At 38.4% G+C, this 285,882-nt stretch overlaps 19 protein-coding genes and 1 long non-coding RNA gene across 28 annotated transcripts; 8 read left to right on the forward strand and 12 right to left on the reverse strand.

Annotated features, from left to right (window-relative positions):
• Positions 1-1,385: 1,385 nt before the first annotated feature.
• ywhae1 (tyrosine 3-monooxygenase/tryptophan 5-monooxygenase activation protein, epsilon polypeptide 1) lies at positions 1,386-17,395 on the reverse strand. Of its 2 annotated transcripts, XM_028045669.1 has the most exons (7): positions 17,163-17,395; positions 15,347-15,546; positions 12,686-12,792; positions 8,846-9,052; positions 7,477-7,613; positions 5,067-5,114; positions 1,386-2,555 (listed from the first exon to the last, which is right to left on the reverse strand). In XM_028045669.1, the coding sequence occupies exons 1-6, from the start codon at positions 17,224-17,226 to the stop codon at positions 5,107-5,109; spliced, it is 723 nt and encodes a 240-aa protein (XP_027901470.1). In that variant the 5' UTR covers positions 17,227-17,395; the 3' UTR covers positions 1,386-2,555; positions 5,067-5,106. The 2 variants fall into 2 exon arrangements, with proteins under 2 accessions (XP_027901470.1, XP_027901469.1); XM_028045668.1 differs by lacking the exon at positions 5,067-5,114 and having other exon boundaries at positions 17,163-17,394.
• A 4,773-nt stretch (positions 17,396-22,168) lies between these two features.
• On the reverse strand, positions 22,169-31,850 carry crk (v-crk avian sarcoma virus CT10 oncogene homolog). 2 transcript variants are annotated; one of them, XM_027998878.1, is made up of 3 exons: positions 31,281-31,847; positions 28,674-29,242; positions 22,169-23,578 (listed from the first exon to the last, which is right to left on the reverse strand). In XM_027998878.1, exons 1-3 carry the CDS (start codon positions 31,492-31,494, stop codon positions 23,441-23,443), a joined length of 921 nt encoding a protein of 306 aa, XP_027854679.1. In that variant the 5' UTR covers positions 31,495-31,847; the 3' UTR covers positions 22,169-23,440. The 2 variants fall into 2 exon arrangements, with proteins under 2 accessions (XP_027854679.1, XP_027854680.1); XM_027998879.1 differs by lacking the exon at positions 22,169-23,578 and adding an exon at positions 23,918-24,834 and having other exon boundaries at positions 31,281-31,850.
• A 1,631-nt stretch (positions 31,851-33,481) lies between these two features.
• On the reverse strand, positions 33,482-81,841 carry lrrc75a (leucine rich repeat containing 75A). The gene is made up of 5 exons (XM_027998961.1): positions 80,248-81,841; positions 72,967-73,095; positions 58,045-58,157; positions 42,764-43,037; positions 33,482-41,911 (listed from the first exon to the last, which is right to left on the reverse strand). Exons 1-5 carry the CDS (start codon positions 80,497-80,499, stop codon positions 41,291-41,293), a joined length of 1,389 nt encoding a protein of 462 aa, XP_027854762.1. The 5' UTR covers positions 80,500-81,841; the 3' UTR covers positions 33,482-41,290.
• Positions 81,842-83,686: 1,845 nt separating this feature from the next.
• poldip2 (polymerase (DNA-directed), delta interacting protein 2) lies at positions 83,687-96,333 on the reverse strand. 2 transcript variants are annotated; one of them, XM_027998834.1, is made up of 11 exons: positions 96,123-96,333; positions 92,094-92,169; positions 91,676-91,773; positions 91,496-91,595; positions 90,718-90,793; positions 89,452-89,559; positions 88,626-88,762; positions 87,688-87,714; positions 87,489-87,614; positions 86,442-86,521; positions 83,687-85,265 (listed from the first exon to the last, which is right to left on the reverse strand). In XM_027998834.1, the coding sequence occupies exons 1-11, from the start codon at positions 96,305-96,307 to the stop codon at positions 85,151-85,153; spliced, it is 1,128 nt and encodes a 375-aa protein (XP_027854635.1). In that variant the 5' UTR covers positions 96,308-96,333; the 3' UTR covers positions 83,687-85,150. The 2 variants fall into 2 exon arrangements, with proteins under 2 accessions (XP_027854635.1, XP_027854634.1); XM_027998833.1 differs by having other exon boundaries at positions 92,094-92,175.
• A 787-nt stretch (positions 96,334-97,120) lies between these two features.
• Positions 97,121-100,750, forward strand: vma12 (vacuolar ATPase assembly factor VMA12). Its single transcript, XM_027998836.1, has 6 exons — positions 97,121-97,522; positions 97,607-97,680; positions 98,443-98,532; positions 98,626-98,668; positions 98,759-98,871; positions 100,005-100,750. Exons 1-6 carry the CDS (start codon positions 97,339-97,341, stop codon positions 100,098-100,100), a joined length of 600 nt encoding a protein of 199 aa, XP_027854637.1. The 5' UTR covers positions 97,121-97,338; the 3' UTR covers positions 100,101-100,750.
• Positions 100,751-102,844: 2,094 nt separating this feature from the next.
• sebox (SEBOX homeobox) lies at positions 102,845-106,481 on the reverse strand. Its single transcript, XM_027999105.1, has 3 exons — positions 106,083-106,481; positions 104,426-104,631; positions 102,845-103,862 (listed from the first exon to the last, which is right to left on the reverse strand). Exons 1-3 carry the CDS (start codon positions 106,183-106,185, stop codon positions 103,164-103,166), a joined length of 1,008 nt encoding a protein of 335 aa, XP_027854906.1. The 5' UTR covers positions 106,186-106,481; the 3' UTR covers positions 102,845-103,163.
• Positions 106,482-106,995: 514 nt separating this feature from the next.
• On the reverse strand, positions 106,996-133,639 carry smtnl (smoothelin, like). Its single transcript, XM_027998932.1, has 10 exons — positions 133,518-133,639; positions 132,363-133,278; positions 114,290-114,371; positions 112,607-112,846; positions 112,454-112,516; positions 111,813-111,873; positions 111,595-111,735; positions 111,385-111,496; positions 110,716-110,867; positions 106,996-107,677 (listed from the first exon to the last, which is right to left on the reverse strand). The coding sequence occupies exons 2-10, from the start codon at positions 132,996-132,998 to the stop codon at positions 107,551-107,553; spliced, it is 1,614 nt and encodes a 537-aa protein (XP_027854733.1). The 5' UTR covers positions 132,999-133,278; positions 133,518-133,639; the 3' UTR covers positions 106,996-107,550.
• A 23,057-nt stretch (positions 133,640-156,696) lies between these two features.
• On the forward strand, positions 156,697-158,400 carry LOC114162004 (tripartite motif-containing protein 16-like). The gene has a single exon (XM_028045747.1). The coding sequence runs from the start codon at positions 156,697-156,699 to the stop codon at positions 158,398-158,400; it is 1,704 nt and encodes a 567-aa protein (XP_027901548.1).
• Positions 158,401-159,652: 1,252 nt separating this feature from the next.
• On the reverse strand, positions 159,653-165,033 carry dhrs13b.2 (dehydrogenase/reductase (SDR family) member 13b.2). Its single transcript, XM_027999584.1, has 8 exons — positions 164,908-165,033; positions 164,630-164,806; positions 164,272-164,547; positions 162,763-163,092; positions 160,960-161,307; positions 160,695-160,787; positions 160,589-160,608; positions 159,653-160,478 (listed from the first exon to the last, which is right to left on the reverse strand). Exons 1-8 carry the CDS (start codon positions 164,951-164,953, stop codon positions 160,464-160,466), a joined length of 1,305 nt encoding a protein of 434 aa, XP_027855385.1. The 5' UTR covers positions 164,954-165,033; the 3' UTR covers positions 159,653-160,463.
• Positions 165,034-165,259: 226 nt separating this feature from the next.
• Positions 165,260-172,192, forward strand: gemin4 (gem (nuclear organelle) associated protein 4). The gene is made up of 6 exons (XM_027999084.1): positions 165,260-165,465; positions 166,596-168,593; positions 169,074-169,221; positions 169,298-169,568; positions 170,549-171,247; positions 171,824-172,192. Exons 1-6 carry the CDS (start codon positions 165,444-165,446, stop codon positions 172,043-172,045), a joined length of 3,360 nt encoding a protein of 1,119 aa, XP_027854885.1. The 5' UTR covers positions 165,260-165,443; the 3' UTR covers positions 172,046-172,192.
• Positions 172,193-172,953: 761 nt separating this feature from the next.
• LOC114133296 (TLC domain containing 3A) lies at positions 172,954-176,113 on the reverse strand. Its single transcript, XM_027999085.1, has 5 exons — positions 175,804-176,113; positions 174,388-174,471; positions 174,077-174,296; positions 173,665-173,760; positions 172,954-173,550 (listed from the first exon to the last, which is right to left on the reverse strand). The coding sequence occupies exons 1-5, from the start codon at positions 175,923-175,925 to the stop codon at positions 173,260-173,262; spliced, it is 813 nt and encodes a 270-aa protein (XP_027854886.1). The 5' UTR covers positions 175,926-176,113; the 3' UTR covers positions 172,954-173,259.
• Positions 176,114-184,397: 8,284 nt separating this feature from the next.
• LOC114162005 (zinc finger protein 813-like) lies at positions 184,398-187,139 on the forward strand (the record flags this gene model as incomplete). Its single annotated transcript, XM_028045748.1, has 4 exons — positions 184,398-184,443; positions 184,562-184,656; positions 185,093-185,220; positions 186,367-187,139. Coding segments are annotated over exons 3-4 (837 nt in total), but the record flags the coding sequence as incomplete, so codon positions are not given.
• A 4,146-nt stretch (positions 187,140-191,285) lies between these two features.
• LOC114133414 (gastrula zinc finger protein XlCGF57.1-like) lies at positions 191,286-198,646 on the forward strand. Of its 5 annotated transcripts, XM_027999303.1 has the most exons (6): positions 191,286-191,389; positions 191,480-191,574; positions 191,932-192,072; positions 196,298-196,730; positions 196,899-196,923; positions 197,008-198,646. In XM_027999303.1, exons 3-6 carry the CDS (start codon positions 192,009-192,011, stop codon positions 197,719-197,721), a joined length of 1,236 nt encoding a protein of 411 aa, XP_027855104.1. In that variant the 5' UTR covers positions 191,286-191,389; positions 191,480-191,574; positions 191,932-192,008; the 3' UTR covers positions 197,722-198,646. The 5 variants fall into 5 exon arrangements, with proteins under 5 accessions (XP_027855104.1, XP_027855101.1, XP_027855103.1 ...); XM_027999300.1 differs by having other exon boundaries at positions 196,298-196,923; XM_027999302.1 differs by lacking the exon at positions 196,899-196,923 and having other exon boundaries at positions 196,298-196,823; positions 196,992-198,646.
• A 5,638-nt stretch (positions 198,647-204,284) lies between these two features.
• her13 (hairy-related 13) lies at positions 204,285-207,255 on the reverse strand. The gene is made up of 4 exons (XM_027999729.1): positions 206,971-207,255; positions 206,765-206,851; positions 206,589-206,670; positions 204,285-205,567 (listed from the first exon to the last, which is right to left on the reverse strand). Exons 1-4 carry the CDS (start codon positions 207,055-207,057, stop codon positions 205,155-205,157), a joined length of 669 nt encoding a protein of 222 aa, XP_027855530.1. The 5' UTR covers positions 207,058-207,255; the 3' UTR covers positions 204,285-205,154.
• Positions 207,256-210,338: 3,083 nt separating this feature from the next.
• Positions 210,339-212,775, reverse strand: her8.2 (hairy-related 8.2). The gene is made up of 4 exons (XM_027999731.1): positions 212,409-212,775; positions 212,234-212,329; positions 212,063-212,141; positions 210,339-211,062 (listed from the first exon to the last, which is right to left on the reverse strand). The coding sequence occupies exons 1-4, from the start codon at positions 212,469-212,471 to the stop codon at positions 210,701-210,703; spliced, it is 600 nt and encodes a 199-aa protein (XP_027855532.1). The 5' UTR covers positions 212,472-212,775; the 3' UTR covers positions 210,339-210,700.
• A 934-nt stretch (positions 212,776-213,709) lies between these two features.
• LOC114133666 (uncharacterized) lies at positions 213,710-216,958 on the reverse strand. The gene is made up of 3 exons (XR_003593226.1): positions 216,503-216,958; positions 216,047-216,138; positions 213,710-215,821 (listed from the first exon to the last, which is right to left on the reverse strand). It is a non-coding gene; the product is annotated as an uncharacterized LOC114133666 (long non-coding RNA).
• Positions 216,959-222,133: 5,175 nt separating this feature from the next.
• On the forward strand, positions 222,134-236,189 carry cab39 (calcium binding protein 39). 2 transcript variants are annotated; one of them, XM_028045841.1, is made up of 9 exons: positions 222,134-222,303; positions 225,994-226,149; positions 229,010-229,174; positions 230,747-230,865; positions 231,663-231,831; positions 232,628-232,687; positions 233,119-233,184; positions 233,589-233,732; positions 234,253-236,189. In XM_028045841.1, exons 2-9 carry the CDS (start codon positions 226,036-226,038, stop codon positions 234,439-234,441), a joined length of 1,026 nt encoding a protein of 341 aa, XP_027901642.1. In that variant the 5' UTR covers positions 222,134-222,303; positions 225,994-226,035; the 3' UTR covers positions 234,442-236,189. The 2 variants fall into 2 exon arrangements, with proteins under 2 accessions (XP_027901642.1, XP_027901643.1); XM_028045842.1 differs by lacking the exon at positions 222,134-222,303 and adding an exon at positions 224,972-225,039.
• Positions 236,190-238,542: 2,353 nt separating this feature from the next.
• On the forward strand, positions 238,543-245,163 carry itm2ca (integral membrane protein 2Ca). Its single transcript, XM_027999354.1, has 6 exons — positions 238,543-238,821; positions 241,491-241,634; positions 241,726-241,914; positions 243,076-243,186; positions 243,889-244,039; positions 244,120-245,163. Exons 1-6 carry the CDS (start codon positions 238,729-238,731, stop codon positions 244,209-244,211), a joined length of 780 nt encoding a protein of 259 aa, XP_027855155.1. The 5' UTR covers positions 238,543-238,728; the 3' UTR covers positions 244,212-245,163.
• Positions 245,164-249,172: 4,009 nt separating this feature from the next.
• Positions 249,173-253,776, reverse strand: LOC114161412 (lysophosphatidic acid receptor 6-like). Its single transcript, XM_028044672.1, has 2 exons — positions 252,819-253,776; positions 249,173-249,507 (listed from the first exon to the last, which is right to left on the reverse strand). The coding sequence occupies exons 1-2, from the start codon at positions 253,664-253,666 to the stop codon at positions 249,501-249,503; spliced, it is 855 nt and encodes a 284-aa protein (XP_027900473.1). The 5' UTR covers positions 253,667-253,776; the 3' UTR covers positions 249,173-249,500.
• Positions 253,777-257,457: 3,681 nt separating this feature from the next.
• On the forward strand, positions 257,458-267,863 carry prss16 (serine protease 16). Its single transcript, XM_028044825.1, has 13 exons — positions 257,458-257,605; positions 257,783-257,958; positions 259,078-259,177; positions 260,427-260,556; positions 261,880-262,003; positions 262,830-262,907; positions 263,100-263,147; positions 263,249-263,368; positions 264,232-264,402; positions 265,865-266,006; positions 266,086-266,265; positions 266,454-266,599; positions 267,401-267,863. Exons 1-13 carry the CDS (start codon positions 257,545-257,547, stop codon positions 267,470-267,472), a joined length of 1,548 nt encoding a protein of 515 aa, XP_027900626.1. The 5' UTR covers positions 257,458-257,544; the 3' UTR covers positions 267,473-267,863.
• The last annotated feature ends 18,019 nt before the right edge of the window (positions 267,864-285,882 follow it).

Genomic DNA, 285,882 nt, shown 5'->3' on the forward strand with positions numbered 1-285,882 from the left:
ACTTTCAGTCCAGAGTCTAATTTTAGCGCAGGGCGGCTCTGCCTGTTAGGGTGATGTAACTGTATCACAGAGGTTAAAACTGAAACTGAGGAGGTAAAAGGTTAAGGCCCCTTCAGAGCGACAGAGTGTGAACCAAGCGTTAAGAATGAGATACTTTCTGGGTATAAAAAGATAAAAGCAAAGATTTTTGTGAAAACTAAGACAGAAACCTCAGCTGAAGTGTTGAAGTGGGGGCTAGAGAGTGATCAGTGTCTTTAAATGGTGGCTTCAGCTGCCTCTGCTCATCATACTGCTGTGCTCACGACATCAATGCAGAAACACAAGCATTTGACTTAACTCTGTCTCTGAACCTGGAAATAGAAAATATGAATTAATGAGAATCTAAATCAGATTCTGGGGGAAAAGACATTTGCTCTTAATGGTAACAAAAATCCAACATTTGTCCATTTGCACTCATGTATTTAACCATTAGGAATTATTTTCACAAAGCATTTTTCTTCCTTTTTGTTTACTACTAGACATCCTGATGGTAAATGCGTCAAACTCAAGGCTCGGGGGCCAAATCCAGCCCACCATAGCTTCTTATGAGGCCCTCTAGATTCTAGTGAGCCACATAAAAGGAACCTTCAAAAAAACAGTTTTGTGCTTAAATATTTATGAATCCAATCCCATCAGTTTTTATCTGAATACTGACAAATTAGAACAATGAGAAAAGATGTTTTTGTTTCAACAGTTTGTTAATGGTTAAGTCTGAATGGGATAAAAGTAAGAATGCCTCTGCTTCTTTGTCTGCATCTGCTGGTCTTATTCCTATATACACAGTGTTAGCCTTCAGTCGGGTAGACAAAAATTATTCAGGACGTATCTCAATTTTAAAGTTACAGTTTATGTTTTTGGTCTGTTAAAATCATTAATAAATTTTACTTTTCTCAGCAGTGAACAAAGGAAGCTAAAATATTTGGACAAGAATTACATTTATTAAGATGTTCTACAATTTCAAAAATGTTCCACATACAGAATTGACTGAAGATTTGGTTACTAACTGCACCTGAATGCAGCATAGAGGGGCAGGTGTTGAGAAAACCCCCATCACTGCCATTAGAAAAAAATTGTGTGAACATCAATTTCCACAATGTGGGTGACTATAGAATATTTATATTCTGTACTATTCAATATTTCACTGTGTGATGAATCTAAATGAGTTTCACTTTTTGAAGTGAGAAATTACTTAATTTTCCACCACCTTTATATAGTTTTTAGATGTTACAATAGTAAAATGTTCAGCTTTATCAACAAAAAGTCTAGTAAAAAAATCAACTAAAAATCTGAATGGGCAGCACAAACATTTAGCTGTACAATTATGTACAAAAGAAACACAAAACCAACTGTTTTAATTTATTGTTTAATGTTAATGCCATGCTGTGTTTCAATAAGAACGTTACAGATTCCCTGTCTGTGGCTCCAGTCAGATATCCAGTAGTACAAATCAGCTCCAAGTTACATATAATGAAGCAAAAAAAACAACAACAAGAGAGCAATAAATGAAACAGAGCAAGAAAAGAAAATCTGATTCTAGAGGAGCTTCAGTAAAAGCAGGGGAGAAGCAGCAGAAGCTAACGTGTTGCCTCGTGTCTGTGCTGCCCAGGATCTCAACGCTCTGGGCAGGGAGCCGGATCACACAGGCACTTTCACACAGGTGAGAAATCTCCCAATGTTTGTAAAGAACCAAACCAGCGAGAAATAAGTTAGTGTTTAGAGATTTAGCATGTGTGGACAATTACAGTATTTCAGCACTAAACACAGTCCAGGAACAGCTACACAACACAAGACTAACTGTAGTGTAAAACATTAAGCACTTCTTTGCCCCACATGGATATCACACATTCTGCCAAATTCCTCAGAAAAAAAGACTGTTCTAACCTAACAAAAAGGGCGTCTGGACTACTCCAATGCGCCCATAAAAAGGTCAGATAATCTGCTCGACATGTCACTAAAAACAGAGATAAAATAGCTCCTATAACTAGTATTCAACATTATTAGTAATAAAAGTTAATTTCTGTAATTACATTAAGAAAAAAAATCTCAATACATCCAGCAACTGATAAAAATATGGAGGAAAAAGCAAAAAGAAAACAAACAAAAAAAAATACAATCATGAAAACAAAGAACATTTTGCAGAACTGCTTGTACCAGGACAAAAAACAGCAAACAGGGACCTCTTTCTTTCTCTTTCTAGCGTTGGACTTCCTTTAATTAAGTGGTATTTAATCAAATGGTGTCAGGGCCAATACAAAAATAAGAGAAAAATAAACTCATCAACTCCGTGGCCCTGCTGGGTCAGGGAGCTCCAGAGGTGAGGAAAAGGAAAAAGGAGGGGGAGGCGGCGGAAAAGGAAGGTGGCAGGGAGGGGGAGGATGAGGAAGACAAAGGCAGAGGGAGTGAGGAGTGTGAGGAGGTGAAGGGCAGAGGGGAATCAAGTTGTTGGCTGTTGGTGGCATAGTCTCACTGGGCCTCGTCCTCAACGTCTTGCAGTGTCTCTTTGTTCTGTTCTTCACCTGGGGGACAGAAAACACATCATTAGAGTTGCTCTGAGACAAAACATCCACGGGTAACAAAAAGATGCAGGCAGGTTTTACATTTTGTGTGCAAGCATCTCAACCTGGACAAGAAGGTGAAATGATACAGTGTGTGGTTTAATTTTGATGCACAGGGAATTAAAAAAGGAATTTCAGGGAGAACACTACAAGAAAACTGACCCAGACAATGACATTCATTAAGCTGTGGAAACGACTGAGCCACCTTGTGTTTGGGAGGTATAACTGCAACAAATTTACCAATTGTAAATTTCTAAACTACCTCGGTCAAGTGGATTTACAGTTTCTGGACAGAAAACATTAGAGATCTTATTGAAAATGTCCTAATCCAATCCTAAGTGTCCAATCAAAGTCCTGATTCAAAAACCATTTTTGAATGCTCAGCATTAGATGGTGGTTTTCTTTCAGCCACACCCAAAGAGAGTTACTTGGCTGAAAAATAACTTTAAAAAAAAATCACATCCTACCTTTGTGTTGCAAACTGTGTTCTACTGTAGGCCTGGAGCATTATTTTGGTGACCAAACAAATATTGATTTTCCCTAAAGATCTCTATAGGGAAAATGCTTTTTCCTCGTCCTGTTTATCTGTGTCACCTGACCTGTTTGGTTCTGTGTGCTCTGTCCAGACAGATTTTAGTGGAGGAGAAAGCTTTACAGAAAGCGACAGAAGCACAAGTCTTTGAATTTTACAATTATCAAAGCAAAGTGCCAACAAAGCAGGAAAACATGTTTCATCTGCATGCTCAGATTGGAACTGCAGTGAAATGTCAAATTATCAACAAGTCATATCAAAACAGCATTAACATGCTAATGTTAGCCTAGCATGTCAGAAAACTGCTGTGCATTAAAAATCTTTAATTTTATCTGTTGGCAAGAAATCCATTGCTGTCCAGACAAACGGACATTGTAGCATCTGGAATAATACTGACGAGTGATTTATGGTCATCAGTAAGAACTAAAGAGCATGCTATTTTAGTCCCTTTAGCTCCTTAGCTAGTACCTGCACTGCTGCACTTGGCTTTTAGGATTTACTTGACTGAGTCAAACTAAAAATGCAACGTTGGAATACCGACCGTCATTGATTGGCTATGAGACGATGTCCAAAGCAACGTAGTTACAAGAATCAAACCTGGCAACAGCGAGTGAGCGTACCCTGAGCTTCAAAGAAAATGGCACCCTGAAATCAACATCGTGATCCAAAGACGAGATTCAGACATTTTTGATGGCTGATATGAAACTACAAAGGGAATTAGATGATGGCTTGTCTCATCTAATCACATCACGTTACTTGTGAGGTTGTTTAGCTTCGACGACTCCATATCGGCAAATGCCAAGGCATAAAATAAATCAATAGCAGGGACAAAAACATCCTGATGGGACATCGCCTTTATGTATTGCAAAGAAAGTTTGTATGTTCAACCAAATGCATGATACTTTATCATCGTTTTAAATTTCAATAGTATTATAGAAGTATTCTAACTAACGAATAGTGCTACTTTGTAAGATGCTGATCAGTTTAACCTTAATCTCAGACTATTTTCAGGAACTAAAAAAAGATCACAAAACTAAAAGAGGCAGGTAAGATTTAAATTTAAAAATATTTAATGACAAAAAAAACTTCTGCAAAATGACTCTAAATACTAAGTAATTCAGTTCAATAAAGAACAAAAAGAAAAAATGCAATTTTATAGTTAAACACTTTCTGCAAGCAACAGGATAGTGTCTGATGTGGTGATATTATACAGGTTATTCAAAAGGGAAGTCTATGATTAAGTGGGAAAATAAACCTATTAAAAAGGGCAATGATGAAGGAGTAAGTATAAAAAGTAGTTTTGTTAAAGTTAAAGCATTTTGTTTCATTGTGAAATGTCACAAACCTCAATCTAGTTTTAGTCGGCAGGATTTCAAATGGCATTAAAGAATCTCTCTCTAGTGCTGCACAACAGATCCAAGATATTACCATTATTGTAATAATATATCAGTAGGAACCTTATCAATATTGCAACAACTGCTTGGGCCACCATGTTTGGATTAGTTAATCATCTAAGTGCATGCAGTCATATTCTGTGGCCCAATAAAATACTTGCCAATGCTTCTTGCTTAGAGTAGCAGAATATGTTTAACAGGAGAATTAAACCATCAGAAACTTTTTTGCCATGTTGCTTTAGCTTCACAGTACATGTAGGAACGTGCAGTAGAAGCAGCATCACATAATGATAATAGCAAAACAATAAACCTTTAAATATAAATATATAAAACAATGAACGACTGGATCAGAACTACAGTAATGCATTTCTCTGAATGTGGTGGAAAATAGACTAAAACAGCTTTTTTAAATGAGCCGGAGTGACAGACAGGCAGGTGAGTGGACACAGGTATTAAACTACAAGTGAGTCGGTGCAGAGACGTCACAGAAGGCAGTTGTGTGAGTACAGAAACAGGTAGAGCAGGGTGTGGGTGAGCAACACTTACAAAGTACAGTTAACATGAGAAATGAACAGCTTTGATTCCTTTAGGGCTCTACAGCAGAGGGAATGAGAGAGAGACAAGAGACATGATGAGCAGTCGGTGAGAAACCCACTGCACTCCATTCGCCTGGCGTCACATCAGAGTCAGAGTGACACTTCTAGACAGCTGATGAGTTTAATGAATCTGGCAGCCATATTGGATTTGATTTGTGCTGGAGAGCTTCAAAAGTCTAAGTGCAGCTTGTTCGGTAATTTTTTTCCCTAATCAATTAATTACAAATTGAACAGAACAGAGTTTAGATGGCGGACTTGAATTAATTTCAAATGTTATTTAGTAATCCTGAAGGGAAATTAGAAGTAGGAGCTCTCATTATCCATTCTTCGCCAGTGAGTCATTACAGATGATTATATTTGTGAGAAGAATAGTTCTCCTGCAGCCTTTGGCTGAAATAAACTGTAGTTAGAATTAAAGTGATGCCCCCCCCGGATATATTGTGTCAGAAAACAGAAGCAGAGATCAGGATTTGAACCTATGACAGCTATCAAGTTAAAGCAGTCTCTGTGAATGGGGACAGCCGCTTTTCCGCAAGACCATGCGTTGCCAGGGTAACAATTTCACCGTTTCACACCTACAGTCACTTTTAATACTCTACATTTACTCAGAAAGGATAAAAAATGTTATTTAATATGCAGTGGAGTTCTAAAAGGCAGGTCAGGGCCTTATTGCATTAGCACATTTTATGTGCTAATGCAATAAAAACAAAAAAGGTTCCAATATAGAAACATGAATGTAATCACACGCTTGTTTTATTTTTATTATTTATATCAAACATTCCCAACATGAAAGCATACCGAAGCACAACACAACTGTTTCTCCACTGATAATTCTAAGAAATTGGCACTAATCTTCAATATTTCCAGTACATGAATTAAGAAAAAATATATATCAGTTAAATTTAATATTTGATAATAAATGTTTAAAAATACAATTGCCTGATATATTTGTTTTAAGAGTTGTGTTTCTCTCCATCACTGTCATCAGATTCTTCCATAGGAGGGAAACAAATTTGCTTATTATTGGGGCTGCATAAAATGTTTCAAGTTCATTATCGCAAAATCACTGTAGGCAACATGAACATTACAAAGAACCACAAAATGGGTTGGCCAATGATGGTTGTATGATGTACAATGCTATCAGGCTCTCCATGTCTGTCTCCATGTCTGTAATATACCTGGTGGTTAATGCAGCACTAACGGTTTTATAAGAAGTGATATGGTACGTAGGACTGATACTGTCAAAACTGAGGAAACAAAGATGTAAATAAAGAAATTTTAAAAAGTGAGGAAATAAAATTGAAAAACCAAATATATTTGTAAATAAATAAATGGTTTAATTCCACATTTGTTTGTACTACTCCTTCGACTATTTTCCCTCAGTAATATTATAATGAGGTGGGCATTTCCATCACCATTGCTTAGGCTGCTGTCTCTGCGACCCGATCCCGGATAAGCGGAAGATAAAGGAACGGATTCCATAACCAAATATTATGCAGCGCTAATTTGGCATACATTTTTAGTAAAAATGTAGGTTTGCAGAACAGACTGCTACAAGAGATTCTTCCTGCTCACATCGATAATGACTGAAGAACCTTTGATTGTAAGAATGTCACACTATTCTGTACGGTTTGGTCAAGTGTTACTGAATTTAAACATTTACCTAGATGTATATGAAAGTAAGAAATTGAGAGTTATTTTAAAACATTAAATTGACTTTAAATGTATTTCCATATGATTGTATTAACCAACTATATATGTAAAGGCTATTAATGATTGAAAAGAATGATTGATAGAGTGCAAACAAAAGGCAGCAAAATACATCTGCCCATTGCTTTGATTTATACATTTCTTTGACACTCTGTCAAAAGTCCTGGCCCAGGACAAAATTTTAAGCTTGAAGCATCAGATGTAAAAGAAGAGCTGTGGAACTGGAGGCTGTGAAGGTACTCATCACATCCACCTGCAAAGCTATCATTATCTAAAACAGCTGCAGTGAATCGCTACAGTTTGTCATTAGAGGAACTGACTCCTGCTCAGTAAGTATAACAATTAACCAGAGTAAAGGGTACTGAAATTTCCCCTGAGTGGTTGCAAAGGAAAGCTCACCAACATCTGCACTTCCTCATCTCTTTTGGTTGCCGTGTTCAACAGACTTCTGAGAAATTCTCTTGTTTTAATAGTGGGAGAATAAAGTCACAACATATTGAATTGACGAAGTAAGAAAACAGGAGATGAGTGAGAGAACTGACCTGTGCCAGCAGCTGAGTGGCAACAAGACGGTAGACAGAGCGGCTCATCACAGAATCATAAAAGCATGACTGTTAAGCTAAAGAAATGGCCGTGCGAGGTTTACTCACCCTCTCCCTGCATATCTGAAGTCCATAGTGTCAGGTTGTCACGTAACAACTGCATGATAAGTGTGGAGTCCTTGTAGCTTTCTTCACTCAGCGTGTCCAGTTCTGCGATGGCGTCATCGAACGCAGCCTTCGCCAACCTGAGCAAACACACTCCTGATTAAAACCCTTTATATTCACGTCCGAGTCACATTTCTCATTCTCATGAAGCATAGTATCAGAGATCATGTTCATGCGTCAGTGTGGTGTGGAAATATTTTTTTTCTAATTTCATTATTCAAATTGGGAATACATTTTTTTAAACATCCTTAATATTTATGCTGATCCTATTTAAAAATACAGGATGTCATTTAAACAACATTATTTTCTGACTCATGTGCTGCTGTGCACCATAAATGTGCGAAAGCCGAAAAGCCCACTTATGACATCATTTCTCTTTTTACTTTCTTTTAAACTCCTTACAGTCTTCCAGTTGGAGACAATATTCAAACTTTAAACAGATCGCGAGACATGGTGTCATCTTTTTAAGATTACTTTTTAATGCAAACTATTGTCATTCTCTCCAGTGTCTACGTGTGTTGGGATCATTGCTATGGAAACTCTCTGTGTGAATAATTAAAATGGAAAAAGTAGAATTAAAAATCAATCAAGTAAAGTGGAATTTGGGACAAAAATAAAATGGATTTCATAGAGTCCTGTAATAAATATTCCACTATGCAGCCCAGTCTGTATAATCGTTCAATAAACTGTAAAATGATATGAATATTTTTCATGAATGATTTAACTGTGTATTTAACAAATTTGTGTTGAATTTTATTTATTTAAGCACCTAATTAATAATGAATCCAAATTTTAGTGATTTATTTATTGAATTGAAGCACTATTGAACTGAAATAACACCAAATCTTAAGTATTTTTGGTCAGGTTTCTAGTGCAAATATCTTAATACATTTCAGTTAAGACAAAACTAATTTAGAAGTAATTTTTCTGCAAGATACATACTTATAACAAGACACTTTTCCAATGTTATAAGTGAAATAATCTATAAAAAAAAATCTTCTATATCTTGCTCAAAAGTTATATGCATGTTATTTGTGTCTTAATTGAAACAAATCAAGATACAGTACAGACACACTTTCTCATTGAATTCAATGAGAAAAACTAGACCAAAAACACTTGGTATGATTTTGCGTGTTTGCAGAGCAGAACTCTATTCTTCCTATGGTAGTTTTGTCACAATCTGATGTTCAGCAACAAGCAGCCTGAGGCGTGGTGCTCAACTAAAACATTCCATCCTGAAATCACTCTGAACTGTCAGCCGACTTCCTTCAAAGACAAAGTCATAGTGAGCTTGTTTAGAAGAGACAATCACCTGCAGGCACGGTCGGGCGAATTGAGGATCTCGTAGTAGAAGACGGAGAAGTTGAGAGCGAGGCCGAGACGGATTGGGTGCGTGGGCGGGAGCTCCAGCATGGCAAGGTCCGTAGCAGTTTTATACGCCACCAGGCTGTTCTCTGCCGCCTCCTTTCTGTTGTTGCCAGTGGCAAACTCTGCCAGGTACCTGTGGTAGTCCCCTTTCCTACAAATGGGGGGAAATGCTACAATATTACAACAGTTGAAGGTGTTACAAACTACTGACCTACAGATGAGCTACAATATCCAGAAGGTAAACATATGGAGAAATAAAACATGTTCTGTTTGTGAAACATGGAGCAGGTAGTTTCATGGTTTAATGTTACATTTTAAACAGCTAAATGGAGAAGACAGGCAAATCCTTCATAACACAGCAAGGCAATAGGCTGAAGATACAATATTTAAAGCAACAGAGCAGATTACCAGGATAAAGTTGGAAACAACTGACATAGGCTGCAGTGAAAGGCATAAAAGCAACGATGAAGAGATCTGACAACATCAGTGGTTTATAGTTCATCTGAAAATCTTGTAAAGTGTCATTAGAAAACCTGCAGCGTCAGCATTGAAAACCAAAAACTGCAATCTTGGCTTTCGTGATTACAGAACAGAAGTTTGGCATTTAATACTGCTTTTATTGTTGTAATTTTAGGACTTTGTACAGTTATTGTATATAGGAAATGTGTGGACTTTTAATGCATGTTTTATGCATTATTAACTCTCCTGCTGAGGGACTACAGATGGAAACTAGTTCAAGCTAAATCTGGTGTAAAGCATCTTTTATTAATGTTTTTTTGCACATTGTCCACATTAAATAAACTAAATTTGATCAATTTTATACAAGTTGGGTTTGTAGTTAAATATTTCTTTATTTCCATGTATACAACTCACATCCTCTGACCCCTCAGGAGATTCATTGAACAATTGAAATCAAGGCTAAAGTTGTGATTCCCGTTTCATATTTTTAGATCAAATCTGCACCTGCTGTTCAAATGATCCACAGCCGTTCAATTGTTGTATAGCTTTCTACAGTCTAATATGACAAATAAATAAAAAGCTTTATGGGTTCTGCTGTCAGTGAGACATTCCAATGAAATCCATCACACATCATTACTCAATTTTCCTTCTGCCTGTTCAGATTCAGCAGAAGGTTTGGCATTAGGCAGCAACTTGCATCGGAAGGTCTTTTGGCTTGTTCAGCTGCTTTCACATCTTAATGGTGCAATAAAACCAGTTAAGAGATGTATGCTTAATGAATACGCTAAAAGGTTTCCTCTGTTACTGGAGCATGGGTCAAAACACTTACAACAACAAACCAAGTGTGCTGTAGTGATAAGAATCTAAAATATTTTCAAGAAAGCATATCTTCTGTGCCGCTGTCACAGTTCACATGAGAGCAGCTGAACCAAGGAACCGTGATCTTTCAGGGCATTTGATGTTTTGGAAAGAACTGTCCTGTAGCACTGATTCAGCAGCTTTCCGCATTACGCCTGAATAAGTGCAGCCAAAGTCTAACAGCGAGTGTGAGCTTTGAGTTTTTAACCCAGGTAAGGAGCTTGAATGGTGACATGTGTGTAGCCATGATGGGGGACAACACAAGTCTCACCTGAACAGACATTTTGGTATGTAACGACGCTGTGGGCCGGATAAGAACAAGGTTTTTCTGAGGCCTGACGGTTTTCATGGCAGACTGAGCTGTAAAATCAGCAGCGCTTCACTTTCACAGACAGTGGGGACTTCATCCTACTTTTAGAGTCACTTGGAAAGGAAGCTTAAAGAAAGGTAAGCTATGTGGACGTCATGTTAGCAAAGCTAGCTGTACAGAGACACATATGTTGCATCTGCGATGAAAAAAGTTGTCACTCATCCGCTTAATTATTGTGTGGAAGTGTTGATTGAGGTGTCGCATATATGGGGCAACGCTGTGACCAAAGACTGCTATATATGATAGTGATGAACGATCCAATTCTTCTGAACGGATTTTTACTAAGTCCTATAGGACTGAAGCCTCACTGAGAGCTGTTCTTTGTTCTTTGTTGACGCTCTGCATACACTGCAGTAGCTATTATTATTTTATTTAATTAAAAAAATATATAGATTTATTTAATTGACGAATAAACAAAACAAGAACGTAAGAACGCAGAGCATGCTCATTGCTCTTTGATTGTGTTCGTCACCTGTAATGGCAGACAGGGTGAGAACAGTTACGGTACTTCTTGCTTGTTGCGCCTTGGATAGTATTTATAGTTGAGCGTTGTTTACCATTGGGGCATTGCCTTAATTGCTATGTTTAATGGAGCAGACAGTTGTGGCTTCTGACATGGGTGATATGGGCAAACGTCCAGGGCGCTATCTTTTAGAGACGGCAAGAAACCACTGCGGATTGTGGCACAGAGATGGAAGCAAAGCAGAATGAAGAAGAGTTTGAATTGATAATGATACTGGTTAAATTTATTTCAGCTCTAAGTACTTAATATCCAGGTGTTTTTATGGGAATGTGGATTTTTCAGATCAATTTGAGAAGCAATTTTGATAGGTGCACTTAATTTTATTGTGTCATGTAGCGCGGGGTGCTGGTCTTGGTCTTGACTTGGTCACGGGTTAGGTGGTCTTGACTACAACACTGCTACGTGGCTCCTTGGTTGTATGTTCTCCCTCATCTACCTTCTTTCCATTCCATTTCTGTTGGATTTCTTTCAAAATAAATGCCATTAGTGGCAAAAAAGTGAAGTTCATGCTATGTTAGGACAGGAGACAAGATGTTTCCATCCCTTAAATTATGATGCATAGAATCGCATATCTAAGTCTAAACTGTCACACAGAGTAAACACAATAAAAACATGCTTTATCTGTGGCAGTGTTAATTAAAATGGCACACATCTGATGTATTAAAATTAAATACGATAGGTACACTTAATGGTATTGTATTAGCGATTAGGTAATGCATTCAGCAAGTACTTTTACTTTTAATACTTAAGTATTTTTTAAAAGCCAGTACTTTTTTTTACTTTTACTAGAGTACATTTTTGTCTGTGTATTTGTACTTTTACTTAAGTAAATTTTTTAGTACTTTCTCCAACACTGGTTATAACTCTCTGCATTCAAGCAATTATATTTTAACTTCAAAACTCAAAATTGTATTTAATGAAACTAAGGCTGCAACTAACAATTATTTCAATAATCAATTATTCAGGATATGAATCGGATTTAAAAAATTGCCACTTTCTGCTAATTTTTTATCCAACCACCAAAGCCTTTTTTTTTTTTTTTACAATATTAGAAATGCATTAAAAGACGCATATAAACAATTTCCCTTTTACATAAAAAAAACATTTATTACCTAAAATGCAACAACAGTATTGCATTAGTGCGCGATCATTTGCAGCCATGTGTGCATCTGCAGCTAAACAAATACTTCTAATGTCATGTGAAAAGCTCAGACCTTTCTGTTCACTCATCAATATAGTATTTTTTCTTATCTTAAAAGAAAAGTGTATATATTTTTGAACAGTTTTAAAATAATGTCTACTCTCAAAGTGTAATGTCAGTAAATGGCCTTTTTTATACTCCAGTAACCGACTAATTACCAAGTCAGTTGGAGATTACTTCAATAATCAATTAATCATTTCAGCCCTACATGAAACAGGTCTTTAAAGTTACCCTAAAATAAATAAGTGTTTTTCCCTAAGAAGCAAACAAGCCTTTGCTACAACAAAAACAGTGCTTCCTGTCCTCTCAGTGAGAACCACAGAGTAATAATTCATTAATATGTTACCCAACATTCAGAGTGGAAAGCACGTACATTTTGTTGTAGAAGACCTTAGACTCTCCCATTGCTGCAGAGGGGAGTAGGTGTCTGTCCAGCGCGTCCAGGATGTCACCACAGATCGACTTCAGCTCCTTCTCCACCTGCCAGCAAACACACAAGAAACAGTCACTCACAGAAATCGTTTCAACAGCATTCTTACTGCTTGAGCTTTTTCAAAGGGGGAGAGATGTAAACAAACTAGGGGTGCACCAATTGCAGCTTTCTGACTAGACGCAGCAAGAAAGTTGATGAGTTGCCAACAGTGAGATGACTATTGTTAACTGCAAACATATAGACCTGGTCTGCTGGTCAAAGCTCTCTCAGAGCAGAAGAAGATAACAGTTAATCTAAATGCCTTTGCCGAAGTAGATAAAATTAGTAGTTAAGATCGGCTTCAAATGTAAAAATCGGCCGATTACCGATTTCCCAAGATTAGGGAAATCATCACCGATAAATCAGATGGCCGATAAATCGGTGCATCCCCAAAACAAATGCAAGATGGCAGAAAAACGCCTAAATATAAAGTAACATCTATATAGGCCAGTGGAGTTCAAACGTTTTGCCATTTGGTCCAAAAATGTAAGGTTGAGTGTACTTGAGGGCCACTTTCTTCGATTAAAACTGAAAAGATTTATTTATTAAAATACTTGTTTTTACAATATACCAAATAGGCAATATTTTAATAAGGTAATAAAGCAAAGAAGTCTAATTTTTGTAGAAAATAAATCTGTGAATCATTGTTGGTAAAAAATATACAGAGTATTGAACAGCTGCTGTACCAAATGACATATAAACAATTTCTAAAATTTTTGGGGCTTACTATACTCATTTCTTTTTATCTTTTTTACATTTGGCAAAAAAGGTTGAGCAACACTTGCTGGTATCAGCAAATTGTAATCAATGGAAACATAAACACTGTTTATTAAAAGAAAAATACTTTGTCTTGTACCTAAATAAATAAATGTTTAAAATTTTATGTGTCTGTAAAAATGTCAAATTAATCAAAATTTCCCTCCATTCTCAAAGTGTTGACCGAAGGGCCAAACAAAATCATCCAGAGAAACACAAATGGCCCCCAGGCCACACTTTGGACATCTCTGATCTAGAGCAAGGAGCAAAGTGTGATGGTGCTCACTGCAATTATATGGCTTTAACTAGACCATTATGATGTCTGAGGAATTTCATATCAACAATGGACTGCAACTAACAATTATTTTAGTAACCAATTAACGTGTTGATTATTCTCACAATTAAACGACTAGAAAAAATTGGCACATTATTAAACTATTTAAGTCTTTTCTATAAAATATTAGAAATTGATTCAAAGATTGAAAAAAACTAATAAATTAAATTCCTTTTTTTAAATAAGAAAATTACCGTTTTTGTCGAACTATAAGTCGCTACTTTTTTCCCTTCCCTTTGAACCATGCGACTTATAACCCGGTACGGCTTTTCACTGGATTTTTCTTCAACCACCAGGGGGCTCTTTAGCAGGAAGTGAATCATTGGAAGCCAAAATTATTAAATCAAATAAGAAAGCGCTAATTTTCATTTAGAACAAGCACATGCTAGCAGCAGGCACGACAGAGAAATTTCTTCAAACTCATACCCCCTCATCATGGAAACGACACAAAGAAAAAGATGCCCCTTTTAAGTGGAGGGCTATCATCTGGCAGTACAGGAGGGAAATGGAGGCGCTGCACGTAAGCTCAGCGTGAACGAGTCCATGGTTCCGCGTTGGAGACGCAAGGCTGCGTCCTTAATAGCAGATTTATTATTTATTTTCCTTGTGGAAAACCAAGAGCGGCGGAGATACCAGCGGCTTATAGCCCGGTGCGGCTTTTAAATGTATGTTTGCAGTTTTTTTTTTTTCTTTTTTCAAAAGATTTGTAGGTGAGGCTTATAATGACGTGCGCTCTATAGTCCGGAACATACGGTAATCTGTTGTTCCTTTAATGCAATAACATAGTATTCCTTCAGTGAATTTGAACCAGGTGAATATTAAAAAATGCCACTTGAGGTGTTTTGAGTAAGACATATTGACAGACAAAGATGTTTCTATTAAATGAATATAAAATGTACATATATATTTGGACAGTTTTGGCTCAATCATTGGTTACTGCTCTAAATGGGGGTTTTTTTCAGCAAGTGGCTATCTTTTGAGTCTGTATACTCCAATTAATTAATCGATTACTAAATTAGTTGACAAGTATTTCAATAATCGATTCGTCATGATTAGTCTGATTAAATCAATAACATTTTTAAAAGTCCTACTTGAAGCTTTCCTAGACAATTATATAAATGAAACTGGGATCCATAAGCTGCAGTATTATTCCATGAAATGTTTTCTCAAATGGAATAAAACAGTGACTCTGGAAATGTAGGTGTACTCATCTCAGCATGCCATTAGATCACTGTCTGCAGTCCGGCTGCCTCTCCCAGTATAATAGCTGCTCTTATTCCTCTTCATAAAAGCATGAGAGAGTGCAGGGAGGACCCGGCAGCGATGACTCAGACGCTGTAAGGTCCAGTAGCTGCTCAGCAGCGTGCATCATTCACAGGAGATTGTGAGATCACAATCACCGGGGCAAATCACAGCCCCGTGACGCGCACAGGCAAGAAAACAAACCGGCAGCTTCCTCTTGCCGTGTTTACCGTTTGCCTGTATTCCCGGATCATCTTCAGCTTCTCTTCGCCACCCTTGTTCTCTTCCCTCTGTTCGATACTGCTGATTATCCTCCAAGACGCTCTCCGAGCCCCGATCACGTTCTTGTAGGCCACCGATAGTAGGTTCCTCTCCTCCACTGTGAGCTCCACATCCATTCCTGCCACCTTCTTCATAGATTCCACCATCTCTGTTAGAAAGGAAAAAAATTAACACTTTACAGAGCTAAAACCTTTACCGACAGTTTATAGCCTTTGGGTCTAAGAAGGCTCATTCATGATAAGTAGCTGACTGACAGGATATCCGCTGTTGGTCACCTATGCTTCATGACACAATGGCTTCATCATCATACTGAAAGCGGTTCAGAAAAAAGCATGACTATCGTAGACAATCGGCTGAAACAAATTATTTAAAAGGGATCAAAGTTGCTATAATGTGACATGTTTGTGACCAATTTAGGTTGACAGAGTGCGAAAGCTCAAGACCTTTAGTAGATAACAGGAAGGGCAAACTTGCTACTTTTTATTCTTTTAGAGCTTTTAGCCTCTGTCATATGATAGGTTTGGAGTGGGTGAGGGTCTCTGTTTTCTAGGGAATACACATGGAAACTGTTATTTGTTTTGTAGACAAGACTGAACATATTTGATGCTAAAGATGGTATAAAACATGATGAAGGAGGCAGACTAGAAACAAAAACAACCTAAACATGCCCATCTTATATGTTGATATATTATAAGAGAAAATTTGAGACACCAAGTTGTTGCTCTGCTCTTTGTAGTTATTCAGCATCTTTCACCAAGTATGTGCTTTTATACATTTCTATTTTATCTATTTCACCTTTTTACACTAATCAGTTTAACGATGGCTGCCTCGTTTCACTGTGAGACATTTATTTTATAATAACAAATTACAGTAAAATGACTTTTAATGCTTCACCATTCAGCAACATGTGAATTTAGGATAACTTTTAGGAAAGGCAAAAGTAACTTTCACTACATTCCAGTGAGGTTACAGTTTAGCCACCAAACCATAAATCACCCCCCCCCCCCCCACCCAAGAGGTCTCGGTCCAGATCCTGTGAATGAGTCATGGTGCATTCACTTAATGTTGCCGGGCAACGAGTGACCGGTGGCAAAGAAACCCGTCCAAAACAGCCCCCCTTTAACGGCCAGTAAGCGGCTAGGACAGCGGCAGGTTTGCACCGTGGTGAATTCGTCTTCTGTGATCGATCCGCGCAGCTCGCTCGCAGGAAACACCCCACCAAAATGAACAGCTGCGCTCCCACTCCCACTCAACAGGCTTCATGCGACTAATCGTGCATTGTAGCTAGCATCGAGCGAATGTTGGATCAGATGAAACTGTAGGAGATGTTCAACAGCAGCTCGGTGGTTTTATATCCTGGAGATGCTTATATGGAGCTAACAAGTGGAGCTGAAGCGTTCAGATCCAGAGATAGCGTGGGGTAGGGGAGGCAACCCCCCTGACAGCTCACGCTTCACTGATCCGCCATTTTGTTGTAGCCACATCGCTAATGTTAGCTGGAGTCAACAGCATTCCTACGATATTATTGAAACCAGCTAGCTTTGTGACGGTTGGTAGGGATTTAAAGTAACGTTTCTCTCATTTAACAATAATAAATGTGGCGTGTCAGTAAATAGCTGGCTAAAAAGCGGCGGGAGTAGCAGAATTAGCTCATCTTTAGCTGCCCATAGCTATTACTTCAGCTAGTGTTGCTTGGGGGAAGAAAAAAAAAATCCGAGACGTGAACGCGTCCCACTCCCGGGCGGCCCCTAGACTCTCACTTACCGTCATATCTTTCTGCCTGTTCGGCAAGTTTTGCTTGATAAACTAGGTCTTCTCTCTCTCCCATTGTTGAAAAAGATGAAAGGATAAGCTGGCAAGTTGGGAAATCAAAGTGTCAGATCTCTAACGAGAAGTCACGGTGGTGTGCCAGGTCTGTCGGCGGTTCCTAGAAACCAACTGATCGATGAGGAGTGTTCCGCCCCACCGGCAGCGCTGTGTAGGGATAGAAGAAAGATGGCAACCGGTCCCATCCGGGTACTAGGGACACGGACCACCAAAACGTCTTTTTTAGTATGGCAGGCCGTTTTATCACATTATCTATTGCACTTCATCTGTAGTAGATAGCAAAGTATGACATCCAGCCTTGTAAAGGATATTCCGAAATTTACACAGTGAAAATGGTGACAGGAAATATATTTGTAAAAATACATTAAAATGGAATATATCTAAACAGTCCGTGTAAGTGAACATTTCAAAATGCATGGCAAAAGTGAAAAATGTGTAGCAATAATCAGTAAATCAAAGTTTCCTGTTTGTGAAAAAGCATTTGCCCCTGAACTAAATAACTTGTACCATCCTTGGGGGGAACAGCTACCATCAAACATTTGTAATAATGGGTAATCAGTCTTTTGGATCTCATGGTGGATTATGTCTAGCATTAACATTTGTTTGATCATGTGAAATGTCTGAGGAAAAAAAGGAAAACAGTATAAATCTGCAAAAGTTCAATTGATTTGTATCAGAAATAAACATCTGTAAAGTCATTTGCAGCAGTATGAGATACATTTTTTTAAAAGTCTGTGTTTAATATAAACCCTGACTGTACTAGTTTTCATCCTGATCAAGGCATTTGAGAAGAATTTGATTTCCTGACTAAAATCAACTTCTAGTCCCTGCAGTTAGGATACTGTTAGCCAGCAAATCATTGTGCATTTTGCGTGGCAGGTTTTAATTAATCACTCCCAATGTTTACAGTTTTCAAAATTGTACTATCAAATTGCTTTTTACCTTTTACAATAACAGCTGCAGTTTTAAGAATATTTTTATTCAACAAATATTTCAAGCTGTTTTGCAAACTAAATTTCTAATTAGAGATATGAACTTTTGATTTAATCCTGACTGATGACCCATTCTCGGTACTTTGACTTGCTCCGTTTGGCTTCCATCTACCCTCCTGCTTTTAGATTAATAACTACATATTATAAGGTAAATATCTGAAAGGACTTCTTGAAATTTTTCATAGCAGTGGAAAATTTGCAAATCACTGTCAGATCTTACCTACATTGTTGCTAGAAGTTGCTCCTGTCGAATCTTTAAGTTCATGGAAATGTTCGTGGGCAGAATTGCAAGGAAGCACACTCCCATAAAGGACAATATATATAATAAGGGTTTAAAAGGTATTATAAGGGTTGGATCAGGAAATTTGGAAAGACATAGGGGGTCAGTAAAATGTTTTATTTTTTTTCCCCCCATTATGGTGCTGTAGTAGTAGTTGTAAGCCACTACTTTCAGCTGCCACCAATGCTTTTTGAATATCGACCAAACTGCCTTTTCTTCCGTTCAACTTTCCATTAAAATGTTTGCATACAGCACTTTCATCTAAGCCATAACATCCCTTTATTAAAAAATCAATTTGTGGTCTTAAAGAGTTCACTACTGTTAGTTTTTTGATGATAACCTAATTTTCTGGGATGTTTCAAAACCTTCTATAGTTTTTCACTAAATCAAAAACAGGGAACAAAAAAATCAGTAAGTCTGTCATTTTTCATAGGTTTGACTTTATTTACTAGTATATTAACACATTACATGCTACTGAAAATAAAAAGGTAATTTCAATTGTCTTGAAAGAATATAGTGTTATAATAAAATGGCACATTTCGATATTACACAGTTTCCACTGGCACTCTGCCACCTCCTTCCTTCTTCTGAAAGGAAATGAATGACTTCATGCAGGGCTACTAAAAAAATACTTCTTGGTGGTTTCATTGGCAACACAATTTAGATAATGAGTTATGTGGCAGAGCACCTGCTGTATGCAGAGTGAGAGAAACAAGGCGGATTTGATCAGAACCACACAGATAAATGGACTGTATTAAAAGCTGGCAGTAAATAAAGGTTTCTCCTCAGAGTCACTACAATATTACAAGAGCAGAAAAAAACAGAAAAGGAAAATAAATGAAGGCAAGACAGAAAATAAGGTCAGAGAGATGTCTGGGGCCACCTAAAGACCGACAGCACCGTAATGCAAACGGTGCATTTAGAGAGGCGTGAACATTTATTAGCATCCTTGATAAAGATGTGTAAAAAGCCTTAAAATAAACTCAGTTTTTGAAGCAGCACTAGATCGCTCTGAAGTAATTAGAACAAATAACAGCCTTCAACGTGAGTGTATTCATTTAGTTAGGGTGGAGGTTCTCCTCTTAAAAAAATCACCCCCAACAATCCCTTCAAAAGAAATGCAACTTAAGAATTTTAAAACTTTTTCAGTGGCATACAGTAAGTGGCATCTTGTGTTTCCATAGAAACTGCTAGATCTTTGTGGATGATCCAAACAAACAATTAAATTCCCATTTTAAATGAGACATTTTTTAAGCTTAAAATGTTAAGCTGTTTATTTTTGGATTAACCGATTAATTGAATTGCAAAAGGTGGTTAATAGGTGAGTTTTTCTTTTCAGGTGAAGCTAAGACTCTAAAAATTGAGGCGTTATAGGTAGAAATTTTTTTCAGACAATTTATTTTTTATCTTATACTGAAATTGTATATATTTTTGTTCAGTTGTGGCTTAATTACTGATCTGTGTTCTTTCAGCAAAATGGCATTTTTTGAGTCTGTATGCTCCAGTTAACAATTACTCGCTTACTAAATTAGCCGACGATTATTTCAATAATCGATTCATCGCTTCAGCCCTAGTTTGGGATTTTTTTTAAAGGGTGTGGAAAACACACAAAAGAAAGTACAGTAGAGGATCTGTGATGCTGTAGGCCTGATTTTCCTCCACAATAATCCTTGTTAGACTGTTTAGTGAATTTCCAGATCATTAAATAAAAACCAGTTGGTTTCTGATGGAAGACTGACAACAAAACCGTTCCACACAAGATAATGATTGAAAACATGAGCCAATAACAAAAACCAACCTTCTTCCATGCTCATCTTATATCACTAACTAAAAACACCCATTCAGACTTGATACCATTGAATCTCTCTCCCCACTAAGTAAATACACTGAAATTAAAGGTTTCGGAGTAGAAAGCACTCTAAGGCATTGTACACATCTTTACCAGAGGAACCAAGAAGCCTCCCCACCCCTTCACTGTCATCAGGACATGCAAAACATGATCCCATCTGTCCGAATGTTGCTGCAGCGCCATCTGCAGGTGGCTGCAGCACCACAGAGAGGAGGAGAGGATGAGTTCCCACAGATCACGCTTAAAGGTTTTCAGCTTTTGTTCACAAGTCTGCGTCATGATAAATAGTAGCGCTGATGATTGTCACAACAAAACACCTTCCTAAAGGGGCGAAAAACATCATGAACTACAAACCTCATAAAGAAATGGTAAAAAAGAAGAGGTAAAACAATAAAAAGATACAGTCTGCTTGGGCCTGTGCTTTGCAACTAAACAGGACTTTTAAATGAGGAAGAGCAAAAATGTAACTAATAAAATTAAAAAAAAGAACTAACTTGCTCAAGAAGTTCACAGAAGGCTTTAAAACAAGAAGGACAGGTACCAAATAACACCACTTTCTCCTTCCTTTGACACACACGACGAGACGTGGACACACCGCTGTCAGCTTTAGTAGGGTAAATTCAGTGGGCTGAATGCAGGACACTAACATGAAAAGACGGTTCTAACTAGAGTGGCTGGCAGCCTCCTACATTCAGTCTGTTTTACTTCAATTGTGTCCATCAGAGGCAGAGTGAGAACATGCGAGGGTCGGTCAGTTCCTCTACCACAGAGATGTAGTGCCCTCCCGATGTTAAAATCAAAGCAGCTTTGAAGACAACTAGTAAGATATAAACAATACTCAGCATGAAATGAGAACCACAGTTACATCATTCCATAACAATATGTTCTATGTATCCAACAAAGGACTACTTGGTGGTGCGTGGTTGGAGGTGATCGGTGGAGCGAGGTTCAGGTGAGAGAATGTAGTGTTGCCTTTATCCCACCTCGTCAACAGTCTCGCGGTTTCTCCATTGCTGCGACTACATCCAGTTGCTCTTGCTGTAGCTGCTGGTTTGGACTCGAGTGTTCGATGCTCCATTTAACCAAGAGGTCTATGCCTTCATGTCTTTTTGGAAACGGTTTGTTGCTGAATATGAGCCCTGCTGCTTCAGTCCTTCAAAGTCAGGGGTTCACGCAGGATATTGCTGCATTCATGGTCAGTAAAGGAAGGAGTCCTTTAACAACGAACCAGAGCACGCCTCAGATCGGGGATGAAAACTCTGAGTAGCTCCGATTGGCTTTTGTGGTTTCCGTTAGTTTTCATCAGAATCAATGCAAATTTAAAGTAGAGAAGTATTGAGAAATCAGCCGGCAAACAGAACTGACCGATGATGGTTTGCATACTGAAATATCTCCAATCTTCGGAGTGGAAGCTGTTATAGACGCAATGTCATTTTTCATACCAGCCCTGGTTAGTCCGCTTTAATCAAACTCTAATTTGTTTGCCTAGAAGTCCGGTTAGTTTGTGGAGGTGTGAATGCACAGTCAGACTCTGATGCGGGCCAAAAAAGCTAACTCTGTTCTGGCTAAAAACCTAGGTCTCGGTTTGGTTGAAGTGAAGTCTGATGAGGTTTGAATGCATAATGTGAATGGAAGCGGACCGGAGACTGCTCAAATGCAAGAAGTGCACAGGGCATTCTGGATAAATACAACCAAAACAAACGTGTGATTCTAGCGCTAGAAGAAGAAATAGCTCATGGTCTTTAGCCAAAGACAAAAGAGAAATACTACCACTGCAGACTTTTCAACCAATCCATCAATCAATCAATCAATCAATCAATCAATCAATCAATCCATCAATCCATCAATCAATTTTAATTATAAAGCACTCTTCATGCTGGTTTGGACTCTTCATACTAAAAGCAGCTCAAAGTGCTGTACAGATTAATAAAAAATAAACTGGTATGGAAAATGTATAAACTGATTTCTACATTTTTACACTGAGATTTTTGGAAAATCTCAGTGTAATACACAATGAGACAGTTGTTCTTGTCAAGCTAGCTGAGCCAAAGGCAGCTCAAGACATCAACTATAATCAGTTTCTCTTGTAAAACCGTTTTCCAGTGAATGACATGACATCATCTCTTCTCCTAATATAATTTCTAATGGCTGAAAATGGCAGCCAGAACAGAAATACATCCTGTTTTTATCCCTAAGGTTCCTAAAGAGAAACTAGAATCAGCTAAAGTTGGTACCAGCAGGTGAAGTTATTTAAAATCAAGATTGGTGAGCCTCTACTTCAAAGAACTTCATGAGGAAATCTGAGTTCACACAAACAAAGCTGGAAAGATAATGTCAGAACTGTGAGCATATTTAGTTTAAAAGGGCTTTTAAAAAATAGGTTTAAATCGAGATGGGAATGGGGAACAGACACCTAAAATCTGTCTCCTGAAGCTGCAACTTCACATGTATGATGAGGATGCAACAAGAGAACTAAAATCATTTCTCCTTATTCCAATACATGTAGATTTGGATGCCAAAAATCAAGTTGAATCACTAAAATCTTTGAAGACTCATGGAAACCAGTTATTAGAGCAAACGTTCTGTTTTCCCATCTGGCATGAATGCAGCCTGAGTGACCCTTAGTGGAAGATAAAAAAAAAAAAAAAGAAAAAAAATGACAGCAGCCATTACTGGTTTCCACACAGGAAGAGGAAGTGGTTGAACGCTACGTCAAGGAGTCTCCTTAGGAGCGAGCGTCGATAAGCCGTCCACGGCAGGAACGAGTTATAGGGAGTGGTCGCCGAGTCCATGGAGCAGCAGAGGCAGGTTCATCTTCCGTGTTGCAGTCTGGGAGAGCAGGAAAGACGACGAGGAAGAGGAGGTGATTATTAATACGAGTAGAAACGGATCACGCGAGGGTGGAGGGGGTCCGACGAGGGCCTGCTTTGTTCTTGGTGATTCTCAGAAACTGTACTTGGTGCGGCTAAAATCTCAGGGAGGAAGGGGAGGGTGGGGGGAGTGAGCAGGATGGGTGGAGGGGGATTAGGTGAGAAAAAGAGAGGTGAGGAAGGGTCTAGTACTAGTGTCCAGGTGGTGGAGCGGCGGTCCGCCCTCAGCTCAGTTCGTCCTCGGCACTGTGCTGGTCCAGCAGCTTCACGTGCGTGAAAGGAAAGTGGCCATGCTTGCCTTTACATTCGCCCTCCCACTGGCCATTCACGTTTATTTTGGTCACCTTCACCATGTCGCCCACCTGGGAGGGAGAAAGAGAGAACATGAGGAACAGAAACACGTCAAACAGAGCAAAGATCAGAGTTTATAAAGTAAAATTCAAGCACTTTCAAGGTAAGTTTTCACACTTTTCCAACACCACACAATACATATGAACTACAACAGACGGTTTCAAGTCACTATTATACATATATCATTAATATTAATAATGTCTTGTAATAGTATTCTACGCCCTATAGCGGGGATAAGATAAACTAAAATATAACAAAGTCTTATGTTTTAAAATGTCTTTCACAAACACCCGGTACATCGCGACAAAACAAATTTAACAAAAAAATCTCCCAATTTCTATAATGTTTTATAACATATCAAATATAAGTTAACATTTACTTCAATTGCACAAATCAATAACTCATTAAGCCATTGGGAATAATGAATATTCATTATATTGAAACAATCCAAACAAATTGTGTTTTGGTAAATGGCCTTCCTGCTCATATTAAATGCTTAAACACTAGGGGTGCACCGATTTATCGGTGTCGATTTCCTTCATTGTGGAAGATCGGTGATTGGCCGATTTTTACATATGAAGCCAATTTTATCCACCAATATTATCTAGCTTGGCACAGGTTCAAGAATCAACCACTGTCCTCTTTTTCTCTCCGGTGAAAAAGATTTGACTGACAGACCGGCCCACCAAGTTATGTCTGCACGTTTACAACTATACTGACCCCCCCACTATTGCCAACTCAACAACTTTCTTGCTATATTGAGCAACATTTCAGACAAAACAAATTGGCACCAGCCAAAATCGGAATCGAAGCTTTTTAAAAGATCGGTAATTGGTGATCGGCCAGAAATCTGCAATCGGTGCACACCTACTAAAAACATGGGAAAAAAAGATTTTCTGGCACTTAGCATATAAAAATAATTTTTGGTCATTCTAAATGACCTGAAACAAGAAACGTTTAGTCTGATTTAACTTCAGACAGTGAGGGAAAAAATTATTGTGTCTTTTTATCAGGTGTATGGAAATATCTGGGTCAACTGTAAATAACGCTTTCCACATTTAGGCTTTTAATCAAAGGTCATTGCACAAAACTGTGCAGTTTGAATATCAAGTACTTTTATGGAGTTTACACAGAAATCAAGCACTTTTCAAACTTGGAAAACACCTACATGACATTGAAGTTTTTCAAGCACCTGTCTTGTACAAAACCTGCATGTTGACGTTTGACCTGCACAGGGAGAGGAGCGTCTGGTCCTGCTGCAATTAACCTGAGCAAACAGGTGGTAGCAGACAAGTACAAAGTTCAAGTCGGCATAGAAAGGGCAGAAGAGGAACAATCTGATAACTCAGAGTGACGATGCAGATACCTGATGATTCCTGACAGGAAAGGGCAGATTTCTGATGAGATTGCGTGTTAGGATTCCTCACAAAACTAATTCTAACCCTTTAACTTTTGATTTATTTTACATGTTACAACCAAAATTTTATTATGTTTTATTAGGGTTTGCAATAATAGTGAAGCAGGATTTAAAAAAGATATATGCTTGTCTGCACATCAAGTGTTTAATTCAAGATCCAAGGATTAAATGCTTTTTATTGTTTTTATAAATAAATTGTAATTTTTATAAACAAATTGTAAAATAAATTGTTCTGTGATGGGACTCAATTAAAATTAGTTAATTGCAGGGTTTGTAATTAATTGATGGAAATGAATTTTAATCAAAAATCACATTTCCACAAAATAAATATTTTCGATTCAAAAATCCTTTTGCTGCTAAATTATTGAATAAATAAACACATGAGCCCAGCACCAAATATATTAATTTTTTTCCAGTGTCGCGTTCTTTAATAAATTGAAGTTGATTGGTCTTTGAGAGAGCAAACTTGAATTATTATTCCATTATCAATACATTAATCAAAGATGGTCTCAAACAACATTATCGCAATAACTACTGGAACAATTCCAGCAATATTTGTTATAGTAAGAGGCCTACTGATCATTTAAAAATGTTTTTATTTTATAAACAGACATTAGATCAGGAGAAGTCATAAGTTTATTCCACTGGATTCAGAAAACCTACAACAAAACCAGAAACTGGCCTCGACCAAACGCTTGTTAACACTTTACTAAAAATAGAAGAAACATCAGCATTCATAGAGAAAGTTAGTCATCTTTACAAATGTTTTAAAGTAGCTCAAGAAAACATTAAATCTGCTGCTTATTTAGATGCATGAATAAATTAGGCACTGCAGTATTTAAATAAATTATTATAGTACATGTCATTTGTTGGTGTGTTGACAGAAAAAAAGATGGGAATTCTTAGTTTTACAGCATTTAGTTCAGGATTTCTAAATGCTATATGTGGCTATCGTCCATATCAGTCATTTTTTAGCCTGTTTTAAAAGAATAAACAGAAATAAAATCATTCAAGCAGATATTTCTACAGTTACAAGATCTTTAATATGGAACTTGTAGTAACTGCAGAGTGGAAGAGATCAGGTGGATGGACAGATTGGTTGAATTGGATAAAAGAACATATGGATGATGTACAAAAGAAAGGTGGATGCATAAAAAGAAGGAAGAAGTTCTCCAACGTCTCCTTGCCTGGCTTTCTAATCACACACCCAGATAGAGATTTAAAGCAAACAATGTGGATTAGCAGAGCTTAACATCACCTGATAGTGCCATCCAGGATGCGTTACTGTGTAATGTCTTTTCTGTTGACCAGAAATTGAGCTGGTAGCATGTCATGATCGCCATGAGACTGTTATACAGTCTTCAGTCAGAGGCCTCTTCAGGTTCATTGGAAGGCTGACTGCTACTGGAGCGTCACCATCCACAACAACACTTTGAAGATGTTTGGATCATGATGATGAGTTAGAACATTTAACTTCTCTTTGAGAGAGATAAAGTATTTGTAGATTGGATGAATCTGAAAAACAACATTTTCAGACTGCCAAGGAATTGTGGACCCACAGTTTGAGTTTAAGTGTTTCTCAGGTGACGCAAATGGCTGAAAGCACTGGCTGGTTCTGCTTATAACTCCATGAAATATGTTACATAATCAAAAGCTGCTTTCAATTGCTCCGTATAGATCTTTAAATTTTGGTTTTTGGAAACAAGGAAACGTGAGCTACTTATTAACCACTCAGTGCCAGCATGCTGAGTCACTCAGGCCAGACTCCTGTAGGATACAGGTTTCTTTCCACAGAACAACTTCAAACAAATTTGTCCTGTTTTCAACCTGGTAGATGACTAGCAAAAAGAAAAATGAGCCACAAGCACATTGCTTGTGCTTTGTCAAGACACAAAGGGCCAAACACTGGCTCTGGATGTGCAGCCGCACTGTCCAGCAGCGGGCCGTGGGGCGGGGGACAACGGGCGCATTTCGCTTGGCCTGCCTGCTCATCCCACTCCTGGCTCAGCTGGATTCCAGGCTTCACAGAAACCAGAGGAAATGGTCCTGTTCCCAAACACAAACTATTTCCTTCCCCCGATGACCTGCTCCGTGGGAGCCCCGCTCTCACTTCCGCTTCAGTTGAACAGCCCAGGCACAAAGTGCAGCTTGCCCAGCATTAGGAGCATATTTTGATAGCGTTTGTTAGATTCAAAAAGCCACTGATGCCAGATTTTGACGGAGCAGATTTTGAGTGAAACGGTAACATTTTTGTTTCGCTCGCCTATACAAATACAGAGTTTATTCTACGTATGCATGGGCAGATAAAAACAATGGTGGATAGCACTGTGATGTGTTGCACTACTTAACCTGTTCGGTTTCAACACAACTTCTGAAATGTATTCTATGTGTTGCAGGACTTCTTGGTTCATGGGAAACAAACTACTGTTTTCTAATGAGGTAGAAACTAAAGATCAAAAGCGAATGTGCGTTTGGGCGACATGCTAAGATCATGGCGCCATATTAGTGGCCTGGCATGACAACTACAGCAGCCTCAAGATGTGTTCAAGGTTCAGCAGTTTCCTGACAGCAATCTTGTATAAATGCAGCCTAAGGCTGCAATCACAACAGTCCTGTTTAGTCTGCTTTAATTGAGCTCTGGTTCATTTGTGTAAAAAAATCTAGTTGGTTTGGGGAGGTGACTGTTCAATCAAACTCTGATGGGAACCAAGAAGCAAACCCTGGTCCACAAAAAAACCTCGTTGGCATTCAAGTCCAACGAGGCTTGAATGCCAAAGGACCACTCCGAAAGCAGGAAGAGGACTACAGCGCACGTGAGTCTAGTGCTAACGGGAGAACTGGTTGTGAGTCATTTGCCAAAGATGAACGAGAAATCTTACAACTGCTAAAATCGGACTCCACTCCATTTTGTTTACATTTAGCAAAGAAGGAAGTTGTGCTTGTGTCTTATTCAGAGGTTTTCATGTAATTTCCTTATGTAGTTCTTGGTTCAACACCACCACAGGTGAAGGGGGAACAAGTTGCTCAAAGGGTTTGGTTATTTGACATAGTTCAGTGTAAAAACTTAACATATAATATTGTGAGAAAACCTGATCGAGGCCACAAAAGACTAGAAACTGGTTCCTAATTCTAATTCCAGGTGACTAATAACCCTAAACAGAAATAGAGCTATTCATGGAAAGTTTGAATCAAAGCATTTTATTGTGTTAGAATGGTCCAGTCAAAGTCCAGATTGAAATTCAAATGAGAATTTGTGCATTGACTTGAAAAATTGCTGTCTACAGACACTTTCCACCTAATCTGACTGAGCTCGAACTGACCTGCAAATATGAATGGACAAAAGCATCAGTCTAATGTAAATCAAGCTCTAACTTGTGTTTGATGCAGTTCAAAATGTTAAATCACTTCAGTTTATGAACTGATTTAGATTGATCACATAAAATCCCAATAATGCACACTGAAATTTATAGTTGATAAATTGTGGAAATGTTGAGTTAGAAACTGTTTTCAAGGCACTGCACTGAAATACGTGGAAAACTCATAAGAACTTTGATTAAATTGTGGAAATGCGATATCAACCTTGCTAAATGTTAAAGACTTGGCATCACATTTCAACAATAACAATCTTCCTGCAGGTAGAAAGAGAGCAATGAGATCAGTGAAAGACACCTCTATGACTCTATATTTACCTCCAAAGCCAGGGCGGTCTTGTCGTAGGCGTTGGGCACCCTCTTCTGTATGGCCCTGGCATAGACTGGTCCGTTCTGGAGATTCGGGAGGGGAGTGGGCTGGGCGTACTGGCTGGGGTCTCCTGTCAACGGAGCGCCGGACTGAGCCGCAGAGCTGTCTGAGTTCCCTGCAGGCAGCACCGCAGGCACGCCGGCCCCTGCCATCGCACTCGGAGACGCTGGTCTGAACTGCTCCACGTACGGGACTGGGATCATCCCCGTTTTTCCTTCAGAGTTCTGGGCGTTCCACCACTGCTCCTCAGGCTTCTCCAGTACTCTGAGGATGTCCCCCATCCGAAACGGGAGATCCTCCTCGTCGTTGCCGGGGAAGTCGAAAAGCCCCCGGACGTACTCATCTTCCAGGCGCGCCGGGGCTTTGGCCACGCCTCGGGCGGAGCGGGGATTTTTGGACTTGTTCATGGGACCTATCAAAGTGGTGGTGTCCAAGTAGTGGATTTTGTAGAACTCGAGCAGAGCGGGAAGAGACTCAAACTCCTGGTCACCAATACGAAACTTGTGGGGAGGCGAACCTGGTCCGACACAGGAGAAAGAGGGAAGTTAGAACAAATTTTCATTTACACTAATTTTGTTCTTTTGGCTGAAACAATAGAGACCTGCTCTGATGGACACTCAGTGTCTGAGGTCCAAGACTGTTGCAATTAATCAATCGCAAGATAATTTTAAATGATCTCAATTATTTCCATTCTAATGATTAATATCTTTTCCAGAAGCATCGTTATCCATTTTACTTCAAATATCTATCAGTTCTATTATTAAGCGTTGCTTACAAAATTAAAGTTTGTCTCTGACAGGATGAATTTGCATTTTTATACCACTATCAATACCTCAAACGTCAACGTTATTGTTTATCGCAAAAACTTCTGGGACAATTTATTGTCCAGCAAAAAAAAAAAAAAGGCCAAGTGAGGTCCTGAACAGAATTTTCTTGCTTGCCTTGTTATAAATATATAACTATAATTTGAATGCAACTACAAATTCAAAGTTGAAATTTTTGAAACGACCAGGACTCCTGTAGTGTTTTGGTTTGCTTGTGCCATAGGCTGGCCCTGCTCGTTTGTTTTGATATGTAACATGTAGACCACATGTCTCGAAAAGGTGGATCCAAACTTGTGTCCAGAACTTTGGTTCTATCCACAAACACTTTGAATCCACTTGTTTTGGTATACATTGATCCTCAGTACTTCCAAACTTGTTTTTTGTTGTTGTTGTATTACATATATATTATATGTATATTTATTTCATACATTTTAAATATCCACAATAAACAAACAAACACTGAAAAAAATGAATTATGAAGTCTCTATTAACAAAACTGTCCTTCAGAAAAAGGTCTAGTTGAGATCAAAACACCAGACTGAAGAATTATGTCATCCAGTTTTTGGTAGAAAGAGAAAACCTTTAATCTATGATGCAATTAGTTGATTTATTGTTTATTGTGACAGGCCAACTAATTACAACCCATACCAGATGCACAGCTTACCTACCGTAACCCAAACAAATTTGATTTAGAACAATAAAATCAATGTATGCGTATAAATGTCATCGTGTCTGATCACAAACCATGAGGTTTGAGATCTGTAACTATGTGTAAATTAAAATGCATTCTTGAGCACCCCAAATGCTCAAGAATGGGCCGGCCCTGTTGATGATGAGTTCACAAGTGTAACATGCGAGACTGGACTATTTCTGTAACTAGTCATAATGTTGGTGATTTCCACAGTGACCAGGAAGCATCTTGGTTTCCTTATTTTATGTTTTTCCCTCAAATGTTGAGCATGTTGAGGGACAGGTAGGCCTGTTGCAATAAGAGATAAATGAGTTAATTGCATAATAAATTAAAGCGAACTCAATAATTTTCATTTCGATGATTTATTGTTTTTTATCTCTCTTTTTCTCCCAGAAACTGGATGACAAAAGTCTTCATTGGTCTTAACTAGTTTTAAAAGACAATTTTGTTCAAATAAACCTTTTTTGTTTCTCTTGTTTTGTTTATTTATTTTGGATATTTAAAATGTCTTCCAGTTCCAGTGGCAAATGTTCATAACAATTTAAAGCTTATTAATCTTTGAGAATGTGTTCTTTCACCATTTTGAAATTACTATTACAGTACTTGAAAATGGTCTCAAAACAACACTATTATCGTTTATCGCAATAACTTCTGGGACAATTTATCGCTCAGCAAAATTTGTCATCGTGACAGGCCTGGGACAGGAGTCTTAAGCGTCAAACTAAGATAATTTGAAGTTCTTGTGAACATTACCTGCACTTTCTGGAGGTATATTTATTTCTGCGCTGCAAATTTTGCTCAATCTGTTAATGAAGCTACATGATTTTTAAGTCATCCATCTCTAGACACAATGATATGCTACAACAGACCAGATTATGATGGACTAAAGCACGTCTCATTGTGCATGGCCATCTATATTCCCTATGCTGGAAAGAGTGCCACTATTGCGCCTCTTCTATGGTGCAAGTCATGCAAGAATGGTCCCATCGGTGGCACCACCGTGCACCGAGCCCCTCCACGCCCCCTCTCTGTGCTCTTACCTGGCTCGGGCTTTCGGCTGTTCGTGTTAATTATATAATGCGAGACTCTGGAGTTCTCCGACACCGACAGCACGTAGTCGCCGGGGCTGGTGATGGAGTCCCGGACCAGAAACACGCCGTGCCGCTGCCCCTGCAGCATACACACCGTCTCCGCTCTGGTCAAGCGGCCCCAGTACCAGCTCTCGCGGTCCGACGCGTCAAATCTTCCGGCCATGATCACCAACACAAAGCCGAGGCTTTACCCGTGGCCTTCCCTGCTCTCCCTCCTGTTATCCACAAGAGGAGCCTTCAACTCATACAAAAAACTTTAGCGCCGAGAGCACGTTCAGTAAACAGGCGACATCCACAGCTGGCCGTGTGGGCTCCAATCCGCAGATACAGGAGGAAAACCGCGCTGTAAAAACACCTCCGGTGTGGTCTGTGGTCAGCCTGCTGGTCTACCAATCATACAGCTTCTTTCAGAGGCACGAATGCTGCTACAAACCAGCCGCTGATGACAACTAACTTCAAAAACTGAAATGGCGGATATGGGAAAACAAAAAAGGCCCCACTCACCGGAAGGGACGTAGACTTTGGACGCAGAGCACGCACGACGTCAAGCTCCAAACTTCATGATAAACAGATAAACGCAAAGTTATGTAAACGCTGAAATATGCCTGCAACTATGTTGTTTCTCATACTCTCTGACTGTAAAAATTATTTTTATATACCAGGAAATTTATTTTCCTTTTAAAATGTCAGATTTTGTTGTGGTTGACTTCGTCACGACTTCATGGTCCCATGTTTTACCAAAATATATATATATATATATTAGCACCATACCTGAAAAATATTGGCCCAGTAGTCACCGAAATAGGAACATTTAAGGTTTCTCCTCTAACAAGTAATTAAACAAAAGCGTGTACATTTTCAACAAGGGAAAAGAAATATGAATGTGCAATTTATCTTAATGTCCACTAGATGTCACTAAGCACACATTAGTTTTGGTATGTACTGCAACTTGTGTGATATACACTTTCATGATTTGTGAACGTGTTGAAAATCCATCCATCCATCCATCCATTCATTTTCTAACACCCTTGTCCCTAGTGGGGTCGGGAGGTGCTGGTGCCCATCTCCAGCTAACGTTCCGGGCGAGAGGCGGGGACCCTGGACAGGTCGCCAGTCTGTCGCAGGGCAACACAGAGACAGACAGGACAAACAGCTATGCCCACACACTCACAGCCAGGGAGAATTTAGAGAGACCAATTTACCTAACAGTCATGTTTTTGGACTGTGGGAGGAAGCCGGAGTACCCGGAGAGAACCCATGCATGCATAGGGAGAACATGCAAACTCGTGTTGAAAATATTGGAAAAATATTTATTTAGAAATAAGTCAGCTGTAGTGTATTCCTTTTGTCTTATACTGATCTGAAAAGGCCTTACAGACTCATGGAGAGATGTCACAAATCATTTTCTACTGTAATTTGTACAGTGACTTTGGATATTGTGACTGGTTTATGAGGGGTTTTTTTTCTCTTCCCAATTTCTGAAACGTAAAAATAATTTGTAGCTCTTATACAAGATGTTGAAAATAATGCCTCGTTATATTGTAATTATATTATATATATAATGAATGTCAGATAATTTACTTTCATTATTCAAAGAAGCTTAAAAATGCAAAAAGAAATTAAAAAGATCGAAATTCAATAGCTTGCAAAAGTTTTCATACCTTGTAATGTTTTCTCATATTTTATCAAAGTGCAACCATAAACGTTAGTGTATCTCATCAGTATGTGACAGACCAGCACAAAGTAGTACGTTATTTTTTTAGTGCATTAAGGTTTTAAACTAATATATATGATTAAAGTGTGTGTTTGTGTTTCACTCTATGAATAGAAAATGCAGTTAGTTTAAGGGTGTAAACATTTATGCAACCAAGTTATTGTAGCTTTTTAATATCCCACCCTCAATTGACTATTTGGGTTTTCTTGTTGAATTGAACAAACTGTCAAATTACATGTCAAAACAAAGCCCTCTTTTTTTAAAGCTGAAAAAAAATATACTTTTTTGAAAGCAACTGCATAAATACCTTTGCAAAGTATGTCATTTACTATTTTAACTTTATCTCTAGCACTGTCTATTTATCTCCAATTCCACTGAAGAAGCAAATCAGAGAAGTGGCTGTTGCAAATGAAAGGAGTCACAAAGACAAAATAGCTGAGTTATTCTTCCTCTTATCATAGACTTTATTGGTCAGACCCAAGGCAAAACAGCAAATCACAGTCATACAAATCATCTTGGATTTTAGTAAGTCTATAAAGTTCTTCAAAACAATCATATTGACAAAGTGACAAAAAATTAAGTTAGTATAAAGAATATTACAGAAGCATACTGTAGATTGAGGAGCATATAGAGAATAAAGAATCACTGATCAAGAAACGATCCAAGGCCATTCATGCCTACAGGTTCACTCCAATGTTTATTTTTCTACATCAGCTCAGTAGAGTCCTTGAAGAGGATGTACAGTATCTTTCCTTGCTTTCTGTAAGTCCAAGGTGAACGCCACGATCGTCTTACTGTAACAGAGAGGGACTCGCCATTCTGTCTCTGGAATCCTACACAGAGTGCAAGAGGGAAAAAAAAAACGTACTTCGCTATAATTTAAAACTTTGCCCTGAACTAACCGACATATGAGCTTCTCTCACCAAAAAGCTGAAGTACTGTCAAGATAATTCTTTCTATTGAATTTCCTGAATCAGAAGATTCCAATTAATCGCCTCCATCTGTTGATTTATGGAGCTAATTCAAGCAGTGGTCTGGTTGTTTCGATTTGCCGTGACCTTGACATTAAAAGCAGACGTGTGCGTGGCGGCAGCTCATTATGATTAAGTACGCGTACCTCCGGTTGGGGCTCGTTGCAAGCAGTTGGAAGGCAGTCAGAGTAATCACCGCAATGAACCTGCAAGACCCTGACCCCAAAGCACTGAAATAAACAAAGCCTGTTGCTCTGACAGAACAACACAGGATAGTTCAAGTACAAGATAGCAAGCAATATTCAAAGTCATTTGTTGTTTACTTTATAAAACTGGTTTGGGAGACTCGCTTATTGTTAGAGTGGATTAAAGGGATTCATTTTTCTTTTATATTAGTTGGATGTGCAAAGCTGTTAATATCCTGCTGGTATCAATGAACATTAACACCTGCCCATAAAAATGTCATCCTGTCACTGATGAGATGAAAATTCAGTTAAAATAGACCACCGGACGGTTCTGGATGAATTTGTAAGGCTTTACCAGAGGGAAAACATATATTTAACTTTGGTAGAGAGTATTTGGTAAATCTAAGCTCAGTCCTACATTAAAGTTATTTTATGACGTTTAATTTATGGCTGTCTTCTCCATCTGTGATAAGGGAAAGTTTTCCGACCCTCCCAGGGAAAGGTCCAGACTCAGGTGTGTTATCTCCAAGGTTTCTACAAAAAAATTTTTTGTAGAATCAGGCCATTTTAAGTCCTGGTTGTTTTTCACATCTGTTTTCCTGCCCTAAGATAACCCAACCTTGAGAGCCCTCATAGCAAAGCTACTGTCACTCTGTCTCTTGCCTTGCCATATATGCAGGCACATCTGTGGGTCTACTAAATTTGAGGAAAGTTTGCTAATTTTTTTGATGTTCCACATACCTTTGTGGAACATCAAACGTATGTCTGTGAAGAATATGGATCAGCTGAATGTTTTGTAAAGTGAAGTGATGACTAAATTTTTACCCAGGAAGTACAAAGGGGAAAAAACTCGAGCTACATGAAAATAAGATTCTTCTTTTCTTATTAAAACCACCAATATTTTTTATTGTAACGAATTGTCCCTGCTTAACAAAAAACAATATAAAATTTAAAAAATAAAGTTGAAAGGGAATAACAAAATTATAATAGATCCAACATATGATAGGGTATCACATGTTTACCTTATTAAAAGAAAGACCTTAAATTACATAAATGTTTTGGGCATAAAAAGTTTCTGTATTTTCAGACTCTCATCAAAAATGGTTGTTTTTCTCAGTTAAGTTTAATGAATAGGTGCACCTATGTCGGCTTCTGAGTAGAATGATGTTAACTAACATCATTGTTTATGTTAGTTAACATAAACATGGTAGTTTATGTTAACTAACATCATTCTAGTTTGTTGCTGCAAGGCAACTAACTTGTATAGTTGCCTTGCAGCAAAAATGTACTGGTTTGAATCCCAATCTACAGTTTGCATATTCTCCCTGTTCATGCATTGGTTTTCTCCAGATGCTCCATTTTCTCCCACAGTCCAAAAACTTGACTATTAGGTCAATTAGTCTTAGGTAACAATCTGAAGGTGGAAGTAAAACTCAACCTTAAAAAATGTAAACATATTAGACATTGTTTCTCACTTGATGCAGACTTTATTTAAACAGACTCTAAAAGCCTTGAATAATAAGCCACAGCATTCCCACCACTGTAGGATTCTAGAGAAATACAAGTTTATGAGTTGTAAATATGTTAGATTATTTTGTAATTTGTGTCTTGTTTATACAATTGTAAATGATCTGGCCCTTCCTTTGCTGTCTGATTTTATGCATACTCGCCCTTTAGAAATGATTCAATCAGTGAGAATATCATCTGGGAGAAAATGTGCATCCTATTTCACCATACTGCTACTGGGAAATTGGCTTTTTCTGTAAAGGCAACTAATGAGTGGAAAATATTGCCCGATGATGTGAGGATCATTAGATCTCTGAGGTTTTTCGAATCTAACTTGGAAAAATAAGATAAAAGCTGCTTAAAAATGTAATCATTAACTATAACTGTGTGTGTGCCAGTGATCAAGTCTATACGTGTGTTTGTCTGTCGAAACTAATCTGCACTGTTGTATGTTTCTGTTTTGTTTTACTGTTTTACCTTATCCTGTAATCTGGTACAGAGCATCAGATGGTGACCACAATGTTTAAATTATTCTGAATACTGATCATAATGGCATTGCAAGAGAAACTATGCAATAGTCTGATACTGGTAAAACAATCACATAATATTTTCCTCTATCCACCTTTCTCTAAAATCCACCTGGTAAAATTTGGGTTTAATAGATTCTGGTTTAAATTACATCAGGTAAAAGGATTTAAAGCCTGATAATCATTTACGGCACTTCTGGTAGAATCTGATTCTGGGAATATCCTGTTGAGAGCAATAAAGAAACACCCCACTGTCTCAAAATTAAATGGGTTATTGTCAATATTTATCCCCATGCTGCACACATTAAGTGTTACACAGTATTCCAGTATTCCTCCCTGTGTCTGTGCTTTGTAAAAACCCCTCTCTATTTTACATAACTGAGACTTAATTAACGAAACACTCCAGAAACATGCCATTGATTGGTCAGCATGGGGTTCAGTGTTCACTGAGCCTCTTATTAAATACACAGTAAAATAAGAAGCCTTGAAAGAGTCGGAAAACCTTTTATTGGCATTGTACGGCCTTTTTTCTCTCTCTACTAAAGTGTTTTAAGTTAGAGAAATATCCTGAAGTGATGTCATTTGGCCCATCGTTTGATCACTTAAGACTGAAGTCATAAACATAAAAAACATCTGGAGCTGTGGTGGTTCAAAGAGACCATGGTGTGCGAATGTCTGACTGACGCTACAGTTTGATTTGCCATTATCATGATGCGGCTGAATCTATTAGAAACTAACTGCAGTTGTGTTGTGTCAGTGATTGATGTCGTTAGTAAGTTTTACAAGAGAGAAAGTAAGAGCCCCATCTTGCAGAGTGAACCTGTTGACTCAAGATGAGAATAAAAACGAATCTTTTCCCTTTTTAAAGCTTATTTAGTTCCACTTGAAGATCAAGTGACTGTACTGCAATATCGGGTCAAAATGAGCAACAGAGGCACATTGAAGATCTCCTCTCAGCAGTGTGAAGCAGCAACACAAGCAAGAAATAAGTGCAGAACAAGGTCCAACAGGTGGTGCATCGTCAGCCTAGATCTGCAGAAACTGGCCTTAGCAGACCCTCACAGGGTCTGTTAATGTCTAAACTGATAGCACTCATTGGATTGGGGATTTTGATTGGGCTGGACTTAAATATGAAGCAGGCACCTAGTAGTACATGGGTGCTCTCTTGTTCACTGTAAAGTGCTCATCAGGTAAGGTTTTGTGCCCAGGGATGCGCGTTCCTGCAGCTTTTAGACGCATCCTGAATGAATTGAATGACATGGTGATGAGGGGATTCAGCCATTTGTGTGTTGAGACATGGGTGCATCTGAAAGTTGCATGACAGTATCTCTGACGGACTGGAATTGCAAGCCCTGGTCTACAGAAACCGTGTGAGCCACTCTGCTGGAAGTTAGCAGGATGACTCACCAAAATTATTTTACTGTTGTAGACATAAAGAAACACAGAATAGAATAGTTTTGTATGCAGTTATTCACTACCGAAGCAACAATACTGCTTTGAACAAATGAAAAACGTGAAAAATGATAAATGAAAAAGCAAAAAAGACGGGAAAATGATCCCATCTCACCTGTCCTGCTTCAAAAATGATTTACTTCAAAACAGCAGTATTAGTTTGTTAGTCAAAAATAAATATTTAACTTAACAAGAAAATGTTCTGCAGACTGTCTTAAAACCAGTTGAAATCTATTGTCTTTGTTAGTCTTAATTTTTCACCAACATATAAGGAGAAATGTACTGAACATTTTTAACTCATGGGGATAACCACAAAGCATTTGTTCTTAGGGTACCCACATGGCCCTGTTCACATTTCTTACTGTAGGTGAACATTGAACATGATCTAAAAGCTGTCTTATCAGGAGCCAAAAATATACACAGCTCTCAAATAAATCCTTGCAGACTCAGGTTTATGATTTTCGTTTTACATCCAAGGATAAACTTGGTGCTCCTTAAGTTTTTTCTGTGTTTAGCGAGATAGTTAGCCAAAGAAACCTTTACTTTTGAAAACCTGAATGTCATTTTTTTCAGTTTGTAGATAAAAAGTACTTCTGAAGAAACAGATTTTTTAAATGTAATTTCAGTGAGAGGATTCTCTACTAAAAATAATTAGATCTTTTTCAAGAACTTACTTTTCCATTTCTTGCATTTCTGCACAAAAACAACACAGACAGTTAAAAATGATTTTTTACTGCTTGCTGTTACTGTTTCATCAGCATTATAATTAAGGCTTGGTCTCGTCGTTTAGTATCTAGCTTGGACGGATCCACAGGCTAAAGTTAATGGCTAATCTGAGAAGGGCCAAGATCAAAACTGATTTCTAACATCTTAAAACAAATTTAATATCTTAAACCCTTTTAGAGGTTCATGAAAATGTTATTTAATAAACCTTTAAACAGTTAAGATATTTACTTTGGAGGGTTATTTACAGAGGAGCCAATGGTTATTCACACAGAAAATGGAAGTTGGAGGCTGAATGTCAACAGTGATTCTCCTCAGAGAAACATGCAATGAGAAAGGAATATGGAAAGGTTTCCAGGTCAGAATAACTGCCTGATGAAAGAGGAAAGTGGTGCAAAAAGCAAAAATGTGTGCATGCTGCGTCGTAAGTATGAGTTTCGTTTTTCATCTAAATAAACAAAAAGTGAGGCCATGAAAATATCTACCTTCAAAGGTTCATAAAACAGTGTTTGTGTAAATCACTATGATGTTTTTAAAACTTTAGCAGTTTTAAGCCGGCCCTTCTTGGACTAGCCGTTAGCTTCATTCACTAGCAGAAAGTTATATGCTAACAGAACCTTTAAGCTTACAAAACACAAGAGGTACTGGCTACAAATGAAATATTTCTCTCTAGGTTCTCGTTTTCTCTGATGTTTCAGTTAAAGTTTAGAAATACCAGATTCAAAGCTAATGTTTAAAGCTGCACAAAAACTTTCTGTTCAGGCTTCACAGTTCACTTTGTAGCACAGACTTCCTGACTCCCACGTGTTCATTGATCTTCCCTTTATAGTCTGTTTGAAAACGAATAAATGCGATACATTTGTTTCTCACCAGGTATTATGTTTTTTTTGTCCCTTTAGTGTTTTGTATCTTTGCAGCTTGGATCGCTGCACAACCCATTCTTTGATAAGATTTTCAGCATGTTTTGTACCGACTATTTGTCAATTAATACTCACTAAAGAATGTTTCCTATTGGCTTTTTACAACTGATGGAAGTTATTCTCCATTCTTGTCATCTAATATAAGGAGACAATCTACTGGAGGATGTTGGACAGATATTAGTTTTGCCTTTTAGAAGACAGGTCATGATTGCCAAATGTTTCTAAACATGCATTTGCTCTAACATTAACTAGTTTCGTTGCAGCTGCTAGGGGAATCCTTCGAAAATGGAAAAGTGAAGGTAGACCTGATAAAAACTGACTGAGTTTGCATCTTTTAAATTGTTGACTGCCAAATGTCATGATTGACAGGTCTCATACATGCCAGACTGTATTTTTGTTTTTAATAAACAAGGTTTAGTTTTTATTGGATGTAAATGTATTCATATTTTGTTATGAAAGGTGTGTACATGCTGTTTTGCTTAGTCTGTGATGTTAGTTGTATCTTATGTTGTTTCTTTCAAAAGCTCTTTAAAAATCAACAAACATTTCAATAATAAAATAGGAAGATTGCTTGGAGTTATTGTAGATGGCTTGGGGGTCATAATTTGTCCTATTTGATAAGAGTCAAAAGCCTTAAATAGAGTGAAATACAGTTTTCAGATAATAATATAGAACCGGATTAAATTATATTCACCATTTGAGCATTTCTGGAACCACTGATTCCAATTATTGAGCAATGGAAAACAAACTCCTACATCATGGTTTAGTACATGGATACGAAGTAGGAAGGGAAGAAATGGTGATGCGTATGTACCAAATGTTTGTGTGAATTTTAAAAGAGGCAAACTAACTTTTTAAGTCAAACTGGAAAGATGACTTCCTTACATGTGGCTCAGCAACACAGAAGTGTTGTTGATTGATTACCTGGTTGTTCAGCTCCACCTGTGAACAAGGCAACATCTGACTTTATACATATTTACTGCATTTGGATGAAGCTACGTTTTAATTCTCATATATTTCTCTATATGTCTAGGTCTGTCTCTTTGCAACAATACAACTTGTTCCCTTATAAAATATCTAATAGACTAGTTTAGCTCACAAATATTGTTGCTCCAGACTCCAATAATACTAAATATGAGCTCTTGGTTGTCAGAACCTCAGAACTAAGCTACACGGTATCTCCTCAAACATCTTATATATATTTTGATATTTATAGTAGACCCAAAAATACAGTTGATCTGTTAAAGTTCTGCATGATGTTACGCGAGGAGGGAAAGCACAGCTGGGTGAAAGCTACATACTGCTACCTGAGTGCAACCATAGGGGTGGTGGGGGCTATATATAAACACATCGCTGTAAGCATGTGACGCATGCTCGCGTACTGAACCATGGAGTAAAAGCATGACCTAGATTATGAGGAAAAATACTTCTAAATGTTTCATGTTTAGAGACGTGGCCGGTCCTAGCACATCTATCCTCTGTACACATTCAGTCTAAAATAGCAAGTTTTCTTTTTTAACTTCTTCATGGCGACTGCTTTGCTCTCCGCATGTGAAACACTGCGCACCTGTTTGGTTCGACTGCAGCAGCGGATTTACACCGATGGCTTAACTTTTGATTTCTGCTCGTCTTCTGATCCTGTCAGTGCTGGTTGTGGGAGGGAAAAGTTCTCCAGCTTGGTTTCATCTCATTTTGAACCAGCAAACAGAGGTGCTACAGGCACATGTAGGTATTAGCACGATTAAAACAAGGAAGGACCTGATTAAAGATCAACATTCTGCATTGAGCCTCATCAGTCTATTCTGTGCATCCTCAGGCGTATCAGATCGGTTCGTCATAAATCATCAGCGGGGGCTTGTTCATGAGGACCGCATGCAACGCTGCAGCCTTTACTCCCATTGCCTCTGTCCACACAGGACGGGACACAAGAAGGAAAACGCAAGCAAATCTGGGAGCAACACTCAGGTTAAATGTTCTGATTGGTCCGTCATGTCCTCCTCCTCCACTCTCATTGGCTCAACTACAGCAAAGGAGTGTTGAGACTGGCTGGAGAAGGACAGGCGGGATGAACGGCTCTGTGTGTCGTCCTCGTCCTCCGCCATCACTGCCCTCCTCCCAGGTTTTATGTCTCTCCTCTGGTCCTCCTTCTCTTTTTCCTTCTCCTTCTCTTCCTCCTCTCGCCAAGCTCTCCTGCTCCTCACTGTCACTCTCCGCTGCTCCCCCAGTGTCCACATGCTGTCCTCCTCGTCGTCTTTGCCCTGAATCTCCCTGTCGAAGTCCAACAGCTCTTCCATCATCTCCTCAATCTCCGTCTCTCCGTCCATCTCCTCCTCCACCTCCGATCGGAGCTCGCCCATGCTCTCAGTCAGGTTGGTATCATCCGTCTCCTCCTCCTCTCCGAGACCCCTTGGCCTTTCGGGAGGGTCGCTGGCCTGACTCTCGCCAAACTCCAGGATGGTGGGCAGGTTGCCCTGCTTGGGGCAGCGCTTCCTCAGGCTGACCAGGAAGGGCTGAGGCAAGGAGAAGATGTCCACGTTGTTCCCCAAATCAATCCATGTCACACTTGGAAAACTGCTTGGATCCTGAAATGGAAAATAATCACATTAAAAAGAGATGTTTATCTCCATTATTTTTTATTTTTGAGAATCCACATTAGCTGCATTAGGTTTAAATACTCTAGTCTTTTAAAAGACCTGAAAAAATAAATTTTACTACACCTATTATGACTGGTGATAGTGAAAATAGGGAAGAGCCAAAATAAAAACGGCAACATGGAATGGTGAAGATTTACTTAAACTTAAAGACTTGACATGGACATAAGTGTTAATCAAACTACAGACATGAAATGCATAAGAATCCCAAGACAAAGGAATGAGTAGAAATTTCAATACTATGTGAGACAGGTGAGGCAGATAACTGATCAGGTAACACAGGTCAAACACATGAGCTAAATTAACACGAAGAAAGCTGACCTCAGGGAAGCAGACTAGAGAGAGACTACAGGAAATAAAACCTTTCATGTAAAGGATGATAGAACCTTCTCAGCACAAATGAAACTAAAGAAAATCAAAACATGGAAACTGGAACATAGCAGGACTGAAGCACAGGGACAATAATAATCAAGACTAGAACAGAACCAAGACAAGAGAGACTAGGATAACAATGAATAGAGATGAGACCAGAATGGGAATTAGATTAGCAAGAAACTACATAACCTAAACAAAACTTTAATTTAAATAAAACATAACACAAATGGAAAATAACCTAGAGAAACAAAACATGACACCAGGACGACTATAAACCTTAACCCACAGATAAATAAGCGAAGACTATGAATAACATAAACCCTATGACAAAAACACCAATCCCCCAGACATCACAACAACACCTGGTTATTATCAATGGTATAAAAAAATAAGACAATCCTTTCTGACCTTCAGGGCATCAGTGAGCTCCTTCAGAATAGCTCTGGTCAGTCTGTTTCCGTTCAGAGCCAGGGTCTCCAGGTGCGGCAGAGCAGCCAGCGTGGGGAGGAGCTGGAGGAAAGCCTCGTCAGTCAGCTCGGTGAAGCCCAGCTCCAAGCTGACCACGTTGGACGCGTGACGCTGCAGGTGTGCAGACAGACGCTCCATGTCGCGAGTCGCTAGAGGGATGCCAGACAGATCCAGGGCGCTGCTGGACAACGGGGCTGACAGCACCACCTTTAGGCTGGAGACACAAGAACAAAAAACATCTAAGACGGTCTGGATCAAATCCTTTTAGCGATCATTCAAACTGTTCATAATTTTTCACTATTATAAAGTCACACTTTTTGCAATTAGAGCATTAATTACCATGACTGGTTTTATAAGACTAAAAATTGCACTATTTTCACAATACATTCTGCACATAATAATCATTAGTAGGTCACCACTTGGACTATATAATAATAATATGCGTATTTTTCCAGTCCAAAATGTAGCAAATAATTTGTATTTGTGCAATAAGGAGGTCAAACCCATATAAACTGTGCATAATTATTTGGCGGCTTCTCGTTCCTCAGGCAAAAATGAGCTGAAAATCAGATTAAGCTGACTCTGAAAAATATCTGTCTGGCTCTGATTGGTTGTTTTTGTATTTCTGCAGATGGCAGTAGGACAACAGGGAGAGGGCAGAGTCTGATTTTTTTTTCACAGATTATCTGTATTGGGTTATACTGTCATATAGTTACTTTTAACAAATGTAAAAAAAAAAATGTTTATAAAAATGACATACTGCATATTTAAAGTGTAGGAAATAAGAAAATAAAACTGTTAAAAAACAATAAATGTTTGTCTGTTGGGGTTGTTTGTCTCGAATGCTGTTTGAAAATATGTTGGAGTCAAAAATAAATGTTGGTGTCTGTATCTGGCAGAGAATTAACATTTGGGTTCTGACACATAAAGGGAAAAAATTACTTTAGACGACATATTGAGAAACAACTAGCCATCTTGTGGACTGCAGGGCAGAACTGTTATCACCAGTTAGCAGCTGAATACGTTTATCTGTTCGTGAGCCAGAGGGACTTTAGGAGAATCTAGGACACAGCAGCCCAAAGCAAAAAGAGAGGTCAAATTTAGCTTCCCAAAATGGTTTTGTTCCCTTTGTCTGGTCACAGAGACAGTCCCTTGCGATTGAATTATATTTTAGATTTGATTTTAAGATACCGGTTTCTGATTGGTTAGGTCAAAGCACAGGGATGTGATGGACTTTTGGGTTTCTTCATATTTTTACTGCATCTCTTTAACATTCCATGTCGGTCAAGTAAGGACATCTTCTGAGGATCAAACATTTGTTATCCATTCTTCTTCTGTATTTGTTATACACTATGGCTGCCACTAATTACCCACTGAAATGTAAAGATTCAGAGATTTTCAGAATGTTTCGGTTTCAGTCTGAACTCCTGTTAGTATTTAAACCAGGAAATAAAAAGATTATATTGCGTTCTGAACTGACACTGATTGAACAAGCAACAAGTGGACACGTCTGACTGAACCTCATCTTATTTCTTTTGCATCATTTCTGTGTTTCCAGCTAAGGACATTCATCTCGGTCGGGATCAGAAGGATTCTCTCAGGCAGAACTTTACAATCTGGGGTCTCGGGGGACTTAAACCATGAATCTCATTAAACTGCAGTTTCCTTCTGCTGTTTCCTACATCTCCAACAAGCCTCTATCGTAAGAGGCTTCTAGTCAAAGCAAAAGTATTAAAAAAGTGAAAATGAATCTGTTTTTGTCCAAGCAAAATAAAAATACACCAGTGCCCATGTAATAGGGTTTTGTTTTAACAACATTATAAATATGACGATTCTCAAAATGTGGTTGTTTATTCTTTGAATTTATTTTATTTAGTCAACAAGTTGTTTCTGCAGACATTTATTTGTGTTTTAAGTTCAGTTATGCTGTGCTTAACAGTTGGTAGTTTCCATAGCAACCGGTAACTGACAGCTCCTCCCCCTTTTTGTGTTGCCATCTGTAACTGTGATATGTATAATCAGCTTTGTGTTTTCTTTACATTATATTTTAAAATATATTTTGGACAAATGTAAGAATGTACAGTAAATCATGAGTAATTTTGCTATGTTTGGTATATATTTTAACTATTATTAATGTAGTCCATTTAACTATTTTACAAATGTTAACTGCTGATAACTGTCATCAACTGTTCACTGGGAGGTATTGCTTTGTAGTTTGTTTAGGGTTATTTATTATATTTTATTTAATGTATAAGGGCAGAAGCTGCTGGACTGATGTTAACCACCAACTTGATTTCCTCTTTTCTCAGAATAAATACGGTGAACCTGCTGTAGGCATGTTGCTGCTGTAGACAAAATGGCGTGGCTCATGTGATGCGAATGAACTTTTTTTTAAAACGTGAGTTTTTCGAAATTGCTGTGTTTCCACAGAGGAAATTTTTGTATGGTCAATGGAAACGCACCTATTGTTCTGCTGAATCAGGATGGGGTTCACAACTGTAGAGTCTCAGTGGATTTTTTTTCATAATTAAGGACCAACTGTCTGTCCAGTAAATAAATTTTAAAGAACATCTCCAAGCGGTCAAATACCTAGGAGAAGAATTAATCATAAAGTATGTCAGTTTCACCATTAGGTTAAAGCATTCAGCATGCTGAGGTGAGCAAAAAATCTATAATAGAGAAACTTGAGATTAGGCAATGTTGTTAGTAATCAAAACTAATATTTGAACTATAATGATGCACCTGGGGAGATTAGGGAGGCACAATATATGTGCAATAACATCAGTATCAGGTCGATATTAGTCATTTTTTAATATATTGGTATCCATTTCATGAATAAAACTGGACTGATATTAACAACAATTAATATTTATTTCCAGCTTGCTGCAATTTGTTTCTGGAGAAGGTATTTGTTTGGTCATGTGACAGTTATTGTGATGTAGTGTTTTTTATTTCAAAGTGTTGAAAGGGTAGTGAAGTATTGCATCTGTAAATATTGGTTATCAGCCATTACTGCAATATCAACATCGGAATCGATATTGGTCAAAATCCCTAGTGGAGATAGATAGTAGGATGATTCCAGGAGGTTATTCTCCTGAGAAATCATGTCTTTCTACACCACTGAAATGGAAAGCAGATATGCTAGGGTGTAATGGGAGTGTAAGGGAAAAAACATGTAAGTATATGTAATAGGTAATGAAGTGTTTTTAAAAAAACACCTTGAGGCAGATGATGCTGCCCCTGACAGTCTGGGCAAGTGATCTCCAACTACATCCCACAGCAGCCCTGGAGGGACGCGCACCAACCCCAGTCCAAGCAGACCATTTCCTCCTCCACGCTAAGTGAAAGTGTGCTAATTAGTTGACACAGCTGGTGCGGTGATGCCCTCGGCTCTCTGTTACTCCAAGATTGAAAACACTGATCTAATCGTTCCAGTCCATAATACCACCTCCCATGTTCAGCAGCCCCTCCTCTTCCACTCTGAGTTCACAGGACCACCAGAAAGTAAAATTACACACACTTAAACCCAAAGGCAATCTTTTAAGCGCTGCATGCAGTCTGATGTGCTATCAGCATGGAGGGATTTTTCTCCTATGGCTTCATGGGTTGCTTTCCCATGGTTTAGAGCCCCATAGCCTGCATGTCACAGCTCATACAGCTTCCAGAGGTGCTCTCTTCTCATCGATTTGAAGCAATAAACAAGAGCAGACATGAGTCGCAGAATGGAAATAAAAAACAGATGAGAAGCTAAAGGAAGTCATGATGTATTTGGCTTCAGACCAGAATCCCACGCCATGGAATGTGACACACTCCTCCCAGCTTCAAACGAGGGTCATCCACCCTCTGTCTCAACAACACCCGGCGATACGGTGGAAGGGAGGATGATTCTCCACTACGAATCTCATTCTGGGTTCATTCCTGGAAAATAAAAGTATAGATTAAATCTGCAGTATGTAACTTTTATAGTAATAAAAAAGTTTTTTACATATTTGTTGAAACCGTCACCATGGTATGCCAGTTTGCTGTTAGACGGATCATCTGTGAAATGATCAATCTCCTCCACCTCCTTCCTGAGCTATCAATGCCATTTGAAGAAATGCACCGCTCCCAACAATAAACAACCAATCAGAGCCAAGAGGCGGGTCTTAGTGCTGTCAATGAATCTCTTGTACTTGCTGCTCAATGGGCTAATGGTGGAGAAACAACTCATCGTTCTGGGAAAACCGTTTATCTGCCATCATCAGCATAGCAGAGAGCAAAGGGGCAAGGGAGAGTAGACCAGCGCCACACAGAGGATGACTGACAACTCTAAGACCCGCCTCCTTGCTCTGATTGGTTGTTAGCACCAGAAGTGCTGGGAGAAAGCAGAGGAGCTTGACTTTTTCACTGATTATCCATCTCATACCATACTGTCATGACATAGTGACAGTATCAACAAATATGTAAAAAATAAAATTTTTTTTTATGAAAGTTGCATACTGCAGTTTTAAGTAATGGTGAGGCTTGATTAAAATTTTTAATCAAGTTGATTGCATGGGGTGTAATTAATCACAATTAATTCAAATTTTAATTTAAACTCTTATGTTGACAAAATAAGCAGCATTTTTAATTCATGACCCCTTTTTGATGCTAAATTATTAAATGATTAGACATATGAGCTCTACAAACAGAGATAATGTTGGCATTAGCGTTGGGGACATCTGTGCTGCTGTAACATGTTTTGCATTGAAATTTAATAGCGCCGGGGATAGGTTGCCTCCTTTTAGCACAACTTGCACTCAACATTAGTTCTTTTTTAACAGTCTCATCAGACTGTTTTTTGAAGCAAAAATTAACTGAACAACACCCAACTGGACTTATTTAACTGAAGTCAAGCTAGCTCAGTTGGAAAAAACTCAAGTTATCTCAGTGGCACTACAGTTCAGTATCTGTGTATGTGCATAACGTCAGTCTGTTGTTGCTTTTCTGTTGTTCTGGTATAATGAGGAATCTAAAATAAATGACCAGAAATCTGTTAGAAACCTGGCAGAATCAGAGCAACATCTTGGACCCTGTGCAGCTCTGATTATTACAGTGACATTATAATAACTTGTGACTCAGCAGCTACTCCTCCTCTTGTCCCCACACTACGGAAACAGTTAGGTAACAAGGCGGATGTCATTACTAACATTTCATACTGTTCTTGGAATATACTTTTGAAATGGTTCATCTTAACCACCAACAAGAAAAAATCTGTAACATTTTCTCCTAAAGTATGATGAAGCATAGTGTATTTCCACAACAATTCCTAATACACAATTGTTTTGATCACTTCTCAACGGCCTGGAACTGCCCACTTGTTTCCTGAAAAAGACTCATAAACGAATTCATGCCTGACGTATTTCAATAAAGCTGTGGAGGCAGAATATGCATTTATGATGTTAGGATATTGCTTTATCCGAAGTTTACACCATCTACACACCTCTTTAACTTGTTTTCTCAATTAACTGTGTGCTTTTGTTACCTGGGAGGACACAGAAAGGTGAGGGAGGCGGAAGAAATTATCTTTAAACTTCCGTACAATAAGATTCACAAAGATAGTGTAGAGGCTATGTACAAGTAAGGTTTGTGTACATTTCCATGTAATTTCAAGAGACATCACCGACTGCAATGTAATTACCTTGTTCAGCTTTATCAAATCATTTACCATCAGGAACTACTTCTATGCACAGTCTGATTTAATCCAATCATTGCAGCATGTCATTACACTGAATTACACTCAATTTCAACCAGAGGCAAAGTGAAAGACAAATCTGATGCTTAAGTCTTTTTGTAATCTGGGTGAGAATACTCCAACAATATTCTTCACTGTTGCTTTGTTTGAACCTTCATATTGCCTAAATCAGAAACTGATGCCGCCTCATTGATTTCATCCTTCATTCTTACATCTTCATTTAAGGTACCAGGACAAGATATTTCATTCACATTCAAACATATTTTTTTCTGTATAGTTAACAAAGGTAGCATGCTACTTTTCTTGCAGAATGTTCATTTTTTACACGTTATTGTCTGATTTTGGATTTAAAGAAATAGTCTTTAGAGATTTGAGATATTAGTATATGAGATTTCTGTGACATCTGAGCTGTTTATGCTAATCTGAGAATTATTACTCAGCATTTTCTGACTCAAACACTTACATGTCAATGTTTATGCAGTTTTTGTTTATTTTGTGCATATAGATAAGTATTTATGTATGTATTTATATTAAATAAAAACCTTGATTACTGGCCTACCCAGTAATCAGGCTCTGCTTTGGTTTCTAGGTGATGGGCTGGGCTCTGCTTTGGTTGCTAGGTAACGGGGCAGTGCCTACCGATTATGATGTCCAGGAGAAGTGAATGTTGCAAATCAATGACTCTCGAACTAATATGTGCTGAATTTTCTTAGAAACCTTTTAAGCTACCTTGAATAATTAATCGAGTTTAATGCACTGCTGCTCTGTTTATGTCTGATTGAATTGAAATGATTGTTTTCTAAAGTGCCGTGAGATGACATCTGTTGTCTCACGGCATATAAATAAAACTGAATTGAATTTAACTTAATTTTTGAAAATGCTTGTTCTTTCAGACACCAAAAACCATGAACTTAATGCTAAAAAATGTCTGTGTTACTTTTTAAAGTGTTGTGTATTTTCCAAGTTTTCTTCAATTGTTATAAAATTGCTATACATATCAAATATGACTTAAAAGAAATTCAATATTGCAATATAAAGCCTTGATATTAGTATTTTGTCTCTTTAAAACTCCTGAAAGAATCCAGGTATGTGTTAGATGAGGCAATAACAATATGACATGATGTAAAGCTAAAAAGAGGCTTTACATCATAATAAAGCCTGATATCATAATAGACACCAAGTGTCCAAACCCAAATGGAAATACAAACACATACAAAAAGTGATTTTTCCCTATAGGAAAATTCCATTGAAATACAAAACTTTCTTTTATTATCAAATCCATATTTGGAAAAGAGCCACTTCACAAATGTCTGTTGTTGACATTGAAGTTTGTGGTTGCAGCATGTCAAATTGAGAAAAATTTCAAGGGGAGTGAATACTTTTTCAAACCATTGTGACCATTCGCTTGACTGGAGAGACACCCAGTGAGCTAGCTTTGGGGTTTGTATAATCCCATATTCTAGTTAAGAACTGATTACTTTATCTTCCCCAAGCAGCTGCGTTTGAGTTGTTATCACATCTTGACAAACAGGACTCCATGTGTTTGTCCACAGCAAAACCTCAGATGTTATATTCCAACATCTCGATAGAAAGAAGAAAACTGACCAGAACACTTTGCTTTCTTTCATTCATTCCTTGGATGGTGGATTTGTTTTCTGAGAGCAAAAGATGTACAAAGTGTCCTTTTGTGCATCTGCCAGCAGTGGGTCTCAGTGGGTAAGCCCATTATTCACACAGCTTCCAGGGGTCACTGGGAATAAATATGAGTCACAGACAGATGACAGAGCTGCACTGTGCAGGAGGAACGGACATGGAACTAGCTAAGCATCAGGTCTTTCTTATCTGATTGTAGCGTGCTTATGCACTGATATGGAGCCATGCCACTGCGCTCGCTGTGCGGCTGCATGTCACGGCACAGCGGCGGGCTTTACATGCCACATACCGAGAGGAAAGGTTACATCTAAATGCCTTTATTCAACAATAATACTTCATATGTCTTGCTGGATAATGGAGAATGATCTTCTGAACTGGTGTGGTATGCTAAGCAGAAGAGAGTGGGCAGCTCAGAGTTTTTGCAGTATTTGAGCTGTAACATGAGCTCCATCTGGACACAAATTAAAATAATTCAGAGCTATTTTTTCCTAAGAGAGCAGATCATTCAAATTTATCAAAAGAATATTCCTCCTAAAAATTGCACTGGGTCTTGTTCTTTCTCCACCACTCAAGGCTTTGCTGGCGGCTCTGTTAAAAGCCAGTGTATTTTTAGAAAATGGATGTTTGATTGTTTCCCGTGTCCTCGTCTTTATGGCATGAACACACCAAGCCGTGTGCAGCTCAGTGAGGACGAACCGAAGTGTACAATTTGGCACCTTGTATAAAAGGGCAGAAAGAATGACTCACAGGATGAGTCAGAGGAGCGAGCAAGGAAGAGAGAGATGAGATTAGGATTAAAATGGGAAAAGAAAGTGAATCCCAGTGCTTTCAAAGACTCTGCGACTCAAGATTAATTTTTAGCTTTCACTGGCTGTGGACTGTAAATTATAACCTGGATTAGAACAGAATTAACAGCCGAGAGTGAGCAGCTTGAGAATATCAGTGACCAGCGTGGTGAGAGGATTTCATTGATCTCAGTGAGCTCTCGAACATTTATTAGAGACTAAAACGCATTTTAAACTGCCTCATCTGGACTTTTTATGTACTACATACATGCTCAGCGGATATACAGTAAATGAGCCAAATTTATCTCCTGTGGTGTCTAATGGAAACAAGCCATGCAGGTGCAGATTCTTTCTGAAGTGATGAAGTCCAAAATCAGTATTTTAATCACTGCACTGATTGCACCACTCAGGAATTTTTCTCATTAAAAATCTCAGTTATTGAAACAGGTATATCACTTTTTTACTCTTTTTTAAATGTTTACTGCACAGGTGGACAACATGATTTTGCTCATCTAAATTACATTTTAAATTAGCAATAAGTATCTTTAGGAAATATAGCTTTATTTAAGGAGACAAACACTTCCTTGAAAAAGGAAGTGTTTAAAAAAACAATACAAAAAATGTTTTTTAAAATGTTTGGAAAAAGTCGTTCTCAGATGATGAGATTTCACCTGAACTTGTAGTGCACTGTCAGTTGTTTTTAGCCCTTCATGAACCGATTCGCTCAAACTACAATTTTCTTTGGCAAAGTAGCAGGGACATTGCAAGTAAAAAGTTACATAAAGCCAAGCAGCTCCATTTTGCCATTACTGGAATGAACACGTTGTCCATTGCAGTCAAATAAAATAACATTGTCCTTTCCAGCAGTCATTGTACAGCGGTTAAACCAGCAGACCAGATGTGCTCGAACTTGGGCTGCTACATGGGTTGTTGCTAGGTGACGGGCTGGGTTCGACTGGGGTTGCTAGGCAATGGGACAGTGCCTGTCAATTGTGACTTAAGCCCCACTCCCTGGAACCCCGAGAGCCGTGGTTCCAATCGGGCCGGCCAGACCGGGCTAGTTTGAAGTTAGCTGCTGATTGGTGGGACAAAGATCAGATCTCTGGGTCAGAGGAGCTCTAGACTTTCTCCGTGGCTGTCATTTCAATATGCTGCATCAATAAATTCCCGTCATAATCTATTCTTACCCTACACTGGGATTACAATAGCCTCTTCAACCAAAGACTTTAATGGTAAATGTAAATAACATTTCTCCAATTGAACAGATCAGAAGTCAGCAAGGCTGTGAATGAGGGGATTTCCACATCTGGCATCGCTCCAGCCAGGAAATCCTGCCTACTGCAGCAGTAGTTCCATAGGCCGCGAGTGCAGCTCAAAGACGACATTCAGATGAGAATTTTTTTTTCCGTTAAATGTAAAGTTGAGGTAAAAGTTTCTCTTTGTTTCCTCGCTCATGAGCGCATATAGAAAAAATGGGAGACCCAAGAAGAAAACTGTTCTGCGGTCGCTGGGGAGATCACCTGATAAGCTTTAGCAATAATTCGATTTGCGTGACGTATCCAGCTCAGTGCAAAACGACCAGGGCCATAACACCAATAGGACTGGGTCGAACGGAGCCGGGCTGGTCTAGGCAGTGCAAAAAAGGCTTTAATTATCAGGAGTTTTTTTGAAATTACTCATTTTCCAGACACCAAAAAACATTAGATTATTACCAAAAAGTGTCTTTTTGGATGTTTTTTTTGCTTGTTTTAGTGCTTAGACTGTTTCTAGTAGTAGTACAGACCCAAATGGAAGTATAAAAACTCACAAAAAGACAATTGTGGGTAAAAGGTCCCTTTTAAAACATTTTTCATGGGTATTTCTCAAAGAATGTGAAATGTTAGATGTTCAAACAAATCTGTCAACATTTCCAAAGCTGTTTGGAAATGAGCAAACAGCTTAAAATCTTAACCTGCCATCAGTCTCGCTCTCTCTCAGCCTGAATAAATCATACATCTCCACATGTGAAAAATAAGTTCCCTTTAAATAATAGGATTGCATTTGTGTCTTTCTTTTTGTGTAAAACTTCACAGATACATAAAATAGCAAGCCATTTCTGTTTAGTTTTTCACCAAATGATGAAATCATGTTAACACATCAACAAATCCAGCAAACTCCAGGGCATGAAGCACCTTGCAGCAGTCAAAGAGTAGAGAGTGTTTACTGCAGTTTGAGATCGCCTGTGTTACTACAGGACCTTTTCAAAGCGTCCGCTGGCCCGGCATGCTTTGATCCATGGCTGGAACAAAGCAAGCAGAGCTGGAGTGGGAAAGGATACGACACGGCAAATCGATGGCCTCCTGCAGGCAGGAAAATGGGTTAGAAACTGGCAATGATGCATTTCCAATAATTCTGTCTGACACCGTTCTCTGCCAAACCATAGATCCTGCAAGGTCTTTTTATTGTACTCTAAAAAGCTGATATATTTATGATAAATGTTGCAATATATTATTTAATTGCTGCTTTAGATTAAACAAAATCATTAATTAACCTCTTGTTTACTTTTCAGGTCTCCATTTCTCTTATGCAGGGAAAATCTTTGATGGTAAACAAAGATCCAATATCCTCCCAGACTGGTTCTGTCTGATAGTGAGGAAACACAGAAAAAGTGGGAAAGGCTCAGACAGGCTGAGTCAACATTTAACTTCTCCCTCTGCTGGCAGCCAGAGCTCAGGCGGGAGGGCGACCAGAAATCTGGTCGGCGAAGCAGCGACTGCCACCAAGTCGGTGGGCGGCAGCCAGACAGCAAAAAGATCCAAGAGGAGAGAGAGGAAGAGAGCAAGAAGAAAGGTGTGGGACTATCTGACGTAACAGCGCTCTGTGTGCTCATGTAATAGTGGTTTCCATGGCAAACAATGTTATAGTCGGACAAAACCTTAGAGAGACCTCATTATTTGGCAACATCATGAAAGCTAAACGAGCTAGTTGGAAAAAGAGACACAGAGTTGCAAGACCCAGGAGGGACACACCGAGACAGACTCCGGTCCAGGCCAAACGGTCAGCAGTCAGACTCTGTTTACATGCTGTTTATTCAGTCAGAGAACATTGAAGGGAATGAAGCTTCTTGGTGTTCGGTCCCTACAGACCTGCAGCTGCTGCTGCTGAGTTCACTGCAGACAATGTGAACTTGTGCAGCCCTGCAGGTGCTTTATGCTACTGTTGACACGTGGAATCCATTTTAATTTCTCTTTTACACTTGCAATGGTGATGTGAAGTCAAAAGGGCAAGTCTATGACTATTATATCTTATTAATTAGGCCTGCAACTAACAATTAGTTTATTTTTTGTTCTATGTAGAACGTATTTACACACAGAAGGTTTTTCATCTTGATATAGATGAATATATATATATATATATATATATATATCCTGTATAGTTTTGGCATAATTACTGCTCTGAATATGTTGTTCTTTCAGCAAATGCCCTTTTTGAGTCTGCATACTCCAGTTCATGATTAATCGATTACTAAATTAGTTGACAATTGTTTAAATAATCGATTAATCACAATTAATCATTTCAGCCTAAATGCATTCTGTTTCATAGTGCTATGCTGCAGAACAGCATGAATTCATTTTATCTCTCTGCCTTACCATTCAAAATCACCAGCAACAAATAAATCAATGGTGATAGATCTGCAGCTGGTGATTTTAAATTGTTAGTTGCTGTGCAGGATAATCGAATGTCACGTTAGGGCTTATTTAATGAGACACAGAAGTTGTTTCAATTATATAATAATACATATGTAATATAATCTAATAAAATTACTTTTAAAATATGATTTTGAAAAATATTTGCTAAAAAAAATAATACTTATATTTCCAATTTTACTCAGATATTCACATATTATTATGTAGCAGGAATATAATTCAAAGCCAGACCTAAGACTTCTGGTTTTAAAGTTGTTTATTTTTTAACTATTTATTTTTCACCTCACAGAAGCAAGTAAATGCTCTTTGTCTGATTCCCAGGGAGGATCACCAGCACTTGTTTTTTCCTCAGACAAAAATATATCGGCCCTTCTTACAGTTTAGTCATTTCCTTTTCTTGTTTATGTTTTTTTTTTATCTATGCTCTCACACAAGCTGAGTTGTGGCATCTGATTTTGACAGGCTGAGGCCCAGTGGATTTCATATTCAGAAGAAATTACCACAAGTTTGCAAGAGATTATACAGTTGCTTCAGAAAACATGAAGACATGTCTTTTTTTGTACATTTTACCTTGATTAGATTGTTATACAAGGTAAAACACATACTTATTTTGTTAGTTTATCTCAGTCTTTGCTTTGACTCTTTATCCTGATAAAATAATCTGTTTGTTCTCATTAATCTTGATGTGAACCTTCTGCTGTCTTCCGCTTTTTTTCTTTTCAAGAGCAGGGGTTCTTCTGCTTGACTTTAGAAAAGAGTCTGGAGCAATAACTTTGCCAACAATCAAAACAGATGTCTCTTTTAGCCAACCTGTGTTTGTCGACTCAGGTAAAAGTTTCAGTAAAAATAGAAATGTGATTCACACAGGAAACACTCATGATCAACAGATACGCAGGCAAACTGCTGCTGGAATGATAACTGGGTGAGAAACGAGATTAATATGGATTTTAAAATGCATGACTAAATCCAGTAAATTGGAGCCCTGAACCCAAAGTGCATTTCTCATCACTTTAAGCGACTCTGGGATATAATTAGTCAGGAAATGTTTGTTTTGCAGGAGAGGAAGGTGTTAATGGTGCGTGTGCTCCGTTCCAACAGAGGAGCCAATATAATATCTCCCTGCGAGTCTCAGAGTAAATGGGGTTCGTCTTTCCTCCGTTTAATCAGTCTGGCTGGACTTCCTGACAGCCGCAAGCGACGACGGCAACGCTGCATTGATTAAATCCCTTCCACCGGAGCGGAACCACTTCACTCATTTTAAGTTTCATCTTTTGGTCTCATTTTATTCCAACAAACTGTGAGTCACTGCTTTAATGGCATCACCAGGAGCCCACTTGCATTGACTGTGAAGCCACTGACACACACTCTAAAACACACACAGCAGGGGTCCAGTCTTACGGCCGGCACTGAATTGTTATTTCTCTGCTTCGACACTCCAGCATCGGGGTGCAAACGCCTTTAGAGAGGAGGTGACACCTGTTGTTTATGTTCAAAGCAGGAGGAGAAGACATTTTTATTTCCGACTGATCCTGTGAGGGGGAATTTGCTCTCCAAGCATCTCGCTACAAAGTTTTTTCTCTACCGTCTGCTCCCAGCAGGACATATTTCATGGCCAGCCTCTGTGTTTCGGAGCTGGATTTAGACCGTGCTGCAGCACACAGGGACAATTCGATACTGAGTATGAAATCACTCTGTACAATGCATGGGCCCGTTTCAGGCTTAAAGGCTAAACTCGCTAGAGTTAGTAGCCAGGTTTCCATCCAAGGGAATTTTGAGCAAACTTTTAAAATGTTACAGTAAACACAACGTGTTTCTATCACCTGGGTGAAGTTCGTCCCCCCACCTTCTTCAAATCAAACAAAATTGGTGCTGGTTTGTGCAGCAAAAAATTTCATTTGTGCCGCTGTCATTTTACAAATATTAAGAAATGTTTCCAGAGGTCATGAAAGGTGAACCAGCCCTCGTACCGATCTTCTTCAAATCAGACAAAATTGGTGTCAAATGTTTGTGCTGGTTTGAGCAGCAAATTTTTTTGTTTGTGCCGCTGTTTGTCTGATTTGAAGAAGGTGGAGGAGGCTGGATGCATTAACTCTTTATCACGAAAGTCAAAAACCTCCTCTAGCAAGCCTACAAAAGTTTTTGCAAAATTGAGAATGTTTTTCAAATCTTTACCATTTCCATCAAAAAATATTGATGAAAGAAAGGTTACCTCAGTGATTTTTATCAATTTTTTCTAGAAATATTTTATGTAGATGCCTATTAGCTATGTTGGTCACCTGCAACTTTGCAGCAGGACCGTTGGACCTAAGGAGGCTGGCACTGAGACGTTTTTAGACCAAATATTGTAGAAATAAACTAAGGTAAGAACCCTAAATCGGTAAGAACCGGCTTATCAGCAAAAAAAAAAAAACGTTAATTTGGGGATTAGATACTCTTTAAGGAACATTTTGTGGAGGTCGTTATAATTATTCTTAGTGAATGTTTCAGGTATTCACAGATTTTAGATATTCGGAGTCACCTGGGGTCCACTGTGTTTTACTCCAGTGATCTTGTGACCTGGAGCAAATAAGAAAAATTGAACAACACAAGCAGTTATATAATGTCAAGTCTGAGCTGCTCTTCAGATGGGCACTCGGAGCACACCTGAGAGGATTTCATGAAACAGGCTCAAGAAGATTGCTTTCAATCTGAAATCTGTTACTAAGTACCTATTGGATTTGGGGAAATATGGCATCAAAGCCAAGACTGAGGAGAAACATTGTTCTGAGAGTGAGAGTGTTTGCTCAGCACTGAATAATATTTAATGTTGAGCACAGCTCTGAGTCTTTAAATAAACCTCCACCTCGTGCAGAGCTGAGCTGGAGAAGCAGGTGGATTAGTTTGTTGCTCTTGATACCTTATTTGCATATTGTGCATCCCAGCTGTGTATAAATTAAAATTCAGTCAGGATAGCTGCCCTCCTTCGACTGCGGCCTTTGAAAATGAGTGTTCTCTGCATAATGCAGGTGTGAGGAGAAGGAGCTGGCTGCTGAAATGCAAAGTGAACAGAAATCACAGCTGTGCCTCACAGTTAAAACTTGGTTTATGGCAAATCTAGACAAAAAACCCCACAAATTAAACCCCCTTCAGTGTAGCATCCTGAGAGAAGAAAGTTGCATAATTTAAAAAAAGAACAAGACTCAGAAAGGAGGACTGATTTAAACTCCAACTGAGTGTATGACCGAGAAGAAACAAAGAGACGTGAGCAGATTTTTCCACGGCTTCCAAAGGGGCAACAGATGATGACACACTGCTGACATACTGACATGCTAGCCAAAATAGCGACACATGGCACTCCATGAGTACACCCCATATCCCTCAACAGACACCCACACACCAACTCACCAGGCCTGAGGCTTCCTCTTGAGCAGTCCCTGTCTTCTCCACTGGGAGTGGGGGCTGAGATGGTACGTCAGCTGACGACAAACCTTCTCCATCGCCCCGAGAGAGTCTCCTTCCTGTTACACACACAGACAAGAAACGCACAGCAATCAGCCCAAAGGCAGCGGGCGGCCAGGAAATGAGGGAAAATCACAGGTGCTCAAACAGATCTACTGTCATTTGTTGTTTTTTCACATACATCTCATTTCTGTAACTCTGACCTGGTTAGGTGGGTAGCCATAGCGATGATCACGCCTACTAAGAAGAAGGCGCATGGCAGCAGTGGGAGAAAACATTACTTTGCATCGATTGAAACATGAACGAAGTGATCGTATTGTTTACAGAAAGAAGAATTTCTTGAAATATATGTGAAAAATTAAAGAAAAGTTAGAGGCGTATTATATTTACATTTCAGCCGAAGTTCAACCGAGATCTTTCCTCTAAAACTTTTAGGACTGATTTGAGTTGAAGCTGCAGAGAAACCACACACTCAGCTCCGTAAACGAGACTGTTTCTTGTTTCTTTTTGACAGCAAGCAAGAAAATCTTATTTTTTTGTTTGTTTTTGTCTTTTTAATGGTTTCACATATTATAAACATGTGGAACCTCCATCTATTTTTGTTCATTCACAAGCACAGACCAGTCCCAGTGAAACTCATAGATGTTTGAAACCCCAGTTCAGCAGTTTCTGAGAAATAAGTGACCATTTAAATCCACCTTTTTTATCATTCTGGTGGATGAAATGTAACTTCAGCAAAATCTTTATTGTGTCTAGATAGTTAAATTCACAAAGTTGCTGCTGTTTGATTGCCCGAGTTGTTTACTTGTTAAAAACGAATTAATTGTTTTTAACATAAATTGAAATAATTTCCCTGCTGGGATGAATAAAGTAATTCTATAAATGTCTGGCAAGTATTTATTAGAGCTTCACAATATCTCTCTAAGCAACATGAATATGAAAAATATATTTTTGCCTTATAACAAAGTATTGCGTTGTGGACGTTTTCAATTGGAACTCCATTAATCTTGACAGGCAGGATAATTAAAAAAAAAAATCTGAATTTTTTCAGTATTTGCCAACATACAGGATGCTTTAGGACGGTCCTTTCTTTCTCTGGCATAGCATCATGATACGCCTTGTTGGAGGTTATTTAGTCCCTTTAAATTGTGCTAATTTGGTTGTTTGACCTGCATGTTTTCAGTTTGCACTAAAGAAATTGGGCTTACAAATAAAGTCTGTTTTTTCACATTTTTGCTTGCCATAAGAGATTATTTGAGAGGTGTCACGTCGCACAAAAGATTGTCACAGAATGAGAGCAGTGAAGTGTTACAGCAGCAAATAAGGGGAAGAGAGCCACTGGAGCAAAGAATTAGTCAACGTACCTTCAGTCAACTTATTATTGTCGATATGGGAAACCCACACACACACACACACACACGCAGTCAGTAATGAGCTGTACATGACACACTGATTGGCTGTACATACGTCACTCTCCATTCTCCACCTGGTGTAGCAAATTACAATCAATTTCAAAGTGTGAACTGCGCATTCTGGATCATGTAGTGACTGTGTACAAATCAGTGGAAAAGATGAAGCACTTTATCACATCTGTTCACAACAAATGGTGACACATACAGAGTTTTTCTATTATTCCTTAAGAAAAGTTACATTTTAGAAGTATTGCTTTGGATCATTAACTGACTAATGTTTTGGCTATCTGCAAAAAATAGCTGAAAATAAAATGATCATGTTGGTCTCTAAAATCTGAATAAATCTGATTGTCTAAAAGCACCTGGCAAGTAAAGTAAAGTCACCACAACCATGTCATTTACACTGTAAAACATTTATTCAGGCAGCAAGTCAGATTTTATGTGCTGTTGTTAGGAAATAAATACAGACATTCACCGACCCCCTAAGGATCTGGATATTTCAATCTTGCTTTGTACTCAGGAACAGGAGTTAGACACTAAAACAGAAAAATTATTTCCAGGCAGACTATTTTAGAAAATCAAATATTTTCCCCATGGGGAGTTACATCACCTCTCAGTCTGCCAAACAAAGTTCTCGTTTTTTAAATTAAATGGAGCGATAATGAATTCCCTGAAGAAACTGTGAAGATGTTCCAGAGAATGGACCTGCTACAAATTCTTATTTCCTCTGCTCTTCTACGTCCATCTATACATTCGGTTTTGGTTTGCTGAGACATTACCATGCCCACAGTGATTCTCTCAGGGTCGAAGGAGAAACACAGAAAGGAAATATAATCCTCTCAGGTCCTCTTCATGAACAGCCTTTTATGTGTTTTTGTTGTCAAATTGTGGAATTATCTGTGTACGTTTCTGTCCAGGAAGCGCCCAGGACCAGGAACAGCAGATGAAAAAAAGCTTTTTGGCTAGCTCCGGTAAATTTGCAGCAATGCTGTTAAACTGCAGAGCTCCTATCAAATGAACCAGTTTTAGGGTGCATTCACGCCAACTCTGTTTAGTATGGAAGCCCATTTCCGCCACTCTGTTAAAAAAATTTAATAAATTATCTCATTATAATGAGATAGTATTTCAAAAATAATGAGATATCTCATTATTTTGAGATACTATCTCATTATAATGAGATTTTTTTTTTTTTTTTTACATTTTAGAAGTATTGCTTTGGATCATTAACTGACTCATTTTTTGGCTAGCTGCAAAAAATAGCCCGTTGGTGCAAACGGGCTTCCATAGTTTAGTGCACCTTAATCAAACTGAAGTTTGTTTCCCTAGAAAGTCGGGGTTGTTTGGGGAAGTGTGAATGTGTAATCAAACTCTGATCTGGACTGAAAAAGTGAAATCTGGTCTCTGGGAGACCGATCCAAAAGCAGAAAGTGGACTACAGCGCAGGGCATTCTGGGTAAATACAACCAAAAGAAACGCACGAGTCTAGCGCCAGCATGGAAAATGTCTCGCTGTTTTTTGACAAAGACAAAAAAGAAATCCTACAACCACTAAAATTTGAAACCACTTCATTTATATTTACGTTTTGTGAAGAAGGAAGTTGCGCTCACGTATTCTTCAGAGGTTTTCATGTTGTTTCCTTCAGTGGTTCTTACTGCAGCGCCCCCACAGGTGAGGTGGTGGACATGTATTTCAAAGAGTTTGGTTTATTTGACAAAGGCCAGGATGAAACCAAACCGCACCTGAAAATGTAAGAAATATTGCAAATTTCTGCTAGACTCTCACGTGCTTGGAGATTTTCTACACGAAAATCATTCTGAAGAACAAAAATTTGTTAAAAACACTGGGGGAAAAAACTGAATACTGTACTTTGCTTCATTAGATTTACTTGGTTATTCTCTTGTCTCTACACCAAAACATAATCATGTATATAAATACTGGTATTAGGGGTAAATTTAATATCAATGGAAATTGAAAAACATCCAGCAGCATTTTTTTTTAAGGTGTTGTATAAAAATATTTAGCTGCAGTATGTAAAAAGTTTTTTTCAATGAAATGAAGACAGATTCCTATGAACAGATACTAAATATTGTGCAGGAAATATCTTTAGACCCACTTTACTTACTGGTGTTTTTATACCAAACACTGGGCTCTAGTTGTGTTGCCTCTGTTACCATTTATTGATATTTTGCACCAACCATTAATGCACAGGAGCCAGAAAAGAAATTCAGCAGCAAAGATTCGCTGACATTTTGTCTATTAACCAGCTCCTCCATCACTGTCTCCCTTTTTCATCCGCCTGTTGTGATTTCTCTCGATCTCTTTCTCTGCTGATGTCTTCCTGTCTCTGTCTTCCTCCCCTTTCTTGTTCCATTATTGATACAGAGCACATCTGTGAGTGTTCCCTCTCTCCAGAGAGCTGATGACCTGTCCTGTCTTCCGCTCATTCAGTCTCTTCTTTTCATTTTCGGGATGCTTCCCCTCCACTTTAGCCCCTTCGGCTACCTTTCTTATACAGTTAGTTGACACAGTACAAATTGAACCATTACTTTAGTCCTATTTTTCACTGTATGGCCTGCGCACTCAGCTAAATTAGTGCTAACCTCTTCCTCCGCTCTGCAGATGAATTGCTTGGATAATTCAATCTACTTGCTCTCGTTTTAGCGGTCAGGAGTGCAGGGGAAGACCTGGCAGACAGCTAACTGAGAATTGTGGCTTGCTCTCAGGAAGGAATCACTTTATGCGCTTCATAATCCAAAAGATGCCGCAGATAACCTATTTCAGCATTTTCTTTACTGCCTTTAATGGAACAAAATCAGATAAGATCTGTTGGTGTGTTGTGGAGAAAGCACAAAATGCACAAAAAATAGTTTTCAGAGGCAGAAATAACAGGGGGAGACTGGAAACTGGCTGTAAACATAAAACCTACCTTTTAATTCAAAATCAGTTCAATTGATAAATACCTTATTGATCCCAAAAGGAAATGGAATGTTGTTGTACCTCATAAAATTCAAAATTCTTCAAAGAATCACTTTGAGTCAAAACTGCATTACTTTACAATCAGGATACATTAAAATTTTTTGCTGTGGGCAGAAACAAGACATTTCCTCCCAAACTTCCCTCTCAATCACATTTCTTATGAAGAATGAAGAGTCCCAAATTACAATAACTGAATAACTTACAAAAAATTATTTAAACTGAAAATAAGTACAAAAATAATGTATTATAGACAGAATGATGAACCTACTTCGAGCCTGACTCTAAAAAAATAATTTTTACCTTCAGACTGACTAAAATAACAAGCAATTTAAACATATTGTTTTGGTTTTACAAACAAGTCACTGTATGTTTTCTAATATTAAGTAAACATTCTGCATGCTAGAAAGTAACATGGATGAACAGCATGCTAAAAATGAAAAAGGAAAAAACGGTGCATGTTAGGGATACATTTTGCAAAAATAAATTGACCTGCATGCCAAGACTGCAACGCATTGCTCTTACTGATAGTTCACCTCACTTTGAGGATGACAGGACAGTGTCAGATGTAGAAGATAAAAGAGCTTCAGAAGAGATGCAGCGATGGGATAGATGAAATGTTGTGTGAATGAGCGTGTTTTCTGAGCACTGTCTGTGTGTTTGGCACAAAAAACATAATGAAACACGAAGAATCAATAACTCTGCGACTATTATTCTTCGCAGACACGGAGTTGTCAGTGGGTGTAGTTCGGTTCACATCTCATTTTGTTTAAATTGCTCCATCTTCCTTTGTCTGAATCCATCAGGTCTCTGAAATCTGTAGAGATGAAAAGTCAGCCATTTCAACAACCTGAAATACTTTTATGTTTTCTAGAAAAGTAGAACCTTCAGCATGTTTTCCTCAATTTGTTCCATATGAACACAACTTCTAATATTCTGCACTATAAACTCTTTACCATTGATCTATTGCTACTTATGTCATATCCTGATGAAAAATGTGCAAAATGTTTCTTTATTCTTACTCCCTCCCCTGATATGCACTAACGATAATTTCAGGTCTGATAGTTCGGTAGACTTGATTCAACCGAGCACCAAAATTGCAACATTTGTTACATTTTCAGCTGGTGTAGTTAGCTTTCACACTGCACTGAATCAAACAAACCAAACTCTTTGAAAAACCTGTTCACCTCCTTGCCTGTGGAGGTGCTGCACCTTGAACCATTGAAGGAAGCGACCCAAAGAACTCTGAAGAAAACACCGAGCACAACTTCCTTCTTTATGAAATGTAAAAAATGGAGTGGTGTCAGATTTTATCAACTTTTTCTTTGGCAAAAGAAGCTAGACTTGCGTGCTTGTTTTGGTTGTATTCACCCAGAATCCCTTGCTCTATGGTTCATCTCCTGCTTTTGGAGCGGTCTCCAGTCTGGTTGACGCTCAAACAGATTTCACTTCAACCGTGAGACCTGGGTTTGTAGACGGACCCGAGTTCACTTACTTACTCCACGTCAGATCTCAATTGTGCATTCACATCTCCCCAAACCAATCTGACTTTCTGGGCAAACGATATATTGTTTGATTAAAGCGGATTAAACAACGATGATGTGAATGATCCCTAAAACTTTGGTTTTGAAAATGTGGAGCAGCTAGCCTCCATCAGAAAGCAAATCAAATCCAATGAGAAGAGGGTGTAAATTAAATTTAAATGTAACAATTGAAATGTGACGGACCCAGCTCGCTGTCAGAGGAAATGAAATGAAATGAAATTTATTCGAACATGATACAAATATAAAAATAAAATAGTGCACAGTAACAAGAAGTGCATAAAAAAGAAGAGGAAATACAGATTTTTTGTTTCAGTTAACATATCATGCTCAAAATGGGGTAGGAAGAAGTGAGAACTTATAAACTCCTACCCCCTAAACACTTGAAACTTTAGAGTCCTACTGTCATTAAAAAAATCAAAATCAAAATCAAAATGGCAGTCAGAAGTAACAGTTACTAATATTTACCCATACATTTTCCTATTTTATGCTGGTTTGTCTTTCTAAACCCTTACACCAAGTTGTTATCTGCAATACACACCTTATTGCTTTCTGTCACCCATATGTGTATCTATTGAAAATTACCTCCTTGTACTTTCTTTTGAATTGTATTAAGCTATTGCTTTGTTTTAAATCTTCATGTAACTTGTTCCATAACTTTACACCTTTAATTGAAATACAGAAGCTCTTTCTTGTTGTTCTAAAACATATGGATGAGTGGGCTGAAACTCATTAAAGACATCTGTTGATTCTCCCATCAGAACATTTTGGAACAGTGACATTTTATTAGTTGCCATCATTTTTTCTTACCATGGCAGCGCAGATAATCAGAGGATAATCAGATATTATTCATACATAAAGTGGGAATAGCTGTGTCTCTAATGAAACTGTGATACATTGTCAGTGGAACAAGCCGGTTATGATTTCTGATGAGGTTTTAAATGGTGGGAATGCTTTATAACAGATTGGTAATAAACTGAGGGGAAAGAAATGGTAAACATCACAAACAGGTTGAGGAAGAACACCTTTAACAGACTCACTAACAGCATGTGCCACCTAATGAATAGAAATATGCTTTCACGCCAATATTAATGCCATCCAGCTGGAAGTGGACGAACTAACATGATTTATTTCTAACTTAAAAAAAGAGACCAGTCCTTTCCCTTAGATCAGTGGTTTCTGTACAAGGAAAGGAAAGGTTTGCCTTCTGATCTGCAGTTTCATAGAAGAGATTGAAAAACTCTGAGGTCCATTTTCCACGTGCAAAACCCCAGGAATACTGGGTTATTTAAATCCCTCCAGCATTATTAAGATGCCAGCTTGATGGGAGGGATCCTGCTGAAGCAGAAGGTGCATAGTGTCTAGTAATATGGCAACTGATCGAGTTTTGTTGCGGTGAACATAGAGCTGAGTAAAAGAAACAATCTTAATTTACTGATCTATCAATGTTTCAACCCCCCAGAGATCAGATATGGATCATAAACAACAACAAAAAAAGAGATGCTGGGTACATTCAAGAGATAGCAGTCCGGTTAGCTGGTTTGGACATTAACCTCTGGAGGTTTTTCCTGCACATCCCACCAGGAAGTGACCTAGAGGCAAAATTACAAGTAGCTTGTAGGGACAGTATGCCTTTGGACACTTTAGGATTGTCCAAAATAAGCTGCAGAATATCACTAGTAAAAGGGATGTCAGGGATTTTACTCTTGCAAATGTTACTGCCAGTGATCTGATCTTGGATTAAAGGGAAGACAATTGGTTAATCCAAAAAATAGTCAGCAGATTAGAGCTGCATTGTATTGATGTTAAATAAAGAAAAAAAGAGACGAGCGTGTCGATGTTAGAAATACTTTTTAGCTGTAGATGCATCCTTTGCTCCAAGTGATAAAGCGTAGATTAACAAAAAAACGGAATAATTTGTTAGTTTGCATATTTTGTCTTTTTAATATATGTAAAAAGGCTTAAATGATTACATGAAAAATCTGCAGAATGTGCCAAATTTTTGAACCTGTTTAATAAGTTAATTCATTATTAAAAATGCAGCCCTTCGAAAGCCTGACAGTATTTAATGCAGATCATCAACTCGGATTTGATATTCCTCTCCGGAGTCAAAGCTCGACACAGATATTGTTTTCAAATGGGGAAATCAGGGAAGCTGCTGGAGTCACTCAACTACAATAAAGATGAGACATGGATGGATGAAGCGAATCAGAAGATGCGTTAAAAAATAGACAGGCTTTGAAAGCAGATGAGAGAGTACCTGTGAGGTGTGAAATGGGGGAGAATTAAGAGAGGAAAAAGAGAAGAGAATCAGCGCAGTCACAAAGCAATGAACACACATCTGACATCCTCCAAGAAAGCTGCTGGGTTTTCACACAAAGTGGAGGAAGGAAAGTGTCTGAATATTTTTACACACCTGCTCTATAGCAACACGTGCCTGTCTGTATGCCAGTGTAGGTTTTCTGCATGTGTTTTTGAGCAGTAAATATATGTAACCAGTGGGGATTATGTTACTTCCTGGGTGTTTTTTTAAAGATAGAGGATGTTTGTCAGGTTAGACTCTCTGCAGAGGAAGGCTTATCGCTTAAATAGGATTAGCTGAACTAAAATTCAGAAATCCAACCATTTCGGTTTTTCCACATGAGCTTCAGGCTGACAGGTTCCTCTCTCTTTCAGGACCTACTGATATAGCTACCAGTAGTCGTGACCAAAGGCTTTGGCAGCAAATCAAATGTTTCACAAACTTTGCAGCCTCAGTTTTTTTGGATACCACTGGAGGCTAACAGACTCTCTGTGACTCATCAAAAATGTTGTTTATATGTTGGTTATTTTTGTATTTTAGTACTTATTTCAGTATGTTCAGCAACACAGAAGGAGCTGTGAAAGAGTTCAGTTGTAAGAGGTTTCCCAAGAAGCATGAGGTGAAGACTTTCAAAGAGCAGGACGTCTTCTTTAAAAACGTACAAAGCCACACTAGAGACAGAGACTGCAGTTCTGCAAGAAGTACCAGGATGGACAGCAGAAGAGTGGCCTTTATGGAAAAGTGTCAGGTACAAAGTCATTGTTGGAAGAAAGTCATAAGAAGTGCAGTGTGCGGTTTGTCACACACCACAGTCCTGGTCAGATGAGACCAAAATTAAACTGTGGAGGAAAGATAACAATGCATATATATAGTGAAACATGTTAGTGGCAGCATCTTGCTGTAGAGATGCTTTCTTTAATAGAGACAACGGAGGCTGGTTAGAGCTGAATGGAAGATGAATTTTGATAAAGAAATAGCAGTAATGTGAGAAAAGCAATGTCACATTGAAGCACATGTACAGTGCATATAATATAAGAACGACCCAGTCAAAGTCCAGACCTTAATCCAATTCAGAATCTGTAGTAAGATTTGGAAACAATTATCCTCACAAGTGCTTCTCATCCAGGTTTTTCAAATGGACAAATTGTTTCTCCTTTCATGTTGAAAGCTGTAGATGCAATAAAAGCCTTGCAGCTACCAGCCATTTACCCTTTTCCTTCTACCTTATAATTATGCTCTGCTTTGTACTGGTTTGTCGCATACAATCAACAAAAAATATGTCAAAGTGTGTAGCTGTAACAGGCTAAAATGTGGAAAATTCTAACGTTATAAACACTGTTTTATTATTTCTAACTTCTTCTCAAGCGGCTGTCTTTTCTAACCCAACATGTTTGTTTTCTAGCCTTTTTGTCACCTTTGTTCGTTTGGCTCAAAATGCTGTGATGCAAACTGGTGAGAAAACAAAGAGCAGCAGTTGCTGCTGGTCAACGGCAGGTTAGATAAAAAGCTTCAGGCCACAGATGATTCATTTCTACAAGTGACCCGCAAATGCAACATCAAAGGCAGCAACACCTTTTCAAAAGCTGCTCCCATGTGCCATTTCACAGCAGATCCAGTTGGATTCATAGTGTTGAACAAAAGACATTTTACATCAATTTGTATGAAGAATTTCTTTTAAAAATATCAGTGTACTCTCAAATGTGTCTAAGCAATAATAATAAAAACAATTTGGTTTCTCCATTTGCTGAAAGAAAGAGTCAATCAATACTTTCTTGATAACTGTTTAAGCAAGGAAACACCAGGCCATCCTTTATGAAGGAAATGAGACAAATCCATCACATGCTTCTTTATGCTTTATTTTTTTATCCAGTTGTTCTCTACAGATTATTGCTGCTGTGAGATTCTTCTAGTAGTGAGGACATCATCTGCCTCACTATCAAGAAAAAGCTGAACAACTGGAACATCACAGGTATCTCACTAAATATCTAACTGCATCTTTAAAATTAGAGCGCATGTTTTGATAAACATACCATACATAATTTTGGCATTTGTAAAAAATAGGGACAAGACTTTAATATGCTAATTTTGATTAATTAAATACATAAACAACAAATTCAAAAATCAAACACAAATAATCAATTTTTTTTTAAACACAAATGTCCCAAGCTGGAACTTTTGTTCATCTGTAAAAAAGCGATACTGGGGGATTAATTCTTGCTTTAAAAAAAAAAAAATCTGACGGGACGCTGGAAAAGACTGTTGTTGTCTGCATGTTGCGCTAAAAGGAGTAAGCCTGTTACCAAAGTTATTCAAGCCTAAAATATAATTTCAACGCAAAACATGTGGAAAGAGAACAGACGTCCACAACACTAATGTCAGCCTCCTCAGCCCACATTTTTTCAAAGTTAAATGACTGGTGAGGGGTTCCTGAAACATTGGAAAGCTAAATTCATATAATAGCACTTTGCACCAATCTGTGACAGACTAAAGACAATAAATATGTTTGTCGTTGTAGAGAAACTAATGTTAGTTTATTCCTTAGTTTAATGTTAGCAAGAATCAAACCTGGAGAACCGACATTTTATGAAAAAAGCTTCAGCTGGCAAAATACGATTGACATTGGCTGTCCAGGAGCTGACTATGGTTACCTGGGCAACTGGCCGGACTAATTGGCTAGCAATAAACCCCCCATAAAACAAGTCTCCCTTTATAAAGAGCAGAGTGATGCTAAGAACTAGTATCTTAGTCTGTAAGCACATAACTGGTATATAAATTTGCTGTACTTTTTTCTTTCTTTCTGTACTTAAAGACATCTTTATTTATTAAATAATTCTAATGTTTTTAAGTTTTGATATTGAGGTAATAATATTAATGTGTTGTGTGTTTTATTTGAGAGATTTATATGAGGAGATATTTGAATTCTACAACTGGATGAAGACAACGAGCATCTTAATGTAAACTAAGATGAAACTTTGCTGTTTCATAAAAGTGAAACTGTGAGTTGTTCGCCATTGTAATTCCCAAACAGAGCTTCATTCTCACACAGCAGCAGCGTCTCAAAGATGGCAAAGCTCTAGCAGAATATCTCTAAGACTCTTTTTCTTCAACATGAGCTGTTAATATAACCAAAAACAACGTATTATGAATTAAAAAGCAGAATAATCTGACATGGAACGTTTCTAGTCACCCTGACCAATAAAAACATTTTTACATTTTCAAATCTCTCTACTATGATAATTCATACTAAGCAAACAGAACAGGATTGCAAACAAATAGCTCTGCAGAGAGGATCATTAAAGCTGATCTTCTCGCCATCCAGGACTTGTACTGATCTAGGGCCAGGAAATGGGAAACAGCTCTGCAGACCCCACACATCCTGGACACAAACTGCTTAGACTTTTATCTCCAGGTCACTGCTACAGAGCACTAATTGCAGAAACCAGCCTCAACAGAGATGGCTTCTCTCCTCAGAAAGACACAAAGAGCACCAGATATTCTGCTGCAAGCATCTTTACGGACTTTTTAGCAAAAGGTACATATAAATATGCAGAGTTCTTTAGGTTTCGGGATTTTTTTATATCTCCTCTAAAATATTATCAGTTTCTCTGATTTTACTTTTGAAAAAGATGCAGTGCTTTCAGACCTCAAATAATGCATAGAAAACAAGATAATATTCATTTAGAAACAACAATACTAATGTTTTAACTGAGGAAGAGTTCAGAAATCAACATTTGGTGGAATAACCAGGAGGTTTTTAATGGGGTTCAGTGCAGTGGTCTCTTATTTTTTTCCACACCTGTTTTTGTATTTATGTCTGTACGCAGTGAGTCAAATTCCTTGTTTATAAACCTAAATTCAGCAATTAAAGCTGATTCTGAGTTTGATTCTGAATATGGTGGCTTAAATATGACTTATGCAAGTTGTTCGATTGGCTCATAATCACATATTCCATTTCATCGTCGTGTCTTTCAAACCTTTTTTATTAGTTCAATGATCCAAATCAGCCCTGGTTTCAAATGATGCAATCAAGCGACTCTTTTTTCATTCATGCAGCACTACAAAAAAAAAACATTTTTTAATCCGGTCTCTTAGCTAAACAGGTTTTCAGCCCCCTTACTTATTCATGAAAATCTGTGACTAATCCTCCACCATCTTTCTATGTTTATATATTTCTCAGACAGTTTAATCAAGCCAGTGACAGAGTGACAGGGTTCATTCACTGGGCTATTTGTATCCCAGACTTCAGCATTGACTAAAACATTAGCAGCTGACAGAGAATCTTCACGTGGAGGCGGACTGTACCTCCAAAGGTCATGTCGGCCTCTCTTTTCAAATGCAAAACAGAAACAGCAGAGAAAGTAACGACTTCACCGGCTGCACAATTTCTACATGGTTTTCCACAAGCCCAGCTGTGTTAAAGGCAGCAGATGGAGGTGAAAGAAACAGAGCAGAAAAGCAGATATGATGGAGAAAACAACATCCACTGGGAAAAAAGAGAAGCATTCTCTCTGTATAAAAGCAGCTTTGTGTTATCGGGTGGCTAAATGCAGAGCAGGTTAAGTGTGCTGGATGTAGTAGCTCTCAGAAAACATGCTTTTATGGTATTGTATGATGGAAATTTCTTGCAAGAAGGAGAGCTGTCTGTACAACAAAACGCAGGAATTAAATCTGAGTTTTTCAGCTCCATCAATCATGTGAATGTTTTAGAAAACAAGACTTTAAATATAGATAATCTTATATAAAATCTTAATTAAAATAAATTAACTGTTTCTTATCCAACCATTAGATAAGAAAAAAGCCTAACTTGTCTAATATCAGTCATTTAACGCAGCGTAATCCTGAAAAACAGGAAGACAACACCTCCCTCTGACTCCCCTTCCGATGTTTTATTCACCCCTGCTCTGCTCTGTTCAGCCTCTGTCTATTCAGCTACTATGAGCTGCACACAAAACACAACGTCTCCATTTCCTCTGTGGCTTTGAGAGGTCAGCTTGATCCCTTGCAAAAAGCACTTGTGCACAGAAGCAGATTTCTCAGGTTAATCTGTGTAATTTGAAGCTAGAATTTAGCAACCCAGTTTTTTCAGTATTAGTTGGCACAGGTTATTGAATAATTAACTGAAGTTGACAGCCATGTTTGATAAGTAGGATTAATTGGAAAGTATGTACTTGAAATCTCTCTGTAAGATTGTCTGAATGATGAGTTGTGAATTGACACAATATAAAAAACTGAATATTGATTTAGCAACTTTCCAGACTTGTGAGGCTCTGAATTATAAAAGAAATTGGTATCGGTCAAAGCAGCAGCTCAGGTTTTGTAAACTACAATCGGGGCACTGCTAATATCATGGATTATTTCTTTTTATTTCATGTCCCGAAACATCTGACTCATTTTACCAAAAACAAACTAGCTGCAGAAAAAAGTCTTTAAAACATATTTTTCATTTAAATTTGATCTTTTATGATTTGATAAAGTTTTATTTATTTATGCACTGTAAAAGATTTGAGCTGGATTTATTTGAGTCTTTAAGTCAAATAAATTTAGCAAGTTTTAGATTTTTGAACTTAACCCTCCTGTTATGTTGCGGGTCAAATTGACCCGTTTTAAAGTTTACTTGTTTTTTAAATGTGTGAGTTTGTGAAAGATAAACTTGCAGTAGTAAGCTGTGTTAACTTTTTTTAAAGTAAGGTAATTTTATTTATATAGCACATTCAGCAACAAGGCAGTTCAAAGTGCTTTACATGAATTAGAAGGAAATTCAAACTAAACAACAAAACCAAAAGAAAGACAAAAAGGTAAAAGTGACCCGACAAACAAATTAGCACAAGTGTTAAACTCAAGACCCCGGGGCTAAATCCAGCCCGCCACATTCATGATCTTGATTTGGCCCAAAAGGAAAATGAGTTTGACTACACTGGGAGTTCAACAAAGACTTTGTGAATTTGGGAGAAAATGTATTTGGTACAAGTCAGGAAGTGAAATATTAAAAACAGCTTTCTGATAATCCTACATTTTTTATTATTGTTCGAATAAAGTCTTTATTTTAATCCCACCACTGCATCACTAACTGTGTTACCTCAGGCTTCCTCTTACATCATTTGCCTGGTGGGAATGATGCTTTTAACAACTGCCCCCAAATTACACATCGGGCCTTTTAATTCCTATCTCCATCACCATCTTTCCCTCCTTCCTTCCTGCATTATTCATTCATAACGACCGCCGCCATCTTTTGCGTCGTCTTCCTTCTCTCCCGCTAACATGATGGCCGACACAAAAGGACAAACACAATCTGCAGCGGTTGCCTCAAGAACGCACGCAGACACACAACCACTTAGAGCTCTTCCATAACCTAATAGTGTCAGACAAAATGAGTCAGGAGATCATCTGATAGCAGCAACACAGTGAATCATATCAGTCAGCACGAGCGTGAGCATGCTCAGTCGTGCTTACTGTAGTCTGAAATATTTATTGCATATGCTTCATGTTAGACTGTTACTGTGTGAGTGGATTTAATTTTGCTAATTTATTGTTATGAGTAGCAGACGCTGATTTGCAATTGGAGCTTTGTTCAGCTACGGATGAAGCTTTCAGCTGTGAGGGGTCATGTTGGGGTCAGGAGGTCAGGGAGGTGACGACCTACCGTCTTGGGGCAGTGGACGTATCGGGCGAGGCTGATGATCAGGTCGTGTGTGATGGGGTCGACCAGGTTTCTGAAGCTGGCGTAGCGATACAGAACGTCATCCAAAGACGTTGACTCCATTCCCAGATCCTGCACACATAAAACAGAAACAATATGAACTCTCTAACCACCTGAGAATGATAAATCCCAGCCTGCACTGCTTCCTGCGGGGTAGGAATATAAAACAAATAGGATTACGTCTACTCACAGACACAAAACTTAAGGATCCTCTTGTTCTTTTTCTCCAAGCAATTCTGGGTGTGTTGAATAACATTGTTAAAATTTGACTAAGAATATCGATTTAAATTTCTCGTTTGTTGTCATTTGATTTCCATAAATTAGACTAAAATGGCTAAGCTACACAGAAACACAACCATATCTGTTCCTAAAAGCAAAAAAATAAAAACCAGACACTTAAAACATCTTGACATTTTAGCCCAAGATGCATTCCTTTATTTATTTTGGACAAGCTACCAACTTTTTATTTCATATGCGACAACCAGAAGGTACAGCTTTCCCCACATTCATATAACGTGGCAAATACATATAGTTTTTACTATATGAAATGACAGTGTGAGTCTGATAAATGAGTTTGAAAACTTCTCCAGTCAACCATTAAAAGGGGTGGTATTATATATTTTCCAGGCACAAAACCATTTTTAGCACAATAGGGCAATTATGTCACCTCAGCTGTTAAAAAAACCCATCAAACATGACTTAAAAGAAATTTGATGTCATAAGTTGTCATGAAGTGGGCTTCTGTTGCTTTAAGAAGCTTCCACTTTTTCCTGACACGCCATACTCCAAATGCACATTAATACACAGTGGAAACTGTTTTAGCACCACTAAAGAAGCTGATATCCACAGTTAAGAAGCACCATATGCTCCATTAAATGCATCAAAGGTTTGACGCGTAAAAGCCTATAAAGCACTATACTGTAAGCCTTTATATAGCCCTACATAGGAGTGCCAGGCATAAATTAATCATTGCCGGTTTTGCTGTTCCTGTTGAGGTGCAAAACAAAGGAGAAAAAATTTGTGAGTAAAGAAAAGACCTTGGGATTCATCAGTAGCACCAATCTGCTCGTTATGTTTCCATTTTACAGTCAGATTACGTGGAAACTAAACATTTTGTTTTGGCTCTTTAAGTACAAAACGACCATAGGTCACTGGTGAGTGGGTGGGATAGTGGGTGATTTCAGTCATGTATCAATAGGTACCATCAAAAACAAGTAAACAACTTTTTATGTGTAGAAAGCTACACATAATCAATGAATCAATTTAAATTTGTAAACAAATATGAACTAATCTAATGCATTTTCTCAGATAAAAAGATGTAATTAAAAGCTTTACCTCCATTATTAGCTAATGGATGATATGATACAAACAAGATATAGTGGTACTTCACTCAAGCACACTCCACTGCCAACAAAAGGTTATTCTGAAACACATTTGTCTATTTAAATTAATAAAATAGTCTATTTGTTGTTTTCTTTAAACATTCCATAACATTTTAATCATTTCAGCTCTTGTTAAACATCTGCTATGATACCAAAAGTACTGAGATGCTTACAAAACCAACCACTTTAACAACATACCAAAGCAAAGACATTGACTTTAATATGGAGTAATGGTTGGTGGTGATGTTGCAATGGTATGAGGGATATTTTCCTGGCACACTTTGGGTCCATTAGTACCAACTGAGCATCGCGTCAACACCACAGCCAACCTGAGTATTGTTGCTGACCATGTCCATCCCTTTATGACCACAGGGTACCCATCTTTTGATGGCTACTTCCAGCAGAATAACGAGTCATGTCATAAAGCGCGAATCATTTGAGTTCACTGGACTTGAAAGGCCTCCACAGTCACAAGATCTCAGTCCAATAGAGCACCTTTGGGATGTGGTGGAACGGGAGATTTGCATCACAAATGTGCAGCTAACCAATCTGCAGCAACTGCGTGATGCTATCATATCAATATGGACCAGCCTCTCTGAAGAATGTTTCCAGTACCTTGTTGAATCTATGCCACGAAGGGTTATGGCAGTTCTGAAGGCAAAAGGGGGTCCAACCCGGTACTAAGAAGGTGTACCTAGTAAAGCATAGTTTCTAATTTTTGTCTCCAACCCTGCCACGTCTTCATGTTGTATTAGCATGAGCGTTCGGGTTGGTTTTGCAAACAATTTATTGTCAGTTCAGTTGCAGGACTGATTATTGGATAAGCGACATGGACAGAGATGCTCGGTCTCTTGTAGAAACCTATGACTCACCGAGTTTTCCTTGCTGGCTGTTCTGCGTAGGCGGTGAGGCGCATAACAACAGCAGGTTTGAATGATTGACATGCATGTATTAATTAGCTGCTCCATTTTCAGGTTTCAGAAGCAACAAAGCAGATAGGAGAAACCAACAATTAGTCTATAAAGCAGCTGTCTGATGGCACATTAAAGCACTAACCTGGAACTGAAAAAATGTCCAAGTCTTCAGGAAATCTGTTTTTTCTCTTCCCTGCAAGTTAAATTTAGAGGAAACTTCTCTTGTTTTAAGTCAGAGTTACCAAAATTATTTGTATTCGCTAAATGCCACAATAATGAGAGAAAGAGGAAAGTTCACTTCAAATAGATAAGTTTTAGTGTAATATATAAGTAGGCAGGTAGGCATATATGTGTGTGGGCCTGCATTGCATCATTGCAAGGTGCGATGTAGAAGGTCATAGGTGTAAACAACACGTAAACAACATGTCTGTAAGTTGTTAATATGTTTTTCACATGTTGTTAACGTGTTAAAAATTCTGTATTTTTGACCTGAATGGACTTTAAAACACCTGGCCCACACAAACATCGGCCTGTCAGTGGAGTGAAAGGAGAAAATGAGAACAACAGCTCAAGAGGAAACTGTGGATTAAACAGGAAAGGTCACATCAGTATTTCAGATAGTTAAAAGAATAAACTAGTGAATAATTATTGATATCAACTGAAGAGCTTATATCATGATATGTTTTTCAGCCGGCCGTCCTATCCTACCTATGATTTAAGTATTATGATTTTTCTAAAATGCTACGTTGGTTTTACAACTGATCTGCATCCATTCTAAAAAAGTTTCTCTTTTTTAGAATGGAAAATAGAGAAACTTTTTTCCATTCTCACATAAAATGTCTTTTATGTATCACATAAATGTCTTTTATGTGAGACATAAAACATACAAATGTGAGACATTTTTATGTTTTGAGTATTGTTGCTGACAATACACATAAAAATGTGAGACATTTTTATGTTCTTTTTATGGTTTTTTGCCTCTTTCTTATTGTTGAATCATAAACTCTTGTGCTTTAGATGTGGTTCCTGGATTAGTCATTGTTGTCCTCTTGGATTAATTTTGGTAGACCTGCCACTACTGGGAAAACTACATGCTTTCTCCATTTATGGATATTGTTTCTCCAGAGACCAAAATTATTAGAAATGACTTTTTAACTCTTTCCAGATTGAGAAATGTTAAAGATTTTGATTTCTCATCATTTGTTGAATTTCATCAGGGATGGGCTTCATATATTAATAGTTTTTGATATTTTTGCTCTGCTTTATGCTTTCAGACAGGTTTTATTCTGTCTGAAAGTTAAGTGATGTCTGAATATTAATGGAACTGCACTAATTATATCAGGATTTCAGGTGCAAATGAAAAACAGCTACGCTAAGCTTTGTGTCTGAAGTCAAACCCAGATATGAGGAAGTTTATCAAGTCAGTAATTCTGATGAAATTGTCTCCAGTGATATAACAAGCTGAATCAATGCAGAAAAAAGATTACTGACACCAAATAAATATTTTTTTTTTGGTTGAGGTTGGAAAGGCACTCAAAGCCCCTCATAAAATATACATGAGTTTCCTCGATTGGACTCAGTTTTAACTATAATCAGACACTTAGAGTAATTTGTGCTTTCAGAAAACAGTGTAGTCTTTACTTTTGCTAGAGTAAGAGCGGTCCACATCAAAGAAGAGGTCTGAACTCAGCTCAGCCTGAACAAAGGCAGAACTGCAGTCAGACATGGAGAACGCTGCGACTCAAAAGCTTTAGTTAATAAAGGGAAGTGGTGTCCGGCGCTGGAGAACTCAGATCTATAAACACTTCACAGCATTCTCACCGACCTCTGCTGAGAGACAGCTTCATTGAGTCAACATTTTTTTCCAATTACAGAAATTGGGAAAGCACCGCGACCCAGAGTCTGGCTCAACGGCACACGGCTGCTGCCAGTTGTTGTAAACTCTCTGCAAACTCGACAGGTTATATACATAAACCCAAAGCCCGCACAAGATGCAAGTACTACTAAATTTGATTTGGTGGTTTCAACATAAATAAAGAGATGTCAAACTGTTTAAAATATTAATTTAAGCTTAAAAGGAATTGCTAAGTTTACTTTTTGAGAGTGCGAAGAATAATTATTAGCTATAGTTGTAATCTGATGCTACAGGTTTAATCTTTCCTTTGTGTTTTGAGCTTGGCCTGTTCACAAATACATCTCAGCAAATAAGAACCGATTGCTTTTAAGATGAACCAGTCAAACTTGAGTTCTTCTCCTAGATCTTTCTTGTAAATGTGTTTTCACACCAGATGGTCCATAGACTCAGTTCGATTTGGACAAAAACAACATTTGCCACGTTTTCAACAAATCAAATCTTTTGAAAAAACTGTTCCAGCCCTTCCCCTGTGGGGGCGCTGCACAAAGAACCACTGATGGGAACAACACAAAAACCACAGAAGACTATATGAGTGCAACTTCTTTATGTAGAAATGTAAATAAAAATGCAGTGGCATTAAATTTTAACAGTTGGCAAAAGACCACAAGCTATTTATCCTGCTAGCGGTAGGCTTGTGTGTTTGTTTTGGTTGTATTTACCCAGAATTCCCTGCAGTGTAGGCTAATTTGCTTCCTGTTTTCGATCTTTTTGGCATTCACATATAAATTCAAACAGTGTCAGAGTACGCTTCAACAGAACCGAGACCTGGGTGGACCAGAGTTCACTTTTTTTTGGTCCACTTCAGAGTTCACATCACACCTCCACAATCAAATCGGAGTCTCTATGTAAACAAACAAGAGTTCAGTTAAGGCGGACTGAACGGGACTGGTGTGAATGCAGAATCTGTTAGTGTTAACAGGAAGTGGGGTCCTAAAACAAAATCTGTTTAAGTCCCCATAAAACTTTGGGCAAGCCCTGAATAAATCCACTCATCTGACATGCACATAGTCTTGGAAGAATGAAATCTATATTTTGTTCAGGCAGCCATGTTGCTCTCCATCATTTTATTCTGTGAGCCCATTCAAGAATCTGAAGTTGACGGTTGAGTCAGCCTGATTTCAATATAGCAGGAATCAGGGAAAATAAACAAAGTATTTCTGAAAAATACTCAAGATTCTTTATTTTACTATGTAGTTCAGATGTTCTGTTATGTATTGAATGAGTGTGAAACTTTTACAACGTATCCTTCCATCTCAAATTCTGAAAAGAGTCCATTTGATCAGCTATCTATGAAAACATGTGTTGATGGAAGTTTTTATGTAGTAAGCTCTACTGTTTACTATTGCTGCCAAAGTGGAGCTGTTTAAAATTTAAATAGAACATTTTAAGAAACACAGCCAAGAAAAAAAATTCCTTTTTAAGAGAAAAACTGGATGAGCACCGACTCTGCATTATTCTGCGCTCCATTCACGTTGGTAGTCATGCTATATTCAGTATATGTTATATAATCAAATTGCTTTTACTTAAAATAGAAAAGCAACAAATTATTCCTTCAACCAAAACAACAAATTGATTCTTACAGTTAAGTCTCTGGGTTAACTCCACTGACACTTTCTTTGGCATCTTATCAAAAATACTTTAGACCAAAAGAACAGCAGGACAACATTTTTTAAAGATTTTGACACTATGTCATTCACAGTCGGTTATAAGATTTCCAGTAATTTTTATTTTACTTTTTGATAATTGTTGTGTGTGTCAGATTGGTTGGTTGCGTGATATTCTGTTTTTTTTTTTTATCTGGACCTCGAGTCTGAAATAAAGTTTCTTTCAATGCAATTTCAATCCACTGGTTGCCATGGTACTGATTACCCACCTAAGTTCAACTTGTCATGCACTCAGTATCTCTCATTAAGATGAGATTAGAAAAAATAATAATATTCCATGCAGAACTGTTTGTGTGAGATTATCAATGACACCATAAATAACCAATAAAAAAATTCAACAGGTATATATTCTATATTTTTGCTTTCTTTTGTGTATAAAAGTCAGAGTAAGAGTAAATAAACATGGATAGTGTTAATATAGCCTGAACATAACATATACTGTTATTTTAGAAGCAGTAGGAATAGTTGTTGCCTTTGTGATCTACATGCGACAGTTAGATCATATGATACATTGATCTTATTGATTTTCAGCAGAGCTTTTTTTGTTGTTTTTGCTGCTCGTCGTCAACACCTTTTCAACTTTTCCTATTCCAGCTGTTGCACTTTCACTCTGCTCCATCCCTTTGTGTCTCGCCACACCCAGTTCTTCCAGTCTGTAGGCTTTTCCTTTCCTGCTGTGGCAACGGCTGCAGCCAGCCGAGCCGAGGCAGAGTTACGCTGTAAATCAGAGTATTGTTTACCGTTACAGCAAAGCCACTCTGAATATAACAGCTCCAATCATCCAGGAAGGGAGGTGGTTATTTTACTGAGCATGAGGACATTGAATTACTCACTCAGTTTATTCAGCGTGTAAACAGGCAGTGAGAGTCTGGCTTTTGCTTCAGCAGGAGTAGTAAAAATCGAGGAAAAAGGACAAAAACAAACAGAAACAAGCAGAGGCGCTGTGACTCCTGGGAGGGTTGTACTCACTCTTCTATAAGCCTGTCACAATAATCAATTAATCGAATTAAAGTGAGCTCAATAGTTTCTATTGTGATGATTAAGAATTTCTGAAGAGGGCATTTTGTTTACAGACTCCATAATTCATTTTATTTAGGTTTTCAGTTGTGTTTTATTTTGGATATTTAAGATATCTTCCAATTTTTTTAGAAAATTAAAGTTTATTAGTCTTCGGGAAAGCAAACATCCATTATTACCCAATTACCAATATAGTCATTGAAAATGGTCTCAGAACAGCAATATTATAGTTTATCGCAATAATTACAGTGACGATTCATCGCCTTGTAAATTTTGTTATCGTGCCATGCCTACTCTTCAACACTGATTTCCACAAACACAGCAGTACCTACCTGTCTGAGCGTCTTCAGCATCTCTGTGGCTTCGTCCTGCTTGCCCTGCTTGGCCATCATCATCATCTCCTGGATCATCCCAATCCGGCGCTGGTATGGCGGCGGCGGCGTCCCCGCTCGGTTCAGCCGGTCTCCAGACTTCAGCATCAGGGAGGCCAAAATGTCCCCCTTCTCCTTGGTGGGAGTCCGTTTCCAGCTGTGCTGAGGACTGGCCCCACCGGGCTCCTGGCCTTTGCTCTGCTTGGCCCCCATGGAGCTGCCTCAGTATGAACTGTGATAATAAGGACACTGGTCCCACCAAGCAGTTTGATTAATATCAGAAATGTTCTGCTCATTTAGATCATTTAGACCAGGTCTGCAGCTGATCACATCCTTGTAAAGCCAAAGGAGCTGATGTTTGTAAAGTGAAGTAGCTGCAGAGCTGAAGAAACATCACCAGTATCACAGCAAAGGTTGTAGTTTCCTGTTTCAGACATCAGTTCAGCTCAGGTTGGGAACAGATCGCAGGATGCTGCCTGCAGCATGGCCGCTCAACATGACCCCAACAAAGTCAGGGTGTCCGATCACTAAAGTAGGCTACAGAGCAGAGTGTGGCCTCCCTATCCCGAACACAACTCCAAAAATATTAACTCCGAGAGCGGCGATCCCCTAAAACAGAACCCAGTGTCCTGGGCTGGCGGAGCAGCAGACACAGAGTCGGGGGAGGTGCTGCATGAGGCAGGGCATGGCAATGTTTACACTGCAGATCAGCATCGTCCTTCTTCGGTTCGTGTCGCAGGAAGTCATGCGGTACCTGGATCACGCGCGGCGCTCGCCCTCCTCCAAGGTTGAATCTCCATCCGTGCTGGAGCAGCGAGCTGGACGCGGCCGCCTCAGCGCCTAGGTCCGCGGGCTGCGCAGCGGCTGCAGCTCCGGAGGCTCGGCTCTACTGTAGGGGCGAGTCTGTGGCGTCCCCGGGCTGGAAGTGAATTATGCATCGCAGCCTCTGTTCAGCTGAGAAGGGGGCGACTGTGCATGAGCTCAACTCCTATAAACACACGGAGATGGAGAGAGGGAGCAGGAGGAGCGGAGGGAGCAGCAACACGGCCAGGAGAAGGAGAGAGGAAGCAGAGGGAGCTGCAACACAGTCGAGCTGGCGGTTTCTGGGAGTCTCTCCTCCGATTTCCACTGAAAGCAGCGTTTTATTGTTGTGCTGTACATTATCAGTGGCGTGTGTACTGCAAGCATGAGTCACATAGCTGGAATCTTTTTGCAGTCTTCAAGTTAAACCGACAAACGGAGGAACGAAAGTGTCACACTTTTATATATTACACAGGGCCGACCCAAGTTTGTAAGAGGCCTCAAGTAGAATGTTATTGGTGGGCCCACTTCCGGTTGGGCCCACCAGCTGACATGCTTTTTATATTGACCATGTTGGACCTTTTGAAGGGTTTTCCCCTTTCATCTAGTATTTCACATGTTTTGCAGATTAAATAAACTAATGGAAAAGAATGCATATTTGACCAATATGATGCTAATTTTACATTATTCAGAGCTCTTATGTGTGAACAATTTGGTCACAAATGTGGCCTAATTTCTCAATAGTGTACCAAAAAAATTTCCCCCTATTTGAGGAAAAAAATTAACTCTCCAACACTGGACATCTCCCTGTAGTTTAACGACAGACACACATTAGGCCTATTTTGTGGTCTAAATCAATCAGAAATAGAAAATTACAGAATCAAATTAACTAATGAATGACAGAGTTGGTATTTAAAATCAAGCATTAGCATATTGTAGCAGAGTGGTTAGCATGGCTAGCATTCCAAATCTCTTAGCCATTTTCCATAACTTTTTTCTTATAAATGGAGGGTCAGGTTACTGTAACTAGTGACTCCACCCCCTACCCAATCATTTACCAAAAGTCTTATGACTTTCTATTTATGGCCAGATGAAGTTGCCGTTCCTAAATGGTGTTTATCAAGGACCTATTTGGACAAAATTAACGTACGTCATTTGACCTTCTTTTTTTCACTATTTCTACTTTTCTTTTCTGGCATCAAACTTTTATTTATTTACTTAGCTTAGATTCATAGTATCTGTTTAAAGCAGGGGTCTCAAACTCCAGTCCTCAAGGGCCTCTGTCCTACAGTTTTTAGATGTGCCACAGGTACAAAATACTGGAATGAAATGGCTTAATTACCTCCTCCTTGTGTAAATCAGTTCTCCAGAGCCTTGCTAATGACCTAATTATTCTATTCAGGTGTGGTGCAGCAAAGGCACATCTAAAAGTGCAGGACCGCGGCCCTTGAGGACTGGAGTTTGAGACCCCTGGTTTAAAGTGTCACTCTTTCTATATCTAGATAAACTGAGTGTTGCTCCCTCAGTCAGGGTTGCCAGATCTGAGAAGTAGCCCAATAAATGTAAAATACATCCAAACTCGATCAAAACCAGCCCAAATCTCAATCTTTGTTGAAACCTGTTGAATAAAGACGCAGAACAATTACATGCATAACAAATATAGTTGTGTGCTAGCTGACAAGCTATCACACAACTAATAAGCTAGCACACAACCACACTCAAGTAAACAAAAAAGGTTGCAGACAAGCTCCCCACAAAATATGCAAATCAGGCAACCAAATAACCTACACACAAAAATCCCTTCCCCTAGCATGTTGTCATAGCAACTGCAAAAGAGTTATCAATAGCCTATTGACATAAATTCTAAATTCAAATTGAAAAATACTTTGTTGATCCCAAAGGGAAATTAAATAAATGTAACTTAATATAAAATTTCAATTTAACATCTCTTTTTTACACACAGCACACGTTTTTAAGTTGATAAAAATGAATCAAGGTCAAGCAAATTGCATAGAAACTGATTCTAAACATTTCAAAATAAATGAGCTAAAAAATAAAAATAAAAGAGCACCGACATGGCACTTTATCAAAATGTAAGTTATTTACTGTTCTGCCACACAATGACTACTTTGGTAAAATTGTCCTTTCTAAAAACTTACCTAATGTTATGAGAAGCAGCCTAAATTTTATAAACACACCTGAAGCTAATTTTTTCCAACTTTAACAGTTTCAATTAGCCCATTTAGTCTCTAATGTCCATCTGTAGTATTCCTAACTCCTTGATCATAAAGTGAAAATTAAGTTTTAGTAAACATTTTCCTTTACTTATGTTTGAACGAGATTTAAATCTATTATTAAGTTGTCTAAAAGTAAGCACGCACATCTCTTGAGGCTCATAAAAACATGGAAACGTTTTACCTGTGGAGTGACTCTAGTGACCTCTGGTGGTGATGAACAATAAAACTACTGCTAGCAGAAGTTCAACATTTACAATTCAGTTGTTTTTATCCTTTAAACTGAAAAACTTTACATTGTATCCATATTTTCTACATGAGAAAAAGCCTAATCACAGAAAACAAAAACTCACTACTGATCCAGACATTTTTGAAAAGGTTTATTCCTTTTACTTTTAATTACATCTCTATTTACAGTATTTCAAACATCAGAGTTGCTTCAAATCGCTCACTAAAGTAGAAATGTTAGCTTCTATCTTCACTTTAAGGGGGAAGCGTTAGGCTCATCTCTCGTTCCCTCTCAAAGTTAAAAACACCCAAAGACATCCATCAAATGGTAAACATGTCTCTTAAAACATAAAAGTTCAAACCTGTCCTCCTCTGATGCCGCTTCTCAGGTGCGATTTCTGTTATTCCAAGACTATAAATCCTGGCCTTGAGCAGGAGGGGGGTTACATTTGGCTGTCAAAGCTTGATAACACTAAATCACAGTGGACATCTTCATTTTTCTAATTTAGTGATAATCACCTTCCGCTCCTATGCTGTCCAACAGATAGTGTTTAGATCAGCCCAATTCAAATTTATACAAAGTATTACAGCTACATATTTCTTCTGTTGTGTGTCTAATGTTAGACAAACAAGGACAGAATAAAATAGCTGTGAGCAGAAACCTCACCAGGATTCCTGTGAAAGCTAAAAAAACAAGAGAGGACCTACTAAAGGCACGTAAAGGCAGCAACAACAGTTGCAATACAATTCAATTTATCTAATGGCTATTATTAGAAACTTGAAGCCACATTTAACTCCAATATCAACTAATGGAAATCAAAACAATCAGGAATATAACTTATGTTTCTAAAGGAACTAACATGGCTGTGCAACACAAACCCTGTTGGTGGTTCTTTTCCAACTGTGTGAAAGTTACTAGAAAATATTAAATATGTACTTTGGGTTCAATTACTAGAAGTTACTGTGATAGGTTTCTGCTGGTACAGGAATGACAGATCAAGTTAGGATTGTATGCAGTGCATTTCATTATTTTTATGCTTGTTTAGTAGGAAATAATGATGTCCACTGTGCTTCACTGTTGTGTCACTCTTACACAACTCCGAACCAGGTAGGCTGATGCTTATAAAGCATGAGGAGAAGGAAAGGGTCCAAGTAAAATCAATGTTATAACCCCAAAACAGATGACAACATAGAGATGAACAGTTTTCAGCTGGCAAATAAAAAATAACTTACTGGTTCAAATTGAGTCCCTCTCCATTTTCTCAAACCAGAAGCTCAGCAGGAAATCCTCCCACTTACAAGTAGTCGGGTCAGTGTTTCAGTAATTGCCCGTCAGAACCAAATCTGCAGTAATTCTATGTTTGACCCAAGTGTCCGTGTCTCAAGAATGCACAGAACAGCAGAGTGAATTTCCACTCTGTCATTTAATCAATCCCACTCTGCTGCTGGGTGCAGCCTGACAGCCAGAGTTTGGATTATGTCCACACTCCTAAAGTTTCTTTTTGACTGAAATTGACTGAATGCTGAGGCAGGGCCGCAGAGGAAGGACAACTGCAGAGATGACCCAGTCGGGAACTGGCGTGGTGGCCAGCCAGTGCCAGTTAGAATGTGTAGCCAGCAGGGGGCGCTTTGTCATCTTTGTTGCTCTCCAGAGAGAAAGGGGGAATCCTGACATCGAAGTGGGAGCCATCGGTTCTCTCAATACGAAACGTTCCCCTGGAGAAAAACAACAAGAGTGAATGACTACAGAATCAAACACTTTGTTTATAACACATTTATAGACAATCTATAATTCTGGTCAGACACATGGAAACAATTATTGCCAATGACATGAATGCTACATTACTCTTGTTTTAGCCTATTTAAATGGGTCAAATAGATTTTTATGTTCCTGTGTTTGTAATTTTGTTTAATCAAAACATGAATCTCTTGTAAATGAGATCTTGGATCTGCATAGAAGCAGCATTCAGCTTCTATGCACCACAAATCTGGAATAAATTTCCTGAAACTGCAAAACAGCTGAAACACCGAGTTCCTTTAAATCCAGACTTAAAACACAGCTACTTTTGAAACATTATAAATGAAACATTGATAAATATTCTGATGTGTAATAATGCCACCAGACAAAATGTTATGTGTCTATTGTTGACTGCATCTTCTGACTGTATTTTTGTGTTTTTACGATTTAAAGCAAACTGCTGAAATGTGCAAATAAACTTGATTGATTGATTGAACTAGACGACTTGTATAAACAAAAAAGGTTAAAATAAATAACTATGAACTTTTATTTTTACCTTCTAACTAAACATGTTTAATATAATGTACAACAAAACACAATGTTAAGACAATAAATAAAAAAAATTTGAAACTAGGGGTCTTTATTGAACCTGTACATTTCCTGTAAGTAGAGAGACAGGAGAACTGGAACACATGCAGCAAACGGCCTCAGACCGGAGATCGAACCACATCAAGGACTTCAACCTCTGACTGCGGGGCAGTAAGTTTTTAAAGAGATAAACTGCATTGAGTTTATATTTCTTCCAACCCACACAGCATAAAAATAACACAAACTGCTCAAATACATAAACATCCCTTCTGATATTTGGATACATGTCCTTTAGTAAGTTGCAACTCAACCTGTCATCAACAAACTGTTTGCATCATTCTGGTTGGACATATGACCAATCAATCCATCAAAACCAGTAGAGATCATCTAAATAAGATGGTTTTTGTGGCATGGACTCAGTTTTTAAAACTAGGCCTAGTGCCAAACTTCATTTTCTTTCATCTGATTGTTTGGGTCGGATGGTTGAAACTTGAAAACAACAGGACAATGAATGTGTATGTGTATGCTGAGACTGCAAATGGCAGCGTGTGGAGCAGCGTTCTCACCACATATGACCACTTGGTGCTTGTAGAGACACATGGCTGCTATACTGGAAGGCTGGCTGCTCTTTAGATAGCACAGGCTCCTGTAAGCACAAACACAGAAACACTGTAAACAGGAAACGATGAAGACACACAGACACACATGCATGCTCTATTTTTATCCATGGCAAATAATAGCTGTACAATAACAGGTTCAGAATAAAAAATAAATAATTTTTTTTTTAAAAACAGCTGACATTAAATAATTTCTTTATTCTGATCTTGAAGAAAATAAGTGGTTAACCTCTGGGTCTAAACTGAACACTCCCACTTGGTTTAAACACGTTTTAATCATCAAAATTACAGAAAACTGTGACTTGAAATATTTCACTATGTGATGAATCTCAATACGAAAGATTCATCATATAGTGAATGAATCAAGTTTCACCTTCTGAAATAAGTGATAAAACCCCCCCGATCTTTTTCAAAATGTACAAATTTTTTGAGGTGTAGCTGTATGAAGACAGAGCTGGTTTTAAACTTCTGTATGCAGAATATGAGCTTCCTGTGTTAAATGCCTGTCAGAGTAGATACAACAGTTAATATTCTTATACTTTTTATAATTTAGCTATCTGATTAGAACAGAGCACATTAATCAACATTACCACATTTGTAGCAATGTAAAAATATGTAGAAATTGGCACAATAACTAAATTTCATAATTTGTCCTAAGTTGGCACAAAAATCAAAAACACAAAATTCACAGGACAGATCAGTGTTACGCCATAAAGCGGTCTGTGTATAATATTCTGCATGATAAGCAGTAGAAAACAAAATGTAATGAGTGTTTACTTTATATTTTTGTGTCAGCTTATGATTCAGGATCAATATAAATAAATGTCATAATATTTTTATACCTGCATTACCAATGTAGTTTCTAATTTAATCAGCAGCAGGAGGGCCGTAATTGTCGCTTTTCTGTTTATTTGGACACCGTTTTGCTTTTAAAGAGACCTCTAGGTCAGATACACCTACCCCTTCAAAATAAAAGCACGCTGCTCAGTTACTCACCCTGCCTACGACGCCTCGGCCCCGGACCGTCTCCAGGGTTCCCGACAGGCTGAAGATCCTCCAGTGCCTCTCTCTCAGCTGAACCACCTCGCTACCCAGATTCTCCAGGCGGATACAGTAGCGCCACTGCAGGAAGGCAACACATGTTCAAACTGTTCACTTGAAGCTGTCGTCGTTTCCAACACTGCATGTAACTCACCCAGTACACGTGGGAGTTCTGGGCCTCCTGAGAACCAGAAAAACAAATCATTAGATTTTCAGTAGAAAGAAAACAACAGATCAGTTCCTCCAGGATGTTGCCATGTTTCTTTGTGATTGCTAAGGCATGAAGTTACTGATGTTGTGGCACTGCTTTCTAAACGTTGTGGTCAAAGTTGCACATTTTTTGCCAAAGTTAACAAAGCCAATATTTAAAGTACAAGAACCATTTTCAAGTACATTCTTGAAATAGTTGCCTTAAGTCCCGAGGAGGAGTTAAAGTGCAGACGAATGAATTGAATGTGTCAAACTAAAGGTCTGGTTGCCAAATCTGGCCCAAAATAGCTTTTTACGTGTCCCTAGACTCTGGAAAGTCCCATAAATAGATCCTTAAAGATAAGAGTTGTGTGTTTAATATTATTTCATCAATTTAATCAAAGCAGTTTTCATTTATACGCTGCAAAACTACATCAGTGTGAAAAAATGTGAAACATTATTTCACTTTAATTTATCACTGAATGCAGAAAGAGCTTTTTATTAATATATTAAGAGTCTCTTAATGGGTTTTATCAATACTTTCTGCCACAACTGGCTCTTTTAAAACATTCATAATCTTGATAAGGTCCAAAATGAAACCGAGTTTGCCAACAGAAAGGGGAAAAAGGTAAAATGTTACATGTTTTCATCTTGCAGGTTCGGTTTTCAAGAGATGTGAAACAGGAAGTTAAATTACAAGAGGGATATGAGGATTGGTCAAAATTCAGTCGAGTTGGTCAGAAAAGAAGGAAATACAGAAAACGCTGCAGTCAGATTAGCAGAGAAGCCACAATGACTGGTGAAAATGGTAAGATTATCGAACGATGAGTTTGATTTAATAATTGCGATCGCAACACCTTGATGAGACTGACATATTGAGGAGCTCTGAGCAGATGGACCCACCCTCATTCCCATGTAGAAGGGGATAACGGTGACCCTGATGTTCTCTGTGGTCTCCCTGTGGACGTCAGACAGCTCCAACCAGGGGTGGTTCTTCTCCTGCCAGGCCTTCAGGGTGTCTCTGGGTGTAAATGGGGGAGCTAAGGTGTGAAGATGACAAAAACACAAATTTACCATTAACTTACTGAAATTTACTTTAGTTTATAACACCTACATGCACAGATTCTAAATCTACAGTCACTAAAACAAACAAGGAGGCGGCCATCAGTTTTCTAGAGCAGGAATCTAGGAAAATAAAGTCTGCTTATAATTTTTGATAAATAGCTACTGTAGAAAATGTGTTCTCACGCTTAAAGAACCATCATTTCATTTTTCATTTTATTTGAATATTTGTAGAAAATGTTATAAAACTGAAGTTTCTATATTTTTACCTGATGTCTAATATCAAAGTCAACATTTTAAAAGCTGATTCTGAAGAAGCACATAATTTTCAACCTAATGACAAAAACAAACACCTAAAAATATTACTGGTTGTTTTTGGAGTCATTCAAATCATTGCAATTATTCCATTAAAAAAATCTGAAAAACTGCTACAACCTGCATTTGTTATTACATCTTTACTTAAATACATTAGTTAGTTGTTTATTTCTTTTTGTCAAATTCATGATGAGCCACTGTAGAAGGTCCAAAGATCCTTGTTATAGAGGAAAAACCTTTACATCTGCTTCTCTTTTCTGATTCAACTCAAAGCTGTCACAGTGATTTAGCATTCAATGTGAACATGAGAGAAGTCTGATGCTGAAAGCAGAAGAAGACAGTGAGTGTTTACATTTTGCCGGGTTGTACATGAGGAAGCGCTCAAACAGTTCATGCTGGATTGGGACCTGCTCTGCTGAGTTGTAAGGCAGGATGTCTTCATGGCTCACATAGTCCAGACCTGGAGGAGGAACGAACACATGAACACACACGGTCACATGACAGCAACACACAACAGTAGGAAGCCTGAACTTCAGAGCTCCGTTTAAACATGCAAGTAAATTAAATCAAATCACAGATTCAGTCCAACTCCCCTCAATTAATTGCATGGTAGATTAAAGCAAGCTCAATAATTTGTATCAGCATAATTTATCATTTTTTCTTTCTACAAAAAACTGGATGACAAAATGATTCAGTCTGGTGTTTTGGTCTCAACTAGACCTTTTTGTAAGGACAATTTTGTTTACAGAGACTCATAATTCATTTTTTCCCCTGTGTTTGTTTATTTGGATATTTAACATGTCTTCCGATTCCAACGTTAAATTTTAGATTTGTTAGAATTTAAAGGTTATTGATCTTTAAGAATGTGTTCTTGCATTATTATGTCATTACCATTACATTGCTTGAAAATGGTCACAAAACAACAATATTACCGTTTATCGCATTAATTTCTGGGACAATTTACCATCCAGCAAAATTAGTTATCCCGATAGGCCTAGATATCATAGACCATTCTGGGCTTTTGAGTAATAACTTTTAGCCATTAAGCTGCTTCAATATCAGTCTTGTCATCTATAGTTTCCTGACAAAAATTAAAAACACAATGCTAATTTTGCAAAGTGGATGGGCTACTTCACTGCTTTTTTTGTATCATCTGAACTTATTTAGACCACTTTTGTTTCCAAATCTGTAACTTTAGGTCAAATAAGTATCCTAGATTAAATATTTATTACTTTGAGCAGTTTATGAACTTTGGTATCTTTATTTTTGTTGACTAGACCCAAGGACCACAGTTTAGCTTTACTTCATATACGGATGAAACAGGGAGTAAAATGGTTTGACTTTTTAAATTAATTACAATTTTTATTAATATTCAGCAAGTCAAAACCAAAATAAAACATGCACAAATATTAAACGAAATGTGCAAGTTGGCAAATTATAGAAAATGATGTCAAAAGGACAGTATTTACAAGGTGCTAAAAGAATTTTGTTGTTTTGTTGAAGAAATAATCAAACAGCTAATACATATAAAAATAAATCCTACCCTTTTCAACCTTGTTTAAAACATTATATTAGAAATATGTAAGTCAGATCCTTGAGTGTCAGTATTGCTGGTTACCTGGGATGGCGTACAAGGCTCTGCTGTCGTCATGATTGGCCAGAAATGTCACTGCCTCAGTCTGAGACCTCTGAGACTGTCGAACACAGAACAAATTTACAACTACACACCTTGAAAAATACCTGCGACAATAACATTAAATCTAACGCACAACAACAATGTGTCACAGCTACAAAGATGAAGCTCTGACTTGTCTAATGTGGTTTAACTTTCAGAACAATAATAAAAAGCATTTAAATAATGGTTATTAATTTAAGGTTAATCACTGATCAGCAAATATTCTTCATCAAAAACAGCTTCCTAAATCTATTAAAATGCATAAAAATATCTATTTTAACTGACTACCATCATTCGCCCAAACATCTTCTAGCTGTAAACTTATCAATAAGATTCTGCAGCTAAACAGCAGTAAGAAAGGCACCAGTATTATTAATGTTCTTATGTATAGTTGCAGTCAATTTACATTATGTGTTAATAATTTAATGATGCACTGAAAGCATGTGGAGAAAATCCTTAGTGTTTTAACCTGAAGCAAGATCCGTTCTGTTAGCTTATTTAAATGTAGATCAACAAAGAATATTTCTTTAGATTAACTAAAAGAACCAATTTTCCTTGACGATATTATAATTGTCTTAGAGAAATGACCAAGCAAATCTTGGTGTCTTTACCCAAAACAATATGACAATTCCTGTTTGGACTCAATATTCTTCAATACACAAAGTTTTACTTAAAAACAAACAGCAGCAGCTTCAGGCTGAACAAATTGGCTGCTACTTACTATATGAGGGCAGTCCCTGGTGTCAATGAGGACCTGGTAGTAGGTGTGAGTCTTCCCCTTCACCTCCTTAGAGCCGTGGGCTCCGGGCGGCTCGGGTTTGCTGCGGGAGGAAATTTTATTTCAATAACCTCTCAAACAAAGCTACTAAACTTTAAGAGCAAGTCTGAAATGCGGGGTTACCTGTCGGACACTGGAGGAGTGATGTCCCGGTCATAGAGGCGGGCGTGCCACGGAAACAAGACAATGCCTCTATAGCCAAATACACTGTGGAGAAATAGCTGAGAAGACAACATCAACAAGGAAAGAAAAATAGATCAATCCCTGAGATACAGCATAGATTAGATGGGATTACATATGCAAAAACAAGACTGACAGATTTATTTATAAAAGAATGTTTGAAGTGTAATGAAGAGATCTTCATTACTGGTACCATCTTTACTTAAGTAACTTTTAAGAGCACCTTTGCACTTTAAACATGGATTTGCACATCAATAACAATGTGTGTACAAGTTTTAACTATTCAACGCTCTAAATCCAGCCACTAATGGCCGCCATGTCAAGCTACGCGCTCTGCTGGAGGATCATCAGAAAGCCTTACCTGTCCTGTTTCATATTTCCCATGCTGCTTCACTGCTTCAAACACACCGACAGGCTCCAAAATCTTTCCTTCAGGCCTGTTCCTGCCAAAATACAGGCAACATAGTTACACACACAAATAGACACAAACACGCAGCTACGAGTCAGTCGGTATTAACCACAAAACACAAGGTGTGGTAAAAACAACCACTGATTCGTAAAGAAAAAGGCCCAATCCCAACTCCAGCCCTGACAGAAACACCAGAGTGTGTATCTTCAACACACAACGCTCGAACAGGGATGATGACGATAACAGCTGGTCACTTCGAGTGAATAACACTCACACTTGTGAAAGCTAATCTTCACAGCACAGATGAAGGGGCGGATTAATGATTGGGATATATGGACGAGAGGATTTAATATCACGCAGTAAGTTGCTTTCAGGTTTTGGCTTTTGACTATTGCAAAAACAATCACCACAAGGTAACTGGATTTTGCTGTGAGAAATACGGTTATAAAAACGAGGCAAGCTCCAAATCAAGGATTTTAATCTTAAATGAAAGGATAAACATTAAATACTGCCAGAAAATATGTTAAGATGTATTATTATTTTAAGATATTAGAGAGGAGTACAACAACAAAAAAGGAAGTATGAAACGACATATTTTTCTGGGTAGGTGGAAGGGCTGAAACAATTAATCAAATAAATTTTGATGAATTATTAAAGCAATTAATCTAGTAATCAGTTGTTAACAGGAGTAAAAAACAACATATTCAGAGCAGTAATTAAACCAAAACTGTAGAAAAAAATAATAATTTTGCATTTCAGATTAAAAAAAGCTTTTTTTGTCTGTAAATATGTTCAACGTAGAACTCCTAATGTGGCATAGTTTTAGTTTCAAATCCTGTAAAAAATCCTCTAAGCATATTTGCTATCCAATTTTTAATCTGTTAATCCAAAAATAACCAACACTGTATTGATGTTAAGATCAGCAGAAAGGGGGCTCTCACATGTTAATAATCGAAGTTTTTGAAAACTTTATCCACATATAATAAAGTTTGTGGTTGTAATGTAATAAAATGTGTGTTTTATGTGTTTGTTGAATCCTGTCTCACCCCTGAGAGCCACAAACATCCGTTTGCTATATTTAAGTTTCTCTAGGCTAAAGGTCAGCTGCTAAACCTTTGAGTGACGTGCAAAACTAAACACCAACTGCTATTTATTGCGTGTAAACAATAACCAATGAAGAGTCTAGAAAATATGTGTACTTTTAAACAAGAAAAGATGATTTATTATAAGAAAGTTTAAGATTTAACAACAATTAACGGATCCAATAACCGATGCAAAATGCGCTGGAATGAGCTCATGCACTGAAACATATCCCATCTTTTAAAAAACAAATGCCACAACACTAACCCCCATAAATTCACCTTGTAAGCTAACAAAAATATGACAGCAGTAAAGGGTAACTAAAAACTGGAGAACTGTTGCTAATGCAGAATCAGAGGGGGCTCAAGCCCACCCACATCTCCTGGCGATGTATAAAGTTAACAGGATCCCTCTTCGTTCGATTTCGAGAATCATTTCTGGCTACACCGACTGACTTTTCTGGAAAAACACCAATTTCCTTAAACTAACAAGTCACAACTGCAGCTCTGGGCTCCCAGAAGCAGTGCCAACCCCATCAAAACCTGTTCAGGAAGCAAAACGGTCAAAGTCAAAATGAGTGTGCCAACGTTTCTATTAATAGTTAGTAAGCCTGGATCACATGACCGGATTAAGAGAGGCAAAAGACACAAAAATGTGCTGGGTCATGGTTTGTTAGGACAGCTTCATGTGTTATCTGGTCAAAACAACACAAACACACAAGATGAAAGTTGAAGTTAAAACACTCACTCTAGCCAATACCAGCAGTTCTCACTGTGGAGCAGCTTTTACATAAATAAGCAACATTTTTCTGACTTTTAAAGGCAATTTTGTTTTAATATAACATGAGCAGAGTCAAGAACATCAATCTCCATTTCTACAGCCCAACATTTCCTTTACCCCTCTTACTAAAATTTCTTCAATGCAAAATATTCCTTTTTGTAGGGAAACCTCAAACTGAAATCTGATCTTGAGAACGTTTGCACAAGCAAGCAGACTTCAACATGTCTCATAACAAAGAAAGTCTGTGGTAAATATCTGTGGTTTAATTACATAACTCAGAGAGGCAACAGTTTGTTGCATCTTTTCTTCAAATCAGAAAGCTTTTGAAAGGTTTTACAGCTGTCATAACGAGGATAGCTCGTTGTGAGATGTGTTGTGAGGATTATCAGAGGATGACAGGATGTCCTCTGCAGTGTAATGTTTGTTTTATTGTTTCCGGAGCTGACTGTGTCTGATAATGGTCAATTCAACAGTTAATCCATTCACTATTTTGCATCCCAAACTTTGTTTTCAAAACACACCCTGTATTAAATCACACCCTGTTCCGATTAAATTGGCTCTTATTTCTCGATTCGTGACATATGATGGATTATAGTCCTGATTAAACCAAAGCAACAGAGTGACCTTCTCAGCATAGATATGATTTCCTTACAGTTCACAATTAGTAGATTATAGAAAGGTATTTTCTATAATCTACTAATTATAGAAATGTTCCACTACAAACTGACGCCTTTTGCATTTGATAAAAACAGAAAAATCTCCAAAGGTACTACAGTGCTTTGCAGTACATTCATTCGTTTTTAACAGGTTTTGCACACATATAATGTTGATCACAAACATTTTCAGAGAGCCATCAGGTGTTTTATAGGGTACAATCTTTAGTTTCCTTGTGCTGGCGTAGTGAAGAAAACATCTGCATATCCTCACAAGCATTAAATGTTATCAGACATTTTATATTCTAAATGACATCATAAAAAACAACTTGAGTTGCATTATTAACAAGGTAGTGCTGGTGACTGACCATATTTGATGTTTCAGGGGTATTCAAGTCAGTTGTCTATCTTCCCAGTAGTGACCTATCACTCTTAAAAGTTCTCCGTTTTGCCTGGATTTGCCAGAATGCACAAGTCTCAACAAGGGAAAATCCTAACAAACATTACCAGGCACTTCACTGGTATTTGTGAAATCATCATAGTCATAATTTACTATAAAATATATTGCAAGGGAAGCAGAGACTTAAATTAATCTCAACAAGGTAGCAATTATTGTTGCTACTTTGATTGTTTTTAAAATACATAATTGCTAACGTATTTAAAAATAAACACACAAAAACAAACATCATCAAAATACAAAAGGCATTATTTACATGCCTAAAACGGTTTTCTTCCCATTACAATTAACTGGCCTTTACTAAATAGATTTAGGATATTATTAAGGCTCCAGAAAAGCTTCTTAGAGGCTAAGCTAATCAAGTGGCCACTGACGACATTGTCTCAATGTGGAAGCGGTGTGTTTGCCAAAGTTAAACAGACAAACAACCAACTGACTTAAACGTTTTTAAAGTAAATATGCAACAATAACACTGTGGAAAGTTGACTGAAAGTTTGCACAACTTATTATAATCATATTAAACGTGTTTTGTTGTTTGCTGATATGAAAAACAACAGTGGATTTGCAATCCGGACTCCACTTAACAATTAAGTTTAGCAGAATGCATCTGCAGCTTTTTAAAAAATTCTTCCAGATTGCATTCAATTCACAACTTTTCTAGAGAAGATGACTTCATAAAATATGTGGGGGTGTTGTTCATGATATCCAGCATTCAATGATTTGACTTAGCAGGCTGGAGGCGCTTGGATGAGGCAGTTGTTGCTCAACCCATGCTGGCTGCTTGGCTAGCTAGCATGAACTGGACGATCAGCAGATTTCTTGTTTTCTAACGCCGAATATTATCCCTTATAGTACATCTAGCGTACATAATATCCAAAAGTCTGCTCTGCGAGAATGACCAAAGCTTTGCTTTTCTGGGGCCAGATAAGTAAGCTTGACGGACCTAGCTACAGCCTCTCGTGTGTGTATGTGTGTGTGTTAGCTTTGACAGAAGGACGCTATGTCTCTTACCGTGACGACATAAACCTCTTTTGTGGAACACCGCCAAGCAGCCCGCAGGCTCGGCATTGTAACCGTGGCTTGTACACCTCAAAGCTGATGTTAATGTCAGTGACACTCAGTATTCTATGGTAGTGTTTTCTGCTGTATTTGCTGACACCGCTAAGCAGCCCTCTACGTAGTGCACAGGCGGCCATCTTTCCTTTCTGCCTGAGAGATAGTACGCGCACACAAACCGGGATGCTGCCTTCACGGAACGTTCATAAAGTGGCAGTAACGAGATTCTGGCCGCTAAACTCTGCATTCCGCATATTTTTTTTAATTATTTTGCTTATTGAGGCAGTTTTAAATTGCTCATGCTGATACACTGAAGAAAAACTGGCCGGCTTGTATGAATTTACGCAACTATGCACAAACTTGTCAGAAAGGAGTTTCCGGTAAACGAGCGAACCATGAATGCGCCAACAATGTTAACGTGTAACGTAACGAACAAAATTTGTGGTGATAAAAATTGTATTTCTGACATTATTAACTAAACATAGCAAAAACGTTTATTTCCAAAACCCAATAAGGTTCTATATTTAAAATATATATAAAAAATAAATAAAACTTGTCACGTGGGTCTGAGTGTTGCTGCGTTCCATTTGTACTCAGAACTTGGAAATTCCGACTTCCCAGTGGGAAAAATCATCTGGAAAGCCTTCAGAAGTCAGATTTACCACGGATAAATGGGGAGTACCCACTGCTATCCCCAGTTACGTATTGTAAGACATGCTTTGCGTTTTAATATGGCCGCTTCTCGCATCAGCAGTAGTAAGACGTGGTAGAAACACGATTACTTTACAAAGCCCGCATGTAAGAGTGCGTCTAAAATCAGTGTTACATGTAGAATCCACAACTATAAACTGGACTTATAAGAGGTACTGCAAATGTCTATGAGCATCGCTATGTTGAAATTCCACTTTAACTGACGTCAAACCCAGGTTGGAGCTCAGACTTCCGAGGTAACTAGAACGCAACATATGTCACAAGACAAACATGGCCGCGTATATTTTTATAACATCGAGCTCCTAGTATTCGACGAAAGCCAACATTGAATGACCTCAATTGTTAATACAAACTGCGCGTCTCCAGGCACTTTGTGCGTAATTCAGAGCAAGACTGAGGATTTACACAGCTGTGTCGTTTAGCGACAGCCTTCTTAGTCTTTATTAGCTTCATTAACATTATGGCATCTTCATTTGTTGTTGGAGACAAATTCAGAAGTCGGGTGACAAAGTTGCTGGGAACCCCGGACTCATCCCTGCCTGAAGGACTTAAAGAAGAACTGAAGGAGATCCTGAAAAAAACACAGCCAACAGTCCTGCCTTTCAGCACAGCAAGGAAACTGAAGAAACACCTTCAGGATAAAGGTGAACGGAAACACGACTGTGGTGCTCAGTAATAATATTACATCCTTTAGTGCACATAAAGTAACTCTTTATGGTATTTTTAAGGCCATCCTTTCTATCTTCATCAATTACTGGAAGACAGCTCACTGCACCTGCCTGAAGTCGTGAAGCCTCCCAGAGTAAGAGCATTACTTTACATAACATTAACTACACCTGGCCAGCACTACATAATTAACATTTGTTGGAATATTATTCAGTATGTTTTGTATGTTATTGCTTCAGGGCCACACATTGATGACAGATATAGCAGTGGCTAACATGCAGCTCATATTCCACATCTTAAACCAATAACATTTTAGCACCTCCCTTTCAAAAAGTAAGACCATGCACATCTCAATGGGCCTTACAAGATGATTAAAAGTAAAGAAAGAAGTAAGAAAAAATTATTATATTGAAATAAGTTACATTAAAATATAGGATTTTGTATTACATACATTTCACATATAAGAACCAATTACAAATAAAATGACCAAATACTCCCTTGTGGCATAACAGCAGGAGGTTCTTTAAACCTAACTTGCCAATACCATTTTTTTTTATTTTGTAAGTTACTAATATTGGGGTGAGTATTGTTAACCACATTGGTTTCAGTCACTAAGAATGAAGTCCTGAGGAGCTCCATATTTGATCTTTGTTTGCTGATATTTACAGTTTTTCACAAAGTATCTTCAGCCTGCAAAGTAAAAGTAAACTGTTTCACCACAGCATTAATAAATCCTAACTACTTTTCTAAACTATTGTTCAGTGTATTATAATCAACTGTATCAAATATGGCAATAAGATCCGCCAAGATGTAAATTAAAGCACAGAGACTTTAATTAAAAACTAGTTTCATTATTGTCTTAATGAAATTAAAGTCTGACTTTTGGTTCTTATTTCAGAATCCTGAGTTAGTGGCGCGTCTTGAGAAGATCAAAGCAAAACTGGCTAATGAGGAATACAACAGGATGACGCGTAATGTCAACACTCAGGTGCATGTTAAGACTGTATGGATGAGAAAACGCAATGCTGAACTAAGCCTGCATCCAAGTTCTTATCAAAAATATTTCTGGTTTTATTGTTAGGAAATTAACCGAAATGGTACACTATCAGATTTTGGTCAGCAAGGTCAGTGTGTGACACCTTCTTTCTTTTTCATGTTGGTAACAGGCTTTAAACTGTGTGACTTGAACTGGTTTTATTCCCTTTTCTCCTCAGTGCGCTTGGTAAAAGCAGTGGTGGTGACTGTTTTCAACTTCCTGGTGACTTTAGTTGCTGCTTTTGCTTGCTCCTACATGGGAAGCCAGTATTTATTTACTGAAACCGCAGCAGTAAGGGAACATTCAGTCTTACATGAATTCTAATCTATTGTAGCTATTGCCTTTTTATTAATAACAGTGTAGATTTAAATAATTTTTAACAAAAAAAAAATTCTGGAAATTGTGGTGTGCATGTTTATTTATACCCCTTTACTCTGATACCACCAAATGATACCAATTATTTTGATGATTAATTAATTTAATTGGATAAAACATTGACAAATTTTGCAGATTTTTTTATTCAATAATTTTTTATACAATAATAGAAATACCTTGCGTTATACACATAAACAAATTATTCAAGGTAAGGTAATTTTATTTAGCACATTTTCAGCAACCAGGCAGTTCAAAGTGCTTTACATGAATTAGAAGAAAAAGCAAGTGAAACAACAAACCAAAAGAAAGACAAAAAGGTAAAAGTATAAAACTACATATTGGTTCCCCATGTTTAATAAGAATAAGTAGTACATAATTTATAAACTAGTGGGTGTTTCTCTGGATTCTTGTTCTGATAAAAACTAGAGTTTGGTTCTCCATGTTTGATCTATAAAACAGATCAAACATACAATTCTAGAACAACCTGTCTGTTTGTTCTAGATTTGTAAACTAGAAGTAGCTTCTCTAGGTTTCAATTCCTTTTTAAAATAAGAAAACATTTTATTGCTTAAAATGCAAAATCATTTAGTGTAAGCATTTAGTGCATCATTTGTTTCAAAGGATGCATCTGGAGCTTAAAAATAATTCTTACATCAACATGTGAAAAAGTAAACCTTTTGCTTGACTGAATGTCGATACAGTATAATGCTAATATGTTGATTAGTATATGTTTTTGCTCAAACATTTTTTTTACTCATGAACCTGGCAAAAATAGTTTATTATTTTCCTTCAAATTCACAATTATAAAATTTTTGTATTGGTCTGTCACATTAAATTGAAATAAATTGAAGTTTGTTATTGTGACAAATTGTGAAATATTTACATGTGAATAGCTCAATCAGGCTCAACCTTCATGCTAATAATTTCCTCGGCTTAACAAAACATTTCAGCTGTATATACTAGAAACTGCATTTACTCGTGTTCTTTTGTTATTGAGTTAAATTTGTCCCTAACAGGCATCTGTTAACTATTATTTGTGTTTGTTTCAGAGGGTGATATCAGCTGTGATTGCTGCATCTGTAGTTGGACTGGCTGAGCTCTATGTCCTGGTCCGGACCATGGAGGGAGAACTAGGGGAACCATAGTAACTGTAAAATAAAACATACAGATGTTTAGATTTTTGTCTTTTTTAAATTCTATTTATTTTAAATTCATTTGTTGAATTTTCTCCAGTCAAACATGATTCTGAGTTTTATCATGTTACTTACAGTACATTCTTCACTTGTTTGTTATTCCAAACTTTTTGTTTTTCTATCCTGTTGATGTTGTTTTTGTTCAATTGTTTTCAAATACAATCATATCTAATAAAAAATTTTTAAGACTCAATAAAACTAGAAGTTATTTTTTTCCAACTACAGAAAAAGTTGAAAATAGATGTAAAGTATTGTACTTTCTTTAATTCAGGTTGATGTTTGGGAATCAACCTAGATGAAAAAGCAACAAAAACAAATCATTAATTGGCTGTAATATCAGATTTTTAAACCTCAACGATCAACAACACACATCTAATTTAAAATCTGATCAGTTTTTTCCTGATCTCTTCCCCAGATATGAATTCATGTTTTTGTAAACCACACCACTCTTGTCAAGTCCTGATATATCAGTGGATGGATTAAAAGATGTAACCACATCTGGAATACAATAAAGTATCCTCCTAAGATCTGAGATTTGACACCCGGATTAAAGGTTTATTGAAAGATTATTTGGTATTAAAGATGATTATGATATAGAGCGATCTGTGTCCAGCTCTCCTGTCTGTCATGTTTGCCTCAGTATTATACCCCTCTCATGTAATATTTCAAAACTTAAATCCATGCCAAATTACTCAGCCTGTAAGCTGATAGACCTTGAGCTCTGGCTTTAATTTAGTTCTTATTTTTCTTTTTTCATTTCCTCTTGTTCATCTAAACCCCCTGGTTCTTAGAATACAGAGAGTTATGGAAAATATTTTGATATAGGAAAATAATTATTCCTGTCATCATATCTTACCCCAAGTAATCATTTTAATCGGTATTACTTTGGAAGGATAATACTCATGGGTCACAGCAGTTAAACATGTCATGCAGAAAAACACAAGCCTGCATCTGGGAGGACAAAACTTCGCTTAAGGTTCACTTGAAGGTGGATCAAATGGTTTTATATATTATAAATATACAAATAAACATTTAGAATAAACAGATTTATGTTTGTTTGCTGCTTGCTGTTGCTTTTAATCAGCCCACGTCCACATTCAAAGACACTACTAGCAAAGATGTATAAAAAAATCCCTAGACTAATGTGTCTTTTTGGATTAGCTTAATTTTACCTAAACTTTTTTTAAATTCCTGTATATTGTGGATGATTGAGAATGATTTTTTTTCATAAAGTAAAATTGGCCATTTAATTAATCTGGCATTTTTATTGATGTTCAGCTGTATAAAAAACAGTCAAGTAATTGTGTAAATTAGTTTTGGTTGAAGGCCTTTTTTATCAGCTGAAAATAATTTAAAAATCTTCATATTTTCATTGCATTATTTTAAGCCATTATACATTTTACTATGTATACTACATTACTGAGCTTAAAGCAGGTTAAGCAGTTACAGTTTCATCAGCTACACCAATAGGACACTAACGTTTAAGCAGAACAATGTTATTCAAATAATATAAGTGTTACTGAGCTGTAAACCGCATGTAAATTGTACGTATTTATTTTTCTTATCATGTTGAGCTGTTGGCACAAAATTCATTAAGTTTTGACAAAAAGGATTAAAGATGTTTTGTGTTTTCTGACATGTTTGAAATAAATCTCTAATAATCCAATTTGATTTAATGCAATAGTCAGAAAATTCTATCCAACTTTTTTCAATTGGTAGCTGAAAACAAAAACACTGGTGTGCTCTAGGACTGTAATATTTGTCAGATTTGAACATGAGGTGTGTTGCTTTTGACATTTTATATTTTACTTTATGTTACCAGACAGATTTTACATTAAATTATTAATTGACTCCACAAGCAAGAACAATAGCTAAACTCAGCTTTTCAAAAATAAAATAACACTGGCTAGTCAGTTAGCTAGTTAGCTAACTAGCAGATTAGCTAGCTGGCTAGTTCATCAAATAATAACCAAACAGTTAGCAAAACAGTTAACCAAAAATAGTCAAATTGCTAGCCTGTTAGTTAGCCAGTTAGCGAACTAACTCAAACCCGATTTAATAAAGGTGGGGTTTACTTTGTCACAAACAAAATAACCATTCTCCATACTGTGGTTGACTTAGTCTGATGTGAAATGTAGCTCAATAATCTGAACATTTAATGCTTCATCCCTGCTATACGCAGGAATTCTGGAGTCAAAAAAGTTCAGTAAGGCTCAAACCTGGTTTAATAAATTACTACATGTGTAAAACCAAAAATACTTAGCTTCAGACAAACATTACAATGTAGGTGTGGGATAATATCCTAATTTTTTTTAATATTAATTATAAAACAGCATGACAACCTGACAGACAACAACAACAGCAGTACTATTTAACAATCTGGTATAAAATCAGCAGGCAAGAAGGATAGAAACAAAAAAACAAACTTGGCGGTTTTAGATTATATTAATAATCTATTACTATTATGTCAGTAATAGATTATTCTGTCCGTTTCATTGATGTTTAATCGATTAATCAGATTAAAAAATATTTAACCATTTAAGTCTTATAAAAGCAATTTTAGAAATACATGATAAGATGCAAATAAACATGAATCCATTCATTTTTAAATAAGAAAATAAACATTTTATTGCCTAAAATGCAATAAAATAAGTGTATTTTCATTTATTGCATGCTTGATCATTTGTAGCTAAGGATGCATGTGCACCTGAAAAATATTTCTGCTTAACTTAAAATCTCCACAGTGTAGAGCTGATCTAATAATTAGATGCCAGATGAATTTTATATACAGAATTTGAACCCAGTGACGCTGTGCCACTCGAGGAGATTAGCATATTCACAGACAAAGGTGGGGAGGATTTTAATGCAAAATGTGTATATTTTTTGTACAGTTTTGGCTTAATACCTGTGTTTCTCTTTCAGCAAAATGGCCCTTTTAATTCTGTATACTATAATTAACACGATTAATCAATTGCTAAATTGGACAGGAATGGGTCCAAATATGTTCATTGGTCATCAGAACTCAAGAAAATTGGTCACAATGGCAGCATTGTAGATCAGATCTGAGATGTAACCCATGGAAGTCTGAGGTCCTATTTGTGGATGATGATGATGATGATGGCGGTGGCCTTGACCCTGAGTGACCTCCCAGTACATTGGTTGAGGGTGTGAAGGGACAACCTGGTCTACTGAGCTGTGTCCTCCAGTTCCAGAGTTGGCTCCATACATGTGCTGATGGGTCAGAGGTGGAGCCAGGCTCTGAGTTTTGAAGTTTGTAAACGCCTGGTAGGAGCGCGTGGAGGGATGGTGATGACTCTGCCTGCTGATTGGCTGCGGAAATGATCCAGTAATGAAGCTGCTGAATCTCGAGCCCAGCTGCTGCTCTTCATCCCAGCGGTGACCGTCTGGTGCTTTGGAGCAGCTCTGGAGCAGCTTCGGCGGCGGCTGCTGAGGAAGGGACGGACACGAAGGAGGCGTGGACGACGCCTGGTTGCTATAAATCTGGATCCAGTCTGAGTAAAGCGGAGGCACCTCCTCACAGGAGTGGCTCTGGTCCTGCCTGAATATATCTGCCAGGCTGGTTGTGGCTGGATAAGTGGAGGCCCCATGTCCAACAGGGGGCTCCAGGAAACCCCGACCCCTACCTTCGGACTTGGTGGGTCTGCTGAGTCTGCCTGTTTTGATACTTCTGGCTCTTCTGTTCTGAAACCAGACCTGGTAGGGAGAAAATGAGGCTGATCATGGTCTCCGTCTGTCAATATTTGGATCTAATGGGCATTTCAAAAGGAACTGGGTTAACATAACTTTAAATTGGACTTTATGGGCTTTTCTACAGTTGAATATAAATGTGGGTAGTTTGTTGTTTTTTTTAAAGTAACTCAAGATTATATTTGATATTAATTGGTTAAAAAATTTTAAACACCATAAATTGTTGTGCTTTACCCCTGCACCACCCTGGTAGGATCTGTCCCTGGTGGAGCTTGTGTCATGATGTCAGAATTAGGATACAAACGGTATTGAATATAATTGTTTCAAGTAAAATCAAAGTAAAATGTTCCTTTAAGTTAAAAATGTATAAGTTGCGTTAATTCAACACAAAAAAATTACCCTAAGTTGTCCTCACGAAACTAAAAGAATTAAGTGAGATTAATGTAAATAAATCCATAACACGAACTACAGCCCAAATACACTTTTTAGCATGTAATGAGTGTTTTAGCTCCTCACTAACAGCTAGTGTACAACATTCTGATTTGTTAAAGTTGGAGACTGAATCCCACCTGTATCTTGCTCTCTGGCAGGTGTGTGTGTGCAGCCAGCCTCTCCCTGAGGGTGATGTCCGGGTACGGAGTCACAGCGAAGGCCTGCTCCAGCTCAGACAGCTGGGCTCGACTGAATATGGTCCTCTTCCTTTTCCTCTGGCCCTCCATCAAAGCAGGGCATCTGTCTGCCTCCTGAGAGGACACAGTGCTCTCACTCTGACCATCTTAGGGCAACAAATCACACAGAAAACTGAGAAACATAAATACACTACAATATTAAAATCTTGTGTTAGAAAAAAAGGGAAAGAATGGACAACTGTTTTGGTGGACGAAAGATTTATATAGAACACATAACTGTACAAGGAGAATTTATGTTTATGTTATGAATTTTAAAAACGTATTTATTTCTTGAGCCAGGCCTTTATAGCAATTTTACAGTTTTTACTATTAAAGCTGGCATCTACCAAATAGCAAGAACAATAATAATCATAAATGGACTGAATTTATTTGCTGCTTTTCTATTCATACCAACTCTATGTTGCACAGATTCATACACCGATACACGCATCAGCAGAAAACTTGTGGCTAAGTGCCTGGAAGCAACTAGGACAATTAATCAGGTTAAATAGTAATTAACCTGAGTTAACCTGAGTAATTAACCTGACGAATCAATTATTGAAATAATTGTCAACTAATGTAGTAGTCAATTAATTATTTACTGGAATATACAGACTCAAAAAAGGCTATTGATTGAAAAAAAAACCTAATTGAAACCAGAGCAGTTATTGAGCTAAAACTGTTCAAACTATATACACATTTTACAAAAAGCTTCTTTCTTCGTAAATATGTTCCACTAAGATCTGTCGAAAAATATTCATTCCCTACAATATATTGATGTTAAATCAGGCAGAAATAACTGAGCTTTTCACATGGTGACATTAGAAGGTTTTTTTAGCTGCAGATTCATCCTTTTTTTTTCAGAAACCTGCAAAACAGCCGAAACGTTGAGTTCCTTTAAATCAATATTAAAAACCAAACGTTTAGTGTTGCCTTTGATTAAAAACAACTGGAACATTGATTAATATATTTGATAATAATTATTCCTGATGATTTTAATGACAACATTTGACAGTGTAATGTTTGTTTCTTGTTTCATGATTGGTTACTGTATTATGTTTTTATCATGAAAAGCATGATAAAAACATGCTTCAGCAGTAACTCCCTTACTGCTGAAATGTGCTGTAGAAATAAACTTGACATGATTTTGCTTCAAACGATCAAGTGTACACTAAAGGAAAGCAATGTTATTGCATTTTAGGCAATAAAATCTTTATTTTCTCATTTTGAAAAGTAATTGAATTATTTATTTGCATTTTTAGGGTATTTTTTAAATGTACAAAATAACCTTAAGTGGTTAAACAAAAAAATTTCCAGAATGAGCCATTTGTTTATCCATTTAATTGTCAGAATAATCAGTTATTAAAATAATTATTAGTTACAACCATAGAATCAACTACTCCTTCTCACTGAGCCACATATAATATATGTAATAATATTTCTTGTATTTTTCTTTTTTCAATTTGAAAATGTCTTCAACTGCAGATGATTAACTTTGACGGTTTTGTTGCAGTAATCTAACTGTGGTCAGCAGACTACAAGCATCATCTCCTCTCACCTTTGCAGGCCTCCTGTTCTCCAAACCGCATCTTCAGATCCACCAGCTCCTTCTGCTGCTTCTGCTTGATCAGAGGGAACTCAGAGTCCAAAAACACGGCCATCGCTTCGTCACCCACGCAGAGACGCAAACCTCTGCTGCGCTGCGTCCACAGAGGCTGACGATGAGGAGGAGTCGGGAGCTTGTTATATCCTGCTCCAGATTATACGGGGCTCTGCAGATGAAGGTGTTCCACGGACCTCGATAATCCTCAGTTATTGACAGGCAGGTTTTCATGTCACACCAAGATGTCTTCAGCTGTTTCCATCATATTTACACAGCTCTGCAGCTTTGTTCAACAAACTAATATCAGGGAATTCAATTAAAAGAATGGATGTTTTTAAACCCAATGTTATTCCCTTTTTGTTGACCAAAAAATTCAGTTTGATGCTAAAAAAAAAATCTTTATTTTTACCAAATGTTGAATATTTTTCTCCAAGTAGGTCATGGGGTTTTTTAATCTAGTAAACTCTGAACACCCCCATTTCCCCACAAACAAGTCCCAGATTAAGACTCCTGATAATCTTTGGGATCAACATGACATCATGCCATCATATAAATATATCTCATTTCAGAGAATATATAAAGTATCAGAACATTCTTAAGATCTCTGAACTTGATTGAGGCATACTTAAATTGACGATGCAGTTTTTATCTTTAGATTCCACTGCGATACATCTTTTAAAACTTTATATTTTTCCATCTTTACTGCATTAAATCTTTTCTTCAACCCCGTTCAGAGATGTAACATTTTCATATTTTTAAAAATTGTTTCCATATTTTTATGCTTGTTTTGTCGTAAAAAGTCTACCTGGAACCAAAGAGATGGCTGTAAACCTTTCAGCATGGTGCTGTATATTACCACTCTCACAACTTTTATTTCCTTATTGAATTATTTTTATTTCAGTTCTTTTTTTTCAGCATCCTAACAACACAACACCCCACAGCATATCCGAATGGAAATATCACTCAGCAGCTCATCACATGTATTCTTGGTTAACATTGGGTCAGACGTTAAAACAGCAGGTCTGAGCATCGCAGACACCTGGTGATTTTAGTCATTTTATAAGACAAAGCATATTTCTGCTGACGAAAAAAAAAAAAAACTTTCAACATCTACAGGCATGCAAACAAACACACACACACACACCAAGTCAATAAAAAAACCTAACGACTGAAAATCAGCACTAAAATCTGTTGCAGGTTCATCTTTGTTGTTGCTGATCATATCCAGTAACAATAAATCTCTCAAATGTGTACCAAGAGTCCAGCTTTTACAGTCAGCAGCAGCTTCTTTTGTGCCGAAGAGAGAACAGTACATCAGTTCACCACTAGGGGGCGATCCAGCCTTTCCAATATGGCGTTGGGAACTACTGAATTCTGTGTTTCATAGCTGATATCAAGCCAAGTGGTTAAAAAATCCCAAGTTTCACTCGAACTTGCGCAGGTGGTTGTAGAGCGACTGGACGTAAGTGAAGACACACATGGGGTCTGGCTTGCGACCCATGATCATCATGTCCTCCACCTCGATCAGCCGGTCACAGCCCGCCTTGGTTCTGAGGACGGGAACAGATGAAGACGAGTCATAACAGAAGAATAGACAGGAAACTGAAATGCAACGAAGAGCCTGACTTTGAAGAGTGGATGCTTCTACTAATTTTGCACATCTGGAGACCAGAGTGTACTATTATTGATTATTACTGTTATTTTAAAAACAGCTCTGGCTGGATAAATATGGCCTGTTTTTCAGGACTGAATTGAATTCTGACTCTGGACTTTAACTGGGCCGTATGAACACCTGAATATGACCCAAACCAGTAGTTCTGGCTGTATGTTTTGGTTGGTTTTTCTGTTGGAAGGTAAACCTCTGCCCCACTCTCAAGACTTTTCAATCTCTTTCAGGTATTTAGCAGAATCCATCTTCCCATCATGGGAGTAATGAGTTCACAATGTTGTGGCTTGTAATCTCTCTAGCACACATGGTTTTACACGAGGAGCATAAATTTTGGTCTCTTCCAACCAGAACACCTTCTTTCTCGTGTTTGTTGTGGTTGGTGATAAACCTTAAACGGGGCTCATTATAGCTTTCCTTTTAACAATGGCTTTGTTTTCTTCTCGTCCTTTTTCTTTTCTTTTCTTTTCTTTCTTTTCTTTTTGTTTTTCTCCTCCACAGAGGCCTGTTTTGTAGAAGAAATAAGTAATATGTGTCCTGTTGACAGATTCTCCCAGCTGAGCTGTGGATCTCCGTCACTCCTCCAGAGTCTCGGATTAATTAATGCTCTCCTGACATCCGTTTAGCTGAATTACCATGTCTCTGTAAGTCTGCAGGTGTTTCAGATCACGTATTGAACAGCACTCTGTGAAATGTTCAAAATTTGTTATTCTGTTTCTAACATAACCCTGCTGTGCTCTTTGGTCTACACCAGGGATCTGCAACATGCAGCTTCAAAGCCACAAGTGATTCTTTGGATCCTCCACAGTGGCTCTTGAAAACTTTGTCTAAAAATTAAAAAGAGCCAGCTAATACTTAGATATAATTAGATATAATAACAAACACATGTTCTGACAGTTTTTTAACTGTATTTCGGCAATGTTTGCATTGAATTTTCACAATGAAAGACTCTAAAAGTACTAGTAATGTGCTTAAATCACATTTTCTTGTCATTAAGGCTACGTTCACACTGCAGCATGAAGTGACCTAATTCCGATTTCTTGCCAAATCAGATTTTTTTTGGCATATACATATGCGACTGTTCAGACTGTCAGTTGTCCTTGACACTGTGCTTTTTATATTTTTTAAAAATAATTTTCCATCCCACAGAAAAAAAATATCATGCTTTTTTGCTGAATTGTATGTTTATTTTAAATCATAAAAATAGAAATAAAATGGTGATTTAAAAAAAAAAAATTACAACAAATCTTAGAGAGTAGAAATTTATCTAAAATTATAAATTGTCTTTTTTTTTCTTTTTTCCAAAACGTTGTGTGACATTTGCAGCTCGAACCAAGTTTTGTTTGGCTGGTCTGGGAGTAAAAATGGCTTTTGAGGTTGTAAAAGTTGCAGACCCTGGTCTAGAAGCTGGCCGTGCTTTTCAAATTCACTTTACAACTACTTTATATTGGTCTACCACATATCATCTCAATAAAGCACATTAAAGTTTGAGGATACAACACGACAGAACAGGAAAATGTTTTATGAAGTCAGCAGTAGTCGAAGAATAAATAATTCCCAATACTGGCTGGTGCCTGTAAGCCCTGATCCATATGTATGATTGTGCTGCAGGCTGTGTGATGTCAGATCTACAGCTTGCAGCATGTTTGTGTGCTGCCACAATAAGCAGGGATTTAAGATGTCATGGAGTCAGACAGAAGGAATGCACACCTTTCGCCAGAAATAAGCAAACAAAAAATGATATCAAACACAAAGAAGACACTTTTATGCCGTCATCAAGATGTAAAATAAATAAATAAAACTGAAATTGTTCTACTCTGATGTTTAGATTTGATAGCATTTTATAATTTTACAGCAAAATGGAGATGCTTTTGTTCATTGAATGTTTTTTTAAGACTGATTGTATGACATGCATAATAATTGCTGCTTCAAACTAAATATCCTGCAGGGGTTTATTATTGAGAGTAAAGTTACAACTCTACATCTAATACAGAATGTCATTTACCTGTTGCAATATTTAATAACTAGTTTTTGCTCCCTATTAATCTGGGAAGAGTTGTTCGACCCCATGTAAAGTCAGACATTTTTTCTCAGTTCTCGGCGTTCCCAGTTATCAACAGCTGTTTAACTTCTAGCAGCACTTTAAACATGCTGCTGCACAACCTTTGCTGCAAAAACCTGCCTTAAAATTTTAGGCCTGTGTCCAAGCTAACCGTCCTTCCAAAGGCACTGGAAAAAGTTGTTTTTTAACAGCTGCAGTCATTCCTGATGAAACACAACAATTTGAGGAAAAAAAGAAGTCTGGATTTAAACTCATTACAGAGTCTGCCTTTACTGGCTGTGTTTGGACTGTTTTCAGAAACAATAAAGACGTAAATGGAAGTATAAAAACGTGGGAAGAAGTGAATTTTAATCATGTGAAGACAATAACCCTAAGAAACACAAATTGTTCCAAAGTGCAGATCAAACCGTGGCTGTGTTTCTGATGGATTTGGCTTTAGAAAGATACTCCTGCTTTCATCTAGGTATGTAAAAACAAAATAAGTTTTTATTTTGTCCTTAAATAGAAATTTATAGAGTTGAAGTGCCAGCAGTTTCTATATTAATCAGTAACTGTAAAACCGTGACACCCCACAAACTCCTCGTGCTTCAAAGCAAGTACCATGAAAAGTGGAGGCAGTATTCTAACAATATTTATTAATCTCCGAGGAATCAGTGTTAAGATTAAAGTTAAATCTGTTCATCTTTACTCAAACTTAATTAAATTCTTCGTCCTGCATCCTGCTTCTAAACCTCAGCCCCTATCAAACCCATCTGTCTTTTTTTGTCTACAATGATGGAAAACAGAACCAAGTACACTAACTATATTTGAATACATCCATTTCCTGTCAGGTTGAACCAGCATTTTAGTTTCATACTCACTCTGCAGTTCCAAAGGCTAGCTCAAAGTTGTGTTTGCGATTGGCCGGTGATAAAGCGTTGTAGTCGAACTCGGTGGGAAAGAAGGAGTGGACGAGGGCGCAGAAAGCCATTCCATCGCTCCAACTGGACGAGAAGTTTTGGATGTCGATATTCTGCAGAGAAACAAACAGGAAGGAGATGGAGATCTAAGCATGACAGAGAAAACGCTAAAATATTTAAAAGTAAAATTATCCAGCTTGTAAAACTACCAGGCAGCCAGTTGTAGCTTCATAAAGCCTGTCTCATCGCTCACTGTCTCGCCCATAATGATGATGGGTTAAACAGACGTTCCTCTCCCTCACTGCTCTCAGACACTTTCAAGAGTCTGCAATCGTTCCATGCAAAGGCTGCACTTAATTCGGCTGGAGTTTGGCTTAAATCAAAGCGTAAGATGTCAAGTAATCAAACCAGCGTCTCTCAGTGGTGGCTAAATCTCTGTGAGAGCCGGGGCTTTGCCACGCTTCTGTGACCAAAAGCAAAACCACATGGAGGAGCTGGCATGAGGTCTGACTTGGAGAGTCCAGAAATGAATCAGGACATAAAATAAATTACTGGATTCTAGAAATTTTAAATATAACCTCAAATCACCACAGAAGATTCCACACCATCACAAAACCTAAGATGTTTTACCTGGTAGCCTACGGTCTTGGAACGACACCATTCAAGGAGAATCTGCTTAATGCTGCTGGCGGTTGAGACTCCAAAACTCTGAGAGCGCTTGAGCCCCGCTGGTTTAGGACGACTGCGCACAAGGAACACAAAAAAAAAGACACATAAGAGAGTGATGCCCAAGTACAGAGGTTTCAAAGACAAACCATCACAGATCAGCTTTATACTCACCTGTGACTGACTTCAGAGTCTAATCTCTCGAATATAGATCTCCGAGCCTGAGCGCCGATGTTACGGGGGAGAGTCTGTGACCTCACCAGCTCCCGCCTCCTCTCTCCCACCTGGCTGAAGGCATTGCTTTTGTCTTCATCTCTGCGAGATGCATTGAAGTCACATCAAGTAACACAATCGTCATTTGTCCTCAGAGTTTTTGCTTCACAATAACTCACCTGTCATTGTGCTGCAGCCCTGAGTAGGTCACAGACTTAAAAGGAGCTGAGTTTGCCTTGTCTGGTGAAGAGATCCATCAAAAAGAAATCAGCTAATGCATGATAAAGGTACAGAATGTAACTCTTACAATAAAAATGTTTATAACTGTCACCATGTTGTGAAATTATAATGTGAGACAGGTAATCTGTGAAAAGATCAAACTCCTCCACCTCTTCCCTGCTGCTATTGCCGTCTGAAGAAATGCACCAGTCAGAAACAACCAATCAGAACCAGGAGGAAGGTTTTACGCTGTCAATCATCCTAGTGAAGGCGCTGCTAAATGTGCTAATGATGAAGAAACAACTCACTGCTACAGGAAAACCATTTATCTGCCATCATCGATGGTCATGCTAACTAGCCTTAGCATTTGTGACAGACTCTGCTGACAAGAAGAAACTGTGTAGTAGCAGAGAGCAAGAGGAGGAATGGCGATGATTGACAGCACTAAGACCCGCCTCCTGGCTCTGATTGGTTGTTTCTCATTAGCACTGGGAGAAGGTAGAGGAGCTCGATTATCAATCACGTACAATAGAGACAAATTAACAAATATGTAAGAAGGTATTTTTCATAAACGTTTATAAACACACTGTTAACCACTCACCCTGGAGATTTGGAAATCCCAGAGATCGGACAGGAGAGGGGGTCCACGTCTTGGCAATAGATGCTGGCAACAGGGAGGCCAAAATAACTTTGGGTCAGAAGATTTTTCAACAGGATATTTAAAGTATGTCTAGTTGATTATAATCTCACACACCTGGTTGAAGAGCAGAACTCTCTGCCGGCTGTGGACGAGAGATGCTGGGTGAAGCCTCGGAGGATGGGGAAGACATGGAACCAACAGGGCTGCTGGGAGAATTAGTGGAAGCCTTGATTTCAGTTGTCTTGGTTGTGGCTGTGATGGGAAGGTGGGGCATCCGCAACGTGACGGGCGCCGCGTGTTCAAGAGGGCCGTCTGTGGACGGGGAGACCTTTCCCTGCACCAACACCGAATGCTCTGTTGGAAAATATAACGGATAACACTGAGTCAGTGATTAGACTCAAAGCACACTAAATCATCAAATACGGATGATTTAATCTATTATGCACCCCAGGGGAAACAAAAAATATATTTAATTAGTAAGTTTTCTTTAGAAGTCAGTATTTTATAGCACAATCAAGTTAAGATGTTACCGTCAGTTGTTAGAAAAATGCTACCACTGCAAAATTAGCAGTTCTTTGATTTCACTCTTTGTTCTTTTATTCTGTGAATTACTGACAACACGTTTGTAAAACTCCAAGCAAAAATTTTGTATTTATTTGCACAAAATGAGAAATGGTCAAAATAACAAAAAGGATGCAGTGCTTTCAGATCTCAAATAAAGCAAAGAAAACATGTTCATGTTCATTTAGAAACAACAATACTAATGTTTTAATTGAGAAAGATTTCAGAAATCAATGTTTGCTGGAATAACCATGAGGTTTTCAATGGGGTTCAGTGCAGTGGGCTCTTAGTTTTTTCCAGACCTGTATATCAAACATAACATAAAAGAAAGTTGACTTCACAATTTAATACATGTAAATTGGGGCTCTGTGTCTTTAGGAAGTTCCTGCTCTTTCCGACACCCCACCTTTATTGCTTCATCACAACAATGCTCCTCCTGGATGCCTTTTACAACCATGGGAGTGTTGAACTGAGAAGTAGTTTGTATGATAAATTCAGCTGACTCAAATCATCAAAAACATACTCCAGGTATGTTTTTGATGCTTATAACATGATGTAAAGTGCAAACAATGACTACATCCTCATATAATCCAGTTCAGCAGGGTTTGGGGTCATTAATGTCTGACTATAGAAGTATTTTATAGCAGATTAAAGGTGACTGTGTCATGAATTGCAGGTGTGAGGTGGTGAGGCAGATGCAGCAGACCCAGGTAACGTGAGAAATGACGGTTTTAATGATAAATAAGTCCAAAATAGTCCACAAACAACCAGGCAGCACGACTGAGCAGAAGCCAGGGCTCAATGCCGGTAGCAACTGGTAAATTGACTGGACAACCCAAAGGACTGAACGCACATAAGACGAGGACCCGACAAAGAACAGACACACAGGTGACACTAAATACACTGGGGGTAATCAGGGAACAAGAAACACCTGGGAGTAATCAAAGGGAGACAGGACAACACGGAGACTCAGAGACACAGGAAACTCAAAATAAACACACAGAAAAACACGGAACATGACAGACTGATGACATCTTTACATCTCCTCAGAATAAAAAAGAACTGGTAGAAACAGCAAATCAACTCAAACACATAAATAATGCAGAATAATTACATCACTGGGTACATTTTACAACTGAGGACAGAAGAAACCATCCTTCATCTGTCATGTAAAATGTGATTCTGAGCAGACAAAGCAGTTCTTTAATGTGACGTCCCTGTTGGACATTTAATCACCTGATGGGTTAGCATGACCGTTCTCCTGTCCAGCATATGTAGGTACTGGGTCAACGTCTATTGGCTCTTCCCGCTCGATGCTCTGAAACACACATGGAGTTATGATTAGGAACACACAAGCAGCCTTTCATTGATTTAAATGGGATATGAAGTCATGTTTGACCCTCGGGGGTGGGGTCGTTTTTCCACAGCGGGGAGCAACAAGCTGGAACACAAAACTGAAAAGCCACTAACTCTAGAGCCAAAACACTTAATCCTACATCGACCACAAGGAATGATGTTGTGTTTACAATACTCACAGCTAAATGAGGCACTGGATCAGCGTTGGATCAGACAGAACAAATAAAGCAGAATATCTCGGGATATCAAAGAGGGTGTTTTACAGGAAAGCTCCATGGTGTTCTGTTGTGTTTCACCCTCCACCTCTCGAGATAAGACCCAAGAAGATTAAAGTCAGGCAACACCGTCTCTGATGTCCTGCTGAGAGACCAACATTTTATAGCAAAAATTAAGTTTGGATTTTACTTCTTTCCTCTTTCTACTCAAAACATTTGGCTAATAAACAGCTATCACAATCCAGAGGAGACACTTCAGTCTCAAACACTTTATACACACGGAGCTGCTGATTCACAGAAGGACGAGCCGTCACTTTCCATGCAGTTCTGTCACAGATACACAGAGCTTAGAGAGTTGATAACCAGCCCATCTAGTACAGAACAACACCACTGAGGTCAAAAGTGCGCTGGTGATAGCAATGCATGTTTCTTTAAGCTCAGCTCCAAAACAGAAACCACTTAATACATTTGTTGGATCACAGCATAACAAATCCAGAATCAGGAGGCTAGCTCTTCCTTCTGCAGCCACGTAGAAATTCCTCCTTACTGACATTAAAGGGGAGATGTTATATATTATTATTATTAGGGATGCCTACTTCTACAATTCTTTGGGGCTGAATTCCTTCAGCTCCTCCAGACTAGCGGCAGCAGCAATTAGCAAACATCTGGTGGAACTGCAGGGCTGAAAACCTTTGCAAAGCAAAATAGTTAATATTGTTAAAATATTAACAATAACAAATGAATTGAAAAGGCATCCCCACCCTGTGATTATTTGCCTTAAAGGACCTTTGTTCCCAGAGAAACAAAGGTCAGCATGCAGCTTCAGATATTAGAGGTAGAAATTAGAAATCTGGGTGTTGTGATGGCCTCAGACCCGAACATTCAGAGCCACATAAAGACAGTTACAAAGTCGCCCTTCTATCATCTGAAGAACATTTCCAGCAATAAAAGCCTAATGTCCCAGCAAGATCTAGAGAAACTCATCCATGCGTTTTTTCTTCACAGATCTAATCAGAAAGCAGCAGCAAGCAGCAGAGACTCTGCAAAATACTTACACTGGAACCCTGTAGCTCAGAGAATAGACTTTAAAATATTTAAGTTAGTTCACATGTGTCAAACTCAAGACCCACAGGCCAAATCTGACCCGCGATAGCTTTTTATGTGGCCCTCTAGGTTCTAGACTAAACACTAAGTGTGCTTGAATATTATGTTATCAGTCAAGTAAGGAGTTTTTATCTGCTTACTGAGAAATTATATCAATCAGTCCCTCCAGTTTCTTGAGAATTATCTTGGAAATTAATGCAAAATCAACGAGTCCCTGCACATTTTTGCACTAATAATTGCAAGTTTATTGCAGATCTTTCTCAGAATTTCTCAAAAACATATTTACTTGTACTAAACAACTGCCTCAGCCTTAACTGATGACAGATTATAGTCCATAATCTACACAGTGAGTAATAAAAAGTCACATTTACCACCATAAATAAGCACAAATATAGCAAATATTTCCAAATTAGTAACACAAACACTTTTTTATTGAAAAACTCACAAAACGTATCACAACATCCTGGAGGGACTGAAAAGATGCTCAATAATAATATTTAATTTTAATTGATATTTTCAGAGTTTGTGAACAGGTTTTATCAATACATTCTGCCACAAACGGAACCTTTAAGAGCATACATGATCTTGATTTGGCCCAAAACGAAAATGAGTTTGATCTCACTGAACAGTTTAGCACTAAAATACATTAAGGATCTACTGTTGTTGTACCAACTTTTCAGACCTCTCAGGTCTTATTGACTTGATGCACTAACTGCTCAGACATGTAAAGTTAAAGACTAAAAGTCAGACCTACATTTGGGGCCAATTTAATACTTTTAGAGCTAACTATACATCATGAAAATAAAATGACAACAGCTCCTCTACCCACATGGAAAAATGTAATATTCTACTCATGGTGTGAGAAACTTGAGGAAATTGCTCCTAGTGTAAATGTGTGTCTCTTTGCTTTAGCTCATGATGTAGGAATGCTGGTAGGTCATGAGTGTTAAAATAACGCAAGAAGAGACGCTGTGTGTGGTTCTGCGCGCGTACGCTTGTGGTGAGAGGTTTCATAAAGTGCAGTGAACCCACTTAAAGAGGGGAAAGGAGCACAGTTCTGCAGAATATACTGGATATGCAAAAGAAAAGTGCAGTGGAGTCATTTTATGCTGCAAGATTGGAAATAATCTAAAGGGGCAGTGAGCTGGAATCGCTAGGTGGAAACAGCTGGCTGTCCAGGGAGACAAATTGTTGCCTGGCTTTGGGACTGGGAGCTCCCTTAGCTGAAACATTCAGATGCCAGCCGTTGTTTTTGGTTCAGAGGGAGGAAACATGATAGCCGACACGCTAAGGTTTTGTAAACTCTCTGGTATCTCAAGGTCCAGCTTGCTGGCAGAACACACTGACTTTTGCTTTGTTCTTCATACAACAACTCCACATTGGTCAAGGCTGAGCAGAAGGTGAAGGACATCCAGCGCTCATTATGAAAGCAATTGTTTAATGGTGCATGACACATTAGCAGAATTACTTTAAATAAAGCTAGTCTACTTTGGAACATCTGAAGAAATCCTTTTAATGGTTCCAGGTTTTATTAATCAACTGGATGTCTGTTAAGCGTACTTTAAACCTTAAAGGTCTGAACCATTCTTTAAAAATGATTGGATTCTAGCTGTGTGAACGTCATTGTACATTCAAGTGGGAATTGTTAATAGGAATTTACCTTATTTTCTTCTAACCATGAAGGCCAGGAAATAATCAAAGAGATGCTCTTAAAGGTCGATACTGAGGTTAGCAGCTCAGCGTCACATTTTTACAGTGAAAATGTCACATATAACCTGTGCAGACACTGAAAACCCAAGATAAATATGCAGCTGCTTCGCACTAGAGTTGAAAGCGAAGAGGGAAAATGTGTGTTTCAGACATTATTTGTATAATTTTAATTAGAATCTATATAATCTAATCCTGTTTTAATTTTTCATCGCCAATTCTACTTTTAAAAATGTATCCCAGATAAAAATACTCAAACTTACAGAATTGGGCTTTAAAGTTTCTCATATTATGTCATTTAATTACCAAAACCTTTAAGGATCTGAAAAGTTTTGCTTTTCTGTATGTAATATGTTCTCAGTATAAATGCAGCTGTCCTGTGAAGGCCTCAAAAGTTTGTTAGAAGACATTGGTGAACAATCATGAAAACCCAGTCGGACAAGCATAAAAGAATATCTGTGAACTATGAGATCCATCTAATAGTAAATGGAAAAGGTTACTGTACAACAATACCACCAACATATACAGATGCCCTCAATCCAATCTGATTTAGGTAGAGCTGTTTGGAAAATAAGCAAAAAAATAAATAAAAAGGAAGGTGTTTCTACGTGGTATTGAGTCTACAGCTTGTATTTATGTAGGTGATTTCTGTTCATTGCATTTAATTTTATTTGCTGGTATTGGTGTAAAGGGGGCTATATGCAAATAAATACATTATTGTTATTTGTAAAACTTTATGAAAACATAAATCATTTTTCTTCCAGTGTAGTTATGCGCTACTTTGTGTTGGTTTGTCATGTAAAATCCCAATAAAATACACTAAAAATTATTGGGTTTGAATTCTTCTGAGGGACGATGTAAATATATTTTTGTTTTAACTGATTCTATTGCAACTTCAAATTTAATTTAGACTTTTTTTACTTAGTAAGGAGATAATGGGATGCAGTGTGGCAAGATGGTACAGAGACAGGAAACTCTCCACACATGATGAACTCAGGGGAAACTTTTTTTTTTAGTTCATCTTCACCCTAATCTTAATTTTGTTAGTTTTAAAAGTGGACCTAACATTATCAAGGTGCAAAGGGAATACTCCACCCTCCTAGTCTGACCTTCTACAAGCAGCTGTCACCCTATTTCTGTAATATGCAGAATATAAACCCACATATGCAAAGTTCACCTGCTATTACAGTCTATTAGCTGTTTTAGAGACGCACGAGAAAAAGATCCCTTTTTCCGTATTTGCAAAGCAACAAATCAACTTCTATCTGAATTTGCGTCACTCGTGTATTAATAGGAAATTGTAGCACATGCAAAGAAAATAAGACAGAGACAGAAAGTGGGTCTAAAGAAAAACCCAGCATATAAAAGCAGGAACAGGAAAAGATAGTAAGGGAAAGAAGGAAGTTCAATTATGCAAAAATTGAAATTTAAAAACATGGTATATTATGAAGCTCGAAGCTGTTCTGTACCAGGGGTTATTAAAGTTTATTATACCATTATTCAAATACTCCCGTCTACTACTGGTCTGTCTGTTGTGTTGTGCTGTTATAATGTTGCTCTGATTTCCATTATTTTGTATTTTATGGTTCTCTGTCTAACATTTTTGTCCCCATAACAACCCTGGATGTCATTAGAAAGAACACGGCTTCAAATAAATTGTTTTAAAAATCTCTTATGTAGATTCTTTACATCTAGATAGAGGAAAATATTTCAAGCCGTTATTTCTTATAACTTTAACAATTATTGCTTACAGATAATGATAACGCAAAACTAAGTGTTTCAGAAAATCTCACCAATTTTAAAATAAGCATTTTTAGTGTACAAATGTTATGTAATATTACGGCAAGAATGAGCAAGAAAACGGTTACTGACATCCAACATGTGGAGAGTAAACTATGAAAAGGTCATTGCTGGATCCGAGCATATTCATAGAAAGTTGAGAGAAAGGAAAAAGTGTTGTATAAGAAAAGGTGCACCAGCAACAGAGATAGATGGATGAATGGTTGGAATAAAATTATAAAAGATCTGAGTTTGACTTTCTGGAATGACAACAGAAAACATAGAACCGTGCTGTTTTGTTTTTGCCAACATGACAGAATCCAGTCATGTTGGATTATGAAGCCAGAAGCATATTACACTGTAAAAGATTTGGGCTGCATTTAGTTGTGTCAATAAATGTAGGAAGTTTTAGGTTATAAGAAGATAAACTTACAGCGATAAGTTGTGTAATTTTATCAAACCTCCAAGAATAAGCTAGCGTTTTTAGGTTAGGTTAAAAACTGAAAGAAGAAACAGACAAAAGTGGAAACTATTTCCCAGGATGCTTAGCGGCATGTTTTTGTATCCTGAGATGGAAGTGAGTTACATTGATTTGACTCTTGTGTTATTCAGGCAAATGTTTATTTTAAGTTTTCAAAGCTTGAGGATGACGTTTTGTTCACACTAAATGTTTCTGAGCAGAATTCATTGTAATGTTTTAATAAAATTCAATGTCAGATCAGAAATTTTGTTCATGCAATTTGAAACAAAAAATGTAATTATTCTAAAGTAAAATAAGCAGTTATTTTAACTTGATATTGTGAGTGAAAGTACTAGAGAAATGTGTGCTCTTTAACGAACAGTTTTTTCTTGCATATTGTGAAATAATTATTTGGTTTGATTGCAGCATTTACTTAAAACTCACAATTCAAGATTAACAAACTTAAAAAAAACGATGTTTAGACTTGTTGCTAAATTAACTTCATGAACTTTAATTTCTGAGTTAAAACCAAAGCAATTTTCTTGTTGACTTAAATTGCATTTTCAAGGTAGCAGGTGGACTTTCTTTTTCAAATTAAACCACCACCAAATGTTTTACAGTGTACTATGCATCCCAGCTACTGTGAAACTATGAGAGGAAACCTTTGGTGACCAAGGACTGTGTGGCATAATTTCCTGTTGGGGAGGGGGAATCCTCTCAGAGGAAGAGAAGCTCATTAAAACCACCTGTTCCTCAAGAACATTCACGCAGCCTGCAATTTGTCTCCAGGAATGATCTCAGGGAATCCCGTTCTGGGTCAGGAGTGGAAAGAAACAATTAAAATCTTTGAAGTGAGCAAATATAAAACGGTAATTGCAGGTGAGAGTCACTGTACAGAGAACATCGTGCCTTATAAACGTTGTACTTCTGAAAACAATTTATGACTGCTGATATTTTGTTTTTGGAAATTACCTCTTAAAAAGAAGTGGTGAAAGGCGGATTTCTGTTTTTTCTTTTAGTTTGGACATAAGCCAACAACGTCTTGGTTCTCGCTGGAAAATGGAGTAAACAAACAACAGCAAAGAAAAAGGCGGTGGGGGGACTCGGTGCTAGATGCACAGCCAGCCAAGTACTTTAATAAATGCATTTCACATTTACAGGGCAGTTCAACCTCTCTAGGGCTTAAGTGGTAAAATATATGGACTAACACTTCATAAAATGCCATACTATACATCCACTCCCAATCTGTTGTTGATTTAGTCTGATTTATTTCCTTTTTGGGACAGTTTTAGAAAATAAAGCTTAGATAAATCTGTCCTTATGACAGAAGGGAATGAAAAACAAATGTTCTCTCTACGTGTATTTGTAATAAGCAGAAACTCCATTTATCAGCAACAATGTAACTTATATTTCTGTTGTGTTGATATGACTTTTTAAAATATTTAACTACACTGTTAAATCAGAACTGATTAAACCTACAATTCTTAATAAAACTCAAACACATGGCATTTGAAATACGTATGTATGTATTTTAGTAAAGTACACTTTTTTACTAATTAAAGAAGTAAATCAGGGCAATTAAAACCAAAATGTTTTACCAAATTTGTTAAACGACACATAGCAGGTCTTGCAGGTTCAATTCTGATTTTTTTTAATTCGATTTTTTTTTCTGCATGCTACTAAGCAGATCTTAACTGCGACTGCAATCAGACTTCTGTGTGAACGGTTCATCACCCCAAAGAAATCTGCATGCGCAGAAGATTCTTATCATTAGATATTGATAATTGTTGGCAACGATAATTATTGATTTGCTTTTTCATTTAAATACCTGAAATATTGCCAAACTGATCGAATGACCTTTCCTGTTTTATCCACAATGTTTTTATTTTGAAGTACGGTGGAGAAGCTTTAAACTGCTACTGCACAAGTTACTGAACAGGTAACTAGGGAACCAAAGAGTGAGTGAGTTAGTTGATGCCACCAATATTGCTTAGCTCTCTATGAGAGGCTGAGTAGCTAAAGCTTTTTCTCTGCCTACATCTCCCAGAATGAATACTTTATATATTGAATATTCTATCTGATGTATTCTTTATTGATATTAATCATGTGCCTATCAAAATATTTGTTGATTTTTTTGTCCAGCTCTATGTAAATGTATACGTTATGTCACTGCCATCTTCTTGTATGTAAAGTCAAAACTCTTCTTTCCAACCACCAACCTTTTCACAATGTGCACCCACCTCCCACAACAAATTTTCCTCAAAGTACCCTCTGGGCATGACTCCAAAACACTGCAGCTGGAGAACAAGGAAATGAAATCCAAGAGTTCCCAGGGTGGATTATCTGACGTTGTCAAGGAGCTTAAAATCTATCATCTCCTCAAACTGAGTGCCAGCAAGTCTCCCTGGTCCTGCAGGGGCAGCGAGGTTGAGCTGTCCCACTGGTCGGTCACTTATTATTAACCTGTTTCCACAGAGATGATGACGGGAACATGGCCTATTGTCTGGAAGTCATTAAGAGAGCCAGGGGTAGCCAGGGAGTGGTTGCATACCTCTGTTAAACCCCCAACATGTACACACACAAACCCTGGTTACAATGGTGCTCCATTTAAACTTCTACTCATCTTTTTCATGTCATTACACATCCATTTTAATATCTAATAATGTTCCTTACTGGAAAAGGTATTTAGAAAAAGACCCTGATAAGCAGCTTGAGCTGCCAAACCACAACTTGAGAGCAGAAATGCCCCGGCCAAGAAGAGTTGCGAGATAACGTAATAGTATGTGGTGAAGTGATGCACATTCAGGTCAGGTTGGGATCACAGATGGGCTCACACTGTTTGCATAAGTCTCCATTATGAGTCATAAAACTGTATTTTCTGCCTCACTCGTGACTGTAATGTCAACCACAAAACAGATAGATTCCAGGAATTGGTCTCAGAGCTTTTCTTGCTCTGAGGGGGACCAGAACCGGGGGAGGGGGTTTAGAAGTGAGTCTTGGGCCACAGAGCACACGGAGGAATGGAAGTTAGATTAGGATTTGTTTGTCATAGTTATCAGAAACAAACGGAAAACTTTCAGATACCATTTTCATGGAAATAAGCCCCACTGTACCCACCTGTATCTACTTTCCTTCACTTTATCTCCTAGGAAAGTTTAACTTCATCTAGTTTTTACATCCCTCCTTTTTTATGAGCAGATCTTTTGTAGAACAGATAACCCAGATTTTCAGTAGTGCTGGGACTATAATTAATTAGATCAATTAAAAATTTAAGCGCAATTAATCGCGAGCCAGAACCTTGGTTGCTTGTTTCTGGTATGCCTGTAAATTTGACGCGCAGGTGACATCCGCAAACAAAGCAATGGATGATAAAGCTGCTACTCTTAGTCCACCCAAGTCTCATTTTTCCTTCAAAAGATAATTTGATGAGATGTTGGAAAAGACTTGTGTGTCAGTTGTGCAAAAATGAGCTTATCACCAAAAAATACCATCTCAGTGTAAAACATGTAGCAAGCACAGATGTCCCCAATACTAACGTCAGCGTTCATGGTCCACATTTCTGAACAAGTATTTTTCAAAGGAAGTTACATGAGAAGTCAGGTTTTCCTGAAACAATTCAAAGCTGAAGGATTATAACATCCCTTTGCACCAATTTGATGGTTGAATCACCTGAATAACAGATTAAAAATAATTATCTTCGCTGTTTTGCTGCTACATCATTCAACAATTTAGCAGAGGTTTTTAAATTGAAAATGTGTGTTTTGTTGATATATGATTTTGATTTTTTTTTTTTTAAAAAAAAACATATCTAGTTTATTTGCCTAAAAAGTAAAGTTTGTTTTGGAGAAGAACGAATTCACAATTGAGCAACTGATGCGGATCAAAAATACAAATTCTGGAATGCAAATGTGAAAGCCAAGTGGACCGAAGCCCACTCCAAAAGCAGGAAGCAAACTGTAGCTCAGGACATTCTGAGTAAATACAACCAAAACAAATGGAGAAATGGCTCATGGCTCATAGAGAAAAGAGGAATCCTACAACTGCTAAAACTGCCACAGGTTTTTCAAAAGGTTTGGTCCATTTCACAATACACAATGTGAAAGCAAACCATACCAGGTGGAAATGTAACAAATGTTGCCATTTTGCTTTCCAATCAAACCAAATCCACTGGACTGTCATGTGTGAGAACAACCTAAAAGGCTCCGTGCAAATGAGTAAGAGTGGTGTAATTCAGTTTGGATAATGATCATGACATTGAATTTCTCCAAAAGCACAATCTGTTCATCATCCTGATATCATAACCTGACTCATCTAAAACAGCGAAGAGGAGAAAGTGCTGCAGCGGCCTGGTGTTCATATGAGGACATGTAAAGGTTAAGGCAGAGATAACATCAGGTTTGAATTGAGTAATGTTTCTGGAAGGTGGAAGTGAAGGCTGGGCTCTAGTTGCTGAGACAAAAATGAGCATTTTGCTGACTTTGTGCAATTTGGGAGCTTAACACTCAAATAAACTTCTAACATCACCATGAGATTTCTCTAAGATCCTTTTATGAGTATGTGTAATGTTTCTTGCAGAGATTAGACAAAGCTTGAGACAATAGTCAGCTTCAGACTTTCAGGAGAGGTAGTGAAAGTGCAGATGTTCATCAGAATTAAAACCACATTTCCCATAAATCTGGCTGCTTGCTGCTCGAGTCCTTTGAAAATGCTTTTGCCTTTCATTCCTTCCTCTCTCTGCCACCCCCAATAATAGCCTTCACTGAATTTTGCAGCAGACGGCTGACAGAGAGAAGGCCACAAAGTGTGCCTGGTGATGATTTATCTCTGTTTAATTTGCTGCTTTTGTGCTGTAGAGTGAAAGTTTGTTTGACTTTACAGCCTTTAGCATCTACAAATGTCCTAAACTCTTCTGAAGAGCCCCCGATGTATGACGTGAGTGGTGCACTGAGCCATAAATCAAGTCTCTCAGTGTTGATGTTGAGCGTAAGTCGGGCCTCTGACCTGCCACATCTAATCTGCTCTGTACATCTGCTAATTAACACAAGCAGCAGCGTCGGAATGTGCCCAGTGCACTGGAGTCTTTATTTGTAAAGGTGTGGTTGCAGAAAATGTTTGAAGGGGAAGAAGGATGAAACTAATGCACCTTCCCGAAAACTTCTGCAGTACGGCAAAAGTATTCATACCCCTTAAGCATTTGCATATTTGTGTGCTATGATCTTCCATGTATTTTCTGAGAATTATATCTGATGAAACAACACAATGTTGTGGAAAGAAGAAAGGTAAAGGAAAAATGATAAATGGGTTTAAGGGGGGGTGTCATGTATTTCCCAGTAACAGTCCCATTTTATAGCACAATCAAGTAGCTATGTTATTATAATACTGTGTTATTACAAAAACGCCGCTTATATTGAACATGACTTCAAAGGTATCCGACTTCAGAATTTGATGTCTTGAAACTGGGTATCTGTCTCTTTAAGAAGCTCCTGCTCTTTCCGACACTCTGCCTTCAGGATTCAAAGATTAAATCAAATCAAGTATTTTGACAACAAATTATTAAGAAACCTATCAGAAAATTCTCTTTTATTTAATGATATATATTTTTATAAAATATAAATAAAGGTTTGTTGTAAATGTTTTTGTCAAAAAAGCCACATTTTTTGATCATGATTGACTTGTAAAAGCAATAAAACGGATAAAACATTAAAGAGGTGATAAATTTGTTTACGTCGTGGCAGATGGTGGCTTGTACTGAGCCAGAAGGTTTCTTCTGTGAAAGGGAAGTTTTTCCTCTCCACTGTCGTTGCATGCTTGCTCGGTATGAGGAATTACTGGAAAGTCAACAACACAACGTAAGGGATTTCCTGCCACTTCGTCACACCAGTTGTCAATGATTTGTTGTAAGTCATTGACTTGATGTAAGTCTTTGACTCCTGGTGTTTATGAGTTTCCATAAATAGAATAGTATGTAACTAATTTGAATAATTAACTGAGCTTGCTGTCTTGTTTGACAACTTGAATCAGTTGGAATGTATGTGACTGAACTGTAGTTACTATTTGCAAGGTGTATTGAGAAGACTGGTTGTGAATTGGCGCTATATAAATAAACTGAACTGAATCAAAGGAATCAATGAAAGACGAGTTGATTAAATGAGACAAAGAAGAGCTGGTGTGGAGAGCAGCAGGAGGAGGCAGACAAACACGCTCTAAACAGAGGTGTCTGAGCTAAATCAGAGGAAACAGCTGATTGACGAGTTCATCATGTACTGAGGAATTGGCCGAGCTTGGCTTTGGGACAACCCGAATAAAACAAACAAATTCAAATCATCTTCTTTTTTTTTAAATGACAAGGTAAGAAATAAGAAGATTTTGCTTCCGGGAAGATATTTGTTGATGTGAGACAAGGATTGTAGTCGAGAACAGGAATGTAAGGAGTGATGACGAGGAGGGTAAATGTTGTAATCCCTCCACACGCCACATACTCTCAATGAAGCACAAGAATGCACACAATGGTCCACTGGGCCAGCTGCACTGGCAACACTGGAGTTGTCTGCAGAAATGTTTTATGTGTGCTGCAGATTGTGAAGCGTGGAACAGGTTCAGAAACAGAGGAAGAGGACGCTGGGGACAGGTTTTAGATCTTTGTCCTCACTCTAACCTCAGCTAATTCTTGCTCCAGAGAGCCATCAGAGAATGCTAGAGCTGCTTCCCATCAGAACTCCAGACCTTCCAGATGGAAACACACAAATACAATCACAATCTCACAGATGGTTGGGTTTTTATACAAGAATTTTTATGTGAATTCTGCTGTAGAGAATCAGAAACATGCAGCAAACTGTGAAAAGGTTTCACATAAACATGTTGGAGAAAAAGTAAATCACACGCAGTACATTCTGGGTTTCAAAGGAAAGGCTTCATTTATCGTAGAAAGCGATTAGCAGTCACACGGGTGCCTGGTGCAGGTGTGCGGTACTGGAAGGAGCTGGAATCATGTGTGTGTGTGAGTGGCTTTTTACGATGACTTGGCAAGTCACCATGACGCTGTACGGTAACAGCTGGAGAGCAGGCTGCAGGACAGACACGCCTCTGCACATCTCCAACTTCCAGCTTTTTACTGTATCTATTAGGAGAAGGCCTCCATGTTATGTCAACAGACCTGTTTGAACAGCGAGTTGAACTTTATGAACTGGATCTACCTCATCTCTCGTTGACAGGCAGACGAGGACGTGGCGAGGAGAGCCAGGCGTAATTAGGGTTTTAAACACAAAGGTACTAATTTTACTAAAAAATTAAGTATTACAGTAAAGTAGTACTGGCTGACCTTTGTCCTCAGATGTAACACAGCAGAATACACCTGAAGTGTGATGTTGTGTGTTGTGCTAAGTTGACAACAGGGGATCTCCCACAACTTAGACACACAGAAACAAAGGTGGCCTTGTGTTGATTTGGCTCTGATCACCTGATTTCACAGAAGATAACATTCCTCAGCTCTATCTGTTGCATGCTTTGGAAATTACAGAGACAAGCGGGAGCATCCACTTGCAAATGATTTTTTGTGTGTATTACTTGCTGTATATTTTGCATACAAGTTTGTGTCATAGTGTAGTGTGAATGCAGAATGAGTTAAAGGAGCTACATCTGTATGTTGAAGTGCCTTGTCCTTTATTAGAGTGACACTAGGTGTGGGCATTTATTGTATTGTGTATCATTCATCATAATACATTTCTTAGCATGATAAGAATTTTATTATTGTCACAATAAATTCCAATTAATGATGTTTAACTCCCCCAAAAGTGTCCGTATTGTCGGGATTGTTAGTTGTACAATTTTCTCTGTTTGTTATCGTAGTATCAATAAATAGCAATTAATTTGCAGTTTATTGGTTCAAATCACATTTCTTTTTGTGACTGGTGCCCTAAATGAAGCACATCTTAAATAGGTATGTTTTTCAAGAGCACTATTTGTGTTTGTGAGGTTGTGACTGCTGTAGAATTACCTTAAAAGAAAAATATTGTCACTTTTATTAACACAATATTACCACAAAATATTGTGATGAAACTTTAAGTCCATATCACAAACACCTAAGTGATACAATTTGGCAAAAACACAAAAATATGAGCCTCTTTTAATCTGAAGCCCCTAAAGTAATCCAGTGCAACCAGTTGCCTTCAGAGCCCAAGAGGCAAAATCTGTCTGTAATTTAATCTGTAATTTAAGCTGTTTTCTAAAGTCTTCAGGGTTTAGTAAAAGATGGTTAGAGAACAAACAGCATCACGAAGACCAAGAAACACAGCAGAGAGGTCAGGGATGAAGGTGTGGAGAGGTTGGGTTGGTTTTAAAACAACGTAAACTTTGAGCTCCTCACAAAGTTCTGTGTTAATCCATCATCAGGAAATAAACTGCAAACCTACCAAGACATGTCCATTTACCTGAACTGACAAGCCGAACAGGAAGAGTGTCATGGCAACAGATCCAGTATCTGTGTCACTCTTCAAGCATTCTTGGAAAGGTAAAGGATGCATGCAAAATCATGAATTTAACTAAAAATACAAAAAATGAAGACCCAAAGTCTCTCATTCCAATTTATTTTCCTTCTTTCCAACAAAGCACAGCACACACAGTCACAAACTGTTTTGGTTTGTGCTTCTGCAATCCTTCTGCAGTTTCTGTTTTTCTGACCTACATTCGACTGAACAGGAAGTAACACTTTCAAAATAAAAACTGGAAATTCATAATAAAGTTAACCTAAACTGATATTAATTGTACATCCTGAGCATTACAACAAATCCAAGACAAAAAAATATTACACAAAATATATAATGTGAATAATCTTTTTGTCTTATCTTTCTCAGATAAAAGAAGGAGCCAAGAGGTCCTTGTTATCTCTGGACAATAATCAACTACACCTTGATTCACAGCTTTAACATCACCCTGATCACATTATCCCCACTAAGGAATATTGTGGTAACAACATCATTCCAAGCTATACTATGAATGTTTTCTTTCAGCAGGGACAGAAAAGCCAGTCAGAGTTCATGGACAGATAAATAAAAGCCAATCCAAGAAGAAAAGCCTTGCAAAAGACTTGGCATTTAAACAGTGAACTTAAACTTACAGCCACTGGAATGTTGGAATGGTCAAGTCAAAGTCTAGAACTAAAGTTTTTGAAAATGTTTTTCTGGGTAATATATGAGAATACTAAAAGAATTATTCTTTTAAAAAAGAAGAATAGACAGTTTCTTGAGTTGACTCTAAATAAGATCAAAATGCATTTAGTTTTTTTTAACTGTATGGAAAACAGGTGTTAAAACTACAGAAATAATACATTTCCTAAAATAAAACTTGCATTCATGTTTTCCATTGCAAATCCATAAAAGCCTAACAAACACCTTAAACTCACTTATCTAGCAATAGAATAACTTTGAATAATCCAGCTGTTCCTCAGCTTGTATTTAGTCTAAATATTTAGAAACTCTGAACATAGTTTCCATTTCATAAAGTCATGATAAACAACTCATATATTTCTGATCAGGAGGAGGCTCGTCATTAACTGATGAAGTGATGAAGAAACCAGGAGATGTTTTTTTTTTGGTATAAAGAAAATCAAGCCTAGGAAATAATTTAAACCCAGAATAAAAGAAAAATAAATGATAGTATTTTGAGAGACTTTCAGATGAGTCTAATTCCAGAACATCCCAGCGCGACAGTGAAACTGTTTCTGATAGTAACTCCAAACCACACAGCAATAAAGCTCTGACTGGAGTTTTTAGTCATCATTGATGTTGTGAAGAACTATGATGAAATGCAGACTTGGATCATAAAACCAACTTTTAGACTGTGCTAGAATCAAAAGAAAAATCAGCCAGTAGAGGAATTTGCTGGTTTTTAGTTTCACCCATCAGTTCTTAGAATGAATCAGTGGATTTAAGATCCTCTGAAAACCAGAGAAATTTTAGTTTGAATCCAGAACTATGCATTACTAATGCTTAAATGGGGAGTATTATGTGTTCTCCAGGCACACAGTGCCATTTTATAGAAACAATATGGTAACCCTTGTTACATTCAGTTGTTATAAAAATGCTGTATATATTAAACATGACTCAAAGGAAATTAAGCTTCACAATTTGATGCCTTGAAATGCCTTGAAATTGGCTCTCTGTCTTTTTAAGAAGCTTCTACTCTTTCTGACACTGTCTTCAACATGCCAAGGCAACAAGATGCATGTTGAATGGTGAGTTCAGCAAACTTACACCTTCACCAGGTGTTTGCTAATTGCTGCTGCCGCTAGTCTGTAGGAGCTGAGATGGTGAGGCACGGAGACACCAGTAGTAAGTAAGCACCCTTGAATAACCGCCATAGAGATTCAGGGTTCCTCAAACATGCATGAAAGAATCAAGTCAACACTCCAGGTACATTTTTGATGAGGTAATAACATTGCAACATGGTGTAAAGCTCAAAAATTTTGATTTTGCGTAATACCTCCCTTTAAAAAACCACTGGATCCACATGGTTCAGGCAGGTCAAACCCAACAGTGACTAACCAGGGCCTGCATTTCACAAAGTTGATTTCAGATATTTGTTTCAGGTCTGAAAAACCCTTCAACCGCACTAACCTCACCTCCCAAGAGCCTGCTCGGCTCATATTACTGCACTTCATAAATCCTTAAGGATCCTGGCAGAACGCTATTGTGCAACCACAGCGACACAGCCAGTGTCTCCTATGACACATCCACACAGCCACAACGCAAGAGGGCTTCATTCAAACCACCAGCATGTGGTAAAGTTTCTCTTCACCACATGCTGAAGCATCCCTTTCTGCTTTTGTATCTTAACTTTCCATCTATTGTTACACAAAGTATTTGGCATTTAAATGTAAGGTAGAGGTTGAGAATAGTTACAAGCCAACGGTGCATAGACTAAAAACATTTGCATGGACGAGAGTCTTTAACAGTTGACGTCTCAGCCGTTTGGGAGATGTAAAGCGATGAAGGCACCGAATAATCCTGATATGGTGTCAAAGATGCTAGAATTTTTCACAAAGATGTATGAGCTCAAGCTCACATGCACTAAACAGTATGTGTAGAGCAGCCTAGTCAACAGAAATATGAGAAGTCTAAAAGCAGTGAAAACAACAAAAACCTATACATTTATCTGCAAAATACTAACATTAAGAAGAAAAGCGATAATTGAAGCCAAAACGATAAGCATCTCTGAAACTGTAGGCCACATAGAAATGCTACATCTAAGTGTTATATAAATGGTGGTAAAAATATGGTGATTAAAAATGTAAAAATTTGAAATTATTAGCAACCCACAATGCATCCTGGGAACGTATTGAAGGAGGTGAAAACAACTGTAAACATAATGCATGATGCAAAAAATTGTACAAAGTAGGAATTAAAAGTAGAAAGGTTTCCACTAAACAGGAAGTCATTTTTTAATGCTACCACATACATGACTCATCATCCATGATGGAAAACATATCTTGCTTCCGCCGGTAAAGCCACTTACAGAGTTATGTTGAGTTGTATGGTTTCATAAGCAACATACTTTAAATTTTAGTGAATAAAGAGAGGTAGGCAGCATGAATGTTACATGGAAAGATAATGGTGGACCATAAAATGCAAATATAGAATGAGTGGTGGACGTTTAATTTACCCCACATATAGTACAGCTTAAAGTCAATACATAAAAGAACTGAACTTTAACTATTGTAAGTACCCATTGAACTGAGTTAAAGTTATGCACGCCATTAATGATAACAATTTTCAAGACCACGTAGTTCTAGTTTCCATCAGTATCATTTAGAAGCAGAACCTGCAAGGTGGATTACTCATCTTTTAAAATTAATATTTAGCTTAGTGGAAACAAAGAACGTCACTGCTATTTTCCACTTCCAACAAACCGGAAAGACTACTCTAAGGCGCTAGCTACTAGATTATTGTTTTGTTCTCCTGTCAACAGCACCTCATAATGTCTCAATCACAATGATGTTGCAAATTAACTGTTAAATGACTGAAAGTCACTGATCAATGTATGAAACAGATAACAGATGAGCTGAGGGGTTTTTTATAAAAAAGAAAGAAATGTCAATGAAAGTGACAGTAATTGAAAAGTTACCTCTCTGTTATAGTTACATAATGTTAAAATGTTTTAAAGTGGAAGTATTATATAAAATTTAGGGGGGGGGGGTTGCTTTATATTACTAATACTAACATTATTCTCTCATCAATAACATGCCTGGAGTGCTGCTTTGATTAGTTCATGCATGTTTGTTATATCATTGAATCTCCAATGGCAGAAATTCAACGGTGTCTAAATGTTTCCACAAAGCTCCTCCTTGGAGCTGCAGTCAATTAAAATGAGCTCAATAGTTTCCATTTTAAAGGAATCAAATAATCAATCATTTTTGAAGGGCAATTTTGTTTACAGATTGTCAAAATACATATTATTTCTGGAATCAGAGACAGTGACTTGCATCTCTGATTTTATGGACCCAATTGCAAAGTCAAATTTCTTTTTTTAAGTTACTTTTAATATATGCAGCATTTTTATAACAACTGAAGATAACACTTTATTTTGCTGTGAAATGACACAATGGGGCTAGAAAATACATAGTATCCCCCACTTAAAGGGTCATACAACATGATCAACACTGTAAAACTGTAGAGTCTAACTTTGTAGTACTCACGTTGGTCTTGCTGGAAACAGCAAAGGTAGCTCGGCTGGAGAAGCGTGTGATGGAGGGGCTGCTGCTCGTCCCTGGGCTCATCATCATGGAGGAGCCTCTGGAGCCAGCAGGAGGACTGCTGGAGTTTGTGGGGGAGGAAGAGAGGTTGGCACGGGTCGATGAAAGGCTTGACTGACTGCTGTAGGGTTGTGTTTGGTTTTCCAAAGTGAAGTTCTGGGTGCTGGCTTGACCTCTTCCGTAGATCACCTCCTTCACATCCTGATGGTTCTCCTGTATGTCGTGCAGCTCGTTCTTGTGATTCTGACTGTGGTTGTTGGTTGTTATGTTCCTCTCACAAGTGAGGCCGTTCAGGAGCTCCACTTGTCTTGTGAGAGCTTCCAGCTGGATCCTGAGCTGACGGTTCTCCTGCTGGAGCTGAACCACAGCCTGTCCAAGCGGACCGCTCAGGTTGGCGGTCTCATCACAACGCCTCTCTATATCGAGTTTAAAATTGCTGACCTCTGCATGGATCTCTCTGATCGCATCCCGCAAAGTATTCTCGTAACGAGTTAGAGCTGAACACACGGTTTCCCCCTCTGGAGAGGGAGAACGGTGGTGACATAAGTCTTCCATCTGAGCCAGGGTTTGAGCCTCCATGAGCCCAGCTGGTGACAGCTATGGAAAAAAGCCTCACTGTGTTTGAGTTAACGTCTGAGACTGAGCTTACTGGCCCCTGGAGACACTCCTCAGTCAGTCTGCTGAGGGAGTAGGGACTGATGCACACCAGGGTTGAGAGGTGAAACCTAGAAGGATGGGGTGGGGTGGGCCAAAGGTCTGGACTGTGTTATACCCACTCCTCCAGCTCTGTCCTGATATGAGGCTTCCTGACGTCTGTCTTCTTTCTCAAGCTCTGCTTTTCAAGAATCAACGTCTCATACTGCAAAAAGGAGACGAAAGATTAGAACATGCAACATTCATTCAGCAGGAAAACAATTAGGCAAGTCTTCTAAAATCCCCAAATGATGTCAATCTAAACACAAAGAAATACTGAATTCTGTTTAAAAACATTACAAGACAGCGAGAGAATCTCATTAACCATCTCATCAGACAAGATTAGTTTTCAATGCTGCCACAAAGCTTTGTGGTGAGGTCATGTTCAGCTGCAGGGAAGCCTACCCCAGCTCCAATCCGGAGGGTTTCTTTGAACAGCTGTATGAATCTGTCCTGGAGTGTGTTCGCTGAGCTCTGCTGTGCTTTGCCGGCTCTCTCAGGTTGAGCACTCCTCTCTTTTGGGCCGGAGGAGGGAGGAGAAAGGGAGGTATCAGGGAAGAGGGCGTGTTAGAGTGGAGAACCTCACTGGAAAGAGTAGTAAATGTGACGAGACGGGGGACAAAGAACAACTTTCTCTCTCTGTTTCTACTTATTCCTTTCTATTTACATAAAATAAAATACAATATGAATAAAACTTATGTCATGAAAAATGAAAGAGGACCTGAAAATCTTTCGCATTTAGCATAAAAATCTAACATTTTGTATGAATTTGAAGTCAAATTAAAGCACATTTCAGTGACAAGGCAGTTCAAAGTGATTTACATGATAAGATCATCATGATTGCGAAACAAGCAATAAACATTACATTTATCAAATTCCATCATCAAAATAATCAATGCACATCAAATATGTTGATCAATGTGTCATTTGCTACTAACTGTAAACTGTAGGGCCTTTAGTGTTGATTTAAAGTAACTCAGAGTTTCAGCTGTTTTGCAGTTTTATGGAAGTTTGTTCCAGATATGTGGTGCATATATGCACCACATATATGTGGTGCATATATGCATATATGCTTCTATATATGCTGCTTCTCCATGTTTGGTTCTGGTTCTGGGTATGCAGAGCAGATAAGACCCAGGAAAACTAAATGTTCTGGAAGGTTGATACAACAACAACAAATCTTTTAATGTATTTTGGAGCAAAGCCTTTAGTGATTTATAACTAATGAAAGTATTTTAAAGTCTATTCTGAGCTACAGTGAGTCAGTAAGGACTTTAAAGTTGGAGTGATGTGTTCTATCCTCCTGGTTCAATTTATATTTATAGACACTCAATTTATTTATTTAGACAATTATATGCTTAAAGGTTATGATTGAAAACTGAGGACCACCACCCTCCAAGAGTAATTGGACCCCAAGAGAGCAAACATTCCTCACCAGATGGCAGTGGCGTGTGAGTGCCAATGCTACTGACAAACTCCTTCAAATATGTTGACACTGAGCCCTCCTGAAAACTGTCAACAATCTGTGTGTGTGCCAGTAAGTGTGTGTTTACAGGGGGAGGTTGTCTCCTCATAAGTGCATTTATCGCTTTCCTTCAAACACACAGGGGGGATAAGTACAATGCAAGCCAAAGATATTAGCTTAATTGGTCAACTGAGGTAAATAAAATGGATTCGCTTTGACATAATTACTAGAAAAATGTTCTAATCTAACCAATCATTGCCTTTGTCTGCCATAACGCACCAGCTCAGTTGTGATTACTGGTGTCCCTAACAGGGGGATGTGTAAATAAAAACAGATTTGTTAAATGTTTAACCATCACCCCACCAGTGAGAATTGTATTGACAGTGGAGATCATGACTATATATCAGTGAATTTCTTTCGCAAATGATTTGCTTGTTATTAGAATTTTGGAGCTAATTGAATCCACTGTGGTGCCTGGCTCAGGAAAAGTTAAAGAGGCATCATCTATACCATTTTGTGCAAGTCTTATGCATACAGCAGTTCACAATCCAGGAAAATACTTTCCTCCAATGGAAATCTCCCCAGTTCTGATGGAATTGAGAGAGAGAGAGAGAGAGAGAGAGAATTGTCACCAGACTTGGGAAAGGAGTGTGAAATATCATATTTACTGGAAGCTATATTTATCATGATTAGTGGTTTTGTTGCTGGTGAGGTAGACACGGTGGACCCAGGTTTGTAGAGTAAATGATGGTTTACTAAAGAAGTGAACAGAAATCCAGGCAGCACAGGTAAACGATGAGGCTAAGAACTCAAACACACTGGTTACACGACTTGAGACAATGACAACAGACGACTCCATAGAAACTACAGGGATCCGACAAGGCACAGGGAATACAGGTGGCATTAAATACACAAGAAAGGTGATAAGGGGAAATGAGGGACAGCTGGGGACAATCAAGGGGTAGAGGGGACAGAAACTCAACTGAACACAGAAACCTAAATTAATACAAAGAACCAAATCCTCACAGTATTAGCCTGGCTCGTCTCGTTTGGTGGCAAAATAGATATGGAAATGTACAGTGAAAACACTTCCACAAAATGTAAGAGGGATTTCTTAGACCTCTTGGGGACCAGTCCACTCATTGCCCTATCCCATATCATGGCACCTCCTTTACCCCCATTCTTATGGTTACACTGGTCGATGAAATTTCCCGTTTTCTAAAATCCAAAACTTGACAGTTATGGGTTGCCCAGGCATTTCAGTCATATTGTGACCAAGTCATAACCCTATTAGACATACTATAGTTAGATCAGGGGTCTCAAACATGTCAGTGTCCTGTAGCTTTTAGACGACTCTCTGCTTTAGCACACCTGGCTCCAATATAAGCTCATTAGCATAGCTTTGTGGAGCTTGATTGCATGCTAGTGAGGTAGTTTCGCCATTTAATTCAATTGTGTGGGACAAGTTCTAGAACTCTGAGCCTTGAGGAATGCAGTTTGAGACCACTGCTTTACAGTAACAATGAGTCGGCATGTAATGTAGTCGGACCACTATGAACCAGAGTGAACCCACTTCAGCTGTAGTCACAACAATAGATATTGCTTCCCATGTTACCCCCCATGTTGAGCTTTTTCATTGTTTAGAAAATTAGCAAATGGGCTTGATATTTCCAAACCCAGTTCAATACAGAGTTGAGATTTCAGACGTTCCATGATTATTTATTAGACTTAGACTTACTTTATTGTCATTTTGCATGCACAGGGTGTATACAGAACGAGATTTCGTTACATACGGCTCAGAACAATGTTTTGAGGTTCTAATGTTATGAGGTTACTCCGGAATATAAATCTAAATATAAAATATAAAGTGCAGGAATAACAGTAAAATAGAAGTTATGTAGCTATGTATATGTGCAAGGTATGAAGTGGAGACCAGTTTTTGAGTGCAGTCCAGTTAAGAGTTCAGCAGTCTGATGGCAAGTGGGAAAAAGCTGTTTTGGAACCTGGCGGACCTGCACCGGATGCTGCGGAACGTCTTTCCAGAGGGCAGCAGGGAGAACAGTCCATGGTGGGGGTGTGAGGGGTCACTGATGATGTTTCGGCCTCGGGACACGCAGCGCTGGGATGAAATGTCCTGAATGGAGGGAAGGGGGATGGATACTTCATTTTCTCATCTGATCTTCACAAAATTCAATATTTCAGTCACATTTACAAACCTCCTCCATCAATACAGAAAGACTGTCTAAAGCCGCTTTTCCATTGACCATATAATTGTGCAATTTGACATTTTGAAAACAAATTTGATGAATGGAAACATGCCAATGTTGAAAAAACTAGTTTTTCAATAAAACGTTTGGCCATATCAAAAAGGATTTATTTCACAAAACTGCAATGGAAACACCTTTTCGCTCCGCGAGTCACATGATCAGCAGTGGTACAAACCACATAGAAGAAGATGAGAGGAAGTAGTTGGAGGATCCTGGTGCAGAATGTTTTTTAATAAACACACTTATTGATGTGCAATTTTAATAGTTTTTTACTTTGTTTTTGACATTAGCGGAATATTGACAAACATTTACGCACTTTTGTAATGGAAACAGCTTAAGTTGTATTGGATGAAAACTAGAAAAAAATACACATGCAAAGGAACCTTAAGAAAAGTCTTTTTAGTTCTTTGGGCTTTTTTTAGTGAAATATTTTTTTCTGTGGAAAAATCCATTATATTTAAAACTTTTTAAACATAAATGAATGAGGAAATAATTGCTGTGAAATGGCCCAAAAAAATAAACCACTTCTCAGTAATGCTTCATGGGAGCCAAGTGTCGACGTGCTTGTTGTCGAGCAACTCCCAGCTTTGTGATGCTCTGTTTCACATACTTGTTATGGAAGGTGTTTCACTGGCCCGTCTCTGAATGCCGTTAAACATTGCAACAGTGAAACTGGAAAAAATCAGATGTAATCAAGCCAAGCATAGATCTGCGGTAGAGATATCTGCCTTCAAGTGCATGCCACTAAGTCAAAACAAGGGTAGAAATCTTAACCAGGAGATGACAGATTCAGATGGTGAGACAGTTCTCATACTGTTCTCATTGTGGCGTTTACAGAAAAACCATATAGCGGTGTGATTCACAGAGCAGTGTTCAACAGAAACTAGTCTGAGGTTCTTCGTCTTCTCAGCGTGTTCTTATTGAACTTGAATGCTAAAAGATGTTGACATTTATAGTCTGTTAAGTAGGATAAAAATGCTAAATAAAAACTATTTTAATCTGCTTTGACAGGCCTCTTGTTCCATTAATTTATTTTAATGCTGTTTAACTTGCTTTACAGCTGGTAATAATTTCTGAGCTGTATGCAAAGGAATAATGCCTGCTATAGAGTAATTACTGATTCTGTTGTTTCTAATTATGCTGTTAATTATAGAGGCGCTAGCATACATATGGTGAAGCAATACAGTTAAAGATCCCAACATAAACCACATTCTTCTTACTACTCTTTAATTTCTCCTCCACAGTCATCCACCCTGTGCCCCCATGCATTTCTTTAGGAGGGTTGGGGGCATATACAATCTTTAGCTCCTCCTAAACATTAACAAGAGGACCCAGAGATCGGTGTACGTCAGCGCAGCCATTAAACACAACACAAATATGTCTGTTTTGCCCTCAGCCTGCCTTCCATAAACAGACACACAGACTCACACATGTACAGATGCAAATGTTGCATACAAAAAGCATAATTGTGCCTGGGTGAACTGCCAAACGGTTCCAGGTCTAGAGATGAAAATGAGTCAGTCTGCATGTGGTTTAGTTTAAGCAAAGCTGCCACTGATAATCTGTATTTCTGCAGGTTATTGTGACACATCATTTTGGTTTTTTGATTCATTTCGCATCAAGCTCATTTTAACTTCAGTCATGCAATTTAGGTGCAAAATTTATCCAAAATGCGACGCTAATTTAATTGATCATAATTCGAGTATCGGATGGAACTAGAGTTATGTTCTCAACTAGGTGGTGTGCTATAACTTTACAGATAAAACGTTTTATTTATTCCCCACAACATGAAGTTAAAAAAGACAAAAGGTGGTTTTTAATGTTTGTAGTGGAAAAATTAAAGTAAGGTCACACCTGCTAGTTGTATTGCTATATGTTTATTCTAAGTTCCAGTATATTCCCACCAAGTTAAACTATTTTGGTTACATGTACAAGGTTTGACGTTGCTTTTCAAAGCTGCATGGGAACCAGTCTGTTTCCCATGCTTAGGATCCTTTATCCCTTTGTATAAAATTCATGTGTTGTCTCTGCCTGGCAGAGCTTTTCATCCAGACCTGCTTCATTACTGATTGTCCTACAAGCTCTCTGTATTGTGCACAATATATGAATAAACCTGATTGAGCGATTTCACCTGAACAGTGCTTGGAAATAGTATTTTTTCCACGACAGGTCAAAGAATCCACTCTGAAAACGATATGTTAAGGATTTATTGGAATAATCTTTCCTTAACCTTTTCAAATTCTTAAAAAATATTGGCATGTAAAAGGTCCTAAATTTCCTGACATGTTTGAAACACAGCACCAACAGCAAATAAAATATCTTCCCTTTCTGTGTGGGCTTTATTGGAGTTATATCTGCCAAAACACCCTGAAAAATAACCACACTTTATGAGGAAACATAGCACAGTTTTCACACACTTACAAAAAATATCCACAAAAAGTCTCACATTGTTTCTCTTTTGCTCTGCCTCTCCGTGCTCCACATGCAACTTGTTAAAGTTACCTTCTTAGGTGTTAATTACATCATAACTTGGCTGCAAACTGCAAGCCAGTTTAGACAAGACAGATTCCCACTGAAACCATTATGTCACTAGTTTAGGGTGTTTGACGTTTTTGGCAGGTATTCGGGTGAAATGTGATGTCTGATGTTAACACATCGGCAGGAACAGAACAATGTGTCAGTTTTCTGGGATTAAAGCCAGCAGGTACAGTGTCTGTCAAGCTAGAGAGTCACACAATTGACTTTGAGTCACAACACCATGTGTAACGTGTCTCACTGTTGGCTGTTGCCAGTCTGCAAAAAATTTAAAGTGTGATGCATTTAGCCAGGTCTAGGAGAATGACCTGGCTAAATACATCTTTCCTGGAAAATGATCGCATTTTAGGGAAATTCATTTTTGACCTTTTCTTGGTGATTGACACCGGACTCAGAACTAACCAGATTTGTCCTTATGAGGCTTAGATTTTCAGAAAATCGTGGGCATTAATTATTATTCATTTTTGGCTGAATGGGTTCATAGGATTGAAATGGAGATCTCTATTTAAACATTTTTAACACAATATCTACTCTTTGTAGTGCCATTTTAGGAAATATGCACAGTGGCGCAGTTGGTAGCATTGTTGCTTTGCAGCAAGAAGGTCCTGGGTTTGATTCCCGGCCCGGGGTCTTTCTGCACAGAGTTTACATGTTCTCCCTGTGCACGCGTGGGTTCTCTCCGGGTACTCCGGCTTCTTCCCACAGTCCAAAAGCATGACTCAAAATTCTCCCTAGGTGTGAGTGTGTGTGCATGGTTGTCTGTCCTGTCTGTCTCTGTGTTGCCCTGCGACAGACCTGTCCAGTGGGTACCCCGCCTCTCGGCTGGAACGTTAGCTGGAGATAGGCACCAGCACCCCTCCTGACCCCATTAGGGACAAGAGTGTTAGAAAATGGATGGATGGATGCACTTTCAGATACATAAGGACTTGATTGTGTTAGAAAATGGAGGAAGAAATGTGGAAAAGTCCCAAAACAGCACCCAGTTCACATTACACCACAAAATAAAAATTCTCTCAGATTCAACAAATACATTTTCTGCTTGATGTGAACCCCTACAACAAGATCTCTCGAATCCAGTCACCAAGAGCTACTATTTTGCAACTTTTAGAGGCATCTCTTCACCAACACACCTGAATCAACTGGCTGATTTCCCTGATGAACATGTCACTCAGCTCTGCATAAACAAACCATTAGTTTGATTCAGGTGTGTTGGAAAATTGTGCCAAGAGAACAACATGGCTACGTTCACACTGCAGGCTTTAATGTTCAATTCTAATTATCTGTGGAATCTGATTATTTTTGAGTGGTTGTTCACATTTCCAAATACATGCGACTATGTTATGTGAAGACATGGTCTTCTGTTATGTAAAGAGCAAGCGATCCTAGACGTTTTTTGGTTGCATAGAAAACGCAATACTGTCACATGTAGTGAGCGTATTGGCCAAAGCGTTTAGTGGGGCAGTGGCAGTAACATCCGTACACAGAAATGTATGGGTTCAGCGTTGAAACCAGGAGTGGTAGGATACTGATATCAGTACCTTTAACGATAGGGAGTTCATTCATAATTTTTGAATGACAAAGGCAAACTTAATGTATCTATGTGAACGATTCTCTTTTACGCTTGCACATATAGTCACAAGTCTTCAGCGACCCATACCAGTGAACAATTTGTACTAAAGTTAGTAGGACTAAGAGAATTTAAAACGGTAATCGAATCAAACTATTACATCTATCAAATATATTTTATGAGCCTTTTTAAGAAAAAAGAATTTCAGGAATCACGTATAACCTAGAGATGCTGTAGAGATTTCTTGAAAAATATCTAAATCTTAAAGGGGTAAAGGTTTTTTTTTTAAATCCTTACCACTAATAAAAATGAAAATTATCTTTGAAACCTACTTTCCTGAAAATGATTTGGTCAAAGCTAACTCTCAGGATGAGAGCACAGTCATTAGGAATGATTTTTCCAGTGTTCCCAAATAAAAAGCTATCCCGGACAGGAAAGTTTTCTCTGAGGAAGGGAAAGTTGACTCTAAGACCACAGCTATCGCTTTGGCAAAGAAGACATCACCACAAGGTACGTTTTACAGTTCTCAAGAATTAAAGGTGAACCATGCTGACAAAGCCTATTGAAAAAAAGAAGCACAGTTTTTGGGATCACTACCACTGATTGTCAGAAGAAAATGAAAAGTCTGAATTATTCTCTGAACAAAAAGAGCTAAGAACCCAGTTAAATAAAAGAAGTCAAGATGCAATCACTGTTCAGGAAAAATCCAAGGAACTTGCAATTAAACTACGGTGTATTAAGGGTAAACTTGAGAAGACTGAAAGTAGTTTGCAGACACAAGAGCTGAAAATTCACATTCTTGAAACAAGATGTCAAACAAAGGACAAGGTGGCATCTTGACATTGCATCGTGACGTTGCATAGCTGGTAGATGTGTTTGTGTGTGTAACAAACAAAGATCTCAAATTCTGTCGCTAACATGGACACAAAAGCTATAAATGCCTGGGCAAAGCGAGAGTTTATCTATTAAATTGACTAAAAGCTGGAAAATAGACTTTTTTTTACAAGCATATTTGTGAGTCTGCCTCCTTATTGTTAAATTGAATATAACTTCAGAATTTTGTATGACTTTTCTTCAGGTTAACTTAGAAAGTGAGCTATTATTGTTACAGGTTAATTACTACAAAAGAGTAATTGTCAAATATAAAAAATTGGACTGATGTTGATATGAGATAGTAATACTGCTGTTATGTTAGATTTTCCCATGTTTTATTTTATTTTTTCATCCGATTACTCAATTAATCGTAAGAATAATTGATAGATTACTCAATTACTAAAATATTCGTTTACAACAGCCCTAAAGGAACTAACCAAGGGTGAAAAATTTGGCCAGGATCTTCAGGTGTTTCAGAGGGGTGAGTGAAGCTTTTGCCTCACGTTATATTGGAGAGGCAAAAGCCAAGAGAGCTGGCTTGCAGCTCTCTGGGAAAAAGTGGGGATGACAAAAGTGGACGTAAAGATCCGCGGGAAGCTTATTGTGCTCTTCAAGACGCTCAGAGAAAACAAGCTTTCAATCAAACCGCTTCAATAATTTCTTCAAGGGCGCTGCAGGACTTCACTTTTATCACCGTGATTTCATCACCTTCTGAAATTTAAAAGTGCTGATGCAAACAATAACGAAATAGACATATTGATAACTGCTTTGGCTATTTTCTGTCACAAAGTAACAGGACCCTATTGGATGCTAGTACTGTACAGTGAGGTTTGATGCAGAAAATCCCACGCTGGGATTCGAACTGTTTCCACGTGCAGCCCGACTCAGGAAACCAAAGGGAGACAAATGCTGACAATAATCGAAGAAAAATAAATTCCTATATACAAGAAATAGTACACCAAATAACTGGACATAAAGGAATACATTAATATGGCCTTGACAAAAATTGTAAAATATAAATTCCCAAATGTCACTCAACTTTCCCAATTGAAAAGGTAAGTGAGCTCTCTGATGGCTTTGTAAGGGTTATCTTTATATCTGTGTGAATATGGTTAGGTTTATTTTGAGCTTAAAGTGAAGTTTTTTATTGAAATTAGGAACAGACAGAACAAGAGCCACAGACTAATAATATTCTCCATTTCAAGGCAAGTTTCCACAAACATGACAATCGAGAATTTGCCATTTGCATAATTTCTTTCTGACTGCAGCAACTTTATCCAGAGATATTAAGACATTCAGTTGGTTTGCTAGACAGAAGGCAAGTTAGAGCCGGTACCACATTAAATAAACTGAAACACACAGCTCTAATCTCTGGATGCAGGAAACAATTCTCAGAACAGTGACTTCAACGTACTGCACAAGCATGATAATGATGATCTAATCTAACTGTATTCATCTTTGACTTCTCCTTACCTGTGATGTTATGTCTCTAGGCTTGCTGTTACATGTCAAGATATGATTTGGCTGACCGAGGTGTATGAATAAAGTGCATTATTTGGTGATTATTTAGGGCTAATGATGTGTTTATTGTTTCATTTTACTGTCTGAAAACATTTACTTTTTACGCACAGAACAGGAAAGACAAAGTACAAACATAAAAATCACCTTTGTGCTGTTTCACAAAATGTTGTCTATGGAAACTAGCAAAAGAGTCTTGCCATGTGAACTTGGCATTAGTAGCTGTCACACTAATCTGTTGATCCCAGAAAATCCCAGAACATATTAGGAGCTAAATGTCATCTAAAGATATTTGTAAAACTAAATTCAGTTATCCATCGTGGATCTAATATTTTTGCTAAATATGCATAGGTTGATGTATTATTTGACATCTTAAAATGTTAACATTTCAACTTTGCTTCTGTGTATTCTGGATTTTTCCAGAAAACTTAACACTTTCTGCAACACTTAGTGCTACATATAGGGCAGAGATAATGATTGGAAAAAGTTAAACATTTCATTTCATCGTTTTCTTCTTCTGATTTGATAAAAACTGATTTAAAGCTAGCTCAATGCCACATTATATTTGTATTTTTAACCCCTGGTGCTCATCAGCTCAGTTGCTTGGTTTATCATCCATAAGCTTTCAGACACTTAAAGAGAATACTGTTCCTTTTGCATGAGTGTTTTAGTGCCTAAACCACTGATATTTACAAGAACTAGTGCTAAGTTAGGCCTTGCAGTAACATAGCACAAGAACCATTTTGGCAGAAAATCCCTCTGAGAGTGTTTTTGACTTGTGATCCTAGATTTTAAAGCCAAACCACTGGCTCACATTTAACTTCTGTGCTGGATGATGATAATAATCCACGTACAGCTAGTGGAAAATCTCCTCACCCAAGTTTGTTTTGGAGCTTGTGTTTGGTGGCTTTCAGTTTTAAACTGTAGCTTTTTTATTTTTATTTTATTCCGTCAGCCTTCTTCTCCTGAACTGTTGGGACAGATATTGAAAAACACCAGAAAGATTTCCAAAACCCAGGGTTAAAAAAAAATAATAAATGATTGCATCATTTATCTAATATCACCAATGGACCTTCACTCTGTTTTCAAACTTAACTTTCTTCCTTGCCAGTTTTGCTGCTGAGGTCATGTTGCATGAAACTTTAGCACATAATAAAGAAAAAAAATTACATGCAGGCCATGAGCTCATGCTTGCAGAGTCTGTCCTGGCTGACAACGTTCTTCTACAAGCCAGTATATCACAGAACACTTCATGGGTTGAAAGGTCTATCTGTAGAAACATTATAGCAGTCCAGGAAGGTTAGAGTGAAACATAACTAAGGTGTTGCTATTTTTTTTTTTTTTTTTTTTTTTTACCCTTCCAGGGGTCTTTTTGTGGGCTCTAGTGTCCCTTATGTGACAGTAGACTGACAGGAAACAGGGAAGGAGAGGGGGGAAGACATGTGGCAAATGTCGTCGGGTCCGGGAGTCGAACCCGTGACGGCCGCGTCGAGGACTCAAGGCCTCCAAACACAGGTCGCGCCAACCGTCACGCCCCGAGGTGTTGCTATTTAAGGGTTTATTCACACCAACCCTGTTTAGTCAGCTTTAATTGAACTCTGGTTCGGTTAAAGTGAACTCTGGCAGACCAGAGACCGCTCAAAAAGCAGGAAGCAGATTACAGGGCAGAGCGCTCTGGGTAAATGCAACCAAAACAAGTGGAGGAATGGCTAGGGGTCCACAAAATCCACGACTGCTAAATTCTGATGCCACCACACTTTTGTCTACATTTGTGACAAACAAATTTGCACGCATGTGTTGTTCAGAGGTTTTTATGTCATTTCCTTCAGCAGTTCTTGGTGCAACGCCACCACAGGCAACGGGTCGAACAAGCTTTTCAAAGGGTTTGGTTCATTTGACACAATGCAGTGCGGAAACAAACCACGGCAAATGAAAATGTAACAAATATTGCGTTTGGTCCACAATTGAACAGAGTCTACCTGATTATCAGGTGCCAAAACACTCTAAATTTAATTCATAATCTGTGGCAAGACTTTAAAGATTCTGTTCCAGATGCTCTTCTTCCAATCGGACTGAGCTTGAGGTAGTTTGCAAAGAAGAATAGAGACAAATTTCAGTTTCTAGATGAGCAAAGCTGGGAGAGACACCCCAAAAAGGCTTGGAGCTGTAATTGCAGTAAAGGGGGTTCTACAAAGTACCAAGTCAGTGGACTGAATACCAAAACACAATTACTTTTGAAACGGACAGAAGATGTAGATCTTTTTGAGATAAAACTCCCCTAAAGAACAAGCTAGATGGTGAAGAAGTAGAGATAGAAAAGTACTGACTGTCAACAAACATCAAGTTGAAGGAGGTCATTGATAGAGGTTAATGATGCTGTATTTTTACCATCTGTTTTGTCTCCTTGTTTATGTTTACATGGAAACTGAAGGGGAGTACCAGTAAATGATAGTGGCCCTTGGAGACAACAGTGTAGGAGTGTAGAAGCGTGCTTATGCCAACTTCATATCAATTTCAAGTCGCTGTACTGTTCTTCAGCCGAAAGCTTCAGTGATTGCTGGATTTACCCAAACAGAATCGTTAGACTCTGAGGATAAGGCTCAGTTCCAGAGTGGGTTCAACAGGACCAGTAGATAATGAGGATCCTTGGTAACACACATGTTTTCTTAATGCTGGGTGTTTGTTGTGGTGTGTGGACAAACAGTAACAGGCCTGCCTCTACAGCTATCTTCATCTGCAAGCTGAACTGTGCCAGCTGGTTCACCACGTAGCTCATAGACTCTGAGACGACATCAGAGCTCTGTTATGTGCTTGTGTGTGATTTTCTCGAGGAAAAATAGATATGTACAACACTGAGGGGAGAATGTGCGTGTGGCCTCTTGTTATTTTTCACCAAGATACCACAGTTTTACATAAAAATGGTCATCAGATAAGCAGCAAACAACACTCCTGAGCTGTTTGGTCATGTTTCAGGGAATTCTGACGTCAAGAACGTTGCTTTGATATTTATATGACAGTATCAGATGCACGCAGTCACTGAAATTCTCAGTTTAAACAGTGCACATTGTTACTGACAAAATCTACATGTATTCTGCAAAAAAGAATGTAAATATACCTCTATAATTGGTGTTGACTTTATGGGTGGGTATAACATTTAGCTATAACTTTTCCATGTAAATTTATGCATAAATATATAAAACTATCATGTTTTTGGCATATAGCATGGGCCTGAAACCTTTATTATCCAAAGAACCATTTTACCTCTTAGTCAAGCTAAATAAAACTGGCTTAGAGTCACAAATGTCATATGATTATTAAAAAAAATAAGGATTTGTTTTTTTCTGTGTGTTAATTTGGTTCCTGTGTCGTCTCCTGCCCGATTGCTCCCAGCTGTGCCTCGTGTTCCCTGATTACCTTCCCTGTGTATTTAATCTCACCTGTGTCTATTGTTGCCTGTCAGAGTCTTGTCTTTACAGTCGTGTCGTGTCTCTGTCCTCGGTGCCTAGTTCAGTTCCAGTTACCACCTGTGCTCTTCGTTATCACCATTAAAATCATCATTCACTCTACAAAGCTGGGTCCACCGTGTCTAACCTCACCACCTCACCACCCGCCATTCATGACAGTTAAACTGTTGCCTTGCGGCAAGAAGATCCTGGGTTCAAATCCCAGCCTGGAGTCTTTCTGTGGGGAATTTGAATGTTCACAGATACCCTGGACAATAATTTAACATCCACGTTTTAGCTTTGTCTGCTTCCAACCTTACATTCTGCATTCTGTTGAAAAGAAAACCATATAAAGGCTCTCAGCGCTTTCGGGTGATGTGCTGCTTTTTCTGCTGAGTGGGCGATCCCTAGGAAGGGAAACCAGTTTCTGTCTGGGATGACTACCTTTGAGCCACTCCTGTCTGAACCCTCAACCTATCTAGACCAAAACACAGCAGGAGAGGCGAAGAAGTGAGGCTGCCTGTAGTGATTCATACTATTTTTTTTTTAAGGTTTTATTGGCTCTAGATCGCTTTATTTGATAGTGAATCGACTGGGTAGTGGGTAATGAGAGACTCAAATCTGTGAACCTCTGATACGGCACATTAAATACAGAAGCAGTATTGCCAATACTGATTCCAATATCAATACTTTTTCTGCAATTTTGATACATCATCAGGCATTTGACATCTGTGTGTTTTTTCATCTTGAAAATGTTTTGTTCAAATCTATGACAGAAAATGGACTGCAAAATACTTTAATGATGAACAGAAACAATAGAAAAACAAAACATACTTATGTGTGTTTTTTCCTGCATAGAAAAGAAGAGGTAGAGTTGAGAAACAACAAAACCAAAAGAGAATCTGAAATTAAATGACACACTGATATCAAGTTCGTACATATATTATTAATATTTATAGACAAAATTAAGAGACTGAACCCCATTGAAAACCCCTTGATTATCCTCGGTGTTGATTTCTGAACTCTTCCTGAGTTAAAACATTAGTTTTGTTCTTTCTAAATGAATATTGTGACGCCCCTGCGGTGCTGTCCTGGGTGTGTGTGCTGTGTAGTGCAGGCTGCTTTTCCATTAGGTCCTTGATTGTGGGAGGTGCCTCCCAGACCTGGATGGTATATAAGGAGCGCCGTTCCATTAATCGGGTTGTGTGGCTGGCTGACAACAGAAGCAGACGAGATCCGGACTCAGAGGCGGCGCTGGCACAGCTGACACCTTGTGTTTTTTAATAAATGCCTCGCAAGGGGTTAAAAACCGTTGGGTTTGCCGTGTCCTCCCTACTTTTTGTTGCGGCCATCCGAGCCGGGTCGTAACAATATGAACTTGTTTTCTTTGCATTATTTGAGGTCTGAAAGCATTGCATCTTTTTCATTATTTTGACCATTTCTCATTTTCTGCAAATAAATGTGAAATTTTTGCTTGGAATTTCGAAAACATGTCAGTAGTTCATAGAATAAAAGAGCAATGTTCATTTTACTCAAACATATACCTATAAACAGAAAAATCAGAGAAAGTGATCATTTTAAGTTGTCTCTTAATTTTTTGCAGAGCTGCATATACGTACTAATATACAGTATATCTGTAATATTGGTGGTCAGCAGATGACAGCAGGATACATTACATTAGATCCATTATTCTGTCCACTTTTACCACATCTGAGATATTTTACTTGTTCTATTTTAATGCCATGTATAAAAACAGATACCACCAGATGATGTTGGGTAGAAAACTGCCCCACATCCTGAACAAGCCGTCCATCAACATGCAGCCATGCATCTTCATATAAACCAACAATTTCAACTGAAGAGACCCAGACAAAGTGCAAAAACAACTCACTTTTGATTTATGAGCTCACCGAGGCCCTGATAAAACTCATCCTGAATGAACTCATTCCAGTGAGATAGACTATAGAGGCTCTAACTGTCTTTGCATTCAATTGTGTTCCGACATGAAAATTGGCAAGTGAGTGCTCTTTTGCAACACTTTTGTTTTGGATGATTTGACGTGACTCTGCTTATAATCACAACATTAAATTGTTTTCTGGTACTGACATGTTTGCTTCTGTACTCCTCCTCCTCCTTCACTCACATTTGTTTCTCCTCTGTTATTTCCTGTTTAAATGTCTGTGCTGCGTTTTATCATCCAGCTAAGCTCTTCTGGTTGCTGTTGAGTAAACTGTTTGGAGGACATTTCCAGAAGGAGCTGGATTTGTTGAAATCATCCTCAGTTTAACACTTATAAATTGTGTTTATGTCATGAGTTTTCATTTATGTTATCTTAACTCCCAGCTGTGCCTGGATTATTCCCAGTCCCCTGGACACAGTTAAAAGTAGTTCTGGGTTCTACTTGACGTAGCTCTACAGTAGTTACCTGAAACTGAAAGACTTCATTTTTTTGGAGATGCTGCAGATCCTTAGTCTATTTTGAAGGTTATAATCTATTCTAACATCATCTGCTGGGGTGGCAGCATCAGAACCGGGGACTTAAAAAAGAAGACTGGTTCTGGGGAATACTGTGGATGACGGTGCAGAAAATCAATTTTCTAGATTTTTTTTTTCATAAAATCAAGACAATTATGGACATCCCTGAGCATCATCTTCAGCATCTACAGCAGCTCTATGAGGAATCTTAAATTAATATGAGCTACAACAATGTTTATTTTGGCTTTGGGATCAAAAAAATATTTTCTAACCAAAATTGTTTTGATTAAATGTCAGTTTAATTTACTGTCATTAAATCTGAATAAAACCAAATTTATAATATTTTAAGAACACAGGAGGATACAGAAATATGGATTGCTGTTAAAAGGCGAAATTGGACGAGTATATAAAAGAAAAATACTTTTCCTGGTGTAACCGCAGATTTAGAAATTGTAAATAAATATTGTAAATAATGTGGTAAAGAGGAAACACAAACTCATTAATTTTAGAGTCACAAACATTGAAACTGGCCGACTGAATGAAATGAATTCAAAACTGGAATAATTATGTTCAGAGTAAGAAACCGTTTACTTACAGAAAATGTCCAAAAACATTTTGTAACACAGATGAGGGTTAGAATTTAAGATGCATCGTTTTTGTACAACAAAAAAGAGTTTGAGCATGTGTTTTTGTGTTTTGGATATTTGAAACAATTAAAGCGGAGGCTTGAAGCAATCAAAATACATGAATGTAATAATATAAAACATATTTTTGGGAGGTATATAACTGAGGATGGTTCTATAAACTTTGGTTGTTACTTTTATAAATCTCTGTGCAATACTGAAATAGAAAATTCAGGGATGGCAGTCCATTTGTTTTATTTGGGATTTAGGACATGGATATAATCAAAAGCGCAATAATAAAATTTTACATCTACCCTCATCTTTTCAAGTAGTATATTTTGCAAGTCTAAGTTTTTTTACTTGCTTTGTTTTTGTCTTTTAACTTACGTGTGAAACTAATCAACAAACTAAACAAAACATTCATCCCAAAGTGTTTTCTTTTTGCTGAGACTGTAATTAGGTTTGCAACATTCACACTGTGAGGAAAAAATAAACATACTCTGGTGCGCTTGAATATTTAAAGCTGTAATTTTCCCAAATGTAAAATAGTCTGCCAGGTCCTGTGTTGGAGCAGGGATGTGTGTAAAACCTGCTATACTTAGATATGATTCAAAATTACCTGGATTAATACGTCTGAGGCAGTACAGTATGTACAAAACCACACTGTAAGCCCTCCCCAACCTGGGATTTTGAGGAGGCCACATGTGTGAAGGTTTTTGTGTGTGTGTGTGTGTGTGTGTGTGTGTGTGTGTGTGTGTGTGTGTGTGTGTGTGTGTGTGCGTGCGTGCAGTTAGTCATGATTCCTAAACAGTGTAACACGGGAAAGGTCAGCAAGACGAATTCCCAGACTGTTAAAGAGTCTGAAGGGGTGTTCAGGGAAATACAGTCATTTTTCTCCCTTCGTTTACATGTGTGTGCGTCACACACACTCCTCATGTAGAAGCAACACAGCACTGATTTATGAGCTCTCCAGAGCCCTGATAAAACTCATCCTGAGTGAGCTCATAAATGTTGCAGAAAGATGGAGCAGAGACTATGACTGGTGACTGCGTGTGCTGTAATTTGTGTTTTGACATGGAAATTGGCAAGTGTGCGTTTCTTTTGCAACGCTGCTGGTTGATTTAGAAATGACACTGCTTATCATCATAGCAGAAAATAGTGTTTTACTGCTGACATGTTTGCTTTGCTGTGCCTCCTCTTCTACTAACATTTATCTGTTATTTCCTGTTTGTCTTTATGGGTTTTGTGGTTCGTGTCTAGCTTGCTTTTTGTGCAATTGTTTGCTTGAATTATTGTTTTATCATTATCACTTTCCCTTCTTAGTTTAATTGAATTGTCAAATTTTAAATTGAACTATAGGGTCAGTTTTAATCAAACTCTGGTTTATTTGCCTTGAAAGTCTACTTTTTATTTTTACTTGAGGAAAAAATGTGTTGAAGAAATGCTGCTCTTGCATTTTTGGGGTATCTTCCCACCTCTTTAGTTTGCCACAAGCCATGCTGGATACAGTTACACAGCAAATATAGAGTGCTCTTGTAACTTTTTGCCCTGCATGCAAAATTTTGCATGCATCACCCTCAACACGCTGTACCCATGGTGGTGGCGGCATTATGCTGTGGGAATGCTTTTCTTCAGCATTGACTTGTTAAAACAAATGCACCCAACACTTTTTAGATTTGTATTTTTGAAAACCATTTTGAAACCCAATATTTATGAAGAACATAATGCCAAAAAAAAACAAACACTGTGAATTTGTAATTATAACTTTCCAAAACGTAAAAAAGTAGGTTAAGAACAATTTAACCTTTGTTCTTAACAAAGGTTAAGAACAAAGGTTAACTTACCCAAAAGGCCACATTTAGGTAAACTTGAAAAGATTGAACCAACATTGGTGCTATTTTTGGTTCGCAAGGCACGGCAAATATAGAAGTTGTTCAGGAATCAAGTGAAGAAGTTCAGTTTTAGATATAACTGAATGTGTGGGAAGCTTTATGGGGATTTGTCATTTTCTTATTTAAGAACAAGTCAATTGGCAAAGTTGTCTTACTCTTCGCCCTCAACTAAGACAAATGTAGGAAGCACGATGCACATTTCACTGTCAAGAAATGAAAATTGAACTACAGTGTGTTATGTTTATTACTATGACTGCCAGATGGTGGGTCCAGGTTGCTGTGATAATAGTGTTATTGCCAAAGACATCTTGGGAAAAAACGTGGCAACTTTTATTACCTGAACAACGAAACGTATTGCAGCTGTGAGTCAATGTGACTGCTGCATCAGTGTGAAAACATATCAGACTCATGTCTGGTTTGCACTAAACTTTTAACATTGCTGGAATCCCCCAGGGACAAAGCAAACACTACAAGCTGCAGTGGTTCTTTAATAGAGATTTAAAACTTAGACTGCGTTCACACTGCAAACTGAAATGACCCAATTCCGATATTTTGTCAAATCGGATTTTTTTTTTTTTTTTGCTAGGGCCGTTCACATTGCCACACATGCGACCTGTATGTGCTCTGCAGTCTGAATGGGTAAAGGACCTGAAAGGGTCCCGCATGCGCAGTAGAGGGCGCAATAGCGTCAGCATTCTCAGAGTTCTGCCAACCGCCGTAAAAAGAAGTGCTCAGTGTTTGCGGAAGTAAACGTGGAGGCTAACGGTGGAGCATAGCTTACATATTTGAAGTTGTTGTCCGACCGGGGCAGCATATTAACAACTTAATCCTCATTATAGTCCGTCGTGGTTGTTGTTATATGTCCCACTTGCGCGTATCAGGGCACAGAATAGTGAGATTTGTCCAGTATCAGTGACGTTCAGTACGGATGAATGTGACCTGAACGTTAAGTCCCTTTTGAATCGGATATGTATTGGATATGCAAGTGTCCTGGGTCGCATTCGAAAAGAATCCGACCTGTGCTGTTCAGACTGTCATGAAAAGATCAGATACAGGTCGCATTATGTAAAAAAAAAAATCGGAATTGGGTCACTTCAGCCTGCAGTGTGAAAGCAGCCTTAGACAGAACAGCTGCTAGAGTTTGTGCAAGTTGCCATTGTTTAAAACACAAAAACAGGAGCAAGAAAATAATTCTTTGCGCTCTGCATACCTGCCTTCCTTCTGGTTGCTTTCCAAGAAATAAATAATTTACTTTCTGTTGCTGATGCTGCTGTAATTTGCCCACAATAACCAACAGGTTAAACAGACAGGAAGTCACCGCAAAAACAAGAACCAATGTGTTCCCCCCGCAGGCCAAGTGGTTAGCAGAGTTTGGATGATATAATTAATCACACTTAAGCCTGACATAAAGAATCTTGCACCACGGCAGAGAAAAATACACTCATCAAAACTGAACTTGAAGGTCATTTGGTGAAAAGCAACGCAGGACTGATATTCGCTGGGATGGCAGAAGGTAAAATCTGAGAGTAGACATGAACATGAATAAATGTTCTCCAAAAATGTTTAAAACTGAATGAAATTAAGAGACTTCTGCCAAAACCAAACCCCAACAGACTGCTCCCAATGAGCAGTTGGCAGCAGTTAACATTTATCAAATTAAACAGCTAAAAATGGACAACGTTAATAATGATAGCAGTTAAAAACATATACAAAACATAGCACATTTCCTCATGAAACACTGTACACTATCAAATTTGCCCAAAATATATGTTAGAATATATTTGTAAAAAAAAAAAAAAAAAAACACAGAGCTGATTCTAATAACATATGGCAGTTACAAACAGCAACAGAAAAAGGGGGAGGAGCTGTCAGTTACCGGTTACTATGGTAATCACCAACTGTCGAGAGCAGCACAAGAGAACTTAAAACACCAATAAATGTCTCCTGTTGGCTAGGTTTTATCTACAAGGCACAACTTGGACTCTGGCAGCCTACATTTGAACTGCAATTGCAATTAGAAATTATTGACTGTTAACATTTTTCTCTCACCTGATTTGTTACTTCTTTCTGTCTCCTTTTCTCGGACTGAATTGCTAAGGCTTCTGCTCCCTCCTCTTGGAACTTCTTACAAGAAATATTCACTGAATTTATCTCATTTAGTGCGTTTAAATCCAAGCTAAAAGTTCTTGAGGCGGATCCAATGACGTACTTGTTTTTTATGGCTTGACATTTTCTTTTAACTGTGTGTTTGTTTTGGCTAGGACTCCCTTGACAAGAGGTATTTAATCTCAATCGGGTTTTATCCTGGTAAAATAAAGGTTAAATAAATAAAAAATAATTTGATGATTCGGAACATTCAACTAAAAAGCAAATGGAGAAGAAATCTGTAAGGGATCCAGCACCTTTCCACTGCACTTCATCTGTTTTAGTCAACTTTTTGAAGGTCTACATAGATTTCTATACATGATACTTTATTTCTTCTGAAAATTTTCCAACTTTATCAACTGCTGTGGTTTGAAAGAGTCAGAATATCTGACTTAAAATTACACACCAACAGTATTGGTGTTCAGTATTACCATATGTCACACTGACTTGTGCTTTTGTTTGACCTGTTTCCAGTGCAGCCGACTCAACAGCAGCAGACTGAGCGGAGCTGCAGATTGTGACGTCTGCTTGCAATCAGCAGCTTTAATAAATCTCCCTCTGCGTTCCCATGAGCGGCCACAGATTGCATGCTGCGCCGCTGTTTGCTGAGAGCTAATGATGCCGTCTTTCCAGAATTTAGGCAAAAGAAAAATATGGTCTCGTCTTGATGGACGGGCTCTGTTACGGAGCTGGCGAATGCCTGAGTGTGTGCGGCTGATTGCTGAGTGCTCAGCTCCAGGGCCTGGATGAGGAAAGGGTGATGTAATGCCATAGCAGGGCCTTTCTGCCAGCCAAAGAGCTGATGTGGCAACACTTTGATACAGCAGACATTGTGTGTGTGTGTGTGTGTGTGTGTGTGTGTGTGTGTGTGTGTGTGTGTGTGTGTGTGTGTGTGCGCGCGTGCGCTCAAGCTGCAGAGAAAGAACAATTGATGGATATGACTGAGATGGATTTTGGCTCAGTGTTGGTGAGTGACATCATTGTGTTGCGCAACAACCAGCTATCAGTGTGTGTTATGAACTGATTGAGCTGTTTTTTTTCCTGGAAAAGATGCAGAACTTGGACTTGGTGTCCAGGCTGTTTATTCTTTTCTGAAGTACTTCCAGAAGAGCAATGAAGAAATCCACAAATCTGTTTTGTTTTTTAGGTAAAAAAAAAAGTATGATACTGTCTACCTATCGGTTTTTATGCATTCACTTCATCGACAGCCAGTTCATTTCCCAGAGCTCCCCTCAGGTCTTGAGGTCACGTCCTTCCAGCATCCTCTCTGCTGTTGACTTTAGAGGCCTGCTCACTTCCAGCTCTATCTAATCCTGATGACATCCCACAGAGGACACCGTGTCCAGTCTCTCCCTCCGCTCACTACACTTCATATTGTATCTTTTTGAAAGAGAGGTTCTGCAAGAGCATCACTACTCTTACTTGAGTAAAACGTCTGATCTGATACCAAGTAAATACCGCACCAATTCTTTTTAATCAAGTTTGACATATCATCAAACTTCTGACATTTTGGTGTTTTTTGGTCTTTTCCATTAAAGTGTTTTGTTAAAGCAAAGAACAGAATTTGGACAAAGTTTATAATTGGCCGTTTTCCTCAGTCGCTTTGGTGCATTTCTCGAATCATTCTTGACAATTTCAAAACAGTAAGTGCTTTTCTGGTAACAGTTCATACAAACAGCATCAAACCTGCAAAATCCACTTTCTAAAAATCCTTAGTCCATCTCTCAGCGGATAATAGTTGGATTCATGAACATGACTGAAACCAAGGAATGTGTGAAAACTGTCAGAGTGAGGACATTGCGTTTGGAACACTGGACTTGGCTATCTGTGCATGAGACAATGTCCACCAAGCCTAAATTTAGTGACAACGGTTTCCAATTTGAGTTCATAAAAAAAAAGATTTGTGCTGGAATGATCCAATGTGGAGAAGGAAATCAAAAGAAATGCTATCCAAGTGTAGCAAGTGGAACCTCACAGGATAAATGTGTTGTATCATAGCTTTTAGTTTGACATATCACGAAACTTCTGCCAAACAGATGTAAACTTTATTTATATCATACCAACAGCAGAGGGTGTCGTTATCCACGATTTGGTCGCAAGCTTCCATGATGTACATTCTTTTAAAAAATGAAACAAAAAGACATCATAAATTTATCCTCTTGGCAATTCGTTGATTTTGATAATAAAGTGTGACAACTTGTTTTATCTCTGCACTCATACAACCCTGTTATGTTTATTTTAGTCTTTGCGCGTGCCTTGTGAATTACGGTAAAAGAACAGCAGGACTGCCGTTGCAGGCGAAATTAAGAGAGAATGAGAAGCATAACCATCAAAAATATATATTACACAACTATTACTTTCACCTTGATATGTATATCTAGAAAAAATTATTTTACTTCTATCTATCTGTCTGTCTGTCGTAATGTTTTAGTTTATTTTCTTTTAGTCATTTGATTCAATTCTGATTTTATATTTTTCATGTGTGCATTTGGTGCAGGTCTAATCTATTTTTAAAAGTACTATATAAATAAACTTGACAATAACATATTTTCGTTTGCTCACCCCTACTGCTCTATTACCGTAATGCACCACTTATGTGCGAATCTAGTCTTTATGCTGATGAAATTACGCCGCCCTGAGCAGTGGATTTTTCACCGGATAAGAAATGGTGCGCACCCGCAGTTGGATCTTGCAGGAGGGAAAAGCTCGTGACCGAAACTGCTCTATGGACATGCTCACGTCACGTGAATCAGCGTACCTTTCTACATTTAACACACCGAAATGGCGCAGAAGGGTGTTCAGCTGGATGTTGAAACTTTTTCCTGTTCAATCTGTCTGAACCTACTGAACAATCCAGTGGCTATTCCGTGTGGCCACAGCTACTGCATGAGCTGCATTCAAAGCTTCTGGGGTAAAAAGGGTAAGAAGAAACGCCACAGCTGCCCTCAGTGCAGGCAGACCTTTGCACCCAGGCCTGATCTGGTTAAAAACACAATGTTAGCAGCTTTGGTGGAGCAGCTGAAGCAGACTGGACTTCAGGCTGATCCTGCTGATCCTGCTGGACCTGAAGATGTGGCCTGTGACATGTGCCCTGGGAGGAAGCGGAAGGCCATCAAGTCCTGTCTCAACTGTTTGGCTTCTTACTGTGAAAAACACCTCCAGTCTCACTACAGCGCCGCTCTGCTGCAGAAACACAAGCTGGTGGAGCCCTCCAAGAAGCTCCTGGAGAACATCTGTTCTTGTCACGATGAGGTGATGAAGGTTTTCTGTCGCACCGATCAGCAGTGCATCTGCATCTTGTGCACCATGGAAGAACACAAAGGCCATGAAACGGCTCCGGCTGCAGCTGAGAGGGCGGAGAGGCAGAAGGAGCTTGAGGAAAATCGACAGCAAATCCAGAAGAAAATCCAGGACCAGGAGAAGGAGCTGAAGAGGCTCCAACAGGAGGTGAGGGACTCCTGTGTCTCTGCTGATGAAGCAGTGAAGAGTACGGAGAAGATCTTCACTGAACTGATTAATCTCCTCCAGAAAAGACGCTCTGATGCGAAGCAGCGGATCAGATCGCAGCAGGAAGCTCTGGTGCTTTGGGTTAAGGAGGTTCAGGAGAAGCTGGAGCAGGAGCTCAATGACCTCAAGAGGAGAGACGCTGAGCTGGAGCAGCTTTCACACATAGAAGATCACAACCAGTTCCTGCAAAGCTATGCCTCGCTGCCAGCGCCCAGTGACCTCTCAGACTCATCTGGCATCAACGCCGATCCTCTGAGACACTTTGAGGACGTGAAAGCAGCTGCGTCCAAGCTCCGAGACAAACTGCAGGACATCCTGAGAGACGGTGGGACAAACACCCTCCAGACGGTGTCCAGTTCCCAACCGGAGCCAAAGAGCAGAGCTGAATTCCTGAAATACACCTGTGAAATCACTCTGGATCCAAACACAGCTTTCAGAACGCTGGAACTGAGCAAAAACAACAAAGCAGCAATAGTGTGGTACGAGGACGAGTCATACACTCCTAATCCGGAGAGATTCAGTTCATGCAGACAAGTGCTGAGCAGGCAGAGCCTGACCGGACGATGCTACTTTGAGTTTAAATGGGCTGGAATAGGAATTTTTGTAGCAGTTGCATACAAGAGCATCCAGAGAGGAGGGAGAGCAAATGAATCGTTGTTTGGGTTTAATGATCAGTCGTGGGCGCTACGCTGTGACATTGAGCGTTTGAGTTTGAAAGGAGCTGGTTACACTTTCTGCCACAACAAAGCAGAGACTCCAGTGTCAGGTCCTCAGTCATGCAAACTAGGAGTGTACCTGGATCACAGTGCAGGTGTTCTGGCTTTCTATGATGTCTCTGAAACCATGACTCTGCTCCACAGAGTCCAGACCACCTTCACTCAGCCGCTGTACGCTGGACTTGGCTTTTTTTTCTGTGATGGAGGCAATGCAGAGTTCTGCAACCTCAAGAAACAGAATAAATCTGATTGTACATTATAAAATATATCACCATGTTGATTCAGTATAGTACGAGACAGATTAAATATGGAAAAACTGAGTTTGTCTGCTTTGTCCCACTAGAAACAACCAATCAGAGCCAGGTGGCGGGTCTTAGCGCTGTTAATCAGTCTTGTGTAGCGCTGTTCATCCCTCTCACATCAGTGGAGTCTGTATTTTACTGTTCTTACCCAAATTTAGATAAATGATTGTGTTTTTTATTATGTATCCTAATGTATTTATTGCAATAAAGACTTTTTATTTCGAAAGGATTTTTTTATTTTAAGTGAATTGCAGCTTTTATTCATTTCATTCCAGTCCTGGGTTGCCTTTTTTAATCATGTTTAGATCCGTTCTTGTCAAGAGAGAACATCCAACAGGTTCAAAACAAGTCATGTGTAAAGTACCCACTGTGGCATTAAAAAAGCCTCTATTAAGTGACATAGCTTTACAAGTAAAAGCAAGCGAAAGAAAACTGTATTCTGCTTATTTACAGGAGTAAAACTGTCCTACATACTTTCTGCACTACTTCATTTTTTGTCAGATAAATAATGGCGAGATTTGTTTTGCTAACTTTAAATATTTTTTAAGTAAAGATTTGTCTGTTTTCTGTCACTGTGCAAAATTTTACTCCTAAATCGAGAGACTTCTTATTTCTTTGTGTTAGATGATTAGCTCCTGAGACAACTTAAGCATCTTTACAGATGATGTAGCTTCCACTCTTGGAGCATAAAAACCTGCATGTTGGGTAAACAATTTACCCAAAATGACATTTAGGTGTGATTTTGTGTTTATGGTGCTTTCGTATGTGCAACAAACCAACACAAATTAGTGCATAATTGTTCAGAGTAAGAAAAACCTTCTAGCAGGATAACGCTGTTGAGCGTACAGCCAGAAATACTTAGAAGAGTAGCGAGTGGATCTTCCACAACGGCTTAGTAACTTTATAACTTAGTAATAAAATAAAAAAGAACCATTTGATGTCTTCAAATATAAAATACAGGTTTTTGTAGTTATTTTCATATTTGCTCTGAATTTTGTTTTTTTCCTTGTAATTAGATTTTAATCTACTTTTTTTTTTTTTGCATCATTATCCATCCCACAAAAAAAGGAATATCCATCATCCTTCAAGTTTATTGTAACTTTAAATCCTAAAAACAAATATAAAGTTATGTTTTTTTAAATTATGGCAACACATTCCCCAAAGTAGATATTTATTTATAAGTTGTCTTTTGCAACTCTAAATGAGTTTTTTTTTTTGTTTTGTTTTGTTTTGTCTGGCCTGAGAGAAAAAATGGCTCTCTAGGTTGTAAAGGTTACAGACTCCTGGTATAGAACAAAGTATTTTCATGTTTTTGAAGGGTCCAGTCAAAGTCCAGACCTAAATCCAATTAAGAAACTTTGGCAAGAATTAAACGCTGCTGTTCACAGATGTTCTCCATCCAATCTGCCTGTGCTTGGACTATTTAAGAGAAGAATCGGCAAATGTTTTGGTTTGGAAAGATTTGTAGCTGTCTAAAGGTGATTCTACAAAGTATTCACTCAGTTGGCAGAAATATAAATGGATGGCACACTTTATGATTTATATTTGTAAAAATGTTGCAAACCATGCCTGCATCATTTTCCCTCTTGAGATTTATTCACTTCTTTGAATTGTTCTACACCATAAAACCCTGAAAAAAAGCATGAAATATTGACTTTAACGCTGCAAACTGTGGGGGTGAAAAAGTCAAAGGGGGTGAAAACTTTTGCATGGAATTGTAGCTCTGGTAATAAATACAACTTCTTCAATATTTAGTCAGAATACATGCTGGGGCTCCATACCTCAATTAGTAGCAAAAGACACATTAAATTGTCAAACTTGAGTAATTTTTTTGTTTCTTAGTTTGTCAAGTTTTTGTATCCAGGAATTATCATTCTTAAAATTACATTAAAGTCAGTGCAATGTAGAAAACAGAAGCTTCACATAAGTCCAAAATTATCATGATCATCATAAAAGGCACATGGAGGAAGAAGTCAGGAAGTCCAGGCTGGTTGTGTTCATTCCCTTCATGGTCCATCGCTGCTCAGTATGGTTTATCCTGCTCAAAACACACAAAGATAAAAAACACACACTCATCAGGTTTTTCCTACATTTTACACTGAAATTGATAATTGACTCAAAAATATTTCAGATTCAGTCTAACTTTACCTGCTTAGACTTTTTCATTGCTGTGGAGAAAAAAAATGCAAGTCTCATTTAGATAATAAATTCACACAGGTCTTATATTCTTATCATTTTTAAAGTGATTGGTCACCTGTGTACAGGGCAGGCAGCATCACAACCAGAACAACGAGAAGGAAGGCCAAGATGAAGAAAACCATGAGGTAAAAGGTCCAGCTGGTCGGCTCTGAGCACACAGAACAAACCACAGACATGACCCTCTGCTGCCATCCGGTGGTGGACCGTGGTTCTGCAGCGCAGCTACTCAGGACTTAGACTTTTTTTGACTTAGACTGACTTTATTGTCATTTTGCATGCACAAGGTGTATACAGAACGAAATTTCCAGGAGTACTCTCACCTTCAACTTGCAGGATGAAGCTTTTCTTGATGGGCATTCTTAGCGACTTATGGGAGACAATGCATGTGAACTGCCTCCCAGAAGCCTCGAGCGAAGCCTTGAGGTAGAAGAAGCCCGACAAGGAGTAGGTCATGTCCTGGTTGTGCTTGTGACTGGACAGCAGGATGTTCTGCAGCATCTTGGAAAGCGGGGCCCCGACCCGCTGACCCAACGCCGCCGGGTCCTGCTCGTACCATTTTATCTCCACGTCCAGAGGGTAGTAGTTCTCTGCCTCGCAGACAACCTTCTGTTCAGCGCCGTCCAGCACAGATAGAACATTGCCCACATTCAGGGAGACACGGGGAGGCTCTAAAAGGATGAGAAATGGGAATGGGAAAACTGATGAAATACTAGATAAATATACAATGATTCTTTAAAAAAAAGCTTTCTAGTGTTTAGGAACTGGAGCAAACAGATTCTCAATCAATTATGAGAAACGATTAAAGGGTTCTTGGAGCAGCCTCTCAAATACTTTCTTCCTTAAAATGTGTTCACAAACACACGAATGACTGTAAAACAATTGCAGCATGTATGCAGTGCGACATGCATTCAAGTCTGTGTTAACTATTGCAAACCAAAGGTCTAAAATTGACGTATTAAAAGACACTATTTGTCGGATTAAAACTGCCCACATTTTAAGTATGTGGGCTGGTTTTAGAAACAGTTCGAGACCCAAATGGAAGCATAAAAACATGCAAAATATAAATTTTGCATAATTTTCATTCTCATTCTCAGCCCTGTTTAGTCCGCTTTAATCGACCAGTTTGTTTGCCTTCAAAGTCCAGTTCATCTAGACTTGGCGTGAATGCTTAATCAAACTCTGCTGAAGACCAAAAATGGGAACTCTGGTCTCAGTTTGGTTGAAGTGAACTCTGCGGCAGTTCGAATGCATATGTGAATGCAAGCAGATCGAGGACCGCTCCAAAAGCAGGCCATAGATGCCCTCCACTACAGTGGAGGGCATTCTGGGTAAATACAACCAAAATAAACGGGTGAGCCATTCAGTAGCAGGAGAAATGGCTCCTGGCTTTTTACCAAAGACAAAAGAGAAATCCTTTAATGGCTAAAATCTGACGTCTCTCCATTTTTGTTTACATTTCATGAAGATGTCAGCTTCCCTGAGTTTAAGGCTTCAGTTCTAAACTTGAAACATCTGACCATTCCCTCCAGGTCAATCTTTGTCTCAAACTCAAAGGAGTTTCTGTACCTTAACAGTGATAGTAGAGTGGAGCGAGAGATGGAAAGACGGACTCCAGTTTGCCATGTGGGGGAAAAAAGCTGAGCAAAAAAGCAAAGCTTTTAATTTCCCAGGCCATGTAGACTCTGACCTTTGCCTTCAGTCATGAGATATGGCTGAAATAATGAGATTCCAGACGTGAGTGGATGAAGTGAACCTCGTCATCCAGGGGTAACTTGGGACAGAGCTGCTACTCCTCTGCATCAGGAGGAGTCAGTTTAGGTGCTTCTGGCACCTAGACAGGATTCCTCCAGGGTGAATCACTTTGAAGGAATTCTGGGAACATCCCACAGCGAGGACAGCCTGGATTATGCTGGGAGGATTATTTATAACTCCTGAGTTGGAGCGTATCGCCCAGGAGAGAAATGTTTGGGTTTCCGTACTGGATGTAATTAATTGCTTGGTTAAACCCCTTAACCCTCACCCCCGGAAAATACAATGAAAAACGGTATGCGGGTTTTATTTTTATTCCCACCCAAACCGGGCGACATTATTTACTGACTTGACCGACAAGCTCTCTCTCTCACCTTCGATATGCAGCACTACGTCCTGATTCCCAAACAGTGGATTTACAAGCACAGAGCAAATGTATGTCCCTTCACTGCTCATCTTGGTGAAGGGCAGCGTGTAGGTGGCATCTCCTCCAGCGAGGGCCTTTTTCCCCACTCCGGAGCCCTGGATCTGCCCCGTCCGGCTGGAGTGGCCGAAGAGTTTGGTCCTCTCTCCACGCTGCTGCCAGTGCCACTCCACCGTGATGTTTGCTCCCCGGTGATCGACGCCGAACTGGCAGTGGAGCCTCTGCTGAGAACCAAGGGTGGCTTTCACAGAGGGAGTCTGTGTTTTGGTAACCATGGCAACTGCAGGACAAAGTTAACCATACATCAATATGTGAAATATGTGATGAGTGACTAGGGTGGAGGACACCTTTATTCAGATTTTGAAGTATGAGATCCTCAGAACTTCAAAGGTTTTAACATCCCCTGTAACTGTTGACACATTTTAATGTAGTTTATTGGAATCATATGCAATATGCCAGCATATAGTGTAGTGTCATATTACTGTGAAATGGAAGGAAAAGGCAACAGATTTTCTAAATTGATAGACTGGGCAAGATGAGCGTTAATCAGAGCAGCAGCCAGTAGGTAACTCTGGAGGAGCTGCAGAGATCTACAGCTCAGGTGGGAAAATCCATCTACAGAAAAACCATTACACTGTAAAAACACAAAATCTTGCAAGGTATTTTAGTCTTATTTTGAGTGCAGATGTCTTTGTAGAACACATAAAATAAGGCAAAACTAAAAAGTCACTTTTCAGGAACATATAGGAGTTTTTTCTAATTTGCTCATTAAAAAATGTCTTGCAATAAGTGAAACACCCTGCCAGTAAGTTTTCTGACAATTATTTGAATAACATACAAATGAGCAAATATTTGAAATCCTTTTCTAAGAGATAAAATACCTGATTGCCTAAAGTGCAAAAACGCAGCATTCCTTTAGCCTACATTTGATCATTTGTAGTAAAGAATGCAGCTGCAGCTAAAAAACATACTTCTAAGGTCAACATGTAAAAAACTCAGCCCTTTCTATTTGAGTTAACATCAACACAATGTAGTGCTGATCTGTTGATTATTATTTTTTGATTAAACAATTCATAGTTGCAACAGCAAAAGGTGTCTAAAGGAAGATAGTTTTTTTTTTACAGAAGTTGAACTATGACACTTTAAGAGTTCTGGGTTGAACATCGTCACAGACAAATAAGCTTTTTTCATTGTAAATCCAAAATATATCTATTTTTGCGCAGTTTTGGCTTAATTGGTGCTCTGAGGTTGTTTTTCTTTCAGCAGATGCCTATTGTGGACTCCGTATATTCCAGTTAGCAATTAATTCATTACGAAATTTGCTCATTTATCACGATTAATCCGATTAATTGTGTCAGCCCTAATTACAATGTACTTAAGGTTTGCTGTTGTCATTTCAAAAAGTTCAAGAGGTGAGAATACTTTTTCAACACTGTATTTCTGATCTGTTGAGGTTTACCAGATGTAGTCAGGATCTCAGTGTCAGCGATAGCGGGCCAGCTGCGGTAGTCCTGCTGCCCCGGTGGAGGTTCGTTAGACGGATGTCTGAGGAAGCCGGTGACCGTGAACAGGCCCTTGTCTTGCTTCAGGGTGCAGGTGAACCACCGGTTGTAATCCTTCGCTTCCTGGCTGGGCCAGTGGATGTGTATGCCCTCTGTGCTGTACCTTCGCAGCTCACATTCCAGCTGCTCTGCTTCCACCCCATCCAGATACCGCCGCAGGTCCAGCTTGGATCCTACACCAGAAAGGATAAAACCTGAAATGCAACAGTTTCCAGCTCCATTTCCTTGACTTACAGGCCGCAAGGAGTGACTTACCAGTGATCAGGAAAGTGATGGCATCTGGATTAACAGGAGTGTCTCCTTTTTGACCAAACTGCAGCATGGCCTGTCTATGGATGAGCTGAGTCTCAATGTGGCCCTCATTATTGAGGCTCACGTGCTCATCTGTGAACTGACAGGGCAGCCATTGGATCTGATTAACACAGTGCACACCTGCGGAAAGATACGTGATGAATTAGTATAACACAGGGTCATACTCCACACAAAATGACTTAATGTTTACCAAAATACATAAACACCTTTAAACGACATACCCGTTGCTATAAAAGAGCATAGAAAAAACTCCAGCAGCAGACCCATGGCGATTATTCATTGGTGATTTCCAATTTGGTTCTCCGTGTAGAACTGTGTATGTCAGGACGCTTTCGCTTTCATTTTCTAAGAATAAAAACTTCACGCGGCTTAACTTGTATCACGTAACAATCACGTGATAAAATTGCATGACAAAAAAATTATAAAATACTTTATAAAATGCTTAAGAGAATAAAAAGTAATGTGTTTTTTTACAGTAGATGATTTAAAAAAAAAGTATTTTATATATCGATGTGGTTGTGGGAGAAGCAGTACCGGCGTTGTCCAGAGGTGTCGCTGTGGCTACTGCTGACCGCTGCCGCACGTTGAAAAAGCGGAAGCGCTGGACTCTTGAAATGTTGACATGCTGTTAAAAAAATAAGGACAACTGGAGCACGCCGACACCGGTAAACTGGATTGAACTGAGACATAGAACCGCTGGTCTGGTTTCTAAAGCTGCCTTTACTGACTGGGCTGCTTTTCTCCTGACTCAGCCGCCATGGCGCTCATTATGAACAAAGGTAAATAGTTCCACTGTTTCCATACCCTATGAAGTCCGCGTATCGTCTGCTGAATAGAAAAATTACCTTTATACTTCATAAATAAAATATTATCTACCATTCGATTGTTTCTTTATGGTTAAACTAGTATAGGATGAAATCAGAATAAATGAGTAAACGATTAGTCAAAAAAAAAACTAATTAATAAATGCAAAATGATTCCTAATATGAGTAAAATAGGTAAATGAATATATAAGTAGGTAAGTATCAAAGCTGAATATAACATAATAAGTAAACAAAAGTGGAATGCAATTCCATTAATTAATGCAATGAGTAAATGTATAATTCGAAAAAGGATTACTAACATTTTGGCAACACTGGTGAATCAAAGTAATAAATGTCATCAATAACATTCTAGTGACAATCAACTAAGTTTTATTTTGATTTCAAAGCCAATTAGTTGTTCTTGAAACTTTTTTTTTATTAGTTACACATTTGTTAATTTTGGCAAGCCGTGGGACTGTTTATAGGATCCTAACCACCAGTGGCACATCTCAGGAACATTAAAATGTCCTGTCTTTATCTGTAGAAATCACATATATTTAATAATTTTTTTGTTAATAAACTAAATGTAGGATATAAACAGAATAAATTGTAAAGATGAACTTTGGCTGATGTTTTTTGTTGTCATTATTAGCTCATATTTGTTGTATCACACTCTCACATGGAGTTATGTAGCGGGTCACCAGCAAGTATGACGGAAGCGATTGACAACTATCCATCATTCTCGTTAGCATGAAAAGGAGGCCAGACAAATGCAATAACAAAAAGTTCAATGACTCCAGAACCGTTTATTCAAATTTTAGCAGACTTTTTAGAAACACTCAAAATTTGTTGTATTTACTGACAGATTGTTGATTGTTGATTTTCTTGTATTATAGTTTTTTATCAGTTTAACTCGTATCAAGATTTGTAATTTCAACAACTTGTAAAATGTAGTAGTGGGCTACTTTAAAGGGTTAGGAATTTCTTCCTTGTAGTTTGATGAACTAGGGTCACCTAAAAAGCTAGAAATGGCCTTGGTTATAAATCTGGCCAGTGCTTAATGAACTAAATTATAAAGTATTGCTGTGACTTTCTGATTCTTTCAGATTCAGCCATTATTCAGGGGGCTTTCCTGCAGGCGGAGAAGCTGTGTATCCCCTCGTCTCTTTCCTCGCTTCCCAAAGCCGACTGGAGTCGTGTCGGGCGCCCGATCTTGCTAGCACTCCAAGAAATCTGTGGACTAGATGAACCTGACAGTCGACCCAACCTTCAAGCTTTAACTTGGAAGAAGAGGATTGTTTGTGTTGTGTGGTTGAAGCTGTTGAGCAGAGAAGCTAGGGAGGATGTTGAAAAGGCTTGGAGGGAGAATCCGTTCTTTTCCCTCCAGAACAGCCTCCCTGAGATGAACCACGCAGTCCTGATGGAGTTGGTGAAGTCGACTGCCGCTGCGCCTATTTTTGCCCGTTTCCTCCTTCTTCTTCCCCGAGATCGGATCGCCATGGAGCTGGGAAGGCTAACGGAGCACGTCAGGAGCGATCCCGGTGGGGAAGACGATGTCAGATTTTTTCTGGAAGTTTGGTGGGAGTTATGGAAAGGCAGAGAGGAACTTAAATCAGAGACCGAAGAAACCATAGAGATGATGTTTGCCAACCAGTTTGCCCGTCTGTCCTCAGATTCTCCTCATGCTGCAAAGAGATTGAAGCTGGACTCTGCAGAAATGACAGCATCGTCTCCAAACACTGACATCCTGCATGTTCTCTTTAATGCGCTGAAAGACATGACGGATCTGGTAGCTTCTACAAATGTGTGTTTTCAGTCGCTATCCATTTCTCTTGATGCTCTGTACACATCCTTCCTGATTACGCAGGAAGTCGTTCTTCCTGTAACAGAACAGTTGGACGTTTTGTGTAAAATGACCAACTGCAGAGGAGAGATTGAGACCCTCAATGCTGAACTTATTCGAGATGCTCAGAAAGACTTGAGTGCCTCTCTGTCACCGTCTCCATTTCAGCCCAGCACGATGAAGCTGTCTGAAGCCTTGAAGATCATCACATGTCTCGTACAGTTTTGGAAAGATAAAGGCCTTCTGGTGGTCAGCGACCCTTTGACTCCATGTTTCTCTACTGTCCGGCTACAACGGAGCATCCAGAGAGTCCTGACGGCTCTGGATGAAGTTCCTGAAACTGCGACAGAGACGAACACGCTCAGAGATCTGCTCAAGTCCCTGGACCTTCCTGCTGCTGAGAACACTCCTGACATTCAGGCTCAGGTAACCGCAGTGATCATCGCTCATCGCATGCAGGATTACCAGAGCTTTGCAGAGCTGTTTGCAGGCCAGGCATCCTGGGCTCGTTCTGAGCTCTGGGTTCACTGCCTGGAGGAAAATCAAGCCGCTTTCCGGCAGCATCGTACTCTCTTCAGCCTCTCTTCTACCCTCATGAGTCTCCTACACGCTGAGAACTCCGATGTTAGTCAGTGCAGGAAGCTGATGAAGATCGCCGCAGATATTTTTTCTGCACTTTCTTTAGAAGACAAGAACCAGACGCTTGCTGCCATGTTGGGGTTATCCAGCAGGGGCTTCTTCAGGCAGCCTGTCCCCTACGCTGTAACAGAGGGCTTCCAACAGGAACTCAACATGGCCTTCAACTGCATCATCCAAGGAGGGGGCGGAGCCTCAGCAGCAGTGTCACAAGGCAACCTGACCACTGCCGTCTCCTTGGTGGCGAGAGTGGCGTTTCAGAACCCAGAGGCAGCGTTAAAGTCCTGCTGCCACTCAGCCATTTTCAACAAGGGAGCATTCTCCCTGATGGCCAAGATCCTGCAGCAGCTGCCTGGACTCAAAGCTCAGCTGGGAGGAAAAAATGAAGGAGAACCTAAAGATGATAAAGTAAATGCTGCGAGTGGTAGGAGTCTGCTATGCAAGTGTTTGCAGGACACAGTCAGGAGCAAATCCATGTCAGCGAGTGAGAAGCAGCAACTCCTCAAGTTCCTGGGTCTTCTGATGACCCCAGACGTGATGACTGAGGAGGAGAAGAAGAAGCAAAGTTTCCTGCTGCCTCAGGAGGTCGTCAACACCTTTGTCTTGCCCAGTCTCTCAGCAGTGGGTGAGGATGCCCTAGTTATCATTTTAACCCACTAAGAGTTGATGGTTTTCTTAAAAAATCTTCCAGAAAACTTATTGAGTCTTCTGAAAGAATTCACATTTGTATTTATTCACATTTTGTCCTGATACAACCATAAACTTTACAGGAAACCTGTCTTTTTGCACATTTTTGTACTTCCTTTTGGGTCTCAACTACTTCTAAAATCAGCCAAACTGCTTAAAAAAAACACCCAGCCGTTTTCTGGAAATATGTTAATGTTTTTTCGTGTCTGGGAAAGCAAGTCGCTGAACTTTGTGGTTGTAATCTGACAAAGTGTCGCACAATCTGCTATGAATCATTTTATTTCCCAGGCTAGTAGTCATTAACTTCAATTCTTATGTCTTCTAGTATTTGTAGCTAGACTTCACATGTATTTGGGTGGAGGATGTGTTGAAACATTTTCTGGTGGATTCACTCTGTAATTTTTCCATGTATCTTCAGGTGACGATAAGATAGACACAGAGTTCAGTCTGCAGCTTCTCCATGCTGCTCTGTCAGTGGAAGCAACTCCTTCCCCTCACTGGGTGATGAACTGCTCTCCCTTTCCCCTCCTCTTTGTCTTGGCCCAACTCTACAACCAGGCTTACAGGTGTGTGTGTGTAGTCTCTAATGTTTTACATTTTCTACTTTTCCACCTTTTAACTTCATTATGAATCATCTGATAGATGTTGGGAGGAGCCAGCAGATGGTGCCGTCCACCTACGCTCCATGGACACTAAGGAGCTGCTGGTGTCAGTGCTGACCACTCTGGGGCAGCTGGTGGGGGCAGAGATCGAGGCAGCCCCCAGCAGCTGGTCCAGAGCTCTGTTCTGGCTCTACAACAAGATCGAGGCGTTGGATTGGACCGTTCGGTTCCATCTGAGGCCAGTTTGGGGAGAGCACTTTAAAAACGAGGTGCCCTCCTCTCTGCTGGAAGTCTGTGACCTTCCTGAAGAGGTAGGAATATCATGTCCACACTGCAAAAACACTTATTAGTAAGTATTTTTGGCCTAGTTTCTAGTGCAAAATAAAACGCATTTAACTTTTCAACAAGACATAGAAGCTTGTTTTAAGTCAATAACATCTGAAATCTGGGTGTAGTGTCTCTGAACCTTCAGAGCCACAAAATGACAGTTACAAAGTCGGCCTTCTATCACTTGAAGAATACTTCCAGGATTGAAGGATTAATGTCCCAGCAAGTTCTAGAGAATCTCATCCATGTGTTTATCTTTAGTCGCAACGATTAATGCAACAGTGTCTTCACATGTCTGCCTAAGCAATCAATCGTCCAGCTGCAGCTGATCCAGAACGCTGCTGCTTGTGTTCTTACTAAAACCAGGAAGTTAGAGCACATCACACCAGTTCTTCCACTGGCTCCCTGTAGCTCAGAAAATAGACTTTAAGATTTTGTTGTTAGTTTATAAATCATTGAACCACAATACATTAAAGATCTGCTGTTGTTGTATCAACCTACTAAGCGTCTCAGGTCTTCTAGTTCTGGTCTGCTCTGCATCCACAGAACCAGAACCAAACATGGAGAAGCAGCATTCAGCTTCCATGCTAATCCATAAACTGAAACAAACTTCCAGAAAAACTGCATAACAGCCGAAACACTGAGTTCCTTTACATCAAGTTTAAAAATCCACCTGTTTAGCGTTGCTTTTGATTAGTAATAAATAGAACATTGATCAATATAGTTGATGTGCATTGATGATTTTGATAACAGTATTTGACAAAATGTAATATTTATTAATCGTTTCTAAGTTGGTGACTGTGATGTTTTTAAAGTGTAAAGCACTTTGAACTGCCATGTTGCTGAAATGTGCTATTCAAATAAACTAGACTTCATTAAGTATACGTAAGAGACTGAGATGATCAAAGGATTTTCATATCTGGACTAGGCTGTATGAATATTCCTGTGCTTGCTCCCCCTGTAGGACTGGTCTGGCCTGGACCTCCCTGAGTACGGCCAGGGAACGGGTCTTTTAGCCTGGATGGAGTGCTGCTCCCTGTCCGACTCCCTGCGGTCCACCATGTTGTCCTGTCTTTCTCTGGATCGGCACCGGCCCGACCACGTCAGCATGTTCAGCAAAGGCCTTCTGGTGGTGCTGACGCAGACCCTCCCCTGGAGCTCCGTCTCCCAGTGGGAGCGGCTGCTGGGCGTCCTCAGGGAGCTGATCACGTCGGCTTGTCTCAGCGTCCCGTTCTCTCTGGAGTACGTGGACTTCCTGCCCCTCCTGGACCTGAGGCAGTTCTCATGCGAGCTGCGCCTGTCGGTTCTCCTGCTGCGGGTCCTGCAGCTGCTCTGCGGCTCCAGCTGCTCCGACTGGCTGTCCTCTGACGGCTGGGCCCACATCTGCAGGCTGTACGCCCATGCTATGAGGGACATGATGAACTGTGTGAAAGCCAAGCTGCCTCTTCATTCTTCTTCTTTAGAGTGTCATAAAGCTCCTGATTCCTCAAAGTTAAATCCGTCTGTTAAAGCTGCCGAAAGAGATCATAATCCTGTGAAACATGCAGAAGATTCTCCTCAGGAATCAGAAGATGCTCAGATGAAGGAGGAGGCGGCTGCAGCTCCGAGCCAAGAGGTCCTCTTCGTTCTCAGCCAGCTCTTCTGCCACATTCAGCACATCCAGGTAGGAATTAAATTATTATATCTGGACTTTACCTCAGCATACCAACAACATCGCTGCAGCAAAGGTTTGGTGTGGAAAATCTGCTTTTAATGATTATGACGCTTGAGACATGGCTACAGATATCGGCAGCCTGATAAAGCCTGGAGATAAGTTGATCACAAAGCAGATTTTACTGCTCAATTCCATTTTTTTTCCTTTACTGATTTACATTGTTTTTCTCTCTCATGGTTGTCATTCATACTGCTAATAAAATGTGACCGCAGTGACACTTCTGTGTGAACGGTTTATGTTCCCAAAGCAACCCGCATGCACAGAAGAGGAACGTTGATGTCACACAGCTGTGCAATATTTACAGAAGTATATATGATCATGGAAAGAGCAATTTATGGATCATTTTTAATGTTTATTCAGCAATGGGAGTTGATGGTATTGTTAGAAGATCCTAACAAGATGAAGATAATTAAAAGAAAGCACGTCTTTAATGTGTGCACCCTGAAATATGTTATCCGGGTAGTTCCTCATTGAGTTATTGCGATGCACTGATATTGAGATTTGACATACATTCGTTTATTCCAGGTGATGATGCCAGGAGGCCAGTCTGAGCCTCTGTTCCTGTGCAGCCTGGAGATCCTCAGCCACTACGAGGCCGTCATGGCGGCTTTCCCAGAGAGCTGCAGCCACGCGGAGAGCGACAACACACGCCACTTCTTCTCCACCATCACAGACAACCTGAGCAACCAGCACATGAAGGCAGTGCTCCAGCAGAAGATCGCTCAGCTTGTGTCGTCTGCAGCTTGAACAGACACCCTGTGTGTGTTTCCTAGTTGAGACAACCTGCTGAAGATTCTTACTAAACAATGAGATGCATTGAATATCAGAATCCACACCTTACTCAGGTGTAAAAACTGAATTCTAGTAAATAAATGGTATTTTCTAGTGCAAAGACATGATCTGTTCATTATTTTTGTTAGGAGGTATGAAAATAAGGTTACTATAGAAGGGAAAACATTAAATAACATCCACCAGTGTTAAGTAGACTGCTAAAAGCATCTGAAGTTAGTCTAGATGTTTTTGATGAATTTCTGGACCTTAGAAAACATTTTCATAAAACTCAATTTGATGGCAAAAACTTTGAAAAAATTGTTTGTGACCCTTTCTTAATTAATAAAAATCCCACAATGACCTCTGAAATAACTTTGAAACAGACAAAAGTAATTAAGAAAAATTTACTGAAAATTAACAAATGAAAATGGGACATTGCTTTTGAATTATGGTTCAACTGAATCATTTAAAAAAATAGAAACTTTTCACAGGCAAAAATGATGGCAGTTGTAGAAAAGACTGAAAATAATTTAAATATGGGGACATGTTAAACTAAGGTGTGCCCTCTAGTTAGCATTAGCATGACTTCAAGTTTGTAATCAGTCTACCTGAGAAAAATTACCACTGAACAGTTTATTGAACATATTTATTTGATCAAGACGATCAAATAAATCATCTTGTAATGTATATAATAAATATTTTACTATAATGTAAATGGTTTTCCATTACCCTGATGCTGTTGAAAAATTACAATGGAATATTAGGGCCAGGCTAAGAAAAAAGAAAAATAAATAAATTATATAGTCATGTTACCAGAATAAAGTCTGACTATTATGAGAACTTCGACATGGAAAAGCAGTCTTTCAACTGCAGTAAAATGAGAATTTTAAGCATCTTGTGAATTGTATTTTGATACTGGTTTTACAGATAAAGAAATAATTCGTTTACACATCAAAGACTGACTAATAATCTGATGCTTATGTGTTTACTACAACTTTATTCAGGTAATGTTACAACCTTATTTTCAAAATATGACTTTATTCTTATTATTTTTAGTTTTTGTTTTTTCTTAAACACTTTTTTTACTCTGTTGTAAAAAAGTTTCAGTCCAAATAAATCTTTAGTAAAACCAGGCACAGAAGCCATGACTTCTGGTCTCAGTGTCTTAAATTAACAGACCAACGAGCTCCTCAGTCTTTCTTCGTCACATCTTTGTTTACCTGCGGCCTCCTCTGCCTCAGGTAGAGTCGCTGTGCTTTCCTCAGCAGCAAGGTGAACCAGTAGATCTGTGGAGCCAGCAGCACCAGGTTCCCCACGTTACAGTGCAGAGGCAGGTGGAAGGCCACTTGGTGCAGAGGAATGCCGAACTGCCGGCCGTACATCCAGTACATGAAGGGGAATACGAGGATGCGACATGTGAAGAAGGTCAGTAGGACGATGAGGCCGTTGATTTTATGTAGCTTGGTGCCATCGAGGCGCAGCTGTGTGTAAACAAACAGGTGAACAGAAACATGCAAGTGAAAAAACCGGAGCAATCTATCAAGATGTGATGCAAAGAATGAGAAAGACATTATGTTTTTTCCTTCATTGTTCACCTGAATGAGGATCTTTCCTATGGAGACGAAGGGAGTGCTGAGCTCTGTGATGAACATGCAGCCAATAAAGAAATCCCCCAAACCTCTCCTGAAAAACTAAAAACAGGCACAATGCAGTCAATAATAAACTTAATGTTTCTTTTCAGTCATAGATATCTGCTCCCTTCATCACTTTACATCAGGATTTAATCTGGCCTATAAAGACTTTGTTGAAAAAAATATTTCACCTAAATGAACAACTATTTGGTGATCTGGAAATATTTCCAAACAGTGAAGATCTGCATCAAAACATTAGAAGAATCTCACTCAAAGTTATTGATTTTAGATCTGTGACAAATTTTCCAAATGAATGAAAATCTGTGACGGCAGAGGTTCGACTGAATGAATACGACTGTTTCCTCACTGATCTCACCAGTGTGATTGGTGTGAAAATAAAAACCAGGGCCATGTGATGGAGAACCAGCATCCAGTCCTTGCGAAGGAAAGCTCTGACCGTCTGCAGCGAGTGTCCACTGGGAGCTTCGGACCCATCTCTGCTCCTCTCAGTGTGGAAGTGGCTCAGATACATGGTGTATATGTCAAACACCATGTAAGGAACTCCAAACAGGACAAAACTGTTCACCAGCCAGTGACTGTGCATTGTGACACATGAAGCATTTTAACTCGATTGTTTTTCCTATATCACAATGAAAATGTACTGGTAGCTTATAGAGAGTTCTTCACCTGTCAGTCATCACATCCCTGCAAGATGAAACAACTGTGACTCCAACTGCAGTGGCCAACGACCCATGGACAGCAGAAATCAGTCTGTAGAAAGAAACACATCAGACCAAAAGTCCAAAAGTCAGATGAAACTTGAAACTTTTTACTTTAAACTGAATCCTTTTCAAAAACTTAACTGGAACAGCCTCTGCACGTTCAACTCAAGCTTGAAAAATTTATTATTCGTTATAAATTTTGACTTTGAAATCCTTTGAGTCCTGTCGAGCTTATGATGGTTTGATTACTGAATAATAATTTGGGGAATCAAAGAAAAGTTGAACAATTTTCCATTTAGATTATAAGAGTTAGTCAAGGAAATGAACAGCATAAAGTAAGAACAAATTGGATGCACGGTTTTTTTTATGTGAATTTGTTTTCCAAATTCATTTAGGCCAGTTTATTAGTTACACTTTGCTATCACCAGGCTGGACACACATTAGTTTTGAAAACTGCCCTCTTTTTGTCCCTCATAGATTTTAGTAAATACTCTCATGGTTACATTCTTGATGTAAATTTCCTGTTTTACCATATCAACTACACTTCAGGTTTGTGATGAGGTGCATTATTCTGCTGGAAGTGGCCATGAGAAGATGGGTACACTTGTATGGAGGATCAGATCCTCCATACATCAGATCCACACATCAGGATAAATCCATGCTTTCATGTTACTTCCACCTAATTTTCACCCTTTGCATGTTAATATTGCAGCTGCTCCAGACTCATCAGGCATCTTGTGCATTGTTGGAGAGCCTTTTTACATTGACTCATCAAATTCCAGTTCTTAGGAACAGAGGGTCATCTGGTAAGGTCTTCAGCTGCTGTAGCCCGTCTGCTTCAAGGTTTAAAGTGCTGTGAGTTCAGTAGTTGTACTCAACACACCTTAAGGTGCTGAAACAGTCTTCCCGTTCTCCTCTGATAGTTGTGGGTAAAAATCCCAGTGGGTCAGCAGTTTCTGAAATACTAACACCAGCATGTCTGATGGCCGTTTTTTAAAAGGTTATTTACAAATTAATTTCGGCCAGTTTATCAGTTACACTTTGCTAGCACCAGGCTGGACACACATTAGTTTTGAAAACTGCCTCTTTTTTTGTCCCTCATAGATTTTTGAACTTCTTTAAGTTCAAAGTTTATGGTTTGAACTTAAAGAAGTTCTCTTTTGTCTTCATGCCACCGCTGTTGGGCTGCAGGCATTAGCTGATTTACAAGTGTACCCAATAAAGTGGCCAGACTGTTTCAGTACAACCAGGCTCTTCATTTGAAACACAAGCTAAATGTTCAGACTCTTCTATCCCTGTAGTATTAGTAATTCAGTCCCCACAACCTTAGCAGCAGCTAGCTATCATTAAAGTGCAGCTTGATATTAGTGAGGAGGCTGACCTCTCACTGACCACGGTGACGTCGGCTTCGCTCCACTCCGTCCTGGTGTGTTTTAAGATCTTCCTGAAGCTGAAGAAAAGCCCTGGAAACACCGCAGCTCCACACACCAAGGCGGCCATCATGGTTTCAGCAGCCTCGGCGTATCTTCGACCCTGGAAAACAAACTCTATCTGCTACATGTTACCACAACATCTCGGTGCTACAGCGCTAACTCTCTTGTTGTTATTACTATTATTGTGCTTATTCTTCTAAATAATAATAACTGTTTACATTAAATAAATATATATAAATGATTGTTGTTGTTTAAAAAAAAAAAAAAAAAAGTTATTCTTCTTTTCTTGATAGTTATTGGCGGTTAGCAAACAACTAAATGGCACTTTACCGCCACCAACTGGTGAGAACCTTTGCCTTGACAGGTACTGGTGGATCCTCATTGCTCCCCTTACTGGTGTCAATGGGGGTACTTAGTGAAATGAAAACAAACATCTGCTAATACCCCAAACTACTTTGCAGCACTATTCCATCATCTGAATTTTTTTTTATTTTACTTAAGATTATTACTTTTCACCCTAATTTCCACCTTGTTTGGTTCCACCCAACAGGGTGGAACATAACAGGTTGGGACTTTTCTAACTAATCTAGCTGTAGCTTTTTATGTGATCAACATTTACCTAGCTAACCTTCAACAGAATAACAAATATTTAACGACTAAATCGAATATAATGTTTTTTTTAATTTTTCACAATCTATCTTATCTTTAAGGTTGACTCATACATGTTTAACATATTTAAGATAAGGAAAAGTAAGGAGATGGTGACAGTTGAAGCTTACCTTGTTTTCCATGGTTGAATTCACTTCAAAACCAATTGATGTCACTTCCATTAAATGGCTTTTATGGAATTTTAGTCTTTTTTAAGGCAAAATGGAAACATTCTAACAGAATGGAAAGTTAGTACTGGGAGAAAATAAGAACAATAGTTTCAACAAATTCAACTACATATTAAAATAGGGTTTATTACAGTCAATCAACTTATTGAAGAAAAACAACAAAAAATATATATTTTATAGTTTAAACTTCTTGAGGAAGTCTATTACACTGCACTGCAGACACTATGAAATTGAGCATGTGTGTCACCAAAACGGTGTGTAAAGTACAAAATAGTATTTAAAATGCATTTAATTTATATTTGAATGATGGCAAACATCTAAATGTATAATTAAAATATGTTGTTGTAAATGTTTGGCACATTTTAGAAAAAAATCATTCTAAGCAAAACACGAAGACATGGAATGTTGCTGCAAAAAAAGAATCACCTGTATATGTATGATTTTTCCAAGAATTAGATCTTGGAAAAAATCTCTTTTCCAAACTCCCTTTCAATATTCATAAAAAAGGGAGTTTGTTTTTTACAACATACAATACGAGGAATAACAATATATTTCTGACAGAATTTTTCCAGTTGAGCATTACTTGGCTATCCATTTAAAAACATTCTTCCAAAAAATAATATGAGATCTTTCAATGACAGAATCTTGATATCTTAATGATAACTATTTCAATATCATTATTGCAGAAAGAACAACAGTTATTTCAAACCCAAAATGCTGATGCCAAAATTTGTTGGAGGTATGCAGTATGTACAGAAAGTATTCAGGAGCCTTTAAATTTTTCACTCTTTGTTCTATTGCAGCCATTTGCTAAAATCAAAAAAGTTCATGTTATTTCTCATGAATGTATGCTCAGCAAACCATCTTGACAGAAAAGAACCAGAAATGTAGAAATGTGTTAAAAAAGAAAAACTGAAATATCACATGGTCAAAAGTATTCAGACTGTTTGCTGTGACACTTATATTTAACTCACCTTTCTTCCGATCCTCCTTGAGATGGTTCTACTACGCCTTCATTGGAGTCCAGCTGTGTTTAATTAAACTGATGGGACTTGATTAGGAAAGGCACTCACCGGTCTGTATAAGACCTGTGTCTTTCTCTGACACAGTTCATGAAGAGAGGGTAGTTAGGAGAAAAGTTGTGGATGAGAAATTTAAAGTAATTCTGAAATTTAAGAGTGAGGAAGGTCAGGAAAAATTCAGCCCAATTGGGGTGTCAAGGGAAATTAAAAAGAAAATAGGAGACGTTGAAATGGTGAAGATCTTGAGAGACGGAAGTCTTTTGATAGAATGTAAAGATATAGAACAAAAGAGTAAGGCGTTCAATGTGGAAAACATATGTAAAAGAGCGGTGCTGGAGAAAAAAATGTTGGGAGAAAATAAAAAAACTAGAGGAGTGATATATGGCATCCCACTAGATGAGGATCTAGAAAGACTTAAGAAAAATGTAGTTGGAGCAAAGGTGTTCAATATGAAAAGGCTGTCAAGAACTGTGGATGGTGAGAGAGTGGGGAGTATGTCAGTTCTGGTGGAGTTTGAGGAAAAAGAGCTGCCAATGAACATAAAAATAGGATATATAAGCTTCCAAGTCAGACCTTATACACCTCCACCACTTCGGTGCTATAAATGCCAAAGGTATGGGCACATTGCGGCAGTATGTAAAGGAAAGCAGAGATGTCCAAAATGTGGGGAAGACCATAAATTTGAAGAATGTAAGGAAGATGTAGAAGAGAAATGTTGTAATTGTGGGGGAAATCATAGGGTCACGTACGGAGGATGCGAGGTTAGGAAGAGGGCTAAAGAAGTTGTGCAGATAAAAACAACTAAAAATATTAGCTATGCAGAAGCTGTAAAAAGTGTGAGGGAACAGGAAAAAAAAGGGATTGAGCAAATGAGAAGCCAAACAAAACAGCAAACTAAAATAATACCTGAAGTTAAGATCACTTACTCAGTGGAAAATCTAGTTTTATTCATAGCATATGTTATCAACTGTACTGATCAAGCTAAGAACAAAACCGAGAAGATTAAAATAATAGTGAAAGGAGCCGAAAAATTCTTGGGGTTTAAGGAAGGAACATGGGAAGAAATAAATAAAAAGTTAGAGGTGGAGAAGAAGTCGGGAGCAGCAGGTGAAAGTAGTTTATGCTAATACTTCAATGGAACGCTAGGAGCCTGATAGCTAATGGACAGGAATTTAAAGGTTATATAGACGAGCTTGAAGTCCAACCAGATATAATATGTGTGCAGGAAACTTGGTTAAAGCCAACATTAGATTTTGTGATTAGGGGCTATGTTAGTATAAGAAGAGATCGAGAAGAGGGAGGAGGAGGTGGCTGCGGAATATTTATAAAACGAGGGATACAATATCGGGTCTTAGGAAAAGGGAAAGAACTAGAATTCATAATAATTGAAACATGGGAGCAGGGAGGTAAATTTAAAATAATAAATTTCTATAATCCATGTAAATCGTTAATGGCTGAAATAATGGTGGAATTATTAGAGTATTTAGAGGGGAGAGTAATCTGGTGTGGGGATTTCAATGCAAAAAGTACACTGTGGGGTAATAGTAATGATAAAAATGGGCAAATTATAGAAGAAGTAATAGAAATGAAAAATTTGGTATGCATTAATGAGAGAAGGGGTACAAGAATCAATGTTAAAACGGGGAAGGAATCAGATATAGATCTAACAATTGTGTCGAATGATATAGCGGGTATCTGTGAGTGGTCAGTTGACAAGGAAACTACAATAGGTAGTGATCATTATCCTATAACTATAAGGGTAGGAATAATTGGAAATAATTTTAAAAACAGAGGGGAAAGATTTAACTTTAATAAGGCTGATTGGAGTAAGTTTAGATATGTGAGTGAAATGTATTTAGATAAGGTAGACTTTAATAAGCATATAAATGAAGTAAATGCAAATATTACAGAGATAATAATGGAAGCTGCAGAGAATTCTATTAAAAAGTCAGGGAGTATTAATGATAAGAAAAAGGTGCCATGGTGGACAAGTGAGTGTAAGGAAGCAATTAAATTAAGAAATAAAGCCTTAAAGGTATTAAAATGTAACCCAATATATTTGAACTTAATTGATTATAAAAGGAAGCAAGCAGTGGTAAGGAAGATTATTAAAAAAGCTAAGAGAGATTATTGGAGAAATTTTTGTAGTACAATAGGAAGAGATACAAAAATTGAGAAGATTTGGAAAGTAATTAAAAAAATGAATGGAATTAAAAAAGAGTTTGATTATCCTGTATTAAAAATTGAGGATGTAGATATAATTAGGGATGAGGATAAAGCTGAGGTATTGGCAAGAGTATTTAGTAAGATACATAGTACTAATAACATTAGCGAAGAGGGAAGAAAGGGAAGAGAAAATACTGTTATTAAGTATAAAACTTTAATGGAGAATGAGGAAGATACAAATAATTTTTTGAATGTGGAGTTTACCAAAGTGGAATTAAACGGAGTTCTTAAAAAGACCAAAAATACAGCGCCAGGTAAAGATAAAATTTGGTATAGAATGATAAATCAACTAAGTGATAAGTCAAAAATGATAATATGGAAATTATTTAATAAAATCTGGGAGGAGGGGAAATTACCAGAGTTATGGAAGGAATCTATAATTGTACCAATAGCTAAACCAGGAAAAGATCATTCAAAAACAGATAGTTACAGGCCAATAGCATTAACTTCAAACTTATGCAAAATAATGGAAAAAATGATTAATAATAGGTTAGTGTATTATTTGAATAAAAAGGGTTTTATTTCTAATTATCAAAGTGGTTTTCGGAAAGGGAGGAGCACTAATGATGCAACATTATGTCTTGAGCATGAAATCAGAAGAGCTCAAGTAAACAAGGAAAGTGTAGTGGCTGTGTTTTTCGATATTGAAAAAGCATATGATATGATGTGGGTAGAGGGTTTATTGATTAAATTATACAAATTGGGGATCAAAGGAAAGATATATGAATGGATTAAAGACTTTTTAACAAACAGAAAATTACAGGTAAGAATAGGTGAGGTTGTTTCAGATAAATATGTAGTGGAAAATGGTACGCCACAGGGAAGTATTATTAGTCCATTATTGTTTTCTGTTATGATAAATGACATATTTGAAAATATTGGAAAAGACATGGGCTGTTCACTCTTTGCAGATGATGGAGCTATTTGGAAAAGAGGGAAGAATATAGAGTTTATAGTTAAAAAAATACAAAAGGTTATTATAGATATAGAGTTGTGGGCATTGAAATGGGGGTTTAAATTCTCAGTGGACAAAACGAAGGTAATTATATTTTCAAAAAAACCCAAAAAAAACAAATAAGGTTATAGAATTAAAATTATATTATATAATCAGAAAATTGAACAGGTAAAGAGTATAAAATTTTTAGGTTTGTGGTTTGATGAGAAATTAAAGTGGAATATTCACATCCAAAAGATTGTTGATAAATGTAAGAGAAAATTGAATATATTAAGATGTTTGGTGGGTAGTGATTGGGGAGCAGGGAGAAAAACCTTAAAGCAGATTTATACGGGGATAATTAGAGCTGATCTTGATTATGGGTGCTTAGTGTATGGTTCAGCAGCTAAAACTCACTTAGATAGATTAGACAGGATTCAACATCAAGCCCTGAGAGTATGTACCGGAGCATTCAAAACAACACCAACAGCAACATTAGAAGTAGAAATGGGAGAAATGCCACTAGATCTAAGGAGAACTTCATTAGGAATAAATTATTGGCTAAATTTGATGGGCAATAAATGTGGACATCCAACTCGGGAAATTTTAAAATCATGTTGGGAAAAGGAAAAGAAAGAGATGAAGAGTTATGGATGGAAAATTGAAAAGGAAGTGAAGGAACTTAAAGTGGACACTCTGGAAATTAGTCAAACAGATCCAATATCAGTTATACCACCGTGGATTTTACCAGAAGCTATAGTTGATTTAACAATATTGGTAAAAAAACATGATAAGTCAAATGTTGTAGAAAGGTATGCAGTGCAATCACATTTAAATAATTACTATAGACATGTCCAAATTTATACAGATGCATCAAAAATCGACGGAAAAATAGGAATAGCATGTACAATTCCAGATTTCAAAGTGTATATTGGGAAGAGAATCACAGACGGGCTATCAATTTATACAGGAGAAATGTTAGCAATACTTTTGGCTTTACAATGGATTGAGGAAGTAAAGCCTTTACAAGCAATAATTTGTTCAGATTCAAGCTCAGCTTTGCTAAGCATAAAATATAATAATACGGACAGTAGGATGGACATTTTATTAGAAATATATCATAATCTATTTAGAATACAACATTTGGGATTAGTAGTTGCATTTGTGTGGGTTCCAGCACATATAGGGATAGTAGGAAACGAGAAGGCTGATATAACGGCAAAGAAGGCAATACATAATCCTATTAGTTTTACAGTTAGGATGAGTAAATCGGAAGGGAAAAGTAAGGTCAAAGAAGAGATGATGAAAATATGGCAGAGAAGGTGGGATAAAGGGTTAACAGGAAGGTGGTTTTATAAAATTCAGGTGGCTGTAGGAAAGAAAAGAATAGGAAGAAGGAATAGGAAGGAGGAAAGAATAATAACAAGGTTAAGGTTCGGTCATACAGGGCTTAATTATTCACTTTTTAAAATACAAAAGCATAAAACTGGAAAGTGTGATTATTGTGAGAAGTCTGAAACAATAGAGCATGTTATTTTAGAGTGTTGTAAGTATGAAGAAGAGAGAAGATGCATGCTGAGAGAGTGTGTAGGTATTAAAGAAAGGTTTAATTTAATAGAATTTTTGAGGAGAGATCTCGGGAGTAGACATATTCAAATAATTATTCGGTATCTTAAAAAAACAAAGCTATTTCATAGGATATGAGTAGAGCAAGTTGGGTGTGACTGTGTAAAGAATATCAAAGAGGGGTATATAAAGCTATAAGCAAGTTGGATAATATAAGCAGGTGTGTATGTGTGGGGGTATGTTTAATCAGGAATTAATGGAGGGAAAAGGTAGAAAGTGAAAGTTTATAGACCATCTCGAACCACACTCCATACCGGTAAGTGGCGGTAATGCTACTGTGAGTTTGTTGCCAACCGCCAATAAAAACCAAGAAGAAGAAGAAGAAGACGACACAGTTCATGTCAGAGAAAGAGAATCATGAGGTTGAAGGAACTGCTCAACGAGCAATGACTCTAAGCACACAGCTAAAATAACAAAGGAGTGGCTTCAGAACAACTCTGAGACTATTCCTGACTGGCAAAGCCAGAGTCCTGACCTAAACCCAATTGAGCATTTCTGGAGAGACCTGAAAATGGCTCCACCAACTTTCACCATCCAACGGGACTGGAGAAGATCTACAAGGAAGAATGGCAGACTATCCCCAAATCCACGTGTGCAAAGCTTGTTGCATCATTCCCAAGAAGACTCAAGGCTGTACTAGTTCAAAAGAGTGATTCTACTCAATACAGAGCAAAGGGTCTGAATACTGATGGCCATGTGATATTTCAGTTTTTATTTTTAAATTTGCAAAGATTTCTATATTTGTTTTGTCTCTGTCAAAATAGGGTGCTGAGTGTACATTCATGAGAAATACATTTTTTGATTTTTAGCAAATGGCTGCAATGAAGCAAAGAGTGAAAAATGTAAAGGAGTTTGAATACTTTCCATATCCACTGTAAATGTGGAATCAAGTTTAAACAGATACATGGTAATGTACACAAGAGAAAAACCTTTCAGTTGTGATATTTGTGGATACTGATATATCCTGAAATCAAGTTCAAACACACATGAGAATCCACACACACCACACCACGTATTGCTGTGATCCTTGTGGAAAAATTTTAACTATATATTAAATCTAATCTCGCACAAAAGAACCACCCTAAAACAGAAACCTTTTTGCTGTGATGTTTGTGAACAATGATTCAGGGCAAAAGGTGATTTAAACACACATATGAGCATCCACACAGGGGAGAAACCTTTCAGTTGTGATCATTGTGGGTATAGATGTAGCCAGAAATCAAATTTAAACATATACATGAGAATCCACAAAGATAAACATTTTATTTGTGATATTTTAGGGATATGACTTGCAGACGAATCACATTTTAAATAGAAGAATCAAAACAAAAAGACAAAATACTCAGCTGTGTGTGTTGAGAGTGGAAACTGATTTAGAACGTAAACATAAGCATGCAAAGAGTATGAATACTTTTTAGCTTAATTGTATTTATGAAAAAAATATTTTCCTCATAAATGTAAAACATATAAAAGACATAATGTAATAATAATATAATATAATAATAATATAATATAATATGTAGACATTTGTAGACATTCGTAATACTTGTATGTGTGAGAAAACCTAATAATATGCTAATTCCAGCAGTTTGATAAAGAAAGTTATTGGTTGATAATCTTAAAAAGTTGAAAAGGAGAAAGCAAAATTTGACTGAGAAAAGTTTCTACAAAACAACTCGAGAAATGACTGAATGAATCAGTATTTGTTTCAATATCTCACTATGACAGTCCTAATTAAAAGTATATAGTTTTCTCTCTGCAAATTGAATAAAATTGCCATTTTTACCTACACTCCTCACCAGTAGGTGGCAGCAATGCATACCGGAAAGTTTTTTTTTTTTTGGCCTAACCGCAAAAACCGCAAGAGGAAGAAGAAACTGCGTCACAGGATTTTCTGTTTCTCCATCTTGGGTCACACGGGGACAACGCGGTCTGGTTTTCATGGTCAGATTATATTTCTGGTAAGAAAACGATAAATATTCTCATAGTTTGTTGAAATATGTTTGTACCCTCGCAGTGAAGTGTTGAGCAGGCAGTATTTTACCAGGATGGTGTATTTCAGAAACGGATGGTGAAGAAGAGTTGAGCGTGCGGCGCAGAGTGGCCATTTCCTTTTGAGGATCCGTTGTGGGATCATCTGTGAACTCCATTGTCCCGGTGAGCTGAAATATTGCTGCGGAATTAAAACATTGATTAAATTATGCATGTAGTTCTTCCACACGCTTTAAATGACTGCTTTTGTGTAATTTATCTCTGTGTATATTGTTTGCACAGTAAAAGGCCACTGCCATGTTTCTGTTATTTTATCTCATCTATTTAGTACTTTTTCAGTCTTAATTATTAGTTTTTCTTATTCTGTAAGTTTTCAACATTTCATCTTTGGTTACCAAAGTTTAGTAGAAGTCTCTATTCTTATTGTTGAACAAAGTTAAAAAGTACAATGCTGCACATTAAGAACCCCAGCTATTGTACTGTGAGGATAACTGGGACCAACAAAACATCCTAATAGATGAGTTACAGAATCATATTGTTTTTACAATGATTTGTAGCTTTTAAACATTGTTCATTTTGTGGTTCCTGTCTCTCCCACAAGTTGATCTTGCCACCAGTTCACCCATCACTCTGGTTGTGAAGAGGAGCGGTCTCCATTAGAAGAAATGGAGCATCGAGGCAAAACGCTGGGGGCTGATTTCAACCCCAACATTCTGCTGCATAGATTCGGTTTGTATGTTTTCTTATCAGTAATGGTTCTGGAGCAGCTTTCTGAGGTTTATCTTCTCAAAAGAAAGTTGAGAAACTGTTTGTGTCTGTGTTAGCAGATTAGCTTTCTATCTGATGGAATAGTGACTGAATTCCAAAGCAAATGACGTATCCAATTTGATTCATCATTGAAATATTCAACTTTTCTGCTGCTCTTGGTTCAGTGGAGCTCTGGTTCCTAAAGCTGATGAAGATTATGTTCAGGTCTTTGGCTTTCTTTTTCTACATGGCTCTCCTCATTTAGGGATGAAGTCTGTTATCTTTTGATTTTCACCCAGTTTGAAAATAAAACTGTTCACTCTCTTCCTGATCAGCTCTGAAACTGGGTATAGTGACACTTTGGTCTGGGAAGTCTGCATTCAATCACAACAGCTTAATGAACTTAAAGAGCACTGCTCTTAAGAAACTCTCTAGTTCTTAAATTAAGCAAATTACAGTAAACAGCAGTGGACTTTGTAATGATCCTGAAATACTAAAAATGATTGAAAAAGGACAAACATGTTTTAAGGGAAATGTCACTTTCATGTCATCACAACAAAGTTATTTGTTGTATTTGTTCTGGTATTCATTTTGTTAAAGTCTGTGTAATGTGTATAAAACAGAAGTAGACCCATTTTTCAAAAGAGACAAGTTTATTTTTAAATTTATGAACACAATGATGACATCCATCAATTCAAGATACAAAGTAACATGTTTTGGCAACAGGATTGTAAACAAAAAAGTGCAAACTAGCAACAAAAACACCCCATTTAAACACCTCAACTATCATTTCTTTAGCTTTAAACTATAGATGCAAGTTATCAATTAATGAGTAATCAAACGTTAATTGATCTCATTAAGGATCTCCACCACAAAAGAGACTATGTCTGGTGGTAGATAGCCCCAGGGTGGCCGATCGCCAACCCGTCAAGTTTTAGTAAAAATACAGACTTTAACAGGCATCACTCTCAGAGCGATGTTGAGGTGTTGCCTAAGAGCGAACAACATCGCAGTTCAACCTAAAGTCAAAAATTTATGTATGCTGGTTTTTAATTCCAGTAATATGCATGTGAGTATAAAGCTGCAGTGATTTAAAATGTACATAATTTGCTTCAATGGTTTCTGCAGATGCTCAGCAGACGTTGCTGCTTAAAGAAGATGCTCCTGAAGAATATGGTCTTGACATACAAGGTTCAGAGTCTCTCCCACCAACCATGACTGAGGATGATGAAGTGTTTCTCCTGTCGTCTCACCTACATCAGTACCACATACAAGACAGAGAGTTACCAGAAGTTCACTATGAAGCAGTAGAACCCATCAAGAATCAAGATCATGAAGATTATTCCAACTCATCAGAGACTGAACTCATTGAGGAGGAGGATGAAGAGATGGGTGAAGCTGCTGTAAATGTTTTCTGTCAACTTGAACAATTACCAAATTACAGGCAGGGGAATGACAGCAAGGTGAGCCATTCAGCTAACGGTTCTCCAATCTCTGAGGATAAAATGACATTCTTTACTTCAAAGAAAACTCTAGACTTAATAAGGAAAGTTGAGGTTGAAATGAAGATTAGCTGTGATGACAATGGTAAAATATGTAATAGAAATCCAACATCAAAAAGAGATGCGAGAACCCTAGCAGGACATGAACATCTCTGTAAATTGTGTGGACACACATTTAACGACAGAAGAAACTTAGACACACACACCAGATCCCACACAGGAAAGAAACCTTTCAGTTGTGATCTTTGTGGATACAAGTGTAGTGTAAAATCAAATTTAAATGTACACATGAGAATCCACACAGGAGAGAAACCTTTCAGTTGTGATCTCTGTGGATACAAGTGTAGCGTAAAAGCAAGTTTAAATGTACACATGAGAATCCACACAGGAGATAAACCTTTTAGTTGTGATGTTTGTGGATACAGATGCAGAGATAAATCAAGTTTAAACAAACACATGAGAGTTTACACAAGGGATAAACCTTTCAGTTGTGATGTTTGTTTACAAAGATTTAGTCAGAAAGGTCGCTTGAACCAGCACATGAAAATCCACACAGGAGAGAAACCTTCCAGTTGTGATCTTTGTGGATACAGATGTAGCGTAAAATCAAATTTAAATGTACACATGAGAATCCACACGGGAGAAAAACCTTTCAGTTGTCATCTTTGTGGATACAGATGTAGCTTAAAAGCAAGTTTAAAAAAACACACGAGAATTCACACAGGGTATAAACCTTTTAGCTGTGATGTTTGTTTACAAAGATTTAGTCAGAAGGGTCACTTGAAGCGGCACATGAAAATCCACACTGGAGAAAAGTCTTTCATTTGAGATCTTTGTGGATTCTTGTCTAGACAGAAATAACATTTAAACACACCCCTGAGAATCCACACAGGAAATACTTTTTTGTAATGCTTGAGGAAAGGGGATTTACTAAAAAAACATTTGAAAATATAGGAGGAAGGTAGAAATAAAAAACTCTTGGAGAAAGTGTTCAACTGCAGGTTTTTTGGCAACTACTGAGGACTCTGAGTGGAATTAAAGGTGCTACTGCAGAGGTTTCTGTTGGATATTTTTGTGTTCATGAAATACAGTTTTATTTGTATATTTCTCTTTAACTTAGGGCGGGGTTGTCCATAGTTGGTCCTTAAGAGCCTGTTTTAATTCACTGCCTGGTGGTAGTTACTCAATCCTCAGCAAGTTAATATTCAGCATAGACTTGCCAGTAAGCCATCATTTGGTTCACATGTGTTGAACCAAGGAAAGAACTAAAGTATGCAGGAATACTGGACCGTTGAGGACTGTTTAATTTTGGGTTTCTTTTTTATTTTTTACCTGCAAGTATTTTATAGAATACAATATAGGAAGGGTATTGAACTCAATTCCTCAAGGGTAAATGTTGTGCAACTTTTAGATGGGTTTCTATGTCAAAGCCAAATAGGTTTGCTTTCAAGACTCAGGAAAACTTGACTGCACTGAGGAGGTATTAGATCCATTTAATTTAGGTTTGTTGGACACATCTAAAAGTTGCAGAACATTCTCCCTGGAGGACTTGAGTTGAAGATCCCTGCTCTATATGTTTCTTTATTTGAATACATAACATTTTAATGTTTTCTTGCTAAGTGGATATTTAGAATTTAGGAGTGTGGATTAAAATGATGGGTTTTCTGTGTTACAAATGTGTTCTCAGAGCCTGCATTTTCAAATTCTAGTCTTACCAAGGAGTCTTGGGTTAAGTGGTGCAGTCAGCTGCTGAGAAAGAAACTCTGAGTGAGGAGTCAACAGTGTATTTGATCCCTTTGCTAGCGTAGTGTTTTCTAGGGATTATTGGTGGTTCTTCTACTTCTTGTTTAGTGGTGTAAACACTCCTTTCCACCCTGACTGATAGGGAGTGTGAACCAAATGTTTGCAAAAATAAACTTATATCCATTCATACAAATTACTGCCTTATATGTAGAGTGGTCTGGTAGCTTTTACATCTTGAATCTTTCTGAAATAAAGATTCAAGACCCCAATGCAAATGCACCTCAAAATCTATGGAAATTGATTAATGCAGTCCAGACTGGACTAAGAAAAATGTCTTAATGAAATTGTGCAAAATTTGATTTATTACTACACAGCATCAATATGCAGTGTTGTCAGTCTTTCTGCTATTTTCTCTGCTTAACACATTTATCATCTTTTGTAGCATTAGGTACTCTCTTAAGCCGCTCATATGAGGCGCTTTGGGAAGAAATTCTAAGAATTTTTCTAAAATGTAACTGTGAGCTACTTCTACTTTTAGGATTTGAGAATGCAGGTCATAGTCATGTAGACTCTTCTTATAAGATAAGTTTGCATGCCCTAAATTTTTATTATTCAATAAAGTAAAATGACTGTATGCTATATTTTGCTTTTACATCTTCATTATGTATCAACAATAATAAAGAAAACATGTCAAATTTTTAAGTGTTATTTTTGTGGGGAAAAAGTTTTGAGAATCCAGGTCATAGTCATGTTGACTATTAACTGCATACTGGCCAATTCAATTGTACTTTGTCATCAAAGTAAAATATCGTCACCTTCCTTAAAAAAATAGCTTTTTTTAGGATGTCTTTTTTTATTTTCTTTGCCTGAATCATCTTTTGGTGAAAAATTACTTTGGCCATTATTGTAGGAGCTGACTATAGGCAGCTAGCATATAACGTTAAAGCAACGCCCCTTGAAAGTTCCCATCAATATTTGGTAAAGTTTGCAGCTAGCATTCGCTGTATGTCGAAATAAAACAGTATTAAATGTTCAGCAGATGTGCTGAATGTGAAAATGTAAAAATTACCTGTATTAGTGACTTTAAAGACTATCAAGGCAAAAATTATACTAGAAGTAAGTTAAACATTGATCAACATGTTTGGTAATTGCCTAAATGATGATGAAGAGGATAAAGCTGATGTAAATAATGTTTTCTGTCAACTTGAAAACTTGCCAGATTGCAGACTAAAAAGTAAATACAGGGGAAACAGCAAGGTGAGCCATTCAACTAAAGGTTCTCCAAACTCAGATAAAATGCAGCTCTTTACTTCAAAGAAAACCCTAGCCTCAATGAAGAAAGTTCAGGTTGAAATGAAGTTTATCTGTGATGACAATAGTAAAACATGTTTAAAAAAAAATCCAACATCAAAAAGTCATGCAAGGGGATGTGTTGTGGTGGTGCAGGGGTTAAGCACAACCCACGTAAGGAGGCCTTAGTCCTCGACGCGGCTGTCACAGGTTCGGTTCCCGGCCTGGCGACCTTTGCCGCAAGTCATCCCCCTCCTAATTGACTCTCTTTCCTGTTAATTAACTATCAAATAAGGGCCGCTAGAGCCCAATAAAACCTTTAAAAGAATGAAAGAACCCTAGCATTACATAAACATCTCTGTAAATTGTGTGGACACACATTTAGCAACAGAAGAAACTTACACACACATATGAGAATCCACACAGGATTCTTTATGGATACAGGTGTAGTGGAAAATCAAGTTTGGGAATCCACACAGGAGAAAAACCTTTCAGTTGTGAACTTTGTAGCCAGAAATCAAATTTAAACACACACATGAGAATCCACTAAAGATAAACATCTAGGTGTGATATTTTAGGGACAGGAAATGAGGACAAATCCTATATTTAAATGGAAGACTAAAGAAAAAGATAAAGCTATTCAGGTTTGAGTGTTGAAGTCTATGAAACACTTATGACAATGGAAACTGCAGAATTTATTGTGGATAATTTCTGTGCTATTAAAGATATCTTGTTTATCGGATGCTTCTCTTCCACTAATGGTTTGACTTAATTTCTATAAGCATTTTATTGAATATACTAGGTATATTCTGTTCTGGTAATTTAGTGATTTCTTACTGAGTTAACAAATCAGATTTATTTTCTTTACTGCATTTTTGTTATTGCTGCAGATGCAGCTCTGCTACAGATGTTCTCTAAACATGTTAACTGCTTTATTAGATGACAAGTCTGCCTGTTGTATATTTTCAATAAGGTAAAATGACCACATGCAAGTTTACTTTCATGGGTTTATTGTTCTTCAGAATGTAAAACTCTAGTTTGTAGATTTTTAGGGATCTAAACTTGGATTAGACCAAACCAGACCAGTACCAAACAAGTACAGGTCACTATTTGAGAAATTAAATTCATCCTAATGGAAAAATCCATACAATATATAGACATTTGTAATACTTGTATGTGAGTGAAAGCCTAATAATATACTTAATCTAGTGGTCTGAGGAAAAAAAAGAGTTATTGTTTGATAATATGAAAAAGTTGAAAGGTGAATGCAAAATTTGACTGAGTAGACGTTTTACAAAACAACTGGAGAAATGAACGTTATCAGTATTTGTTTTAATATCTCACTATGACAGTCCTAATTAAAAGTATATAGTTTTCTCTCTGCAAATTGAATAAAATTGCCATTTTTACCTACACTCCTCACCAGTAGGTGGCAGCAATGCATACCGGAAAGTTTTTTTGTTGTTGTTTTTTGTTTTTTTTTGGCCTAACCGCAAAAACCGCAAGAAGAAGAAAGAAACTGCGTCACAGGATTTTCTGTTTCTCCATCTTGGGTCATGCGGGGGGACAACGCGGCCTGGTTTTCATGATTAGGTGATAATTCGGTTCAGAAAACGGTAAATATTCTCATAGTTTGTTGAAATATGTTTTTACCCTCGCAGTGAAGTGTGGAGCAGGCAGTATTTTAACAGGATGGTGTATTTCAGAAACGGATGGTGAAGAAGAGTTGAGCGTGCGGCGCAGAGTGGCCATTTCCTTTTGAGGATCCGTTGTGGGATCATCTGTGAACTCCGTTGTCCTGGTGAGCTGAAATATTGGTGTGGAATTAAAACATTGACTAAATGATGCATGTAGTTCTTCCACACACTTTAAATGACTGCTTTTGTGTAATTTATCTCTGTGTATATTGTTTGTACAGTAAAAGGCCACTGCCATGTTTCTGTTGTTTTACCTCATTTTTTTTAGTACTTTTTCAGTTTTAATTATTAGTTTTTCTTATTCTGTAAACTTTCAAATTTCATCAACCCCAGCTATTGTCTTGTGAGGATAACTGGGAACTACAAAACATCCTAATAGATGAGTTAAAGAATAATATTGTATTTTACAATGATTTGTAGCTTTTTAACATTGTTCATTTTGTGGTTCCTGCTTCTCCCAGCTGGGCCCACAAGTTGATCTTGCCACCAGTTCACCCATCACTCTGGTTGTGAAGAGGAGCGGTCTCCATTAGAAGAAATGGAGCATCGAGGCAAAACGCTGGGGGCTGATTTCAACCCCATAGTGCTGCTGCATAGATTAGGTTTGTATGTTTTCTTATCAGTAATGGTTCTGGAGCAGCTTTCTGAGGTTTATCTTCTTAAAAGAAAGTTGAGAAACTGTTTGTGTCTGTGTTAGCAGATTATCTTTCTATCTGATGGAATAGTGACTGAATTCCAAAGCAAATGACGTATCCAATTTGATTCATCATTGAAATATTCAACTTTTCTGCTGCTCTTGGTTCAGTGGAGCTCTGGTTCCTAAAGCTAATGAAGATTATGTTCAGGTCTTTGGCTTTCTTTTTCTACATGGTTCTTCTCATTTAGGGTTGAAGTCTGTTATCTTTCTGATTCCCACCCAGTTTGAACAAAGTATTCAAATGATGGTTGTAGTCAGGCTTTTGTCTGGGAAGTCTGCATTCAATCAAAACAACGTACAGAACAGAGCTATGCTCTTAAAAACCATTACAAAGAATTCCTCTAAGAAGAACTTTTGTAAGAAATTTCTTAGAGATGTACCATCTGTGATTTACCTTAAAAATGCCCTGCCTAAGATGGACTCTGAAACTGGTCCATTATTTGAGTATTGCCCCTTCATCCAAAGTGGGAAATTGTTTGACAAGCAGTTCCAAATTCTTTTGAAAATAGTCATCTCTCTTCTCCATTGCTTGTGGGTTGAGTATGTTTGTGTTTCGCTCTCGCCTCGTAGTCATGCATCACGCTGATTTTATATTACTTTATTGTTATTTTTAGTATTTTTCCGGTTACATGATTCATCAAACCATATGAAATGCTTTGTCCACTTTGTCAGCCAGAGTTAATGTGGCACGCAGAGATCTGAGAAACTCGTCCCATTAACTGGACCAACCAAAATAGTTTCTGTGTCCCCTTGTTAAAAACTCAACAGACACGATATGGAAGAGCTACTAAAGCCACATTAGCAGGACTTAATTAAATCTCCCATTTGTTGCGCATCTCTGCGCAGTACAGCGGATTTAACTCATCATGCAGGGCCGGTCCAAGGCTGCATGAGGCCTTGAGCAGAATTTGACTTAGGGGCCCCTTTTGTTTTTAACAAAAGGACCCCTTTTGTTAGAGGGCCCCTTTTTTGTTAACAGAACACTAAATCTACTAGATTTAGTGAAATCTGGGAGAGGGGGAGTAATTTAATTGGCCAACCTAAATAATATAATAAGTTATAATCGCATTTAACTAATTTATATTTGTGAACAAACAGAGCTCAGACTCGAAGATTAAACTCACAGCATCAGATTGTTGCTATGGTAACAATCTGATGCTGTGAGTTTTCCTCACATTCCTTAAAATCTTACATATAAATGTTAAACAATTTAAAATCTTTTAATTTATGTATGCTGAAACCATTGAATCAAATTTAGCAGCATTGATAATATTGCTGTTAATTCTTGACAGTGTAACTTTGTGTGTGTGGCCTTTACAACGTAAGCTAGATGCATGATGGGGAAAATACTAAACAGATTTATCTTCCAGATCTCAATACAGGTGAACATTTCTTAGGATACTTCAGAGAAAAGAAAAAGTCAAACCTCCTTGGTGATAAAACTTAAAAATCAAATGACTTTTGTTGGCGGTAGGATATATAGAGTCTTACAAACAAAATATTAGCATTTATGGGCCCCTGAAGCCCTGGGGGCCTGATGGAGCCGCTGACTTAATTTGGATTAAAAAGAAGTGCAAATAATTGATATTCATTTTAATTGTATTTTTTAATTTGCTCTTTTTAAGACTAGTTGTGGGTTTAAATACTGTTTCACTGCCGATGTTTTCCCATAACATATAATTACCCAATATTTTTACATTACGTGTCTACTTGACATCTCTTAATACAAAAACACAGTAGGCCTCTGGTGGACCGCCTTGGTGCCCCAACCACCAGGCTTAGGAAGTTTTCTGGGGGGAATCCTGATCTTAAACATAGATAAATGAAAATCAGGAAATTTGTGTAGCCCATTTTTTGGAATAGTTTGTTTGAAACAGTGGAACAATGCTTTCAGTACGGCTGTGCAATTTGTACCGTTTCTAAAATGTGCAGGTCTTGAAGGTGCCCTCGGAACGTCTTTATGAATGGCACACTGTCTGAGGCATCTTTGCATGCAAGAGCAAGGCGGTGGGCTGCACAGAAAGTAGATGTGGTCAGGAGTCTGTCAGCTTTTTGACTCCACCATTCTGGTGCCTTTAATAGATTTTAGTTTCTAAAATCTCAAATTATACCTCAAATTATACTTGGTTTTAGTTTTTGCCTGTCATCACAGCAGCACCATCTGTTCCCAAACCAAACATCCAATCTGTTGGTATGACTTCGACTGTGATCACCTTGCGGTTAACTTCTGCAATTTTATCTGCCTTCCCATCATTTAGTGGCACCATGTCAAGAAACTGACAAAGATTATTTTTTTATCTAGCATAAAGTTTCATTTATATTCCCGGCAATATAAATACTTGCCTAATATTTATATTCTGTCTGATCAAGGGCACATCTGTAAACTCGTCCCCTTGAAGACCAGTGACAGTGGCGAGTCGGATGGCCTCCAGAATCGGTTTTTCCACAACTCTAGCTGAGATCTCCAACATCTCATCCACTATTTTGTGGGATTTATAATTGCCCCTCTTGTCAATCTAACAAAGAAAAAAAAAAGTACTATAACACCGACACGTGTAAAATGTTGATGCCACAAAATATACATTTCAATAATTTTCCTGAAGTTTGGTGAAATAATCACATCCAAGTAATTTGGCAAGATCGAGTAAGTCTCAGTAATTTGTATGGTGTGCAACGTCATGTTTTACTAGCCAGTAAAGGCATTTAAACCACCAATGATTGCCTCATTCTCCATATTAATTACTGGCTCAAACACTTCCTTGATTGACAAGCCTAGAACATGAAAAACATTTGAGATGTTTCATTGAGTTATTGAGTGATTAATCATTTTAGTCGGTGTAATATATTTGTATTATTTACTCTTTACTTTTGCTTTTGTGTGCTGTCCCAATTGAAGCTCCTTGTATTTGTTGCTGTCATGTGTGATTGTGACACACATGATATTAAGCTGCATGAAAATGAAAAGCAACTCAATAGCCCATATCAATATAATTTAAAAATTGATGGGTAAAAATAGAATATAATGGACATTTTTTTGAAGCCATCAGTCAAAATGATGGAAAACAAAAAAGACTTAAGTTGCTTGTTTTCCCTGTCTGAGGCCCAGTGATGATTATATTCTGAAGGACAGGTTTGTTTACAGAAATTTCACAATCCATTTTATTTATTTATTTATGGTTTATTTTATGTATTTTAATGTTTAAAATATCTTCCAGTTGCAGTGTTAATTTTTATGCTATTCAAAAAATGTTATGCTTTTCAAAAAAGGTTATCATTTATTGTACATGTCAAATAAAAGGCCCATGGCCCACATTAAAGAAATTCTGAATTTGTTTTTGTATGGTTATAACTTTTTTCTCAAAATTTTGAATTTTTTTTCCAGAATTTATCATAATTATTCTTACTTTAATATTCTAATATCAAAAGTCAAAATTCTGAGGAAAATAGAAGATCTCAGAAGATTAAAGCCAGAATTCCTTTTATTTTTTTCAGTGGCCACAAAACTGCTAAACTACATCATTGTGAAATAATGGGCAGGATTATTCATTAAATCTTAGAGGTTTGTTAATGGATTTTATCAACATATTTTACCACAACGAACCTTTTGAGGACATTCATAATTTTGATATAAAAACTATTTTGACGCCCTGGTTTATTGCAAAAATTTCTGGGACAATTAATTGCCCAGCAAAATTAGTTATCGTGACAGACCCATTTGGGTTTTACATTAAACTTGCGCAAGCCAAACAAGTGGTGTGACTTTCATACCCAACACCTACCGTGGTGCAGTATTGACCAACAATGAGGCACATAGAGGGTTCATATAAATGCTGCTACAGGTGAAGCTGTTGCAAGAAGGTGTGAACTGTGCGATTGGTTCGCACTCTCAGTTCAGTGCTTCAATTATAAACTCGTCTTTGGTATCACTGTTACTGGTGAAGAGATGCTATCAGAAACAGGCTTAAAATATGGATTTAGGGAAGGTGGTGTTGCCTAAAAACGAACAACATCGCAGTTCAACCTAAAGTCAAACATTTACGTATGTTGGTTTTTAACATAAGTAATGTTGATGTGAATATTAGGCTGCAGTGGTTTATAATATATATAATTTGCCTCAATGGTTCCTGCAGATGCTCAGCAGATGTTGCTGCTTAAAGAAGATGCTCCTGAAGAACATGGCCCAGGTTTTGACATACAAGGTCCAGAGTCTCTCTCACCAACCATGAATGAGGATGATGAAGAGTTTCTCCTGTCCTCACACCTTCATCAGCACCACATACAAGACAGAGAGTTACCAGTAGATCACTGTGAAGCAGCAGAACTCAAGAAGAAAACGCTAGACTCAATGAGGAAAGTTCAGGTTGAACTGAAGATTAGCTGTGATGACAATGGTAAAACATGTAAAAAAAATCCATCATCAAAAAGTCATGCGAGAACCCTAGCAGGACATAAACATCTCTGTAAATTGTGTGGACACACATTTAACGAAAGAAGAAACTTAGACAGACACATGAGAATCCACACAGGAGAGAAACCTTTCAGTTGTCATCTTTGTGGATACAGGTGTAGCATAAAATCAAGTTTAAAAAAACACATGAGAATCCACACAGGAGAGAAACCTTTCAGTTGTGATCTTTGTGGATACAGATGTAGCATGAAATCAAATTTAAACCAACACATGAGAATCCATACAGGAGAGAAACCTTTCAGTTGTCATCTTTGTGGATACAGGTGTAGCATAAAATCAAGTTTAAATGTGCACATTAAAACCCACACAGGGGAGAAACCATTTAGCTGTGGTTGTTGTGGATTCCGATTTGGCAGAAAATCAAGTTTAAAGGAACACATGAAAACCCACACAGGAGATAAACCTTTCAGTTGTGATGTTTGTTTGCGAAGATTTAGTCAGAAGGGTGCCTTGAGCTTGCACATGAGAATCCACAAAGGAGAGAAACCTTTCAGTTGTGGTCTTTGTGGATACAGATGTAGCCGAAAATCAAGCTTAAATATACACTTGAGAATACACAAGGGAGAGAAACCTTTCAGTTGTGATCTTTGTGGACACCGAAGTCGCAAAAAATCAAATTTAAATGAACACATGAGAATCCACACAGGAGAAAAACCTTTCAGTTGTGATCATTGTGCATACAAATGTAGCACAACAACAACCCTGAAGGCTCACATGAGAATTCACACAGGACATAAACCTTTCAGTTGTGATCTTTGTGGATACAGATGTAATATAAAGTCTAGTTTAATTATGCACATGAGAACCCACACAGGAGATAAACCTTTCAGTTGTGAGTTTTGTGGATACAGATGTAGCGTAAAGTCTAGTTTAACTGCACACATGAGTACCCACACAGGAAATAAACCTTTCAATTGTGACTGTTGTGGATACAGATGTAGCAGAAAATCAAGTTTAAACCAACACATGAGAATCCACACAGGGGATAAACCATTCAGTTGTGATCTTTGTGGACACCGAAGTCGCAGAAAATCACATTTAAATATACACATGAGAATCCACACAGGAGAGAAACCTTTCGTGTAAAATTAAGTTTAAAACAACACGAGAACCCACACAGGAGAGAAACCTTTCAGTTGTGATCTTTGTGGTTACAAATGTAGCGTAAAATCAGGTTTAAATGTACACATGAGAATCCACACAGGAGAGAAATCTTTCATTTGTGATATTTGTTTGCAAAGATTTAGTATAAAAGGTAATTTGAATAAACATTCAAATCCATACAGGACAGAAACCTTTCAGTTGTGATCTTTGTGGCTACAGATGCAGCAATAAATCAAGTTTAAACAAACACATGAGTCTCCACACAGGGGATAAACCTTTTAGTTGTGATGTTTGTTTACAAAGATTTTGTCTGAAAGGTCACTTGAACCAGCACATGAAAATCCACACAGGAGAAGAGCCTTTTGGTTGTGATCTTTGAGGTTAGAGGTGTATCAGAAAATCACATTTAAATGCACACATGAAAATCCACACAGGATAAACCTTTCAGTTGTGAACTATGTGGATATCGATGAAGCCAGAAATCATATTTAAATTTACACAGGAGAGAAACCTTTCAGTTGTGAACTCTGTGAATACAGATGTAGCGTAAAATTAAATTTAAACTGACACATGAGAACCCACACAGGAGAGAAACCTTTAAGTTGTCATCTTTGTGGATATAGATGTGGGGCAAAAACAAGTTTAAATGAACATATGAGAAACCACACAGGGGAGAAACCTTTCTGTTGTGATCTTTGTGAATACAGGTGTAGTGTAAAATCAAATTTAAATGTACACTTGAGAACCCACACAGCAGAGAAACCTTTCGGTTGTGATCTTTGCCAATACAGATGTATCAGAAAATCACATTTAAACACACACATGAGAATCCACTAAAGATAAACATTCTAGTTGTGATATTTTAGGGACAGGAAATAAGGACAAATTATATTTTAAATGGAAGACTTTAAATAAAAAGATAGTTATTCAGCTGTGAGTGTTGAAGTCTATAAGACACTAATGAGAGTGGAAACGAATTTAAAATGGTATTGTTGCAGAGCTTATTGTGGAGAATTTCTGTGCTATTAAAGATGATTTTTGTTTTTTCGGATGTTTCTCTTCCAGTCACGGTTTGATTTGATTTTTATAAGCATATTATAGAATACACTAGGCATTTTCTGTTGTATTGCTGTGAAATGTGATTTCTCACTGAGTTAATACTAATGAATCATAATTATTTTCTTTACTGCATTTTCGTTATTCCTGTAGATTCGGCTGTGCTACATATGTTCTCTAATCATGTTAACTGCTTTATTAATTGACGAATTTGCCTGTTATATATTTTCAATAAAGTAAAATGACTAAATGCAAGTTTACTTCTATGGGTTTATTGTTCTTGGGAACGTAAAACTCTAGTCTGATGTCCTGTTAGCGTCATCGTTATGAAGCCAACAGGACCACATCATCCGCAAAAAGCAGAGATGCGATCCCAAGGCCACCAAAACGGATCCCCTCTACACCTTGACTGCTCCTCTAAATTCTGTCCATGAAAGTAATGAGCAGAATCGGTGACGAAGGGCAGCCCTGGCGGAGTCCAACTCTCACCGGAAACGAGCCCGACTTACTGCCGGCAATGCGGACCAGACTCTGACATCACAGCTCTCGCTGGAGCGGTTCGCAGCCGAGTGTGAAGCGGCCGGGATGAGGATCAAATGTCTGTGAGCGACTTGTAGATTTAGGATTTGAGAATACAGGCCCTGGTCATGTAGATTCTTTTCATTAGAAAAGTTTGCATACCCTAAATTTTCTTTGTTCAATAAAGTAAAATTAGTGTTTGCTATATTTTATTTTATAGTATTACGTATCAAAAGTAAAAAAATTAACTCATTTGTAAGAATATGTTATTTTTGTTGGGGAAAAAAACCTTCATATTAAATTCTTGGTGTTCTATTCAGTAGTACTCCGTCATTGAAATAAAACATTGCCACCTCCCTAAAAGAATTGTCTAAATATATATTTTTTGCCTTAATTATCTTTTGACAATCAATGAATTGGGCCACTACTTTAAGAGGTGACCTATACAGCTAACATTAAGCATTCAGGTAACATCCCCTGAACGTTGTCATCACTGTTTGGAGAAGTTTGCAGCTGGGCATCAAAATGCAGTGCTGCTTAATGTTCAGGGGATGTTAAATTTTACCTCCACCAAATATTAAAATGACCTGAATTAATGACTAAGATTATCAAGGCAAAAATAATGCAATATTAGTCGTAACTGAAACACTGATCAACATATTTGATTCTTGTTTGCAAAATGGCTTTAATGACATTTTGACAAAATATAGTGTTTAATTGATGACTATGATGTAAACCACTCTGAACTGCCTTGCTGCTGCCAATGGATGCATATATGGTCCGAAGTCTACACTAAGTTCACCACAAGGTGGTGCGTAAGCGCCTCCTATCTGATTGGTCCTGAGACCATTTTTTTGGAAGGGCATTTCCTGAGGAATGCTGTGATTAATATTCATTGTTCCAAATACAAGGAACAGCATACCTTAAATTAGAAATCCACGCACAGCCTGCCAGCCACTAATAATATCAGCAATGAAATAAACACTATATTGATGCAAATTTTCCCACTGATATCCATCAATAATCTTTCATTTTAAGCACAGTGTGCTTGTCATAGGCCTTGTTGACTCATTTAAAATGTGCCTTTGATAGTTGTAGGAGGAAGTTTTGAAAATGGTCTGTGTGCTGTTGAATGGAATATGAGAAATAAGAATTTTGCCTGGTTTGACTTCATATAGTGAGAAAACAAGATGTATGACTTTTAATTCAATCTAATAGTATTTTATGGAAGTGGACAAGATTGAACAGGGTAACTCGTGGGAGCATGTCTGGTGCACAGAAGACATTTTCAATGATTTTGTGGGAAATAGAGCAGAGAAGATAACTTTAATGTCTTTTTAGAAGCAATAAGCTGGTGAACGGTCTGCAGATGCAGGTGCTGTGGCCCTAGCAGAGGCCATTGTTCTCTCACAGTCAATGGCGGTTGAGAAGCACCCAAGGATGGCTGGATATCCCCCTGGGATCTGTTTCAGCACCATATGCTGCTCTGCTGCTAAACCCCTCCCCACCACCACACCAACTGTTGCACTGCGCTGACCTTCAACCTCACACTTCAGATGCTCGCTCACAAACTCACAGCTGATGGCCTGGATTCAGAAGTTCTCCCCACTTCTCTGATTTTCATCCGTCACTTGCAGTGAGCAGATTGTAGCGTTGTGCTGGGGTCTGATGGAGCAAAGTTTCTTACAGTCATTAGTTCAGGGCTACTTGTGCAATTTTTAGATTATTTGTATGGACAGTAATGAATTAGAACATTTTGGCTTTTTGGTTTGATAAATTTCTTGATTACATGAAATTGTGTTACACTTTTGGTTTACTTAAGAGATTATATGTTCCATTTTAGCTAAAACAAAGACATTCTTGCACTTTTGAGATTTTGTTGCACTTCTTTCATACTCAAGCATAACACTGGGTTTCAAAAACTGTTTTTTGGAAGTGTTTGGAAATATTTTTTTCAACTGAATTAGGACCTTTTTGCACCACTGATTCCAAAAATGACATCAATTTTTCTCAATCACGTCAGGTTTTTAATTCTAATTTGATTTAGAGAAATCCAGTGTTCTGACTATATTGATTACATTATTGTGAGATTTTCAGTTCATTTCCGTTAATATTTCTCATCCAAAAAATGCTTTATGAGAAAAACATCGTTTTTTAACAGTTAGAGTCTGTTGCAAACTTGGATTTCTATAAATTGATTAATAAACACTGGTAAGGGTAAGTACATGTGAATTGAACATGTACTTACCAGGTGAACTGGATCAGCCGTTTGGACAAAGGTGAGACAGGAAGTTCACTAAACTACAGCTCCATGTACACTTTAAATTCAGGAGGAGCAGGGTCCGTGGGGTGGCCAACATTTTTCAAGAGGAGGTCATGGCCCACTTAACCCCCTTTGGGAACACCGCTGTTTGACCAAAAAGCATATTTTGGACTGGCCTATGAGCCAAAAAGCCCCAAACTTGTGTTTTAAAGACAAATGTAACATTTTGAGCAGTGAAAATGGACTGCAATAGAAACTTGCCTCTGCCTCTCTAGTCTTTCTTGATATATGCTTTTCTGTTTTTGCTAGCCTATTATTTCTATAAAGGTCAAAAGGAAGGTGTGCGTATATAAGCATGATAAAGAAAGGAAGAGAACTTGATCCCTTTAAATAGGAACTGTAATGTTTTACTGTCCTTCTCTGACTTTGAAGCTATTCTGTCACACATAACCCACTGACTTTGATCCCAATCATGAGTGTTTCCTTCCACTTTCACACCCGGATCCTCCACCCTCCACCCATTTCACTGTTAACTAATTATCCTGTTCCCTTCACAAGGCCATCAGATATTAAACAAAATGCTTTATATGCTATGCTAACTGAATAATGATCACAAGTACATTGTGAAAAAGATGGTTCCTAAGGGTTTTTAAGAGGTGTAGCCTGGCTGGCTATTTAGTAAACTACCTAATCTGGAGTGAGGAGTAAGGGACCGCAGTGCTGTGAGGACCACCACTGGTCCAGACAGGATGTAACAGGAATTTGTTAACGTTCATTGTAGCAGAGGTGAGACTAAAAACACTTGTGAGGAGGTGCGACTGTTTCAGCATGCATCATAGTGGGGAGCGGACTTTGATTTAACAACTTAAAGTGTATTGATGTGTTAAAAAGCCAAAAAAGAGAAGTTTAAATCCTGAACTGTTTTTCAGATTAAACTTGGGGTTAGCAACTAAAATCCTTGAGAAATGCAACTTTCAGATGCATCCCTGTTTCAGTAACATACCTCCTTAAGAGTGTCAGCAGATTTTGCAGATGGCGGGTTATTAAACCATTCATTTGATTGAGGTGTGGTGGAGCAGGGATGCATCCAAACGCTGCAGGAACTCAAGGACTGAACTTGCTGACCCCTGGTCGAAACACTTGAGTCTACTCTGCCTTGCAAAATGAACCTCTGTCACACAAACCCGCTGAACTTTATCCCATTTTATTGCTTTACAACCACAAATTTCAATGTATTGTAATGGGATTTTGTGCGACCAACACAAAGTGATGCAAAACTGTAAAGAGAGAGAAAAGGGATTCATGATTTTTGAGTAATAATAATCTAATAAGTATGATGTGCATATACATTTAAACCTATTTATTGTAGTGCTGGTAAATAAAACCCAGTCCAACCAGCTACCTTTAATAGTCAGTTAAGAATCCAGCTCTGTAAAATTTAATCACAATGTAAATCCGGCTGTTCTGTGAAGGTCTTAGCGGTTTGATAGATAACATTACAAACCCCCCCCCCCCCCCCCCCAGCATCATAAAGACCGAGGGACACAGCAGGTATAGGTCACTAAAAACATTATGGTTTAAAATTCAAAGCAGAGTTTGGCTATCCAACAATATTCCAGTTAAGCTTTGTTCAATTCATCATCTGAAAATTGGAAGACAAAACTACAAGTCATTGAAAGTCACCTAAACTGACAGACCTAGAACAGCAATGTTAAGAGAGGCAGCTAAGAGGCCAATGTTACCCCTGGAAGAGCTGCACATAACTGCAGCTCAAGTGGCACAAGGTTGACCAGATTGTAATTTTTGGTAGAAAAGCATAAAGTCCACTTTGATGTTTGCCACAAGCCATGCAGAGCAAGAAGCCCCGGTGAGATGGGACAAAAATGTAACTTTTTAGCCCATATACAGTACAGACCAAAAGTCTGGACACACCTTCTAATTCAATGGGTTTTCTTTATTTTCATGACTATTTATAAGGCAAGAAATCCCACTTATTAACCTGACAGGGCACACCTATGAAGTGAAAACCATTTCAGGTGACGACCTCTTGAAGCTCATCAAGAAAATGCAGAGTGTGTGCAAAGCAGTAATCACAGCAAAAGGTTGCTACTTTGAAGAAACTAGAATATAAGGGGTATTTTCAGTTGTTTTACACTTTTTTGTTTAGTGCATATTTCCACATGTTATTCAAAGTTTTGATGCCTTCAGTGTGAATTTACAATGTCAATAGTCATGAAAATAAAGGAAACTCATTGAATTAAAAGGTGTGTCCAAACTTTTGGTCTGTACTGTAGATGATGCTATACATGGCAGAAAACTAATTTCAGCTCAAGATAAATAAACAATTTTACAAGTGGGACAAGGTGTGAGAAGCCTCATGATGTGGGGCTGCTTTTGTTCTGCTAAAGACTGAAGCAGAGTTTCATCTTTCAACAGGACAACCTGAACATACTGATTGACTGAGCATGCAGAGGTTTCAAGCAAAAATTGCAAAATAAACTTTCCAGATTTTTATTGGGTAGGTTTTAAGACCTATCCTTCAAGTTCATTTTCCCAACAGCAAACTAGTTTGTGTTGACTTAGACCATAAAATCCAAATAAAATGCACCAAATTTAGTGTTTCTTATGTGACAAAATCTGAAAAGTTCGTAGAATCACCACATATATTTTGTGCATTGATTTAGTTTCACACTACATCAGCCAAAAGTATTTCAGCTACATTATTTTATTCAACAAATTCAGACATTAATTAATTAAACATTGTTACAACGTAAAGAGGCTATGTGTCTCATAAGCTACAGCAATACACGAAATACCATTATTTATATTAATCAGAGGCATTGCCAAACCTCTCAGGTGCTAAAAAGAGCTTTTCTCATCATCCAATCTCCATGTACACAGTTACACACAGAATAAGTGTGACCGCCTTCAACTGGTCCTTTTCTGTCCTTTGTTGGGTTCTAAGTGTTGAGAGGGGACGTTCTTTTATCCTCCAGGTGTGAAGAGAAGTCTTAAGAGAGTACTCAAAGCCAGGGTGTCAGGACTGAGGAAGGAAGGGGGAGAGTCCTTTCAGGAGGTCCCAAGCTGCAGCGGCCCACAAGAATTGGGGCCCTGCTGATAAGAAAAAAGAAAAACTCCACCCTTTAGTGCACTTATTACGTTTTTTTTGTGATTTCCAAAAGAACTATACATGTGTTTCTGGGTCAAATGTTGCTCCCTCTGCCTAACCTTGTAATTTATTTAGTGAACTTCTACACTTCCCAGAATGCAGAAGAATGGATGTACAGTAGCTGCACCTCAATAAGAGCGAATAGATCCAGGTCCACAGAAGCTAGGTTTGGTCCCGTTAATAGAAATGGAAATCAGCGCAGGGCGATCATCTTAAGACTTTCAGTGCATGTCAGTTGGCAGTTCTTGAATTGGTTAAATAAGTCCAGAAAGGCTTCAGCAGCAAATGGTGCTCATGTGTTGTAGGGTGGAGTTTTCTCTTTCTGAAGGAGGCGCAGTGGCGCTTCACATTAATGAAATCCCACAATTCCTGTTTCCAGCAGATCCCAGCTGCAGCTACAGACCTTTCCTACCAAGGCCTCCACATACACTGAGGGTTTGTAACGGTGGGCACGCTCAGGGCCTCCCCGCTCTCCGCTCCCTCCGTCGAGCTCTGGTTGTGCTCGCTGTCCGTCTCGTCCAGGTCTGAGCACAATTCATCGTTGGACGAGTTGGAAAGGGCCGGGGTCGGGCAGGGCCCCTCAGCGGCCCCAAGCCAAGTGCTGCTGTTGGTCCCTGGAGTGTCCGTGATCAGGTCCATCAGGACGTCCTGGAGGTGGTCCTCGTTCAGCGGCATGCACTCCAGCAGGTGGTTGAGGAGCTCGGCCGCCACCGTGGCGTCTATGCCCGGACAGTTGGACACAAACATGTGGACCTCGTGCATGCACTGGATGTAGCCGGCTGCGAACCTCTCACTGGCTTCCCGGCTGAGTGCATCGGCCTCTGAGGGAGGAGAGTCGAATTAAATGACATTACAGTACTGCTGCACCCCGGCTCTGCATGCAATAAATTGATCAAGAAGAAAAAACACAAACTAGTTTCTATTACATCGTTGCTGTGGTATAAAGGTATAACAAAGTGCCCGGATGAACAGAATATTACTGCTGTCCCTCCTCCAGATGATGCTGCGCACTGCAGGTCAGCGGGTTGAAAATAGATGGCTGCAATTTTTCCTAACAGTAAGATTTGGCTGATTAAACACATCACATAAAAATCTAATAGTAATGTGGGAAAATAATAAAAAAGTGCCACTCTTCCAAAAAGCAAACCAGCTAAAGGGATAACACAACGTGCAAAGACTATTTTAAAACTCACAGAATTTATTCCATGTTTGTGTTTATGTTTCTGAATCAAAAATAAAACAACAATAAATAAAATGTCATAGTAACTATTTGACAGATGAACTGGTCAGGGCTTCTGATCTAAAGTTTTATTTTAGGTTTGAGTAACATATGAGTAAAAATCTGCTGCAGGTTGCTGGAAAAAAACATAGTAGTTTTTAATCCTCCAAAAATGTTCTTTGCTTATGATTTTGCTTAATAAGAAAAAAAAAGCTCCCCCCCGTATTCTACTTGATAATCTTTATTTAAAGCAGTTAAATTATGTTTAGCATTGTCTTTTACTTTACAGATATAGAAACTATGAAAGACTCTCATGTCTGAACTGAACTAAAGAGCTGAGATATCAATGCTCTAGCTGATGTTTCTTTGATACTATTTATGATCAAATATCTCCCAATAAATCTATTATCGTGTCAATTCAAAAATATTTGTTTACATGGACCAATAATGAAGAAATTTTCAGTGCTGTGTGAATACAAAAATTATCAATACATGCTATCACAACTGAAATGAATCAGTTTATTCAGAAAAAAAAATCTGTTTTTTCAGCAAAGCGGCTGTATAAAAACAGTATCATTCTGTAACTCTCATCCTGGTAAAAGGTGAATAATTTTGGTTCTGACCTTGAGACCGGTTCTTGAGAACATCCTCCACCTTCTTCACTGTCATCTCCAGAACCTCTGCGTTCTCCATTTTGGAATGGAGCTATGGAAATGGAAAGTAAAAGTCACACCAGCTCCACGAAATAAACTGGCCTGCAGTAAGATACTGCGGTCCAACGTGTGCGCCGCATACTCACGTCTATATCCGCTAGCAGAGTCCGCAGCTCCTGCAGACTTTCGTTGATGCGAGCTCGTCTCTTCTTCTCCACCAAAGGTTTCCTGATCTAAAGGATACCAGAAAGAAAACGAGCATTTATAGAATACAAATGTAATTAACTTAAAAATGCGTCTCTGCACACGCGGCGTGTGCAGAGACAAGTGCGCCACACCATCATTGCCGCACCTTTCTGTCCGCTTTCTGAATCCCGTAGCAGGACTCGTCCTCCTCCATGCAAAGTCCGGCGGTACCGGGCCGGGCAGCGGGGGCCATGTTGGTCGGAACGCCGAGTCTGTGGCTTCTTCCACTGCAGCCTGTCGCCGTCTGTGACGTCCGTGAAAAGGGGGGCAGCTGGCAAACAGAACCGGTTACAGGCGGAGGAGGGGAGAAAAGCAGGCGAGGCGCCCTGTGTTTATTGTACCACCCCTGTGTGTCGTGTTGCTGGCGCTGACTGGCTGTTGTTGGTATTTATAGGGGCTTATTAACATGTGAATAGAGGCTGGAGCTGCAGGCGCTGGGGGCAAACAGAGCGCACACGGCCGGAGCCAATGAGCGATCAGCTCCTTTGTCTGTGGTCAACCCCGGTGAGCGCCCGGAGAATATGGACCGGCTTTAATCACACAATATGTTGGGTTAGGGGAACGGCCACGCAGTTATTCCCCCATAATGAGCAGCTGGCACGTTAAATCCTCTGCATAAAATAAAGCATGCATTAAGTCAGTTACTGTTTGTAGAGGTGGGTGACAACTAGTTACATTTGCTGCAATGCACAAGAAAAGTGAGGCTTGTTTGTAATCAGATTTGTTGTTCTAAAGTTAGTTTCCACCTGCTGACTGACTTTGATTAAGCAAAGCGAACACTATTGTGACTGGAAGTACTGTATCTGACTGCGTTCCATAAATACTTATTATTAGTATTTCATATTTCTAGTTTCATTTGAAACAAATTTGCTACTCGTACTTGAGTACAATTTGTGGGCACTCTACCCACCTCTGACTGTTAGTAATATTGTGGATGTTCAGTAGTTTTTAATACAACTCCACTGAAATAACGGTGTTCAACGTTTTTTCCATTTTCCCCTTCACATTTCAATGTATTTATTTGGGATTTAATGTAAAAGACCAGCAGAAATTAATGGTATTGTGAATAGATTCATACCAAGGATAAATTACACACATGTTGATTCAGTTTTATTAATGCTATTCTTAATGCGATTGGGACTGAGATGCACTCCGTACTTCAGATTACTTTTCTTAAAGTTTCAAAATCTGTATTTGTGTGCATAATTTTCGCTGCCCTCCTGCCTCTGTTTGCGCTGGGAGTTGTTGCCTGAGCCTCAGCAGATCCACCCTGCTGTTTGGCGGATGTAACGCGATGCCTTCAGTTGGCAGCTGCTGCTGGCGGCCCCTCGGCCAGAACTGAATCAGCCGGGGGAATTAAGGGCCCTTCTCCAAAAAGAAAGCGACAGGTGTTGGCCTGCGCCTCGTTTGTTCTCTCTGTTGTTTGGAGTCGTCGTATTTGAGCGCAGCGGCTTTCTCACGTAGTCTCCCCCGCTGCGTGAGAGATGATTTTTATTGATAACCTGCTCCACTGACCGCGACTCAGTGTCTCTGAGTGCAGTGACAAATATGAAGAAGTCCTGTTAAAATTTAGCACCATGCACCCTGCAGATTATTTATAGCATATTATTGTTTTCTCTTTTTTTTTTTTTGGTAAAATGTGTGCGGTACTACGTCTGGATAGTCCTACGCACAGTGTCTATTTGTTTCTGTCCAACGAGGCCCCTCAGGCCTCTGCCCTCCTTATTATACATGTTCTGTACACACCATTATCATGCTAATCGTCCCCATAATGGAGGAGAGCCGTCTGTTTGGAAAAAAAAAAAGAGACAGCAAGCAACTGTGAAGCCATGCAGGTAAATGAATTGATTCGTTTTCCAGGTGCGTTTTTTTTTTATTATCATTTTTATTTTTACCAGCACAGTATTTGTTCAGTTTGCGCACAAAATGTCTGGAAACAACTGAACGAAGCGCTGCAGACTTTTGAAGTGGAGTTCTGTGTTTTGGCACCTCGCCACCTTCACATTACTGTTCCCGGGCTGTAATGGTGCGCGCAGAGGGGAGAGAGAGCAGCTGTCTCGGCTTGCTTTTGTTGTGGAGCTGCGCCGAGGGACCAGACGCCCCCCTCTCTGTCTTTCTCCCTCTTATTTTGGACCATCCACCTGACTGCATGCGTTAGGGAATCATAACAAGAGAATAATAATCTAAGAACTCATAGATTACAAACAGAGACGCTTTCACATCACATTTTTTCCAACCTGAGAAATCCTCGCAGAAAACAGTCAATAGTAAATCCTCCGATAACTTTATTCTAAAGCGCAAATAAAATCCGATTACGACTTGCAGCGGCTCATTAACCAACCCTTTTGTGAAGATATGCTGTTGGCTATGAAGCTATAAATTTGATGACGAAAGCAGAAGTGTCATGCTTTAATTAAAAATGTTATTTATAGCAGATGAACCGAAAGAAATGACTTTATGAAATAGGAAAACATCAACACTCCACAAAATATTTCAAGCAGGAACTGAGAGAGTCGTCATTTATCTGATCGTTTACGCTGCATTAAATGCATCACATCTTATGTACAAAAAATATACAAGTTTAGGGTGTTTTGCTAACCGAGGACAAATATAGATTTACCAGAACCGGGCTCGGTTTTGGGTTTAACACAACATATTAGGTTAAGTGTTCAATCGAAATGAATTTGAGTAATTAAGGTCTACATTAAGACAAGAAGGTTGAAAAATAACATTTAATGGTGCGTGTTTATATGGACTTTATCACCAATTTTTTTGGTCAAAGAGTAATATAGTAAACATTTCACTTACTTGTGCAAACTATATAAAAGGTAAAAGTTTAAGTTTAGATTTAGTGAACAACGTCTTAAATGCTCTAGTGAACTGAAAGCATTAGTACAACCCTCTGATATTAACATAATCATATCATTTTAACACAATGTCTTATTTCATTCTGCATTGATAAAAAAGGGATGCAGGAAAAGTACATTTCTGTCTTCCAAGGAACAGTGTGTCTGTTTGCACCCTGTAAGGACACATGTTGGGTCTCAGGGTAACTAAAAGTAGCTTATTAAACTAAATTAGTGTATTTTTGGTCCATTGCCATAATGTAACTATCTGATAGAGCTAGTTAGAAGAAAAAATGCGTGTTTGATACCAACTCTTGGTTGGTAATGTATTTATGTTTTTCTGGTTGGAAACAGTGAGCCAAAGAGTAAAAAAGAAATGCAAATGGATTGGAGTCATAGTCGATTTGTTTCAGTGGTCTTGACTTTTTAAATTATGTCAAACAAACTAAAGACCGTACTTTAAAATAAAACAATGCATCTTTATTTTAGATTTAAACTAATGTATCATTAATAATCAGTAAAGACTACTTTCTGCGATATATCCAATGTCCTTTTGCAAAGCCTTATTGTCGTCACACATCGTTCAAGAACAATTGCAGATAAATAAAACAGTCAATTAAGCTTTTATTGAGTAAGTAAAAGTCTTTATTATTATTAATATTAATACTTAGGTTAAATAGTAAAGAAATGAGAACAGAAATCTATGCAACATCGAACAAGAGGTCAAAGAAGAAAAATCATGCCATATATTAAGAAATAAATAGATGTTAATACAATAAATTAAGAAAAGATTAATAAGAGCCTTCTATAATTCAGGCTACAAGAAATCCACTTCTTTAGGGAAGTACTGAGAAAAGGTCTGAATCATCATAGCACACCTAAAAGCACTGGAACAAAACCGCCCCACTTCTTTGTCTTCTGAATATCTATAAGATACATAACAGAGGATGGTCTAACAAAACGGACAACTAAGATCGTCGATCCACCAGTTCACCACGGCCTCCACATCTCCAGCATCCCCAGGTGTGAGCTGTGGAGTCCTGACCTCTCCTGAAGCTCAGCAACCTGACCGGGTGGACCTTCTTTCTGACGTTGCCTCCCAGCCGGGGCGTCCCTGCGGAGGGGTGAGGCAGGGAAACCTTGGCTGGTCAAGAGTGACACGTCCTGCCTCTGTGTGGGGCGGCTCGGCTCTCGATTGGATCTGGGAAGGGACTTGAGAAGGTGGTTGAGGAGCCGGGAGCCGAGGGTTTTGTCCATCCAATCGCAGGTGAGGAGCATGTTGTGGACTTCATGCATGCACTGGATGTAGCCTGTGCTGTATCTCTGCTGGGCCTCCAGGCCCGACGTTGGGTCTGGATGAGACAGAGAAAAAAACAGGAGGAGTTAATGCTGCAGTGAGCATTCACTGTCACATTTATATAATACCCCAATATGCTTGTCTGGATAAAAAACATTTTAAAATATGTTTTTCATATCCCCACAACATTAGTATCTTCCTCAATACCCTGTTGTATCGAATCCTGCCCTCTGGTGGAGGATCCACGTACTACACCTCACAAGTAGTAAAATGTGGAAGATTGCAGAAAATAACAAAAGAAACACAAGAACTGCAGGTGTGTGTTGTTAAAGTTTGGAACCGATTGAGCACAAAGCTCAAGCAATGTACAAATATTCATCAATTTACACCAAGATAAAGAAATGTTTGGTTACAATAATGGCTGCTGACAGGGGGTCTGATTGGCTCAATGATGAATATTTGTATGTTACGGCTATGATAACTATATATTGCATATGATGTTTTATTTTTGTACATTGTTATTGATGTAAAATGCTATGTTGATAAGACAGAAATAGTTATGAAGCAGTACATGGCAGCAAACACATAATTTATTAAGAAATGAAATCAAAAGGTGAGAGTGAAAAGGTTTTTCTTCATTCCACTCTTTTTCAAGAATGTTTCTTTTTTCTTCCTGTATTTTACACCACTATATTTATTCTATTGCATTTGTACCAAATGTAAAAAATTACATAATATCATGCTGTATTTGATTTCCTAATACAGCAATATATATATATATATAAGTATCTTATTAATAGCTATGTTAACATATATATTTTTTCTTGCTTGGGGCTTTAAAAGGCCATTAGTAATGTGCCTATGCTGCCCTCTGCTGCCTAATATTAGTAGTGTGGCTGTAGCTCAGATTGTTTTCGTTTGTTCGTTTGGACATTTTTCTAAGTTATTACAAGCGAACACAGTGAAACTTTTTTACAATATAATGTTTTTTTTTCCAACAATAAAACAATTAACGTGAAACCACACGTGTCAAAAACAAGCCGAAACTCCCTCACCATTCAGTGTATTATTCTGGATGTTCTGTAAATGTTTCACCGTCATCTCCAGGATGTCTGCCTTTTCCAGTTTGGATTGCTGTGGAGAAGAAAGAGGCTCTAAAATAAAAAAACAACAACTTTGCTTTGTTTTCTTTAAAGAGCAGATTGGAGACACGTGTTTGCGCTCACATCCAGCCTGAAGGCTCCGATCACAGTTTCTTTCAGCTGATCCAGACAGTTGTTTATTCTCTCGCGTCGTTTCCTCTCAATGAGCGGCTTCCTCAGCTGCAACAACAACATTTCATGAAGCCAAACAGCACACCAATGAATAAAAGACACGATACTACGTTAAACGGAGCGATACCTTTCTCTCCTCCTTGGCTCTGGGGGGTCTCTCCGCGTTGTGCGCCGCAGAAGATGCAGTCATGTTTAACCCGGCGTGCTTCTGTCCCTTCTGAGTCTCAGCGCGTCTCTAGGGTCCTCGGCGCGCCACGACCCTCTTATTTATAGGCCGCGATTTGCATGTGAATAGCCCAACTCTTTGCCTGCAGGATTTTCCCACACACGGGGTCCCCATCAGTCAAGTCTGACAGGTCACTGGCTTCATTCAGTGACCGGCAGAGCCCAGGAAAAAAAAAAAAAAAAAGTCTCAACAGCAACAGATGTCCAGCCTGAAACCAAGCACGACCTTCCCCCCACACAACAGCAGAAAAAAACCCCGAGTTTCCCTTTTCTCCCAGTGTTGAACGAGAAGGTGCAATTACCTTATTTCACCCTGGGGAGCCCCGGGCTCATTCTCACAGTGAGAGCAGCATTACACTGCTCTGTCTGAGGGAAGGCCAAAACCTATTTCCTCAAGGCTCACTGCCACACAAGAGAGAGACAAATCACCTAAAAATGGACTGAAATTGTGAGGTTTTCTAACAATATAGCCTCAAACTCGATTTTAACTGTGTTTCAATTTACATTGATGTGCACATTTTTTTATTTAGCCCCTTTTGATTTGATGTTCCTAAATAAAATCCAGTGAAACCAATTTACCTTAAACCCGATGATCAGAGACCACCCGTGTTTAATTTAATCTAAGTCTAAATTCAGTTTATTTATGTATTTATTTTACACTTTATCAACAAACATTTTTAAGTTCATTATTCAAATCAGCTTTTAAAAGTTTTCTGTCTAAGTTCAGATGAGACCTAAACTACCTTCATCAAAAAGACTGGACAAACCTTTCCCATGGTGAAACCTGAAGGTGGCAGCATCTTGCTGTGCGGATATCTTCAGTTTGCAGAGCCAGAGTAAATGCTCATAATAGATGTCAAGATTAACATAAAAATACTGGAAGAAATTCTGCTGGAGTCTGGAGACGTTGGTGAAGGGTAACTTTTGAGTAGGACAACTATTCTAACCATAGATCAAGACTTGCGTATGTGTTAAAATGGCCTAATCAAAGTCCAGACTTAAATATCAGAATTTCTGGCATTCTTGAGAATCGGTAAGAAGTCTTCGTCCAAGCTGATTGAGTTTGAGTGCAAAGAAGAATAGACAAATACTTTCATAAAAACTTAAGAACTCATGAGAGTGAAAACAAACATCCTGTACTTTTTAGATTTTTATTTGTACAGAAAAAGTTAAACAACATCTTTCTTTATAGTTATGGCAACTTTGTGTTGGTCTATAATTCCACATAAATACACAGATGATAATTGATGTAGTGTGTCACAATCTCTTTGAAATCCACCTTGATCCACAGTTGGAAGAATCAGGGACGTCTTCCCTTCTCGCTTTGATCATATTCTGGGTTTTGAAACATTTCCGGGTAACATTTGCCACTAGCAGATGTCAGACCGGCCAGATGTCCTCTCCCCTCGTCTCACTCACCCCACCTCAAAGCTGGGTCCCCCTGCATCAGAGCCACGCGACTGCCAGGCGAACGCCGGGTCGTGGGAAACCTGGCTGGACAATAGCGTGCATTCATCTGAACCTAATCAGCATGAAGAAAGTAATAACCTTCAGAGTGGGTGGACAGTCCAGCAGGAGGAGGAGGCTGAGGGTCTGACAGGTGACCAGTGAGGACAGAGTCCTTAGGAAGTGTTGTGGCCACAAATCCATCATCATTCATACATTTATAGGACCATAATTTAAATAAAAAGCATAATTTTGAGCATATTTTTTGAAATGACCCTTTTATTTTCCATAACAAATGATCAGAGAGTCTTAGGTCAATAACTGCTGACAATTAGCTACCATAGCTGTGGATATGCTACAAAGCTCTCCATCATGATGTCATCAGGTGACTCTAAACCCAGCCAAGCACTAAACAGATGCTTAAGGTAAATAAATACATGAATGTGGCAAAACTTTCTTCAGCTGAACAGAAACAAAACTAAAGGAGGAGCAACCAAAGTCCAGCACAGAGGTCAGTTATTACAGCTAGCAGCAGCTAATGAGGCCCAAAGGGATTTAAAACTCAGACCTGAACTTTCAAATACCGTACACATAAAATCAATTGCAAAGTTGGCCTTCTATCACCTGAAGAACATTAAGATTAAAGGATAAATATTCAAGCAAAATCTAGAGAAACTCATCCATGCGTTTATATTTAGCTGCATTGATTTCTGCAATGGTGTCTTCACACAGGTCGCCTTAAAAAGTCAGACAGCTGCAGCTGATTCAGAGCGCTGCTGCCTCTTCTGTCTCCATGCCAATTTGTTGCCTTGGTGTTCACTCCCTCCCACCATCCAGTTCATGTTGGTCCACCAGCATCAAAGTTGGGTTTTTCTTTGGAGTTTGGCGTTTGAATTTTTTACTTTTATAAAAAAACTTAATCACATGACACCTGTTTGCTCAGGCCCCTCCCACATGCAGTGAGAGGATGAGAGGGGTGACCAATGATTCCTCTGTGGATTGAAAGCTGGCCCCGAGTCGGGTTTTCAGGATGGATGGTGGATGGATGGATAGTCTTCTTCCTGAATTTGGTTCCTTTTAACAGCTAACCCATGGCAGAGATGCCAAAAAATGCAACACAAGTTAATAACAACCAACCAAATCTGGCTTCTTAAGGTAGAATCCACAAAAATATAAATTTAACAAACTGTACAGAAAGATCAGAAAACAAAATCAAAGACAAAAAAGATCAGGAGAGATTAAATTATTTTGAAGTTGGAACATGAGATACTGTTAGACCATCACTGCTTATTATGATCTGCAGCTACAACAGTGAATATCAGTCAGGAAAATTATCTTTAAGAAAATCAAAAACTGCTCTGCCATCTTTTTCAGAGAACAAAGTTTTTCTCAGTCTCACGTTTTTACTAGGGATGCACCGATTTATCCGTGCCGACCAATTTTTACATGTGAAGCCGATCTTAACTATCAATTTTAACTACTTCAGCAAATTCATTTAAATCAACTGTTTTCTTTTTCTGCTCTGCTGTGAGAGAGCTTTGACCAGCAGACCGGCCCACCAGATCAGGTCTATATGTTTGCAGTTAATAGTCATCTCACTGTTGGCAACTCATCAACTTTCTTGCTACATTTAGCAACATTTTAGATAAAAAAAAATTGGTATTGGCCAAAATCGGAATCGACAGGTCAGGAGTTTTAATAGATCGTTAATCTGTGATCGGCCAGAAAACTGCAATCAGTGCACCCCTATTTTAAATTCTTTGTCTTTTTGTCTCCTTTCTTTTTCAAGTGAAACGTCTTTCCATCAGACTGGTTGATCCATTTCAGTTTGACATCTTCAAGGCCATAGCTCTCCAGTTTGAGGTTCAGCTGAAAGAAATAGGAGGACAGGATTTAAAATCACCTCAACCCCAAACGTCCAAAAGAACAGCCGTCTGTTCATCTGAAACGTGACATTTATTTTTAAAATAGGATGATACATATCAGCTGCACAGATTACATAAAATAAAAGACATGAAAGTTTTGTACTGCCTGTAAGTTAATAATTACACAACAAAACATAACCTCTGGAAATCAGAAATGGCCCTTCAATACTTGCTGCAAGACGACATCCTGCGCTTCTTCCAGGTCCGAGGAATCTGATTTGGACAACGTAATTTTTACCACCCTCATCTTCCTACGAGTTCCTAAAGGATAAATTAAAAAATAATCATGATGATGTCTATAAAGAAATTTACAGGTGAGAGAAAGTTTTGAGTTTTGGCACTAGTGATTAGATTTTTTTTGTTGTTGTAATTAATTAGGTTGGAGGAGAATTAATTTATCCTAAAAATTCTTTCTAATTTTGAACAAAGCTGGAGGCCGATGGTGAGGTGAAAGTTATTTTATAAAATAGGCATAAATCTACATTGTGGCACAAAAGGAACAGATCAGGAAACAGGAGGCAAAGTAAGAATCTTTAGAAAGGTCTTGTGAATTACTGTGCATGTCTGATTTCAACAGAGTTCATAGCCAGCTGCACACAGCGCTCTCCTGGTATGTTTGACTCACCACTACAGATGAAAGGATATGTGTTGGAGCAGGGTCTTATATTCCACATACTGTTTGTTGTAGTCACACAGGAGCTTTTAACATTTACTGATTGACTTGTATTGAAGTTACGGAATGAAGTCATCTTCATGCGTTGACCGTCTGACCACCTCCAAGACTCTCTGTAAAAGCCAATCCATGAATATTCATTCACAAGCTTATTGATTTCGGCGTTCTCGGAGTTGTTCCTCACGCTGGCCAGATCTGTGTAATTTTCCCTGCAGTAAAGTTGAGCTTTGTCCCAAGACATTGGTGTCGTCACAAGGATGTACTTTGAAGCTAAACCTTTATAAAACAAACAAAAGATATTTTATGAAGCTAATAAGACAGGCGCACATAAATTTACTGAAATACAAATGCAAAAGGTTTAATGCTAAAGTACAAAGTACAAACTAGAAACAATGAATGCATCAATATCAAATTGGGTCGACATTGATGTCACATATTAAGACTGCTCTTATGGCCCATAGTATATATATATATATATATATATATGTGCTAAAACAAACACTAATATCAGCATCCCTATGTGAAATTATTCACAGTAAATAAAGCAAAAGTTATTTAAATGCATCAATCCAATTAATATCACAAGTGGCTTCTCCAAATTAAACACAACTCACACTTGATAACCATCTTCAGTATTTAGTAAAGCGACTTTGTGCTCAGCAGCTGCAAACACTTTAAGACACCCCTTAAGTGCAAAAGTGTCCAGCTAATTAATATTCTGGTTTTTTTTACACTGCAATCACTGTTTTGAAACCCCACTAAAGATTTTCAATAGAGTTCAAGTCAGACAACTGTAGTGATACCTTTCTGAGTTTCTTTGAGCATCAAGTCTTGAGATATACTCAGGGTCAAACTTGAACTTTCTCTAAAACAGGGAAACATTTTTTGCCCAGATTTTCCTGATAATTGAGTGAATCCATCTATCCGCCCACACTCTGCAGGTTTCCTGCGCCACATGAAGCAAAGTAACCCCAGAGCGTCTCTGATCCACTACAGTGCTTCACTGTATTGAGATGTTTGTGCAGCAGCAGTGTCCTTTATTCGCTGTAAATTAGGCAGGACATGAGTAGAGAGAGAGGAGAGGAGAAGTCGTGTAGGAGAGGTCCCAGGGTTGGAAATCGAACCCTGGATGGTTGCGTCCAGGACTAAACTCCTCTATAGGGGGCGCTATCTCCACCTCTACAGCATGTGCTTCCCCAGCTTTATGTACTTCATTCTTTCTGCTCCAGACATACTGACTGATCCAAAGGCCCCAAAAGATTCAGTTTTGATTCATCGTGTCTCAAAGAACAAAATCCATCAACATATCTGGTTTATATAACTGTGAACATTTTAGAGTGGACTGTAGTATTTTTAGATCAGTAGTGATGTAATCCCTTCAGGGTGTAATATGATTTTGACTGAAACTTAAGGTTTTAATTTGGATGTAAAAAAGCTCCTTGCAACATTTAAATATTAATGCTATTTTGTTTAATCTATTTATTTCAAACCTAATTTGCAGTAAGAGTTGAAAACAACATTCTCGTTATTATACAGAGCCGTTATTGTTCTCTTACTGTTGTAGCAGACAAACGGTCTTTGAAAAGTGCATCTATAGTCAGACCATGCAGCTCCTGGTTGTATATTAGCACACAGAAAATGATCTTCAGCATTGTTTGGTTCCCCTGAGTTCCACAGTCTTAAATCAGCCTGTCCTTTTTCATAAAATCCATCCTTTTCCAGAGACCACTTCCAGTTATTAACGTCACCATACAATCCAATCCAGAATTCATCAGTTTTGTCTCTGAGTATGTCCTTCATCTGAGCCATGGTTTCAGTGCTGTTGATGGTGACCAGGTCTGTGTATGTTTCCCTGCAGTACCGCTGGGCTTCAGTCCAGCTCTTTCTTTCATTTACAACATGATACACTTGTGAAAAACATAGAGGGAGGAAGCACAACCCTGGGACAATAAAAACAAGTTTCAACAAATGATAGCACTCAAAATAGACACCCTACTTTGAAGATTAGACTTTAAACTTTCCTTATAGGCTGCTTTAGGTTATTCTGGGCTGTCGCTGTAGTTGTGCTGATATAGGCTTGGGCTGCTGGAAGACCAACCAACAACCTTTCCTCACTTTCTCCTTCTACTACTCTCCAATTTGCTTTATTTGTTGTTATTTCAACCGTAACATTTTGTTTTCTCTCAGAAGCTATACCTGGTTTAGCTTTCTGAAATTTCTAAATGTTGAAAACATGAAACAGTGGTGTACAAAAAGGTAAAAAAAGAAGAAATTTAGGGGTAAATAACTCTTCACAGAACTAGGAATGTATCTTTCTTTTATTGATAATCGGAAACTCATGAATCTCCTCTTGCTGTCTAGAGCTTGCTAGTGCTTTTTGCCATAGCCTTTGGAGCACAATTATGGGAAACAGTCAGTGTTTCTTTTTACTTTTATTTTTTATTTTTTTCTTGTTTAGATTTCCATATTGTAGTCATGCACAGGAAAACTTTCTAGTAAAAATTAGATCCTTATATAGAACATAACTCATGGCGGACCGCAGTGTCGCTTCGTGTGCAAATGAGATACTGAAATATCTTTTGTAGTAGTTCTTTGGAAAATGATGTGAATTTGCACATTTGACATCATGTACTCATCCTTTTCCTATTATTCACAAGGATTTCACAAGTAGTATTTTGTTCTACTTAAATAAAGACGTAAAAAGCTTCCTGTGATAAAAGTGTAGTGTAGGCATTGAGATGCGATGTCCTGCCACTTCTAGATGTATCTCTTCTTCAGCATATCTGAGTCGCATAATCAGACTGCAGATTGCTCTGGAGAACTTCGCTGCATACTGAGGAGATAATTCAGCCATTTGATTCAGATGTGCTGGACCAGGGACACATGTAAAAGTAGCAGGACACCGGCCCTCGAGGCTTGAAGTTAAAGACCTCTGCTAATTACTCAGAACGCAAAAATAATGAACTCCACACAAATAAAACATGATTTTCTGTATATCACCTTATAAAGTGACAATTTTTAATCAGTTGTGTCTAAGAGTGAAACTACTAGAAACACGATGTGTTATCCAGCTGTCTATTTAACGCTCCTGTTATGATGCAGGTTCAAATTGACCAGTTTGAAAGTAAATTTTTTTTTTACCGGTATTTTAAATAGTTGGAAGTATTTTTTTTTGCATGAAACTTTTTCTTTTTGTCTTAATAGGTGCACTCTACATATAAATTGAAAATTTATACATTTTACACATTTGTAACACCTCCTGCGTCTACTTTTTACAGATTCTCAAGAGTACATGTGTCTTAAGTTCAATTATAAAAATCACCCATTGAAAAAAAAAAGTGTAATATAAATTTTTTTTTACCAAAGATCAATTTGAAGGAAATTATAGTTTTTTTGTGTCTAGGTCTTTTTCAGTGGACATAAAAAATTTAAATTTAATTTTTTATGTCCAAATGAGTAAATGAGTAGGTTGTCGTCATTGATCCTTAATTTCTGAGAAATTAAAAAACATCATTGCACAAATATTGATTGAAATGGTTAGTATTGGAGTTAATAATCAGATACAAAAATGTTTTGGAGGAATTTTGTGGTTTCTGACACTATTGCATGATTAAACACTCCCCAGGTCAAATTGACCCAGGAACATTTTTGCTGTACCCTAGAAACAGACATAACAGGAGGGTTAAATAGAAAGCAGCAAAACATTTTACACATGACGACGTCATAGGAGGATATTGCAAATTTAATGTTTAACTACGAATAAAAATTCAAACAAAATCCACGAAGTTGTTACACTTACCAAGGAAAAATATGCATCTAAAAGCATTTTCATCCATAATGCATGCAGAAGTTAACTGTGAGGACCTGAGAATAAAATGCAGAATGGAGAAAACACTAAAAACCTAAAAATAAAAGTTTATGTTTTTTCACCTTTGAAAGAAAATGTGGAACGATTATTCTTATCTTCTACTGTAACTGTAGAAAAAGTGAAAAGTGATTACTTTTCATTAATGTAGAACTTTTTACATATAAAACAACAAGATGTTTCTCAAAAAGCATGAATATTAAAACGTGACAAAAAGCAAAATATTTTATGCAGATAATTACAAATAAAAGGGTATGAAAAGTATGTCAACTTCAATTCTCTTATGTTCACACCTTTTAAATCTGTCAAAAATTACTGTATTGAAACTTGACAGTCATAGTAATTTAAACTAAATGATGCCTTACCTGTTCCTCACTGGAGTTTTTCCTTGAGTCAAATGTTGGAGTGAATGTGATAGAATGTGCAGCGGAAAGAGCTTTCTAACTCTGCTTGTAGAGGTACTCTTTTGTGGCACTATTATACAAAGGTTGGGTTGATGCTGCACCAATGCAGAACCCACATAATTTGCATTACACCGTCTGAAGTACACAAACCTAGTTCTGTGAAAAGATTATCTAATCAAATGATGTGGTATTTATTTTACACTTCTTATGAGAATTCCACAAAGCTTGTTAACAACAAGTTTATATGGTTTTAAATTTTTTATTTTATTGTTTTGCAAAATAACAGTCTGAAAAGTGTGGTGTGCATTTTGTAATATCCCTAAAAATATCAAGTGCAAACAACTGCCATTGGAAGCCACGGAGTAAGTAAATGGAGTCCACTGAAGCATAATTTCATCTCAGTATAAATGCAAATGGTTTGTAAAGGTCAATAGAGATTTGTTAGAGACATTAGTGAACAATGAGCATCATAGTGACTGAGGGACACTGCAGGGATAAGCTTATAGAGAATTAAAGCAGCTGTAGGTTATAAAAAATTGTCCCAACCTATGAGAATGTCACAAAAATCTATTTAAAGGGGTGGAATTATGTAAAATAATTTTTTTTGAGCTTTACATCATTTAATTATGTTATTCCCTTATCAAAATCTGTTGCTTCGATTATTTAAAAAAATATTTAATCTTCCATTGCAACCATTTTGGGTCAGTCCAGACATTAATCAAAGAAGGAATTTATGGCAAGGTTTAAAAATTGAGACTTTCTTAGTTTAATCTATTATGCAAGCAATATTTAGCAAGAGAAAACAACAACAACAAACAAACACAAAACAAAAAAATGCCTCTGGAAAAGCAAATCTTATTGGAAAAAAATGCTACTTTAAATGTAATGGAAGCACCATAGAAATTTGTGGCAAATAGTCTTGATCAATCAAATGAAATCTTCTAAAAATACATGGAAATATGTGGTTGTAACATAACAAAAAGTAAAAACGTTCAGGGAGTTTGAATGTTTGATACAATGTTGAGTTGTGTGGCAGTAGTACATATCTGCAATTTAATAACCCTCCTACAAGCAGATGAAATAATCCACAAATATCCACATTAGTTCTTTACTTGAACAGGATACGCAGAACTGAAATCGTATTTCCTCATATAAAAGAAACACTCCTCCAGTAACGCTTTAACAAGCGCCCTCGTGTGGTCATGTACTATTATTGCAGAAACAAACCTGCGTTGTTGCTGTACCACCGAACCGCCAGAGGTGTCGGTAAGACGTCACTGCAGCCACGACTGCTGCGCCGCCAGCGTTACCAATCGGCCTGCCTCAGAGAAAGAACCAGGAGGTAACAGGGGCCGCACAATTATCAACAGTAAAATAAGGGGAGTCGACGAGCAAAACAAAGCCCTTTTCTTCCACGGATTATCTGAATTGCCTTTTGCAGTCCTAACAGCTGAGGGGAAAACGTCGACAACGTCATATACAAGGTATTTTGTTGTGTATTTACATTCGGCTATGAAGTAATAACAAGGAAATAAACAGTGAGCAGAGCGGGGATGGGTGAAGCTGGCCTGCTGCTAAAGACAGGCATGGGCTTCAGCGAGGAGCCGCTGGCAGGCCTGGTTAGCATTAGGCTAACTAGTTAGCTTTCTAACCTGACACATTCTGCGCATTAAATTGAAAAATTATTATTTCTAGGCTTTACCCAGACACATTTTAACACGGGTCACCACAACTTCTGTCATAAAAGATTTGTGAGCTTCGAGCAATCCTGGTGGTCAAGTTAAGACGCTTTCGGACGCGACCCAGCTGCAGCAGTAGCTCCGTTTGTTGGACAGTGATTGAAAAGGTTATAGGCCACGATAGCTTCTGAACAAAGTTCAGCTGAACAGTAGAAACAACACAGGCGAGCCTTGTTTTAACTGTGTTGTTAACGTGCGCGGCACTGAATCGACTCAGGTGCGTTTTTGTTGGCGCTGCACACCATCACAAAGCAGGCATGGAGATCACGGATGGGCGGTGCTCACTGTCAGCTACCCAGGCCCTGTTCCCTCTCCCTCTCTCTCTCTCTTTTTTTTTTTTTTTGCCAGTCTTTTCAGCTAGTAGCTGCAGTTTTAACAGAGAAAGGCATCGCTGCACAATTAAAAATAAGCTGTTGTGGTTAACGAGCGCCAGCTATGAGTAATTGATCTCTGTGTCAGATGGTGTGTGGAGAACCTGTTCCTGCCCGGACTGAAGGGTGTGTGCGCCACGGTGGAAGGTTTACGGGATTTCTCAGCTTTATTTGCTTTCAGGAGGATGCAGACACTTCAGTCAACACCGTGTCTTGTGTTTCTGCAAGGAATGAAGTCAGTTTGGGCCGAGTTAATGTGAAATATGCTGCAGGTTGAGTTGCTTATGACTGTGCCGCGCTGATTTGTTTGCGTTCTTCCGGTGGAGCATCAGATTTTGAAAGTTAACTTCAGCAATATGCACTTTTTATAATAGGTTTTTAGTTGTGATCTTTTAAAATTATGTGTAGCTTTAATCCTATCGTTGATGAAGCTAATTTAAAACCAGGAAACATCCTCAACTAAAAGCAAAACACACTGCTTTCCACATCTCTGCTTGTTGGTGGTTGTAAACAGAGGATTTAAACACCAAATAGGAATCTACAGTTTTTTTAAATACCTTAGTTCAATGCGTGTGTATATTTAGCTGCTGACATCTGTGGTTTCACAACTGTAAGTTGGTAATGTTTGTTTTTAGATTGATCAGGGCTCATTTTTCATTATCTAATCCAGCCTACGTCTTCTAAAGAACAAGAGGATTCTTTATGGTTCTGGCCAGGAGCAAAAATATTACAAAACTGTACTCTTCCATACACAAATGTTGTTTGTATATGTTTTCCAAGACTACCTAATCTAAATTTGGTCCATGCATATTATAATTTGTGCAGAAAAACAGTTAAGTCAAAGTTATTTAAAACAACAACTCTTGTAAAGTTAAGGTGTAGACATCACAAAAAGAAAACAAAAATAGGGTTACAAATAGATACATTTTTTATGAGAATAATTTAGAGAAAAATCACAAGCTCAGCATGTTGACTGTCAGCCACTTTAAATCTTAATTGCTGCAAGATGTTTTTTGATGAGTCATATTTTTTATTGTTTTTTTTTGTCAAATATATAAAATAAAATCACCCAAATCACATAGACCTGCTGAGGAGCCTCATGAAATTATTAGTTGCACCCTTAACTGTAGGCAGAGTTGGTAGTAACTAGTTACATTTACTCAGTTACATTTACCTGAGTACATTTTTTTGGAAAAAAAAAAAAAGTACTTTTAGGAGTATTTTTACTACGCTGTACTTTTTACTTTTACTTGAGTAATTTTATTATGAAGTATCACTACTCTTACTTGAGTATAATTTCTGGATTCTCAACAAACTGAATGAAAAACAAACATATTTGAACCAAACATTCACCAGACACAAACATCTGTGGTTTTAGTGAAAGTTTGATCAGTTTTTTTTATTGAAAGAAACTGATTTAGAAAAAAAATATTTTGACTAATGTTATTTTTTTGTTACTTATGTGAATTATTGCCATGTCTGTCCTTAAAATACCCCAAAATTTCACATCACTTTATGATTTGGTCCATTTGATGATGTAATTTTTAAATATGAAATAATTGACAATTTGATCAATCATTTAATATCATTGATATTGACTTTCTGAAGCGAGCTGTTATGATGAGACGTTTTTCTGACGGATCCAAGGATTCTTACTTTGCTACAGCACACAGTTTCGATCAGGAGTTGTGCAGGGTAAGCGGTGACCTGCAGATCTTCAACCTGCCATATGTGTTGCCTCCTTATTTGCGTCACTGTTACTGAAGTGGGGCAGGAAGGCGTAGGGAGGCGGTGCCGCAGCCTGATGACTACATTAACAAGCTTTAGCCCCGTGGAAAAGACGGATTTGCTCTGCTGACGACGAGGTGTGTCTGGGTCAGCAGAGATGTTAGCATGTCAAAGTGCATGGGTCATTAGTGAGACATGGTTTTATATTACAGCTTAGTCCCACATGACACATGCATATATATTTATAAATACATCTCACACTTGGCTGGTACTCAAACATTATATTCCTGGAGCTAGCTTTGCTTTCTAAATGTGGACTCTGTCCAGACAGAGGAGAAAGTGGCGACTGCTCCAGGTTTAGAGGATCACAGCAGAACAAACGGTTGGTCTCTTACACATCCTTTTATTTTCTAAAGATCACTACTACTCTGTCAGATCTCTTAACTCTTTGTCTTAAAGACATAAAGATGTCTTTATGTCTGCATGTTTTTGCTTATTTTAATTGTACACAGTTCTTTAAATGTCCTGTGAGTAAATATATTTGCCCATTTATCCATAAAAACGGGAACTTTCAATATCTAGCAAGTTATTTTTGCAATTTACTGTCTATTAAAAGAGTGGCACTCTTATTAATTTCACTTCCTGCTATGGCAGGGGGTGAAATTACCGTAATAACCCGATACTGGCTGGAAAGCACAACGTCTCCCCTTTCCGAAACCGTTGAAACTTTTCAGATAGTGCAAAGTGTGGCAGAATTACAGTACTGCAAATTTGGTTGGATCGCCGGCGCTCCATTTAGGACTTAAAGGTTTAATAAATGTTTTTATCTCGTTTTCATTAAGCGCTCTTTTTGTGATCTAAACTATAAATTTTACCGTGAAGCCCTGATGTGTTGGTTGGATGGGTCGGGTTGTGTGGGTGATTCTGTTGGATCAGCCATTCCTACTTCTGATCCAGAACTACAAAGTTTTCCATTATGGAAAATTCTTATAGGCGTGTTTCATTAATAAAAGCTTGACGGCTAAGATTTCTGAGTGAGAGATTAGGCCCATACAAAGGTCTGAGATGACATCATGGTTGATTATTTATATTTTAACCAGGTGATTCACCAGGTTTAATCTCTTCATGTGAGAGATTTAAAGGTCAGATTTCAAAGTGATGTGTACAGGAAGTAAAAAGATACACCTCTCCCTCCATTTATCCTTGAATCATTGATTGTATTAAATCTTTAGGTGTCGATTTAAATCATGAATTGGATATTAGTGGTGTTTTTCAAGAGGTTAAATACTGTGTCTGGACACAAGGTTTCTATAATTTTGTACATTTCCTTCCTCAGGTGGACAGTCCGCTGCCTGGTCACTCGTGGTAACTCTCCGCCATGCCTTTTCCCTTTGGCAAGTCCCACAAGTCACCTGCGGACATCGTCAAGAACCTTAAGGACAGTATGACCGTGCTGGAGAAGCACGACATCTCCGATAAAAAGGCAGAGAAGGTAAAAGAGATTCCTCCAGTCCAACCTGTTTCCAACACAACCTGAATGCTTTGCTCATGCATTAATGTTTGGGATGTCACAATCAAGTTTCATCCGATACCCATCCAAATTGTTTACATTTAGACATCTGTTAATGCAAAGTCTGAGCCTAATTTCTCATTAATGTTAATGATTTTTACATGATTGGATCATATAAAAACATCTTTACCAGATTCAAATCTTTACCAGATTTGAATGTCATTATTTCTAATCAAATCACAGTAATAATAGACACAAATCTTTACATATGTTTTTCTGTTTATGGCGGTAGTTTCAGGAATTGAAATTAGAAAAGCAACTAATGATTACTTTATTCTACTCACTTATTCTATCAATTATTTTGATTAATTGGACTAAAAAATTGACACATTTTGAAGATTTTCTATGAACCACTTAAGCCTTTTCTTGCTGTAGAAATGCATAAAAATGCAAATATAAAAAAAAAAGATGAACATTTTATGGCCTAAAATGCATTAACAGCATTCCTCTGTGTACACTTGATCGTCTGCAGTAAAACAAAATCTTCTAACATCAACATGTTTAAGGTTTTCCTCACATTGTACTGATGTTCAGTACAATGTGAGTTTGATCTATTGACTATTTCTTGATCACCCAAATAGTAATTAAGAGCAATAAATGCTTAATAGGAGATTTTATTTATCCATCCATCCATCCATTTTCTGTTCACCCTTGTCCCTAATGGGGTCGGGAGGGTTGCTGGTGCCCATCTCCAGCTACGTTCCGGGCGAGAGGCGGGGTACACCCTGGACAGGTCGCCAGTCTGTCGCAGGGCAACACAGAGACATACAGGACAAACAACCATGCACACACACACTCACACCTAGGGAGAATTTAGAGAAACCAATTGACCTGACAGTCATGTTTTTGGACTGTGGGAGGAAGCCGGAGTACCCGGAGAGAACCCACGCATGCACAGGGAGAACATGCAAACTCCATGCAGAAAGACCCCGGCCGGGAATCGAACCCAGGACCTTCTTGCTGCAAGGCAACAGTGCTACCAACTGCGCCACTGTGCAGCCCGATTTTATTTATGCGTTTATTAATTTTTTTCAATACTTTAAACAGGTGAAGGTGAAGCTAAAACTAAAACTAGAGGAAGCTCTGGGTAGAACATTTTTACAGACAAATAAACTTTTCCAATTAACTGTGAATTTTGTGTATTTCTTACATAGTTTTGACTTATTTACTGCTGTGATTCTGTTCTGTCAGCTAACAGCATGTTTTAGAGTCTATATACTCAAGTTAATGATTAATTGATTGCTAAATTAGTTGAAGATTAATCCGACTAATTGTCTCAGCCCTAATTAACACAACACATGTATTAATACGAACCGTCACAGTACAGATAGGAATTAGTTTCACTCGTATTTGTAATGCTAGAGAGACCAGAGGGAAACGTCTGAATCTGTTCACAACAGCAGCTGTGTAAATATGCTCAGTATGAAGCCGAGCGTGTGGCTTTCAAAACGCGAACAACACGCAGGACCGGCTTGTTTTTAGTCAGCAGTTTGTAAAACTATCAGAAAGCCATTGCATCTATCAGAAAGATTGTTGCTTAGCAACTTCTGATAACTAACAAGATTATGTTTCACCTTTGATTTAATACCTCGAGTGGACACTAAATAAGTCATCTGGTGGTGTTTCACCTGATATAAATGCTAAACATTTTGTTATTATTTACAGAGAACCTATTAAAATCTTTATCGCCTCATAAATATGCATGAAATTAGTGCAAAACTACCTGAAACTAACATTCCTGGCCTGCTTTCTGTTATTTACTCATTCAGCTTATAAACGCTCTCGTTTATAAGTAGATTGGTAGGCGACTTGGTGTTTAGTGGCTCATCGACATCTGGCAGGAAATGAAGCTGGAACTGAACTCACAACTTTCAGACTGCAAGATCTCTACTCCTTCCCTGCTGCTTCAGTCGCCATCAGTTATTTGACTTATGACCTGTAGGTATCGTGTTTGGCTGAAATTAGATCAGATTTATGGCAGCATGTTAGAACTTCCTTGTGGTATTAATGGTTTATATCGCAGTTCTTAAAAAAGGTGATTATTTTTCATTTTATTTTTATGTGAAAGAGTGAAACCTAGCATTTGGTTTCCTTTTTGCTGTTGTTCTGAGCCTTGACCTCAAAACTGAGGTACGAACCAAACCGCAACCATTACTTCCAGGTCACAGTGCGCCAGAAAGTCCTCATGTTGCTTCACAGTCTGAGTTCAAAATGGGTTCAATTCAGTTTTTATCCTAAAATCGTACACATTACAGTATTTTACACATTTTTTGCAAGCATACAATATAAATAATAAACTAAGAAATCACATATGTATTCACAGCCTTTAACAGTCTGATGATGTGCTGTTAGCAGGAATCACTGCCTCAAATCTTCTTGAATATGATGGCATCATGTTGGCACGCCGATCTCCAGCCGATTTCTTCTACAGCTCCATCAGTTTAAATGGAAAACATCGGAGCTCAGGCTTTTTCAGGCCTCTGGCCAGAGGATTCAGGTCGGGACTCTTGCTGAGCCGCTGAAAGACATTTACAATTTGTCCTAAAGACACTTTTTGACTCCTCTCTGCTGAACCCCCAGTTTAGATAAGAAATCACCATCACAGCGAAATGGAGTTCTTTATGCCTCACAGATGTTAGCACTGCTAGCATTGCTGATAATTAAAAACATTTTTATGGTTTGTAGATCCTAACCTGACAAAATGTTCTAGTCCAGAGCAGTACTACGTCCCGTTAACTGTTAAGTGGAGCGGCTTCATGAGCGGATGTTTGCAATATTTCAGGCTGCAGAGGAGGTGTCGAAGAGCCTGGTAGCGATGAAGGAGATCCTGTATGGGACAAATGAGAAGGAGCCGCAGACAGAAGCAGTGGCGCAGCTGGCCCAGGAGCTCTACAACAGCGGCCTGCTCAGCACCCTGATCGCTGACCTGCAGCTCATCGACTTCGAGGTGAGAGCTTAGTTTTATTGGTCTGAGTGTAGGCCTGTCACAATCAATTAATCATATGATAAATTCAATCATTTCAATCATTTATATTAGCATAATTTAAAGTTTTTCTCTTCCTACCAAAAACTGGATGGCAAAAGTCTTCAGTCTGGTGCATTTGTCTCAACTAGACCTTTTTTTGAAGAACAATTTTATTTACAATGACTTCAAAATTCATTTTAATTGTTATTCCTGTTGTTTTTTTTATTTTGAATATTTAAGATGTCTTCCGGTTCCAGTGTTAAATGTTTATTAGAATTTAAAGTTTATTGATCTTTAAGGATGTGTTCTTGCTTTATTATGCCATTTCTATTGCAGTACTTGAAAATGGTCTCAAAATAACAATATTATTGTTTATCGCAATAACTTCTGGGACAATTAATCATCCAGCCAAATTTTCTGTCCTGATAGGCCTATCTGAGTGAGAGGGAAGGAACAGGAAAGAGGAAAATATTAAGTATACGTGTGTAAACTTATGTTTCTTTGGAAAATGTCAGGCATCTGCTTCAGGCTGCTCTGACTCACCTTATCTATGAGTCATTGTGCTGAAAGAAGCTCATTTCCTCTTTTACACTGGCACATCCTCCTTACTTTAGACAAAGAGCTGATCAAGGATTACAAATTATACAAGACAGAAGCAGGACAGGGATTTGAAAGTTTTCATGTTTCTTTGTGAACCCACATCTTTCCTGTGGTTGCATGATGGACACTTTCAAATCAAAAAGCTGGGGTTCCTGCAGAAACATTTTTGCTCTGCAGATTAGAAAAATGAATTGACGTAATGACCAAATAAGACGAGTGGTGTATGAGTCACATTAACGTCATTATTATATTGCCAAGTATTGGCTCCAAAATTAAAGCAGTTCTATTAATAATCACCTACATGGTGGAACATGGTGGTGGCACCATCAAGCTTTTACTTTCCTGGCTGTATCAATTATTGACTAAATACAGCGCACACCACGCTTTCACTTTAAGCTTCTTAGTTCAAAAAATCTGTTAAAGCCATTTATTGTTTTGTTACATAAAACCCACCTCTAAAAATAGGCTGGTGTAAAACGTCATGAATTTCAAAGGTACAAATGCTTTTACAGGGAACTGTAAATAAAGAGAAGTTATTCTGACAAAACTGGCATATCAGCTAAAATGTCTACATAAGCATTTCTTCTGGATGCAGATGGTTGTAGTTGTTGCTGCACAGAAACAAAAAGGGTTTGAGGAACTAAGAAAAAGGTCTGAATTGTTTTTGTTTTGTGTCCATTAGCTCTTCCTCTGGTTGCTTTAGTTTCCTGTGCTGAATGACAATAACTTACATTATGATTTGCATCTGAAACAGCATAAAAATGACACAACAGTGCTACACTTACCATTACTGACATTCTCAAATAGTCAGACTAATATTGGTAAATCTATTGATTCTAAGACTCCTAATAGCATCAAAAATACAACACAAAATCTTGAACCTTGAGTTTCATCATGATTTGTCTCAAGTATCTGTGGTATTAGTTGATGTTTTTATGTTTCTGTCGCTAACAGGGTAAAAAAGATGTAGCCCAGATCTTCAACAACATCCTGAGGCGCCAGATTGGCACTCGGACACCTACTGTAGAGTACCTGTGTACCCAGCAAAACATCCTTTTCATGCTGCTGAAAGGGTAAGAGTCCAGGCAGATGTTTTTAAAACTTTTATTTTTTTCCATGTTTAGTATAATTTAAAATTTGTTCTAAATGTTTTACGTTGTCGTAATACGTTCAGCCTTTTTGATGTTTCCTGAAGTTTGGCTCTTTCTCACTCTTTTGCAGCCTAAATGATCTGCAGACATGTTTTGATGTGCTGTAAAATACTTTCCTCTCCAGGATCTCTTCTTCCTCAAACTTCGTTTTTAAACACCTCATGATAAAGATTGTAGCTAATCAGATAATTGCATTCAGGTAGTTAGCATCTGTTAAACCAGGGGTCTGACAAAGTGACTCTCTGGACTTTCCACAAGAGCTTAAAATTGATGAAGAGCCAACTATTGTTTTTAAGTATAGATGGCAGATATAAAACAAATGTGTGTCAGTTTATTTTATGGAACAGTTTCATTGAATTTCCACAGCAAAATGACACTAAAATTACTTTTAAAACATTTTTTCTTGTCATTATTTTAGCAAATATGTGCTTTTATTTATTTACATATTTTCCGCAAATGTCAACATCCCATAAAAGAAAAAGTATCCATATTTTCTTTATTTTAAATTTAAAATAATAAAAAAGAATTCTTTTGAAAATAATAAGCACTTTTCCTATAGTAGATATTTATCAGAAATTATAAATTGCCTTTTTTCCAAGCGGTCATCCTAAATTTGTGACTTTAAATGACTTCTTAGCTTGACGGAGGGTAAAAATGTCTCTTTGGATTGTAAAGGTTGCAGAGCCCTGTGTTAAACGGCAAATCGCTGCTTCCTGCAGGTACGAGTCTCCGGATATCGCCCTGAACTGCGGCATCATGCTGAGGGAATGCATCAGACACGAACCGCTGACCAAGATCACGCTGTGGTCGGAGCAGTTCTACGACTTCTTCAAATACGTGGAGATGTCCACGTTCGACATCGCCTCCGATGCATTTGCCACTTTCAAAGTAAGTCAAGCAGCTGATGGTGAATCAAGCAGCATTAGCTCTGATGTTCAATAAGAACACTATAAAACGACTAAAATATTATTTTCAAATGACTTTAAGTGATGAGCAGAAATGAAGTTGAGTGCATCATTAGCCCATCATCCATCTAATAGTCTTATAATTGTGCCAAGGTTATTTTATGAAAATGGAGGTTACTAATGTCACTATTATAAATGCTTTTGCTGCAGAATGTTTTACCTGTTTATTAAAGCAGATGATAATTTTACAATGAGACGTTTGTAATTGGGTTTTCTGTTGGAGCGGCACAGATTTAGATGCATTTTGGGAATAATAGACAAAGTGCATCAAATCTGTGGCAGCTTCACATTTTTACTGCCACTTTGCTGTCCAAAATATTTTATCCTGCATTAAAGATTAAGAGTCAGCCTCAGCTTTACCGCAGTATAGGCCTGGAGTGATTAAGTGTGATGAATCAGTTATTGAAATAATTGTCAGCTGGAATATACAGACTCAAAAAAGACGATTTGCTGAAAGAACAACATATTCATTGCAGTAATTAAGACAAAACTGTACAAAAATACAAACATTTTGTATTTAAGATTTTAAAAATATATAAGTAGCGTTTGCTCTGCCCTGTTCAAATTCTGTGAAAAAAATTATTAATTGCCTTTTGCTATCTAATTATTAAAACTGAAATATTCACATGTTGATGTTAGCAGGATTTCTTTAGCTGTAGCTGCATTCTTTGCTACAAATGATCAGGTTTATATTAAAGAATATATGTTTTTGTTTCCAGGACCTCCTCACAAGACACAAGCTACTGAGTGCCGAGTTTCTGGAGCAGCATTATGACAAAGTGAGTTCACACACAACTCTCTAAGCAGAGAGTGAAGTTTTAAGGATTTAAAATATGAAAACACTTCGCAAAACCAGTTGCAGTTGATTTAAACTTTAGTTATAATAGATGTCTTGAAGAAATCTGCAGCTGCTTGTTGAACTTTTCAAGTTCACTTTTTTCATTGAAATCCAGAACTTCAGATTACTTTAAGAGCAGCAGATGAACACTTTGTCTGGATGATCAGCTTGTCACCAACTTCCTCCTTAACAAGTCCAAATCAGCCATTTGGGACACCGTTTGCACCATGAGAACACAAAGTAACTGTCAGATTGTGTGGGAGATTTTTTTTGTGTGTGTCGATATCAGACGGAGAAAACGCTGTGAAAGTCTGTGCTTGATCTCCTTCTCGTCTCTAACCACAGCCATGTTTCTCTCTCTACCTCCTCCAGTTTTTCATTGAATATGAAAAGTTACTACACTCAGAAAACTACGTGACTAAACGGCAGTCCCTCAAGGTAAGAAACCCAGGTTGCACGTATAAAAAGATCTCAGGGTGAGGCAACTCTATTAGAGAGTTATTTAAGGAAGAGTGTTTAATTCTTCGAATGCATCCTTCCCTGCCACCTCATGTCTGCCATCTAGTGGTTGGACAAAAAAAAAATACTATTTTAACTAAAGCTAATTCCTTTGAGGTTTATTTGACTAAATGTCTGAATACTATGACTATAAATGAATTCTAGTTAATACTGAACATATAAACTTATATTCAGTTCACAATACAGATTTATATTGATCATTATTGACCACATAGAGAGGACCTTCAGTTGTAAAATCTGAATAATTACTCTAGTTTGGCTTAACAAACAGAATTGCACCATTTTTAATTTGTGCTTCTCTATGTCTCATTAAAATTGTCTAGTTGCTCGGGGAGTTGCTTCTCGACAGGCACAATTTCACCATAATGACGAAATACATCAGCAAGCCGGAGAATCTCAAGCTAATGATGAATCTGCTGCGGGACAAGAGCCGCAACATCCAGTTTGAGGCTTTCCATGTGTTTAAGGTAAAGTTGAGCAATACTTGGTCAGGGGCAGGAGAGTGATTAGATATTTTAAATTGTAGGGAATGTTTGTGAGTGTGTAGTGTTTGTGAAATGTCCCACAATTTATGGACTTGGAAAATCTCAGCTTTTTGTGCATTTAAAAGCTCTGAAATGTATTTTACTTTTCTTCAGTTGCGTCTTAATGCTTCATCGTTTTACTGTGAACATTCCTGGGATAACTGATAACTATGACAAAGGGCTGCAGTTGTATAATATTTTTTTGCATGAAGGCAGTCTGGTAAACAGCACCTTGTAAATGTATTCACACCTCTAGAGTTATTTACTTCTACAATTGTAAACATATTTTAGTTGGTCAGGTTTCCATGATGTTTTCAGAACTGAAGAACATAGAAACCATGCTCTTCTATCAAACTATACTAAACTACAGGCATTATCCTGTAATATATAATGATTAACTTGCATTCTCACATCAGAAACACAAGTATATTGACTCCCGTCTGTTGTCCTCGTCCACCTCCAGGTGTTTGTGGCCAACCCCAACAAGACGCAGCCCATCCTGGACATCCTGCTGAAGAACCAGGCCAAACTCATAGAGTTTCTCAGCAAGTTCCAGAACGACAGAACAGAGGACGAACAGTTCAACGATGAAAAGACTTACTTAATCAAACAGATCAGGGACCTGAAGAGGCCCGCCCCGCAGGAGGCCTGAGGGGGCGCGTGGCAGGGCAAGGACGGAGCCGCCAAGACCCGGTCTGGAAAACATCCAGACGGCGTCTGCTTAACGGAGCCATCGGCAGCAGCTGCTCTGGTTTCTGAACAAAAACTGAGGAACAAGAACAAAACAAACCCACGTCAGCTCACCAGGAAGTTGCCAGCTCTTCTGCCCCTCAGAACATTTAAGATTTTTTTTTTTATTCTTTCTTTCAAAAGATGCCAGAAAATACTAGTAGATGCTGCTGCTGATTTATTATGTTGCCACAACAGTTCATCACACATAACGAACAAATCCACACATTCAAACTAAGGCAGGCTTTCTGAGAGGTGCGACAATAATCAAACAGATACGCACACAAGCAAATGATAATAATAATAAAACATGCAGATACAAGCCGCTGCTGAAGACATTGGGATAAACGGTACAAACAAGAGCTTCAGAACTATTGTTGCATGCCTTGAAATATGACAGATCTGTGGCCGGCGCCGGTGCTGCAGTGTTCAGCACCGTCTCCACATTGATTCATGCACATCCCAACGGCTGCTTTAGTTTGCATCTTGGCCTTCATCTAACAAAGCAACCAGATGCCATCAGAACCATTTATTACCTCCTGTGCGCTTTATGACACAGCGCTTGAAGCACAGCTGAGGAGGGAAGGTTATAGGGTATAAAGTAGTTAAAGCCCGTGATTTGGGTCATTTTTATTTTTTAATTATCTGGGACAGGGTGATCGTGTACATATGCCTTTTTTTGCTTTGTAGATTTTTGTTTAACCTTGACATAAATATATATTATATATATATATATCACCTTAAACAAACTGTTTTTGGTTGTTATCAAGTTACTGTCTTGAACATAAGAAAAGTGACATTGTTTCCGCATTTCATTTTACTGGTGAAATGATTGCTGGTTGGGTTGCTTTGTACATAACTTAAAGGGCCAGCTCACATTTAGCTAACCTATAGGATCTTTAACAATTTGTACAGCAGAGGAATGTCATAGTAACAGCTCTGGGTCGGTTCATTTACATTTTGAGGATCTCTGCAGAAAATGTGCAGGGGTGCAGTGCAGATGGGGAGTGGAGGGAAGAGCAGAGCAGAGCATTAACAGCAACATTAAAGCGTGTGTGTTTGCAGTTTGCGAGGTGCTGGGTGATTCGTTTCTCCTCACCGGGGCGGTTTTCTTCTGCTCCCTGTTTTCTTACCGTTTCGGTTTGTAACATCAGAGTGCCATGTTAGCCCCCTCACAGTTTGTAAGCTTCAAGTGGGACCGGATTATAACGCTCTCACTGTCACCCTTCTCTTTGTGTTTTGAGCCTTTTTATAATTCCAGTACAATGGTGAGCGTAAAGCATTGTGGGTAGCAGAGTGCTTTTGGGTTTGCTGAAGCTGAGAACAACTGATTAAACCACATATATTGTCTTCATTTGCAGTGAGTGACGTTCTAAAAAGCATCTCGGAGCAGAAAACACTACAGTAAGAGCCTGGTGTCCCCTTCGTTTACTCTGAACATGCATGTTGCTTCACTGGTTCTGCATGATGCTGCACTAAAGATTGTACTGGAATTGGCCCCCTTACCCATCTCCCTTCCAGCATCGGACAGTATTGAAATGACAAAACGAATCCTTGACAGTTTACGATAGTGTGTTGACTTTATCTCCAGTCTCGGCAGTGAGTGTTTGGGAGCTTTCTGATGTGTCAAAGGCCTGGGCCCAAATAATTAAATAAACATTTGAGATAAAATGCAGCTGTGTCGCACTTTATTCATGGGAATAAAACTCATCCTCAGGATAACAAAAGGACATGTTAACTTTCAGAAATGTTGAATTACTTTTTGAGGTTTAAATTTACTTCTGAAATGACAGGTTTAAAAAAAAAAAAGAATTAACTATGAAATAAATATAGGTACATGTTAAAAGTTAATATAAAAAAGTTCTATATTTTTGTCTCTTATTTCAAAAAGTGAAACTTAGAGGGAAATATTGCAAGCTTTCATTTCTTGACATTTTTATTGACAAATAAAATAATGGAACATTTCGTGTCTCACTAAAGTGGTACATTAGGTAAGATTGTTATAAAAATCATTTAGACAGAAATGTCTGGTTTATTATCCATAAGCCATAATCATTACACAGAATGAAAATGCATACCTTCACAAAGTTTCTCACAGGGAATCTGGGAACCAGCGTTTCTGGCTCAGCATTATGTTGATAAAGACCTTGAACTCCCTGAGTTCTAGAAAGGCGAAAATACAATAAACCTGCAAGATGAAATAAATATTTTTCCCAAGTTACACAAATAATTAGAAGTTATTTTCTAAAATTCTACTAACAGGGTTTTTATGCTTCTTTTCTGGTAGCTTGGGATGGACTTCCACAGGTTTGGAGACTGTTTTTTTAAATTTTTTTAGCAGACTTTATATAATCTTATAGACGTTTCTCTGATAAATATAAATAACCTGGTAAATAAGAGTTCATAAATTTAATTAATGTTCAACAAGAAATCTCCATGGCATACTGGAGGGAAGATCTGATGAGTTCTCTGACTGTGAACCCAAGTAGTATTTGTCTTGATCAGCTGATAGTTGTGGACACCACAAATTTGGCAAGAAGAAAACAAAGAAATACCAAAAAACAACTAAAAATACCATTTAAAGTTTACCATAAGTCATGTAGAGAAATGTGTGGGAGGATGTGTTCTAGTCAAACGAGTCCAGAATTTAATTGTCTGGGCCACATGCAAATCACTTTATGATAGAAACAGATAGTGAAACATATTATTGTATTTTGTCTTGTGCTAAGACGGTGGAATAATTTAGAATTGGGCAATACTGAAAGAAGCATGTTGAAACCGCTTAAAGTCTTGAAAATGGGGTGGATGTTCACCTTCCAGAGGGTCAACTAAAGCTCCAACTCGGTGCTTTAGATCAGGAGGGCTAAAGTCCAGAAGTACCCTGCAACTTTCAGGTGCATTTCTTCTACAACACGCCTGAATTAAATCGCTAAATTTCCTCATTCAGGTCTGCGAAGGGCTGGTAACAAGCAATTCATCTGATCCACCTCTGGTTTAGATCGAAGTGTGTTCTTGAACTAGAGTGGCCAAGTCCAAGTCCAGACTGAAATCCAATTGAGAACTTGTGCAATTATCTTAGTAAATAAGTCGAAATAAGATAAAACTGCCTTACGAGTAACTTTTCAACAAGATATAGGAGCTTGTTTCAAGTCAATAATTCCTTTATATAGATTTTAAAATTTGATATAAATGGCTGATTATTTCACTTATAGCAAGACTTTTCCTCATGCTAATAGTGAAATAATCGGCCAGTGAAAATACTTTGTTTTAAAAAACAATCAATATTAAGGCATTATTGATTTGAAACAAGCTAATATATCTTGATGAAAAGTTACTCATAAGCTAGTTTTATCTTATTTCAACGTACTAAGATAATTGCACTATAGGCCTATATGTTGCTGAAAAGTTGGAGTCAGTTTTGTCTTTTTTTCAAATGTATTAAGACAGTTGTGCTAGAAAATACTTATTTATGCAGTATAGTTATACCCTAAAACATTTGTTACTTTGCAAACGCCATCCTTTCCCTTCCATCTCACATCTATGAACAGTTTTGCTTTGATTTATGAACTACGTCAAAGTTTGTGGTCTTGGTGTGAAAGTGCAAGGAGCAGCAGGACCCTGAATATCCAGACCACGTGATCGTACTTTTACAAATTCGATCAGATTGCAGATGATAGAAATGTTGGCGCCGTGACAGGCGTTTTGTAGCTGTCTTTGGAGCAGAGAGGAGCTGCAAATAGATTTCCTATGTGACCCATTTAGCAGGGTCTGACTCTGACTAATGCGCCGTTGTTATGTGATTATTGCTACCTAGAATTGTGCGTTTAAAATGTCCCCGTCGGTGACCGTACGGCAGGAAAAGAAGACAAAATGCGAACATTGCAGCAATAATTATTGGTCTTTTAATATAGTTTTATTGATTGGAGCTCAATTGTAAGGAAAAAGAACAGAAAAAAAAAAACTCCGGACTGGTCCTTTAAGAACCAAATTTATTGGAGGAGGAAAAAAAAAATTGCAGCCCCTCGCACTTCCGGTGGAGAGAGACAAAAACAGCTGAACGGCCCCACGGAGGGGAGAAGCGAGCAGGGCGGCCTTGCAGACGCTGTTTGGTGGGACTTGATTCATTTGACCCAGGTCTCCGAGCATTGACCCCCCTCTCCGAGCGACGGTCCAGAGGAGGAGGTGAGGACACCTGCACACACCGTGAGCCATGGTGAAGATCAGCTTCCAGCCTGTGGCGGGACAGAAAGTGGACAAGGAGAATGACGGCGACAAGACGGAAATCCTCATCCCCCGTCCGATGGTGAGACCTTTTTTTAATTTTTTTTTTACTGTTTTAATTTTTAAATTTATCTCACATTAACACTTTGTCCTTTGCTGTCGTGTGTAACGCGATGTTCGCTTTGTCCAGACTGCGATCTGCGGTTGGTGCAAACCCGCCTGCACCTGCACTCCTGCACATTTATTTATTTATTTATTTGCATCAATCGCCATTTGCCTGCAAACAGAATTACATCTGCTGGTGCAAGGCGCCACTTCTCCCCTCTGCGCATCATGAAAGTTTTTTTTTAAAGATTTTCACATGCACACTTTGTTCAGAACTGATTTAATTGATTGTTTAAAAAAAAAAAAAGACTAATTATTTTCTCAGGGCCTTTGCTGCTGTCACCGCCTCCTCCCCTCTGTGACGTTTTGAAGTGCAAACCTTACGTTTTAATGGAAAACGGTAAAGTTGAAGAAAAAAACTGCTTTGACAATCAAAATGACTAATGGGATGCATAATCTTGCAGTGCATGCAAAATAATTTGTTACAGTTGACAAAGCGGGCAGAGCAGGGAGTCCTGAACTTTGCTGTGGCAGCATCCTTCCCTCTATCAATGATACATGGCAGAGCTCTGAGGATGAGGGTCTGTAATGTAAGACAGCGTGGATAAGATCTTGCGCTGACACAGGAAGTGGATCTGACAGAAGGACAGAGCTGCTTCTGCGACGTCCTCCTGTGATGTTCCAAAAGTACTGAACGGAGGACGGACAGGCCTGTTGGTGTGTCACGCTGTCAGCTGGTGTGAAAGAGACACTGTCCTCCCTCGGTGAGACGACGGAACACAAAGAACCCAAAGAAAAGTGTGTTCGCACATGCCCTGTTCTGTTGTGTTCATTCTCCAAATGCTTCCTTGAAGAACAGCAGGAGATGGGAAAATCAACTCAGTGGAAGATATTGCACTGGTGGCACCATGTACTGTCTAACAAAGTCACTGCTTCCAAGTCTTTTGTGTTGATTCCCTTAGAGCTCGCTGGATAGTCGTTGTTTGCTTTTGATGTTTCTTTCTAAGAGCTGCCTGCTTGCTTTTTCCCTCATTTCCTCGGCTAGGAATAGCCACCTTTTGTTGTTTACCTGCTGCAATCACTCAGCAGCACTTCCACAATCGGCGCTGAATCACTTCTGCAGGTAATCATTACAGTTGCAAGTGGAAGACCCGCTCTGAGCATGTAGTGCCACTCTGCCCACACAGGTTGAGGCGCGTGGCACCAGCAGATGGACTGAGAGACTGGAGGCGGCTTTGGCAGATTATTCACCACCATCCCAGTCTGAGTTTGCATAAGCAGGGTTGATGATGGTTCTTCATCTGAATGCAGCCTAGCCTGATAATTCCTGCTTGAAACGCAATGTTTCTGTTTTTTGTGGATTTCTTTTTTTTTTTTTTTTTAGCAGTTGTTTGATTCAGACTATTTTCAGCGCCTCGTCTTTGTGTAGATGAGTGGGAAGAACGGATACTGTCTCCTAGCTCTCTTCTTGAGCATCTTTTTGTAACTAGAAGCGTTTGCTTAGAAATGCACCAAGAAATGTTCTTATAATCCAGAATCAGAAGATTTTTCACCCTGACCCTTGACCATAAACTTTCTCTAAACAATGTACGCTAGACGCTCAAAGGTCGAGCCTACCCAAGCACTATTGGTATGGAAGTTGTGACTGGGTCTGCAACTAGGGATTATTATAGTAAACTATTGAGTCCATCAATTGTTCTGATGATCGATGTATAAATTTTCACATTCTGCAGATTTTTTTCTGTAGTCACTGAAGCCTTTTTTATACAATATTAGAAATACATTAAATGTTCAATAAACAAATGATCCAATTATTTTGTTTAAATAAGAAATAAAGCACTTTATCGCCTAAAATGCAACAGCAGCTATTCTTTAGCATATGAAAAGCTCTGTCCTTTCTGCTTGATTTGCCATTTACTATCAATACAGTGTAAAGCTTTTGATTTTTGGACTAACTAATAAATAATTGGATAGCAAAAGACGCTTAACAGTGAAATTTTAGTGGCTTATTTTAATTTTAAGCTGTAAAACGTTAAGTACAACGCCAAGTATCTGTCACTTGCATGTATTTTTTATTTTTGCTTTACATTTGTAGTACAGAACCAGTGACTTTTACTCAACTTTAACACAACAGTTTGGCTAAATGCAGTAAGCATTTGGAATAAAAAGTGACCTATTCACTGTTGTTACTGTTACTAAAGAAACCCCCCCCTCAAAAAAACAACTGCAACTGTTTGCCTTTCTTTTAAGGCAGCAGGTGCAAAACTGTTTATGTTTCAGATGATTTACAGACCTCTCAACATACTTTGTTTCCTTAAAATATAACATGCTTAGTTTATGTCAAATAGTTTTGTATTTTTAATTGGAAAGTAAAATAAAATACTTTGAACTTGGTGATTTTGGCCTGTGACAAAATGTGGGCACCATTGTGCTAAGTGCTGATATAATATGAGCAATCATTTTCTTTTTGTGTTGAAATGAGTAAAACATTTACAAAATGTGTGATGTTGCATCATCTTGCAATAATAATGATTAGCTGATGCAGGCAGGAGGTCCAGGGCAGAAAAATAGTCCTTGAGGAAAATCTAAAATGTGGCTTAAATCTCTCATCAAGCCATCTCTACTTTTTCGTTTTCTTTCCTCCAGGATGAGGATGAACTGGTGCTGCCTCTGCGCCCCAAAAAGTCGCCCCTCAACGGGCTTTGCTGCCTGACGTTTGGCCTGGTGGTCTTCATGGCCGGTTTGGTTCTGGCCTCCATCTATGTGTATCGCTACTACTTTATACCTCATGTAAGATTCTTCTGCAGTTCCTCCAAGATCGGCTCGTGAACCGATTTGCTGATGTGAATGTTAATCTTTGTGTTTGTGTGTGTGCACACAGATGCCAGAGGAGAACCTGTTTCACTGCAGGGTTCTTTTTGAAGACTCCGTCTATGCCCCCCTCCGTGGACGCCAGGAGCTGGAGGAAAATGTCGGCATCTACCTTTCTGACAATTATGAGAAGATCACTGTGCCCGTGCCTCACTTTGGAGGGAGTGACCCTGCTGATATAATCCATGATTTCCACAGGGTGAGGACAAACACGCACACCCCCCCACACACACGCGTGCACCCCCACCCCCACACACGCACACACACGCACACACACATATACTGCATTTACAGCTTAATGTCCCTTTAATTCATTACTAGATTTCCCTTTGTCTTGTTCTATCCAAGCACTGTGCCTTGTGAAAATATGTACACCTATTTAACTTTTTCCCAGTGCTTGTTGTTCTTCTTTTTTACACGGTTTTACCAAAACACATCTGAAAAGTGTGGTCTGCATTTGTATTTAGTTAACTTTATTCAAAACAGACTGAAAGCTTTGCTCAATCTTTCTCGCAAAAGTCAGGCACAATGGCATTAGAGTTTGTAACGGATTATCAATAGGATTTAGGATTAGGACTGGGCAACTGAAGCTCTGGCTGCATGTTTTGTGTCGTTGTCTTCCTGGATGTTGAACATCCCCCTGAGTGTAAAGTCTTTGCAATTTTTAGCAGGTTTTCTTCCAGTATTTCCTTGTATTTGACTCTGTCTTCCTTTCAGATTTCAGCAGCCTCCTCATAGCCTCTCAGACGTGTTGTGTTAAATGAGAGTCTATATTGTGACAACTAGGAAACCTCTTTCTGACCCTTTGTTTTGTTTCTCTCCTTTTATCACTACGTCTTTCAGTGTTTTTGAGCGTTAGCATAGCAAACACAAAAACACACATCGATACTGGGGATTGAGGTCAATGAAAGTCCATTTAACAGACCAGATATCTTATTGGATTATTGGAACTGCATCCAAGGAATTTGAACTATAAAATCCTACCAAGTATGGCATCCAAACAGAGATTTGTGAGAGCAGTGTTGCTGATGATCACAATGAAATCAGTATAAAATACGTTGAATTTTGTGGTCCTAACTCGACAAACGCTTGAAAAGGTTCAAAGGCATGGATACGTTTATAAGGCAACATGTTTCAGGTGGAAATAAAGGCTTTTCTGAAAGTAAATATTCTTTTTTGGAAGTGATGGCTTGAAAAGTTTTAGCTCAAATAAAAAATTCCACACATTATATCTCTCTATCATAGGCTCATCAAAAAAATAAAAAAGAAGCAGTGTTACTAAAAATAAATCCAAAAATGTAGCATCCCTGTTATGTTAGATTATATATATATATATATATTTTTTTCTCGCCTTTTCCAGGGATTAACCGCCTACCATGATATTGCTTTGGACAAATGCTATGTTATTGAGCTGAACACCACCATTGTGATGCCTCCTCGCAATCTTTGGGAACTTCTTATCAACGTCAAGGTAACACCGCGGTCATCATGAACCTGTCCGACGTCCCAGAAGCCTGCAGTGTTTCATGTTAAAGGGGACATGTTATTATGCTAAGTCCATGGGCTACACAAAACATGTTCATTACATTTTGTGAACCAAATTATTCTCAGATAAGATTTTAGTCTGGTCAGCTCTGCTTATTTTGAGCTCCTTCCAGCTGTTTTAGGGTCTCTATCACTTTAAGTCAAAATAATCTGCTGGTCACGCCCAACAACTCCATGTTTACACTTGCACTTTGTACACATGAAAATGGCTGCAAACAGTTGTATAGCCATAAATCTTTAAGTCTGACTGAGAAGCAAATCCTCCTGCACATCCATCAAGGATGCAGGAAGTGGTTTCTGAATAATAAGGTGCATACAAAAATACAGCTGCCCAAACATGCTGTAGTTCCTCTTGGGTTGCTAAGTGACAGGCTGAGGTTGCTAGATAATATGGCAGTACCTACCAATTGAGACTTACTTGGTGCTTGGACTGTTTTTAAGAGGCAGTAGATTCAAATGGAAGAACAAAAAGTGGACTTTGCATGATAAGTCCTCTATGAATTTATCTGTTGACGTGAGCTAACATAACCATGAAAACTCATCATACATCTTCTTCCCTCTGCCTCATTATAAACCCCTTGATAACTCTATTCCCCTGAGATATTTCCTCTGTTTTTGTTTTTTTCAGAAGGGAACATACCTGCCTCAGACTTACATCATTCATGAAGAGATGGTGGTGACCGGCAAAGTGCACAACATGCGTCAGCTGGGGCCTTTCATCTACCGCCTGTGCAACGGGAAGGATACGTACCGCCTGACGCGCCGCGTCACCCGCAGACGTAAGTTTGGATGAGAAGAAGCGTTTCTGAAACCAGAACCAATTTTTACTGATTTGTCTGTTTTGCGTTCCTCGTCGCAGGCCTCAGCAAACGAGAGGCGAAGGACTGCCACCACATCCGCCACTTTGAGAACACGTTCGTGGTGGAGACGGTGATCTGTGACAGGGCGTAAACACCTGATTGCACATCTCCACTCACTACCCCAGCCACTGTAGCACCCCCATCCCTCCGGTGGATCTGATCATATCTCAGTTGCACTTTATTACTGCTGTTCTTGGATAAATATGGATTTCCACTATCTGTTTTGTTGTTGCTGTTCTTATTTTTTTGTTTTAATTAATGGTATTTACCCCTACAGTGGTGATGCAATACTAAACTGTTTGTTTTATCACAGGATTTTTCCATGTAGCAATTCCTTAAGCCAATAATAAAAGCTCATTTCAACATCTCTCCTCTACCTCTGTGGGGATTTGTTCTGTGCGATGGTTACTGTATCCACGTGTCATTAAGGTGGCAGTGCTTCTTTTTCCTAAAGCTCTGGACGTCAATTTGTGTTTTAGCTTCACTAATGATCAGCTACCAGGAGCACAAAGTCTTACTTTGCTCAACAAACATCATCCTTTGGATTTCCTGTCATTAATCAAATATTTTTCTGTTTTGTGAAATGTAAAACTTTAACTGCTAGTTGCTTGCTTGCATCTTTTCTTATATGCTTGATGCTTCTTGCTCCTTTTTTATGCCTTTCATTTTTTTTCAAAAGCACCGTCATGATGTAAAATGCAGAGAACACTGCATAGTACTTAGACTGCATATATTAGGTTTAAGATGTTCCATTAGTCAGCCATGTGAAGACGCACATCTCATTTTTAATTTAAATATTTCTGAAAGTATGCCAAATTCATTTTTCATTAACCATAGCTTTATCTTGCATGTGTTTATCTATAAGAGAGAAGAGGAAACCTTAGTGTTTTGGTGAAATGATGTTAAAGCCTTAGACCAGATCAGAAACTGGGCTAAAGTCAAAAAGACACGAAAGGAGCGCATTACCTGACAACTTTGATCTGTATAGTTTGTCTGCCAAATGGCACCTGTCTGTGAATTCAATAAAAATGACTAAACTAAGAGTCTGGCTCTTCTTTTCTTAAAGAATCTATTATGAAAATTAGGTTATTTGTCATGTAACATAATTCAAATTGGAATTTTGTGAGAGGAAGTAACCTAATTTTGCATTTACTGCCTTAATTTTTCATGCATTTTTATGCCCAACATAGTTTTAGATTACTGCATTATATGATGGGTAGCTGCTTCTCCATTTTTGTCTGCAAGTGTATTTGTTTTGTCTTAAAAAGTGCATTCTGACTGTCCAGCGACACCTACTGGATATACTTATAATGTAAAACGTCTGACTCTGGGAAACCATTTGCAAAGCTTTCACATTACCTCAGTAGCCATCTCCATACATGAACTGCTGTGTTCTGTGTTCTTAATTTGTTTCAGTCCACAAGGGGGTGCCACAGGGCTCTGTATTCGGCCCACTTCTATTTATTCCTTACTATTTATTCCTTCATACTGTGGAGTAATTGATTAGGTCAGTAAATAAGAAAAATGTTTCCTTTAAATCAGAAAATACAACAAGCCAACATCAATTTTAAAGAGCAACAATAAAAGCACTGAATGCTTATAAAATCTCAAACTTATTACCATAATACCTGACAAACTCTTCAAAGTAACAAAAAAGGAGTACATGACAGTTTATTGACAGTAAAATATTATCCTCAAAATGTCTACTTCCTGGCTTTTTTACTTGTAAAGTCATCAATTATGTCCTCATGTGATAGCTGCTTGCCCGTCTCATGGTTGATTCTGATTATTGGAAGACCTTTGAGGTAATCCTGTTCTGTGGATGACCTTTGGTAGGTCCGAATGAGCTTCAGCTTCAAGAAGCTCCTTTCTACTAACGCCACATTCACAGACAGAGCGCAGGAAACTCTTGGGACACAGTTCTTGCTCTTCCAAATGTTTTTTGTGGATAAAAGTGAGGAGATCAAGAGAAGTCATGCTATCAGAAGGCAAGCTTGGTGAGTTTTTGATCTGCACAGTGAGGTCTTTTCCATCAATCTCCCTTTCATCTCCAGTGTATAATGTCCTGCAGAGGTTGTTGTACTCTTTGCACATTTCCTGATCTTCGACTTTTTGGAAATTGAGAAGCACTCCAAATCTGGAACTCACTTCACCGGTGTTTCAAACCTCTCCTTTAAGGGTTCAATGGCTGTTTCAAGGCATCTTCAACAGGCTCTTCTGGGACTTCATAGGTAAAGTGCTTTTTTATGTTCCTTAGTCCTTTCTTTTTCAGTACAGAATCAGCATTCATTTCCTTGTACATGTCCGTATCAAAGGCCTGTTCTGAAACAAAGCCACTTCCTGTGTCAGAGATGTCAGAGATGTTTTTGCCCCAGAAAGGAGGTCAAGGGGCACATCAAGATACATTTTGGTAGACTACAGGATCTTTCTGACATGGTCCACATAGTTTAGAATCTCATAACATATAAAATCAGTGCAAATCAAAATTGGTAGTACTTCTATAGGTTTCAACCTCACTTTTTCCCTGACCTGCAGGCTCCAACAATACTTCTCTTATATTGGAAACATTGTACGGCACAGCCTCAGTGTTTTTAATATGACTAAGCTATTATTTGCCACTCAAGTCCTGAGAGAACCAGTCAGACGTTCCCTTAGGATTGCCCATCTTTGTGGGCCTGCTGAAAAAAGGCTGCACTGTGTCTGTTCATTGCCAAACTAGTAGATAGCATCAGTTGAAGCTTTGCAGTTTCAGCCACCACCAGTCTTAGGGAATGAGCCCCACGTGGACCATAAAGTTCACAAGGATTCATGTCAAGAATCCTGGCTTGGACTCCGCTTTTCTCTCCTTTCATGTTGGGACCATTATCATCTGACTGTCCTCTGTAATTATCAAATTAAGGAACTTATTCAGCCCTATAAGTTTGCTCAAAATCAAAGATGACAAATCAAGACCTTGTTGTTTAGGAAGCTAGAAAAAATCCTGTCTTGATTTCTAGTGTCCATTTTATGAGTCCTTATGTTGCCTGACATCTGCTCTTGGTGGCTTACATCTGAGTACAATATAAAATGATTGAATAACATCTGGATTGCTTAATCCCAGTCACCATTGTGTCCAACATTTTCCCCATGATTGAAGCATTAAGTTTATTTTGTTTCTATACATGTTCCCTCCTTGCAATAGAAAAACGATTAATATTAACACTTTTAAGTCCAGACGTCCTTGAGGCCAACTTCATAACATATAGCTGTTTCATTTAAGCTACTTGTATTTTTAATAAATGTATATATTGCCTGTATTTAACTATAATTTTTGGTACTGCATTTGATGCATGCTGCTGCCCATCTTGACCAGATTTCCTTTAAAAAATCACAAAAGGATTTTTCTGGTTTAATAAAAGTTAGATTAAAAAATGTTTTGTAAAAACTGGTAAATGAAATCAGCTGTGAAGATATATAACTCAAAATGTACTCAGGAAGAATATTTGGTTTTCTTTTTCCTCCCAAGGGGTGTTGGATGGAGCATTTGCAGCAGTCAGCATGTTACCTACAGCAGAAACTACTCAGAGAATTATCTACTCGGAGAAAGTCAGGCTCATTGATAGGTGTTATTAGATTGACCATCAGGAGAATAGTGTATGACACACATGCACCACTGCTATGCATTGATTCAGGAACATTTGTGGTCAGGAAAATAACATGCTGCAAATAATAAAGGAAATAATAGCAAAAAGAAAATCAGTGTTTTACTAGTTGTCAATACCAACAACAATAAAACATCTAAAGGTACCACTAATGAGTGGTAGCTTTAATTTATGAGCTAAAATTAGCTAAAATGGTAAGTTTAGCTTAATTGCTGCCTGTAGCATGGAGGGACAGGGGGCATCACTAGCATGTTGACTTACATTTACTTACTACAGTACGTTCAGTATGATAAATGTAGGTAATAAATTTTTAAGAAATCATCTAAAATTCTTAGTTTAGCTATAAGGCTAATGCTAGCATGAGGGCTATCACTAGTATGTAGAGCAAGTAACATGTTGACACTACCAGTAGGATGTGGGTTATCAACAGCATGCTGACCAACACTGACATACTCAATTTAGTATGTATGTATAAAATCTATATAAAATAGCAATGCTAGCTGAAATGCTAGCTTTAGTGTGTGGGCTAGCAGTAGTATGATGAACTACAAACATCTAAACCCTATCATTAGAATGTGTGGTCCTAAGACAATATCCCATTGAACTCCTTTCTCAGCTTAATATGTAGAGATTGGACAAGGAACAATGACGCTTTTATTTTGAAATTTTCCGTAAGCTGCATTTTAAAAGGCCACATGAATCCCATGTGTTAACAGTGTTTGTATTATACCAGTCATGTAAAGGGTAAAGTAGCTGTAACAGAACAAAATAAATATTAAAGAGACCGAGGTGAAGAATAAGAGGTGTCTGCCATGTTATTACATAATACTGTAATGAACTTACTGTTCTGTTTGGTGGGTTTATTCTCTGTTTTTTGAGTGCTAATTGTTTCCATGGTTTGGTGTTGGCATACTTTAATGTAATTTCCCTGTCAGCTTGTAGAGCTGCCTGTCAGTCAGTTGCTACAATGTGTGTACGTGTATGAGTAGAGCGGTTTGAGTTGTTCTTCACCTGTTTTTCTGCATTATTTTCCGTTTGTTGTGGTGCAATGCAGCCACCTTAACTTCTGAAAGTTCAACAAGCGACCAGCTCTACCATAGACAGAAGTTCAGAGAGTGAGAGAATTAGAATTAGAATTTAACACCTCACTTGTATTGTTGGAGTTTTTGAACATTATTAGAAGGTTATTGGTGCGCTAGCATGAAGGGGGTGTTTCCGTAAAGCAATGTTATTGCTAAACCTCACCATTTATATTACCTTAACACAACAAATTAGTCTTCTTTTAAATACCAGAGTGAACCTTTTCTCAGCAAGACATTATCCAAAGGATTAGCTCCATAAGTAGGATAACACAACCTCTTCCCTATATGAAAAAGACGTGTTGACACCCATTTGATCCACACATGACTTTTCATTTTTATTCTGCACCAAGGTTTCTTTCTTGCATTTGTATGACATTGTCTTAAGCTTGAACTTATTATCTAACACCACCAGCTTCCTGCTTCACTCATCAGATAAATTTACTCTGCAAAACGAGCAGTTGAGGTGCTGCACCCAAAAAGTGGTGTGTGCTGAATTAGCAGCTAAATTTGTACTGCAATAGAGGGACGGATTCTGCTAAGCTTGCAGCCATTTGTTTTGGATCATTTCAAATCTGAGGTAATCCATCCTTACAGTCTGCTGTGGGCTTATGCTGCTGGCCCTCCATCTGGTGATGGTCTGGGACTTGAGCTGCTGGTTCAACCACTGAGAAAGTTACAGAAAAAACAGCACCCTTAATACTACAGACAATTTATTACAAATGCCAACAAAAGAGCTGAGCAATGTCATATTAAGCAATACAAAGGCAATAACTGCTGCACCGTTATGATCTAATTAAATAAACAATTATTGTGCTTGATAGGTTAGTCAGCTTCAAACTGCTGACTTTGTTGGCATGGACTTTGCTGAACAAAGGAGGATTTTGTTTGCATCAATTAAGCCGAATGTTGAAGAATCCCTGTTGATCTTTGAATTTAACCTCTTTCTTAGACTTCTCCACAGTACATGTGTAACAGTGTTTAAGTTAAAAATACAATAGATGTGAATTTTGTCAAAAATTTGTTTATTTATTTTTTAAATTTATTTTATTTAGTCAACACTGACAGCTCCTCCCCTTTTTTTCCTGTAACTGTGATATATATTAGAATCAGGCTCTGTGTTTTCTTTACAAATATTATATTTTAACATATACTTTAGACAAATCTAATAATATACAGTGTTTCATGAGTAATTTTGCTATGTTTTGTATATGTTTTTAACTGTTGCCATTATTAATGTTGTCCATTTTAGCTATGTTTAATCATACAAATGTTAACTGCTGCTATCTGCTCATAGGGAGCTATTGCTTTGTAGTTTGTTTAGGGTTATTTATTATAACTTATTTAATGCATAAGAACAGAAGCTGCTGGAGATATGTTAACCACCAACTTGATTTCCTCTTTTCTTAGGTATGTTTTAATTTTTGATGCAAAGTAATGTTTCAGTTATCAACTGCGGTAGTCTTTGAATTTTACTTGTGTGATTTTATTTCCAGTTCTAAAAATATATATTCATTGTCATTTATGTTAAAGATGAGATTATGTGGATCAATGATATGAATTTATGTTAAATACCACTTCACAATCACAATCAGCCCCTTTTTCTGTTGCTGTTGTGTAACTGTGGCACAGAAGATGCTGGACTGATGTTAACCACCAAGTTGATTTCCTCTTTTCTTAGAACAAGTACAATGAACCTAAATGTGTCTGTTGTGAAGTCAACCTATTGGACCTGAGACGAACTGAGAAGAGTTACACATGTAACATATTTGGCATTTCCCAGTGTATGGCTCTAGCTTTAAACACAGTCTTTTCTAAAAGGGTCCCTTAGCCTTAACGTATGGCTTTGACTGTCTTCATGAACATTCAGGCACAACATACCTTGTCTTTTTCTTAGTGACTCTCAGCATAAGGTTCTGGCTTAGAAATATACCAAACCCAACCTGAGGCCTCAAGATCTAATCTGTTAGCAGAAGCTACAAACTCACAAACCAATGGTTTGAGAACAAAAAATCACTCTAATACATTAAGATTATGTCCTAAAATGTATGTAAAGTAATATGGAATCAAAGTAACACCATGGGAATGAATAACAAAAGCAGAAACTGAACTAGCTTCACTGCTCACTGTGTTGTAAATTCACACTGTTTGCTAATTGAGTCTTAAATAGATGTGGCTATCATTCTGACCTTATTAGATTAACCAAAAAATAAAAATAGTTTGACGTGCAAACTTTGCAGAAATTAAGATTAGATTATCAATTTTGCTCTGTTAGTTACTTCAGACCTTCTGTTCTGGCTAAGTACCTAGCTAGAGTGAGTTTCTGGTAAAATTATCAAGGAGAATTGATGAAATGCAACACTTTCCCCAGTAAATTATGCATGGTTTCATCATTTCACATTATGTATTTCCTGAATAAAGACTGGTTTATTTAGCCCAGGTTGGAGCTTCTGGAGCTGGATGTAGGTTTAGATGTGAGCATGAGCATGATGTCTAGTGTTGAAAAAATAATGTCTTAGTCCATGTTTTCAAAAAAAAAATCAAAACAAAAACAATAACAAGCAGTAATTGTAATTTTGATCAGTTTTTGCAGATTGATACCATGGCGGCATGGTATTAATGGGCATGGTTTGGTTTATGGTGGCCACCAAAAATAAAACAGAAACAAAAACAAAAAGAAAACACTTTTACATTGCAGCTGAACTTTTGGTTCCCTAAGAAGTCATAATTCAGACTACATTTACTATTTGGTATCTGATATGAGTTTAGCCAATGGATTAAATTTCCAATTTTCCCTAAAAATGATTGAAGCACATTGGGGGTTGACTATAATATGTATCTGTGAGATATATAAGTAAAGACTCTGTAAGACAAATTTAAATAAATAAGCATTTTTATTAAGCAAGACAAAATTTACAGACAGGTCTGGAGGGGACAAAGCCTTTCCCCAAAGCTAAAGTCACTCTGACTCTTAATACTGGTGGAGGCAACAGCTTCTCATATTTGGCATAATTATGTTTAAGCATCACTTGTTTACATTGGTCTTTACCGGAACCCGTCTCAATATGTGGCAGCCTGCAGCTCTGAAAAGTGAGCAGATTCCACATTTCTCTGTCGGTCACAGCTTAGATGTGTCACTGAGACACAAATATGTAGCCTTCATGTCTCAGGTACTACATTATTCTCCCTTAATAACTGCTTTTAATACTGGCTTTCTTCATGCCTGCATCTGTCACCATGGTTACTCTCACTGCTTGTCCTCAAAGATTCCTAGTAGATACATTTTGTGACGTCATTGCTAACACTCAGGAAGAAAAGCTCAGTTTCTAGAGAAGTAACCATTGACAAGACATAGCTTGTGTTCTCTGTCTGCAACTTTATAAGTGGGAAAATATCAGATGCAAAATCACATCGCACATGTGAAAACAGATGTGGTTTAAGAAAAGTGATATGGAAGTGACTTGTGAAACACTTACAAATTCCCATGTTAAACAAGATAAAAATACATTTCCACTAAACTAGCTAAATCATTCCCACAAGTACTTGTAGTGGCAACACATATTCCCCAGGTCATCATATATGTTGTCTGCATGTGATGACAAATTTACATGTCTTGTTCTGCCAGGTTATCTCTTTATTTTGTTTAGCATAAAAATGCTAAACAAAATACAGTTTTGTGTGTTTTATATGTCTCATGCAGTTTTCTGAAATGTTTTTTGCTCTGAAATTTCTCAATTCATCAGATTCTATTAAGTTCAACGGTATAATGTGTCATCCTTCTACTGGTCTGCTGCAATAACCACAAATATATCACTAAAGAACGGCTAAGATTGGGTCCTGCTTAAGAAGAAAAAGAAAAAAGCAGGTTGAGAGAAAGGAAGCCAGGACAGACCAAACAAACTTGGCACCAAATATCACATGCTAACAATAAAGAATCAGTCACAGCTAAAAAGTGAAGTGAAGCATCATGAAGCTCACTCAGTTTCATTTGTCCTCCGATCTCTTCTTCCGTCAGCTTCCTCTCTTTTCTTCCAGAAGGCATCGAGGGAAAAGTAATAACACAGTGGATCCAAGCAGCAGTTCACAGTAGCGAGACATATCATGGGTGTGAGTTCAGACCCTTTAGTCCTCGTTAATGCAGTGATGGACAAAGGCAGGAAGCATACGCAAAACATGACCAAGTTCAGGGCAAAAATCACCATCACGTTCACCTTGCTGTTGACCTTTGCAGACTCACTGAGGTGATGACGCAGGGTCCAGAATACCATGACGGTGCATCCAACATTGACTGCCAGCAAGATGAACTCCAACGTGGACTGAATGTAGGTGGTTGATGAATTTCCTTTTATGTCAGAGTAAACAGATTCAAAACACGTTGAGTTTTTCATACTGTTCAAAAGTGTTGAGAAACGGATACCCTCCGGGATATTGAGCACTATCACGAAGAGCCAAACCAGGACAACTCCTTTCACGGCATTGGACAGAGTTCGTATGTGCCGTGTCCTCAGTGGATAAACCACGGCCAGCAGCCGGTCAACGCTGATGAAAGTGATGAAGATGGAACTGGAGCGGATGTTGTTGCGAAACAGCATCGTGACTAAGACACAGGTAAAGTTACTCAAAGGCCAACTGTCCGTGGCGTAGAAGTAGACCCTCATAGGCAAAGTAATGGCAAGCATCAGGTCTGAGATTGCCAGGTTGATCATGAAAACTGCGTTGGGTGATCTGAGACCATGGTGGAAAAGCAGAATCCACAGTGACACGGCGTTGAGAGGCAGACCAAAAACCAGAATACAGCCAAAAACCGCAGCATAAAAGACAGCCATGATTTCGCTGTTTACAGAAAAATGTCGCAATCAAGCCGTTGAAGGAGCAGTTCCTCTCCCTGCTTTTCATCTGTGAGAAATGAATTGAGGGCAGCAAGCGACAGGAAATTTATGTGAGTTACCATGAGTTGTGGTCTCTCTGACGTACCCTAAAAAACCTTTCGGTGTTCTGTACAGTAAGAGGAAGAGAGTAAGACATATCTGAAGTCAGATCTTTGGCAGTGGTTCAGGTTTTAGGTAGCAAATTATTCACATAGGAAAGTACTCAAAGAAGTTCAAAAGAACTTTGAAAATAATTTGTTTGTTTTTCTTGGATATTATTTCTTAAAAATAATTACAAAACAATGCCTTCCCCTGTGATGTATAACATTTACAAACAAAATCAAAAATTCATTAAAGAAATTTCATTTTTGTTGATTTCAGGACTTGGTACTGATGGATAAGTGCTTTAATCTCACATTTAGTTTTACATTATTTCTCTGAATGTCTGTTGTCTCTGCAGCATCTGAGGAAAAAAGATTATGATGAGATTTTGTTTTATTTAAAATGAAAACAGTTGCTAAGGAAGGAGGTTTTATTCATAGCAAAACTTTCCATTAGTGTAAAAAAAATTCATAATACTTTTGAGACACCCACACTTATACCACCATCCTACTGACGCATATCTGCCGTATATTTCAGATGTGGTGTAAGATACACCACAATGAATCACCCTCAAGCCTCTGATTCATTTGACTGTTGCATATAGAATAAGATGAAAATAGTCCAAATTATCGCCAATGAATACATGAGGGCACAAATATTTCACTTAAATACTGTATGTGTGTTCACGTTCTCTTTTTTTTCTAATGTAGGACATAAACTTAAACTACAGAGAATTAAATAGCATCTTGATTAGTCAAATATTTGTAAATTAAAGAAAGCATCCTTAATACTGCCTGCCAGATTGTTGAAACAACATTTAGAAAGCTGTTCATTGCTTTCTTCAAGAATAGAAATAACTTTATTTTCCATATAATTTTCCTTCCTCTTGATCAGCCACTTCGTGAAGTCCTTTATGTTGCAAAGCATTCATAGAACATGGTGGAGCCACTCCCATACTTCACAGATGGGGATGTTCTCAGGCTTGCAAACTTCCACATTTGCACACCTCTAAATTAAAGTTTCTCCTCAGCAATAATGATGCTGCTTGTGTTTAAAGAATTAGGCAATGTGTGAAAAGCATATTGCTCATAGGATTTGATAGTGAACTAACGGGAAGTGATTTCTCAAGTTCTTGTTTTTATAGAAGTGTGAAATGCGACAACACTGTCCTTCGAAAACGGCTTTGACCTTTGCATGCACTCTGCCGAAGCCAGATCAAACCAGTCAGTGAAATAGGGTGGGTTTATGTTTCTTAAAGCCACAAAAGCCCCTGTTGACTTAATTTTCTGCTTCTACGTTTAAAGAGGAAGCTTCTACCTATTATAATAGAATAGAATAGAATAGAATTCAACTTTATTGTCATTGCACTGTCACAAGTACAAGCAACGAGATGTAGTTTGCATCTCTCCAGAAGTGCTCTACGAGATATAAATATTTATTTACAGATGTACAAGACAATGTATGTATGGACTATAAGGGGTTATAGCAAAAAGATATAGATATTGCGTATAAATATAAATATAAATATGGGAGCTGTATGCACAGATTATACAGATTATACAGAATATACAGATTATACAAGAATGTTAGGGAATGGATTATATACAGTACAGACCAAAAGTTTGGACACACAGTTGTGTCCAAACTTTTGGTCTGTACTGTATGTATATAATATAATACAAGATAAATAATGGCAGATAAAATTTACAGGTTGTATGTGTGTGTGAAGAAAACAGTCTGTGATGTGTGTGTGTGTGAGGATAGTCCATGTGTTATTGTTGTATGAGAGGATAGGGGAGTACAGTCCTTATAGTTTATGTTTTATGTCAGGAGGCGTTCAAAAGCGTGACAGCTGTGGGAAAGAAGCTGTTCCGGTGCCTGGTGGTTCTGGTCCGTAGGCTTCTGTAACGCCTCCCAGAGGGCAGGAGGGAAAAGAGTGTGTGTGCTGGGTGAGTGGAGTCCTTTGTGATTTTCCCAGCCCTTTTCAAACAACGCTTCCTGTAGATGTCCTTGATGGCAGGGAGTGGTGCCCCGGCGATATACTGGGCAGTTTTCACCACCCTCTGCAGCGCCTGCCGGTCGGAGACAGAGCAGTTCCCATAGCAAGCTGTAATACAGTTGGTGAGGATGCTCTCAATGGTGCAGCGGTAGAAGTTTGTGAGGATCTCTGAGGACAGGTGGTTCTTCCTCAGGGTCCTCATGAAGAAGAGGCACTGATGCGCCTTCTTAATGAGTTTGGAGCAACTGGTCGTCCAAGTCAGGTCCACGGAGATGGACATTATTTAACCATGTCCTCTTTTTGGCATTGTTTTGCTAATTATCACTTCTGTGATAATAATTTGGATATTCTTGGGAAAGGATAGTTCTTTAACTTACTTAATTTTTCATGTAATCTTGGACATTTTTATCTCCATATTGGCTAGTAGATTGAGGCACTAGATATTTCTCATAATCTTGAAGCCCTGCTAAATGATCCAAGTATTTCTCCTAATTCACCTTCTTTTCCCTGAGTCCAGTCAAAATCTGAAACATGACCAAAAACCTCCTCAGTTTAAATCTTTAATGTGTCTGACATAATTCATAGTTTTATGTTATGACAATTCAGTCCTTTGTTCCCAGAAAATATGGTTTCTGGGCTGTTTTAGAATTGCAGACAAAGCTTTCAGCTCTCAGTCTGCTGTTTTGGACTCTATTGATGATCTGTTGGGTTTTTTTTATTTTTAAAGATGTTCTTGTTAACTTGCTGTTTTATTTCATGTTTATTATTATTTTCTGTTCCTTTTCTCATTTTCACTTGCTAGTCTCCCCATATACCTGGTCCTACTGTTTGTAACTAGATCAGAGACAAACTTTGTAGTTAAATGAAAAGAATTTGTATCCAAATCTGACAAAAGTTTAAATAATTACCGTCTTAAATGTAAAAAGTGTATCGATTGGCTGCAGGTTGTCCCGAGACACATGGAGGTAAAGCTGTTTGTCATTAGCATAGCCATAACAATTTAAGCTGATCTTTCACAGCACGAATAAACGAAAAAGTGTGAGACCTAAGAGGGAGCTCTGTTGAACTCTGTATCTCACCTACATTTAGATACAGAGTTTAGAATAGAAAAGAAAACTAAAATATAATTTGAACCACCTAAAAACTGTTCTGCAGATACTGTTGTGAATCTATTAAGTAATATTTTGTGATCGACTGTGTCAAAAGCTGCACCTACAGTAGGTCAGTAGTTGTAAAAAGCTGGTAGAAACACAAAAGATTCATAGCTGTATTTCCATACTCCATACTTTCCAGATATTTATTTGTGAAAAAAAGCAAACAAATGATCACTTTCAAGAGGTAATTAAGTACTTTAGCAACCATTTGTACTTATTTATTGTTGTGTTTGTCTCTGTAAGTTGTGTAATAAAAAAATAAGAAAATGAACAAAATTAAATAAATCTTTATGGACTGTGTGAAAGAAGACACGGCCTCTCATCGCCTGTAACTGAAGCTTTCCAAAAAAAGCCATCAGAAAGCAAAAATATCCAATTACATGACCAAATTGATGCTCCTTTATGCTGAACAGTCTATTTTACACACACACACACACACGCCCACACACTAAAGCTAAAGTGATAGTGAGGTGCAACCCATTTCAGGTGGTATATAACAAGTAGCACAACAATGAGATCCTTTTGAATCCTGCATGCAGGATGTGTATCCAGTTCACTTGAATATCTGAATGTGATCAAAGATGTTTTTCTCTCCGGCCTGCAGTTTTGTCCTTTTGTTTCTTCTGAATATCGTAGATTCTGGTGAGTAAATGTGCTTTGGGGCACAACTGAATTTTTTGGGCATAAACAAAAAAACTTCTTTGTTGCCCCAGGTTTAACAACCAGAACAATTGGGTTAGCTCCCTCACACAGCTCAGGTTTGTTATTTGGTGGGTTATCTCATTTCCAGTCTTTGTTTTTTCACTTTTTAATTGGCAGGACGTATTCTGTCAAAGATTAATCGGCGTTTCCGTGACCTCCAGGCTCAGAGACACAAAGAGTTTTTCCTGACACTCATTGCTAGCAAAAGTAAACCTCTTCAACATGTGAAGGAGGGCTGGATTCACCAGCCGCTGGACCACTTCAATAGACAAAATGCCAAAACCTTTACTCAGGTAACTTAAATAGTTTTTGACTCTTCCATTGCTCCATATTTTTGTATAAATACAAAAAACCCTTATTTTTAAACACTGCATTTTTAATAATTTTTATCCAAGAAACATCTTTGCTTAACTTAGAGAGTTAGTAGTTTTGTGGACATTTCTCTGTTAAAGCAATACGCAATCACACATGGTCTTGCTGGTTATTTAAAATAACTTAACAGGAAATAGTGAAAGCCTTTCTAAGTATTTCCTGTAAATTAATGAGGAGTTACGTCTCAGTATTATGTGAAGACATGGACGGCTGAATGGTTAACTTTTCTGTGTGGTGTAATGCCTTTTCAAGCTGGTCGCTATGGTAACTGCATTCTAAAAATATTCCATATGCCACAGCAATGTTTCATATGTATAAATATTAATGCAATGATCAGAATGAGTCACTTTACTGCTGAAAAAGTTTCTACTTGAGATATTTAGTGTCTCCGTGGTGATTTGAGGTTTTCTAAGCAACACGTTTCCTCACATTGTGCCTTTTAATGTGGAATCAAGCTCAGTGAGAGATTTGTTGCTGGATTAAATTAATAAAAATGGAATCTCAGGAGTACCATTGTTTGAATAATTATATAGTGCAAGTGACTGAACATACACTGCATCTGTATGTTCATTTGAACATACAGTACAGATGAACTTTCCAAAGCAAAAGCATTTTCACTTGGGAAAATGCTTCGTTTTTCCAAAGTGAAGCATTTGGTAAAGCTTCACTTTTTCCAAATTCTGATATGTTACAGCTTTTTTCCACATGGCATTAAATTAACCTTTTTCTCAAAATTGTTTGCTCAGCTGACAGTTCAGAAAGTGACATGAACGGGAGTTTATTTGCATGTTAAGTTTGTAACTGTGATCTGATTGCTCAGGACAGATTTAACTGCCAGGTGTGAATCGTTCTGCTAAGTGAGATTTATTATTAGTCAGCCAGATCACAAGACCTCACTTACACAGAATGCTGCATCCAAGCAAGAGCTACAAATGTGGCTTTTTGTAGTTTAAATAAAGACTAAACATGGTTCTGTTTTAAATATTATTGTATTTATTATTTTGTTTATTTCTGTCTGCTTGTGTCTATCTGGGTCACAGAGATTCTTTGTAAACGAGGCGTATTGGCAGCGGCCCGATGGTCCAGTGTTTCTCTTCATTGGTGGAGAAGGTCCCATCTATAACTTTGATGTTCTTGCAGGTATCGTAGGACACAGAAATCTTTATCCATTTATCTGTTCATGTAACACTTTGTCCTCACTTTACAAGTAAATACATTTATTTTTGACAAATGGATGTCAGTAGAAGTCCTATAATATCAGAAATGACACTGTGAGCCTGGAGCAAGTTTGTACAGTGGTAAATTTGCGTTAAATTTACCACTAAACTTACCACTAAATTTGCTAAACAGCACTGGGAAACGAAAAAGGCAACACAAAAATTTAATTATATATAAATAATTTGATCTTTAACTCTTTTACTTTGAAAAATTATGTTAAACCAGAAATGTAATCTATGCATTCACCTTTATGACTTCTAAATGTAGCTTTTGCACAATATTGTATTAAAATATCAATCTTATAAAAGGACAGGGATAGATCAACTTGTTTTAAAACTCAAAATGAACCAAACATAATTCTTGCAAAACCATTATTTTCATTTTAACTAATTGAAATAGTGATAAAAACAAACACTGCATGTTGAGAATAGTTATATATTGAAACTCATTTTAGATTTTAAATCTTCACTGTAATCTCTTAGGTTCAGTTTAACATAGTAATATTCAAGTGTAATATTTTCTATTTCTTTGTCCTAGTCAGGAAATTAATTTAGGGATGCTATTTTTAAAATGATTTGTGCAGCTTAAAGTTAGCTCATTTATACATTTGTTCTTTAAAAAAAAGAATCCTATTTGTCAAATGTCTAATTTTTATTTCAATGTTTAATTCAGCTTCTTGAATAAATTAGCAGATTCAGGTGAAATTGTGCTGAAACAGAGTTTGATAAAAATGTCAAAACACTAGTTTAAACCAGACTTTAAAATATTACAGTCAGAGTAAAAACAAAGAGGACTCTAAATCAGTCATTAAATGTTATGTGTAAGGTAATAATTGGAACACTTGAATAACAACTCCTTTTTAACTCTTGCTTTCCTTTCCACATATTAAGTTCTTCCTAATGGTGGAAGAACTTCATGTCAAAGGCATGTAGTTCAGGAATACGTGAATAAAAATCATGAGTTACAGCATAAGTAATTATAGACCAAACTTCAGTATAATAATTAGACAGACAGGCTTCATTTCAGATTTATGACCAAATATAATTTCACTTTCAAAATCTCTTTTTGCTCGTTTTAATAGCTTTGAAAACTCTGGTCTAAGTCAGCTCCATTCTGTTTCTTGTTTAAATGAATAAACTGAGTCTTTGCGGTGTTTACCATGTTTTTCTAGGTCATCATGTTGACATGGCTAAAGAGCACAGGGCTCTGCTGCTGTCTGTGGAGCATCGTTTCTATGGCGACAGCATCAACCCTGATGGCCTAAAAACAGAGAACCTGGCAGACCTGAGCAGCCAGCAGGCGTTAGTGTTGACTCTTCACCAGTGTGTGTGTCTGCATGCTTGTGTGTGTGTGTGTGTGTTTCCCTCCATTTAATCGCTCTTTTTATATTTTTAACCAGATTTTTGTGTGTTACATTTACCATTCTTATATGAAGAGAACAATTTCCCTGTAACTTCAGCTTATTCCAACTCCTTGGGAAATGACGGACATAAAGTCATTTTCAGCTACTCTAATAGATTCAAATTACCAAGTTCATTTTTCAGGACAGTAATTCAAAAATAGGAGAACTCTCCTTTAATCAGGACAAGGTCCAGCCACTCAGTGTTCACTATGAAACTATGTGTGTGAAATTGTTTCCACATCCTTTATATAGCGCTGTCATTATTACACTTAGAACCATCTGCTTTTGCATGTATTTGTAGATGTTTTTATACTGTAACTTATACAGTAAATAGACATACTTTAGGTCTAGTATACAGACCTAAAGATAACGTTAGTAAATATCTGCAACCTCACCTGGTTCTTTATAAAAATGGAAATTTCCCCTAAACCTACGTGGCAATTACTTTTTATTTGCAAAATTGTTTGAAGTCAACCATATAAAACGTTTTGGAGCATGAAAGACATCGTAAGGAAGCAAAGTAGCGCCACATCTCCATCTCCACCTCCATGTTTGACTGAAGCTATCACGTTCTCTTCCTGAAAAGCTGCTTTTGTTTTATGTCTGGTGTAATGAAACACCTTTAAGCCCTTACATTGATGTCATTTTTACAGTTTCTCTTTCTTATTGGTGACTCACAAACATTGACTTTAATGGAGGCAAGTGAGGCTTAACATTCTTTAAAGGTTCCTTAATGAGTCATGATGTCCTCTTAGAGTAATTTTGGAAATTTTGTCCAGATTTTTAGATTGTGCTCTTATTTTTGATTCACTGGAGTCAAAAAGACAAACAAATACATTAGCAACAAATACACCACCTTTCCTGACTGAAGGATGTCAATAACTTAATCCGTTCTTGATATTTATTTTTATATCAGAACACTTCATGTAGTTTTTTGAGATTTTGGTTTCTAGTATTAATCAATGTTGCTGATGGAACTGAACTCAGCTTTCAAAAATCTCTACCTAGTCACTGTTAATTCATGATTTACTTAGGAGGTCAAAGTGTTTTCTTATTATGCCCACAATCAGATTACTTTTTTCCCATAAATTATCATCCTTCAGAAACTGCATTTGTATTTACTCAGGCTATCTTTGTTTGGTTTTATAATCTGAGACAAAACAACAGAAAAAGAGCGTATTTGGGTCATTTTCACTCTGCACTTTTATTCTCTTTGGTCCAGACTTGCTGACTTGGCTGCATTTCATCAGTACATCAGTCAGAGCTTCAATCTGAGCAGCAGAAACACCTGGATCAGCTTTGGAGGCTCATACTCAGGATCTCTATCCGCCTGGTTTAGAGGAAAGGTGCAGCACTTCACAAATGAATCTCTCACATTAATCAATGTTGTGGTTTCATGAATGTTACTTTAAAATGGCAAACTATATAAAAGAGAAACATTTATGAATTAATTCTAAGCCTTTTTCTGAAATAATTCTTGCAATGTAATAATTTTCATCTTATCCAGATGTGATTAATGAGAAATATTTAATATTTTTAGCTGTTTGTGACATTGGGGACAACATGTTGAAACTTCTAGTCTTTATATTCTTTACCAGTATGAATATGATCTGACTTCACATGGAAATGCTCAAGAGCAGCGTATTAAAATGACTTTGATCAACAGCTTCTTCTAGTCCTTTATTCAATATTCTCTTTCTCTTCTATAATGCTTTCTGGCTATATTCTAATTTCTAATTGTATAATTTTAGTAAAATGTTTCTTCAGTTGCCATGTAACGCAATGATAAAAACAGATCATAGAGGCCTTAACAAATGTTGCTCGCTATTGTTGCTACTGTTAGTTTATTGCTTGTAAAGCTGAACAAGATATATTTTTATGTCCAAAGTCTAGTTTTAGCTCATACTTCTGGACTGAAAAACAAGAAAAATGTAACTGGACATCTTATGATAATACGGTTGTTAGGCAGGAAACATGTCAAGTGATGACCAAACTCCTCTGGAAAAACTGCTTTTACCTGTTTCATGTTTCATAATGAATGAAACTTGACACATTTTCTTTCTTTAGAGGCGTCACAGGTAAAAACAAAACAAAACAAAACAAAAAAAACAGTGGATAAATGCAATAAAGTTACTTAATAGATTTTCTATGTCCATTCTTCTTGTGTTGCAGTTTCCAAATCTGGTGTATGGAGCTGTGGCCTCCTCTGCTCCTGTGAAGGCAAAGTTGGATTTTGCTGAATATAGCAATGTACGGAGTCTGTGATTTACAATCTACCAAGTGAACCTTAAAACTACATTTTAAGAAACTGATTTAACAATATAACTTTGGATTCCCAGCCTGTGGCTGCAGCAGAAATAACAGAAGTGTCTGTGGTAGCAGATTCCAGTCTGGAACTTTATGTTTCCTCCTTACTCACGCCTGCCATTCCCTCCGTCTCAGGTTGTCGGCTTGGGCCTGATGAATGAGGCTGTTGGTGGCTCAGAGAAGGTGTGAAGGCTGCCACCTGGTTGTCTATTCATCATATGAGAACCATTAACTTCCTCTCTGTGTTTGTGTGGAGTATATTCAGCTCCATCTTCTGTCTGCAGTGTCTGGCTAAAGTGCGGGAGGCATTTGTTCTTGTCGAAGCAATGCTGTTGGATGGAAATTTCACCAAGGTGGCTGGCGACTTCGGCTGCTGTCAGACTCCCAAAAGTCCTGATGATCAGGTGATGACTCATCAAAAACAAAACACTTGATCGCTTCAACTCTGGGTTGATTTCACAGCTTTTAAGATTAAATAGAATTTTATTTAAGCTGTAATGTGGATATTTAGATTACTTGTGCATTATTTCAATACAATAAAGATAGCTGGAAATTTTGATCAGCTTTTCAAATTACTTTACCTTGGGCGCTGGTCATTTCATCTCAACGCTACTTTGAGAAAGTCTAATTTTGCTCCTTATTTTTTTCTTTTTTGGGAATAAATGAAGCAATTGGCTTCAAGATGCTACAAAATTGAATATTTACTACTTCTTCCCATTTTGACAACTGACAAGCATAATTGTCTACAATTAATTTCTGATCTGCTGTAATAAAATGTGACGCTATGACTCAAATAAATAACAAACCAGCTGCTTCAAGAAAATCTCCTTAAAGTCTGGAGCACAATTTATCGTATTTCAAGGAAGTAAATTAATCTAAACCAAAAACCTCAAAATGAGACCGAATTCAAAAGATTCAGAAAACAATTAAGTTGACTATATAAATGTGTCAAAAAATGTTGAGTCAAAAAATGCTGAGTTAAGTTGATTTTTATAGTAATAAAAATCACTTCGTAAAAGTGCAATATTTATAGTAATAAAAAATCAGCTTAACAAAGGTTTAAATACATGGATAGAGCATGATTTATTGATAGACAAATTTAAAAAATGAAAAAATGACCAACAGCGATTTAGCCCATGTAGTTTCATTAGTTTAGCTTGATGTATTTTAGTTGTTTCGTCTCATTTGTTTTGCAATCTTCTGATTCAGATACATGTCACAGATAAATGCACCTACAGAACACTTTGCTCACACTTCCTTTCTTCAGATGGAGTTGATGCAAAACCTGGCTGACATCATCATGGGAAGTGTGCAGTACAACGAAGAAGGAGTGTTGATGTCGATAAAGGAGCTGTGTGGTGTTATGACCAAAACAAGTCATAACGCCACACAGGAGGCAGAGATGGAGGCCTACAACCGCCTTGTGAAACTCTCACAGGTTCAAATGGCTTTCTAAGGTCTTTTTTAAATGTTCATGTTTAGACATGACCACTAGAGGTCAGCACAGAGTCATTTCAGTGAATATCTCACTGAGGCTTAAAATATGGTGGTGCTAGTAAGAAATCATTTTAGAAAATGTGGATATTACAGGTACAGATAATAAATAATGGAATGTTTCGTAAAAGTGCAATATTTCTTGCCAGTCATCTCAGAAAGTGATGTGAAGTTTTATTTCTTATGATTATGAAAACCCAAAATTCAGTGGCTCAACAAATTTAAATAATGCAACAAAGCTCATTAATAAAAACATGGTGTCACGTCCTAATCAGCTAATTAACTCAAAACACCTGCAGCAATTTCCCGAGCCTTTGAACAATCTGTTACTCTGGGTCAGTGAGCTATGGGGAAAACTGCTGACTGGACAGATGTCCAACACCACAAAAGATTGTTCCTGAAGAACCTGGTGGCTCGCAGAGTTCTGTATCCCAGCACATTAATAGAAAATTGAGTGGATGGAAAAAGTCCCCAAGCAACAGGAAGAACCTCCGCCCTGGGAGCTTTGTGACCACACACAGATGAATCCTAGACAAGAGCCACAAATGCCACATTCCCTGTGCCAAACCACAGAGAACCGGAGAAAACATCAGAGGTGTCTTACACTCTGAGTAGAAAAGGAACTGGACTGTTGCACAATTGTCCAGAGTCTTATTTTCAGATTAAAGTAAATTTAAAGATCAAGGTCCCAGAGTCTATAAGAAGAGTGAAGAGGTACAGAAACCACTCTGCTTTAAGACCACTGTGAAGTTTCCACAGTCAGTGATGGTTTTGGTTGCTGTGTCATCTGCTGGTTCTGGTCCACTGGGTTTTCTGAAATCCACAGTCAGTGCAGCCGTGTACCTGGAAATTCCAGAGCACCTCATGATGATTTTATTTTCCAGCATAACTTGGTGCCATCCCACACAACCAAATGTACCAAAAGCTGGTTCCGTGACCATAGTGTTCCTGTTTTTGATTGGGAGATACCAAACTCCCCTGACCTTTAACCCCTTAGAAAATCTACGGGCTGTTATCAAGAGGAAGATGAGGCAGATGACCTGAAGGCAGATATCAAAGCAATCTGGGTTTCCTCTACACCTACACAGTGTCACAGGCTGATTGCCTCTTTGCTATGGCACGTTGATACAGTAATGAAAAATGCAAAAGGAGCATAGACCAAGTACTGAGTGCATATGGATGTTCATATTTTCTATAATCATAACATTAGCATTTAAAACATTGATTTTTGATTGGACTAATGTGGTATTCTAACTTTCTGAGACACTGAATTTTTAGGATTTCTTTAATAAATTTCCATAAAATGACAAGAAATTTTGCACTTTTGTGCAATATTAAAATTTTTCTAGATGTACCTGTAAATGAGTAGCTCTAAGGTAAAATGATTTGTGTGTAAATATGTGTAGATGTACCACTCCAACTCTGATGAATCGTGTCTGGACATTTCTCATGAGAAAACGGTGAAGGAGCTGAAGGACGTGTCTCACAAGAACCGTAGAAGAGCAGAGAGACAGTGGACTTACCAGACCTGCACTGAATTTGGCTTTTGTACAACACACACACTCAAATAATCACTCAAATATCACTCCTCCTGTATATTAAACCTTCTTTTCTGTTGCTCTTGTAGATCAGACCTGTGAGGACACTACCTGTCCGTTCTCTGGCATGGTAACCCTACAGGCTCAGACTAAGATCTGTTCCAAGGTGTTTGGTATTTCCCAGCATTCTTTGCCTTCACGCATCGCCTTCACAAACAGCTACTACGGAGGAGACAACCCCAACACATACAGGGTCCTTTATGTTAATGGTAAGATTATCTTCATTGAAGGAAAAAAAACATGCAGCAAATGATTGAAGCTCCATACCACAGTGAGCAGAAACAGACCCATTTTCTGGACAGTCAACCGCAGCAAGAAAGCTGTCTGTTGTGACAAGATTAGATAAGAAACCAGCGTAGCAGGGTCATTAAATACATCTGTATCATCATCACCGCAGGTGGAGTGGACCCATGGAAGGAGCTGTCAGTGGTTCAGGACAGCAGTGAGGGATCTCAGACAGTTTTCATTAAGGACACTGCACACTGTGCTGACATGTCGAAGGAAAGACTAACAGACCGCCACTCACTCAGGGAGGCGAGGCAGGTACGGTCTCCTGTCTGCTATCAGTGCCGAGTATAATACGGTACCTTGGAAAAATATTCAAACCATATTTCTTTACTACCATAAACTTCAATGTATTTTCTCAGGACTAAATAGCTAGAACTTGAGACTCGATATATTGGTGCTACCATCGGTATGAGTCGATTTAGCCATTTTTTAACTTATCGATATTAGTGCAATAAATGGTACTGGGCCAATATTAACAACCAATATTTGTTTCCATCGTGTTGCTGGAGGGGGAGGAGATGGTCATGTGATAGTGTGATGTGATGGTAACCATCACTAAATATTGGTTATTGACCATAAAAGCTATATGAATGTCAGATATCAATATTGGCCCAAGTTTTCGCATCAGTCCATCCCTCTGCTAGAACAAGGTAAAGTAGTGCATATATATGTTTCGTTGCTCATATTTAAAAGTTTACATGATTCCCACTTATTTTTCTTTTTACAAATAAAACTCTAAAAGTATTCAACTACTTTCTGTCTGATATTCTAAATAAAATTCATAATTTATGTATAATGAACAAAACAAAATCACCTGTGGCCTCATCTCAGTAGCCTTTATTTTGGTTTTGCCACATTGTGAAAGTCAAATGTTAACTTTTGTTCTAGAAAAGAATCACACTTAATTTGGATCTGAAAAAATTTCATATCAGAAAAAAACATACTCTTAGAGTCATTGGAAACTTCAGCATCTTTTACTTTAAGATTAAACATAAAAATGAATCTTGTATATAAGGACATTTTAAGCACAATATTTTCCTGCTTTTCTTTTCTCAGGAAATTGAGAACCATGTCGCCAGCTGGTTGAGGACAGCTGCCCTGGAGAAAATGACAAAATCAGGAGCATAATTGTAATCAGTGATGTTAAAGCCAGATCAGCTCTTATCATTGTTTTCTGAAACTGAGAGAATCTGACTGCTTTCCTGCATTTCCTCTTGTTGTGTCCATAATAATCTCAGCTCTGCAGTCAACCTCTGTGCTTGTGTGATTTGGATGCTGCCGTTAGCATTTTGTGATATTAAAAAAGTCTTTTTTTGTGGCTTTTACAAGATTCACTTGCTGCTGTTACACAATTTTATCACTAGGGTGTGGTGTTGCAACTTTCTAAGAAAACTCTGAAAAACACCCAATATTAAAGTTTGGAGCCGTTAATCTGCTGTTTTTGATTAAATGCAGTAAGCCTGTCATGGTGGAACATTTTGGTCAGATTTGTTTCGTTTTTCTCTATAAGAAAAAATAAAAAGTGAAAATAAACCAGAGTGCTGTGTCTGACTTTTTCCAAGGAGGCGACACAGTTGAATTTCTAACATCAAGAGGAATCATGAAGATTCTGGGTGTATTTGAGGAGAAAAGGTGAGGGGAGAACCAGTTGTCCCAAGGCCATCTGTTTCCGTGTGTGTGTGTGTGTGTGTATGTGTGTGCATGTATGCGTGAACCTCTCAACAGGGGGGTCATAAGTGGGAGGTCATGACCCTGCTGACCTCCGTGGGAGTGAAGCTCATCAATCAACTAGAGGTTGGACAGAACAGCAAGGGGGCACACACAGGCACACACAGGCTTTATAACACACACTGATACTGTAACACACACACACACACACACACAGAAACACCGATCTGGGATTGAACATGTTAAAAAAGCACATTTAAATCATGGTTTGACAATAGCAAAAATTTAATTTATGGAATAAAAACTAAAATTTGATATATGTTGAGACTAAATATTTGCTCATCCACCTAAAGCTCAGATGTTATCGCACATCAGGGGTCAGTTGACGAGAAGAAAGGAGTTTTAAACAGCATTCCTTTATTTTGCATCTTGCTTCAAACAATCTTTATCCCCTCAATACAGCAAGCTTACACACACACACCCACACCCACATGCACACACACACTTATACAAACTCCACAAGCTGCTATCTGGATTATCAGCCAGCACTTGCAGAGCGACAGGGAATGCTTTTTCTCTCTTCACCACCATTCTTCCTCCTCCTCCTCCTCTCTCTCTCTGCAGCCTGTCCTGTTGATCAATGAGGAAGTTCTTGGGCCTCAACTATTAATCAGAGCCTATCGGCTATCTGTCCGCTGAGCCAACCAATCACGGCTCTCCGACAGCTGGGCCATGAAAAATGTGGCCCTGGTGGATGAAGGGGAGGAGGTTGGGAGGTGGAGCGAGGGGGGGGGGCAGCGATGGGGTCGTGAAGAAGAGGAGGGAGGTGAAGAAGCACTCCATCTGAACCGAGTCAGGTCACGGCTGCACAACCGCTCTTAACATGGAGACGGCCTCTATACACAGAAAGTTCATGGGTTTCATGATAGAGCAGTGCGATTAAATTTTCTGAGTCAAAATAACAAAACTTCAGTAAGTAAACTGTGTTTTCTTGGTGTCTCTGCAGCAGAAAGCTCCTGTGAGAACTTTTTCTCATGTCCAACACCAAGACTTGTCCTTCCTCAATACGCCACCGTCTCTTGTCTGCATAATCACAGTTGCTCACACTCATCCATTCACATCTTATTGCCATGATTGGATTACATCTAATGCTATTACGCCGCTCCCATCTCTCCCCCCTGACCCCCTCATTGCACCTCAGTCTACCTCCTCATAGATTTCTTGCAGATGTTATTAGAGTCTGATACGATGCAGGTCTCCCCTCCTTTCTCCAACCCCATGTTTTGGATTTATGAACCCCTCAGACTTCTCTCCTTTAATCTGTCTCTCCTCCTCCTCTCCCTTCCTGCGCCCGTCCATCCATCATTCCCCGGCTTGGTTTGGGCGGAAGAGTATTAATCCCGCCATCCCATCTCTCACTCCTGTGGACAGATGAGAAGGTGGAGGAGAAAAATGTGGCCTGGAGGAGGAGGGGTAGAGGGTAGGAGCCCTCCGATTACTTTTCATAACATTTCTGTAGCATTGTGGGAAATTATGATGAGGCATAGCAGGTGTTCGTACCTTCAACAGGTACATGCAGGGATAATTTTGCGCTGGTTCAGGATGCAGTGCTGTGTGGAATTATTTGAACTTGAACCTTTTCACAGTTTTTTCAATCAATAACAATAAATCTCAATGTATTTCATTAGGATTTTATGCTGCAGATCAACATATATTAGCACATAACAGTGAAGAGGAAGAAAAACATCTGGATTTCAAAAGTTTGAGCATGAATAAATCTGAAAAGTACAGTGTATCTTCAGCCTCCTGTGACTCAATACTTTGTTGAAGCACTTTATTGTGGGAATTTTGAACATCTGTGGACTGAAATGTTTGCCCAGTTTCTTTTGCACCATTGCTCCCGCTCAGATGGATTGGGTGAAGAACATCTATCGCTGCAGATTCTCAATTATACAAGGCCAACATGGATGTGCTTTGACTACATTGTAGTTCTTTCTGTGTGTTTCGGATCGTTCTCCTGCTTTAAGTTGAACCCCCTCCACAACACGCAACACACACTGTGCCGAGCTCCTGCAAAACTCCCTCCCCTTCAGAATATCCAGGGCCGGATATCCAAGGATTTGGGCCCCTGGGCCGGTTGTTTTCAAAGATATTGATTATAACTTCATCATTTTTCAAACATTTGAATATTGTTTATATATATAAAATCCCAAAGTATTAATAGAACTGATCTAATTTCAGCCTATGAGTTTATATACAGCATGATTTTTGCATAAGATGCATTGATTAAAAATAATAAATAAGTAAATTAATAAAAAACCTTTCAACCCTCCTTGCCTCTCAGAAAACCTGGAACCCTGGGCTACTGCCCCTGTAAACCTTTTCTAAAATTTGTCCCAGAGTATACATCACGGTGTTTTGACTGGTTTAGTTAACACAGTGCGCACGGCAGAGAGGAATGACCATTACGATCTCACAAGTTTGAAGGAGGATGAAATAATGATTGATGAGCTGCAACATCTCATTTTGCACCAAGAACCACTGAAGGAAACAACAACAACAACCTCTGAAGTAGAACCTGAACGCAACAGCCTTCTTAACAAAATGTAAACAAGAATTAAGTGGTGCCAGATTTCAGTGGTTGTTGGATTTCTCTTTTGCCATTGGAAAAAAACTTGCTATTTCTTCCGCTAGCGTGAGCCTCATGCAGTATTTTTCGGTTGTATTTGCCCAGAATGTCCTGAGCTAAAGTTCACTTCCTGCTTTTGGAGCGATCACTGTTCCTCTTGCATTCACATAATAACTTCAACCGAACTGAGACCTCAGCAAACTCACCATAGATAGCTTTTTTGGTTTCATCAGAGTCCAATTCACACATCCTCAAGTGAATAGGACTTGCAAACAAACCAGAGTTTGATTAAAGCGGAATGAACAGTGCTAATGTGAATGCATCCTAAATTACACACGGGTGGGGTCTATTTATTAACGTATTCTGTACTAATCAGGTGATTTTTGATGGCATTTGGTTGCACTAGATTTTATTTTGGGGCAACAGATAGGAGCTAATTACAAATGCACACCACAATTTTCATGTTTTTATTTGTAAAAACCTTTGAAAATCGTCATTGCCCTTCGTCATATAATACTTCATGCTGAGCTATCACATAAAATCACAATTAAATACATTGAAGTTTGTGGTTGTAATGTGACAAAAATGCAGAAAAAGGAAAGGTATGTGAAACCTTTTGAAAGATATTAGGTATTCAGCTAAAAGAATAACTTGTTATATGAATCTGTGCCCTGCAGCCTGCATGTTAAACTGGCAATGACAAACTCTTACTCTTTTGGTGTTCAGTCAAAAGATTGTGTCCTAATCAAGCTGGTGTCGGTCCTAAACACACTCTCAGACAGAACCGGGGAGCTTTAAGGAATCCAATCAGTTCTGGAAAATCAATTGTTCAGTTCAGGGTATTTAATATGCTGAGCCCCTGCACACTAAATTCACTGAAACTGGGAAGAAGAAGGGAAGACACCTTTGACCAGGAGTCAAGGAAAAGCCAATTCTCTCCAACCCTCCTACCCTTCCCCTCCACATCCTGGCCTGAGCAGTGGCAGGTAGATTAAGGGGGGTGATAGATGCCCCTCTCTGTATCTCCCTCTCCCTCTCCCCACCCCCACCACCCACCCAATCCCCCTGCTCCCTCCATCCCATCCATCATGGCGGCTGGTGTAATTGCGGCTGCGTGGGGCTGGCAGAGGCAGCCTCCATCCATCTCCTTAACAACAAACAGTCATGAGGACGGATGGTGCTGCACTCCCCAGTTAATCTCCATCTATGAGGGAGGAGAGCGAGTAAGAGAGGGAAGAGGAGGAAAGGAGGGAGGGATAGTGGAGAAGAAAATAATACTAAAAACTAAAAAAAAAAAAGTAAAGGGGGAGGCAGAAGGAGTGGAAAATTGGTCACATGTTTCACTTCAGCAGGTAAAAACATCTAAAGATGAATGACCCAGGTGGCTGCAATGAGAGAATCTGGAGGGGAAAGTTTGCAAACAGGCTGCAAGAGCAGTTCAATAAGGGAGGATAAGCCTGGAGAGGGCTCCAGGGGAGCTGGGGGGGGGGGAAATTTATTCCAGTATTTAACAAGAATACCCAGAATCTGGAGATGGTTCCATTTCTCTCTGTATTCGAACCACTTTCTTTTTCTTCATCCTCCCTTTCTCCTTTTACATCCCTCCATTAGTCTGATCCCCACCGCTCTGTTACCAACGCAGCCAGACTCAGTTCACAGTTGTCTGATGTTTCGGCTGCTTGGGCGTTGCTGCCAGGGGTCATGGCAGCCAGATTTCCTTTATGGCGGAGTCACCAAAGTCAACAAGGCTGGGTGGCCTTCTGAAGTTCAGTAAAACTAGACCTTTGTGGCAAGATGATCAAACTGTGGAGGATGGATTACCATGTGAAACAGCTGGAACCGTGTATGTTTGAAGAAACAGAATCATGCTGAGAAGGATCTACAGAAGGAAAAGAGCTGTTTGAATATCAGCTAAATCTAACATTTCACAACATAAAATGAAATGAAAGATGATGCATCTTTAAATAAGAGGAAAATAGAGGCACAAGCACACACACACACACACACACACATCTACTTCTATGCTTGTTGTGTCATGTTTTGTAGCCCTGGGAATTGCCTGGAGGGACTCCCAACTTAGAAAGGGAACAGCAGGACACTGACCTTCCAGCAGGCAAGCAGAGCCCACACACACACACACACACACACACACACACACACACACACAAATTACAGTGCATGCATTCCAGAGTCTGCTGTTGTGAACACACATTTATGCTGGTGTGGGCACACACTCACCTGGCCTTGGTGGGCGTAGAGCAGCAAGCGTTCAAGCCTTGACAGGAAGTGACAAATAACTGCAGCAGCCTTGACTTGCAGAATGGCCCTGCACAGAGGACCTGGCTGACTGATATTTAACTCTGTGGTGCAGAAAATGAGCCTATTTTTTTTACAGGGGGTTTCTGCAATAGAATGCAATCACATAAGCCTGAATAAACCTGTGTGTTTGCCCTGACTCAAGAATCACCTTCATCTGAAGTTGTTAGAAGCAAATGCTGTTCAAAATATTACAGATGTCACGTTGAAAATTTATGCTTAAAAAAATATTTATTGTTTGAAATACTTCTAAAAAAAAAAAATCCAAAACCTGGGAAGTTTTGTTATTGACTTGTGAGGTTTTTTGCCATATAAAGACTTGTTTTGCAGCAGATTTTTCAAAAATGTTGCAGTCAAAGTGCAACATATTTTTTGAGCTTTATTTTTTGACACAACATGTTCTTACAAAAAAGTTTCAAATATTTATATGTGTCGTAACAGAACGACTGTATGAACCAGCAAAACACGTTAAGCTAACATATGGAAAATACTTTGAAAGGTTGGATTTCTGAGTGGTGGTAAAAACTCATTCGGACAGCAAAACAATGGATGGAGCTGAAGGCTAAACAGAAAAAAATTGAGTTTTTACATCAACAAATTCATGACTATTTTAAGGATTACTTTTGCACATAATGCACAACCCGTAATTGGCTATGCAACACCACTTTCCCTTTCAATAAAATAAGCTAGTATATTTTCACAGTTCTCATTAACCATTTTATGGCGTCCATCCCAGCATCTGAGAATTTCTTGTAGCCCTCCAAGATTTTTTATTTTATTTTATTTGATCAATCTTTGATTTGTCTGAGATAATAAGAAAATCCTGCCGTCAGCATGCAACAGCTTCCACTATGTCGTAAAACAAATTTGCATCAGTGCCCAGTGAACTTTAGTTTGGCTTGGTTTCTTCTGGCATTGTCCATTTCCTGTCTTCCAACACTCGTCTTCCCTCGTTTATTGCCTTTCCCACAACAATGATAAGAATAAGAGTAAAGGCTGAAGCCTTTGGAGATGTTCTATGTAATTAGGCTTCAGAATTGTAACAAACTTAAACGGTTATTTTGGGGTATTTAAACACCCAAAATTAAATAATTTGTTTTATTTGAGGAAGTAATTTAAACCCATAGATAATAACACTTTTACAGGCATTTTGGTAGGCGTTGGCATTCAATTTTCTCATTACTGCTGAATAATTATAACATTTTTAATTTAAAGGTAATTTTTATTATGTTGATATCATAATTCCAATTTGTTTAGACCTCAACTCTACAATATCAAAGCATTTTAATAATTTAGCACACAGATATTTGATAACTTACAGTGTCTTTCTTATTACATTGGCTTGTTGCCGTCTATCATGAACAACAACAAATTGACTTAACCAGAGTTGTTATATAGGCTAATATTATAAACCTGACTTTCATGTTACTTCAGTGTAACCTTTGTTGTCAAATAATTGATTAAAGAGAACAGTAAGGTTGACATGCTTATATGGGTTGTATACATTTATAAATACATGAGATTACTAGAAGCTTGAGATCCTACTTGAGGAAGTTTCTATGTTGAAGCAGAAATTTAAGTTTGTCCTCAGTTTCCTTACTCACAGTGTTAATGTTAAAGTCAAACTAAAACCTGAGCCAAGTTGTGTTTACATCTCACATTGTTAATGTTTTGGTAATGTGTCATGTGCAAATCATAAATTTAGGCACAAATATTTCCAATTTATTTTTTCTAATTTGAACAATAAACCAGATGATTTCATGGAAACAGCAGTGAAGGTGATTGTTAGCTCTGATTCTGTAGCAGAAGTGGATTCTCTGCACCCATAAAACCTGTTTCTGCATATTTTAATGCAGTGTCTGCAGCTACTAACTGATCACAACTTGTAGGTTTTACATGTCAGTTTTGATCACTTTGGGCTGAAAATGCTTATGAGCCATTTTTCGTTATAAACATTTTTTTTATAACTTCTATGTAATTACCATATTATAAATCTACAAAATATAAAGTTTAGAATGCAAACATATTAGCTAAAACTATTTTTTGTTATTAGATTAATTCAATATCTTTAAATTACATTGGAAATTAAAACAGTACATTTTAAACATTGGTATTAGATTTAGATAGTTTTTCATTTTAAAGAAATACTGATTTAGATCTACCCAAATGAAATCTGTGCAAATCGTTACAACAATGTTATTTGTTAACTTCTTATAATGTGTTTTATTAATGTAGGAGCAAGTTTCTGATAAAAACCGACTCATCCTTGTCGCATTTTTATGGTAATGAGACTAATCGTCGTGTCTATATTATAGCCTGTTAGATAAATGTAGAAGATTTATGGTCCGATTCATCTCAATAAAACAATCAGCTCTGCGCAGGACGCTTCCATACGGGAGATAAATGTAAATCCTTGTAAACATGAACTTTGCTTCAGCGTCAATCCTTTCCATTCCAACCTGTTGGAGTAAAAAACACGCCTGGGATCGCCTTTTCCAGATCACTGACGCAGCTCTAAGGCTGCATTATAGCGGCTCGGTGTAGGAGGGGTCGAGCGCTGTGATCAGCCCCGCAGGAAACCCGCACCCCGCGGAGTTAAAAGACCCCATGGCAGCACGGACGGGACGGTGCAGGGGCTCCGGTCACAGACGGCCCCTCCGTCAAACAGCATGCCGCCCACATAGACTCCTGCCCCGGCCCGCTGATGCCCTCCACGTCGCTGCTGATTGAAGTGCAGCAACCCCTCACAGCAGGGCCGGTCAAAGAGCTGCGTTTTGGATAATTATTATGTTACTTAGGTGTCATTTACACCACAAGCCTGGACGTTTGGCTGCCTCACTAACATGTGAAAGGCCTTTTTCTCACCTACTGTCTCTCTTTGGTTAAAATTAAACTTTCCCACTTTCAGAGTTTTGTTTTTTCTTTCATTTCTTTTTTTCTTCTTCTTGTCAATAAACAAGAAGACCAAAGGGGGACATTTGGAGATGTGTCAAAAGGTTGGTCTTTAATGAATATCTACAAAAACAAAAAACAATTTGAAAGCTCTCTGTCAGTCAACAAACACGTTTCAGATTTATTTATGACCTTACAGTAGGAGTGACCTAATTAAAGTTCTTTAATTAGCCTTAAAATGAAGCTTAAATGAGCCCTCAGACATGAAAACAACCATTCTTTTAAGGTGCATAAATCACCAAACTAATAAAGTATTTTCTTTTTAATTTATGGGCAAAGTCCTGATTTTTGCAGGTTGTGGGACTGTGTGTGTTGGATGTAAAGCTGCAGCCTAATCACCGAATTGATTGTCCAGTCCAGATTTTCCTGGAGTCTCTTCAACATGAAGCTCTACAGAAAGAATTATTACGATTCTCCTCTGGAGCTTCAGCCTGATGAATCTCTCACAGCTGCAGGGAGAATGAGGGGAAAAGGGAGGAGTAGATGAAGGGATCAAATCAGCGCAGAGCTTCAAAAGTAGAATGAGTGATATGGCTCTCTGTCCAGGGTGTCCTTTTCATGAGGGCAGCACAAGAAGTCAAAAAGAAAGAAAAAATTATTGATTGGTAAGTTGGAACTCATTTCGTTTTGTTGCTTTATGTGCATCCAACTAACACCAGATTAGAGGGTTATTTCGCTACTCTCACCTCAACCCGAGTCGCTGATGGGTCAATGGAAGTGCTGAGAAGTTAGAGGTGACCAGAAACATCAGAACTGGACCAACAAGGTTTCCTCTTAAATCAGAACACATGGCACCAAGATGCACCATGGGAAAAAGGTGAACCATCAGAGGCAGTATTATGCTTTGGGACTTGCTGATAAACATGGCATCTAGCCATCAATTTGTCCATTAATTTCACTCATACCACCTAAACACCATGTTCCCCCTATTGATTGAAAGTCTATTTCCATATGATTATTGCCTCTTTCATCTGCATAATGGATGCTACCACAAACCAAAAATGGTTCATGAACGCTTTCAAAAACCCAGCAAAGAGCATCGGCAAACGTTAGATCAACTCTACTAGGTAGGTGGTTTGATTTATTTATTTTAAACAGGCTTTTAAAAACAAGAAAATAATCAGTCAGTAGGACAGAGAAAACATGTGCGTACATTACCAAGAGCAAAATAATTTTTCCTACTCTTTTTCTGTTGTTTTTTTCCCCAAAAAGAAATAGGAAGACGTGAACACTTATTTAATCTTACCCCTTATCTCAGTTCAATGAAATAGATGGTAATAGAGCTATAAATATAATTACTCACTAAATAAACTTTTCAGCTTGTTGGTCAGTTAGAAGCACTAATATTCTGTGGCAATCAGTTTTGTATTACTTTCTTCAAATCTGAAGTTTACAGACATTAAGTTTAGTCTGTCCCTGAAACACTTGGGAAAATCCAGGCGATGTAATTACTTAAATAAATATAAATCCTAGTAAATATAACACTTCAGCCGTAATCCTTTCATTTAATCTACTAGAGTGAAACAATTCATTGGCGACATTTAAGATAAATGAAGACACCGATGCATACAGGTTCAGTAAGAGTAAAAATGATGGGAATGTTCAGCCATCATGCAGCTAAGGAAGTTAAAAGTTCTGCTTTAAAGATATGAGCCTGATTTTGCATGAAATGTGTCAAAAAAACTGCAATTAAAAAAAAAAAAGACTTACTGAAGAAGCAGATTAAAGTTGGTTTGAAGTGTCATTAGCCAAAATGAAATGAGTCCTGAGCTGAAAAGTCACTCAGAGACCAAGAATCTATTTACTCCTAAACAACAACAAAAAAGTCAGATTAAAGTTTTACACATAATTTCACCCAACTGTGCAGCATAGAGGTGGCAGCATCATGCTGTGTTAATGCTTTGATGCAGGTGGAATATCAGCATAGATCAACTCATGAGATCAAGATGCAAATATATCGGAACTACATCTATTAAGAAAACTATATATATATGATACCCCTGTAAAGGGGAAAAACGACACGGACACGACGTTACTCCTTTCGCTTCCAGTGTTGTTATATTATTTCAAGAGCAGTTTTAAACATTACATTGTCACATACTGAGTGCTGAACATTGTACACAAACATTGTGGTTATAGCCACTCAGTAAAAAGAAATGTAGCACAGGACGCAGCTGGCCAGAAAGCTAACATTAGTATAGGTCTTTAAGAAAACTCAAGTTATTGCAGTGACCACCAACATTCTCTGCTCATTCAACAAATGTAATGAACCTAAATACAGCTTTAAACCTCATAAGTCAGCATTTTACCTGTAAAGGGAAAAATGACACCAGAATACTAAGTGCTGAACATTGCACACAAATATTGTGGTTATATCCACACAGTAATAAAAAATGTAGCCCAGGGCGCAGCTAGCCAGAAAGCTAACATGAACATAGCTATTAAAAACTCAAATTATTGCAGAGGCCACAAACACTCCCCGCTCATTCGACAAATCTAACGAACCTAAATACAGCTTGAACCCTGTATTTAAGCTTGACGGTGATAAGTCAGAATTTTACCTGTAAAGGGGAAAAACGACACGGACACGACGTTACTCCTTTCGCTTCCAGTGTTGTTATGGAGGAGCAGAAGCAACGCGGTCCACTACATCCAGTCAGACAAAACTAATCGAGACACGATCGGTGAACAAACTGAAGATGTAGATAATCAAAACAGACAAAACCAATCAAGACACAATCGGCAAACAACTGCAGGTAATCAAAACGACCAGATCCAACAGTATCATACCCTGCAACACACTCCCCCACCAAATAGATGTTGTCCCCAACATCTCAACTCATGTGATGTCGGGAAAGTAGTAAAAACATATCAAGCAACACATCAGTCTTAAAGAAATAGTCCTTAAGCCATTAAATCTACTTACAGACTGGAACTCTTTTCATACATTTTCCTTTTGAAGGTCAACACCTAGTGTCCATGTTTTAAACCTGAAAGTCACTACTTGTCCATAATCTTAGTGGTCATCCTGTGACTCTATAACAAGAGTTCATTGAAAAGTACATTGTGGCTTGGATGCCAATGTGTCAGTTCACATAGAGAATAGTTCCTCATCGTCCCTGTTATAATAAACAGTCCATCATATTATGAGCCCAATGTGTGTTCATTCTGTCGGCCCAGTGGTGCACCCTGTCTTGTGCTCTCATCTCTGATAGTCATATGAGATGTAGTACGGATGAACAATGTTCATCCAAGGTATTGTGAAGTATGTGGGCTGTGGTGGGGTCCTTAGGTTGTAGCAGACTGGAGATCCAAGTCTCTCATATGTAAAAACTTTGGGCTTCCTGTGAAGCCGTTGAGGTCGTTGAGCTTCCTCAGGAGCCTGAACTCCCTCTCTGATGATCCCAGGTGAAGCAGGTTGTTCAGTAGCATCCTCCATCATTTGTTCCTCATTGCAAGTGCCAGACTCGTCATGCTCCATCGCAGTTGTTTCTCTTTGTTCGTGATCCATTTCAGGGACTGTGCTCCCCTCGAACTGGATATCTCCTAGCTCTTGGGTTGTGCTCGCAGGCATAGGATTTTCTTCCTCAGGCTGGGCTGACTGGTGATATAGCACAGGATAGTATTCGTCAGCATCATCGTCCTCTTCCTCCTCCAACTGCTCCACTCCTTTGTTATTTGACACTTTTCTCCTCCTTTTTTCAGCCTGGACTGGAATCTCAAGGGGTAAAGAGTCACATGGGAGGAGCAGATTGCGGTGAAGGACCCTTGACCTCCTTTGACCTTTTTCAGGTTTCAGTTCATAAACTGGGACATTTTCATTTACCTGGCGTACAACAACATGGACAGTGTCCTCCCAGTGATTCCTCAGCTTCCCTGGGCCCCCACGAGGCGTCAAGTTGCGTACTAAAACACGATCACCTGGTTGTAATACTGAACTTTTTACTTTGCTGCTGTACAATTTCTTACTCCTCAGTCCAGCTTCCTGGGCCTTTTCTCTGGCGATTCCATACGCCTCCTCCATGCCTTGCTTCCACTTTTCCATGTAGCTATGATGAGTATGGCCTGCTTGTTGTGGAGTCAAGTTAAACAGCATGTCGACTGGCAATCGGGGAGAACGCCCATACAATAACTGAAAGGGAGAGAAACCTGTCACCTCACTCCGAGTACAGTTGTATGCATAGATCATTTTGTTTAGTGAATCCTTCCAGTTGTGTTTCTGTTTGTCTGTGAGTGTCCTGAGCATCTGGAGTAATGTCCGGTTGAATCTTTCAACTTGTCCATTCCCTTGCGGGTGGTAGGGAGTGGTTCTGGATCCAGCAACTCCACAGTATCTTTTTAGTTGTGTGAACAGTTGATTCTCGAACTCACCACCCTGGTCGTGGTGAATACGAGCAGGAAAACCAAATCTCATGGCGTAATCATTGAAGATCTTGTCTGCTGCTGTTTTAGCTGATTTAGAAGTGGTGGCATAGGCCTGGGCAAAGCGGGTAAAATGATCAATTATCACCAGGATGTACTCATAACCCCCGAGGCATTTCTCAAGATGCAGGAAGTCAACAGAGACAAGTTCAAATGGTTGAGTTGTTACGATGTTGGTGAGTGGAGCCCTTGTTTCCTGACTGGGTTTCTTATGTTTGAGGCATTCACATTTTCTCGTAACATAGCTCTCTATGTCACGCTGCATATATGGCCAATAAAATCTGTCCCGTATCAGAGATGATGTCCTGTCGACACCTTGGTGGCCCATTTCATCATGAAGTTCCCTCAACACTGTATTTTTATGTTTTTCTGGGAGTACAAGTTGTTTTTTGCTTGCTGTCTTTCTGTGCAACACCCCACTTTCATCAATTTCCAACTTGTCCCACTCTCTTAGCAAGCACCCCACTTGTGGACTAAGTTGTTTGAGTTGTGCACCTAATGGTTTGCTTGCGTTTAGTTTGAACTGGATTACTGGGCCCAGAACTGGATCATTTCTTTGGTCATCCTGGATTTGTTCTGGTGTTAGTGGGATGATGGCCGTGCCAGGGGTCAAACCTGCATTTGGTACTGAGACGCACATGGACCACGACACACTGGACTCATCTTGATTTTTCACAGCTTCTGTAGTTGCCCCAATAACATCAGATGGCATTTCTTCTGAACACTCCTTCATAAAAGACTCCACATCTAGAGGCATTCGGGATAAACTGTCTGCATCCACATTTTCCTTTCCTGGCCTATATTTCACAGAGAAATGAAAATCTGCCAGCTCTGCAACCCATCGACATCCTGTTGCATTTAGTTTGGCAGTGGACAACACATATGTGAGTGGATTATTGTCACTATAGACAGTGAAAAACGGAGCATAATATAAATAGTCTCTGAATTTCTCTGTTACAGCCCATTTAAGGGCGAGAAACTCTAACTTCCCCGAATGCAAATGATAATTTTTCTCTGCAGCTGTTAAGGTGCGCGAGCCATAGGCAATCACACGTAGCTTTCCATTCTGCTTTTGGTATAGCACAGCACCTAGACCCAGATTGGACGCATCCGTGTGAAGAACAAATGGCTGTGAGAAATCTGGGAAGCCAAGAATAGGGGGGTTGACAAGGCAGTTAATGAGTCGTTCCAGAATCAACTGGTGTTTTTCAGTCCACTGAATGATTGTGCTAGATGGGACAGCTCTGCTGCCACTCTTTGTTGGCCACTTTTTCTTTTTGTTCACTAATGGCTCATGCTTTGTAGGTGCTTTTAACAGGTCATATAAGGGACTAGCAATACGTGAAAAGTCCTTTATATATTGCCTGTAATAGCTCAAGAGTCCAAGAATTGCCCTCAACTCACCAACATTCGCAGGATGTTTATGCTTTAGGGCTCTTACAGCATCAGTGTCAGCTGGATCCATTCTGTTGCCCTCAGCAGACACGATCCTGCCCAGGTACCGCACCTCAGCTTTAAACAGGTCGCACTTTTTAGGTTTTAGCTTGATCCCATGCTGCCTCAGACGCTGCAACACTGTTCGGACATGGCTGACGTGATCTTCAAATGTCCTGCTAAACACAAGAACATCATCAAGATATGGGACACACATTTCATCTCGCAAGCCTGTTAAACATTGCTCCATGCAGCGCTGAAAAGCTGCTGGTGCATTCATAAGGCCGAATGGGATTCGTATCCATTCATATAGACCCCAGGGAGTCACAAAGGCAGTTAAATGTCTGCTGTCTCTGTCCATGAATCCCTGATGATATGCTTTTCCTTGGTCCAGTAATGAAAAGTAGGTGTTTCCCCCCAGGTTATCCATTATATCTTGAACCCTGGGAATCGGGTGGCGGTCAGGATGTGTTTTTTTGTTGAGCTCCCTGTAATCTATACATAAACGCAAGGTTCCATCTTTTTTTCTTACACAGACAATCGGTGAGGCGTAAGAAGATGTGGATCTTTCAACCCACCCTTGCGCTATGAGATCCTGCAGGTAGTCTTTCATTTCCCTGTACAAAGGTTTTGGCACAGACCGGTATGTTTTTGATACGGGTTCATCATCCTTCAATGAGATGTTCATTTGCAACTCATGTATGCAGCCAATATCCTCGTCAGTTTTGGAGAAAGACTCGGATTCTTCTCTTAACATCTGGCTTACTATTTGTCTCTGGTCCTCATCTAGGTGGGTTAAACCAACTGGAGGGTCCCACTGTCCATCTGCAGGTGCACCTTCTCTGGTGCTCTGGACCTGGATGTGATTGACTGATTTACTTGTTGGTTGTTGGGTTGTGCTGAATAAATCAGCTGGGTACACAGACTTTACAGGCTGCACAGCTCCAATGACTGTCCGGCCTGGAAGTGTAATATCATGGTTTGTGGGGTTTTGAACACTTAAAACAACCTTTGGGGCTGTTTCTGCCTCAACTGATACAAGGGTGTCACAGAATTCCAATCCGTCAGGCCACTGCGGGTTCACAAGAGGCTCAAAAAGCCAAGTTTTAGCCTCTCTGAACTTTGAGGGCTGGATACGACACTCAATCTGGATGGTGGTGTGCTTCGGCACATTGACTCTTTCATTTACTGTCCTCACATTGTGTTCACATGTTTGACCGAGGCTGACAGCAGAAATAAAGGCTTTTATCTTATTATTTTTTAGATGAGGGAATGCAATTTTTACTGCATTTACAAGTTTGTCCTTGTGGCCATATATTGATTGGCCTTCCTGGTTGTTCTGCACGAGATGTTCAATCACATTGAACCCAATGATTGGGCATTGCTGTTGATTGCCTTTCAACACAAGCACAGGTATTAGCAGCTCATCATCCATGGTAGTCAGCTTGAAAGGGACTTCCAGCCAGCCAGAGTACGGCATGTCAGTGCCATTAGCAGCTTCAATATGTAATGGGTCTAGGGGGTCCTGTAGCTCAGTAACATCCCTTAGCTGCAGGTCAGGTAGGTAATTCTCTTTCCAGGCCTCATCTATAGCACATATTTGTGAGCCTGTGTCCCAGAGTGCTTGAGTACTCTGTCCATTCAGGAAGCACTTGATAATACATTTTTTTCCTACTAACTCTCTTACAGTTTGGTCTTTAACAGAAGATCTGATAGTTTTGGGTTCAGGTTGTTCATGTGGCTGCCTGCCTTGTTTAACACCAAAACATGAGTGTGACTTGCAGTCAATTTTGTGAACAGGCCAATGCATTTTCTGACATGTTTTTGAGCAATAAAGTGCAGCTTTACAACTCGAGCAGCATTTTAATTCCCTCTTCACTTTCTTTTTTTCACAATTTACACAAAAATGGGACTTATGGTTACCTTCGGCTGCCCCGCGCCCCACGGAGGCAACCCAACTTAGTTTAAAGGTCCCCTATGTGTTGAATGAGCTGCTCTGTCTGCTCTACAACCTGCCCTGAAGTGCTCAGTACTTCCACATCTGAAGCAATGCTGACAATATTCCTCATTGGCTTGGACACAGGCAAAGCATCTGGGTTGCTGGCGTGGTCTTTGGTAATATCGTTGTGGAGCAAACCTTTGTTGAAATTGTGCAGTCCCTCTCATCCGTTCTGGGCCGTACAGAGGCCTGTACTCCTGCAGCAATTCTGGGTGCTGTTGAGGGTAAGCTGGCATCATTGGGGACATGGACTTGAAGGACTGTTCTGTGGGTGGGAACACTGGACTTGGCATAGACACTTGTTCTGAACTTTGTGAGGGTTGCTTTGGCTGTGCATTAGTGTTTTTTTGGATTGTTTCCCTAATTTGGGACACTTCAGCTCTGAGGTCCTTTAACATCACCATGTCAGAGCGCATTTCTTTGATCTCAGATAACACATCAGGGGACATTTGAGATCGGCTTTGCTGGGTTGGCGTTTTTGTTTCCCTAGGTGGCTCACCAGTCTGGACAGTACTTACACTGGTTGCCCTTTGTGGGGCAGCGTGCCTCTTTTTGTCCTGCCTCTCCTTTTCATTTGTACAAGCAATATTCACTTTCTCCAGCAGCAGTTCATCGGGTGTGTCAGGCTTTGTGAGGTAAGGCTGAAGATCACTCTTGATGTTGTCATTCTGTAAACCTGTCAAGATGGTATGCATAAACAGATTTTGGACGAGAGCAGGATCATATTTTAGAGCCGACTCTGCTTCCTGAGAGGCAAACAGAATTTTCTGCCTCAAGTCCATCGCCCTGATTAAGAAATTCTGAGGAGATTCTTTGCTGCCCTGAACCTCAGAAGTTAGTTGCTTGTATAAATCTGTGGCGCCCCTCTCCTGGTAATGGGATCTTAAAATTCTGCGCAGAGCAGGTAAGGTAAGGGTCTCTTTTCACTCCAAATAGCTCCGTAATTGTAGGCCGGGTGTTATAGCACGAATCACAGCATCAATAATATCTGTCTCTGAATAGCCTTTGGTAAACCCACTTTCAATCTGTCTTGCCAGGCTAGAGAATGTCAGTCGATCCTTCTGGCCTGGCTCTCCAATCTGTCCAAGAATCTTGAAATCTTTGCGCCACATAGGATTTTCTGCAAATGTTGGAGTCACATTTATCTGTGAAACCTTGCCCAGTGCCTCCGGGCAAGAGAGTGTTTTTCTGTCCATCACACCCTGGGCTTCTTTTTCTTTCTGTTGTAGTGACAATCTGAGTGCCTCTATTTCCTTTTGAAGCCTTTCCTGGTCATCAGATTGAGTTTCTACTCTAGGTGACTCTTCAACAGACTTTACTTTATTTATTGTGTCCCAGATGCCGAGATATTCTGACATGCCTTCATCTTCAAGGCTAGCCAGTTCCTCCCGCTCAAGATATTTGATGACATATGAAATTAGATGACTGCGTGTTTTACTAGTCAAAGGTTCTCTTCCAGGTGCTGAGAGCTGCAGTGTGATGCATACTTCAATCAGCTGTTCAACTGTCAAGTTATACAATGCTCCTTTTATCTCCAGCTGAAGATTTTCCAATTCCGACTCCATTTTATATTTTGGGATTTCAGAAGCAACAGAATGGGGCCCAACCGCCTTCAATTGACTGGTGTTGATCTTTAGTGGTCAGTGCACACTTCAGGATACAAACTGTCAACTGCGGGCTGAAGACCTCCGCGTTGTTTTCTGTAATCTGGGTTGTTTGGGGATGATCAGCAGGAGGGTTCCACAGGAATTTTGGGAATGGTCCTCTGCCAAACGATCCCAGCGGTGCCTCCAAGATGATACCCCTGTAAAGGGGAAAAACGACACGGACACGAGGTTACTCCTTTCGCTTCCAGTGTTGTTATATTATTTCAAGAGCAGTTTTAAACATTACATTGTCACATACTGAGTGCTGAACATTGTACACAAACATTGTGGTTATAGCCACTCAGTAAAAAGAAATGTAGCACAGGACGCAGCTGGCCAGAAAGCTAACATTAGTATAGGTCTTTAAGAAAACTCAAGTTATTGCAGTGACCACCAACATTCTCTGCTCATTCAACAAATGTAATGAACCTAAATACAGCTTTAAACCTCATAAGTCAGCATTTTACCTGTA

This window comes from Xiphophorus couchianus, chromosome 18 (assembly GCF_001444195.1).
Source record: "Xiphophorus couchianus chromosome 18, X_couchianus-1.0, whole genome shotgun sequence".
Lineage (NCBI taxonomy): Eukaryota > Metazoa > Chordata > Actinopteri > Cyprinodontiformes > Poeciliidae > Xiphophorus > Xiphophorus couchianus.

What these genes read in the sequence shown, in the direction of transcription:
- ywhae1 (XM_028045668.1), bottom strand. Translation starts at nt 17,226, where the DNA reads ATGGGAGAGAGAGAAGACCTAGTTTATCAAGCAAAACTTGCCGAACAG. An exon ending in TCCGGGAATACAGGCAAACG is followed by an intron (nt 12,793 to 15,346) that starts GTAAACACGGCA and finishes GTTTGCTGGCAG; the next exon opens with GTGGAGAAGGAGCTGAAGTC. An exon ending in TCGCCCGACCGTGCCTGCAG is followed by an intron (nt 7,614 to 8,845) that starts GTGATTGTCTCT and finishes GTGTTTGCTCAG; the next exon opens with GTTGGCGAAGGCTGCGTTCG.
- crk (XM_027998878.1), bottom strand. Translation starts at nt 31,494, where the DNA reads ATGGCCGGAAGATTTGACGCGTCGGACCGCGAGAGCTGGTACTGGGGC. An exon ending in CAGCCGAAAGCCCGAGCCAG is followed by an intron (nt 29,243 to 31,280) that starts GTAAGAGCACAG and finishes GTGTCGGACCAG; the next exon opens with GTTCGCCTCCCCACAAGTTT. An exon ending in AGACCGCCCTGGCTTTGGAG is followed by an intron (nt 23,579 to 28,673) that starts GTAAATATAGAG and finishes TCTCCCTCCCAG; the next exon opens with GTGGGCGACATGGTGAAGGT.
- lrrc75a (XM_027998961.1), bottom strand. Translation starts at nt 80,499, where the DNA reads ATGGGGGCCAAGCAGAGCAAAGGCCAGGAGCCCGGTGGGGCCAGTCCT. An exon ending in ACGTCCACTGCCCCAAGACG is followed by an intron (nt 58,158 to 72,966) that starts GTAGGTCGTCAC and finishes TGTGTGTAACAG; the next exon opens with GAAGGAGACTCTCTCGGGGC. An exon ending in AGCTCACTGATGCCCTGAAG is followed by an intron (nt 41,912 to 42,763) that starts GTCAGAAAGGAT and finishes TTTCCATTTCAG; the next exon opens with GATCCAAGCAGTTTTCCAAG.
- poldip2 (XM_027998833.1), bottom strand. Translation starts at nt 96,307, where the DNA reads ATGGCCGCCTGTGCACTACGTAGAGGGCTGCTTAGCGGTGTCAGCAAA. An exon ending in ACTCCTCCAGTGTCCGACAG is followed by an intron (nt 91,596 to 91,675) that starts GTAACCCCGCAT and finishes TTCCTCCCGCAG; the next exon opens with CAAACCCGAGCCGCCCGGAG. An exon ending in CATGTACAACCCGGCAAAAT is followed by an intron (nt 88,763 to 89,451) that starts GTAAACACTCAC and finishes TTCACACCTTAG; the next exon opens with CTCCCCCATTTACACCCAGA.
- vma12 (XM_027998836.1), top strand. Translation starts at nt 97,339, where the DNA reads ATGGCATCTTCATTTGTTGTTGGAGACAAATTCAGAAGTCGGGTGACA. An exon ending in GAAACACCTTCAGGATAAAG is followed by an intron (nt 97,523 to 97,606) that starts GTGAACGGAAAC and finishes GGTATTTTTAAG; the next exon opens with GCCATCCTTTCTATCTTCAT. An exon ending in TATTTACTGAAACCGCAGCA is followed by an intron (nt 98,872 to 100,004) that starts GTAAGGGAACAT and finishes TGTTTGTTTCAG; the next exon opens with AGGGTGATATCAGCTGTGAT.
- sebox (XM_027999105.1), bottom strand. Translation starts at nt 106,185, where the DNA reads ATGGCCGTGTTTTTGGACTCTGAGTTCCCTCTGATCAAGCAGAAGCAG. An exon ending in AGAACAGGAGGCCTGCAAAG is followed by an intron (nt 104,632 to 106,082) that starts GTGAGAGGAGAT and finishes TGTTGCCCTAAG; the next exon opens with ATGGTCAGAGTGAGAGCACT. An exon ending in TGCCAGAGAGCAAGATACAG is followed by an intron (nt 103,863 to 104,425) that starts GTGGGATTCAGT and finishes TCTCCCTACCAG; the next exon opens with GTCTGGTTTCAGAACAGAAG.
- smtnl (XM_027998932.1), bottom strand. Translation starts at nt 132,998, where the DNA reads ATGGAGGCTCAAACCCTGGCTCAGATGGAAGACTTATGTCACCACCGT. An exon ending in GGGATTTCCAAATCTCCAGG is followed by an intron (nt 111,874 to 112,453) that starts GTGAGTGGTTAA and finishes TCTCTTCACCAG; the next exon opens with ACAAGGCAAACTCAGCTCCT. An exon ending in GGGCTGCAGCACAATGACAG is followed by an intron (nt 111,736 to 111,812) that starts GTGAGTTATTGT and finishes TGCATCTCGCAG; the next exon opens with AGATGAAGACAAAAGCAATG.
- LOC114162004 (XM_028045747.1), top strand. Translation starts at nt 156,697, where the DNA reads ATGGCGCAGAAGGGTGTTCAGCTGGATGTTGAAACTTTTTCCTGTTCA.
- dhrs13b.2 (XM_027999584.1), bottom strand. Translation starts at nt 164,953, where the DNA reads ATGGGTCTGCTGCTGGAGTTTTTTCTATGCTCTTTTATAGCAACGG. An exon ending in ATGCTCTTTTATAGCAACGG is followed by an intron (nt 164,807 to 164,907) that starts GTATGTCGTTTA and finishes ATCTTTCCGCAG; the next exon opens with GTGTGCACTGTGTTAATCAG. An exon ending in GCTGCCTGCCCTGTACACAG is followed by an intron (nt 160,609 to 160,694) that starts GTGACCAATCAC and finishes TTTTCTCCACAG; the next exon opens with CAATGAAAAAGTCTAAGCAG.
- gemin4 (XM_027999084.1), top strand. Translation starts at nt 165,444, where the DNA reads ATGGCGCTCATTATGAACAAAG. An exon ending in GGCGCTCATTATGAACAAAG is followed by an intron (nt 165,466 to 166,595) that starts GTAAATAGTTCC and finishes TGATTCTTTCAG; the next exon opens with ATTCAGCCATTATTCAGGGG. An exon ending in GCCCAGTCTCTCAGCAGTGG is followed by an intron (nt 168,594 to 169,073) that starts GTGAGGATGCCC and finishes ATGTATCTTCAG; the next exon opens with GTGACGATAAGATAGACACA.
- LOC114133296 (XM_027999085.1), bottom strand. Translation starts at nt 175,925, where the DNA reads ATGATGGCCGCCTTGGTGTGTGGAGCTGCGGTGTTTCCAGGGCTTTTC. An exon ending in AGGGATGTGATGACTGACAG is followed by an intron (nt 174,297 to 174,387) that starts GTGAAGAACTCT and finishes CACAATGCACAG; the next exon opens with TCACTGGCTGGTGAACAGTT. An exon ending in TTTTCACACCAATCACACTG is followed by an intron (nt 173,761 to 174,076) that starts GTGAGATCAGTG and finishes GCCTGTTTTTAG; the next exon opens with TTTTTCAGGAGAGGTTTGGG.
- LOC114133414 (XM_027999299.1), top strand. Translation starts at nt 192,009, where the DNA reads ATGGAGCATCGAGGCAAAACGCTGGGGGCTGATTTCAACCCCATAGTG. An exon ending in AGTGCTGCTGCATAGATTAG is followed by an intron (nt 192,073 to 196,297) that starts GTTTGTATGTTT and finishes TGGTTCCTGCAG; the next exon opens with ATGCTCAGCAGATGTTGCTG.
- her13 (XM_027999729.1), bottom strand. Translation starts at nt 207,057, where the DNA reads ATGGCCCCCGCTGCCCGGCCCGGTACCGCCGGACTTTGCATGGAGGAG. An exon ending in TTCAGAAAGCGGACAGAAAG is followed by an intron (nt 206,852 to 206,970) that starts GTGCGGCAATGA and finishes GGTATCCTTTAG; the next exon opens with ATCAGGAAACCTTTGGTGGA. An exon ending in CTCTGCTAGCGGATATAGAC is followed by an intron (nt 206,671 to 206,764) that starts GTGAGTATGCGG and finishes CCATTTCCATAG; the next exon opens with CTCCATTCCAAAATGGAGAA.
- her8.2 (XM_027999731.1), bottom strand. Translation starts at nt 212,471, where the DNA reads ATGACTGCATCTTCTGCGGCGCACAACGCGGAGAGACCCCCCAGAGCC. An exon ending in TCGGAGCCTTCAGGCTGGAT is followed by an intron (nt 212,142 to 212,233) that starts GTGAGCGCAAAC and finishes TCTTCTCCACAG; the next exon opens with CAATCCAAACTGGAAAAGGC. An exon ending in CCAGAATAATACACTGAATG is followed by an intron (nt 211,063 to 212,062) that starts GTGAGGGAGTTT and finishes TGTCTCATCCAG; the next exon opens with ACCCAACGTCGGGCCTGGAG.
- cab39 (XM_028045841.1), top strand. Translation starts at nt 226,036, where the DNA reads ATGCCTTTTCCCTTTGGCAAGTCCCACAAGTCACCTGCGGACATCGTC. An exon ending in CTTTTCATGCTGCTGAAAGG is followed by an intron (nt 230,866 to 231,662) that starts GTAAGAGTCCAG and finishes TGCTTCCTGCAG; the next exon opens with GTACGAGTCTCCGGATATCG. An exon ending in CTAAACGGCAGTCCCTCAAG is followed by an intron (nt 233,185 to 233,588) that starts GTAAGAAACCCA and finishes AAAATTGTCTAG; the next exon opens with TTGCTCGGGGAGTTGCTTCT.
- itm2ca (XM_027999354.1), top strand. Translation starts at nt 238,729, where the DNA reads ATGGTGAAGATCAGCTTCCAGCCTGTGGCGGGACAGAAAGTGGACAAG. An exon ending in TCCTCATCCCCCGTCCGATG is followed by an intron (nt 238,822 to 241,490) that starts GTGAGACCTTTT and finishes TCTTTCCTCCAG; the next exon opens with GATGAGGATGAACTGGTGCT. An exon ending in TAATCCATGATTTCCACAGG is followed by an intron (nt 241,915 to 243,075) that starts GTGAGGACAAAC and finishes CGCCTTTTCCAG; the next exon opens with GGATTAACCGCCTACCATGA.
- LOC114161412 (XM_028044672.1), bottom strand. Translation starts at nt 253,666, where the DNA reads ATGGCTGTCTTTTATGCTGCGGTTTTTGGCTGTATTCTGGTTTTTGGT.
- prss16 (XM_028044825.1), top strand. Translation starts at nt 257,545, where the DNA reads ATGTTTTTCTCTCCGGCCTGCAGTTTTGTCCTTTTGTTTCTTCTGAAT. An exon ending in GACCTGAGCAGCCAGCAGGC is followed by an intron (nt 260,557 to 261,879) that starts GTTAGTGTTGAC and finishes TCTTTGGTCCAG; the next exon opens with ACTTGCTGACTTGGCTGCAT. An exon ending in CTGTTGGTGGCTCAGAGAAG is followed by an intron (nt 263,148 to 263,248) that starts GTGTGAAGGCTG and finishes TTCTGTCTGCAG; the next exon opens with TGTCTGGCTAAAGTGCGGGA.